Source organism: Xenopus laevis, chromosome 9_10L (assembly GCF_017654675.1).
Source record: "Xenopus laevis strain J_2021 chromosome 9_10L, Xenopus_laevis_v10.1, whole genome shotgun sequence".
Lineage (NCBI taxonomy): Eukaryota > Metazoa > Chordata > Amphibia > Anura > Pipidae > Xenopus > Xenopus laevis.
The window spans coordinates 71,200,816-71,443,708 of NC_054387.1; the positions used below are offsets into that span (position 1 = coordinate 71,200,816).

General features: G+C 39.1%; 4 protein-coding genes and 2 long non-coding RNA genes across 19 annotated transcripts in view; 1 reads left to right on the top strand and 5 right to left on the bottom strand.

Moving 5' to 3' along the window:
* The window catches only part of baz2b.L (bromodomain adjacent to zinc finger domain 2B L homeolog), a 159,747-nt gene extending 138,704 nt beyond the window's left edge, over positions 1–21,043 (bottom strand). For 3 of the 6 annotated variants that reach the window (XM_041576127.1, XM_018235808.2, XM_018235809.2), the window contains exons 1-2: positions 20,390–21,043; positions 12,190–12,324 (exon numbers count right to left, since the gene is read on the bottom strand). The gene's annotated coding sequence lies outside the window, so the exon portion shown is untranslated. The remainder of the gene's footprint in view (positions 1–12,189; positions 12,325–20,389) is intronic. The other 3 variants (XM_018235811.2, XM_041576126.1, XM_018235810.2) reach the window with 2 other exon arrangements.
* A 30,293-nt stretch (positions 21,044–51,336) lies between these two features.
* On the bottom strand, positions 51,337–54,868 carry LOC121397918. The gene is made up of 3 exons (XR_005964038.1): positions 54,751–54,868; positions 53,741–53,844; positions 51,337–51,864 (listed from the first exon to the last, which is right to left on the bottom strand). It is a non-coding gene; the product is annotated as an uncharacterized LOC121397918 (long non-coding RNA).
* A 2,802-nt stretch (positions 54,869–57,670) lies between these two features.
* On the top strand, positions 57,671–87,710 carry marchf7.L. 7 transcript variants are annotated; one of them, XR_001933156.2, is made up of 11 exons: positions 57,671–57,817; positions 69,828–69,992; positions 76,223–76,381; positions 79,627–79,816; positions 80,236–80,391; positions 81,794–82,859; positions 83,512–83,681; positions 85,184–85,293; positions 85,419–85,526; positions 85,624–85,672; positions 86,698–87,710. It is a non-coding gene; the product is annotated as a membrane associated ring-CH-type finger 7 L homeolog (long non-coding RNA). The 7 variants fall into 7 exon arrangements; XR_001933154.2 differs by having other exon boundaries at positions 57,672–57,817; positions 85,419–85,532; XR_001933155.2 differs by lacking the exon at positions 57,671–57,817 and adding an exon at positions 61,886–62,039 and having other exon boundaries at positions 85,419–85,532.
* Positions 87,711–98,362: 10,652 nt separating this feature from the next.
* Positions 98,363–136,154, bottom strand: LOC108701341 (lymphocyte antigen 75-like). The gene is made up of 32 exons (XM_041576134.1): positions 136,047–136,154; positions 133,281–133,652; positions 129,891–130,061; positions 128,272–128,436; positions 128,079–128,189; positions 127,245–127,382; positions 126,921–127,106; positions 126,453–126,607; positions 123,255–123,362; positions 122,815–122,903; positions 122,565–122,731; positions 121,188–121,381; positions 120,889–121,031; positions 119,896–119,977; positions 118,865–118,936; positions 116,346–116,439; positions 115,263–115,298; positions 114,028–114,221; positions 112,747–112,805; positions 112,423–112,493; positions 111,746–111,888; positions 110,851–110,956; positions 106,442–106,596; positions 105,234–105,366; positions 104,621–104,844; positions 103,860–104,025; positions 103,182–103,346; positions 102,649–102,771; positions 101,758–101,955; positions 101,440–101,663; positions 99,134–99,314; positions 98,363–98,977 (listed from the first exon to the last, which is right to left on the bottom strand). Exons 1-32 carry the CDS (start codon positions 136,123–136,125, stop codon positions 98,820–98,822), a joined length of 4,662 nt encoding a protein of 1,553 aa, XP_041432068.1. The 5' UTR covers positions 136,126–136,154; the 3' UTR covers positions 98,363–98,819.
* Positions 136,155–146,243: 10,089 nt separating this feature from the next.
* On the bottom strand, positions 146,244–184,526 carry LOC108701843 (lymphocyte antigen 75). The gene is made up of 33 exons (XM_041576282.1): positions 184,446–184,526; positions 180,996–181,388; positions 180,019–180,086; positions 179,415–179,614; positions 177,581–177,741; positions 177,388–177,498; positions 177,156–177,293; positions 176,848–177,033; positions 176,232–176,386; positions 174,864–174,971; positions 174,061–174,149; positions 173,810–173,976; positions 172,715–172,908; positions 172,391–172,533; positions 171,928–172,009; positions 169,417–169,488; positions 167,130–167,226; positions 165,473–165,508; positions 164,639–164,832; positions 163,524–163,582; positions 163,222–163,295; positions 161,619–161,761; positions 161,395–161,500; positions 160,275–160,435; positions 157,802–157,937; positions 155,837–156,063; positions 154,949–155,114; positions 154,086–154,250; positions 151,210–151,332; positions 149,206–149,400; positions 148,888–149,111; positions 148,496–148,670; positions 146,244–146,590 (listed from the first exon to the last, which is right to left on the bottom strand). Exons 1-33 carry the CDS (start codon positions 184,522–184,524, stop codon positions 146,427–146,429), a joined length of 4,791 nt encoding a protein of 1,596 aa, XP_041432216.1. The 5' UTR covers positions 184,525–184,526; the 3' UTR covers positions 146,244–146,426.
* A 9,449-nt stretch (positions 184,527–193,975) lies between these two features.
* ly75.L (lymphocyte antigen 75 L homeolog) lies at positions 193,976–239,649 on the bottom strand. Of its 3 annotated transcripts, none has more exons than XM_041577526.1 (35): positions 239,627–239,649; positions 232,609–232,980; positions 229,588–229,758; positions 228,848–229,006; positions 226,881–226,991; positions 226,494–226,634; positions 225,080–225,265; positions 224,131–224,282; positions 222,178–222,288; positions 221,401–221,489; positions 220,747–220,913; positions 220,028–220,224; positions 219,799–219,941; positions 219,117–219,198; positions 218,891–218,962; positions 217,965–218,124; positions 217,211–217,243; positions 215,617–215,795; positions 214,559–214,617; positions 214,251–214,324; positions 213,991–214,133; positions 211,304–211,412; positions 210,339–210,496; positions 209,245–209,371; positions 208,471–208,697; positions 208,216–208,381; positions 207,259–207,423; positions 205,500–205,622; positions 201,219–201,407; positions 200,044–200,264; positions 199,133–199,301; positions 198,800–198,958; positions 197,740–197,862; positions 196,870–197,037; positions 193,976–196,413 (listed from the first exon to the last, which is right to left on the bottom strand). In XM_041577526.1, the coding sequence occupies exons 2-35, from the start codon at positions 232,946–232,948 to the stop codon at positions 196,241–196,243; spliced, it is 5,046 nt and encodes a 1,681-aa protein (XP_041433460.1). In that variant the 5' UTR covers positions 232,949–232,980; positions 239,627–239,649; the 3' UTR covers positions 193,976–196,240. The 3 variants fall into 3 exon arrangements, with proteins under 3 accessions (XP_041433460.1, XP_041433459.1, XP_018091325.1); XM_041577525.1 differs by lacking the exon at positions 239,627–239,649 and adding an exon at positions 238,829–239,471 and having other exon boundaries at positions 207,259–207,420; XM_018235836.2 differs by lacking the exon at positions 239,627–239,649 and adding an exon at positions 238,829–239,471.
* Between the last annotated feature and the right edge of the window lie 3,244 nt (positions 239,650–242,893).

Here is a 242,893-nt window from a genome sequence, read left to right on the forward strand (position 1 = left end):
GCATTTGTTTTTTAGGTGGGGTACGTGACCCTCATTTGAAAGCTGTAAAAAGTCAGACTAATAAAAAACAAAAACAATGAAGACTAATTCAAAAGCTGCTTAGAATTGGCAACTCTAGAACATACTAAACGTTAACTTGGTGAACCAACCCTTTTACATTTGGCTTTGGTTTGGGATTTTTCCGAATCCTTTAGATTCAAAAGTGGCCGTGCATCCCTACTATTAACCAATCATGGGAACACTGGAGCTACTTCCACCTCTGACCAAGATGGCAGGGTTCCCAGAGTGGCTTGTGTCAAACACCATAGTTGCATCAAAAGAAAACGTCACACTGAATTCAAGAAACAATGGCAACTGAGCTTAGAGAATCTTCAGTGTAAAGGTGTCTGATTTATGATAAAGTGTGAACACAATTCTGCTACTTTTGCTCATTGCACTTGTGGTTACAAATTACGACAGTGGGGCCCTTAGAAAAAGCACAGTCTGCCGCGACGCTTGTAAAAGACTCTGGTGGTGAAAACAGACATTTTGCATATACAGGTATGGGGCCTGTTATCCAGAATGCTCAGGACCTGGGGTTTTCAAAATAAAAGATCTTTCCATAGTTTGGATCTTCATACCTTAAGTCAGGGATCCCCAACCTTTTTCACCCATGAGCAACATTCAGATTTAAAAAGAGTTGGGGAGCAACACAAGCAGGGAAACCGTTCCTGGGCGGTGCCAAATAAGGGCTGTGATTGGCTATTGGTAGCCCCTATGTGGACTCTTCATCTACAGGAGGCTCTATTTGACAGTACACCTGGTTTTTATGCAACCAAAACTTGCCACCAAGTCTGGAATAAAAAAATTATCACCTGCTTTGAGGCCACTGAGAGCAACATCCAAGGGGTTGGAGAGCAACATGTTGCTCACGAGCTACTGGTTGGGGATCACTGCCTTAAGTCTACAAGAAAATCAGTTAAACATTAAATAAATCCTATAGGCTTGTTTTGCCTCAAACAAGGATTTGTTATATCTTAGTTTGGATCAAGTACAAATTATTATTACAGAGAAAAAGGAAATACATTTTACAAATTTGGATTATTTGGATAAATTAAAAAATTTAGTCTATGGGAGATGGATTTTCCTTAATTCGGAGCTTTCTGGACAATGGATTTCCAGATAGTGGATCCCATACCTGTACTCACTATTTGTAAACAGTAGGATGCACCTACTCAACCTTCCTATTACAATGAATACATAGCCAATGTACAATGGGACATTTTCCAAACCCAGGCTGAAATATATTGTGGATAAGCAATAGGCAACCCTGGATAGGCAATGTAGGTACATTATTTGCCAGGAGATTAATAAATCAGGAAACAAAATGCAACACCATTTCAAAAGCCGTAGCAAATCCGACCCTGCCCAAGCCTCTGCTTTCAGTGACTTCAAAAACATTAAAATTTCAGGCATCAGCCTTTATTTTCTGAGGAATAAATACGCCAATGTCATCAGTACAATGCAGGCCCTGGAGATATTGTATCCTCTGTGAACAAAGAGAAGCTTTAGCATGGAAATTATCAAGAAAGGAAATTTTCTCTTTCTTACATTGTTTCTTAAATCTGGCATAACAGTTATGATATTGTTTTAGGGGAAATACGTATTTCAGCGGTTAAGTAATCTGCTTTTATTTCTGGCAAATTATTTCAGGAAATTGTGCAACTTGCCTGCTTACCTGATCACAAAAAGCAAAAGTTATCATCTTTCATGCCATATAAAAAAAGATGACATCCTTGTGACTATCCAGTCATAAGCTGCTGCCCAATGGGATCATACAATGAAAGCTTGCCCTGCACTTTTGGATTTCCCAGCACTCAAGCAAAAATGCAGCAGATGCTTGGGTAAGAAGTTTAATTCATTAGGAGGCATATTTATCAAGGGTTGAATTTCGAATTAAAAAAAACAAAACATCGAAAGTCGAATTTAAAAAGACCAACCGAAATTAAGTCTAATTTTTTTTGGTCAAATAGGTCAGTTTTCAATCTAATAGGTCCGTATTCGGCCGAATTAGAATCATACGAATCGAAGGAATAGCGCATTCGATCAAAGTTTTTCCCAAAAAAACCTTAGATTTTTCAAAGTTCACCAATTGGCTCCAAATGGGTTCTAGAAGGTCCCCTATAGGCTTTCGGCAGGTTTTAGATGGCGAATGGTTGAATTTTTAAATAGACGTACAGTACATGATATACATGACATTTTCAAATTTGAATCGAATTTGGACTATCCCCTAGTCGAAGTTCACAAAAAATAGCTTGCAATTCTAATTTTTTTCATTAGAAAATTCACCTCGACCTTTGATAAATCTGCCCCTAGGTGTTTATTGTAACTATATGTTAATATCAGGGTTATCCAAACTTGCCCTGAAGCAGGTTGGGTACCTGTAAAAATAATGGGAATTGGGTGAGAAGAAAATGTAGATGCAGGTATCTGGGGGGGGGGGTCTGCTGGACACATGACTTGGAGGCTGATGTCAGTTCTCCAATAGTAAGATAGACAGACAGACAGATAGATAATTGATAGATTGTGCAGATATTTAATACAATGATAGCAGATATATTAATGATATTTAATAGCCAGGTGATGATAAATAGTAATTGATGATAATTCTGTAGATTGACAACCTTCCTGTATGTGTGTGTGTGTGTCCACATTTGGACCTTTTTCAAGGTTTTCATCCTTGAAAAAGGTCCAAATGTGGACCGAAACGTCGGGCATTTGATGCTACGACAATAAAATTATTACGTTTTAAAAGGGAGTGCTGGTCTTCTGATAATTGATATACATACAATTACCGTGCACCCCGCCATTAGCAACAGCCTTGGAGTGCGGATACTCATTGGAAAGTGTATATATATATATAATGCACAAAAGCCATGAATATCCTGTAAATTATATCCTTATAAACGGTGAGTTCTGATGTCATCAGTTATAAACGGTGAGTTCTGATGTCATTTCTGTCACATGACTCACCGAAACTTGTGTATTATAATAAATAAAGTACCCCCAGTTGTAAAATATGAGGATATTAGAAGTTACCTCGGAGTTTCCTGACCTGTATAAAAACACTCGGCCTTCGGCCTCGTGTTTTTATATGGTCATGAAACTCCTCGGTAACTTATAATATCCTTATAATACACAAAAGCCATGAATATCCTGTAAATTATATCCTTATAAACGGTGAGTAGTGATGTCATCAGTTATAAACGGTGAGTAGTGATGTCATTTCTGTCACATGACTCACTAAAATTTGTGTATTATAATAAATAAAGTACCCCCAGTTGTAAAATATGAGGATATTAGAAGTTACCTCGGAGTTCCATGACCTGTATAAAAACACTCGGCCTTCGGCCTCGTGTTTTTATATGGTCATGAAACTCCTCGGTAACTAATAATATCCTTATATTTTACAAGAGGGGGTACTTTATTCACTATATATTTTACAAAAGGGGGTACTTTATTCACTATATATATATATATATATATATATATATATATATATATATATATATATATATATATATATATATATATATATATATATATATATATATATATATATATAGTGAATAAAGTACCCCCTTTTGTAAAATATATAGTGAATAAAGTACCCCCTCTTGTAAAATATAAGGATATTATTAGTTACCGAGGAGTTTCATGACCATATAAAAACACGAGGCCGAAGGCCGAGTGTTTTTATACAGGTCATGGAACTCCGAGGTAACTTCTAATATCCTCATATTTTACAACTGGGGGTACTTTATTTATTATAATACACAAATTTTAGTGAGTCATGTGAAATATTTTTCCCCTCCCATCCCTAATTTGCATATGCAAATTAGTATTCGGGTTTCATATTTGGCCAAATCTTTTGTGAAGGATTCGAGGGTTCGGACTCTCCATACATTCAGAATGACACCCGGCTAGGCACAGTGAAGCATTAGAATTAGCGATGGCTGGTAGAGATCTTATGCTCTCACATTTGTTCCCCTGCTATTCCTCCTATTTAATGTGTTGCTTTCCATGCCTTTTGGATAAATCTCAGCTGATTATATTGCGTGCCCTGTTTTCAGACAAAGCTCTCTGCCCATGAATATACATGCAGCCATAAACAGTTCCGTATGCATCTCCTGTAATAAAGATATTTGCAGATTTCTGAGCCATTTAACAAACAAAACAGCATTTGCTCCGGCTTGGTGCCAAATTACTTGGAAACAGCAGCACTTACTGAAAATGTGCTTTAAAGCATGGTTGCCCCCTAACCTGCAGTAGCTGACTTCAGCACAAAGACAGGGGAAGTGAGCTGGAGTGCAGGGCAATAGAAAACTTCAGGTCTATCCTGCTGACAAAAATACCCAACAGCTTGTGTTGAATGATAAAAAAAAGCAGCTTCAACATCTTCTCGGTGCTGTATAGTAATATTCACATCAGACAAGCTTACAATTTTGGTATCTTTCCTACATGGACCCCATTTTTGTTGCTAATACCACTGTACTGCTCTTGCTCATTGATTTTTGCAGGGGTGAAACATCATCACCCACAGTGCTCCTTCAGTAACCCCTTGCTTTTGGGGCATTCCTGAATTCTGAATCTCATGCATCTCTCAAGCAGCAACAATAAGTTTCCTTAGAGCCCTGTGCTCTTAGGCACCCCCAAATGTCTTCATGATGCACAAGTTAGAGGACCGGTAAGTAGCAGAAGATGGAACTTTGTTTGCCTCCCCCAACTGCCCCTCATACATATAGAGCTGCAGAAAGCAGGCAGCTCTGTATATGGGGGAAAGACTGATCTCTGTGCTGTATTTGTAATGCAAAGATCGATTGCCAAGGTACAAAGTGCAGGACAGGGAAAAAAAGTGTAAAAAACATGGTGGATTGCACCCTCCCCTGCACTTCGTATTTGTCTGCCTCGTTATATTCAAGTACTATCACATATTTTTTAGGGATGGGTGTAGGGGCCGGACAATGAGTTCTTTGCCATGGGTCCACTAGTGACTTAAAGCTGCCCTGCATTTTAATATCAAGTTCAATTAACTATTCAATGTTGCTAGTAAATTCAATATTTTACATTACTATTTGAATATTTCCAAACTATTTCACAGACTGGAGTGAGTTAACTCTACCAAGCACCCTCTTATGTTCAGTAAATATGAAACTCGAGCAGTCCAAACCCCTCCTAAAAAGATGACTGCTTGCAGAGTGATCTGGCAATACAGAGAAGTAGCACCGGAGACATTTGCAATGGCAGATCAAGCTGGGAGTGACTGTTCTGTTTCAATTCAATGACACCACTAATGGCTTCTTAGCAACACCATGAAATCCAGCAGCTGTCAAGTCAATGCATCACAAGGAACAGTTCTGCTCTCCCACAAGAAAAGGCAGCACATCAGGCTGTTTGGCTTAACATCTGCTCCTCGGAGCATCACAGCCACCAACGTACACAAAACAAAGGGATAAATGCAGACACATATTCTAGGGACTTTTATTTTTATTAGAAGATCTGCTGATGTGACTTTTAAGTGTTACTTACACAAGAAGTGGGTGTGGCTGTGTTTAATAACAGATCTTTCATTAGAGACTGCCATCTTGCTTTAGTATTAATGTTCACTTATCAACACCACTGTAAAGCGTACAGCTGCTATTACACTCTGCTGTTTTATCTGCATACACAACATATTTAGCAAATCATGCAGTTTTAGTTCAAAGACACTTTACAACAACATACAGGCAGGTTAATTGGCTCCTAATGAAACTGACCCTTGTGGATTGTGTGAATGTGACAGGGACCTGACTGTAATCTCCACTGTGGCAGGGACTGTGGAAATCAAATATTACAACCCCTCCATTTTTTCATGATGCTTTCTGTCATGCTTTATGGCTGAGACGATACAGCTTTCAGAACACTGTGTCCAATATCCATGTTTTCCTCACTGGAGGATTGGGATACTGTAACAAGATTCAATAGCAGAGCAAGTGAGATAAGAGTACTTAGCCAGGCAAAGGAAATAGCACATCAACAGTTAACCTGGACAATGATTTTCTCTTTTCAGGACCGGATTTACATAGCGGGTGCCCCTAGACCCACTGTCGTTCGTCACCCCTGTACACTCCCCTTTATTCGTGCAAATTTTCATCATCGGGACTGGAGCATTGGCGCACTGAAAATATAAAAAAAAATTGTATCTCCTGCACATACCCAGTGTATGAACCAATGTGGGTGTGGTTGGGCAGCACGCCGCCCCTAAAATCCTGCCGCCGTAGGCCCGGGCCTTGGTGGCCTTTCTACAAATCCGGGCCTGTCTCTTTTACAATACAGAACATTACATAAAGGGAAAACATTCACTCCTTCTTGACATAAGCTCATGTGCTTGTGCACATTTACTGGGTTCCGTTTACTCGCAGTGCAAGACTTCCCTCACCTTGTTCTATTATGAAGTGATGGATTCTTGAAAACCCTCTGCTTTCCATAGTGGTCGGGGCACAAATTCTCTGGAGAGCAGAAGCAGTTAAAATCCATCACATCAAAATGGAACAAGGTGAGGAAGGGGCTGCATTACACTGTGAGCCTAAGGGGTGGGAAAATGCTTCCAGTGAGCACACAAAGAGGCAGATTTATCAAGGGTCGAATTTCAAAGTAATGGGAATTTTTTGAACTCCCATAACTTTGAAATTCGAATAAAAAAAGACCAACTCGCAGTGCAAGACCTCCCTCACCTTGTTCCATTTTTATGTGATGAATTTGAACTGTTTCTGCTCTCTGTGGCTGAAGCCCTGTGCCTTTTATTCCCAGGAAGTTGGCATCTCTAAATCTGCCCCTTCATTCTTATGTTTATAGAATTCCATCCAAAAACAGTCTTTATCACTAAGCAACAATATACATTAACTTAACAGTTTCCGTGGTTTTAAATGTATTTGTATTTGTAAGTATATAAACAAAAAACTTTAAAACCAGTGACATTAATAATTGTAAGCTATAACGTTGCTTAGCATTGCATTTTTTTCCTTAAAAAACAGTTTTGGTTGCACATCCCCTGTAAAGTACAGCCCATTTTCCAGGTTAGATCCTTAAAATCCAGGTTTTTAAATATAAAATAACATGTAATCAGAGCAAATAAGCAAGCTCTATGCAAATGGTTTAGATTATAAATTCAGTGTCATTCTCTCCCGTCTTCTAGGCAAGAAATTTTACTGAAGAAAACCTTTAAGTGATCACGTAATTTAAAATATTCATGAATATAATGAAAAGCGATCGTTTAAAATGCCGAGCATATCTGAGACACTTAGATTTCCTGTTTACTAAAATACAAGGAGTCGAGGGAACGCTGTTTTATGAAATAAAGGCAATACAGATGAAATGCTTGTGCAACAGAGAATCACAACAAATGCACAGTAATAGGCGCAAAACAATAAGAATAATACATTAAATCGCATCTCGGTTCACCAACATTTTATTGAGCATTTACATTATATTCTCTATGGGGCTAGAATGTTAATGTTAATTTGTATTTATTTTTTAAATATTTTATTTCTCACTGGTTAAACTATACTATGTAATTTTGTATGTGCTGTGTGATTTTGTGTAATATACTACAAATTGAAATATTAGCTCTTATTGACATAAAAGGTTCACTTGTCTTTTAACAAAGGTAAACCTATGGCTGAGAAATGTTCAGCTAAAGGGAAAACAAACCCCACTTTTTGACAGGAGCTCATTCAGTTGGGCGTATGCAGACAGGGTGCATTAATATTGGAACATCCACTAATAAGTATACTAATAAATATGTCATTTTTACACAGACATACAGCATTCCACAGACTGAATGGAAACCAGGATAGTCTGCCTGTGCTTGTAGGGACCATTATTTAGGTTCACAGCATGACCCAACCCCTTCCTTACATTGCTCTATTGTAAAATAATAGATTCTAGAACTTAAAGTCCCTCTGTTTTCCATGGTGAGTGATGCACAAATTCTTTGGAAAGCAGAGGGACTTAGAATGGAGTTTTATCACTAAGGGAACCTTAGGATTGGGGAAATGGTTCTTGTCAGCACAAGCAGACTATCCTGGTTTCCTTTCAGTCTGTGGAATCCTGAATGTCTGTGTAAAAATTATACATTTATTAGTGTACCTGGTTTCCTTTTAATCTCTAAAATCAGTTATGTCTGTGTGAAAAATGTTATGTTTATATTTAATTCTGGTAGCTCAGTAAGTGTTTATGCACTTTTTTAGTCCCAACTAAATGAGCCCATGTCAAAAAGGTGGGGGTATAATTTCCCTTGACCAACATATATACCTGATGGTTGCTAATTCCCATCAGACCTTCCTTATATCTACCTCAGGCCTATATGACACCAAAATGTATCACTATCTACATCTATTTGTTGAGAGAGTGGGTCTTAGATGTTCTCTGGTGGGTTGTAGAAGGCCCAGTCTGACACAATATGTTGTGACATATGATTATTTTGGGTTTGTAGGTATCAAATAAATATAATATGTGTGCAACTGGCCAATTTTTGTACATTGCAAACCTTGCTAGCACAATAGCTATATCAACTTATCAGGACTTCAACTCCACCTCTTGGACTTAGGATGTAAGGCGGGATTCCGTACCCATATGGTCCTCCTTATTTTACATTGCTTAGTAAGTCAACTTTTGGCCAGATAGATAGATAGATAGATAGATAGATAGATAGATAGATAGATGATAATTCATGATAATGTACAGTACCTGGACCTCCAGACAACAGGCAAACATGGAAACCCATAAGTTTTATGGTAGCTAATTACATTGGAACTCCACACATTAAATTAAAAAGTGCCTTTTATATTGTTCAACTTAAAAAGTCAATTACTCAGTCATTCCTGTTGGCTCCCATCCAGCAATGAAATTGGTTACACAATGGCCTGTTAGGGGTTTGCAAGTGGATAGAAACCTACTGTTTTAATTTCCTCTTATCCCGTTTTTTTGTGAGTTACATCTAATGTATCATATTCACAGAGGATTAACTAATTAATCGATATATGCGCTGACAGCAATTACAAGAATCAGCAGTTTTCATCCAAACCATGCTAGTTCAATATATTAACATATTTAGCGTACAGGTGCCCGTTTTTGGTACATGTTGATGCCCCTTTAAGCAATGTCAAGGGAAGGCAACTCTCCTACCCATGATAATAGATCTTTCTAAATGTCCTTTGCCAATACTGCAATGGTCACCAGGCTCACATGAACAGGTAAAAGTGAAAACTAGTGTCAAAAGATGCATTTGCAACTAACTGATGCATGATGCTAGGTTGGAAGCTGCCACAGGATAGATCACTGATATTTTAAACCTCTAATGTTCAGTAGCTACAACTGGACAACTACAGTTATACTATTGAAAGCAGAAGTTTGATAGGCTGCAAGGGGTTATTTATTTAGAATACAATTTAAATCTGTTTATGAATTTATTGTCTGTAGCCACCAGCAGCCATTACAAGATAAAGGTGTACATACCTAGCACTGTTGCTTTGCTCAAATATTGCCAGACTGCAGCTTCTCAACCTCTCATATTATCAAGTGTAAAAGCATGATGGAGGCTATAATCCAGTACCTATAGTTATGGCCCTATGAGTATGTAGTTTTCTGTAAGCAGACTAAGCTTTCTTGCAACATATTGACTATAACAAACCAACATAGACTGTTAAAGGTATATACTTTTTCATCCTCTTCTACTTCCCAGTGGTCTAACACCCTGATGCTGTTAGACTACTGTTGTAATCCATTGAGAAAACTAATATGTTGGTGCATTCTGGGAGTTGTAGTCCAGCACAGTTTGGGTGAAGTTTAGCTTAGCAAAAAAAAAAATGTTGTAAAATGAGGTGCACTATTCAGTGTATTACTATATTTAAAAAGCAAGTGAACCCCTCCACAAAACTGTCCCACTGTGCCCTAAAATAATTACAGATTCATAATTCCTCTCTTAAATTCATTGGACCTTTGGCCTTTAAGAGTTGGGAACTGTTTCTTTGAGCAGGGTTGATTAAAGAATCATTCCCTGATGTGTTGGACTACAGGTCCCAATATGAATGAACCTTTTATAACAAGCTGGACCTGAAGTCCAGATAAACTGTTTGAGCCATGATCCATGTCTACATTAGTTCAGTTCAGTATAAATAATAAAAACTGGGTAAATAGATATTGAAAATAAAAATATGTTTTCAATATATTTAGTTAGCCAAAAATGTTCTGCATAAAGGCTGGAGTGGCTGGATGTCCAACATAATAGCCAGAACACTACTTCCTGCTTTGCAGCTATCATGGTTTCCACTTATTGGTTACCAGTCAGTAACCAATCAATGACTTGGGGGGGCACATGGGCCATAACTGTTGCTTCTAAATCTGACCTGCATGCTAAGGATCACTTGCAAACTCACTGAACCGTTATGTCCCATGTGGCCCCCTTCAAGTCTCTGACTAACTCAGAGTTAGAGAGCTGAAAACAGGAAGCTGTGTTGTCTTCTGTTAGACATCTGCTCACTTTATAGATTACATTTTGGCTAACTAACTATATTAGAAACATATTTTATTTTGCTCTGCCTATCTATTTACCCAATTTTTATTTTTAATACCTAACTGTTCATTTAAAGTATTGGACCAGACATGCTTAAGGCCTTTGCATGGCTACCTCCCCTTGCTAAGATTAGTGGGACCTAAAATGATTTTGCTATGGGGCGCAGTATGTCCCAACAAAGTTTCGGACAAGGATGCCAGGGGCCCGCCAGAAAACGTCAGTCCAGGGGCCCATTCTCCAACTATTTCTCCTCTTCCTCACCTCACTCAAACTCTATTTTTCATGTCTCTTCTCTTTCGTTTCTATTATTTATTATTCTTTAGTCTCTCTGTTCCCATTAGTGATGCACTGAATCCACTTTTTTGGATTTGGCCGAACCCCCGAACCCTTTGCAAAAGATTCGGCCGAATACTGAACCGAATCCTGAATTCGGTGCATCCCTAGTTCCCATATAGAAGTAGCTATTGACCATGAAACAAGCCAAATGGTTAGAAGAAAGAGGGCCCACTGACACTTGGGCCCACCGGGAGTTTTCCTGGTATCTCGGTAGGCCAGTCCGACACACATAAGGCCTTGTAAAATAACATAATAGCAGTTATTACTATTCATCTGCAAACATCCCAGTCCATGTTAGAGATATGGAACAATGGGAATGTACAGGAAGCCATGTTATTAGTTAAGAGAAAAGAAAGGTTCTCTTGGGTGTTTTTTCTGCAACAGAATAAAAGACAAGAGTTCATTACTGCAGACAGCTACATACAGTAGATGGACTGTATTATTTATAATATCTTGTAGATATATTGAATCATAAAATGTAATACTAATATAGACACTGTGACAGTAGAATTTTAATTCCTAGTAATGTATGATGTGAAAATGCATTTGATTTCTCATATCTATTTTAACCAAACCGTCATGGCTGTTCAGCTAGTCTCACTGGCTTAACGAGGCCAACAAGGGGCAATTGGAAAGCCTGTGGCTCGTCTGAGCAGTTTTATCACACGCAATCAAATTATATATGGTCTGGCCAAAAGCACAGGGTTATATAAAAATTTTAGGCAATCCTAACGAGCCAGACAACATTAAAGCTAAAGCCCCAAACTAACTGAAGCAGAATTCTAGGAAGGAGTTAGCATGTTTATTACAGAATAGCTTATATGGCTGTTAATTATAAAGAAGGTAGCACAAGAATATTCAACTTCAGAAAATGCAGGTTCCATCAAAAAAAATATAGCAAAAATATTAATGTGACAATTAGTTCACACTGTCATCATGCTTCCTTCTGGAAGGATGAAATAAGGCAAGGCACTGTAGAACAAATTAAGTCTAAATATTTGCACAAACATGTCTGTTCCTTGTTACAAAACCTGTTTGCAATAATTGTATTAATTTGGTTAATGCAGTGATATATATATATATTATAGTGTTGCAAAACTGAGATTAATTTCCCATAACTGTAACAAAACACAGTGGGGGCAATATTTAAATTGGTTGCACTATAGACAAACCCACCGCCCCTCTTTTTCTTCCTCCTATGTGGCATTTAGTGTACATAATGGAATTATGTATTTATCCTTCTTTTCTTTTTCTTGGCTCACCTGCCTGTTATAGGATTTGGTAAAACCCACCCGCACCTGCGAGGAAGTGAAGCAAGTTTTTCTCAATCCTTCTGCAGGCTTGCTGTTCTCGATCTTTCCAGTCAAAACATCTTAACTGCGCACAAGTCAGCTGATCTTGAATGGGGGACAATGAAAATGCAGAAAACTTATGAACAAAGGGTGTACACAAGGGGGAATTCAATTGTGGCTGGCATTTACTTGCCATTACCATTTGCAAACATTATTGATGCATTAGCCAACACAACAGCTGTCTTCTCATAATGGTAAGTTCAAATAGATAAACAGATAAAAGCATAGTCTAGGAGTGACATGGCTTCCTCAGAAGTTGTGCTTTATAAGAAGTTCTTCAAACTAATCCTGTTCAATATCATGCTGCCCTCTTTACTATATCTATCTATATACTACTTACTAGTGAACTCCACCTCAAAACCATAGGAGAAAACAGCGGCCAGTAAACAAAGTCAGATGACGGTGCCCATTCATCTCCAGAGGACTTGCATGAGCCTACTCCGCAGGGGACAGCTTATTTTCCACCACAACAGATCACCATAAACCATCCTTTCTGCTATGTTTACATATAAAACTGGTAAAGGTCAGGAGGAACTGTCAGCGATTAGGCAAGATATTCTAAATATATGGGAGAACAAATCTGTGAGAAGATAGAACAGCAGTCTCAACTCCACTAAACATATAGGAAACACAGCCAACATAGCAGCAATATCAAGGTGGATGTGATGAATGGAGTGGAGAACAAGGACCCCTAAGAATTTTTACTGGCTGAAATTGAATTTAGGTTAATTTACTGCTGACAGTGGAGCACGGTCCCAGCTGGGTACACACCACCAGCAGCCCCATCATGCCCATTTCTGGTTAAATTAGTTAATTACCAAGGCTTTCACTCTGCCAATAGTAGATGGCATAGTTCTGATTATACCTAGATTTTCTAGCCAGTATAGAACAGAAAAGAGTTTCTTGTACCTCAGTGAAGACAATAACCTGCTAAGCTGCACATCCAGTCACATTGACATTCTTCTTTTCTACCCCCATGAGGCTACTGAATGAATAGATAGTAATAGATGTATTCAAGACATTATTTGGACATGTTCTCATCTCGCATTTTCGCATCTGAAATTTTGAGTGCTGATAATATTGGAAATAAGGTCTTTTATAGGCACAAATGAACAGTTTATTTGGGGAATTAAAAAAAGATTTATATTTTTTTACTTTTCTATTTTGTTTTCCACCAACTGTTAAAAGCAGAATGTCATTAATATTAATTTGACGACACAGGAGAACAAGGTCAGCAACAAAATATTTCCTGAATAAAAGCACTTTATTAGGCTAAAAGTCGTTCAGGCGTACTACATATTGCATTTAATTCTACTTTATTTATTTTTTTCCATTAGATCGCTCTCAGGCTCAGCTGATATCATTAACCTAATCATATCAACTATGAAAGTGATAATATCATCCCTACATTACTATATGTTCACAATTTTTATTTAATTGCATATTGTAAAACTGCTATGGAGTTGTTTAGTTTGTTTAATTTTGTGTCAAATTCATAGATTCATAAATTCAGAGAGTGTTGCATGCCACATCTCTATTGAGTTCATTGACATCAAATGAGTAAATTTTTGCCTGAATTGGCTACCTACAGACTGGCTCAAATTGATTGATCCGATTGGTTGGCCTTGGGTTGCTTCTGTTTTTTGTAGATGTCACAATTGTCTGGTAGCCAAATAACTCAAATCCTGACTTGTAGTTTTTTTTGATTAGTTGCATAGAACTAAAGAAATCTAGAAGTACGCAAGGACTTTCTGTTTAAAAAGGTCAGCACTCTTGCAAATCCATTTTGAAAAGGACTCTTAGTAACATTCCTCTGCTGAATGAATCATGGAATCTTTAGTTTCTAGGGTTTTTTTCTTACGTATAAATCCCATTGTTTCATCAAACAATACAAGAATGTTGGGCATAAGAGTGAATTGATTGACTATGGGTCTTTGTACAGGTAAGGTTATAGCAAATGTTTTCCACAGTGAGTGAGTTACTTGATTGCACAGGCATAAACTCCACTCAAAGCCTGCAGCCTGATGGCACACATTCTCAGCATTAAAGAGGGCATATGTATGTACGCTCTCTCACTAACCTTCTTCCATGTTAAAATGATGGAGTCTAAGACTCAATATCTCTCTGCTTTCCAGAGAAATTTTGCATCACCCACAATGGAAAGCAGAGGCATTTAAAGGACTTATGTACATCTGCAAGTGCAGATGCAGTCCCAGCACTTTTCCCACAGTCATGCCTGTAACACCAATTTCATTCCAAAATTAACTCCTGTATATTTGAGCTCAGCATTGCTCAGTTCTTTGGCTTATTCGCTTAACTGTACCAGAAGCATAGAGTTAAATTGGAACAAATTGGATGCAACTGCAGTAGGGGCATTGCAACTGAATCAAAAGCAATGCAAAATCGCACCTTTGTGACCGCAATTCTGAGAAAAAATAGTGCTCTTTGGGGAAAAAAAGATTCCACTCAAAATTGCATTTTGCCCACTGTATACTCTTGGCAAAATCTGGGGATCTGTGGGGAATAGTCTAGGCTATGGCTATCCATAGGTCAGTAACAGATTTTAGTCCAGTTGATGGCAAATGCAATAGTTGGGTGCACCCATATGGCCCCAAGCTAAAGGGAAGCTATTCACTTTGGACCGGGTAATATTTGCCAAATTCATAAAAGGTCATTGGCATACTTGTATCAAAACTGTAATTCCTGGTATAGATCTTTATTAGGACAACAATTACTTCCAAATCAACAAGTATCCGAATCCTAATATGCATATGAAAATTAGGGGTGGGGAGGGAAATCATGTGACTTTTTATCACAAAACAAGGAAAGAAAAAATGTTTCCCCTTCCCACCACTAATTTGAATCTTTCGCAAAGGATTCGGGGGTTCGGCCGAATCCAAAATAGTGGATTCGGTGCATCCCTAATATAAAGTACCTCACACCCATAAATATGGCAGAGATCTAGTAGCCATATATTAAAACTACATGTTGAATGGTGCTTCATGGCATTGTAGTCAAGGGTGGGGGTTTCCCACCAAAACTTCTAGACCCAAATCACTAACAAGCACTGGAAGTTGGGTTTTGCTTCCCCCATAGAATTGTACAGCAACCTAAATTCTAAGCATGTCTTCATAAGCCAGGTCAAGAAGTTCAGGCAGTTGTACAGCACCCTAGAAAATCAGGCATTGGGGTTAATAACCCAAGGGCTTTTAAAAAGGTGTAAGTCTTGCTATAAATTATATCAGCAACCCCACTGTGGGCGAAACCAACTATGCTCCTCTAATGAAGTCTACTGAGTAATGATATGGCAGCTTCAAGTCATGTGTGAATGCAAATTTATAGAAAATGGGATGTTTTGTTAATATACCATGTACTCACACCTAATTGACTGTTTTTAAAAAAACAAACCAAATACCCTTTTAATAAGTAATAGCTAGTGTGAGTATTCTCTGTACTCTGTATACCTGTGATGTATAACCTGTCGTTCTGTTGTTAAACTACAACTCCCAGAACCCACTGATAACAAAGACTTAACTGCAAGAGGGCTGCTGATTGGACATGCCTGATGTACTGTACATGCTGTTGTATCTAATAATTGTTACCCAATATATATCCTTTTGTCTTGTTTTTCCCCTCAATGCACCCACCCAGGATCCAACACTACACAAATGCTTCAATTGAGTAAAAGCAAGAAAATATAGCTGTACAAAATACCATTTTCTAGATCTAATAATCTCTGGCTTCCTTCTCGGCTACTGGTGGCATGGCCAGTGAATTTCCCTGCATGTATAATTTAGAACCATCTGTTCCGCGTGATGCTTCACAATTTAAACATTTTCACATCTCTAAATTTTCACATAATTGGCTGCGATTGTGCACTCCCAAATATTTGAGCAACAAAATAATCTCTGTGTATACCTATACAAAGGGGAGCCTGGGGGGCATATCTTATATTTATCTGAGAAAAAGCGCAATATCTATAAGCAAGGGCTCAGGTGTAGTGTCTAAATATCTAAAGAATCTGAAAAAAAAAAATGGTGATTGGTGGCAATTCTCATTCACTTTGAATGGGGTGTGAATTTAAGCACTCCTCCCATGCTAAGGTAACAAAACTCTGGAAAGCACCCAATGTGCTATTGCCTTAAAACTAGCAGTTTCCTATCATACATCATGACAACGCCTTTCATGGTTCCTACAAAAGATTTTTAAGGGCTGTATAAGGTTTCATGGATTATCACATGACAGGTGGAACTTTCTATGAGACAAGAAGACTCTATTGTTCAGAAAACAATTTAAAGAACAGGGCCCTTTATTGTTCTCATCCTTGCAAGGGCTGATGAGTCTGGTGTAGCCGCAGGTTACAATATGTTTTTATAAGGAACCTTTCCTATAGGGAATTGCTAACACACTAGTGTTGCTGCTAAACATGGATTTAACACTGTAAAGAACTGGTGTGACCTCTTGTACATCAGATGAGGCTCCCCATTTCCCTTTAGGGGAGCCACTAATCAGGTGTAAGCCAAAACTCTGTTTCCAGGGCTGTCAACTGGTGACCCTCTAAAGGATTTTTGTGTCCCCTACCTGAACCCAAATATGCTATATGAGAAATAATCGGCCCACTTATTTGTCATAAGTTAGACAGCACAGCCATAGACCATTACACAAGTGAATGGTTTTCTGGGTATAATGACTTTCCCATAATTCTACAGTAGCATGCTGGGACAGTTGTGTTTTATATAAAAGGAACACAGAAAAGTCAAATTTACCTAAATATCACACAACATTCATGATCTCTACTAGACTATTCTTTAAATAAGAGTGCAAATCAAGAAGAAGAAGCCTATGGACGACCAACTGCAATAGGGGAATATAATCACTTGTTGCAAATTGGTCTGTCTTTACTGGAGGGATAAAGCAAAGACACTTCATAGATCCCATTTTGATTTTACAAAATGTAGCAGGTTATGAAAGTTTGAATTTCTGTGTTTTTTTATGTGCTATTAAAGTTTTGCTAATGAAGGTGAATTGCCCTTTAAACTGCAAGTCACGGTTTCCCCAAGAGACCGGGTTATCTTAAATAGTTACAATTGTTTCTTTGCTTATCTTAAATATTACAAATCTATCGAAGTGCACCTGCCATGTATTCTGGACTCTCTACCAACAGCCAATTAAGTTTTAGAAACTTTGTATCTTTTTTTGGCTGTTCCGTGCAGGAGATCAAAGAGAAAGTTGGACATTTCAGTAACAATCCGGGAATGTTGGCTGAGCTCTCAAAATTGGGACTGTCCCGTGAAAAACAGTAAAGTTTGGAGGTATGGGTCCATCATCTTTCCCTACTGCTGCCATCTTGCCCTACTATATCTGCAATTCCAAACTCTCCCTGCAGGAACCCACATATACTAGACCTGTGATTATATTGGATTTTAAAGAAGGCTTTAGGAGTTAAGCCTTTCTATACCAACACCAACACCAAAGGTATGCCTACATAGCTCCTACACCTCATAAGTACAGTGCTGCTGATAGCAAGCACTACTGTATTCAGGTCTGAATCGGAGCACAGAAACCTGCCACAATGTTAAACAAGGAAGAAAGTGTGTAAAGTGCAAAACAAGGTGCTTTGTGTCAGTTTTTTGCACTATGCATACTGCCTTCCTAACTGTTAATGACCCTAATGTCTTAAATTAGACTCACCAAACATAAAATTCACCCTTTGCCTTTGGCCAGGGTTGCAGGACGGTTGCCATGTTTGCACCCTCACACAGCTTAAAATCATGTAAGAAAACAAATAAATATATTGTCCCTAGCAAGATGTATACAAGCTGGAAACAGACAAGTGTAACAATAAAAGAAAAGAAGAAAGGTAAAAATATTGGAGAAACTTGACATGGGCTGAGACAGTGATCTCCCCCCCCAAAACTTCCAATCTGTATATATAAAGGAAGCCAAGAGATTAAAAATTTTATATTTTTCTGCTTGCCAAGGATCTGGGAAGAAAAAGAAGGAAGCCTCAAGATGGCGAGAAGCTTGTTGTTTAGAGGGCAAGGGAAAAGGAGGAGAAAAAATGGAGGATATTGTTATATAAACAAAGGCATACATTTCAGCAACTCAGCCAGTCTGCAGCTGCCACTCTGTGTGAGGGAGCAGCACAAAAGGCTGAGTGGAGAAGAGAAGGGAAAAGCTGGGACACAGCAAAAGATAAGATGTTCTCTGTGCAAGAACCTCTTTCACCCCTGATCCTATCCCTGTCACCTATTTGCATTACACTATAATGTACATCCTTTGTCTGGGAGTGTTGTGTCCGTGCTTTATGGAAAAGGAGAACCTGATACGCAGAGTTACCTTGTTTAACACCTAAAATACTTCTGTGCTCTAGGTTACTGATTAAAAAAAAACACACACACACATACATACAAGGTGGAGTTATCTGTAGTTACACCCTCTTAACCCTGGGCCATACTGCTGCTACCAGGCTGTGAATGGTTCCTTTACATTGATGGGGGGGAGTGGAAGAGGTGACACAGTTTAAGGTTACCAGCAGATGTTGCCAAGCATTAAACAGACTTATGCATGCAAAGCAGCACTCGTGGCTCCACTAATTCTGCTCATAGTAACAGCCACTAAGAACTTGGAACACGCTTTGTGGACATTAGATAGGATTCTGTTGTGCAGTGCTGTGTAATGCATTGGTGCTATAATGCACAGTAACAATAATACTAATATATGGGTACAAGGAGTTAACTACTGGTACCATGAAGCCTTGTGCTGGTACAGAGAGGCACAGGGGTTAAAGAATATGGGATACTGCATATCAAGAAAAGGGGAGGGGTGGTTGTTAATCCAGGTTAGGGAAATGGTGGGAATGAAAACTGAAACCAAACATACTAGAGAGCGGGGACACCACACCTGGGTAATAGAGGGTTAAAGGGAGGCTGCCTATGTTTTTGGCAGCAGCCTGGGGCATGTTTGGGAACTGAAGTGCCTTTCACCTGTCTACACAGTCACCTTTGGGAGGGGCAGTCAAGACTTAATTAGGGGGGGGGTTATTATGGGGACACATGCATGTTGGTTAATGCCATGGACACCATAAAACATCAGGAAGGGAAGGTGCTGCAGTGCAAACTGGTAAGGGGAAATGGATAAGGTAAACATTCACACACAGAGAGATATAAAGAATGGGCAGAGACAGGAGAGCACCAGGTCAGCTGGAGGAACATTCAATTGCAAGTAGGAAGGGGTGAATGGCAGGAGGGAAGCAGAGCGCTATAAAAGGAAATAAGGGCAGGATGGGTAGGAGGGACAGGAAGAAGGCAAGGGGACAGAAAAGAGGAAGAAATACAGGGATACAGCAGGAAGGCACAGGCTCAGGGAGGATGAAAAGGGGCAAATGAGGGAAGATAGGCAGCCAGGGCCAGGGAGGAGATATGGGGACAGGTGGAGAATGAAAATCAGGGATTCATGAAAGAAGCAATGAGGGAAGACAGTAGAACAGGAGGAGGGAGAAAGCCACGATGAAGGGGCAAGATGGAGAGGAAGAGGAGTAGAGGTATAGGAAGCAGATATAAGGACAAGATGAAAAAGTAGTAGACCTATAGGAGGCAGAAAGAAGGACAAGCGGAGGAAGAAGAATAGGGGTCTAAAATGAAACAGGGGATCAGAATAATGAAGAAAGCAGAGGTGTAGAAGACAGACAGAGAGGCAAGACGAGGAAGAAGTGAACGAGGAAAAGGCTGCGGATAATACAAACACTACAACACTGGAGAAATGAGAGTCTGTTCCCGCGGCGGGAAACTTTGCCCAACAGCCTGCAGACCGGCAGGCATCCATCTAAACAGCCGGCGATTAGAACCTCAGAGAGGGGCAGTCCGCCCCCGGGAGCCTGGGAGAGGGTCTTCCCCATTTAAACCGACGGGGAGGGGGGGCCTACTCTACTCACAATCCCCCTAACACACAAGGGGCCCAGATAATTCCGAGGGTCCCACTCTCGTCACACTGCGATACCACCGAACTAATAGCCCCGATAACTTCATCCCCTCTCATGTCACAGCCCTCCGATTCTTCTCCCCCACGGACTCTGTTGATAATAAACAAGCCCCCCCCCCCGAGAACTCACCTTCAATCCCGCAGTGATTAGGGGGTCCCTGGGTCTTTCTTTCCAGTGTCGGGGACGGGGATACTTTTTGGGGAAAGTGATGGAGGGGGAATCTGCTGTGTGTGCCCGTTCCTTCTTCCCCAGGAGCACTGGGAAGGGACATAAAGGCAGAGGGTGGAACCGTGCTGCTTCCTCACTGTGTGTCTGTGTCTGTGCAGCAGATTGAAGGAGATTCTTCCCAAGGTTTATTATTCAGCTTCACTTCAAGGCAAAAGCTCCAGGAACCCGAAGTGACGTCAGCCAACAAGCTCGCAGCAACAATATAATATATTCTGCTGTACAGAAACAAGCTCGCAACAATTTATCTGCTTTACACCAGCCAAACAAGCTCACAGCAATATACTTCCCTACTGTACACCAGCCAAACAAGCTCACAGCAATATAACACTCTACTGTACCCAAGGCAAGCAAGCTTGCAACAATGCGGAGAAACAAGCTCACAACAATATAATACTCTTGTTCACCAACCAAACAAGCTAACAACAATGTACATCCCCAATATTCTTCAAGTTTGAGTTGGGTCCTGGATTATGTCAATCTGGGGATCGGATGGGTAGACTGTTATTCTTGCCCATCTTTTTGTATACAGTTGTGTATTATGCTGGATCATTCACATGTTACATATACAGAGTTTGCATTAAAAAAAGAAACTGATTCATGCCCTGCTTCAGAGGTGACATCCTGCTGTTGTTGAACTACAACTTTCAGAATTCTTTAATAGCCAAAAAAAAGCATGCTATATGGTATTTTAAATGCAGCAAATGGAATGTCTATACAATGCCATCTGCTGGTTAAAGATCCTATGGCAGCAAATTTTGGGGGGGGGGTTGGAATTCCAGGACCTGGGATGCAGAATATAGTGTGTAGATTTGTATATTCCAACATATTACACAATAATAACACATTCTATCTATAATTACACATTCTGTCCTAGGGCTGTGCAACAAGTCAAATCCCTCAAAAGAATTTGTGTGACTCCAATATTTGTTTTATTACAGAATTAGACATTATTACAACAATTAAACATATGTAGTAGTTTAATGGAAACAATTGGACACCTGCTCAATACCCTTTCCACATATTGCCTTGCTACATGCACTAGTAATACAGCCCCTCCCCTGACATGATCTTGCCTTGCCATACTGTAGTCTTCCCAAGAAAATCTTTCAACCACAATTACATTTCTTTGCTTTTCTGATGCCTATAACTTCTGTCTTCCTGACCCCCTAAAACATCAGGGCTTAGGGCAGTCTGTAGTGCTTGCACCCCCAAAGAAAGCTGTGATTATTTAGTAGAACACTTGGGGGAGTTACCCCAGACCTTCACTTGGCTTGCCACTGAAAATTCTAACTTGGTAGCGGATTTTAGGGAAAGCCAAGACACTGCAAGATATTTGGGCTCATTCATAAAACAATTGGGAAATGTGCACTGTGCCAAAATAGATACAAAATGTCATGTTTTTTTGCATTTTGCACCTTCCCCCACACTTGATAGTTGCAGCTGTTGGATTTCCTAGATTAGAGAACAGAGTTGTACCCACTTAGTCTGTATGTTCAGTGAAGCTGAATAAAAACGGGGCACGTGGACATTCCCCCACCTTTGTATCATACAGACCATGCAAACTGTGGAAACTGTGGAACACTGTGGGACCCAAGTTGGCGGGGTTAATACAGGGCTCCTTGTACCTGTCAGTGCTGCACTCTGCACTGGGTTTTTAATTCTTCATGTTTTTAATCCTCTGTAATTTGCACTGGGTTTTTATGCCTACCCTGGGAACAAAGCACAGAAGCCCACCACAAGAGCTAGCAACAGTTTTTCAGTCATCAGGGCCCTGCACTTGTGTCTAGCTCTTCCTAGCACTGCTATGGAATATTATGTTCCCTTTAGGTACCTGTTCCAGGTGGGATGGTACAAAAATATCCCTGATGTTGCTGGACCACAACACCCAGCATTTGTTAACCTTGTATAATAATATGCTTGAATATGGCGGGGGATTTTAGTGCAATTGTATTTAGAGAGACATGCAAAGTGTCAGTGCTGCACTGCCCCCACCCAGATGCAGAGTCTGCTACCTCTGTACTTATGCCCCTGTTATTGCACCAGAGTACCCAGCATGCTTTACTCTTGATAATATATGGACAGTGACATTTAGGCCAAGAGGCAAGGTGAGAACCAGGTGTGGCAAAAACTCCAGTAAATATGTTTATCACTGTAAATGTGCTTGTTTAAAGGCAGAATACTGTTGTGGGAAACCATGTTTTTCTTTCAAAACGCATCATTTAATAATGCTGCTCCAGCAGAAATCCAAGAGCAAACAGATTTTTTTTTTTTGTATTTAATTACTTAATGTGGCATGGGGCTTCACATCACACATGATGTCCATTTCCCAGGTGCAATTGCTCTCTGAATTACAGATGCAGCACCCACTCTGACCAGGGGGGGTCCTCTGAATGTTAAAAGCAGGATGTATGCTGGGGGGGGAAGAGTTGTGGCTTCATACCAGGCCCCCTCTGGCTTGTGACCCCCTGCATGTTAAAGAGACTGGCAGTCATAACTGACAAGAGAATTCACCGTCTCTGCCTATGATGTTTTCTACATTTTATCCAATCTCAAGGCAAACCTGTTGTTTTTTTTTTAGCCCTATAAACCAAAACTGTAGCACAATGTCATTATAAGGGAATACAGTATTGCGCTGGTTGGGGCCCTTGATAAACGGCCTTTATTACCCTGCGTGTAAGTGATATTGTTGGGAGGATGCGGCGGAGAAAATCTAATAAAAGGTCATTGAGGGAAGAAAATATTAGTGTTCAGCAGAAAAGCAGTCGCAGGCGCGTGAGTAATGGCTTGTACGGTGATCGCACCGTGTGCCAGTGTGCGCATGAATGCTGGACCTGCCTGGTAATAAATACCTGACTAATGTTCATTTTCTATCGTAATAGGAAATCATAGCCTCCTCCTTCTCTGCCTCTCTAGTGCTGGGCAATTTACTAAAGAAAAAAAAGGTCACCTCCCATCTATATAAACCCTTTAAACTTCCCACGTGTTCCCGTGTTTTTTTTTGGGGTCAGCAGTAAAATTGGTGCAGGGTTAAAGTACACAGAAAACAAAGGAACTTCCATGCTTCGAAATAAAAAAAAAAAACAGCTGCGGTTGCATTCTACGCATTAAAAATCGAATATTTTTTTCCAAGGGATGTTTCTCTTGTGTTTGTAAATGGAATTTCTTTTATGTTGTGTATTTTGTTTTGTGTTTGTTTCGCCCACGGGCTGCGATTTTAATTGCGCCGGAGGATCTTCATTAGTATTAACACATGGGGAGAAAGCACAAAGCCGCTTCATTAGAAGAAGAGAGGCCTTTTTTGCATGCGATGAGAATGTCAGGCGTCCCTCGGTCATTTGGTAACATAATAAGTGCGAGAGGCATTGCCATCCACAAACACTGGGGGAAGGGCACGCAAAACAAATCCTGCCTTAATAGGAGCTTTAACGTTAAAAAAAAACCTTGGGTACAAAATACAACTATATATAAATATATATAAAACAGAAGGCGGGACTCGCCCAGGACCTGATTAAAACACAGACACATATTTGCAATTAATATTCCTTTTTCCCTTGTATTTATTTCCCTGAAAGCGCTCCCATCCTCACAGCAGCTGTGCTTGCATTTATTGATTTTTTTTTTTTTTGCTGCCACATTCCCGGAATACAGATTTTAATCATTTCACTACAACACACTTAGTAATTTCATTAAAAACTGGAACCAAGCAGCCCCTGCAAAGCATTTCATTTCAATGACACATGAGTTCTCTCTCTCTCTCTGAGCAGCACAAAACTGACTGGTAGTCACAGACACACACTGGCTCAGAGTTCATATCTTGAAGTCTCCCAAGCTGTGCATTTCTGTGAAGGTGCAATGTGACTAAAAGCTACCCATACACTTGGTAACCTCCCCAAACGAGTGGATCTTTCCGGCTGGGTATGCCCACCTTGAAATAGGCCATATTAGGCTGATTCGACCGTTGTGCCCGATTGGACCACAACAATGGGAATAAAGGCAATCAGAGTGAGGTCCTCGCTCCAATGGGAATTTTAAATCTGTCTGATTTTTTGCCAGATATTTGTCTGGAAAGCCTTTTGGAGAGCCCTATACATGGCCCAAATAAACTGCAGACGTCTGTCTACAGCTTTTATTAGCCAGTGTATGGCAAACTTTACTCCCTGATGACTATAATCAGCACAACAATAATATTATTCTTAGCATGTGCTTTCAAACGCCAACATTATCGCCTGACTACTTATCAATTTACCTGCTATTATTTTATCAAAATTCAAAACAACCTTTCTTTATTTGTCAAAAGCATAACCTATCGGTTTGTCTGTCTGTCTGTCTCTTAATCATGTGCCTCTGTGCAGTATTTGGCTATATTCACCTATTGTTATAGATTCACCTCAGAGTCATAGCCCAGGTCTGTTAGCAATTAGCATTGATTGGTCTCTTTTTACTAATAAAAAATGAATTTCTGATTGGTTGCTGTTGGCTACAGTATTGGTGCCAAGTCTGACCCATGTTCCTAAATCCTCCAATGTATAGTTGCAGTTATTATATTGGCAGAAGTTTTGTAGTTGTGGAAATTATACCTGTAACAATGGCCACATGCAACCTGATCTGCACGGTATCTGACTGAATAGCCTGGAGGCCAAACCACAAGGGTCAATAACTTCCAGACCCTTCTGGAATATCCCCAGAGAATATCTGCATCACAGAAACCATTTGATGATAAAATTCCTTTTAAAATGCTTCACTCGCAGCCTATATTTGGGAAGAAATCAATATGGAAATCTCAGCCATTGCTTGTGAACTGCACAAAACACTCAGGGGTCTCTAATAAATATGCATGCCGTTCCTTTAATACACAATACATTTTAAGCAGAGTATTTCCTCTATACAATGTTAAAAGAATTAAGTATATCAAAATGAAAACTTGTTTAATTTTTGTGATAAGAAGGTAATCATTCACATATCTCTCCAATTCGTTAAAGGGGTTGTTCACCTTTAAATTAACTTTTGGTTTTTGTGGTTTTGTCTTATGAGCTTCAACATCTATTCAGTTGCTAAAGTCCAATTTACCCTAGCAATCAGATCAGTGCTTTGAATGAGAGAGTGGAAGATGAATAGGAGAAGGCCTGAATAGAAATATAAGTTATACAAAGTAGCAATAACAACAAAACTTTAGCCTTACAGAGCAATTGTTTGTTGGCCCCCGGGGTGACCCCACCTCTGCCATTTAAAAGGTAGAAGTTCAAAAACCATAATAAAATTGAAGAAAAGTTGCCAAGAATAGGGCAAGCGATAACATAGCAAAATGTACAGGTGAACTACATTGTACCCATTGCACAGTCTAGCAGATTAGTACATGTGAACTACACTGTACTCATTGCACAGTCTAGCAGGTTAATCACTTTCCTAGAGGGTGCAGGACCAAATTTGCCAATGTCCCTCCATGCCTGCAACATCAGTGCGTGAAGTAGTGCCCTCATCTGCCTGGTTGCCATCGCTTATTTATATACTTGCTCCTGCCCTGACTGTTGGTACATAAAGAACAATGGCTCGCCAGGTCAGGCTGGGAGAGGTTTGGTTATGATCGGGTGTGGGTTGAGCAGTCAACTGCCACATCACTAGAAGACAGCCCAAAGATAGACAGATTCCAACCAACTTTATGGCAGTCATTACTGGGCATCACAGTACACTATTGGCTTGCTTATATGTCAAAGTCAATATAGAACTCTTCCAGTAAAGATCAAATGAATAAAGAGAAGGGTCTCCTAGTGTTGCTTTAGGGCCATGACTGACAGGAAGATTTGTCTTCCATGTTAAAATGCACGAATGTGGGTGACAAATTTCCCACAAATGCGTCTCCACTGGCAATAATTGAAATCACTGGTGATAAAACGTAGACGTTGCAAAGTAGCCCAAAGTTTCCTTTAAGGGCAACTTCGGGTGGATTCAAAAGAACAAAGCAACGTGTAAGCTTTACCACCGGCATTTCAATTATTGCCAATACATAAGCATGAAGATTTGTCGACAAATTTCCCCATCAGCCTTCATTCTTAAAGGAGAAACAAACCCCTTATTTAAAAAACACTACCCCACCCCACATGGAACCCCTCCTCCCCCCCAGCCTGGCTGCTACCCTGGGCAAATGCCCCTAACTTTTTACTTACCCCCTCGGTGCAGATTCAGGGATCAGAGTTCATGGCAGCCATTTTCCGAGTCTTCGGTAATCTGAGAATGAGACAGGCGGATCGGCACATGCGCATTTGGAGCAGTTTCCTGGTCTGCGACAACTGCGAATGTGCTGAAATTGACGGAAATTGCAGAAGCTCCGGAAGAACACACGAAGACCCGGAAGATGGCTGCCGTGGACTCCTTGGCCGGGGGGGGGGAGCAGCTATGCTGAGGGTGAGGAGGGAGGGGAGGTCTTTGGGGCAAATTTACTTACCTCCGTAGATCCGCCAGCGTCGTCTTCGCCACACTTCACCGAACTTCGCCAGGCATAGATCCGTCAGGACATCTCAAATTCACGAAGATCCGAAGTTCCGCACAAGTTACCGATCGTTTCCGAAGTTGCGCTAGCGAAATTACGATGACCGGTCCGAAGTTGCGCTAGCGAAGGATAATTTACATACGTCGCCAAATTTGAATTTCAATGGATGCGTATGCAGCAGCGCATACAGAACACTACACAAGTCCAGGGAAACTTAATAAATGTTTATTTAGGTGTTCTAATGCCCTACACATGTGCCCCCAGTATAGTTAAGGTGCCACAAATGTAGGGGGGAAGGTGGGCACCCTAAAAAAAAATTTTGATCTTTTTCAGCCTATCAGCCTATCAGCCTATCAGCCTTAGAAAAAATTTCAACTGGGACTTAGAAAATTTTTCAACTTTTTTTTTAAAAAATTCCTATCTACTCTATTGCACTTGGCCTGCTCTAACCTGGCGAAGTAAACTCTGGCAAAGGAGGTCACGTTCAGAAAAATACCAATGTTAGTAAATTGCGTATTTTCATCCCCTTCGCCAGAGTGCAACTTCACCAGCGTTAGGGTGCAAAGTTGGGCTAGGCTATCAGCATTGCTGCAGAATTTTTGCCAGGGTAAATTTGCGAAATTACTTCACACTGGCGAATTTTCGCCAGCGTTAGTCACTTCGCCCTTGCCCCTATGTGGGGTGTGGGGTAGGGTTTTTTTAATAAGGGGTTTGTTTCTCCTTTAAAACTCTATTCTGATGTTGCTGAACTACAGCTCCTACAGTGCTTTACACATCTTGATGGAGGTATCAATAAGCAATAATTCTGCCATGAGCATCTCCCCCACTGCCTTTTTCAAGCTCAGGGCCAAGGCATCTGCCTTTAAAGAAAAACTCTACCCCCCAATCTAGGTTTCTATAAAAATAAAACAGCTCATATGTAAAACCCTGCTTCAGGTAAATAAACCATTTTCATAAAAGTATACGTTTTTTAGTAGTATGGGCCATTGGGTAATCATAAATACAAAATTGCCATTTTAAAAAATAATTCTCCAATTCAGCGCTTCTAATAAAATTTACGCAGTCAATCAATTACAAAGTACAGGGGGTTTTCAGACGCTAGATGTTATACCTTTTTAACCATAACCTTGCGTGGGCGATTCCTCTTGATGCCGGTGTGCGCTGCCACAAAACTTTGTGTATCTTAAAAAATAAGGCCTGCCCCTTGGGATCCTAGGATTCACGGTGCACACAAACATACCATACGTTAGGTCACACAAGCCAATTAACAGACAAAGGGGCATGTTTACTAACATTGGAGATAAATATCTGGATAGATTTCTAGAGATGTTGCCAATAAGCAATTCGATTTAAACAGTAACCTATAAGTTAGAAAACAAAAGCAAAGATCTGATTGGTTGCTATGGGCAACATCTCCAGAACTCTCTCCAGATATTTATCTTCAATGTTAGTAAACATGCCCCAAAGCTCTGTCTTTTGCTTCCACATTTCTTCCTGTTACAGTTAGAGCTGTAGTATTTCTGCGCAGGTGATCTCTGAGGCAGCACACAGACCATCACGAAATGGTGGTTTAAGGCAAGAGATGTAAAAGGGCAATATTTTTACTTATCTTTATATTCCAGTTTGGTAAGATACTTTAATTTACCACTTAATTTGATTTAACTATCTGTTGCTCAAGTATTCATTTTTGGGTTATTGTTTTCCTTTACGCTTGCCATACATATGGAGATCCGCTCGCCTTCAGGTGGGTGATATCGAGCTAATCCGATTGTAGAACCTAGGGCCCAACAATTGGATCACAATGAAGAGAAAAAGGGGCGGTCAGAACCCCTGTTTTCTGTCTGCAGCTTATATCTGTCCAAGTATGGGGGCCTTAAGTCTCCCCCTCAATGGACATCTCTAGTTTTAGTCTAACAACAGTTGGATAACCTAAGGTTGAACAACAGTGTGTACATCCCCTTCAATAATATCCAAGTTACTGTAAGTTTGTGTGTTACTGATTTGATACAAATGGAGGGTGGTTAGGCAGGGCACCCACACATCCTTGTGGCTCTGTCTGAGTAGCTTGTGCAACACTGCTGCCAACCCTAAGCAAAATGTATCAATTGTTTGTAAAACTAAAGCCTAATCCTAATTGTATTTTCCTCTTCATACAATTTAAAATTATGAGGAATATGAGAAGTGGGCAATAATATGGCAACAGAATAATATCATCTGCCAATGGATTTTGATAGAACTGTCAGCAATAATATTTCCCTGGGTTGATATCCCTGCTGTGCTGTCCTACAGGTCACACAAGCCAAAGGCCGTTATTGATTATCTCCATGTAGCCAGGAATGAGAAGAGGCTGCGATATCATCTGGAACAACTAAAAATAATACCATTTGTGATACAACGGCATGTAAAATGTAGCGGGATCAAAAGAATGGTTTCAGCTTTGAAGTTTCTCTTGCTTAATAATACCATCACTGACTGTTTGTAAACACTTGCAAGTTCACTCAACTCAGTCCTGGCTTATAGAAATGCCATTAACAATAAAAAAATTAAAAAAAACTTCTCCAAAACTGGTTTTGTGCATAATGCATAATGAAAGAAAATGTAATTATAAGCAACTTTTTTACAGTCATTAAGAAGTGTCTGTGCTTTTAAAGGAAAATGAAATCTGAGCTGTAACTAAAGGTCACGGCAAAGTCCCTGCTGAATTCCAGTGCACTATTTACAACTGAATAGGTTTCCTGATTTTTACTACTGGGGGTTGACAGTCAACCCGACCCTTACCTGCCAGCTTCCAGCTCACACCCAATCCTGACCCTGAGTCACTGGTATCAATAGACCTGTTCCCAAACGCATATCTGTTTAAAAGGGGTGGTTCACCTTTAAGTTAACTTTTAGTATGTTATAGAATGGCTAATTCTAGGCAACTTTTGAATTCTTCAGTTTTTAATGTTTACAGTTATTGAATTATTTGCCTCCTTCTTCTGACTCTTTCCACCTTTCAAAAGGGGGCTTACTGATTCCATCTAAAAATCTGCTCTGCTCTGCAAGGATAAATGCTCTACAAGGCTACACATGTATTGTTATTGCTACTTTTTGTTTCTCATCTTTCTGTTCAGTCCCTCTCCTATTCATATTCCAGTCTTATATTCAAATCAATGCATGGTTGCTAGGGTAATTGGGCCTTAGCACCCAGATTGCTGTAATTGCAAACTGGAGAACTGCTGAATAAAAAGATAAATAACTCAAAAAAACAAATAATAGAAAATGAAAACCAAATGCAAATTGTCTCAGAATATCAATCTATACAACATACTAAACGTTAATTTAAAGTGAACAACCCCTTTAAGAATGGGGCAGGGCAGAGCAGGCACATACTGTACCTATTAACACAGGCCAACTGAGACGAGAATGGAGCACAGTAAGATCGGGGGGGGGGTTTACCCATGACTCGCAAACAATGCCCCCCATCCACAACTCACAAACAATGTGTGGATGTCATCCCAAACTGTCTTGACTAAAGGGTATACCTGCAAGTTCTGGGGATTTTGGGCCAGCCCACACATCTCTAATTCAACAAAAGCTCTGGTTAAATTCAGAGCCCACCCCCTTAGGCAGCCCCTATGGCCCCTAACTTTTATATCATTCAGACACGTTAGAGACAACATGAGTTGAGCAAATGACGTTTATTTTAAAACGACTGTTTTTTTTTTTAAATTAATGTAAGTTGCTTTAAAATCATATTTTCTTTCATTCTGCAAAATACGGTTCTTGGATGGACTTCCCACTTATTGATATTGTTATTGTAATTGTTACATATCTGACATAGAACGGAGTGTTTTTATGTGTTTCTGTGTCCTTGGACGCTTGTGGGTTGAAGAAAAGAATAATAGATCAGTTACATTTATCTTCATATGTAAAGGATCCAGCTGGGTAATTTTACCAACAGGGAATATATTATTTTGATCACAAATAAGACAATCTAAGAATGAATGCCTTGTCAAGAAGAGTATTGATTTTCCTCCCCCCCTCACTTCATTAGCAATTAAAAAATAGGCTTTATGGGTTATGGATGGCCAGATATATGAATCTCACTCAGCAAAAATGGAGCAAAAACATTTAAAATAATCCAGAAAATCAATGAGAAAAAAAAAAAGACCCAAATGAAGAGTTTTTTTTAACAGAGGATTCGAAGCGAGAGGCTTTTCCCGTGGTTGTTTCGTATAAAGAAAGCAAATCTTTGAAGCAGAAGGAGGCGCATTTTACCTGTCCTGCAACATAAAGAAGCAAGGCAATTAGTCTGCTGCCTTTGGCTTTATATGTCACATTAATTATGATCATCATTACCATAAGCAGCCTTGATGCTATTTGTGCATAATTTATGTAGAATGGATGTGGAACAGCAAGGCTGACACTTACTTCAGGCTGAATAAATAAAGGCACGATGCAAGCGGATGCAAAATGAAATTTATACTACCGGTGACCTCTCAGCACACTTTACACCTCTGTAAAATTTTATGGGGCTGTGTATTTGGCTGCTGACATGAGGCTTTACAGTAGATTTTAAAATATGATTTAACAGATCACACTGCAAGGACAGAAGAAACCTTTTTTTAGGCACAAGAGGTACATTCATGTGTGCATGTTTGTCCATTATATTGGCTGGCTTATTACAGGAATGTGCTACAGTGCTTCAGATACTATGCACTGTTTTCGGCACTTTGAGGGTTAACTGGTTTAAAGGTAATGCAAACCTTCTACACTGTATTTTATTGCACTTTAAAGAAGTAATTTACTTTGTGCATGGGTGCCAAGTACAAAAATGGGCACAATGCACCATGTTTGTTTGCACTTTTTTCATTGTGCCCTGAATGTTGAAAAATTGCTGTAAGTCATTGCACTCCATTCGCCCAGATGTGCTGTTGGCCCTGGGAGATAAATATGTGTCCTGACCCCAACTCTTTCCCTAATTTGTGCTGGCTTCATGCCCACTGGTGGTGTTCTTTGCACCTAGTGCTGGATTTTGTGCCCCTTAGGATGAAGACACAGAAGCTTCTAGTAGCAGCTACTTGTCACGACTACAATACACAATGGTGATAATTGACTTTGCTAAGATTGTCTATGTCAGGGTATTTTTATGTTTTGTGGCTAAAAAAATACATTGCCATAGACCCTACTGAGAATTGCCTCTGCTAAAACACACTTAGGGGCAGATTCACTAAGGGTCGAATTTCGAAGTTAAAAATACTTCGAAATTCGACCCTCGAATTGAAATCCTTCGACTTCGAATATCGAAGTCGAAGGATTTAGCGCTAATCCTGCGATCGATCGAGCGAAGGATTTTTCGTTCGATCGAACGATTAAATCGTTCGAATCGAACGATTCGAACGATTTTAATTCAACGATCGAAGGAAAATCCTTCGATCAAAAAAAGATTAGCAAACCTATGGGGACCTTCCCCATAGGCTAACATTGACTTCGGTAGGTTTTACCTGCCGAAGTAGGGGGTCGAAGTTTTTTTTAAAGGGCAAGTACTTCGACTATCGAATGGTCGAATAGTCGAACGATTTTTCGTTCGATTCGTTCGATTTCGTTCGAATTCGAACGAATTTAACCAATTCGATGGTCGAAGTACCAAAAAAATACTTCGAAATTCGAAGTATTTTTCATTCGAATCCTTCACTCGAGCTTAGTGAATCGGCCCCATAGTGTCTTAGCAAAGCCAATTATCAATATTGTCTCTTTTGTAGCAGTGACAAGAAGCTTCTACTAGAAGCTCCATGTGTCTTCAACCCTAAGTGCTCATGCACTTGCATCTGGGGTCAAAACAAATGACCCTTCCCATCTCTCAAAAATGGGGCAGCACATGTTTAACTACAAATGCAAGAAAATTCCCTAGTAGGAAACCTGTCTACCAACACTATATCAGAAGGTTGGATACAGTGCAGCTTAGGTATCTAAGCAACATTGCAGCAGCGGTATAGATTCTACATTTCCGGGTTCCCTTTTCATGTATGCCACATCATGTGTCAACTGGCATCATATGGGCCAGCAGGATCAAAAGAGCCATGCATTTAAAGAGTTAAAGGGAACCTTCCTGAAACAGACTCTTTTGGTGCTCCCTACTATTAAAGTTTCAGGCCAAAATGCGATAATGGTCGCAAATGATTCCTAAACAGCATATCAGTACAATTAAAGCAAGCAGGTTTTTCATTTGAGGGACCTCTTGCAACAGTTGGTTTGTGGGCCCTATTATTATACACAAAAAATAATTGTACCTTAAAAAATGTATTCCGCTGGAGGTGCAGACTAAAAAAAATGCCCCCCCCCCGAGCACTTAGCGACTTGCACCAGGAGAGAGCTCAGCATTAGGCAGATGCTCACATAATGATAAGTATCCCATTTATAGGAATTTGCGCCCAGATGAGAGCAGAGTTCCTGGAAATACATATATAGTTACACAATATACATCTCAGATGGAATTTATCTCTTGGATGCATCTCCCAGAGAGAGAAGGTACAGGCAAAAGAGCAAGACTTGTCACCATGAATCACTGCAAAACAAAGTAAAGTGCACCAGTAGATTGTGAGCAGGGGTAGAAATGTGCAGGTCAGGCACATGGAACTGATAGCTTTCAGATGCTCTTGAGCACTAATCAGACAAAACCTTCCGTGGTATCACATGCAGATAGGGATGCTAACTGGCTGGTATTTTACCGGCCTGGCCGGTAAGATAAATATATAGGAAGGCCGGCATTTTTTCCAGAAAAGGTGGCAACCCTACATGCAGAGCGTCTCTCGCTCCTTCCTGATGTAATCAGAAATCGTAATGGAAAAGCATCCATGTAACCACCTATACAGTATAGACTGGACACAAGACTATGAACCATGGGGGCAAGTAAACAGACAGCAGACCCTGAAACTTAAGGGTTGCTTGAGTGTAGAGAACCCAAGAGGAACTGTTATCTGGGAATGATCAGTCTTATTTACCATTGTTTTGTAGGTCAGAAAGCAGGGGCAAGTTATTTGACTACAGCTGTCTATGCTATAAACTCATCGAGGAGGAGGAGGGGCATAAATCCTCACTCCTAATTAAGAATGGCATGCAATCAAATCAGCATTATGCAAACGAGAGACAAATAAGTATGCATATACATGTAATAATAAGATCAGATCGGAATAAATATGGGGATACAGATCTCTAAATGCAGTGTAAGTGGAGTTGATAGAGCATAGTCTCCCTCTTGTGGCTTTATGCTGTCCACCAGTTCAAAGCAAAGTAAAACCCATATGGTAACTGACAATGCTGGGGTTAGTCTGTGTATCAATAAAAGAGTGACCTCTAGTTATGGCCACCAGATGGAACCATTGCCTGGAAGTTTATGGAAAATACATCTACCAAACCAAAGACTACAGCAGAAATCCCAGTTGTGGACATAGATGCAACTATATGAAGTCTGTATATTTATGTTAGGTATGTTCTTTTACTTTCATATCTTTTTTGAAGGTGAAATTAACATGCTCTGCATAAATGGCACAGCCGTTGTTCTGCACCTGCCAAGTCTGTATCCCTGGTGTATTAAAGCTGATGGGAAGGGAGACTCGCTGGAACCCAAGGTAACCTCCATAAATAGAGAGAAGCAAATCCCATGCAGGGCTACTTGCATCTCAGCACAGCCACATGCATTATTTGCTTGCATTAGCAAAGCATATTCCATGTGAAGCAGCAGGGGTTCCAAAGGGGTTAAGATCGGTCGCTTCCAATGCAACTTTTGATGTTTGTGAGAGCGGTGCAGTTCTGGGCCATCCATCCATACGTGCAATGGAAGGAGCTACTGTTTTAATGTCAATTTATTCCTTGGTCTCTCTATTAAGACTGGTAACTATGGAGACAATCTTTTTTTGTGCTAATTCGTCAGAAAACTATTCATCCTGAAAGGTGCAAGATGAAAAACATTAAATATAAGGGGCCAAATGTTTTTTTTATTGATTTCATATCATTGTGCTTTCTTCTCGCTCATCTCGGGGAGGAAGGGAAATTCTTTTGGGGGGGAACTTTTGTGTCTTGACCCACAAAAGGCTTTATTTTCTGTACGGCAGGAAGCACTGCCTTATTATGTAACACGGTTATGCCATAAGGAGAATACAGTAAGTTATCATTTCCAAGGTTGTAAATCATTGTTTTATTGGTTTATTAAGTGGTCATATTTTTAGAGTTTGTGTAAGCACTAAAATATTACATATAGAAATAAAAATAAATTGCATAATTTTTGAAAAAACTAAAAATGGAGAAGCCCTCCCCGAAAAAACCGATTCAGTTGCATTCTCCATTCCCCCAAATAGGCATAGCATACTAAGTTAAAGATGCAAGGATTCACTCCTAATTTAACTTTAACATATTATAAATGTTAAGACATGCTGGGAGCTGTAGTACAACAAGTTGTAGCTGTATTTTTAAAGCAATATTGCTTTTCCTAGCCCTAAAGGGCCCCACAGCTGTAAAATATTCCTCAAATGAGAATGCCAGCAGATCTATGTAAACATGGCTCCATGTTTTTTTGTTCCTGCAACTGGAGTTGGAAGCTTTAGGTACAATTTCCCAGCACTGAACAGCCTGTTCTTTATTCCTATGTCTGATTCCAAAGTAATATAATAAAACAAAATTACATAATAATCACAATTTTTGAGAAAAGAGCAAGATGGATGACATAGTGCTGGGAATCAGCATTTTTATTGGAAGATTCTCATGCATCTGTAATTAAGCTTTTAATCAACAGTATTCTCATTGGTGAATTGTTTTCCATTTTTACTTAATTAGAGAACAAGGGTATGCAGTGGGACAGTTGGGTTTAGAGTCCCATTTAAAATCCATTTCTCTGTTTGCAGGATTAAGGCGCTTAAAATGTTTTGCCCATGATAAACTGGAGAAATTGTAATCCAGCAACATTTGGGTGGAGCAACACTGGTTCTGAAAGTTAAAGGGGACCCGTCACCCAAAGAAATTATTCAAAATCCTATTTTATCACATTAGTCAAGCAAAATTAACTTTAATTACACTATATAAATTATTTGAATCTTGTTTCCTTCAGTCTGGGATTTCAAAATTATAGCAAGCAGGCAGCAGCCATTTTGTGCACACTGTTATTAAGGCAAGCCTTGTGTCATCTCAGAATCTTGTTTGTGCACCAGAATGGGGGACCCAAGGTCCATTTCCATGCCCTGGATACACAATTAAATGGTTAAGAGAACGGGGGAATATGTGAAGAGCTGTGACATCTAGGTAGTGCTGAATGGAAAGTGAAAGTAATTGTCTGCCCCGCCTCTATGCAATTGTCATAGAGGAGGGGCAGACAATATTTGATTGACAGCAGAGATTTTTAAATGAGCTATGAATGCTTTAATAAAAAATAGAAATTGGATTTCATGTTTAATTTGAAAAGGACTTTTATTATACAGATTTTTGTGTCTGGGTGACAGGTCCACTTTAAGTCCCTTTTAGAAGCCAGCCCTGATGTTGCTGCAGTATACACACACACTCAGGATAGGTAAATAAAAAAATAGGTGTGGGAAATTAATTAAATCATCGACAGATAAATGGCTTCTAGCCTCTCTTAAGGTGGCCATACACATAGAGATCTGCTTGTTTGGCAATTTCTGCAAACGAGTGGATCTCTCCCCGATATGCCCACCTTGAGGTGGGCGATATTGGGCTTCTCCGATTGTGGGCCTTAGGGCCCAAATGAGATGCTGCAATTGTTAAAAAGACGATATAACACACACTCATACTCTCGTAATGAAATTGTCTCTTGCTGCAATGGGTTAGGAGTTTTTAAAATCAAAATAATTATGTTGTGTTGCAAAGCGAGGTTTAGAATGTGGGGACCTTTGGATAATTTTAAAGAAGTGGCCTGTCCATAATACTCTCCGATTACTTTCCCTAACAGTCCAAAGCAGGGGCCTAAACTGAATTATAGATGTAAGGGAATTGTCCAATGAGAATAATCCACCTCTGTGTCCTGTTTTTACTATTTGGGCCCCTGTACAGAACCCTCTAGACAGCCCTTCTCTACCATACTGGATTACTAAAAGCAGAGCCACAATGTTTGTCTCTAGCTCTCATTTCCAAGAATGCACTTTGGGAGTCAAGCTTGTCCTGTGCTTGGAGCCACAAACAGGAACTTATACAGCCAAACTTGGTGGCCGCCAACCCCACTGTGCAACTCTGCTTTTGATGTTCCAGTAAGAGGGGATAGGGCTGTCTGGCGGGGGTGACACCAGTGTGCTTCAGGAAGTGGTTAAGGGGGTCTAAATATGATTTAAAATGGCAGTTCACCAGGAAGGGGGCTTAGTTCTCTTTTAATGATGATGACATGAACAAAGAACATGGAGCTGTGTTGCTTTAGGAATATAGGCATGATGCTCCCAAACTCCAGCTAAGAAATTTTCAGTCAACCGCACACCAACACCACCCTTCGTGAAATGATCACCTGGTGCACAACGATAGAGGCATCGGCCACCTCACAATGTCATAGAAAAGAATTTCGCCAGCACACAGGATTTTACGCTGCAGGGCAAGCCATTGCAATTTTTTAATGCAGTGCAGGTGCTATGTTTCCCTTATGTAAATGAAAATAGGGCTTTCGCTACTTAATTACAGTTTTGATACTTTTTAACTGGATACCGTTTAACTTTTTAATCTTTTTAGGTATTTTGTGTCATTTTTGCTTCTATTCACTTTTGCACAGCAATGGATTTAACAGAATGGACTTTTTTACACTTATGAAGGTGTGTTTAGACCGCAAGTGGCTACATGAATTTTTATAAATTGTGTCTTAAATTTTCACTTATTGTTTAATTGCGGTTTATATGTAAATTATTGCACCATGCACTTTATGCTAATTGTATTAATTGATTGCCTTTATAAACTTGTCTGTAGCACGTCTGTACTATGCTTAACAAAGGGGTCTGACCCCGAAACGTTGCACCTGCACTGCATTAAAAAATTGCAAGGGCTTGCCCTGCAGCCTAAAATCCTGTGTGCCGGCGAAATTCTTTTCCCAAACTCCAGCTCCCAGCACATATATAACCCATAGTTGAGTCATGCTGTTATGGAAGATTCATGTCCCCTTTAACTTCAGACTTAGATGCTACTAGTTATTTTTAAAGATGAAGGTCATATAAAAATGAAACTTGATAAAGCCTACAAATTCATGGGTTATTCGTACACTCAAAGTATTATAAATGGTCAGTCTCTGGTTTATGCTCTAGAGCAGTGCTGTCCAACTGGCGGCCTGCAGGCCGGAGGCAGCCCCCGACCCCCTGTCATGGTCGGCACCCTAAACCAGAACTAGTGCCAAGCTCCCTGGTCTCGGCTCGGCTTCACCAGTAGTGTGACCGCCTTTGGCTTCGGGAGGAGCCCTCAGCGTACACGGATGCCACCTGGACTTTTCGAGAGGAGCAAGGCGAGGAGTTCTGGCAAGCAAAGGGGCACAACAGTTGTTAAAGTCAATTAGGCCGAAGGTCACGGTACAACAGGAAAAGACAGATTAGTGGTCAGACTGGCCGGGTCGAGGCAGGCAGATAGCTAGAATCGTCAGGCAGGCAAGGGTCAAAACCGGGTAATCAATCAGATGGGATGAGGCAGAATCGGAGTCAAATAACAGGCGGAGGTCAAACCAGGACGTCAATCAGGAGAGTTAAGCAGAATCGAGGTCAGTTTCAGGCAAGGGTCAGGTTCCAGAGGTCAGAGTAGTCAAACAGCCAGGCAGGGTTAAACACAGAAATCAAACAGACTAGACGCTTTTAGCACAAGGTACAAGGCACCAGGAACAAAACCTATCACTGGCAATGACATAAGAAAAAATGTCCATTTAAATACTATTTGAATTTAGCGCCATTGCGCGCTGACGTAATCGCGCATGCGCCTATAAAATACAGAAGTGCACGTGCGGCGCGCACTAGGAAGCCGGCATAGAAGGAGCAGGACGGCACGGTGGTCGTCCCCGCCTCACCACAAGGTACAAGGTACCAGGAACAAAACCTATCACGGGCAATGACATAAGAAAAAGTGTCCCTTTAAATACTTTTAATTGAGTACGTGGCGTGCACTAGGAAGCCGGCATAGAAGGAGCAGGACGGCGCGGCGGGCATGCCCGCCGATGGCGCGGCAGGTATCCCGGCTGCACCACCACTAGACCACCAGGGTGTGGTTTTGTTACATTACCCCCCTCTCCAGGGGGGGCCACTGGACCCCCAGTCTTCTCAGGAAACTTAGCATGGAAATGCTTCTTGAGGCGGTCAGCCTTGATGTCATCAACTGAGACCCAAGAGTTCTCCTCAGGACCGAAGCCCTTCCACCTAGTAAGATATTGTAGCTTACCTCGCACAAGGCGGGAATCGATTAACTCTTGGATCTCATATTCAGGCTGACCTTCAACCAACACTGGGGGAGGAACAGACAAATGACGAACATTAGTGGCAGGAATGGAAGAAACATGGAAGGAATTAGAAATTTTAAATTTACAGAGGATGGATTGATTATTGCAATGATGGGGTATGGACCAATGAACCTGGGAGGGAACCTTCAGCTTGATGTTCTTTGTAGACAACCATACTAAGTCCCCCACCTTGTACTGGGGTGCTTCCCTATGGGATTTGTCAGCAGCTCTTTTCTGAGCTAGGGAAGCTGCGGACAAAGAATTGTGCACCTGAGACCAAATTTCAGAAAATTTAAGAACAGAGGAATTGGCAGAGGGTACAGGGGAATTAGAGCCAGAAAAAGAATTGGGATGCAACCCATTGACAATAAAGAAAGGAGACTCTCCTGAGGAGGAATGGGTAGCATTATTGTATGCAAATTCTGCCCAGGGTAACAGTTTGGACCATGTAGACTGATTATCGGACACATAGCACCTAAGATATTGTTCAAGGGACTGGTTTACCCTTTTCGGTTTGACCATTCGTTTGGGGGTGATAGGCAGAGGAAAAAGACAATTCAGTTCCAACCAGAGAACAGAAAGCACGCCAAATTTTAGAAACAAACTGAACCCCCCTGTCAGAAACAATATTTTCAGGAAAAACCATGAAATTTTAAAACATGAGTAATGAATAAGTCAGCCAGGGTTTTAGCAGAAGGGAGATGTGGAAGAGGAATAAAGTGAGCCATTTTACTGAATCGACCACCACCCAAATCACAGTCTTACCCTGAGAAGCGGGCAACTCAACAATAAAATCCATGGAAATGTGGGACCAAGGTTTCTCTGGGATGGGTAAGGGATTTAGACCCTGGGACAGATGATGAGATGACTTAGACCTTTGACAAATTGGACAGGAGTTGACAAAAGATTTGGTATCTTGTTTGAGAGAAGGCCACCAAACATGACGGGACAATAGAGAAACAGTCTTAGCAACCCTCCATTTTAGAATCATGAACCTCCTTCAAAACTTGCTCCCTAAGCTCCTCAGGAACAAACCATCTCCCAGGGGGAGTATCAGTAGGTGCAGATGTTTGTAAGGGAAGTAACAGGGAGGAAAGGTCAGATTCTAAAGTGGCCAAAATTAATTCTTTGGGGATGATGGGAGTACACTCACTAGAGTCGGAGGGAAAAGATTCAAAACTCCTAGAGAGTGCATCCGCCTTGATATTTTTGGAAGCGGGCCTGAAAGTTAAAGAAAAATTAAACCTTGAGAAGAATAAGGCCCATTTGGCTTGCCTAGAATTCAGGCGTTTAGCAGACTCAATATAAAGTAAGTTTTTATTGTCTGTATAGACCGTCACCACATGTTTTGCACCCTCTAAGAGATGCCACCATTCCTCAAAGGCCAATTTGACAGCCAACAATTCCCTGTTCCCTATGTCGTAATTTACCTCTGCAGGTAAAAACTTCTTAGAGAAAAAGGCACAGGGATGCATTTTGTTGGTTATTGGGTACCTTTGAGACAGGAATGCCCCCGCTCCCACCTCAGAAGCATCAACCTCCACAGTGAAGGGAAGAGCAGAATCAGGGTGTAGAAGAATAGGGGCAGAACTGAACTCCCTTTTGAGGGTTTCAAAAGCTTGCAAGGCTTCAGGAGGCCATATACTGGGATCAGCGCCCTTCTTAGTTAAATTTGTGATGGAGGCCACAATAAGAGAAAAATTCTTAATAAATTGACGATAATAGTTGGCAAAACCAAGAAATCTTTGAACTGCACGTAACGAAAGGGGTTGGGCCCAATCCAGGACAGCTCTCACCTTGCCTGGGTCCATTTCTAGACCCTTGCTGGAAATAATAAACCCCAAAAACTGAAACAGAAGAGACCACAAAGTTACATTTCTCTAGTTTCGCATAAAGATTATTTTCCCTTAGAGCCTTTGTAAGACTTCACAAATATGATTACGATGCTCACTTAGATTGGAAGAGAAAATAAGAATATCGTCAAGATAGACCACTACGAATACCTCCAGCAGATCTCAAAAGATGTCATTGACAAATTCTTGAAAAACTGCGGGGGCATTACTAAATATTCGTAGTGGCCGTCCCTGGTGTTAAATGCCGTTTTCCACTCATCCCCCTATCTAATACGAATGAGATTGTAAGCACCTCTAAGATCAAGCTTGGTATAGACTTGGGCACCTTTAACCTGGTCAAATAGCTCAGAAATTAGAGGAAGGGGGTAGGTAATGGTGATTTTATTTAAACCCCTGTAGTCTATACAAGGACGAAGACTACCGTCTTTCTTACCCACAAAGAAAAACCCATCACCGGCAGGAGAATTGGAGGGCCGGATGAAACCTCTCTCAAGGTTTTCTTTGATATAGTCCCTCATTGCTTGGGATTCAGGTAAAGAAAGAGGATAAGTACGACCACGAGGAGGAGAGGAACCTGGAACTAGGTCAATGGGACAGTCATACTGTCTATGTGGGGGTAAGGTTTCTGCAGCTTTCTTGGAAAAGACGTCGGCATATGCCGAATAGGCTGCACGTAAACCCTCTAGTGAGGTAGTTGCTATTATTGGAGGAATACAGACGCCCCCACAATTTGAACCCCACTGAGAAATCTCCCCCGTAATTATGAACCTGGAGCCAGGGTAACCTCAAAATAAGAGGAGAAGAGGCACCTTCAATAAGAAAAAGGGCTATCTCCTAACAGTGAGAATCGTTGATACACAATGATAGGAAGACAGTTTTTTTGTTAACTATACCTGACCCTAGGGGTCTTTTGTCCACCGCTAAAATTCTCATGGGGGTACACAGAGGGACCAAAGAAATGCCATGGTTGGCTGCAAAAGCAGCATCCAAAAAATTACCCTCCGCCCCAGAGTCCACAAAAGCGGACAAATTCACAGAGCCCGTAGGCCAGGACAATTTAACTGGTAACAAAACCTTGGAGGCAAATTGGGGAGAGGAAACGCCTGCACCCAAATGGAGCTCCCCTTCTCCATTTAGGCTTGGGCGTTTCCCGGCCTCTTAATACATTGTTTAAGAAAATGACCCTTATCCCCAATATATACACAGCCCAAGGGTACGCCTGCTTGTCTTTTCCTCAGGAGAAATATGTGATAGACCTATTTGCATAGGCTCCTCCTGAGGTGAAGACACAGAGAAATCAGAAGACTAACCATTGGTCACCAAGTTAGGTTTTACATTAGTAACCCCAGAAAAATTAGAATTACCCCTTTCACCCCTTCTTTCCCTTTGCCTCCTATCGATCTGAATGGCTGGGGACATGAGATCATCCAGATTGGATGGTAATTCACAATGCTATCTTTAATAGAGCTGCGAAGAGCCGTGTCGTTCCAGCCAGTTTCAACTGCCTACTGGAGGAACTCGGTGCAATACACCTCCACATCCCGTTTTCCCTGGCGTAATTTACAAATTCGGCAGAGGAAGCACGATCCGGGTCATCGTAGAGTATCGTCATGGTGCAAAAGAACGTATCTAAGGAAAAACGGGCAGGATCAGAGGAGGGCAATCTAAGGGCCCAAATTTGGGAATCACCCTGTAACAGGGTCATAAAAAACCTTACTTTTTCCTCACCAGTTGAGAATGTGTGTGGGAAAAAGCTAAGATACAATTTGCATGCCTCTTTAAAGACAAAAAATTGGGTTCTGTCACCACAGAATTTAGCAGGAAACCCAATCTTGGGTTCATGGGGCTTAGCAGTGTTACCCCACATGGCAGGAGAACCCACAGGAGGAGAGAAACCAGGAACAGGCAGCTGCTGTGGAGCTTGCGGAGTCTCCAGCTGGCGGGTTAAGTTGTGAAAACCCTGCAGGAGATAGTTCTGCTTTCACTCCTGATCCTCCAAGCGCTGTTGCAGAGTGGTAAGAATCGCTTCGGTAGTGGTTGGAGTGGACGGAGCAGCAGCAGCAGCATCAGCATGACCTTCGTCTTCCATGGCCCGTGATAATGTCACGGTCGGCACCCTAAACCAGAACTAGTGCCAAGCTCCCTGGTCTCGGCTCGGCTTCACCAGTAGTTTGTCCTTTGGCTTCGGGAGGAGTCCTCAGCATACTCAGATGACACCTGGACTTTTCGAGAGGAGCAAGGCGAGGAGTTCTGGCAAGCAAAGGGGCACGACAGTTGTTAAAGTCAGTTAGGCCGAAGGTCGCGGTACAACAGGATATGACAGATTTGTGGTCAGACTGGCTGGGTCGAGGCAGGCAGATAGCTAGAATCGTCAGGCAGGCAAGGGTCAAAACCAGGTAATCAATCAGATGGGATGAGGCAGAATTGGAGTCAAATAACAGACGGAGGTCAAACCAGAACGTCAATCAGGAGAGTTAAGCAGAATCAAGGTCGGTTTCAGGCAAGGGTCAGGTTCCAGAGGTCAGAGTAGTCAAACAGCCAGGCAGGGTCAAACACAGAAATCAAACAGACTAGACGCTTTTAGCACAAGGTACAAGGCACCAGGAACAAAACCTATCACCGGCAATGACATAAGAAAAAATGTCCATTTAAATACTATTTGAATTTAGCGCCATTGCGCGCTGACGTAATCGCGCATGCGCCTATAAAATCAAAAAGTGCGCGTGCGGCGCGCACTAGGAAGCCGGCATAGAAGGAGCAGGACGGCGCGGCGGTCATCCCCGCCTCACCACCACTAGACCACCAGGGTGAGGTTTTGTTACACCCCCCTTGTGTAGCCCCCAACATGAAAGTCTGCCTGCTGTGACTGTTTACCTTAGAATAAACTTTAAAAGGTATCAATACTGAGATTAACTGGCCCCTGCTTTGTTTACACCTGTAATCCCCCTTGCATTGTTCACTCCTGTAACACTAACACCTCAATTGTTCACACCCCTAAAGCCCTGTACTAGTCACATCCCAGATTGAAAGTGCCCATATTGTTCACATGTTCACACTCTGCCATACTCTATCTGCCCTATGCTCATTGTGTGTGCCATACTTTGCCTGTCCTGCTCTGCCTGGGTGCCATACTCTGTCAGTGGGAGGTGAACCTGGTGGGGGTTTTGTTAGCATTTGGAAATACTTGTTAGTAGTCCCCAAGGTGTTTAATCATGTGCTGGGGGTTGCTGTGTTGTCCACAGGGGTGGATAAGGCAAATGGTTTTAGAGCATGTCTTAATATGACGTAATAACTTGTTTCATATTTGAGTGATGACGGATATCCTGCAATAAGCACCAATCATTTGGTTTTTTTGGTGTGCTATCACCATTAATGTGGACATGGCCTTAAAAGTTCTTGTGTGGTTAAAAGGTGTGGTTTAAAAAGAGGGAATGGTCAACACTGGCTTTGATTATTTGCCCTCCACCATGTAGACCAGACGCAGACCAAAATTCCAGCCCCACAAAAGTTGGACAGCACTGCTCTACAGTAAAGCACTGGCAGCTCCTGTACAACCCCTTGCTCTAAATTAATCAATGGATCACTGGGGCAGCAACATGTAATTGTCAGTCTCATCTACTACACTATTAAATTGAATGAGGAGTGGATGCCAGCAGAGGTGGGTGTTTTGAATCCCACAATACTCTCTCCTCAGAAATCTCAAACATGCAAAGAGATGTCAACCAGCCCATGTCATGAGGATGATAATTATCCACTCCTGCCCTTTTTAGACCTTATTTTGTGTTATCATTTAACATGAAAAGGAATTCAGGACTAAAAAACAGAACTGGATCATTATCTCCCAAATTACATGGGGTTGGTTGATGTCTCTGTGTACTCCATGGGTCTTAAAGGGGTTCCATAGACTGTTTTATTACATAATGAAAGAAAATTTAATTCTATATAACTTTCCAATTCACATATATTTAAGACTTTTAAGAGTTTTAAAATAATTTGCAAATGTAATTCCTATTGAAAGCAGAGTTTCTGCATCCCTTTCTGTTGCTTGGGTATGAAAAGACAAGGAAAATAATATTCAGCAGGCTGGCACCCGCTTTTTGCTATAAAAAAAAAAAAAAATACCAGACCACATTATCTTCTATGGAGGCCACCATTTTCACCAATTCCCTAACAGCACGTCTCAAGCAGCGCTAAATATCAATAGAATGAATTTCTACATATTACTATTCTGGCCATGCAGTGGTTTCATACCACCAAAACAGAAGTGTGGAACCAAACATAATGTTCATGCACAGATATAAATGCCATAGCCACAGGAGTTGTAGTTTTGTATAGGTATAGTATCTATTATCCAGAATGATTGGGACCTGAGGTTTTCCATATAAGGGATCTTTCCATAGGTATCTGCATGCCACTGTCTCTACAGCTATGTATACATTGCATCTGACTATATCCTTTTTATGTCTTTTGTCTAAACATCTCTCCTGAGGGCAAATATGTTTATGTGCAGAGAAATCTGTTTTTGCGGATGTGATATGGTTGAGGCTGTCTCATTTTATCAGATATAAACCATCAAAATATCATTTAAAAGACACTAGGATAGAACAGAGTTCGGCAATAGTTTCTAGGTCTCTGAAAAATGAGTTCATTAGAATCACAACATGGGGGTAAATCTAGGGATAAATGGCCGGTACGCACTAATCATTTTAAATGAGCAACCACCATGCCATCTTGCTACAAAGCATGTTGCTAGGCTTATTTTTAGTAAGGTTCTTTATGCAGTTTGTACTGTCTGTGAGAGAAAGAACCAACATCCAACAATAGAATAAAATATAGAATACTGGTCTGTCATACAGAAAGCTATAGGCAGGCATGTGGTTTCTCAAAGGCTGCCTGCTTCTTTGCTTCAATGCTTTAACTTCTTGGTAACCACAATCAGGGCTGCCATCAGGGGGGCACAGGGGGTACTGCTGTACCAGGCCTAAAGGGGGGCCCAACTGAGTTAAAGGGGGGCCCAACCAAAATTGGAGTCCTGAAGCCATGAGTTCAGTTCTACTGAATGTGTGTTTTTTTTTTTATTTTATTAGCCCCTAGCCACCAATGTATTATTTTAATACTTTATAGGACCTTGCCACAAATGTTTTTTTTTTTAAATACTGTATTCTCTGGGACCGAATGTTTCTTTTTAACTTGTAAGGGGGGGGTCCTGGCGCCAATGTTTTTTTTTTTAAAAGGGGGCCCGGCATCAACTTTTTTATTATGGGGGGCCGTGATCACCAATGATTTTTAAAAAACCTTTATGAGGGGGCCTGGCGCCAATGTTTTTTCACCAATTATTTTTTTTTTAATCTTATAGGGGGGCCCTGGTCACCAATTATTTTTTTTAACTTGTAGGAGGCCCTGACCATCAATGACTTTTTATAACTTGTGTGTGGGGGAGTTTACAGTTTTTAGCACTGATGTCTGTGTGGTCTTTTAACTGTGGTGTGGGCCCAGGGGCCCCCAAAAATATTGTTGTACGGTGCCCAGTGATTTCCAAATGCAGCCCTGAACAGAATAAACACTAAAATGTTAACCCATAAGTAAGCTTCCAGGGCACATAACATAAGGATCACCAAGCTCTTTGTATTTGGGCTGCAACAGCAGAAACTGTCACTGTAGTAACTAGATGTTATTGGGCCCATCAGCAAATACAGGGTCCCAAAATATTACGCTCACATTTTCTACTGCAATGTATTGAAATTGGCCATTAATTAGGGCCTCACTGGGCCCTCTATGCTCCTGGATCCCTGCCTGCTTCCTATATAGTTACACCCGTGGCCACTGCCCATTCCTGAATGCTTATTGGACAGTGAGTTGTGACATAGCAATCTCTTACACTTTCTCAAACCAAAATTCAGATGTCTGGATCTAGCCCTGTTTTAGTTCTATATCCTTCCTCGTTCATGCTGAGCTAAATTCAGGGGTTATCCTGGTTCTGTTGCCATCTGAGCCAGTTATCACTCAAGGATCACCCCAAAGACAGATGATATGTAGATGGGAATAAATGGTGTGATAATCCATGGGAAGAACATACACAAAGCAGGCTTGCCCCAAAACATTGAAAAAAGTAACAAAAAAAAAGTGACTGTAACAGCTTTTCATTCTCACATAGATACACATTTGTCTTGTGCCATTAAGTGCCAAGTTGATAGTGTCCAGTGCAATGCAGAACAGGACAGGCCCAATGTATCTAAAGTCCTCTTTTAGCTAAAGAAACATGTATCAGTGACAATTGATACAGGATTTATTCAGTATAGAGAGTGCTGAACAAGTCCCACAAAATGTTGTTTCTAGCACCACCTAGTGTTATCTCTACTTTCACCACTACTGTAGTTTTAGTTTTCCAATTTGGAATTTTAGAGACTGTTAGGGGTTATTTATCAAAGGCTGAGTCGATTTTTACCTGAAAAATTTGAATTTTCTAAGGTATTTTTCTGTCAAAACTCGAATATCGGGTTAAAAAAAAATAAACTTGAATTGTGTTTTAAAAAAACAAAACAGATTTTTAGAGGTTTATTATACCCTGAAGCTGGAAATAGCTCAAATCCGAAAATACTCCAAAAATACTGTCATGTAGAGATCATGTAATGTAGAGGTCATGTAGAAGTCAATTGCAGAGGTCCCTTGAACCGTTTGAAGATGTTTGTAGAGTTCATTAAGTGTGGGTTTTTGTCAGTGGGTTTCGCTTGAAAACTCGATTAATTAGAGCAATTCCAGTTTTTTTTTTTGGAGAAAACCCAATAAATTCGCGTGTTCAGGCTTTTCACCCCAAATTCACTGATTCGAGTTTTTCCCATTTGAATTTGAGTTTTTTTTTATATTGACCATATAAAACAAAGTCAGAGTTTTGGTTCATGTTACAACCCATCTGTGTCATGATGGGGAAAGGCACAACAGATTAGGCTAGGGTGACAGTAATAGTAAACCTGGTCCTATGCCTAGAACCAACCCAATTACAGTAGCTCTTCTCTTTTTTCTTTTTAAAGATAAATTATATTCATTTAAAGAAAATACTTGTGTCACTGATCTACAATGTTGTTATATCATCTATCATCAAGCACTGTTTTATACAGTACATCAAGACTTCTTACAAAAAAAGCCTCCTAAGCCCTACTCCCGCCATGAACTCCATATTTTGTCAAATGTGTTTTTGGCAAACCCTAACTTTGTTGGTAAGCTTATTTCATACCTCCTAACATTTTGGAAACAAAAAGAGGGACAAAAAAAATTGCCGTCCATAGTATGGCAAATTTTTTCTTTGACCATGCTCATTTTTGTGGCCACGCCCCCTAATTACCATGTTTATTTTACACAATTTAGCAGGTTATTGTGTTTTTTTCCCAGTTATTACTGTTTTGCTAATGAAGGTGAATCGCCCTTTAAGCTGTGTGTGTCTAACTTCTCCCAAAAGACATTTTTATCTAAATTGTTACAATTACTTATTTGCTAATCTTAAAATTGTTACAAAAGTATCTTATCTGAACCTTGTGGCTGTTCTGGGCTCTCTGCCAAAAGCTTATTAAGTTAGAAACATTGTTTCTTTTTTTAGCTGTTCAGTGCAGAGAAAATTGGTACTTTCCAATACAAACTTGGGTCTGTGGGTTGAGTTGTCAAAAGAGGGACCGTCCCTGAAATGGGACAGTTGGGAGGTATGTTAATTAGTGGGATAGCCTCACTTACTAATTGAATTGAGGTGTTCCTGGTTCAGTATTTATCTTGCATATTTAGTGGCAATATCATAATCCAGGATGGAAATAGGGATGAAAAAGTAAATTCCTTTCATAACTTGTTATCAGTAGGTCGCTATATTAGGGCAGACCCATATAATATCATATGAAATGAAGTTGGCTGCTCTGGTTCTGCTGTGGTTGATCTCTGAGACCTTTTCCCATGCTCTTGAGCTTTACAGGGGTCATGTTAATAAGCAGGAGATATTGTGCTGGTCAAACAATAAGTGAAGTTCACAAAGTATAATATTGGGATTAGGTGCACAGACCCTCAGCAAGAAACAAGTTAGTATAGGTGGCCTTCATGAAATCCAACGTCGTCAGGTGTTATATATGCTTTATTTACATGTTAATAAATTACACAGGCTGAAGTGAATCAGAAAAATAATGTTATGTATTAACATAAGGCTGCATGCACATATACAAGTACACAGAGCTAATTTACGAAGCCAGTGCAAAGGCCTGGGCGAAAACCACAATTTAATGTTTGAAGCAGTGCTGAAGTTTCTGCAGAAATGCAACGTGGGAGGCTGAGAGTTAAGATGGCCATAGACAAAAAGATCTGATTGTACGAATCGAGGATTCGTACTATTTACGGACCGTGTGTGGAGAGTCCCGTCATTTTTCGTCCCGCGGAGATTGGTCATTTAGTCGATCAGACAGGTTAAAAGATTTCTCTCGGCTGCCTAAAATTTCTCTGCATGTATTGCCGATCGTACGATTTTCAGTGGGAGACTGTCACCAACTTTGTCGGATATAACTTTCATATGATTGCTGTCAGCGGCAGAACATCGGCTGATCTGTTCTTTTACTAATTTATTTGATCTGAATGGTTAGTGGCAGGTCGGGAGATGGGCAGGGCCAGATTTACATCTGTGGCGCCCGAGTCCTTGCGGTCCTATCGCCCGCCGTCAGAGGCCTCGTGGGCTTAGTGACGTGGTCCGCGCGCACCCCTGCCGTGTGAGCACAGCGCAGGAACACGGAGTTCCCAATGCAGCTGGGCAGCATGCCGCCCTAGGCCCGGGCTTTTGTGGCGGAAGTCCGATCGTTCGAGGATTCGAACGATCGGATCTTTGCATCTATGGCTAGCTTTATGGTCTAGTAAGAGCAGAAGGCTTGCTGGTTTGGATATTCTCAGTTATTTTGCCCTTGTGTACTGTACTGAGGGCAATAGCGCTGCTTTACATGTAAGAGACAATAATATGAGACCCACTGCTGACGGCTTTCTTTCTTGGAAAATAAAGAAGCTTTGAACAGCTCCTTCTTTCGTCCTTCTCTTCTCCTCCCTCCTCCGCTGGGGAATAAGCTTGTAGATATGGTGCAGTGAGCAGGAAATCGTGGCCCATCCATTTCCCACTCACTGCCCTCCTGTCTGTTTGTACCTAGGCTCTGCCCTATTTATCTTGCATGAAACAGGCTGTGCACCCTCTTTACATCCTAAAGCAGCTTCTTCCTGCTGCTCCTATGAATGTGATGGCCAGTCATCAAAACTGGTTCAGAAAGCTCTGCTTTTGTATGAGCCCCTGTCTCTGCATCAACCAAATAGTGGTATTAGGTGAGGGGCTGCTTATCCAGGGCCCATACTAAAAGAGGGACTATGGGGGGGGGGTTGTAATGTTAAAGGCAAAACATATCCTATTTATGCTTAATAATAGTTTAGTGCATTTAAAGGAGAAGGAAAGGTTAACATTAAAGTCTATATAAATACACCAGTAAACCTTCATTAATGCTGCCGAGTCCTCTGTCAAAGGAAACAAAGCATTTTTTTCCCTTCTGTTGTGTACACATGGGATTCTGTATCAGACTTCCTTCTAGGGTTGCCACTTGTCCGGATTTCACCCAGACAGCCCTGTTTTTGGAAGGGCTGCCTGGGTGAAAACTGCCTGTTTGCATGTACAAATTAGGAAATCAGGACAGGACATTTAGGTGTATGACATGGCGATCAGCCAATCGCTGATTGCCATGTCATCAGTCCTGATTCCCTATGTCACCCGCCCCCCCCAGGTCACTGCCCCGTCCCTGATGTCACCCGCCCACCCCCCAACATCACCAGCACGCCCCCCTGACATCACCCGGCACACCCCCTGCCTGTTTTCCCAACACAATAAAGGCAACCCTGCTTCCTTCTTTCAACTGAAACCTCCAGGTCATGGCTTGAGTATGCTCAGTTTGCTCCTCTCTCCCCTTCCCTCCTTCTTCCCTGCTGTAATCTGAGCTCAGAGCTTTCTAACATTCTTAGGGGTGAATGTAATAAAATTTGCAAAGTTATTACAAGTTTACAAAAATAAGAACAAAAGCAGTTTGTAGTGTAATCTTTTCATTAGACTTTTATTGAAATGTGAATTTCAATTGTGCATTGGGCACTTTTCAGATGTGCTTGTTGGTGGTGTAATCTTTTGCTGCAAACGTAACAACTTTACATACACTGTGCATTATTGCAAACGTTAAAATTTGCACTCGGAGTGGAGTCGGAGTGGTCGCTAAACAGTTTCCAGGTGCACAAAAATTCGTACTGAGGAATGAATTTAGGCCATGTCTCCAGATTTCAGGCTGCACAATTCTGGACTATGCAGTGGAAAGAGGCACCATTGGGAGCTATCACTATCTTGTGGCATCTATGAATTTGTCCAAAGAGTTCCCACAAGATATGTAAGCCAATGCAGTCCCTACTCCAGATATTAGATCATTAGCAGTTACAGGCTGATAGGGACAGATTTCTGCCTTTCCAGGATCTCTTTCAGCGGCTGTGAGGCAGACTCACTTATTGTATTGGCTCTTCTGTTTGAACTGACGCCTTTCTTTCCATTCACAGTAGTACCTGCTGCTGCTTCATCACGTCTCTATAAAGGAGATGTAAACCCAATCATAACGTCATCCCGCAGCGCGCCTACTTTCTACAGAAGTTGCCATAAAAACGTAAATTTAGATTCACCAATAAGAATTCTGCTGATCAAAAACTTCATTAAAAATCTTGCTCACTATGAAAGACACTGGCCACCACAGAGCTAGTTTATATATACTCACAGTGAGAAAAATAAGAGGAAATATTTCAGGCACTGAATTTTGGGTAACCTCATCAGGGGTCTAAAAACAAACAAACTGGTACAGTGGAAATGATCTGGGTGAAGTCAATGTCCATACGTGACATCAGCTTTATTAAAAGGCCAAGCACGTTTGCATGGTGTACATGTTACACAGGAGGAACTAGCAGTGTGTTATCTTGGTGTTTGCGTTGGCTTGTTGTTACAGGTTTTGGAGAATGACTAAGACAGTTAACATCAAATCATCTGAAACAGGTTATACAAGAATTTTCCGGAAATAACAAAACAAGAAACATATCAGTGACTTGGTTTATATGATAGGAGAAATTTGGCGCATGGTGCTCTGCCCTAAAATACATACAAGGGATTAAACACATTTACAATGTGCTTGTTAATTCTTTGTGATCTATAGCACATCAAGTAATATGAATACACTGAATACAAGGAATCACTCCCACCAGCCTAAGAATTCCATAACACACATTTAACAAACAACAAAAAAAAGAGGTGCAAAATTTGCCACACGTCTTGTAATCCATAGCGACAAATCAGCAGGTTGTAATTTACCGCTCTTGCGCTTGAAAGCAGGTATCAAAATTTGTTGATGTGAATTACCAGACCTGTTGCACATGCTGCATGTTATTACATTTGCATGCTGATAGTTTCATTTTGAGCAGAAAAAAATAAACTAATTGGGCAAGACATCGACTTATCCAATACCAAGGGTAGTATTAATAAGTTGCTGCTACATGAGCAACGCTGGTCTTCCAGTTTAGCAGTTTTACACAAAACTGGCTGCAAATCGGCCATGTATAAAATCCATAGCCATGATAATCTGTTCTGCCTCTTTAGAGATGTGCTTGTTTTGCTTGCAGAAGGACAAAGAAGTGATCTGTGCCAAATCTTTTATTCATGTGTCTTTAAAATGCAACAAAGCAATCAAATGTTTCTCTTTTTCTAGAGGACAAATAAAGCTCTCAAAAAATAATCAGCTTTATTTGATGTTTTGTGTCATTTTTTTTTTTACAAGGTTTACATTATAGGCTCAATTCACTATAATTATTGTTTATTGTTGCTTATATTTATTTTATGGCAAATTCTTTTTTTTTTTTTTTTACAAGGTTTTTATATTATAAGCAAAATGCACTACTATTTTCGTTTCTGATTTCCTACACTTATTTTCTATAATTTGTATTTTATTTTTTATGATTGCTTATTTTTTTTTCTTTTACTTATTTTATTGCAAAGGGTTTTTAGGAAGACAATTTAAATTTCTTTAACATTTTTATCTACAAACTACACAGTCTAGGAATGATCAGGGCACATTTCACTACATTTGTACTCGTATAACTGCATATGTGACAAATAAAAGGAATGTTGAATCAGCCCTACAGCAGAAACGTGGCAGCCACAGGAGCAGCACTGCTACCTGCAGAACTAACTGGAGTACTAGATTAAATACTCAAATGTGTTATTGTCCCCAGGGGTAGACTTCACAAATGTGATGCTATCTTAAAATTAATCTTACTTTACACCACCTAAAAAGCCATTGTTTGCTGCTGACCCTCTGAATGAAAATGATTTCCCAGGAGGTAGTGTTTTTTTCACCCACAGGAGAATATGTACAATATACAGATTTTCAGTCTGTACAGATGCACCCTCTAATATTACACACCTTTCAGTAACTCCATCTATCTTCCCCTGCAATTATTTTCCTGGTTAAGTTACAGCTGTTAAAATGACACTAAAGCCAACCATAAAGATGTCCCACCACGCCTCCTAGTTTCATATAGAAAATGAGAAAAAACATAATTACACATGAAAACCAATTCACCTATGAGAATTCTACTGACCAAAACCATAATTACAGATGCAAGAGAATTCACCAGTGAGAATGCTGATTCCCAGGGCTATGTCAGCCATCTTGCTCTTATCCTACATACAGAGATTATTGTTTAATTTTTCTAAATTTTATTATAGTATATTAAACTGCAATCAAATATGGGGATAAAGGACAGACTTGTTTAGTGCTGGGAAACTGGTCTTAATGCTTCTTCCAATTCCATGGGGCAGATTTATCAAAGGACGAGGTGAATTTTCAATTGAAAAAAAATAAATCGAATTTCGAGCTATTTTTTTTCTACTTTGACTAGGGAATAGTAGAAAATTTGAATATCGAAATTTATCATGAACGGTCTCTTTAAAAATTCGACTTCGACCATTCGCCATCTAAAACCTGCTGAATTGCTGTTTTGGCCTATGGGGTACCTCCTTGGAGTCAATTGGTGGACTTTGAAAAATCTACTTTTTTTGGGGGAAAAACTTTGAATCTAATTTGATCAAATGTGATATTCCTTTGATTCGTACAATTCGAATTCGGCCTAATATGGACCTATTCGATCGAAATGGACCTATTCAACCAAAAAAAAACCTTCAACCTGATTTTGGTTGGTCTTTTTGAATTCGAATTTCAACGTTTTTTCAATTGGAAATTCGACTCTTGATAAATATGGCCCCAAATGTAGGAACAATAAACATAGAACCAGATTTATACAGGTCATTAAAGGAGAAGGAAACCCTTCTCCTGGGCGCAAAATGCCTCCCCCCCTCCCCTGTGTTGCCCCCCCCTCCCTCCTCCCCCCTGGCCTACCTGTCCCCCTGGGCTGCCCCTGACTTGTTACTCACCCCTCTGCGCAGATCCGTACCGGTAACTGTTCCTACTGCGCATGCGCCAGAAGACGCCGGTCAAAGCAGGAAGAAGACGCGCGTGGGAGAAGATGGCGACTGTGAACTCCGTGGACAGGACCTGTGCAGAGGGGTGAGTAACAAGTTAGGGGCATTTGCCCAGGGGGACAGGTAGGCCAGGGGGGAGGAGGGAGGGGGGGCAACACAGGGGAGGGGGGAGGGGTTTTGCGCCCAGGGGGTTTCCTTCTCCTTTAAGCATTAAGAGCAGTTTCCCCAGCACTAATCAAGTCCGTTTAAGCACTTGCCTGCTCTCATTCAGTTAACTTCATCATCATCATCAACATCATCATTTAATGATATAGCAACATCAAATCGTTTATAAAATAATTTAAAACCTACTTACAATACATAGTTTTATTAAAACACATCTAGATGGGCATATATCTTTTAGGGTCAGGGCACACTCTCAGCTTCGGGGAGATTAGTCGCCCGGTGACAAATCTCCTCTTCTTTGGGGCGACTAATCTCCGCGAACTGCCTCCACTCGGACGCTTCCTTTTCCGAAGTCGCACGAAGTTTCCTTGTAAGGCAACTTCGGAAAACGAAGCGCTCTGAGTGCCATCCCGCCGGGATTTACATTTTAGCAGGCGGGAGGCTGTTCGGGAGATTAGTCGCCTTGAAGAAGAGGAAATTTGTCGCCGGGCGACTAATCTCCTCAAATCTGAGCGTGTGCCCTGACCCTTAAACTGAATAAATGCTAAAACCTCATCCTCATATGAATGGATAATTAGATAAATGCTGCAGAGTGCACTGGTTCTGTGTCTTTAAAAGGGGAGATTGAACAACCCCACACATTGCACATAACTGCATTTCTGAAAATTTCCAGACAAAATATATCATAGGACTTTTGCATCATAAGAAAACTGCTATAAAACAGGGACATATGCATACCTCCTAACTGTCCCGTTTTGTGCGGGACATTTCCAATTTTGACAGCTCAACCCGCAGTCCCAGATTGTTACTGAAATGTCCCGACTTTCTCTTTGACCTCCTGCACTGAACAGCCAGAAAAAGATACAAAGTTTCTAACTTAATTGGCTTTTGGCAGTGAGCCGAGAATATGTGCCAGGTGCACTTAAATAGTTTTGTAACAATTTAAGATAAGCAGGTCTCTTGGGAAAACTGTGACGTGCAGTTTAAAGGGCAATTCACCTTCTCACCTTCATTAGCAAAACTGTAATAACACATAAAATCCACAGAAATGTGTTCAAACTTTCATAACCTGCCAAAGAAAATGTGCATGGTAATTAGGGGGTCACAAAATCAGGCGTGGTAGAATTTTTTTCCCCACGCTACACTCAACAAATCTTTGTATCTTTCTATTTCCTAAATATTGGGATGTGTGCATATGTACCACACTTACATACTTTGTATGCCTCTAACAACACAATGAGGTTTAAAGGGGTAATTCACCTTTGCATTAACTTTTAGTGTATTTTCAATATACTTTTCAGTTGACCTTCTTTTTTTTATAGTTTCTCAATTACTTGCCTTCTTCTGGCTGTTTCCGGCTTTCAAATGCGGTCCACTGATCCCATCTAAAAAAAACAAATCCTCTATAAGGATAAACATTTATTGATAATCACTACTATTTATTACTGATCTTTCTCTTCAGGCCCTCACCTATTCAAATTACAATAAATTGCAAATTGTCTCAGAATATCACTCCCTACATCATACTCAGGGCAGCCATCAGGGGGGGGGGACAGGGGGGAGAGTTGTAGTTGGCCCGAGGGTAAGGGGGGCCCGGCCACACCACACTTACTTAATTATCTTTCTGAGAGCTGCTGACTTCGGGAAGGCATGGACGTTTAAGGGGCCCTGGCCACCAATTTTCTTATAATGTGTGTGTGTGGGGGGAGGGCCCTGGCCACCAATTTTCTTATAATGTGTGTGTGGGGGGGGAGGGCCCTGGCCACCAATTTTATTTTTCTCATGTGGGGTCCTAGCCACCAATATTTTTTAATGGGGGGGCCCTGGCCACAAATGTTTTTTTTATGGGGGGCGCTGACCACCAATATCTTTTTATTTTTTATTAACATGAGGGAACCCTAGCCACCAATATTTTTTTGTTTTTTTATTGTGTGGTGGGGGCGGACCTGTGGGGTGGGGAGGGCGGACCTGTAGGTGCGGCTTGCGGTGGGCGCAGCCCAGGGGGCCCAAGAAATTGTGCTGTATGGGGCCCTGCGATTTCTGATGGCAGTCCTGATCATACAAGTTAATTTAAAAGAGAACACTCCCTTTACGCACTCCTTTTAAATAGTGATAGGATACAAAATGGCAAAAGCACAAAAAAAGTCTCACCATAAGTTCACTGGAATTCTTTGTGCATCTGGTCAGTTTTAATTTGTGGTCATGTGTAGGCTCAAGGATTTTCAGAAGTCAAAACCAGGAACTTCATAGTTGCTATCATTAATTTTTTTGTGACAACCTATGACTTGGGTCTACTGTGGTACAAACTTACCATACCACACTTCAAAATTTAGAATTAACCCCCTAATTGCGCACCCAACATAATTGACTATTGGTGTCTGTGAGGTGATTTTGGGAGGGTTTAGGCCTTTCAATTGTTGTTAGGCCGTTACTGTAAGTACTGGGTGCGCGGTGGGCAAAAATAAGGTGACTGAAAAAAGTTGGTATTGGAAATGAAAGACAGTTTGCAGATATGGCATAAATGCACCTCGTAAAAAGACCAGAGGTCAGAAGCTGGGCAAAATCAACTATTTATTTGTTCCGCCCACAACAAAAATGTCTTCTGTTGCTGTCGCTGACTTTTAACATCATAATTTGTTTCCATTACCATAAGAGTCATGGCGGCGTGAAGTTCTTCCGCCCACATAAACCACGGTTACGAACAGCTGGGGAAGAGCTTGCGCGTGCAGCGATCACGTGGCTTACGCGTGAGGGCCGTAGACAATAAGAGAGGACGCCATCTTTTTCTGAAGATATTATTTTTATTTCTATTTCATCTGTGGGGAGAAGGCCGGGCGGAGACGGCTCATTGAAGGTGAGACATGCTATATACTGTGTCTCTGTATACTCGCATACTTACCTGTTCGCTTCTCGCTAGCTATAAGTTTAGCAGTGGTTTAGCCTATTATTAATCATCTGCACTGCATTCTGCAGCCTGTTGCCTTACAGACCGTGTGTGTTACAGGTTAGGCCACTTCCATTCCAGGGTGCGAGCACGAAATTATTCGAGGCTGATTTTACGACAGGGCAGAAAGGGCATTAGCAAAGGGTCCAAAATATAAAGGGGTCCTTGAGGGGTATGTAGGTCAGATCATGTTAGATTGGATAACAGTTGTTACATATTCTCATTATATAAATCAGGGATGTCCAACTCCCTGCAGCTGCTAAACTATAGGAGCTGTAGCACTTTTAGTGCCATTTTATGTGCTGTAATGTAAAACTCCTGGAGAAGAACAGGGACAGTCAAAGCTTTTAAAGGAGTGCAGAAGCTTTCACTGGAAGGCAAAGGCTTGGGCACACCAACCAAACTGACCAAGTTATGACCACCGAATATAACTCAGGATTGTGCACACATATAGGGTTGCCACCTTTTCTGGAAAAAATTTAGGGATGCACCGAATCCTGCATTCGTTTCGGGATTCGGCCAGGATTCTGCCTTTTTCAGCAGGATTCGGCCGAATCCTTGTGCCTGGCTGAACAGAATCCGAACCCTAATTTGTATATGTCAATTAGGGGCGGCTAGGGAAATCACGTGACGTTTAGTCACAAAAGATTTTTTTTTTCTAATTTCTTTTCCTGGCCCTAATTTGCATATGCAGATTCGGTTCAGTTTCGGACGAATCCCAAATAGTGGATTCAGTGCATCCCTAAAAAAAAAAAAAATAGCTTTCTTCCTATATATATCTTTTTTTCCTTATTAATAACGTTGGGAACAATCCTCATTTTTACCGGCCAGGCCGGTAAAATACCGGCCAGGTGGCAACCCTACCCACACAAAATATACATACTGTGTTCTGTACGACTTTATTGCTATATGCACCCCTCCTAGATGGGGTAACAGCTTCTTGCTTTATTAGTTACCTCCCCCCCCATTTAATTTGGATTTTTAAACTGAAACTAAATGGGCTATGTTTTTACCTAGCCTGCCTGAGAAAAGTTTGTGAATAGATGACCTTGATTATACATTTTTGGGTTCTGTGAAAGTCTTGGGAATTCTGTGTGGCTAGGCATGGGTTGATCTGGTGGTGTTGCGCTACCATGCAAAGAGTTATATTGCCATGACCAATCTGGCACCCAGTATATTTGCCCTGCTGTCCCATATATTGTATGTTAACTATTTAGTATAATATGGAATCTATTATCCAAAAATCTCGGAATTATGACAGAACCATTTAATATTTCTTCTATTCTGACTGTCTTCCCCTTTTCTTTTTAATGAGGGCCTTGTACTTCATGATAACAAAGCTGTATAAACCCATGGTGATGTACTTTGTGATTAATATTTTAAAGCACTGAAACACCCTTTTCTCCATGTGGCGCTTTCTTTCTGAATAACTCAAATATGCTGTTTGTGCAATTATGTATTCTTTGTCTTGTGGAAGCTCTTAAGCTGGCTTTAAACTTCTGCTGCATTGGCAGAGTTGCCAGATGGGCATATTTTTACCTATTTTGAGCACCCACATGACAATGTGGCCCTTTGCCTTGATGGTGATTTCAAACCTGCCTCACAGTTAAAGGGTCAGTAACACTGCTTTTAGGGCATTTTAATTTACTGGTAACACATCCTGTTCAGAAAGGGCAATGATACAAACTGTGATCCTGGGCATTGTAGCTCCAAAATCACTAACAAACTCACCTTATCCACAAGCTGGGTTAAATTGGGCTGCTCCAATTAGTGCTAATAATCTACTCATCTATTGGCTATGGAGACCTGTTTGCAGAAGTATGCACTCCTTTTCTGACATGTTCAGTCCTGCCCAATTTCTTTCTGGCCCAATTGTGTGCAAGTGTGAATTGGGCAGGCCCACTTGTGAGCCCCCGACGCTGCAAAATAAACTGCGAGCTGGCAGCTTAAGTATGGCAGCTTTAGTCTGCATATCCTTCCTCTTTAGTTCCTCAAATGCTGATGGACCATGCACTGACCAGCATGATTGCATTGGTATATAAAATTTTCGAAACCTGCCTGATTGACAAACTGACCATTCTTAAAGGTATATAAATATTGTTCAAATAATACGAAACATAGTATGTGTAATGCCACAATACAATGGGCCAGGTGGGTTTCTGTTTAAACAGATAAAAGATGGCTGAACAAAGCCAAGCTGATAAACATGCTGCAATTAAACCAGGACTTCTACATCAAAGAAGAATTTTACATGTGCAAGATAGAAATAAATGTTAATTTTCATTTTTGGTGTTACTGGTCCTTTAAGGGATCAGTGTTCAGGTTGAGAATCTGAAGGAGAGCTGAGAAAATGAAGATTACAGAGCATGCCAAAGAAGTCAGAGATAAAATAATAGACATGCATACATTTGGAAAAGGGTACAAAATAATATCCAAGACTTTGGATGTCCCACTGGGTACTGTTGGTTCGATTATCAGAAAGTGGAAGAAATATCAGACCACCCAGACTCTGCCCAGAAAAGGTCGACCCTCAAAACTCTCTGCACAAACAAGGAGGAGAATTATGCGAGAAGCCACAGAGAGGCCAACAATTACATTAAAGGAGCTACAGAGTTCAGTAGCTGAGACTGGCGTACAGGTGCACCAGTCAACCATATCAAGAGCTCTACATAACACTGGCCTGTATGCAAGGGTGGCACAAGGGGAGCCATTACTCAAACAGAGCCAAGGTGAAGCGTGTCTAGATTTTGCCATGAAGCAAGAGTGTGACCCAGTTGCGATAGGAGAAAAGGATTTGTCCGATGAGGCTGAGATCTCTTCCCAAAGTTAAAATTAAAGTGTGGCACAGATCATATTACGTATAATGGTGACTCTTGTGTTGTGGACTACTTGTCATCCACATTTAAATAAGAATGAATCATGGATGGATCAAAATACAGGGAATTGCTGCAAAAAATTGTTTGCTGAAAAAACTTGTGTTGAATAACTTTCAGCTGGGCAATAACCCTAAACTCAAGGCCAAAATAACAGGATGACTCAAGGACCAAAAAAGTGGAAGTCTAAGTGCCCAACCAAACCATGTGGCATTATCTAAAAACTGAGGTGTATAAATGTCATCTATCTAATCAAACTCAATGCGGCATTCAAAAACAACAATTCAATGTAACAGAACTGGGCATTGTAATTTATATTTTTCTGAGGGGATTTCTCCCAATGTCACATTAAAGTGATTGTGTCAGTGCTTTGAAATAAAAATGTAACCAGTCCATGTATAATTTGTTTTTCCATAAAATGAGAGAGAGAGAGGGTTAAGTGTGTGAATTTGTTCGTTCCCACTGCAGAAATCCAAACAAGGGTAGGCAGAAGAGGTTTTCTAGTGCCCCATCCCCCAATCATTGCTCCATAGGCACCCTAGTTTTGGCCCTGCAACTTGGCACAAAGTCAACACCACTTAGAAATATTGCAGTAAACTAGGGATGCATGAATTAACCTGAAACCCACAGGACAGGTCCAGATTTTGGCAACCACTGTGGATATGGGTCAGACTGAATAAATGTGTGCATGCCTCTGTAAGTGGAGAAGTAGTGTACAGAGATGGAAGATGCAGGTCCTTCAACAGGGTGCGGTGCAGGCTTTTCCCCACACATAACTCTAGCACAGTCGTTTGTGTGACCCTCGCGCTCTTTGCTTACAATTAATGCTGATGGGTGAAGGCTTGTATAGGCGATTTCTCATCTCTGTTTTATTGTTTACCCTAAAACCCTTTTATAGTTTTAGATTGTAAGATGTAACAAGCAGGGCCCTCTTTACCAGCCTGTATTTGTATGCAATAACCTGGCTGCCACAGTCGAAGACATAAGAAAAAACATTGGGGTGAATAGTTTAGGACTTCAATTTTGTCATTGGCGGTGTCTGTGCTGTCAGGTTTGTTTGCTGGCTGTGAGCTGTTCTGGCATGAAAGGGATCGGATGTCAAGCGAATGAGAACTCCCTGCCCTGATCTCAAGTGAGCTGTGCGCTTGCTCATGCTGGAAGCTGTTTATATTTAACTCGCCGCCCCATTCCTTAGAATCCAGTCAACCCTTTTGCTCTCATGGACTTGGAACACTATCTGGAGCAGGACTTTATACAGGGTAATGTGTTACAAGAATGTGCTTTTCTTATGACCTCTTTGCTTAATAGGTTTTCTGTACCTATCCATTTTTTAAATGCTTTCTGTAGGTCTGCTCTTGTACATTCCTCCTTTGCCTGTTTTCTCTCGAGCTGTTAAGAACTATTACCTCCTTTCAAATAAAACACAGGGTGCTGGGGATATTGTTTCCAGTTATATTGTAAGAAGCTTTTTTTTGGTTTTCTTCTCTCCTTCAGTAATCATGCTAGCTTTCTTACTATAATTGATGGGTTTGTTTTAGGGCAGAGATGCGATTCGGGGAGATGTCGCCTGGTGACAAATCTCCTTCGGGGCGACTAATCTCCCGAAGCTGCATCCCCTGCCTTCCCGCCGGCTAGAATGTAAATCGCCGGCGTGATGCCACTCTTGAGTGCTCCGTTTTCTGAAGTCGCCCGAAATTTCCGCATGAGGCGACTTAGGAAAACTAATCGCTCAGTGCCATCCGACCAGCGATTTACATTGTAGCCGGTGGGGAGGCAGTTCCGGGAGATTAGTCGTCCCGAAGATGAGATTTGTTGCCATCTCCCCGAATCGCAGTGCGTTTCTCTGCCCTTAACCCCTTAAGTGCCATAAATTCTGGCATTTAACATTTTAAGATTTAAATGTTTGATATAGAACCTTGATAGTAGAGACTTGATATAAAACTTTTCATTACCAACTACTTTGCAGCTTAAAGCCTATTGTGCAGCTTGGCATGAATGGGTAATTTTAGAGGGATCATTTTATGTCCTGTTAGAACTTTAATCTTAACTTAGTAGAGCTAGACCCAAAAACCAGTTCCCTTGATGTCGTGGGTGGGCCTGTTTCATTATAGTAAGATGTGTCTTCCTACAGTATAAAACAGTAATTTAAAATGAGCTTGTACAAATAGGGCTGGAATCTCGTACACTCTCCGTATTTTGGTATTAACAGCCAATCACAACTTGTGGGTGTAGCCTTGAATAAACAGGAAGGGCATGGCAGTTTCTAGTGTGATGTTTTATATGTGGTTTGGACTTCATATGTTTAAAGTTCATTGGTTTTGCTGGTTCTGCATTAGTGCTGAAAATGTAACAGATTGTAGTATAATCCGAGAAATTGTCTGTGCCGTGTGTCTTGACAGTTGCTCTGATCCTGAGTGTAGATGTAATATACCTGTCAAGACAAGGTCTATTTTTATTTCTTTGGCCAGAATGAAAGCAGAGACAATCGGAAGGGGCAGAGATGATAAATCATAAACTAGCGATGCACAGATTCCAGGGTCCGGTAATCAGCCATGATTTGGTCTTTTTAACCAGGATTCGGCCAAATCCTTTGCCTAGCCAATTTGAATTCTTAAAATCATGCAATTTTTCTTCACAAAACAAGGAAGTAAAAAAATATTGGCCACACTCTGCTTTTTTTCGCTCCACCTCCTTGATTTGGCTGCTACTTTGTCCTTGTCGCACTAGTACAAATCTTATTCGTCTGTCAACTTCTTTCATAGGCAACAACTGGAGCACCCATAGTAAACCCATCACAGACACACACAAAATATGATCTCCATGCTGTCCATTTGCATGGTGACTATTGTATGCTTGTGGGCCGATAATGCGCAATGATGAATAGTGCACTTTTGTCTACCTTTAAAAACACATTAGTCTGGGAAGGTAAATAGCTCAATGTATGAAAGACTTGGAGTTTCCATTGTTTGCTTTTAAGCCATCCAAACCATTGTAGTATAACAGAACAAAGAATGGAACAGCTGAGGCAAAGAACAGCATATACTTTGTATGTTTAGGTGGCATTTGTTTGTGCTGACATTGTCTACATTGAGTGTATGTAATAATTAATCTAACAAAACAGATTAGAACATTTCATTACGTTAAATGGTGTCAACATTTTTACATAGATTATGCTTTGCATCGGCCCCAGTGGAGATTTAAAATCTAAGGTCTGTTTCCTACACCAATCCAATTTCAGTTTGATCAGGAGTCAATTGACATATCTACGTTTATGTTAAGGAAACTCCTCAAATTACCATAGCACTGAAAAGGTGCCCACCTATTTTTAATCCCCATGAACAACTACTCTGTGCTTTGCATCCTTTAGGGCTAGTCCACACGGGGAGATAGCGACGCGTTTGCGGTCGCGGCGACAAAGCGCCGCGACCGGCGCAGGCGACAGTTTTGTATGGGCGCCTATGTAAAAACGCCTGTGCTAACCACACGAGGCGATGCGCTTTTCAACAGTCGCCTGAAAAAGCCTGGCGAGGCATTTTCAGGCGACTGTTGAAAAGCGCATCGCCTCGTGTGGTTAGCACAGGCGTTTTTACATAGGCGCCCATACAAAACTGTCGCCTGCGCCGGTCGCGGCGCTTTGTCGCCGCAACCGCAAACGCGTCGCTATCTCCCCGTGTGGAATAGCCCTTAACCCTGAGACTATTTTGGGATTAGGCTCTACGGTCAACGTTTTTTCTAGACCTTTGATCATATTAAGACCAAATATAAAGTCATACTTGCATAGTTTCCAAGAGTGTCCAACAACACAACTTCTATTTTAGGCCAAATTTATTACAGAGAACCCTGATTTATGCTTCCCAGGAGGCAGTGTGAAAAGTGGTAAATTCCCAGAAAACGAAAAATCAGGGGAGTAATATTCAGCTTGCCTGTATGGGACAGCAAAAAACATTTCAGGAAACCGGAGTTTTACTGTAACTATTTGTTTCTCTAAACCCAGTCTCTATTTGGGCTATTGTGTTGTAGACGTAGTAACTCGGGATGCTTATTTTGCAGTCCAGTAACAATCAAATAGTGGTGGTGGATTTCGGGTTGGCAACAACTGTTACTCCTGCAGCACCTTTTCTACTTTCCTCTTGTCATGGGAAATATCCAACACTTCACAATGAATCTGCTTGTCGCTCCTGCTGCAGCAGTAATGTGTCAGGTAAAGTTTGCCTTCAGCCTGAGTAAAAATCAAAGGCAATATCTAATTATTACGGACTTGTCTGTCACTACAGTATATGGAAACACAAGTACTCAATCTTCAGGTGGTCAAGTTGGATTCCGGTGTGATTTTTAGCTCTCTGGATCAGCTTTCACCTTTAGCTATTTCAGGCCTTGTGTGGAATGGTGGACTTATTTAGAATGTACCCAAGTATGCTCACTTACTGAATGGAGCGTATGTGTCTTTCCATATTAAACTCTCTATCCCTTTTTCTCCCCATAAAAGATTAATTTGCATAAAAATGTACTTTTATGTTTTTTTTGGTCTACCTTTCATCTTGAGCTTGTGATTGATTCATGCATAATGCAACAAGAACTGGACAAATCTCCAAAAGTGTCTTTTCAGGGTGTGTGTGTGTGTGGGGGGGGGGGGGTTTAGGACCCTGACTGCCTCATAATGTGGGTAAACTTTTTAAGAGGCAGCAAAGACTTTGAGCATGCCTTGAACTAGGCAAAGCTAAATTGTGTCTCCATGCCTGACTTGTATGAAAACACGCATAATAGCCGACATAAAGCTGCATAGTAATTTTTTTTTTCTGCACCCCCAAAGGTCAAGCTATGAGTAGATTAGACTCTTCATATGTTACTGCTGAGAGCAAAGAATAGATGCACCAGCCTGCTAAACAACTGCACTTCTAATAAGAAAAGTGTAGATTCTAAATGTAAATTTTTTTTTTTTTTCTTCCAAATCCGCTTTTACATCATAGTGAATTACTCTTGAATAGCCTAAAATGCATTATGAATAGGGTAGTAAAGAGACTGTATGTCAACAGTAATGACTGAATAATAAAGGGAAAAGAACGCTGCAGCCTTTTACTTGATTGTACACTGCTGTAAAGGGATCTTGCAATGACTCGGCCCCTTTGGAAAGCGATTTGCTTTCACGTATGAACCAGATACTCCTGTTTGTAGGCAAGTATTTAATTACAAGAAAATTCAGTTTGTTGAGCTATTGCTGGCCTTGATTTTAGGCCACATCCTTATGTTTTTGTTCATTAATAGCTAGCTTTAAATGTACAGTAAGGTCTAATCATATAATAATCATATGTAATAAAAGCAGTTGCATGCTCATCGTGTGGTATTCTCCTTTTAACTAAGCCGAGAGGGTTGCATCTATCTGCTCTTATTGTTTTTCAATACCTATACAATATCTCACCCGTCCTGATGAAGACACTGGGAAAAACGAGTCATTAAAGATTTGGTGCAATATTGATAAAGAGCACGATTTGAGACGGCCCTTAAATCACAACCCTAGGCAACTAAGCAGAACGTTTTAGCCACTCTTTATTAAATAAATTTTAAATATCCATTTCTAGTCCACATACCGTATGCAGGTTACAAACGCAAATAACCCCCTGAAAAAATATTCTTGCACAACTGAACAGTAACTTTCTTAAAGACACTTTAAGTTACAAAGTTTGTACAAAGCATGCATAAGCTGACGTGCCCTGTCAAGACGGTGTCCATGCGTTGGTCCTATCCTAAGTGAAAAAAAGTGTTACCTTTGGGGGGGGGAGACAGACCATACTTGCTTTTCTCTTTATTTAGCATGATCTCTTCCAAAGATACCATTAGGTGGGGGTTGGGAGAGCATTTAAGGAGAGAGCCACCTCCCCAAAAAATATAACATTTTTAAACGCACGTACGTGTTGTTGCATTTCCTGAACCTTTGGATTTCCTTTGGGTCTATTGCATTTCCAGGACACTCTGGAGCTGCGATCCTGCCAGTAAATAGTTGTTGCTGTCATTTTAAACTTAAATTATGACATCCATATCGCTGACTGTTTTAGAAGTGCTGAGCTTTATATAACTTCTATAATTGCCTGCATGTGTTTGCTTACCTCTACTCGATCCACGCTTGCCCCTCACTTCTTGGGGACCCATAAAATCATTTTTATTTATATTTTTTTATTGCAATTGAGCATGCATTTCACATGTTGAAGATTAAACTTTGGACAGAAAGGCCCACAGACAAACGGCAACTGAAAGCCACTGCAGTAATAGCCTGGCAGAGCATTAAAAAGGAGGAAACCCAGAATCTGCTGATGTCCAAGTCTGTTATTGCCAGCAAAGGGTTTTCAACCAAGTATTCGAAATTAACATTTTAATTTCAGTTTTTTAATTTTCTCGAATTACTTTTTTTGTTCCACCCACTGAATTAAAGCTGAAAGTCTGCAGTTTTCAACTGCATCTGAGTTGTTTCATTTAAAATTCATTGTCGTAATGTACAGAATCAAAGTTAAAAAAAAAGTTTCTGTCCAAATATTTATGGTCCTAACTGTATATAATGGGAAGAACAACTGAAAGCACTATACACCTATTTATCCAAATTCTGAGCTTTGTTTTTTTTTCCATCTGTTGTTCATCTGTTTCTTTTACAGCCATGACTTGCAGAGCATGGATATGTGTGTCAGCAAGTTCTTAAATGCTACAGGAGCTACATTTTCAAATATTTGCAGTTTTACGAAATTCAAGCTGCTACATGCATCAGCTTATGATTGTACCTTCAAATACAGGAAACATGGCTTAACTGAAAGTTCCACGATTGGACTATATTATAACCCGTGTGGGTTTCTTTAAGCATCTTGAACTGTTTTATTAAGAGATGGGTTTGCTCCCCCCCCCCCCGCTGTAATCTAAGCCCAGAGCTAAGAGTGAGCAGGGAAAGACTCGGACAGGAAGTGGTCATACTAAGCTAATATGGCAGCTGCTATCCTAAACACAGAGTGCTTTTAGAGCTATTTACTCCGGTATGGTAAAGCATTCTGTAGAATAAATAGTGTTATAACTTGCACTATTCTGGCTTATCTATTGGCAAACTGCTTCTGTGGCTTTCCTTCTCCTTTAAGAGGTCTGTTTTTCTCTACTGCAGCCCCATTCGCTTTGGTGACGTCCATGCTGTATCTCCTCCCTCTCCGGTTTGGGATAGATCTATAATATATCGGAAATGGTCCGGTTAGGGATCAGTAGGGTGCATTAAGCTTTATTTAAAGTGGTTACAGGGAGGCATTTTAACCACTTCTGTTCTTAAATGTTGGGTGGGGTCTGTCAAAACACCTTTAAGCCTAAAGCCATTTAGGACTAAAAGTTATGTCTAAAATATAAGCATTAAATATAATTCACTGAAACTTTTAGAGCCAGGGGGCAGCTATGTATGTTGAAATAAGGCTGTAGGGTGTATGTTCACAAAGCATATAACCGATGAAGTGGTGTGTATATTACAATGCTTTTAGAGCACAAAAAGGAGATAAACAGGTTTCAAATGCTCTACTGAACTCTAGAATGAAATAAAAGATGACAAAGATTACATATAGGTGCTGGGTGAACACATGCAATCTGTGTTAAAAAAAAATCTCGGGGTCAGTCCACAAGAGCAGATTCAGGAAGATTAGTTGCTCCAGCGACTTATTGTCTCTACTTCGAGGCGACAATCTCCCTAAACTGCTTTCTCCCTGCCCTCCTTTGGCTAAAATGGAAATCTCCTGCAGTAATGCGCACGCGGCGCTTTGTTGTCAGAAGTTGCAGCGAAGTTTCCTCGAGGCAAATTCGGAAAACGAAGCACCACATGTGCATTGCCGCAGACTATTTTCATTTTAGCGTTCGGGGGAAGGCAGTTCGGGGAGACTGTCGCCCCGAAGAAGGCTGTAGGGTGTATGTTCACAAAGCATATAACCGATGAAGTGGTGTGTATATTACAATGCTTTTAGAGCACAAAAAGGAGATAAACAGGTTTCAAATGCTCTACTGAACTCTAGAATGAAATAAAAGATGACAAAGATTACATATAGGTGCTGGGTGAACACATGCAATCTGTGTTAAAAAAAAAATCTCGGGGGTCAGTCCACAAGAGCAGATTCAGGAAGATTAGTTGCTCCAGCGACTTATTGTCTCTACTTCGAGGCGACAATCTCCCTAAACTGCTTTCTCCCTGCCCTCCGTTGGCTAAAATGAAAATCTCCTGCAGTAATGCGCACGCGGCGCTTTGTTGTCCGAAGTTGCAGCGAAGTTTCCTCAAGAGGCAACTTCGGAAAACGAAGCACCACATGTGCATTGCCGCAGACTATTTTCATTTTAGCGTTCGGGGGAAGGCAGTTCGGGGAGACTGTCGCCCCGAAGAAGAGGCGATTTGTTGCTGGGTCGACTAATCTCCCCGAATCTACTCGTGTGGACTGACCCTTAGTGTTGCTGCTTCTTTGAAGGGCAATAAAACAATTACTCAAGTTAAGTGGAGGCGTATTCCCTATCGCAAGGTAATGTATGGCATTTTGTAGCCACACAAAAAGTGGTGTCATTGTGCTAAATGCAAGTGACTTTTCCATGCCCATTGCCCAAACAGAATTTCTCTGATCAATGTCTGATGGTTATGTCAGCACTCCCTTGTATGAAGATATGAATAGAAAATGCTTTGAATATCATAAATTGCCCCTTTTTTATTTTAACCGAGGGGAAAGCCTACTTAAGAATTGTCAGACTCGTTTGTGCTACTGGTAAGCTGTGTGTGTCCATACAGAGCGGCATTTGAATAGAAATTGTTCGTCTTCAAATATTCATCAAAATGAACAGGAAAAATTGCGGTTTTTAAAGATCTTCGGAACACAAAGGAGTCTCTTAACCTTATAGCTATTTTACTGTATAGTGTGGCTGAAATCCTAGCACAGTGTCTAGTCAGGTCAATGATAGCTGGGTGTGTTATTAGGAGGCATGTATGTTCTAATAGTAATGTCTTACAAGCAGTATAAATGTGGTGGTCTAGGGAAATGAAAATATTTCACATTTGTACTTTGCAGGTTAAAAAAATGGAACCAAAGCCATCAAGACTGCCTCGTAGGATAACTGTACAACCCTCCTCCTTGTCCCCCATAACTACTCGGACCCAGAGAGTGGACCGATTAGGTGGAATCAGTGACACTTACCACAGAGAAAGCTTGAGAAGACGTGATCTTGACTATCAGGTAAACTAACCTTACTAACCTCCTCTGATGAAGCACCCAATGGTGCTAAACGCGTCAGGAGGGTGTGGCTTGCATGAGGTATGGAGACGGAGATGAGACACTGCCATGTGGTATGTTACAAATAAATTTATTTAACACAATTCTGTAATGGTTTTGGTTAATTTGCACAAATAAATGCCTGAAGTTAGTCGAAGTGCATTTTTTGTTCTTGAATAATTGCTTATGGACCTAAGCATGGTTCTCACTCAGACAGCATATAAACATACCATTCACATTGTACAGATAAACGAACTTACTATACGTGTTCATCATAAATTTAAGTCTTAAAGGAACAGTAACACAAAAAAATTTAATTGTTTCAAAGTAATGGAAATATAATGTGTAGTTTATATAAACAACCTGCTGTGTAACCACATGGTCAGCCATTCAAAGCCAATAAAGGAGAAAAGGCACACTATATACAGAAGATAACCAAGAAGCTCTGCAGTATACAATGGATTCTTTATAACATATCTGCTGTCTATCCTATGAATGGCTGCCCCAATGGCTACACAGCAGCTTTTTTATATTATTGTAGAGTTTCTGAAGCAAGCACACCAGTTGTACCAGTGCAGCGCAACAGTTCATTATACTTCTGTTACTTTTATAAAATTCGTTTTTTGGTGTTACTACTCCTTTAAAGGGATAGTCCACCATGAAACTAAAGCTGTCCATGCTCCATAAGATCCACGAGTTTGTGCGAGTTCGCCAAATGAGGGAATCTTTGCCTGATTTGGCCACAAATTCTGGGCCAAATTGTACTGATTTGATCATTTTGGCCGCAGGGCCTTTGATTAGATCATAATGGACATCTATGCAGCTTATTCGGAGTGCACCATATCAATGCAGTCCATGTGTAATGTTGGATAGGCCATTGGGCAGGCCCATGCACTGGTAGATGCTGACTGTAGAATGTGGTATTCTATGACTGTTCGCAACTGATCGTTAATTTTGTGTTTTGCCATGTAGCGGTTTGACCTGGATCCCATCTGTTTTTTGGGGTGCTGTACTATGATAATCCATGCATTCAGTCTTTACAGTCAAAATTATTTAAAACATACGCACTTCGTGCCATTTGGTCTAAAACTGCAGCTAATAGTCAAGGAGACTAAAAAGTCCTTAAAATACTGACACTAAAAAAACTACTTTTTAAAATATGAATGTACATTAAAAGTTACCTACCGTATATACTCGCGTATAAGCCGAGGTACCTAATGTTACCTACGAAAACTTATTGACTCGAGTATAAGCCTAGACACAACTACAGCCCTGTCTCCCAGCAGCGCACATTCCGCCAAAGCGACCCCCCCCAGCGTTCAACCGAACTGCTTTGGTGACAGAGAATTGCCAAACGGATTACTGTGTGCATTGTCCCACTGTCCCACTACCATGTGCAGAGGGTGCTGTGTGATATTGCCATCACTGTTAATCTTTCGTATAACCAACAGAGGGCACTGTGTGATATTGCCATCACTGTTAATCTTTCGTATAACCAACAGAGGGCGCTGTGTGATATTGCAGTCAGTTATTCTTTCATGTAACCAACAGAGGGCGCACGGTTATTCTTTCATATAACCAACAGATGGCGCTGTGATATTGCAGTCACTGTTATTCTTTCATATAACCAACAGAGGGTGCTGTGTGATATTGCAGTCACTGTTATTCTTTCATATAACCAACAGAGGGTGCTGTGTGATATTGCAGTCACTGTTATTCTTTGATATAACCAACAGATGGCGCTGTGTGATATTGCAGTCTGTTATTCTTTCATATAACCAACAGAGGGTGCACTGTTCTTTCATATAACCAACAGAGGGCGCTGTGTGATATTGGTCTATCCCCAAGCGAACTGTTGGTATAAGAATAATTAAAAGTGACTGCAATCTCCGCTACTGCCCGCTGACCCGATTATAAGCCGAGGTAGACTTTTTCAGCACATTTTGGATGCTGAAAAACTCGGCTTATACTCTAGTATATACGGTATATGTCATGTTGATCACAGTTTTGCCAACCAGACTGTCTCATCTCAGCCTGTCGGTTAGTTTCTAATGCTAAAGGACTCCTGCTGCACAAATATGGCAGCCCCTTCATACAGGAACATGGGGCATCAGAGTAAAAAGCATCCTATAAATACTTTATGGTAAAGTTATTAGTAGCTTTTTAAGGTAATATTATGATGGATGTAAAAAAAGAATTTAATTTCTGGTGTCTATCTTTTTTTGTTCTGGTATACACAGCAGTTCACCTGTTAACAATAAAACCCCCTGGGGCCTTGTGTGTAATGTGAATACCGGTGTCTCTTTTCAACTTACAAGGTCGTTCATGAAGCCTTAGGTTCTACTGCTAGAATATCTGCTCACCTCATCCTTCCCTTAAAGGAGAATTCAACCTGTGGGGGGGAAAAAACCCGTATTCCCCCCCCCGGGAAATGCATCATAGTCCATACTTACCCCTCGCCGCAGATTCTTCCAGTGAAGTTGCACGCATCCATATTCTGCATCCTCTGTAAGCTGACTGTGAGATTGGCATTTCTGCACATGCTCAGTTGGCGCAGTTTGCCGATATGCGACAACTGTGCATGCGCAGAATTACACTGAAGTTGCCGATCTCTCAGTCAGCTTAGAGGACGCAGAAGATGGATGCGTGCAACGCTGCTGCTGTGGGTTGAGAATGGGGCATTTCCCCTGGGGGGGTAGTTAGCCTGTGGGGAGGAGGGTGGGGGTCTACCTGGGTTGGGGGTAGGGTTTTTTTCCCCCACAGGTTGAATTCTCCTTTAGGGCTCTTACTCATGAGCGTTTTTACCTGCGCTCCCTTGCGTTCCGTTTTTCGGCGTTCAGCCGCAGGGGAGTGCAGGAATAGACTAATTTCATTTTTTCAAATGGGGCTGTACTCACACAGGCGCATGTAGGCGCCGAACGCAGGTTGAGACGCAACATGCTGCATTTTTCCTGTGTGAGTACAGCCCCATTTGAAAAAATGAAATGCGTCTATTCCTGTGCTCCCCTGCGGCTGAACGCCGAAAAACGGAACGCAGGGGAGCGCAGGTAAAAACGCTCATGAGTAAGAGCCCTTAAACATGTTACTACTTTTCTAGCAATTGTCTGTCCTGACAATCACTGTAGGACATTACATCTCAGGCAGGGCCGGACTGGGAGAAAAAAGCAGCCCTGGAAAAAAAAAAAAAATCCAAGCAGCCCACTTCAGATATCGGATCTGGAAACCCATTATCCAGAAGGCTCCAAATTACGGAAAAGCCATCTCCCGTAGACTCCATTATAATCAAACAATTCAAATGTTTAAAATGTATTTAATTTTCTCTAATAACACAACCTTGTACTTAAGCCAATCTAAGATATAATTAGTCTTTATTGGGAGCAAAATCAGATTATTGGGGTTATGTTTATATGATTTTCTAGTAGACTTTAAGTATGAAGATCCAAATTTTGGAAAGATCCGTTATCCAGCAAACCCCAGGTCTCAAGAATTCTGAATAACAGGTCCCATACCTGAATGCATGTGACATCGGTGACCAAGCTCCTCCACCCGCACAAGCTAAAAAAAAAAAACATTGGCTGTCAGGCTGACAGGTTCCAGAAGTGCTAGTGGTTACTTTGAAGAACTGCAGAGGAGCTGGTCACTTGAGAAATAAGAGACATCTAGTGGTGGTCAGCAACAGCAGCCTCATCACATTTACAGTATCTGGACAGCCGGGTGTGCAGAGAGGCCAGTGCTGCGCATTTACACTATACAGACTGGCCCAACGGCATTTTCCCAAATTAACAGATGGCCTGTCCAGGCCTGATCTCAGGAGACTGACCTGTACTTGATCCAACTGATATCGGCAACATTGTACATGGAGATTGCCTGCTACCTTTAGTAGGCTAGAAATCTTTCTTTCTAGCCTACTTGGCCCATAGGAAACAATGAAAACTGCTGTTAGTCTAATCCCTGTGTCATAGAAGTAATGTTGACATTAATGGGTTAACATTGGCCTTGTGACTTTTGTATAGTCCACTAAAACAGTTAGTGGGGGAATGCAAATAGAATCCCACCTTTCCATTTGGGCTTTTATAGATAGTCATGTGCTGCCCTACTGTGATCTGGTTGAATGGCCTGTATTTAGGACTGTGCCTTAGGCTTCCAGCTCATTTGGTGTTTTTTTTTCCAATATGTTACACTTATTTTAGGTACATTACCCTATCTGTTAACTATAACATGTTTGCTTCACTAGCAGCAGACCAAGATGATCAGCAACCTGATCATCTTGCAGTATGGCCACTTTTACTTTTAAGCACGGTGGAAAGGCTTCATATCTTCTCATAAACCTAGAATTGCCTATTCTAGGTTTATGGGAAGATGTGTAGCCTTTCTACCCTGCTTAAAAGTAAAAGTGGCCGTACTGTGGACCTTGGCCAACCTGGCATTTTGGGAACTGTAGTTCAGCAGCTTGAAGACCAACTTGCCCTTCTGTGTGTTTTCTATGACATTGCTTGACAAACATGGTGACATCATTTGTTATTGCATTATTTATATACTGTCTTAGCCAAAGTGGCACTGTAGTGTTGTGAGTTTTTGCCACAAATTGATGGTGAACCCTATGTATACATTGGGTTTAATTGCCCATTCCCTAGTTTGTACTTAATAGGGGTAAAATATAACCCTACTTTTGGAATGTTCCTTCCACTACAAACTGTTCCTATTTGAAATTAACTGTTAACTGCATCAAGTTGCCTATTATGGGTTATCATTGAGCCACATCTAGGGTGTTTGTAAGACTAGTGTATCATGTCCTGCTGCATTGTGCTGTAAACTCCACTAACCCCGAAAACTACAGAAGTTCTGAAAAGGTACTGTAGACAATGCCAGCAGGGCAGAATTACCAAACAGTCTCTTTATTTACTACCTGCTCTTGGGCCTGCATGAATCTTTTCATTTGCTATCTACATAACAGAGCTCTGGGGAATAGATAAATCTATATTTGGCTGCTCCTATGCCGAAAAGTAATGTTTGTAAATTTTAACTTCAGTGGCATAACTATAGTGGGAGCAGACTTTCCAACTGCATTCTAGAAATTCAAACACTTGAGAAATGGCCATGCCCGAAACATGTCGTGTGATTTGTAGTCAATAATAAAATGTTTTAGCAGTATCTGCTTCTATGAGTGCTCTCCTCTAACTACCATTTTATGGACTAATATGGGATTGTGGTGAGGATTGAGGCACCAGCAAACTTATTGTAGCATCGGCAGAGCGAAGGCACAATCTCCCTGTTGTTCAGAAATTCAAACATTCCATTTATTTATTTATTATTTTCTTGCAGTGCATATGCTTGCCTGTGGTGGCCAGAAAGATTGTAGTGCTCAGCGTATATTACACAGGGCTGGTGTGCTTTTTAAAGAGGAGCAGCTGCCAGAGTTGGGTACTAAAGGGCGTAGATCACCTTCAAGTTAATTTTTAGTGTGGCTAATTCTAAACAACTTTTCAATTGGCCTTCGCTTTTTTTTTTTTTTTTTTTTTTCCTTATGGTTTTTTTAATTATTTGTCTTCTGAATCTTTCAAGGTTTCAAATGGGAGTCACTGACCCCATCTAAAAATAAAACAAGTGCTCTGTAAGGTTACACATTCATTGTTGTTGCTACTTTTTAATTACTCCTCTTTCTATTCTCCTATTCATATTCCAGTCTCTTATTTAAATCCATGCATGGTTGCTAGGGTAATTTGTAAAATCTGGTTTCTACGATCCAAATTGGAGAGCTGCTAAATATTGACTAATATACTGACCTTTCCTACCCTTGCTAAAGTTAAGGAAGGTCCTATTGGTGCAGTATTATGGTGCTAAGTGTATGGCCCTTCACAGGCTCCAAGGGATGAATTAGTTTCTCCATCAGTGTGGATCATTAAAACAGTCACCAGCTGTACTGAAAGATACAAATTCATGCAGTGTAGGCAATTATCAGGATCTACCTGCTGACGTGTCTTCTGCTATCTAAGGTAAGTTGTTTTTTGCATTTTTACACTAAAAGAAGCAAACAATTTTTTTTGGGGGGGGTGGGACAATGGCAGGCAGTGTTGTGATTATTCTAGTTCAGGAGGCTGCTATGGGTGCACCTTAACTTCCATTTTTTTTTTTTAGTTAATTTTCTAAACTCGAGTAAGAGTCTTAATTTAATCATGGGTCTATTCTTTATTTAGGATTCTAGTACCTATCGTACTTCCAGCAGAGACTGGTCCTTTAGGGAGAGGGACAGCTTTGAGCCTTCCTGGAAGACCACATCTTCATCTTATCAGCGCTGCTCAGGAACATATGAGCGGCCCCTGACTGGGGTCCTAGCATCAAGCAGGAGCCGTCTTGTAAGTTCTCTCTAACCTAGCCCTATGCAGTATATGTATTGCCTAATGGCGGCCAATAGGCTGAATGATCTGATAAGTGTTGTTTGAAACTGTGAGCAGATGGGCTAAAACAGTGCGGCCCAGCTTCTGTGGTACCAAGGTCTGGCATTTTTCTAGTCTCTGTGGTGGAAGGCCAATAATTGAAGCCAGTGTTGATCACTCTCCTTTTTAAACCACACCCACTTTAAACACCCATATTACCACAAGAACTTTTAAGTTCCCATTAATGGTGGTAGCACACCAAAAAAACAGTTGGTGCGCATTGAATGGACTTTCTCGGTCTGAGGTGTGAACAGTAATGTTCTTTAGGGTTGTTGACAATAGAGGTCTTACAGGTGGGAACAATGCAGGGGGTGTTACAGTCTAAAATGAAATGAAGTATAAAAATAAAAACTGGGTAAATAGGCTGTGCAAAATAGAAAATGTTTATTTAGCTAAAAATGTAATCTGTAAAGGACTGGAGTGACCGTCTAACATAATAGCCAGAATGCAACTTCCTCCTTTGTTGCTCTCATGGGTTCGTTACCATATAGTAAACAATCAGTGACTTGAGGGGAGGACCTTATGGGTCATAAGTTTGCTTTTGAATCTGAGCTGCATGCTGAGGACAATTGCAAACTCACTGAACCGTTATGACCCATGCGCCCACCTTAAAGGAAATGTTCAGTATAAAAATTAAAAACTGGCTAAATAATTTAGGCTGTGCAAAATAAAAAATGTTTCTAATATAGTTAGCCAAAAATGTAATGTATAAAGGCCGGCGTGACTGGATGTCTAACATAATAGCTGGAACACTACTTCCTGCTTTGCAGCTCTCTTGGTTACAAGTCTGTAACCAATCAGAGACTTGAGGGGGGCCACATTGGTCATAACTGTTGCTTTTGAATCTAAGCTGAATGCTGAGGATCAATTGCAAACTCACTGTACATTTTTCATTTGGCTCCCCTTTAAAGGGGAACTATCGCAAAATCAATAATCGCATAAATGAATCAGCACACCAGGTTATGAAAATCTGTAAATATAATGCATTAGAACTTTTGTATAGTTAAAATATTGAAGTTTTCATAGCCCCACAGGCAGCTGCTGCTCTAGAACTCTCCTAGCTGCCTCTAGCCACTTCTGAGGTCGGGTTAATTTGCATACTTCTCTCTGATTGGTAGTCAGTGCTGTCGGTCATGGAAAGCCAGTATCCGTTGTTTACACAGTCTGGGTGTAGGAGGGAGCGTTGCAGAAGGAGATAGGAGTTTGTGCTGCCTGTAGACACACCTTTAGAAGGCAGGGGCTGGGTGAGGAGAGAGCAGGAGTCAAATCAGAGACAGAGCTACCGATGCTTACACAGGTCTTGGGGGAGGGGTTAGGAGAGCAGATGTTTTCTGTGTCTGAGAATGGAGGCGAATGCTGGTAACTTTCTACAAGGAGAGACAGGCCTGTGTGTCTATGTGTGTATGTATGTCTATATATCTGTGTGTCTGTATATGCAGGTCCTGACCTAGGGGTCGGCAGAAGAGGCAACTTCCTAGGGTGCAATGATAAGGGAGAGCTGGGCAGCTCCTCTAAAATTGTTTTCTCCCTCTCCAGAAATACGTAGGCCCAGAATCAGCCTTGTTATTTTCCTGCACACAGAACCATTGTGTCAAGTGACACAGTGGTTCCAGGTTCACCAAAATAAAAAGGCTGATTCTGGGCCTATACATGCGGCAAGGTCCTTGGCACAGTTTTTTAAAAAAGCCAACCGCTGCGTAAATACGCTAGTGGTTTCCAGTTTGGTCTATAGCACTTTGGCTAGCGTATTTACTCAGCGGTCCGCTTTTTTAAAAACTGCCGAAGCTGCAGTTCGCCGCATGTCCATAGCCTTATATACAAGACCCTTTCTCTAAGGGATGGATCTTTTCCCTGTACTGATTTTATGAGCAAAAAACAAGGTCTCCATGTTATGTACTGAATTATTTTCAATGGGGCTCTACTCCCACAGACGTGTGTAAGCGCCGAACTCGGGTTGGGACGGAGCATGTTGCAATGTTCCTGCGTTCGCCGCTTATACTAGTCTGTGTGAGTACAGCCACAGCGAAAATAATTCAGTGCCTCTACTTCTGCACTCCCCTGCGGCTGAACAGAGGAAAACTGAGCGAAGGTAAAAATGTCCGTATGTAAGGGCCCTAAACCCAAGCAATTCTTTTATGCAGGGGATTGTACACCTTACTCGATGTTGAAACCCCATGAAGAATAGAAGGGCTGCTTCTGGGAAGATTTCTTTTTTTTTTAACCGGTTTATAAATCTATAATTTGAGAATTATATAGGAGGAAAATGTTTTGCATATTGTTGTTACTATCCCTTTAAGAGTGCCCATCTGATCACTTACTTGATCTCCTGCAGCTGTGTGTGCGTGTATTTTGCCATATTACGTGGGGGGGGGCAGGACAGGATTTGGGTCCCTGTGCTTGCCATATTACCTGGCACTGCGTGTTCAGTAAAGGAAAAAAGAATGCTTGTCTGCCAGGGAAAGAATGACGGGACAGATATAAAAGGGAAAAAAAACGAAGGCTAGTGGCACTTAGGGCTATTGATCAGCTTTTCTACACCTATGCTTCTTTGCAGATGGCGAACAGCTGATAACAGTCTGTAGAACCGCAGTACAAGCCATAGTTCTGAAGCCATGCACTTTGCTTTCTACAAATATTTCCTTATTCCCTTTGCCTGCATTTTATCTTGAAACAGAGTGCACAGAGCTGACTGCTAAGAGCAGGTTTGCAAATACATGGAGAACAACCTTAGAAGGAGGATTCAGGGATTTCAGTTTTTGAAAGGATGCTTTGCATTCAGCATATGGGAGGGCGGGACATGCTACTGGTTTTATGACATCACAGCCAGGTGTTGCCACTCCCACTCAGCAATTGCTTGCACTGTCTCTCAGAGAAAGGCTCCCAGTAATATGATTTTTTATTTTATAAACTAAACATTTTTGTTAAATATATTTGGAAATCTTATTTTCATCATATCTGTCTATCTGTGCTATTTGGTTTTCACAGTAGATCCCCATAAGTTGCTGATTTAGAGCTGAAAAGCAGGAAGTTAGTTCTGTTCGACATCCAGTCACTCCGGTCTTTATAAGTTACATTTTGCACAGCCTACTGTATCTATTTACCCAGTTTCTATTTTTGCACTTTACTGTTCTTTCTTGTTGACATACAAATTCTCTCCTCTCTAGTCGGCAACATCTTCACCGTCTCAGTCAACGTACAACCCATTGGAGAGGGCTCAGGGCACTTATACTGGATTGCACAGCCAGCAGCAGGATCTGGACTCAAAGAGACCAAAACTATCATATTCTGCTTATTCCTCTTATTCTACTCTTTCTGGTATTCGAAGCACAAGTAGTAGTTTAAGTTCCACTTCAGGTATTGCTATTTATTTTTATCTCTGGCTATATTTGTCTACTTGTTTAAGGCCTATAGCACACTAATCCTTTAACCACTGTTCCGTAAACTGTGGTAGTCTAAATGCCCACAATTTCCCCTTACTACTTTTCATATAAAAGTACGGGAAACTGCCTATAGCAGAAAAGATGCTTACATGTAGACCGTTCTCTTTCTCGCAAAGTGAAATACAGTTGTTAAATGCCTCATATAGGTCCACAACCACAAGGTTGCACTGTAGAACAGCTTTCACAGATATCTATTATGCAGGCTGCCTTAAGCATTGATGGCTTACTGGTAATTGCTCTGCTTTTCTCTTGAAGATTGCATGATGGATTTAAATTATATGCTGTCTCTTTTGAACTTGTTAGCTATGTTATGACACTGTCTTGCTTCTCCAGATTCAACCAGCAGGTATGGAAGGTTTCCAAGGACTTCCCCTATGATGCTAGGTTCCAGCAGATCTGAATTTGTCAGAGAACGAGAAAGGAGGACTGATTCAACCATCCACAGTCTTATGGATTATAGTCATAGAAATGGGGACACAACACCCTCATGTAAGTACAGGTATGGGACCTGTTATCCAGAGTGCTCGGGACCTGGGGTTTTCTGGATAAAAGATCTTTCCGTAATTTGGGTCTTCATGCCTTGTCTACTAGAAATTCATTTAAACATTTAAATAAACCCAATAGGCTGATTTTGCTTCTATTAAGGATTAATTATATCTTAGTTTGGATCAAGTACAAGCTACTGTTTGATTACAGAGAAAAGGAAATAATTTTTAAAAATTTTGATTATTTGGATAAAATGGAGTCTATGGGAGACAGCCATTCCGTAATTCGGAGCTTTCTGGATATAGGGTTTCCGGATAAGGGATCCTATACTTGTATATGTAACTGCTTCAGTGCAATCTTTGATGAGCTGTTTGGGCCTGCAAGACTACTGTATATGTTATGTATATTTTATAAGTGTGTGGTTTTCCATAAACCTCATTAAATGTTTACTTATAATTCTGTACCCTAAATGTTTGCTCAGATATCCTTCTGTGAGCATAGGGCTTGAGTACAGAGTATGCAGGATCAGAGTGATAGGAGGCAGTATAGTACAGGGGTGTAAGGTACTTCTTTCTCTTCTGTTAAACTACATGTGGCCTGCAGGTAAAATATCTACCCCTGGCAACCATAACTGAATTTCATTCTTCTATTAAAAGTTTTGTATAATTGTTTGTGGTGAAATTGATGAATGGTTTTGTTAACCTTTCTGTGTAGTTAGCTGTCTATTTCTTTTTTCTTTAAAGCCTTGCAGCAGGTGCCTTTGGAGATCAACAATTTCTAACAGGCCTTTAGCCAGTTGGAAAATTGGAGGTTTGGGGTCAGGAGTCAACTGCAGTATTAATGGCCAATTTACCCAAGCAACTAGGCAGTAGTTTGCATGAGGGTCCGGAAGATGCATAGAAAAGGGCCCAAAGAGAAATAAAAGTTAAATACAAAAATAAAATTTTAATCTCGCAGAACAAGCTTTTGTGGCTTCTGGGGGCAGTGATCCCTATCTAAAAAGATGGGGAAAAAAACCCCCAAAAAATCAATAATTAAAAAATGTTAAATTGCTATCGATAACACAAGATAAACTGGACCCACACCATTTATCCCGGTTTAGCCTTCCCTAATTGGTCTTATGGGGTGGGCAGAAAAAGGTGAGCCAGTTCTGCCCTGATCCAAGTTTAACTCTATTCTGTTCTACAATATGTTTACAGGGGCATTAGCCATAATTTAATACCTCTCCCATGGATTTCTCATTCCTGTTATTAGTGTATCTTTAGATATGCACCATAAAACTGAGAAAATTTGAGGTCAAAATTGTGCCACTTTAATGGGGTGGTATATTGAAGCAGATATTATTCTATATGAAATGATATGCTTTAAACTTAGGTGTTTAAATATGTTTGATTTTGCCATGCAGATCTTCAAGACAGAGTTTCTTCATATGCACAAGGAGCAAGGCCAAAAGATACTTCTTTAAGCACATCTCGACCTAACACTTCTATTAGCCACCAGCTGCCTTCTCAACATAGCTCCTCGCTCTACAGCAGGGACTCAACCAGGAATCTGAGACCAGTGACTTCTAGAGACCTGCGTTCATCACACGATACACCAATTGAGACCCAGCATGTCACAAGTAGGAGGGAAACCGCTTCTAGATCTTCAGGAAGACTTTCGCCTGTTCGACAAAGATCTAATGAGCAGCCTACAGATACAGAGAGCAGACGCTCAACAAGGCATTTACTGTCTCGTATTGCTTCTAGCATGTCTTCTACCTTCTTTTCAAGAAGATCCAGCCAAGACTCATTAAATGGACGATCACCAGATACCGAGGAATCGCCATCTAGTTTACATAATCCATCTCATCAATGCAGTGTTTCTACACCACCACCCAGCACAGATACATCTGAGAACAGGTCTTCTGAACAATCTCAGGGATTTGCCTTTCTCAGACGGCGACGCTGGGGTTTGTCCTCTGTCTCTCCCAGTCAGAGTTCAGACTCTGATGCAGAGAGTAACAGATCAGAAGATTCAGAAACAAGGTCTTCTGCATCATGGCTACCTTCTTCCCTCAGAAACAGATGTACACCTCTCTTTTCCAGGAGAAGGCGCGAAGGAAGAGATGAAACTGCCAGAGCATCATCTACCTCTGACACCAACAGGATACATTATCCCTTCAGGAGGAGCTCTCCAGAAACAGGATCTGTGGATGAAGGTCATGGAGCCACAGCGTCCTCTGCAGATTCCAGTACTGACTCTTCTAGTGGTGCATCCCTGGCAGATTCCCTCTTTAGCAGGAGAAATTCTGGCATTTCAGGAATGCTTCCTGGCTCATTTCTACATTTTTCTGTGCCTGGTGCATTGAACAGCTCCCTGTCGGACAATGTCATGATAAGCGTAGATGTTAGGACCAATGATGCACAAGAAAGTGAAAAGTCTCAAACATCCTCAAGAGATCCAGAGAAAATAAAGCAAATTCAAGAAAGGCAAGTTTTTAATTTAAGACCTTTTTTATACTGAGTCAGTGGAATAACTTAATATTACTGGGCCCCGCAGCAAATTATTTTTCAGGCCTGAAAATGTTTAACGGTTGACTTGTTTTACCTGTATTTATTGAAGCTGTATATGAATTGGGGCCTCATTGGGCCCCTATACCTCCTTGGCCCACCTGCAGGCGCAGGGTCTGCTTCCTCTACAGTTACGCCCCTGCTTAGAGTACTTTGAAATGGGACTAAGACAGCCAGTTTGTCCACCCAGGTATCTGGCCAGTCTAAATGTTTGACCAGCAGCCAGGCACAGGCCCATGCAGACCAGTCATACTGTCTGCATCTTCCATTTTAACAACATGCAGATATGTCAGGAGCCTCTTTGTTTGATTTTATCAATTTCCTAGAGGGTACAGCAGGTAAAATCTACCTGTGTATGCCCAGCTCTATACTACTCTATAGGTTGCAAAGCTACATGAGGATGTATTTTTATCATGTTTAAAGCTAGATATCACTGCAGATATAGTCGCACTAGAAATCTCCCAATAGATTTGCTTTGAGCAAAACTGTTCCAATATTACGGATGTTTCATCTTGAACATTTTAAACCATATATATGTGTGTGTGTTTAACTATTGTGTTTACATTTTAAGCCTTCTACAAGAGGATTCTGAGGAAGAGGATGGTGATCTATGCAGAATATGCCAGACTGGAATGACAACACCTTTGAATCCATTCATAGAGCCATGCAAATGTTCTGGAAGTCTTCAGTATGTTCATCAGGACTGTATGAAGAAATGGCTGAATGCAAAAATTAATTCTGGTGAGGATGATTTGTTGCCTTCTGTAGGGGGATTAGTTCTGCCTTTGCTGTTATAGTAATGGGACACTCGGGTTGAATTGTGTGGATTCATAGCTGATGGGAATATTTTAGGTAGGCTTAGCTGTTTTACTATTCTGTAAGCTCACATGTCAACCTGTGACTTCAGTAATAACCAGCTGAAGCATTCCTTTTAGACCAATGTCGCATGCATTCCACTCCTCTTGCCTGATGGCCTTAATCTTGTTGCACCACTTTCATTTCCCTGACTGTTGGCAATGTAGAATTTACAATCCATAGCAGGCAAACCAATGAGCTATGCAGTAGCAGATGTTCAATCAAGTGGTACTACCAAAGGGTTTATACCTGTTCTTTGTCATTTTGTTGTTTTTAATACATCTTACAGGTATGGGACCGGTTATCCAGAATGCTAGAGACCTGGGGTTTTCCAGTTAACTGATCTTATTGTAATTTGGATCTTCATATCTTGTCTACTAGAAAAATCATGTAAACATGAAAAAAACCCAATAGGCTGGTTTTGCTTCCAAAAACGATTTATACATCTTATTTGTGATCAAGTAAAAGCTGTTTATTAGGGAAAAGGGAAATCTGTTTTAAAAATGAATTATTTGGATAAATTGTAGTATTCAGAGACGGCAATCTATAATTCAGAGCTTTCTGGGTAATGCGTTTCAGGATAACTGATCTCGCACCTGTACCTAAACAGACTGGATCAACCCTTATGCTTCTACCGAATTCCTTTAAAAATGAATCTTTAGATAGGGTGTAGTCTCTCATCTATACTGTTTGTATACATGCTGTGTCCATGAGCTAATTACACTTCTGCCCTTCAAGTTTGCTTTAAAAATCAATCCATTCAACTTTTAAAATCATTTTACTATGATGCGAACTGTGATATTCTGAGACCATTTGCAATTTAGCTTTTTGTACAGCAGCTATCCATTTAAGAGCAGCTACCTGATTGCTGCGATCAAGACTATCCTAGAAACCAGGCAGTGGTTTGAAAGAGAATAGAATAGCTTCCCAATCGAAAGACCAGCATAAAGTAACAATAATATTTTAGCAACAAAGAGCCAAGACCTGGAGTGAGGGCAGAAAAAGGCAAATTATTAATCAAGGGGGGAAAAAATGAAGACGACTAGTTCATAGGTATTTACACCATGAGGCTGGCATGCACATACCAAATTTAGTACAATTTACATGTAAAATTATGCTTGGCTTTGCTGGTGGGTCTTACATGATCTGAGAAATCTTGTAATTTCTGTACAACAAACTGATATTAAAAGTGAAGTTCAAATATATAAATAACGTGATATGTGAATCATGTAAAATGCATTTATTCATAAAATATTCACTATAGTATATACACTTTGTGCACATATACAGCATGGGAAAAAAGCGATACAAGCTAATCACATTTTACATTTGTGACCTGCCATTACTTTGTGCTTGTGCAAGCAATGTGATCTGTGTATCCTTTGCAGGCTCTACTCTAGAAGGTATAACTACATGTGAATTGTGTAAAGAGAAACTGGATCTGAACTTGGAAGATTTTGACATCCTGGAACTTTATCGTGCTCATGCCAGCGAGAGGGTAAGTGTTGTGAATGAATTAAGTGCAGGCAAATAGGCTTTGCTAATGGAAATGTTAGGTTTTATTTATTATATGAACTGAGCCAATTGACTAAGCCATTAACATACATTTTCTTCCCTCTGTAGGCTGAATATGAATTTATCAGCTCTGGTCTGTACCTGGTTGTCTTACTCCATTTGTGTGAGCAGAGGTTTTCTGACATGTTGGGAGCAGCTAATGAAGCAAGCACTAGGGTTAGAGTGAGTGGCTGTGTTCTGTATCTGTAAAATTCCAATTATAAGCAGTTAAGCACAGTGTGCTTAACTATGTTTTGTTTTCTTGTTTTTCCAGTTTATAAATCTTGCCCAAACTCTCCAAGCGCATATGGATGACCTTGAAAGTAAGTTCCAATTTAGAAATAGGTGTTGCCATTATCTCTTGTTAATGATTCTGTAGCAGGTTCTGCTGTGCAGTTAAGCAGCCTTAATGAGTAACAACCCAATCCTTTCTCATCCACACCCTGATGACATGTACAGGCTGTGGATTCCTTTGTATTAACCAGAATGATTGAAGCCATCAATTGGTGGCTCCAAGACTGATAAAACTTGCTAGTTTTTTCCCCATATTAGCAGGTGTGAATATTCAGCCCTCATTGTTGTCCACTAAACTTTAAAAGGGTTGGTTCACTTTTAATTTAACTTTTAGTATGTTCTCGATGGCTAGTTATAACAACTTTTCGATTGGTTATCTATTTTTTTAATGGTTTCAATTATTTGCCACGTTCTGGCTCCAGCTTTCAAATGGGGGCCACTTAAAAACAAATACTCTTTAAGGCTACAGCTGTATTGTATTGCTACTTTTAATTACTACTTTCTATTCAGGCTCTCTCCTGTTTATATTCCCTTCTTTTTCATATCAGTGCATGTTTACTTTGGTAATTTGGACCCTAGCAACCAGATTGCTGAAATACAGTAGAACTGCTGAATAAATTTTTTTCCGAACTGCTGAATACATTTTTTTCCGAATATCCGTCTACAACATACTAAAAGTTAACGCAAATGTGATCATATCCTAGTCATAGACGGGCCATTTAGACCTAGATGGCAGCTTGTTGGCCAGTGCACAAGGGCCTCCCGACATCCTTCCATGTTATTGGGCGAGGATTGCATCAGTCTTATGTGGTTCTCTTCTGACTGGTCTCCCTAGGCCCCATTATTGTCTCATTGTTGCCCAGGTAGCCAAAATATGTGCTGTTTTGGCCACCTCACCAAATGAGTAAATGTAGCAGTGTATGGCCAGCTTTCTTGTCTGATCTGCTCCTTGGAAGGCTGGATATTTTGTCCCTTTTTGGAAAGTGTTAATGAGGGAAAAGTCTGTAAAAATGGACCCCTCCAATCCTGTATTCAAATGAAAACTCTCTTTCAGCTTCAGAGGAGGAAGATTCAGAAGATGAAAGGGTATGACTGACTTCTAACCTGTCAACTTGGCTTGCGGCTTGAATCCACCAAAGCAACGGCAATTAAAGATGATAGAAATGCAGACATATTGTGCATTTTTGCTTTGTATTAATATTCAGCTGCTTCATGATAGTTATCACTTGTATTTGGCCCGTTAATCACTTGTCACCTTGGCAATGTTTAAAAAAAAAAAAAAAAAAAAGTGCAAACTCCCACTCTTGTATGCGTTGGCTGCAGGGATTGAGAACCTTAAGCTCTCCAGGTATTGCAGAACTTGCAACTTGCATCTTTCTCTACAGCTGGGGCTCCAAAGGTTGCCTTTCCTTGTTTGCACGAACCATTTTTGGTCTCTTGTGTTTATATTTCTGTGTTTTTTTGGAACATTCATGCCTCTACCCCCGTTTGTTTAACCAGGCCCTGGAGCTTTGTTTTTCAATATTCTTTTCTATGTGTGTCTTTCTACATGTAGCCAGCCTTGCCTATCCTCTTGCTATTATCAATTCTGGAAAGCATTGTTACCATAACTAAACAGGCCTAGACTATTTTTTGTGGATTTGGGGATATATATGCAGAAAATATGGTGGTTATTATTGTTTTCCTTATCTTTAAAGAAAAAATAACCAAGCCTTAAGTTGCAGGCTCCTATTTTATAATATATAAGAATAACATGCCTCCAGTGTTAATTGTTTACTATGAAGGGGTTTTTGTACAGTTAATTCCGTATCCAAGACTTTTTATTGATTCGACCTGTAATTCATAAAAAGCCACATAAATAGGAGGGCATTTCTTGATACTAGATTTATTTTGTGTTGGGCTAATATTTGTGTACCACACTTTTACAGTAGGAAGAGTAAAAACTGTAGCTTGGATGTCACTTCTAACCATCTGTCATTGCAGACATTTTAGAACCTGTACAGTCACTTTCAACACTGACCTATTGATGTTTTAGTTGTAAAATGGAAATAAAGTAAATGTAAGCAATTCTGCGTCTCGTATGACTTCTTACATTGCTTATAGAATGGTGCATTAGGGAAAGGTTCTATATTTCTGTCCCTGTATGCCTTGATCGAACGGTTATTGTCACAAATGTTTTTCCTCCTTGTGCATCGTTCAGCCATTCTAAAGCCCATTTTGTTGTAAGGCAAGCTTGCCACTTAATACATGACTAGGCAGTAGGCAAATTGCCTGTATAATTCTCAGTAATATTTACAATACAGAATGTTTTTTCTTGTAATAAACAACATAATGTGATGTCACTGAACACAGGTTAGAAAAACTGTTGTATAGGCTTTTCTGTAGAATAATGCCTTTAAAAACATGGCTTTTTATAAACAGTTGACAGTTGCTTAAAGTAGTTATCACAGTTGTAGGAGTCTATTTTGGTTATCATATATTTAACTTCTAAATGTGACTCCCATTTATTTCTATTCTAAAGCAGAACAGAGCCTTGCTTTGGATTCACACTAAGATTGCTTGTGCTTTTCAGTTAGATCAGTCTTTAAGGAATCAGAGTTTACTCTTAAAAGCTGTCCATTTTTCTTAATTTCAAAAGCTTGTTTGGGTAAAATAATGAAGATAGCAGAGCCCCTTTTTTTTTTCCCAGCATGAAACTGTGTGATTCGTAATCTCGTGTGGGGGTTTCTTCAAAGATGACTTGTGCTGAAAGGCCCCTTCGTATCTTCCCTGTTAGCAGAGTTTGTTTTATTAAAAGTAATCATCTCTGTATAAACAGCTCCCTTCCTGTCTTTGGATTGACAGATAATCCGATTTACCAATGTACAAAACAAGTCCATTATGCAGGGGGGTTTAAGTAGCTTGCAAGAATCACTAAGATAAAGTTCCCTGTTTCGCTAAAGAAATACCTTGGGGAAAAATAGGCCAGAATCAAAAAAGATCTATGGTTTAAATATGTTAAGCACAAGCCACATTCATTTCACATTGTTGAATAAAGGCAAAAACTGTCCTCATGGTGTTGGGGAAGAGCTGGGTGTCCGAATCTGTAAACTCTTGTTTAACTTGTTCAAGCTCATTGTATCACTAATGTACTGATCTAAACCTTATGCAAGAGATTTTCAAGCATTTTGACCTCTATGTACATTGCTTCATACTGTCGTTGTGGCTCAAATAAATATTAGACCTGAAAACATGGACACTGCTGTACGGTATTTCCAGGTTTATCCAAGACAGCAATTTTTTTTAACCTCAATTCCCCCAGACTACCCCCACCTTTCAATATTTTGTGTCCTATTAGAGGGGCACGTCACATTGGTTGGGCATCACGGTCCTACGCAGTGGGAGTCCTCGGTTTCTGCTGTGTCCATCAATACAGCCTGATCTGTACAAGGAACAACCTCGCTGGCCAAGGTATAGCTTCTTGATAGGAATCCAGGAGAGCTTCTCCTATACAATACTATAGCTGATACACTTATAACAACAAGAAAAATGAAGATGATCAGGGTGATTGTTAAAGCCTTTAGATCTGCAAAAGAACATCTGGCATAGTTGGTGGGAAGACCAAACCCAACACCCACATCTAATTTAGTGTTTTAATGGCAACTGGAAGGGGCAGGTCACCTTTAAATTTTAACAGCATGAAACATCTAGAATTTTTTTTTAATTAATCATGTGGATGATGAACATTTTGTTTGGTGATGCTTTATGGATGGGAGCTGTAGTCTAACAACTATAGAGATAGATTCTTATAGTCCTTCAGGGCCAGTGGCCCACATCTCCCAAGGCGAACCAACCCTGCTCTGTTGCATGTGACTCAGTTCTTCAAAAGGTTTGTAACCCAATAGCAACACTGTCCAACAATACCCACTTTTTTTTCTACAACAGTTAATGGAAAAAGTAATTTATAGATGCTAGAAAATTCACCAATTCGGATTTGACTGCTCAAAAACTTTGCTATGAATGTGAATTTACCAATATGAATTCGGGCTTCTTGCTGTTATCTTTAATTATCATTCTGTCTTAATTATATTAGACATGAGGATAAAGGACAGAGTGGTTTAGTGCTGGGAAACTATGTAAATCTTCCAACTCCAGTTACAGAAACAAAGATTATGGAACCAGATTTGAGCTGGCCATATATAGGGAGATCCGATATTTTAGTGACTATTACAAACAAGCGGATCTCTCCCTGATATATCCACCTTGAGGCGGGCGTTTTCGGCTGATCTGATTATGGGCCTTGGGGCCCAATGATCTGATCACAACGAGAAGAATACGGCTGGTCAGTCGATCCGACAAACCCACCAGATACTGATTGGGAAGGCCACCTGAGGGCTCGCATACACTGCCCAATAAGCTGCTGGCAGCTTATATCTGTCTGTGTATGGGGGTCTTTACACAGATCAGCTGGGATTTTCATTGGAGATTTTTTTTTTTGCATTTGAATCCGTTGGCTATAGAGATTTGAAGATAAGTTTTATTGTGCAATATTACTTAAGAACACAACTTAGAGATTTGAAGATAAGTTTTATTGTGCAATATTACTTAAGAACACAACTTAAAGGACATGTAACCTACACACACACACGTGCACGCACACACACGTAAGCAGTGAACAGCCTCTTTAGATACCTGCCACTCTGGTTGTTAAAGGTTAACATTAAGGCTGCAGCATCCCATTACTCACTTAGAAATCCTTCTCCTCCTTTAACCCACTCTGCCCCCTCCCTCAGGAATTTACTTTGGCTGTTGGCTCATAAGCATGCTCAGATTACTAAACACACCCTCCAGTCTAGCAGCCAATGAAGAGATGGCACTGCTGGTTCCCATAGAAACTCTAGTTTTCAGATCCTATTTTTTTTCCTAACCACCTCTCCTGATCTCAGCTTAACCATTACAGTGCTCAACCCCAGCATAACTTTTAATCAAAGTATGTTTTACCTGTGTAACCTGCATTCAGCATTGCATGAACTTTACAGCATACAGGCCCTCTTTGCAGATGTCAAGTTTACTGATGATGTGTGACTGTGATGTGGCCACCTGGTGAAAGCAGCTATTTGTTTAATGAAAATGTGATGGTGCTGGCAAATGGAGGGGTATATACAGTACAAATGATGTGGCTTGGATGAGGAATATATGCCCAACTTATATACATGATAGGAAAATGTAGGCTTTACATGTCCTTTAAGAATACAACTCTGATATTGCTGGACTAGAGCTCCCAGCATGGATCAACCTTTATGATATATTACATTATTCTGGGATTTGTAGTCCAGCATCAACGGAGTAAAGTTTGGTTGAGCAGTGCAATGGAGCAGGGTTTTCCAACCCCCTTTAATTCCTAATGCATTTTTCCCCTAGCTTTGAAGATGTCATTCCAGCTGCTGCTTGGTTGCTAAGGCCAGTATCACTAGCAACGCTGTGCCATTTAGATAAAAAGTTTAGAATCTTTTCAGGCAGAATAAAGAAAGGCATACACTCAGAGAAGTTGCTTCTACTGTACAACAAACTCGCTTGATAAAATATTCTCATTTTGGGCATCTGAAATAAAAAATCGTACAGAATTTTAAAAAAAGTCCTGCTATTCTACCTGCCCAACCAGATTTCAACATTCTGTAAGGTAAAACAAAATGCAGCAAAATGTGCTTCACTCTACTATCCAATTAAATCCAAATACCTTGCCTGCCCATCTGATTGTGCCATTGTATAGTTTAGTAAACCAAAATATGTACCTAGGGGATTGGTATACCCCAAATTCAAACATAGTTATGTATGAATATATATAATTTACTGCAGCTAAATATGCATGATAATGTGAATATGTACTTGGTTTTTTACACAAAGTCCCCATTTCAGCCACGTTTTCACAGCCAACGAGATACCACAGCCCCATGCTTGTGCTCATTATGGCGCATGTGTTAGCATTCTTCTCTTCTTTCCAGTTTATGAAGCTCACTTCAGACTGGTCCAACCATTTCATAGAGTTGTCTGTGTTAGCCACATTGAACAGGTGTTACTAGTAAAGTATTCTATTAAAGTACAGCGAGTCAACAAAGCTGTGTTGGTCATTGCTGGTGCTTTATAAATACATGTTAAAAATAAATGACTGGCATGTTCTTTAAAACACTAACAGTGGGTAATGGTTTTTTTTAACTATACAGTTTTCCCTATGGCTACTCCCAGTTGTTTAGGGAGAAAGATAGGTTAAAATGAAGGGTGTCAATATGTTGGGCCACCACCATTGAGGTAAATCTCACTGACCTAGGGTACTTTCAAATATCACCATGTTAGATCCAACTATACAAGTATCCCCTGTGCCCACTGGATATTGGGCACACAAGGTTAGCAATTTGATATGTTAGTAGGCAGAGCCCCCAATAAGTCTTGTTGGAGGTTCCTCTTGCATCACTGCCCATGGCCCTGTAGGACAGGATAAAAGACTTGTTGCTTTAAGGTTCTATCAGTGCTTGTCTCTTCATTATATTTGGGGGTATGTCATAGAACATGCCCAGGAGGATTTTATCTGGACCCTTCCATTCAGCTTGAAACATCTAGCACACTTCAACAATAGCAACATTTCAAGCCCACACTGACCTGAAGCTTGATAACATATGGGCCTGAAACATTGCTATTCATTGGCTACACACTGCCCTTCATTCAGCCCTCCTAGACAGTACTCCACTCCACAACTTGCCCACCAGGTTACTGCAAAAAATCCTGTTGCACCCCAATATCCAGGACCCAGACTCATCCATCCACATAGTTTAACTTCTGCTTCTGCATGTTGCACTGACATGTACTGCCAGTCTTTTCACCCAACTCCTGGCCTTGGCCAAGACACCAATTGACCTCTTGTTACATGCAGCTCACAAATGACCTGATCTGCTTATATTTATATATGGGGTGACCATTGAGGACAGATTTTTCTGGTTGGCCCTAGGCTTTCTTTTTTCCTAACCAATCATATGGAATTAACAGTCACAGTTCTTGCCAGGTTAATGTAGTCACTAGGATCATGGCAGGCCAGGGTCATGATTGGAATTAGGTGGACCTTTCATCCATTGGGCACCCTTCAAAAATGTGTTACACAGCATAGTAATTACAGGAATAGTCACCTTGCAGATGGTACTTTTATCAGTTGTGCTGCCCCTGTGTACTGACTCTCAGAAGTCCCGAAGTCTTATTGGGGATCACCCATGGTGTACAAACCCCACTTTACATCTCCACAGCAAGTGCTTCTAGCTACCATGTGCCAATCTCTCCTGGGTTTACGTAGATCCCCTTTAAATCTTAGAAGTGAGAACATTTGCTTCCTGAAGTTGATGTCTATAAGAAAAGTTACTTTAGCTTGATCTTTACCTCAAAGTTCTTGAGCAGGTTCAATACTTTGGTGTAATATGAAGTAAAGCGTAACAGCTGCTGTTAAACCCATCCCAGGCAGGAGATGGACATCCTGTTCCTAGGGGTAGATAGAAGGCCAAATCAATAAACACAGTAAAGTTGTGAAAGCCTCCATCTGGATCACTGTTTATGGTATCGCTGTCTTATGAAATAAGAGAGTGGCTTTTTATGATGCTATTATGAAGAGCAAAACAAAATGCATTAATGTAGTTATAAACTAATGAAACTAGGTAAATGCCATATGTAGGATATTCTACTTGCATGGGTGGCTAGATGGACATACCATAGAACCATAGCATGTAAGTAAAGTAATATTAACAGGGGACATAGAACTTCCTCTAAACTTCTCCCATGTGCAGCCTTCAGGGGAACTGGTGTGTCCACCCATAGTCTTCAACCCTGTGTCGCATATATAAAATAAAAAAGCACAATGATTGCTTACCCCACTTCACCATACATTTTCAGCCTTTATCAATTACAGATTTAATGAGAGAACAAGTAAACTGATAAAGAATTATTTGTTTATTTAAGCGCAAAATCAGTGTGCCACCCCATTAAAAATCTGCCAACCTAGGCTGTGGCCTTCCCACATATCCAGAAATTAGACAGATCGGATGAACAATACGTATATAGTTTGAACAATTGTATATAGATAAGGTCCTAGGAGGCCCTAGTCTGGAAAAAATACAATTTTCTTTTCCTTATTTTCACCATAAGACTATATAACCCCTATATAATTTGGCACTGTCTCCGTCTTATTGAACTCTTGATTTCAGATTTCTTTGGTGGGCCCTAGCTGGACCAGTTCAACACCAAATAAAACCTACATTAAATTAACATAGGACAGTCATGTGATGTTTCTTTGGTGAGTTCTAAACAGAGTAACGTTAAAATACTGCCCTCTTCTTGCTAACTCTTCACTTTCTTCCAAATTCAGCCAGTTGGCCAAAATAAACAATAGCTAGCGCTGTCAGAAGGGCACTCTGACTGTTGAAGGCTTACATTTCCTTTAACACTTGGTGAGTTCCTCAACTTAATATTAGTGTTTCTGGCTGCAAACAATACAGTCATTTTGTCACTGACAATTTCAACTGATCTGATAGGGGGATTTGAGCATTACTCAATAATTTTGAGCATTACTCCAATGTTTGGTTGAGAAAGAACAAAATATTTACATCTCAAAACCATAAAACCAACTCACTGGAATGCGCTGTGGGCTTAATCTAGAAGAAACTGCCTGTCTATTCATGTCTTAGTCTCTGCTTTGCTTGTCTTTTATTTTTCAGCATTTCTGGTAGTAGCCTCTAGACAAGGGATCTCCAACCATTTCAACCCGTGAGCCACATTCAAATATAAAAAAAAGCTGGAGAACAACACAAGGATGCAAAAAGTTCCTGGGGGTGACAAACATAGGCTGTGATTGCCTATTGGTAGCCCCTATGTGGACTAGCAGCCTATAGGAGGCTCTGTTTGGCAGTGCACATGGGTTTGTATGCAAAAAAATCAGAGGCCACTGGGAGCAACATCCAAAGAGTTGGGGAGCAGCATAGTGTTCACAAGCCACTGGTTGGGGATCACTGCTCTAGAGAGAACTAGTGTAACAACTCAGAACAAACCTACCATGTATTGACTGCAATGCAGATGGATTTTGAATGGGATAGACAAGAATTAAACAGAAAAAGTCCAAGAAGATGGCCGTCAAAATGTGCACATTGGGCTGATGTTCCCTGATGCTGAGCCAGCAGAATGCACCTTATAGTCAGTGTGCAGACAAGCAATTTGGCAGCCCCAGTTACAAGCTCATGTTGCAAATATTTATATTGCACAATGGCTGAAACATGAGCACGGTCATATGATACGGCTGAACCCCTTGCTAAACCATGCAAAACCTCAAAATGTTGCTTTTTAAACATATTGATTCAAAGTGGATATTGACCTTCTCTCAGCATTGTGCAGTCTGGTACCAACTGGAATGGGTTGGCATTTCAGTAAAGATACAGTATTATGGTATACATCGTGTTCATGTTTCTGGCCGGATTTAGAAATAAAACAGATATGTTGGATTACAGTAGGATCTAAACTGCTGAATGGGTGCAATAACGTCTATTTTTTGCCTCTCACAGATATTTTAGGCATCAGTGCTGTCCCAGTTGGAGGATTCATTTTCGTCGCAGAGTTATTTCTGTCTTTGTAGCAACTGTTAGATAAAGTGCAGGTTCTGTAGCTGACACAGGACAGGAAGGAAGAGGACTATACATAAGTGCCATAGTAATTTACCTAATAATTATGCTGAATTGAATTGTATTTCTTGCATAAAACCCTACTTATTCATGTTGCTGCGGTGCCTGCACATAGCTTGTATATATCTTACATGCATAGCCAGTAAATGAAGGGCCAGTTTGCAGTGTGGGGATGCACTTTGTGTGGATTGTCCCTGCCCTACGGATACTGTAGCTGCTTGTGGTGCTGCCATATGGCATCACATGATCTCTAATAACTTTAAAAACCTCTTACATAAGTACTACTACCTATTTAACTCTGTCTTGGCATGTATCAGCTTTTAATTCAGGCAGGTTAATAAAAAATAGAAGTGAATTTTTCTGTGCTCGTGAAAATTACTACACAGCTTTCAATTTTAGAATGTGTCCAGCGAACAGAACCAGGGATCCTGTCTACTCTTTAACTTGTGGTGTGATTGCACTTAATACCCAATAGATGGCAGCATAGCTTTCTTACTTTGCTTCAAGGGGACACAACTCCTAACAACTGCCTTCTATTATATTATTATGAATAGCTGAAGCATAAATGGAGCTTCTTACAAAGGTCCAAAACTGTTCCCCTACTAAAGTAGAAGATTCAGCAGTGAGAATACTTCTTAGCAGATAGCTGTGGTCACCCACAGTAATAGCCCAGTAACCTACTTCTTGTGATTTGAGCCCCAGTGTATTTGAACCCCCACAACTAAAAAGCTTTGGAAATCCTCAGAAACAGGTAGTGTGGATTGCGACACATGTGGGCAAGATGGGCTGTCTATTGATGTGTCCAAGACGGAGAGATCCGCGAGTTTGGCGATGTCGCCTAGCGAGTGGATCTCTCCCCGATATGCCCACCATGAGGTGGGCAATATTGGGCTGATCCGATCGTGGTCCCTAGGGCCCAACGATTGGATACTAACGATGGGTAACGGGCGGTCGGATTGCGGGACCGCATCAACAAACAGACACGGCCGCGATCCGTCGGGATTTTTAGTCCCGTCCGATCGACATCTGCCCGACTTTCGGCCAGATATCGATCGGGGAAGCCCGTCAGAGGGCCTCATACACGGGCCAATAAGCTGCTGACTTGGTCTGTCGGCAGCTTTTATCAGCCCGTGCATGGCCACCTTTACTCGAAATATAAAGCCTATTCATGTTCTTTACAATGTATATATATCACACGATTTCTAATTAATACATTGCATGCTTTCACTCCAGACTAGGTGCCTGCAATAATAATTTTTTTAGTCTGTGTGTCTATAATATGGGGGCTAAACTGAGATAATATGATTGTTTGTACCCCAGGCCAAGGATCCAATCATAATATGGCTTAAGGAGATCGGTTGGGATAGGGACACGACAATATGTGTATGTGTTCTAACCATTCTGCCCAGGTTCTACCTACAATGGCCAGCTAATCTATCAGACCAGCCGTATTTCAGCATTCCATAAGGTGTGACCAAATGCAATACTGTAGGCCTTATTTACAATGCTGCATGCAGTGTGCAAAAAGGGCCACAATTTGGCATTTTTTTGCACTTTGCATACTGTGCAGGCCTCTGATCTAGGCATACTGTCATGGAAAAATGTTTTTTTTTTTCAAAATGCATCAGTTAATAGTGCTCTGATAAACTTCAGTCACTCTTCCTGCTGTACTGCAAATTTGAGTGATATCCCCCCCCCAGCAGTCTAACAGAACAATGGGAAGGTAACCAGATAGCAGCTCCCTGACACAAGATAACAGCTGCCTGGTCGATCTAAGAACAGCACTCAATAGTAAAAATCAAGGTCCCACTGCGACACCTTCAGTTACTTTGAGAAACAAGATAAACAACAGCCTGACAGAAAGCAGTTACCGTATATACTCGCGTATAAGCCGAGTTTTTCAGCACCCAAAATGTGCTGAAAAAATTGACCTCGGCTTATACGCGGGTAAGAACCTCTTGTAGATGAAATACGGTAGGAAGGCTGCCTCACCGGTAAATTTCAGGAGGCGCCACCCCCGAGTCCTCAGCCCGAGTCCCTGGAAGTCCACGTGTCGCGCCCGGAAGCCCCACAGCTCGAGCAGCAGCCGGACGCCCCCTCGCGTTTCCCCGCAATTTACACCCGATCCCCGGCCGCCTCTGCCTTGTGCTCCCGGCTGCCTCCCCTCTCTCTGCTCCGAGCCGTATCTGCGCAGCTCTCTCCGCTTCCCCCGGGAGCGTCTGTGTCTCTCCGCGGCTCTTCCCTCATCTCCAGCTGCTGCTGCCGGGTCTCACCTTCCGGCCAATGGGGGAGGAAGAGCCGGAGAGTCGGGGAGAGCGACCTCAGCAGCCCCAGCGCGGAACTGGCAGTCTGTGTCCGACACAAACAACTACCGGTATTAGAAACTTTCTCAGCTCTGCATTAACATACCGGTATGTTATCAGCCTTGTCATTATTGTGTGGGGAGTGTGTGTACGATATATAGTGTATGATGGTGTGGGTAGAGAGTTTGTGTGTGTATATAGTATATGTGTGGGGAGTTTGTGTGTATAGTATGTGTGTGTGATTATTTTGTGGGAAGAGTGTGTGTGTAAAGTATATGTGTGTCTATGTGTGTATAATTGCTAGTGGAAAGTATATTTTGTCTCAGCTGAAAAATATCTGTAATATAAATCCACTGAGGGGGGGACAAATTTTCAGTGATTTCGTTTGCGCTGTAGTGATTGTAGCATGAAGGGTCTTAGTTGTGTCTAGGCTTATACGCGAGTCAATACGTTTTCCCAGTTTTTGTAGGTAAAATGAGGTACCTCGGCTTATACACGGGTCGGCTTATACACGAGTATATACGGTATATAGTGCAGCACTGGCTCTTTCTAAAAGCACATGACCAGCCATATGACCAGGCAAAATGACTTAAGATGGCGCCTACACACCAATATTACAACTAAAAAAATACACTTATTGGTTCAGATATTAAATTTTATATGGTGGTAAAGTGAATTAATTGCAGTGTAAACTGTAATTTAGAAATAAACACAACACCATCACGTCCATGAATCAAGCTGCATTCATGCATTAGTCAGTGCCTGATCTTTTCAAAGGCTAAGTGTCACCTCTATTGACTATTGGGTTATCACACACACCATACGCATTCAAGTTACTCACATGCGACTGGTCTGCGTCTACCCTCGTGGTGGCCCTCTGTCAGCCGGACTCCGCTCCTGGCACACTGACAACGTCCAAAATAATGGTAGATAGACAGGAGCCGTAATAACCACGGGTAGTGTTAAGATAAAAAAACATCTTTATTTCCAAGCATCTTTAAAAACACAAACAGGCATCCTCCTGGAGCTCTTTAAATAAACCATGACGTGTCTAGTCACCTCACCTCACCATCACACACACCATAGCATTTGTTCTAGGTAATTATACTTTATTTGAGCAGATCAATGTTACACATATACAAAGACAAAATTAAAATAAAACAAATAGACAAAATCCAATGTAAAACCAGAATCTACAGGCATGGTTCCCTGTCATCCTCCATGTGCTGCTGATAGTGAACTGTAGGGGAGAAGCGAAATATTTGTTCTTTGTGGTGAAACAGAAACAGTCCCAAGAGGAGGAAGAAGATCATAATAAAAGCTGTTACTCCAATGGCCACTTTTACTGATGCTGCAAAGTGAGAAATAATGACATAAACATATTTATTATTTTATTTTTAACTATTAATAGCAAAGCAGAAATGACAGCTTGTGTGTAACAGTGTTGGTTGCATACAAACATACGTAGATTTTAGACAGTACTAGTAGTAGTAGATTCAACACTTACCAGCACTTTGTAGCACTTTGTAGCAAATGGCACCTTCCTGTTGATCTGTGCATGTCTTGGAGTGCCAAAATCCCTTGGTGTCCAACAAAACACAATTTTTGGCGTGATTTATCTGAGCAAATTGCACGTGCTCATAATCATATGTAGAATTATCAGCCCATTTGAAGTCTGTATGATTTGCCTAGTAAATATAATGTAGCAGTTATAACATGTGAAGGTTTTAGAATTAACAAAGATGAAGCATATATTTTGTTATTGGAGGTTATGGAAAGGTGCAGCTAAATGCATGTTATGTTTATAAAGATGGGTGTGTGTGCAGCATTAGGAGAAAATATAAAACAATATTACAAACCCAAAGCATTTCTAGAGCAAGCTAATGCTCATGCATTGTAATAATTCACAGTTGTATGCAGAACAAATTAATGGAACATTTGATTATTGGATCATTTAAGGTACAATCTTTGGTGGTGGAATGGTCTGGGTGTAAACTAGGGCAAGACTTTCTGATGCCCTGCACTGGTAAAACTGCTGTGTTTGCTTCAGAAACACTACTATTGTTTATATAAATAAGCTGCTGTGTAGCAATGGGGGCAGACATTCAAAGGAGAAAAGGCTCAAGTAAAGGTGGCCATACACGGGCAGATAAAGCTGCCGATATTGGTCGTTTGGACCGATTTGACAGCTTATCTGCCCGTGTATGGGGGCTTCCGACGGGTCTTCTGGCCACGATATCAATCGGAAAGGTTGGATTTTTACCCGACCGACCCGTCGGAGCCGCTTGGCGTATCGTAATTCGATCGTTCGGCCATACGGCCGAACGCTCGAATTACCCCCGATATAGCCACGCAGTTTAGTGGCATATCGGGGAAAGATCCGCTCGTTTGCCGATATATTTTCTCTTAGGACAGTATTTTGTGGCTGGCAAACTCCTGAGCTGCAGAGTATTGTTTAAGCAAGTGATAGTAGTTGGCATAATGAGAGAGATCCCACTGAAATGTATTTACCCACATGCCTGAGTTCCCTTCTACTCAAATGCTGAACTGGCTGCCATCCTTACTGGAACAATCACATAAAGCCATATCAAATCTAAAAGCTGTGTAAGTTAATCAGCGCTGAACTGTTGTAGAGTATTTGTTTTCAGCCTATCCCTTAGTCCCACCTACAATGCATGCTTTCTGTATATCCAGCCCACAGAACAGGCCGTACAGATGACTTTATCCGCATGACCCTACCACCAAATATCATTTCTTGATGTTCTAAAGATAATATGCACTGTGTCAGGGTTTCTGCAAATAATTAACCTCATAAGCAATGAAGAAATGAAAAATCATAAGAACACAGAAAAGCTACAAATTGCTTGAGGTTTCCCCAGTGAAGACCTTATCTACTGTTACCAGCACATTTGGTCATCATCTGACAGCAACAATGATAACAACCTCAGTATGTAGTCTATCTAACACTTAGGAGCAGATTTCTCAAGGGTCAACGTGAATTTGAGGGAATTAAAAGTAATTTTTTGGATACTTCGACCATCGAATAGGATACTACGACTTCAAATTTACTTCGAGTTCGATTCAAAGTAAAATCGTTCGAATATTTGACCATTCGATAATCAAAGTACTGTCTCTTTAAAAAAAACTTCAACTTCAATAGTTCGCCAAATTAAACCTGCCGAAGTGCTATGTTAGCCTATGGAGACCTTCTAATGCATTTTTCTACGTTTTTTGTAGTCGAAGTAAAATCGTTCGATCGTTCGATTTTACTTCGACCGCAAAACGTCAAATTTGGTAAAAAAAAAACTTCGACTTCGATGTATAGCCATTCGATGGTCGAATTTCAAAGTATATTTCACTTCAAACTTCGACCTTTGATATATCTTACTGTTAATCATATTAAAATCATTTCTGTCAACGCTGGTTTGTCCCATTAGTTTATGTATGTGCTACTTTCAATCCTACAGGCACTGCTGGAGATCAGATGGATCAGGAGATCAGAAAATGCCATGTACTAACATTGCACTGGAAGTCTATCCATCTCACAAGAGTCATTGGTCCTTTGAGTTAGATAATTAGACTCCCAATGCAAAGATAATCAGCCTGTTAATTGGATTCCTCATATCTGTAACCGGACTTCATATATCTTCATAATCTAATTATCTGCCCCACAAGGACCAAATAGAGAGAGCTTCAATCTCGTTTGTCCTGTTTAGCTCAAGAAATAAAACCTTAGATTTTTCATGATTAAAACATTAGGCAGAAAATATGTTCAGCACAAGTACTATTGTACACTCAAACATTAGGACTTACTCCATAGCTTGATAATCCAATCCAGAGGGAGAAGCCATCCTGTTTGACGATTTTTTCTAAAAATGTTTGCTGGTCCTGACTATGTACACTGGCCAACTGACTTCCATCTCTTTTGCATTCCTCTGCCGCTTGATCCCAGGTGAGTTTCTTTTGAATAATATGATATGTGAGGTCTTCATGCAGTATGTCTGTTGGCAATGTCTGGCTGTATTGCTCTTTAGAGCCTGAATGGATCAAATTTATTTTGATTAATATGAAATTGGACTAAGAATAAGGTGCATTGTTTCAGAAGGGTTACTCAGGCAATGCAAAACCTACCCAATTCAATTTTACAAGCCACAATAGTGCTATGTTTAAATTCCATGACTTCATCATTACTGGACAAAGTGACAGCAGACCACAAGCCCTGCTCCAAGCTCATTGCTGCATAGAATGTCTTATTGGAAACATCTGGCCTTCCATCTATCCAGTTAGAATATTTCACAAAGGTCTGATCAAACCAGAGAAGGCGCTTTTCTAGGAAACAAAAAGAAAATGTAGGTTATAGGTAATCATCATGTCAATGGCTACCCAGGATCAAAGCTTCAGCTATGGCTACTGTGGACCTTTTATTTGCCACTATAACAAATGACTTTTGTGCACAGTGTTCTCCATAAGCCTATATAAATTTCATCTGCGGAAAGACCACTGCCAGCTGATCTGAGCATGCCCTTAGTCTGTATCCAAACTCAAATATGACAAAAGTGTAACTGGGTATACATAAAAAGGAGAAGAACAAAGTCCAACAGTTCCACTGAATGTCAAATGTTTGAGTACATTAACATTTTAATGAATTTTAACTAAACCTAAACCCTCCATAAAATAGTTCTCTAAAGTTAAACAAAACCCAATTACAGATGCAAAAAAATTCTTCAATAATAATTTCGATTCCCAGCACTGTCAAGCATCTTGCTGTTATCTTACAAAGTGAGATTATTGGGTAATTTTGGTTTCATGATATTACAGTGGACACAAGCATCAGTCATACTGTTGTCTAGTTGTTCTGTGACAGAAAAACTGTTTCAGCTCCGAGGAACAAAGAACATGGAGGCAAATTGATACGGATCAGGTGGGATTTGCACTAGAGAATATACATCTACAGTATACACCCTAGCATAAATCTATTCTATATATAAGTATATTAACTATAAATTGTTATCTGGGACTTACCATTTACATCATAATACATTCCCAACCACACCCAAGAAACCAGATCTTTGTAAGGCTGAAGCTGATTTATTACAAAATTATTTTCATCTTCATCTCTAATATTTAGGACACAGGCATCTGGATCTGTGAAACAAGACATCCAGACAATGTGTAAAGACAAACAGTCATATGTCCACATTATTTAGCACACCACCAGTATTCAATCTAAGTCTAAACCAGGCCTTCCCCAAATCAGAAATGAACTGTGCACAGAATATCTACTAAGCAAATTATTAGAGAAATATTTTCAAAAGGAATCTAGATTATCTGTATCAAGAATTTCATATAAATGGTAGTCAGATCACTTGGAAGACACATTCAGAACAAATGTATACTGATTGTGTATCTATTGTGTATCTATATAGGCACCCAAGGCCATGTGCTTAGGGCAGCTGCTTTAGAGGTGCAGCACTTAGGTGCCTAAATTTTAAATTTGTTTTAAAAGAACCCTGCCCAGCAATTCACATATATCTTTTAAAAGCAAGGTTACATACGGAGATTCCTGCAGACAAGAGGAGATTGTGTTTCATTCGAGGGCCACCTCTTATTGGTTGAAATAAAAGAATAGCAGCTGTTTCGGAAAGGTATCCATGGTGTGTCCTTAATTCTGTGAGGACAAGACACTGTGTGGTTCTCTGCTGGCTTTTCTGCCGAAACCTCTGAAAGATAAAATAAATTGTTTTTATATTACTTAATGTAAGCATCATATATTCTCTTGTGCTAAATTAACCACATGAAGTACCTTACCACTATCTTATTTCTTCTCCCAAGCATCCTCTTCAGCAATTCTGTAGAGCTCATGTACAGTACTAAATCTTCAGGAAACATTCTGTACTGACAATGAAGGATACCCGGAGAAGAGGAAGAAGGATGTGGTGCGGTGCTCCCCAAAAAATGCCCTGGGTTGGCAAAGCTCGAGGTAGCAAGTTAACATCTGGAATCACTGAGGGCTGCCTCCCCCTCCAGTGATTTTACCTTTATTTGTCCTTTAAGTCCAGTTGTCTTAGTCTTACCACTGCTAGATACTGCATATCATAACCTGGATCAATAAGCAGCCGTCTATGGCTATTTATTAACACGGATATTTTATAATGCATGTTAGATTTGTGGTGTTTTCTCTTAAATGTAACTTAGTAATTAGCTAAGTTCCTTTGTAATAAAAAGCTGTATACCTGGTACAATGTAACAAAAGGCTCCCGGTATCTGACTATCACAGTTCCTTGTCTTCCAGAAACCATCAGTATCGATATAAACACACTTTTCATTCTCTTCTTCATCCTTAGACCATCGACTCACAGTCATGGGCTTCCCATCCTGCCACTTGTAGTGAGTTCCATCCTAAGAAATAATGAATGGGGGGGGTGGTAACATAATAAATAAGACTGTCCTTGTCAGCAATGTCTCGGCAACAAATTGGGTGAAAATTTATGTTTAAGGAGGCTACCAACAATGGATTTCTATGGAACAGCTTATAACTTATATATGGCGTTGAGGAGACTGCCTACATCTAGTAGCCAATAACAATGAATCAGATGTTAACGAGAATATTTTTTTTTTGTGGATTATTAATCATAAGGTCAGAGATAGTGCGAGACATTTCTAGTGATGATCATATGCACAAAGAACAAGGAGTAGGGTATACATACAGTAGACAGAATTTCCATTGTTGGACCCTCTTATGTGGGTTGCCATCTAAGAGAATTGGGGAAAACCTTTATTGAGAAGTCAGGTTTTGAAATTCCCGGCCTACAGTCAGTAGACAAGTCCTAGCATGTTTTGACCCCTGGTGATATGTTAAAGAATGTTGGTTGTACTTGCAATATGTGACTGGATTACAGTGAGAGACTTTTACAACCACCTGAAGGGACAGAGGGGTTAAAAAAAGTAAATACGAGGTCAAAGGAAAGAGCTGGATCAAGGGGAAGATACTTACCTGGTTGCTGGATAGTCCAATCCACATTCCATGGCCTAAGACACCAACTTTGAGAGCAAGGAAGGCAACGTGGTACTGATCTGTTATGCTGACTAGCTTCATGTCATACCGGCTACATTGTGTCAAGGCCTCATACCAAGTCATATTCTTTTGGATAATTTTGTATTTCTGGCCTTGATATTCAACATCTTCAGGCACAATCTGAGTTTGTTTTCCAGGACTGTCTGTATAGTGAATTAAACATTGACCAGAAATGTTCAACAACAAAATACACACCTTTCAATGTACTATTTTACACAAATACAGCTGTGTATGAATATTAATTGGCACGGCCATACTTTATGTACTAAAAAAAGGAAACCTGGAATCTCCATGGAGACTAATGAGACAAATCATTATCATTTCAATATAAATTGATTACAGACACAAGTTGTGCAGAAGCCATCAAATTTGTGGCCAGCTAGAGCTAGACACAACTGTTATACACCATGTCTAATATTAGCAAAAATAAAGATCCAAGATGCCATAAATTTACCCCAGGTGTACTAAACAGAGTAAGAGGTATAATGATCCTTTTGAGTAGAAAAAAATACATAGTAAAAACAAGACAAACCTTTATATGTTTGACAGAGTGACAAATATTGATTATTCCAACAAGACGTGTAATCCCATGTTCCAGTAAATGCCGATTTGGGATCATTGAGCATAAAGGCACACTGCTCATAACTGTATAACTTTTCATAAAGCTGGATAAAATGTAAAAAGGGAAAAATGGGAGATAGAAGGAAAATATTATTGTTATTATTATCCTTAAAATTCAGAGGAGGAAAGGGAAATCTTTACTGTTAAGGCCCCATCTAGAATATGCAGTGCAGTTTCAGCCTCTAGTGCTTAAAAGGCATATTTATGAAAAAGAGGATGACGACTAAGCTGGTAAAGTTATGGAAGGTCTCAGTTATGAGGAAAGGTTGGTCAAGTTGGGATTGTTTCTAGAATAATTGCTTAAGTATAAATACAATTACTATGTATAGATATACAAAGAGATTGTATAATAAACTCTTTATTAACCAAAAGACAGCTGAGGGCATTCATTCAGATTAGAAAAAAGAGGTTTAATCACAAGGTTCAAAAAGGGATTATAACAGTGAGATATGGGAAATGCTGGAATTCTCTCCCTGAAGAGTTTTACTGGTAGATACATTAGATAGCTTCATGAGTTGCATGACTTTTAGCAAGAGAGAAAATATAAGGGTTCTTGGTAACCTTCAATTATTTCTAAGGCATATAGGAAATGGCTTCAGATGGGATCTTGTAGACATCCACTGAATCAGCTAGCAGTTAGACTGGTTAAAGGCTGAACATGATGGATCTTTTTTAAACTACTAATCATTCTCAAGGTCACTCCAAATCTGTCATTGCACCTTGTAAGGCAGAGAAGGACTACCGTACTAGCCCTTCAGATGCTGCTTTTATGCTATACATGCCACCTTAAATATGTTGGTGGAATGCTGGCAGTGCCAGAACTAGCAGTAGGCCGAAGAGGTACGTGCCTGGGGTGCAACAGTAGGGAAAAGGATATTAGAAATCTACTTCTTCTGTTTGCCTACCCCTAGATCAGGGTGCTTGAGAATTGTTGAATGTCAGCATTTCATAAGGGGGGGAGTTGTATTTGACTATAGTCCTTGGCATTCATTGCTCACAACTGCAGACAACTCGCCTTGGGTGTCTGTCTACTTAGACTTGGCACCCCCTCCCCAGGATATAAACACTATTGTCTGGTTCAAGAATAGTAAAAAGTGTACAGTAAAGAACAATACATACTTGGAGTGAAGGATCCAAGCTGTGGAGAAATGGATTAAAGTTTGTGTAGTTGAGCTTTTGGTCATCAGTCCACGTGTTTTCTCTGTTATTTACAATAAACTTCAAGCCAATCCAAAAAGCTGTAGATATGTTTGGACATAGTGTTGTAATGAAATCTAGGATATTAGAAAACCCAACACTTTTAGGGCGCATACATATATATATCTATGTATCTATGTATCTGTATCTATCTATGTATCTATCTATGTATCTATCTATATATCTATCTATCTAATTGGGGAATTATTAATCATAGTTACATAGTTAAATCAGGTTGAAAAAAGACCAAAGTCGATCAAGTTCAACCGCACCAAAAAGTTGCAAATTATCAATAGAAGCTGATGCTACACAGCTGATTATTAAATTCTGATGCCAGTTGCACTTGTTTTTGTGCTGCCATGTATTAATTATCTGTATTAATTACTAATCAACCTTATATTGTGACATTTATATTCTATGTGTACTGTATATTGTGAGTTGGTCCCTAACCTCAGTAAAAGACAGCAGCACAGAGCATGTGCAGTGAATCAGCACAAAAAAGATGGGGAACTACTGGGGTATTTTTGGAGATCTTTAGTGCTAAAGGGCAATGATTCCCTTGGGTTGGTACAGAAGACCAAAACACAATGTACAACTTTCTTTGCCTACTTCTTTAATTCAGTTTTAATTCACCTTTAACTGAATCAGCCATCACAACATCACCAGTGCATTCCACAATGTTGGTTCAAATGAAATTTCTTTTCTTCTAGTCTGAAGGGGTGGCCTCTGGTACGGTGATCCTCTTTATGGGTAAAATGGTCCCCTGTTATTTGTCTATAATGTCCTCTAATGTACTTGTAAAGTGTAATCATGTCCCCTCACACACACATTTTTTTCTACCTCATCATTTAAATTTTCCATTCCTCTAACCATTTTAGTTGTACGTCTCTGCGCTCTCTCCAGCTCATTTATATCCCTCTTAAAGGGATACTGTCATCCAAAAACATGTTTTTTTCAAAACGCATCTGTTAATAGTGCTACTCCAGCAGAATTCTGCACTGAAATCCATTTCTCAAAAGAGCAAACAGATTTTTTTATATTCAATTTTGATATCACTCCAACTTGCAGTATAGCAGTAAAGAGTGATTGAAGTTTAACAGAGCACAAGTCACATGACTTGGGGCAGCTGGGAAATTGACAATATGTCTAACCCCAAGTCAGATTTCAAAATTTAATATAAAAAAATCTGTTTGCTCTTTTGAGAAATGGATTTCAGTGCAGAATTCTGCTGAAGCAGCATTATTAACTGATTCATTTTGAAAAAAATGTTTTTCCCCATGACACACCTTCTGTGTGGTACGATATTACATGCTTTAGCAAAGTTTAAGTAGATTGCATCCACTGCCATCCCAGAGTCAAGGTGGGACATTCACTAAGATGTGTAGTTGCGCCAGCGTCCGCTTCGCTGCACTTCGCCAGGCGTATTTTCGCCAGCTCTACGCAAATTCACTAAAATCCGAAGTTGCGCTATGGGGAACCGTAAGGTTGCGAAGTTGCGCTGGCGTTAATTCGCCAAGCAAAGCGAAGTTACGCTAGCGATGCTTAACTTGCATACAGCGTCAAATTGAAGTTACAATGGAGGTATATGTAGCATCACTACACAAGGAAGGAGGGGAGCCCCAAAAATTTTTTCGATCTTTTTCAGCCTATCACCCATAAAAAAAGAAAAAACACCAGCGTTTTTTGGGACTTAGAAATTTTTTTAACTTTTTTGGAAGCAATCCCTATCTACTCTATTGCACTTCGCCTGGTCTGAGGTGGCGAAGGAAGTCTGGCGTAAAAGGTAGCGTTCAGAAAAATGCGCACTTTAGTGAATTTGCGTAGTTACGTCCGTTGCGCAAATTCGCCAGGCGTAAGGGTGCGAAGTAACACTAGCGAATTTACGCCAGCGCCCGTTAGTGAATCGGCGAATTAACGAAAATGCACTACACTATCGAATTAACGCTAGCGTTAGGCGCTTCGTCCTTTAGTGAATTTGCCCCATGGTTTCTAGTGATGAGCCAGCCATGAATCTGCAGCAAAATTCCACATTTTGCCATGTGCGAATTTTTTTGTGAAACTGCGGCAAAAATTTGCAGTGAAAAACTTTGCTGAGAAAAAAATGGCCATAAGAAAAAGTGCCCATTGACTTTAATGCATTTGGACAAATTCCCCATTAGAAAAACACCCATTGACTTTGCATTATGACGAAAAAGTCGCCATAAGAAAAACGCCCATTGACTTTGCATTAGGACAAAAAAGTTGACATAACACAAAGCCCATTTAGGACAAAAAAGTCACCATAAGAAAAAATGCATTCAGAGCGGGAACATTTTTTGCGTGCGTATACAATTGTCTCCCATAAAAATATAATTTTTGACGCCCATTGACTTCAATAAATTTCGCAAATTCTTTGCCATTTCACGATTTTTTTCAGTTTCTCAGTGAAGCAAAATGGGCCAGATTCGCCCATCACTAAAGATGATATTAAGGGCTCCACCCCTTCCTGCTTAATTTTTTTACTATTTACATATTTAAAAAATTATTTTGGATTCTTTTTACTCCTTGCTGCAATACCCCTTTCCATCTACTGTAAATTCTAGCTTGTTACCAACATCCCATTTTTGTTCTGTGTTTACCCCTGTGAAAAGGCTTCCCCAATTAATCTGTTGCAAAGATATCCTTATTAGTGATGGGCGAATTTGCGGCGTTTCGCTTTGCCGAAAAAATTAGCGAAATTCGCGAAATAAATTCGCCCATCACTAATCCTTATATTATATTATTATATTTTCAAGGTTTGCACTTCTAAAATGTAGTGTTTTAGTTACTCCCATATAGAGTTGCCTCTGCATGTCATGTGACTTGTGCTCTGATAAACTTCAATCACTCTTGTTGGAGTGATATCACCCCCTCCCTCTTCCCCCCCAGCAGCCAAACAAAAGAACAAAGGGAAGGTAACCAGATAACAGCTCCCTAACACAAGATAACAGCTGCCTGGTAGATCTAAGAACAACACTCAATAGTAAAAACCCATGTCTCACTGAGACACATTCAGTTACATTGAGAAGGAAAAACAGCAGTCTGCCAGAAAGCATTTCTCTCCTAAAGTGCAGGCACAAGTCACATGACCAGGGGCAGCTGGGAAATTGACAAAATGTCTAGCCCCATGTCAGATTTCAAAATTGAATATAAAAAAATCTGTTTGCTCTTTTGAGAAATGGATTTCAGTGCAGAATTCTGCTGGAGTAGCACTATTAACTGATGCGCTTTGAAAAAAACATGTTTTCCGATGACAGGATCCCTTTAACCTAGTTGTTAAGCCACTTCTATTTGTAAAAGAAGCTGGGCTTTATCCTCGTCACTTATATGAGGTGGTTTGTAGCATACACCAATGATAATTTTCTTTGTCAATCTTTTGACCAGTTGAAATCTCTACCCAGAGGGATTCCACGCCCTCCGTAGTGCCATCCCTGGTCAGGAGCAATCCTGGCCCCTCCACCGCCTGAGGCAGTAGCAGTTGCTGCCGCCCCCCTCCCCCGTGTGCTTACCTTTTTGCGCCTGAGGGGGTCCAGGGGGTTCACAAGTGCGGCAGAGAAGGCCAGTATTTTCGTTTTTTCCGCATTTCTGCTGCCCCTGATACCTAGTTAGGCGAAGCCTCAACTTGCCTCATTGGCGAAGTGACCCTGTCCCTGGTTATTTCTTCAGAGCATTGCTTTAATTCAGACTTTACTTTTTACATCTTTACTTTTTATATATATTATATATATATTATTATATTTACAATTATATCGTAATTTTTAGTGCATGCAATTAACTCTGGCTCTCCCATTTTACCTGACAAGTTTCATGCATTTTCCAGCATACAACATAGGTTACTACTTTTTACTCTGATATTTACACTATTTAATGGATAATTAGATTTAAAGTTACTATCTTCTTAGCTGGTAAACTGTATGCCCCCCTCATTCCTCTCCATGACCCCTTCTGTCATGACTATATAGGTTATACCGCAACTTAAAATAGTGGTCAACACTATTTTGGAACATATTAAGCCTAGTTTAAATCATTTGCCTATACAGCCTTATCTCTTTGCCACTTAAATACATGAATTGGACTCAAGACACTGGAAATTCTGCTCATTTGATGATGCTATTCAAGAAGCATATCTTTGTCCAATTTGACCACAGAGGCGGTGGGGCAAATCTAGGCTTGGGTGCCAAGAACTTACTGCGCCAAATACACATTGCAATTCAAAATATGGGGGTGGCTATGTATCTCACATTAGCAGAAGTATGCATGCAACCTATTCACCGTGGTGGATTTCCAAAATGCGTTTTTTTAAATGAAGTTACCTTGTTCAAGCTGGCTAGTGATAGTGGGAAGGGTTGCACCATACATTTCACACTCATCCTTTGCATTAACATAATTCATTAACTTTGGTTTTAGTTTTTTAAAGCACTGCAAGAAACAAAGAGAAATGGAATCAATATTTGCCAAAAAAGTAAAATATTCATTGTGTAATTGTACAAACTTGAATATCGAGCAGTTCTTTTCCACACAGAATTAGAGGGTGGTGGGCAATGTTCCCGTCTAAGGTGTGAGCTTGTGTGTGCACACACATTTTGAGGCTAGGGCACACAATAAAGAATGCACACAAAGAATTTTGTGATAAACACATACATTTTGTATCAATTCTGAACTGAGCATACCGTTTTTAAAAATTGTGCACACAAGTTTAAAATGTGCGTACAAAAGAATATTTTTGAGCACATAGCCAAGAAGGAATTAGAGGGAACATTGGCGGTGGGTAGTTTGTGTTTCATAACTGCCTCACTGTGAATAACAGCATATGTATTTAAAGGGGTACTTCATCTTCATTTTAACTTTGTTTGGCATGGAAAATTATTTTTTGAGACAATTTGTAATCTTAATTAAAAATTTTTTTGATGTTTTTGAATTATATAGCTTTTTATTCAGCAGCTCTACATTTTAGCAGCTATATCTTTGCAATCTCGGTCCTGTTTACCCTATTGGAAACAAACAACATCTCATATCTTATATTGTAAAGCAGGCACAGCCAGCATATCGGCACATGACACAGGTATAGACAAGCTCAAGTACTTTATTAAAGAGCATTTGTCTTGTGCAATCCTGAGCCATATCTGCATGTATTGTCACAGTAATGAGCCATTGTACATCTATTTATATGCCTCTTTAGCTATGAGAGTATGTACAGTATGTGTTTACCTTGTCTCCAAAGGTCAGCCAGTTTTCAGGGCAATCTCCTTTGAGTATGTTGTTTCTTGTAGAATTTCTTTCCACTAGGGTTATGTTTCGATTTTCACATATAAATGGCAGTTTTTGATTGCAGTCTGTGTCTTCAAAGAAGCCTGTAGAACTCCAGGTTTAGTTACCAACATACCATATTCTCTTGTTTATTTTCAACAAAAATGTTTTACTATGACTAAGTACAGATAGTAAGTGCTAGCTAATCAATCTTCTTCCAATTGTCAGCATGCAATTAAACCCATATATACCTAAGCTCATAGCCCTCAAACCAGACTTAACCTTACAAACAACAAATACTGGCGCTTGGGTCAGCTTGGGTTGCATTTTGATTCATGCCACGCTGCCTTTACTGGCAATACACAGAGCAACAAGATCAAGAGGTTTTGGCAGCAATGGTGTTTAACATATATTGGTACAATGAGAGAAAACTGTTACATGTTTTCCCTTGGTGCTTACTCTTCCCGTGTAAAATTGCCCTAAGTGGAAATAATTATGTGTAAAAAGTACATAGTACATAGCAGTGTTCACTAGTTTGACAAACACCTGATTGGTCACTATGGGTTCCTAGACTTTATTACATTACCAATATAGAAAGCTTTCTCTAACCAATTTATTTCAAAACAGGTATAATTTACCTTTCATCCAACTGTGTGCTGAAATAAACCAGCAATCCTTTCCTCGTCGGTTGGAAAGGTATAGCAAATCCCTGATTGAATAGAACAAATCTCATGGGAAACAAGGACATACACTGACTCCAATGCATTCAGTACAAAATCAGAAACTGCCGTGGTCGCAATAATATTATATTAAATTATTTTATTGTTTTATTCTATTTATTGTTATTATTTTATTATTTTATTGTTCTACCAGGGGCATATACCTGGGCCAGGGTCATACTTTCAGGGCAGAGAAACTACTTTTTTCATAATCAAATTATTTTTTATTGGATTGATACATACCAGACAATATCTTCCACAGTAATAGATGACAACCACCAGTTTTGTGTAAAAGAGAATATCTAGAAAAAAAAAATAATTTTTGGTTTGTCGATGTTACACTGTACACTAATACTATAAGGTCAAAAATAAGGGAAATAAAAATTAAATTTACAAAAGTTAAAACAAGGTATGGGATCCATTATCCGGAAACCAATTATCCAGAAAGCTCCAAATTTATGGAAACACTGTCTTCATAGACTTCATTATATTTAAATAATGCAAATTTTTAAAACTAAGTTCCCTTTTCTCTGTAATACAAGTACAGGTATAGGATCCCTTATCCGGAAACCCGATATCCAGAAAGCTCCGAATTACGGAATGTCTGTCTCCCATAGACTCCATTTTATCCAAATAATCCAAATTTTTAAAAATGATTTCTGTTTTCTCTGTAATAATAAAACAATAGCTTGTACTTGATCCCAACTAAGATATAATTAATCCTTATTGGTAGCAAAACCAGCCTATTGGGTTTATCTAATGTTTAAGTGAGTTTCTAGTAGACTTAAGGCATGAAGACCCAAATTACAGAAAGATCCGTTATCCGGAAAACCCCAGGTCCTGAGCATTCTGGATAACAGGTCCCATACCTGTACCTTGAACTTGATCCAAACTAAGATATAATTAATCTTTATTGGAAGCAAAACCAGCCTACTGGGTTTATTTAACGTTTACATGATTTTCTAGTAGACTTAAGGTATGAAGACCTAAATCACAGAATGATCCATTATCCAGAAAACTGCAGGTCCTGGGCATTCTGGATAACAGGTCCCATACCTATATTACATTGCAGGTACAGGGAGAGAGTCAATGCTGACTGACTATCTAATATTGCACCACATGTATAACAGCATTAGCCCCCCCCCTCTGTTTCCACTAACTCTGGATTCAACACACGCACTGATATTTTCCAGTAAAGCAATATGTGTAAAATGTATTTCATAAACAGTAACAACAGTACCTGTCCTAGCTACATTATTAAACTGCCCCCCCTTTTTTTTCTAAACCAGTAGCAAATCAACCATATATTTTTTTTTTATTATTGCTGGTTTTCTTGAAGTGATGATCTGGTCACCATAAGATAAGATGTATATTTCTATTCTTTTACCTATATGAATCTGTTCCCTGCCATGAGCCTTTCATAATTGGGGTGCACTTGAGTTCAGTAACACAACTGATTTCACTCTGCCCGCTGCTCTGTACCCATAGTAAAGAAAACTCATGAAAATATCTCTCATGTTTTACCTTTTTCCCTTCTGACAAATGTTTTAGTTGTAGTTGGATGTTTTCAAGCTCATTTTCAAACTGCAAAGAGGCCAATGTACTGCCATTGTTGGAACAATATAACTGGGCTTCCTTGTAATTGAGGAGAGGGTCATATATAAACCAGAACTGAGCTTCTGCAGTTACAACAATAGGATGATGGCTACTCTTCCACCCTAAATGGAACATAAATAATTAAGAGAAATGTGTTGATGCCTTTCAATGATGAAATAGAATATAAAAATGGTTCCAAGGTGGGTTACCATGTTATAAAGCAAAGTCAAGTATATAAGTTGGTGTTGGTTGAATACACCCTCCTGGGCATCCCATAGGCACTTTTCTGAATTGTTCAATATAGAGACACCTGCACATTTAGATTAAAGTTGGTATACATGCTATACCCAACATATCCATTAAGCATTTTCAGGCACTTAGGAAGACGTGCTCTTTACCAAGGTTGCAACTGGTTATTGTTTTTGGGGTTCAGGAGGGCAGTAACCGAAGACTTTAACATTAATATCTTTCATTCAGTCCTCACTTCTCACTCCTCACTTCTGGATGTGAGGACAGTATAAGAGAATTTGCCCAATACTATTAAAACAACCAGTCAAAGTTCCCTGCATGCAACTTTGGCAGAAGATGTTTGTTAAAGGGCATGTAAAGTCTAAAATAGAATAAGGCTAGAAATGCTGCATTTTGTATACTAAATATAAACATGAACTTACTGTACCACAAGCCTAATCAAACAAATAATTTATGCTTTCAAAGTTGGTTACAGGGGGTCACCATCTTGTAACTTTGTTAAACATCTTTGCAAGACTAAGACTGTGCACATGCTCAGTGTGGTCTGGGCTGCTTAGGGATCGTCATAAACAAAGCTGCTTGAGTTCTGCATGGCTAGGAAGTAAAGTGGGGGCGCCCCCTGCTGTTCATAAGTATGATTGTTTCCCTGCTCAGCAGTTAGGGACCATCTAACAATTCCTATCCACAGCAGTAAATGAAGGGAGAATTTCACTGCATACAGTCAGGTTTCTTATAAAAACTGTACACATTTTTTAATTAAAGTATATTGGAGATAGGTTTCTTTTTCATAAAAGAAAGCAAAAATTGGATTTTATTTGTTTTGCCTTTACATGCAAAAAACTAGAAAAGTCACAACATACAGTCAGTAACACTGTCTAATCACAAATTCAAAATAAAAAATATTTTGTGGTTACCTGGTATATACCATTCAGGTATCTTCAATGGTGTTCCTAGAATATTTAAAGAGTTTATATTTAAATTGATTGAGAAAGGAAGAATACACAATGATCAGTTAAAAATATCACATAAAATTAATGAGCATATACAAAGATACCTGTCTATTAAATATATAGCAGTTATAAAATTATGCTAAGAATCCTGCTTTAATAAGAATAATTTGCTAAATAAGTGGCACTTTGCCTGGTTTGGTTATGTAAGTAGTGAGCTGAATTGGGCTAAGCTGGCCATTCAGCCCTTAGGCCACATGGTGGACTTACACAGAACCAACAGCCAATGTGACTTCTTGACCAATTAGTATCTCACTGGTACAAATAAGGAAGGGTATGCTTTGAGGCTTATACATGGGACAATAGACAGACAAGATTGGTTAATTTGGCAGCCAATAGCTGCCTGCATATGGACACACATACTAAAAAGTTTCCAGAAACACACCTGCCAAAACCAGAGTGCTCTACTAAATAGCGGAGGCCCACCTGGGCGGTATTTTCAGCACTGACTTTGCTCTGTAGATGAGGCTAATTGAGACAAGCATACCCCCTTTAACTATATCATTATTATCAGTGCTGCTCTAGTAACCTTCATATTGGATAAGCAATTGAACAAGCAGACGCATGAAAAGACATCAAATAATTCTTACTTTTATGTAAAATAAAGAACAATTATGCGTCTGACAAAGATGTCTAACCTTGGCCCTAAAGCTACAGTACCTATCTCTGACATATATTCTAGAAATGTAGAAATGTACTTTGCATTGCACACAATAAATTGGACAAACAAACATTGTGCACCACTCTGTATTCAGCCCTGGAAAGCTTTTGGTTCGCATGTTACTCAAAGCATGTTACTCAAAGCTGAGGAGCGTAGGATGGAGAATACATGGTACTAGGGAGTCCATATAGCAGTGCTCTGCTTTGAACCTTGGGCAAGATTTCAAATTTGTTGGAAAGTGCAGATTGCCCCTTCCAATGTTACAGCATCAAGTGTCCTCCCCCTACACTGTACTGCAGTTATTCATACAGTAAGCAAATCAACCTTACCTTTAGGAACCTGGCACACCCACTCAAATGTGACATCGCACAGGAACGATCTGATTTCATAGACTTGTCTGTTCTCCCAACTGCCATAGTATGGCTGATACACATTAATAGAAAAGAAAAATATATAAAAAATAATTTAATAGGGCTGGATGATTTTAGGCAGTAAAAACTAGATGAGGAAAATTGGAATAAAAATGTTTTTTGGCTACTGGGGTCAGCGACTTCCATTTGAAAGCTGCAAAGAGGCATAAAAGGAAGGCAAATAATTAAAAACACTAAAAAAAATTGTGAACACCAATTGTATTGTTTCTCTGGTTAACAACCCCTTTAAGGCTAATCAACACCAAGTGAAGGGCATATTGCTCTAATATGGTGATCACTGCATTTTTGAGTGATATGCATAGACATTTACTTTGAGTAGGGGATACATTTTATGTCTTCTGTCACTGTCTGCCATTACTCTTAGAATTGCATGGAGGAAAACTGCTCCACCTACTCCTAATTCAGTGCTATTTTTTCCATGCTATGGACAGAATATTTGAAAAATCACATATAACGAGCTCTCAAGCGACTGGGCCACATCAAATGGGCCTCCAGTTGCATAGCCCTGATCTACAGAGTAGAATGCTGAGAGGGCTGGTTGTATTATTATCTAATGACATTGTAACAATGTCATATTCCATGGTGCTAAATATCTAAGGTAGCTATAGCATCTTTTATCTATATGTGTGTGTATGTATATCTCGGTATGCAAAACACATACACATGCTCATATAGATACAATAGATAGATATATGATAGATAGATGACAGATAGATAGATATATAGATAGATAGATAGATAGATAGATAGATAGATAGATAGATAGATAGATGATTGATAGATAGATAGATAGATAGATAGATAGATGAAATAGATAGATTGATAGATGATAGATAGATAGATAGATAGATAGATAGATAGATAGATAGATAGATAGATGAAATAGATAGATTGATAGATGATAGATAATAGATAGATAGATGATAGATAATAGATAGATGATAAAATGATGATATACTGTATAGATAGATAAATTAAATAGACAGACAGATAGATAGACAGACAGACAGACAGACAGACAGACCGACAGACAGACAGACAGATAGATAGATAGATATCATGGACTGATAAGGCCCTGTGGGAGGGAGATATTCCCCACTGGCCCAAGGACAGTTTGCCACATCCTATTACCTAGTGCAGAGCTGTCCAACTTCTGTGGTAACAAGGGCTGGAGTTTTTCTAGTCTATATGGTGGAAACCAGTAATATCCACTCCCTGTTTTTAGACCACACCCACTTTAAACCACAGCCATGTTACCCGATGTCCACATTAATAGCACACCAAAAAGCCAAATGGTTGGTGCTCACTGCAGGGATATCACTCATATGTGAAAAAAGTTGTAATTTATGACATACCTTTTAATACTGTACATATACCTCCTCCTCCCCCTGTGGATAACACCCCCAGCACATGATTAAATCCATTAGGGTCCATAACAATAATTTTCAAATGCTAACAAATCCCCAGAACAAATATCAGGCTTATGTTCCACAGGCAGAGCAAGGCACACACAGGGAGCACAGGAAAGGAAGGGTATGGCAAACACAGGCAGAGTATGGCACACACAAGGACAATAGGACAAGCAAAGTATGGCACACACACGGAGCATAAAGCAGGCAGAGTATGACATATGCAGGGAGCATAGGGCAAGCAGAGTATGACACATACAGGGAGCATTAAGAAGACAGAACAGAGCAGGAGACAGGGAACCCCATCAGGACCACTCTAAGATGTGCTACATACAGTGACGCAATGCTTGTGCCCCTCCAGCAGTTTTTATGAGTGTGAACAGGTGAATGTGGGCAGTTTCAGTCTGGGTCTCAGGTGTGAACAGTACAGGGCTTTAGGGGTGTTAACAATAGAGGTGTCACAAGTGTGAACAATGCAGGGGGGGATTACATGTGTTAACAATACAAGGGGATTACAGTCTGAATTTGAGGTTTAAACAATGCAGGGCCCAGTTAATCTCTGCAGTGATACCTTTTAAATTTACACATGATAAACAGACACAGCAGGCAGACTTCCATGTGGAGGGCCACACAAGGGGCCGCATGCAGCCAGCGGGCCACCAGTTGGACAGCCCTGACCTAGTGTATTATCAAGGAGGGAACATGTACGCAGTCTCTTTCTACACTCTAAATCTGGTCATACATATTAAGATCCACTTGTTTGGTGAGGTCTCCAAAGGCTAAGGTTTGCCCACCTATGTGTAGAAATGTGCCAAATGGATGATAATAAGGGCCTGTATAGGCCTGTCTAGACATATCAACATACCAGTGCTATTCTCATCCAATGGGATTTTCCAACCTTCTTGACAGATAAGTGGCTGATTTTTGGTAAAATATCTGCCGGTGAAGGCTGTGGGGAAGGGCACATGTATGGGCAGAGGTCAAAAAGAGTTAACATGAAAAACAAACCTTAAAGGCAACACAGTCTTGAAGATCGTGATCATCTTCATTAAAACCCAATGGCAAGACAGCATCAGACACCTTGGAAAAAAAAACATACTGTCAGTTTATGGCTCATGGAAATGTAAAGATAGTTATACACCTTGTACAATGTAGACTGATCCATGATTTTAACTCATATTTTCATCTTCTGGGCTATCTTGTACAGCTGGAACTTGCTGCACCCTGAGAGGAGAACATAACAAGCTAGAAATATTTGTTCCTGAGCATGTACAGGGCCGGATTTATATACCAGGTTCCCAGTGCTGTTTTTCGCCCCGTCCCCTCCCCTTCCTTTGTGCACATGTGCAAATTTTCAGCATCGGGTTCAGAGTATGGGGGATTGGTGCACAGGAAAGAATTGTATCTTCTGCAAATCCCCAGTGCTTCCGAACCAATGCGGGTGTGGTTGGGTGGCATGCTGCCCCCATGATATTCTGCCACCCCAGGCCTTGGCCTTTGTGACCTTTCCACAAATACGGGCCTGAGCATATAGGCTGATCCCAGTTCTTAAAGGAGAAACAAATCCTTAGTTTGATTAACTTGTGAACCCTATGGGCTGATGGGTTGCTAATGGCAACTTTTTCTATGCAAATTTGTTAAATTCAAAAATACAAATACAAAAGTACATATACATAAAGCAGTTTATGTATTGAGGGTTGGAACTTTTCTCTCACTGAAGGATTTGAACAAAAAATTAAAGATGTTTGTGTTGTTACACTGTGGAATTCACTGCCATCTTAGCTGGACAGAGGGAGGTAGAGTGTAACCCCCTCTTGTAAAATATAAGGATATTATAAGTTACCGAGGAGTGACATGACCATATAAAAACACGAGGCTGAGGGGGGTACTTTATTTATTATAATACACAAATATCAGTGAGTCATGTGACAGAAATGACATCAGAACTCACTGTTTATAACTGATGACATCAGAACTCACCGTTTATAAGGATATAATTTACAGGATATTCATGGCTTTTGTGTATTATATTAACTTACTGGCCGTTCGTCACTCCATTGCCAGCTTTCGTGCAGTGTTGGGTTCCTTTTATTTAGTCCAATCCAAACCCAAGAAGGTGTGCTGGGATGAAAAAGAATGCATCATATTAAAACTAATGTAATCTTTATATGGTTGTAGAACCACCTGATAACAATATAGAAATGATTATAATGTTATATCTCATGTACTGTAAACTGTGTATGATTTAAAACAGTAGATCGGTTAATCGTAATTCCTGGTTGGTTTACTAGTAAAGGAGCATCAATAACTCAACAGTTACATACAGTAAATCATTCCATTCTGTTCAGTTGTAAAATTATTCCTCTGAATCTCCATATTATTGTACCTCTGTCCAGTCAGATTTCTGTCAAAGTATACCATGCTATTTTGAATGGAAACAAGGATATCACTTTCAATGTCCAGTATAGAAACAAAGCAAAACCCTCTTACAGATCTTGTTATAGTGGAATCTAAAGCTTTTAAAGGAGAACTCTTAAAACAAAGAAGAAGGCCAGAAATGCTACACATTATGTTTTGGCTTCTGTACCAAACCCATGGTAACCACAACCCTTTAGCGGAGCTCCATGTCTCTGAAGATGCCCCCAGTAGCCCCTATCTCCTTTCTGCTAACTCCCAGCATATATTTTAGGCTGCTGTCAGTTACCTGAGCTCTAGGACTGACCTATTCAATATAATTATATGAATCACATTTACAGTACATGGCAGTTCAGAAACCATGACATATGCAGTGTCACTGGCACTCAAAAAATTGCCAAACACGGAAGAAGCTGTTTTGGACAATTTTGAAGTTCTGGAGTATTATTATCATAGGGCTGCTGACTGTTTCTTAATCCCTACGTTATTATGATGGGCAATCCATCTGCACTGATTTTTTAAGTTAGTTTTTTTGAAAGCCAGTTTTTATTAATCACCTTTGTAATGCAGTATGAAATTGCTGACCTATTATAAGCAAATAATAGGTCAAAGATTACCTTGTAGCTGACATTAAGAAAGCAGCAAATGTTTCCATGCTCTTCTCATTTGTAAAGCTGGGAAGGTGTCCTCCAAATTCTTCACAAAATCCTTCAGCCTCCTCCCAGGTCCTTTTCCTTAATATTTTTTCTCCTTTAAACAGCTGCATAAAAAGCATAATTAAAACACGGGGCTGTGTTCTGTGCTGCTATGTATAGCTTTTCTTGTATTAGGGTGTCCACCTTTTCTTGATGATGAGATAATTAATAAAGACTGTCTTAGAAAACAGGTAGAAAGAAAGCAAATGAATGGTGCTTACTTTGTAGCAGAACAAATCAGATGCAGAATACCAGCCCTCCGGACATGTTTCCATGGGTTTTGGCCTAATGTCTGGCTTGGCAGATCCAATTCGTCTTTTGCAGATGGATTGAGCTTTAAAGGTTTTACAATCTTTGACTTCCCATTTACCAAGAGATGGCCAAGTTCCCATTGCAACACATCCACCACGTGAAGCTTAAACATAGAGCAACCCAAGGAATAGAAAATACATTACTTGAAAGGGTCTAAATCAACACACAAGCTTTACTTTATATTTATATTACATTAGTGGATCTTGAGTTGTCAAACCGTAAAACAGGGCAGTACAGTAGTATCCCAAAAGAATACCATTAGACCATCCATTATTTTGTTCATGTAAATACATCATTTATGACCACAAGTGCAATGTTCCACATTAAATTTCGAATGCAAATCACCACTTTTTTTACCCATAATGCTGTCAATCAGAGTAATAATGCCATTTGCATGTTATACTTTTCTGCATGCTTGCTGCCTGCCTTACTGATCCAACCTGCTGTAGGAATTCTGGAATTACCACCACATTCAGGTGGTAGCTCCAGGGTTCCACAACTTTAATAGGAGCACTTGTTCATGATTTAAGCAGGCCACAGACGCAAAGATCCGATCGTATGAATCAATGTACGATCAGACTTTCCCATCTCCCGACCTGCCACTAACCATTCCGACCAAATAAAGTAGTTAAAGAAAAGATCAGCCGATGTTCTGCCCCTGACAGCAATCGTACAATAGACAAAGCTAGTGACAGTCTCGCACTGAAAATCGTACGATCGGCAATACACGCAGAGATATTATCGGCAGCCGACAAAAATTTTTTAACCTGTCCGATCGACCAAACGACCAATCTCCGCCAGATGAAAAATGTCGGGACTCTCCACACATGGTCCGAAAATCGTACGAATCCTCGATTCGTACGATTAGATCTTTAGATTAGATCTTTGCGTCTATGGCCAGCTTTAGTAGGAGGCAGGAGGGACAAAATTGCTCTTGTGCAAGGAGCATACTTGGAAGCAAGTACCTTAGATGAATTGCATCAATAATTGCAACATTTGAAATTTAAAGCTACCACACAAGTGTCTGCTTTCATAATTAGCCCTTATTTGTATTTCTCAGCATAATGCAATAAAGTTAAATTTTTCATGCCAGTGTAACATTTGTTGTGATAGACCATGATGCTATGCCTTCAATGAAAATAGATTCCTAAACCAGTAATGTTTTGGAATCCCTGCTTTATAACGTTATATGCCTTTCTTTATAATCCCAAAGTCACTGGAGACAATTACATTCTTAGACAGGTCTAGGGAGCTTAACATATTGCATTTATGGTACATCTTCTTACCTGGCTCAAGAACGTTCCAGTTAGAGTAGGTCATGTCCTGTTTCCCTTCTGGTGTTTCCCACCAATAGTCTCCTGTTTGGTTTCTGTCTCTTAAGCTTGTCCAGAAATATTTCCCATTCAATTTCTTTTGGTTTTTCATTAGGTAATTAAGGAATTCTTGTTCAAATCTAACAAAAAATATGTATATATTAAATAAAATATTGAGCAATTTATAGAGGGAATGATAGCAGTGATCATTGATGAACTTTACTTGTTGGTCACTGTGAGATTGCATTTTGCTCCAAATGGCACTTCTTCTGTGTCAACCAAATAGCAGGAATCACCGTGTCTTACCCAGTTCTAATGAAATGAATGACATTGATATCAGGAAGGTGATATTCAGGAATAGATTAGAAACAATACATTAATTACTGACAACTTGTCAATGTTTGTTGTAGTGTGCACAGGGTTGGGACTGTAAGGTCTTTTAGAGAATGATTTCACTTGGGTAGAAACTGGCTAGCTTATGAATGGAACATATCACAAGTATGAAGTTCCACTTCAACTTGAATACCACAAGTTTTACTTTTGTGCTAATTTTTTTTAGGACATTTGTCAGTGACTCAGTTGTGAAAGCAGGAAAGATATTAAATCTATCTTGCAAACCTTTAAGGCACACAAAAGTGAAAGGATAATAACTTAAAAACTTACTGAATCATTTTGGCATCCCTTGTGAGTTTTGGTGTCATTAATCTCACCCTTTTTCTTACAGATATATTTGAATTCTTCTTTACAGGATTTAACGTGCCAGCGTCCGGACTGTGGGAGGAAAAAAATCGAAATCACTGTGAATTTCCTACTTAAAAAAGAACTAAAGCTTAACTAAAGAAATAGCTAGAAATGTTGTACATTATGTTTTGGGGTTCTGTACCAGCCCAAGACAATCATAGCTCTTTAGCAGTAAAGATCTGTTTTTCTGAAGATGTTCCGAGTAACTACCCATCTTATTTTCTCCTTATTCACTGCACATGCTCTGTGCTCAGGGCCGCCATCAGGGGGGGACAGGGGGGACAAGCGTACCGGGCCCGGGCATGAAGGGGGGCCCGGCAGCGCTGCATTTTTTGAAGATCCGGGCCCCCCTTACGAGCGCCCGAGCCGTACGTCTTGCCTGTTGCGTGCCGAATGCGGAAGTGCCGAAAAGCCGAAGCCGATGCGCCGAAAAGACCCGAAGTCACGGAAAAAGCCGAAGTCCCGAAGTCACGAAGCGCCGAAAAGACCCGAAGTCACGAAAATAGCCGAAGCCGAAGTCACGAAAACAGCCGAAATTGAAGTCCTGAAGCGGTGAAAAGACCCGAAGTCACGAAAGGAGGCGAAGTTGAAGTACTGAAGCCATGAGTTCAATTCTACTGAACACCAGTTTGTGTTTTTTTTTTTTTTAATCCCCTGGCCACCAATGTATTATTTTAATATTCTATAGGCCCCTGCCACCAATCTTTTTTTTAAAACTTTTTTTTTGGGGCCCCAATTTTTTTTTTAACTCGTAAGGGGCCCCTTGCCACCATTGTTTTTTTTTTTTTTAAAAAAAAATTAATTTTCTTTTTGGTGGCCCCAAATTTTTTTAACTTGTAAGGGGGCCCCTGCCACCAGTTTTTTTTTCAAAAAAAAATTATTTTTTTTTCAAATTTTTTTTGGGGTCCCAATTTGTTTTTAACTTATAAGGGGGCCCCTGCCGCCAATGTTTTTTTTTTTTCAAAAATTTTTTTTTTTTTTTCAAATTTTTTTTTGGGGCCCCAATTTGTTTTTAACTTATAAGGGGGCCCCTGCCGCCAATGTTTTTTTTTTTTTCAAAAAAAATTATTTTTTTTTTGCATTTTTTTTGGGGCCCCAATTTGTTTTTAACTTATAAGGGGCCCCTGCCACCAATGTTTGTTTATTTTTTAGTTTTTTTTACATTTTTTTTTTTTTGGGGCCCCAATTTTTTATAAGGGGGCCCTGACCATCAATAGCTTTTTACAACTTGTGTGTGGGGGGGTTACTTTTTTAGCGCTGATGTCTGTGTGGTCTTTTAACTGCGATGTGGAGTGGGCGGGATATGGGGTGGAGCTTGGTCGTCAGTGTGGGCGGGGCCCAGGGGGCCCCAAAAATTTTGTTGTACGGGGCCCCGTGATTTCTAATGGCGGCCCTGTCTGTGCTGCTGTCACTTACTGAGCTTAGGGACTTTCTCAAAATATACAGTACTCACAGAATATATATTTCACAATACAAAGCTGATATTACAGCCCAACCTCATTTTCTTCTTGATAATTTGTGACAACCCCTAAGTTTAGCTTCTCAACAGCTGCTCAGAGCCCACTGAGCATGTGAGTGTCAAAGACACTTTCCAAAATGGTGACCCCCCTGTGACAAGTTTGAAGTCCTGGATCATTTTTGCTGCTGAGAAGCTGAAACTTTTGGCTGGTGCAATAAGTTTATAAGTGCATTTTTAGCAATATTAATATTTAGTGTTTAGTTCAACATTAACATTTCCTTTTTGTTCCAGCATGGAAAAGTATTGTTTGAATCCCGCTTTCCAGCATGTGATTGGCATTGGGTAGTGAAGGGTTTGAATGAGTGATGGTGCTCAGTGTTGCTGTGTTGTGAGCACTATCATCCTGTAAGAAATAGCCATTTTTGGTATGCCATTTACCTATATTATATGTATGTCATATTTATATTTATGGGTTATCCACTGTATATAAGAGTTGACTTCACAGTCAGGCTTCCAGGTACCTTACATTTCAAGTCACATCCTTACCCAAATTATAGATATCAAAGGGTTTTTTGGGGATGGAAGGGAGGCTGTATGTTGCTACTGGAGCCATATAACTCATTTCTGTATGTGAGAATACAACTGGAATGGGCAAGTTGGGGGTTTATCTTGGCATCTTATCAGTTGGGAGGTTTGCTGTGAGGGCAGGTATCACAAACCAGGATTAAAGAACACTGGACAGGAGCAGCTGGGGAAGCAGCCTGGAGAGCAGTCTGAGAGAAGACAGAGGAACCATGTGAGGGGGATCTTTTACATGTGAAGAGAGCAGGAGCTGGCCAGACTGGAATGAGAGGAGCAGCAGCCAACAGATGATCAGAAAGAAGCTATGTGGGCCTAGTGGTAACAATGTAGACTTATATAAAACATTTTTAGCTGTAAATACTGTTTTGTCTGCCTGCTCAAAATAATCTAGTAAAGTGTGAGGTATAATATATTATTAATATATCATAATCTTAAAATCCCATTGAACAGAATAGCGTTCTGCCACAGCATTGTTTGAAGTCCCATGCATGAAGTTTTAAATAAAGTGCAGGTATAGAAACTGTTATCCAGAAACCCATTATATAAAAAGCTTGAATAGTGGCAAGGCCACCTCCCATGATGTCCATTTTAATCAAATAATTCACATTTTTAAAAAGTATTTCCTTTTGCTCTATAACTATAAAACAGTACCTTGTACTTGATCCTTAGATGTAATTAATCTTTATTAGAGGCAAAATAATCCTATTGTTATTTAATATTGTTTAATATTTAAAGGCTTTTTAGTAGACAAAATATTGTGATTCAAATTACAAAAAGACCCCTAATCCAGCAAAACCCCAGTCCTGAGCATTTTGGATAACAGATATTCTGGATAGCAGGTACTATTTCTTAGCAAAACCCCATCAACTGTATTGATAGAAGAGACCATTTACAATATTAAGCATAATCAACCTATGAGAATCTTAGAAGTGACCATGTAGTCCCGTTACCATTTCATATAGGTCTCTGAACTCCAATGTATCTTGTAATATCCTTATATTGGATATACCAGGCATTAATCACAATGCCTTGTGGTGCAAGGTGGAAAATAGGAACAGTTTTTGCACTATGCTGATTACCTTTCCTGAGAAAGAGACACAATGAGTAATGGAGTTGAAGATATTAGTTGGTTCATTGTGATCCCAGTAAGTAAAGTCTGTTTTTGTCCCATCAGACCATTGAAAGAATGCTGGGAAAGCTTCATTTTTAAGCCCTGACCAAATATCTTCACTTTCTGAAAAATAAGAAAAGTGAATCACTGTGTGGCAAAACAGCAGGATACTTGCAGGTACAGGTTAATTTTGGTTACCCAGGCCAATCTAGACCATAGATGTGGATAGTGGTCTATGATGAGATGTCTGTGGAGATTATATATATATATATATATATATATATATATATATATATATATATATATAAAGCAGCCAATGGCAACAGGTTAAGCAACCCTTGCTTTTTTTTCATTATGATAGTAGGGATTTGTTTTGTAATATAATTTATGAAGTGTAAAAGTGATCATTCATGTGGCAGTGCAATGCTGAACATACCGTCCTGAAATGTTGTCACCACCATTTCTATATCTGCCAAGGAATGCATGCTGATAAGATCCGCTCCTTGCTTCTTGCAAGACGGCTCAGCATTGTTCCACTTGCTCGGTGAATGCAACATATAACAAAACCCATTATATGGAATCCACCCTGACTCACACTGGGTATGAGAATAGTACCAGTCATCTAAAATACAAGCAACAGATTATAACCAGAAAGTTACATTGGAGGCTTAATTTACGTACCATAGCAGTTCTATGTGCTATTGTTCTGTGCTAACCCTGCAGCTGTCTGGTGTAGGTGTCTGTAATGTAAATACTTTACCTTTAGATTCTGAGCTGTTCAGGTCTTTCTTGCATATATATGGCAAAGCTTTTTCACAGAGAACATTTTCCATTAGGCCAGTGTTTGTATTCAGTATAGCGCAGTTTCTGTCATCCAGAAGTGAAAAGCGGGCTCTGTCTGTGTATAACAAAATACAATTACAGGGGACAACAGCAACTGGAATGTATGGTGCCCACTGGGGCCTCACCATGATCTGCATTCAAGGCTCACAAATTACAGGCATGTCCAATGGCACTCCAAGAGCTTCTTATGACCCTTGCATGCCTTAGATCAGGGGTCCCAACCTTTTTTACCAGTGAGCCACATTCAAGTGTAAAATAATATTGGAGAGCAACATGAGCATGCAAAAAATTCCTTGTGTGCCAAATAAGGGCTGTGATTGGGTATTAGCAGCTCCTATGTGAACATATAGCCAACAGGAGGCTCTGTTTGGCAGTAGACATGGTTTTTATGCAACTAAACCTTGCCTTTAAGGCAAGAATTAAAAAATAAGCACCTGCTTGGAGGACACTGGGAGCAGCATCCAAGGGGTTGGAGAGCAACATGTTGCTCACGAACCACTGGTTGGGGATCACTGCCTTAGATCATAGAGTCATAGACATTATCATATGATATGATGGTTTTATTATAATAATAAATGTCTGAAATTTTGCACAATTGTCCCACTGCACAGGCTATCCTAGACAAAACTCCTCTTCCATACATTAGTTCCCCAGATCCAACCTCTGTCTGGCAAAGCCCACTCATTTTTTAGCCTGGCCTACAAACAACAGATATTTCATAGGTATGTGAATATGCATATTTTTCTAATACCTTTATCCCAATTAATGAACCTCAGAGGTGTATTGTCAGACCACTGCCAACCCCCAGATGTATCTAGATGGTTCAGTCCAGTCCACATCAAATCAGGAAAATCCTTGTTATCTGCCAAACCAAACATTCTAAAATTAGAGCATTTTATAAGGTAACTAATACCATTGTTAAAAGAAAATATTCTGTAACTTACCAGTTAAAGCCTGCAGTTCTTCAGGGCTAGAGATGCTTAGTAAATCAGCACCTTGGCTCTTGCAGGAAGTGTAGGCTTCCTTCCATGTCAGGATGGAATCCATATTGTACTGGTAGCAGCTCTGAAGCTTTACATTCTGTACCCAGCTTTCCCGACAGCCACTTACTGTAAATCAATGTAGAAATATTATGAAGGAAAATTGTATTCAATTAATTTAAACAAAAATATATTACAGGTATGGGATCTGTTTTGATTGCCTCTTCAAGGAATCAGGAATATTCATTTACAATAAAATCAAATAATGGTGGATGAAATTCCCCCCAGATTATTATTGTACAGGTATGGGATCTGTTATCCAGAAACCTATTATTACAAATTATGGATCCAAACTAAGATATAATGAATCCTTATTGCAAGTGAAACCAGCCTGTTTACATGATTTTCTAGTAGACTTAAGGTCTAAAGATCCAAATTGCGGAAAGATTCAATATCTGGAAAACGTACACCAGAAAACAACTTGCTGCAAATAAACCATAAATAGCAAATATTGCAAGGTCTACAGATGTTATTTAGCTGTTGTCCCATTAACATTCTCTTGCTTCAGATTTCTATTTATTCAAATAAATCGGAGCTCCTATATTATTTCCATCCCCTTTAGCATTGCCCATAAAGGGTCATTAGTGGGAAAATATTGGGTATTGTGCATGTTTTTTTACCCACAATAGAGCATTTTTCTGTAATTCCAGTGGAATTTTGCTGATTGCAGCTGATGCATCTAAATTAATAATGTTGTTTTTCTCAATGTGAATCAGGCTCAATTGGCTTCATAATTTTCTAAGTCTGGTTGTTGTAATTTCTGGTGTTCGGTATGAAGAGTGTTCGGTATGAAGAGTGTTTGGTATGAAGAGTGTTTGTTTGGTATGAAGAGTGTTTGGTATGAAGAGTGTTCGGTATGAAGAGTGTTTGGTACATAGAGTTTTCGGTATGAAGAGTGATGCATGCACCCTATTATAACAGAGCAACTGTGCTGTGGTTTGCTTATCCCTTACATTTGGACTGTGTGTGAATTAGCACTGGCAACAAAGCAGCACCCCATCTTCTAATCTTATGAGACCATTTTCTGAATGTCAGTGGCACTGAATATGTTCAGGCAGGTTTTGTAAATTTAGGGATTATCAAACATTAGCATAAAAGGAGGTTATACACTATCTGTTATAGCAGCTGATAAAACAGGACTGAGTACTGAGTAAGGAGAATGCATGAATCAATTTTCTATTGTTAAATTTATTATATTTATATATTGTATACTGTTAGTCAGTCCCTAAGCTCATGTAACTAACAGCAACCCAGAGCACATGAATCAGAGGCAAAGATGATTGGGAGCTACTAGGGGCATATTTACAGGCACAGAACGTCACTGCTAAAGGGCTGTGTTGGATTCAAGCAAATAAAGGAGCCCACATTAAATGTAGAATTTCTAGTACAATTATTTGTTGAGTCCTAGTTAAAGACTATCTTCTGACAGGTTGCTAAGCAAACTCTGCATCTATTACATTAAGCCTAAAGAGTTTTATGTACTGATACTCTGGAAGAACAGAGTTGCCTGGAAGAACACTTGCCTGGTTTCAAGCAATATCCCCATTTTCCATCTGTATCGTAATTGCTGGTGGTGGCACACCATTCTTGGGTGCCATTCACCTCCTTGATACAGTCATGGTGCCAGGTTCCATTTCTGAGAAAGGGAAATTCACAGGGTTTTCCAGCAGAGTTTCCTTTGTTAGTATATGTTGCTGCAAAAAGAAAGCAAAAATGCTGCAAGTTACACTAAGCGCTTATATAAAACTATTAAAGGTTTGGCTTCAGATGAATCAGATGTAAAATTGCAATTACTTTATGATGGGGTAAAACTTTTTTTTAAAAAGTGATAATGTGATATATTTTTATAGGACATTATATATAATTACAGTAGGTATACTGAACCTGGGAAAATCTGGATGCTGCAGAACAATCAACCATGACTTCTACCTTTTATGGAAAGAAATACCGGACTTCTCTTATGTTGTTTTTTTCCTATTAACAATACTGACACCAAGCATAATCATCTGCCAGAAAGGTTAAATGTTAGACAGGCACAACCCTACACCCTATTTTTTTCATTACTGCCTTCCTTAACAGAGGGTTTCAGAAAATAGTGTTTGTGAGGTGACACTTTGTATTTGCTTTTCATTTGCTGCTCACAGTGCTGCCATTTCAATTGTCTCTATAAGCAGGCCCATCCAGTGTCAGACTGGGGGCCCACCGGGGCTGCTGTGCAGGGCCGCCCTCCGGACCCCTATGGTGCGCTGACGATCGTGTGCAAGCCACTGCGTGTGTGCACACCAATCCCCCCCCAGCAGCCGAGTGTGGGCACGTAAGCGTCGGCGTGCATGCACACTTCGTTTTACAGGTGGCACAGCAGAAAGCAGCATGCTAATCTTGGATCTGGGTTGGTGGGGCCCACAAGGGCCAGGGTTTTTTCCCCTGTTTTTTTCCCCTGTCCTGCCGGCCCAGTCCGACCCTGGGCCCTTCAGAAACCTTGAGGCCCCATACAAGTTAATTGCCTGCCCCCCTTTCATATGAACACAAGTGGGTAGTACCAATATTTTTAGCCCCTTGAATGTGCTCCATGCAATGTAGAAATTCAGATGCCACACACTCTGGCAATCTTGCTAAATATTTCAAATTTATTGAGCTCTCCACACAACGTTACAAAATATATTTACTAAACTATCACCACTAGGGGTCAATGCAAGTCGCTATATATCCAAATTACATAAAGAACAAGACATCACTATCTCAGAAAAAGCATGAATAGTTCAAATGTTCATTGATTCCCTTCGGGCCATGGTGTTTAACCTATCAATCCACATTGTTTCTTTCGGAAGTAATATACGATTGTAGTCATCTCCTCTAGGGGGTATATTCACCTCCTGTAGGACAAACCCTGTATGGCCCTGTAGCCAAAAGTGCCTACTTACTGGGGTAACGTACATCTGTTTTTCTATATCACAATTGGTAATTGTCCTTTTGTGTTCCCCAATACTGGTTCTAGCCTCTCGCTTTGTTTTACCAACAATGTGGATTGAACACCATGGCCCTGATGGGACTCAATGAACGTTTTGAACTATTCGTGCTTTTTCTGAGATGATCTTATTCTTTATGTAATTTGGATATATAGTGACTTGCATTGATCCCTAGTGGTGATATTTCAGTAAACATATTTTGTTTTTATTTTATTTTAATTTAACAGTTATAAGAAAAGTCTTGCTAATGCATTGATATATATGGACATTTCACCTTTATTATTGCTGTTTGGAATAAGCACTTCTCGTCACTATACAGGTATTATAATATTATATTATTACACAATGTACCACGGTTTTTTATTGCTCGTTTGTATATGCACATTGTGATGTCACTTAATTGGAGGGGAGGAGTATTCCTCCTCTGCACCTTTATTACACTTTTGTACGTTGTGTGGAGAGCTCAATACATTTCAGATATTTAGCAAGATTACAAGAGTGTGTGCCATCTGATTTTTTATATTACATTTATCACTGGAACTGAGGTTTGCAGCAAGGTTTCCAACCTGCCCCTGTCACACTGCTCTGCCTTGTCATGGCTTGATGCAAAAGTAAAGGTTTTCTTAAGTTACGTAAATTGTCTATTGGGCCCATAGATCTTACCCATTACCTAGTCAATAGTAGTTTGTATAAATAGCAAACAATCATGAATTCATTGTTGGATTAATAACCCAGTCTTTTCTTTGGGGGTCAGTTTAATTTACTTTGTTTTTTTTTTTAATTCATTGGTAGTTTTGCAACATGCAAACATGCTGGGTACAGCTTATCAATTTTTGCACATTAACGTTGCCTCAATGTTGTCACCTTAATGCACAGCTTTTTGTGTTTCTTAAATGCAGGGTAAATAGTTGTGCCTTTCTGTGAATGTTGCACTGCCTTTTTTTTTAAAAAGCACATTTTGATTTGCTCAGAATGTTGTTCCCAATTTTGTATTTTGTTCTTCAGAAATGAGTCATCATATTTAATAAAGCAATAAGAGCCATTTCAGCAAAGCCTACTCCTTATAGTAATGGCACATGTCCAGAGTTACAACACAGAATTTCATAACCCATTTCCAACGAAGACCAGCTGTGCTGGGGGGGAGCACCATGTGCAGACTCAGTGTCTCTATCTGAAACCCATAGTCTACAACACTATGGGGCAACTTTACTAAGTGGTGAAAATTCACTAGCGACGGCTTTTCCAGGTGACAATTAGTTCAGACAACGCTAATTCACTAACATGCGAAGTTGCGTCCAGGGCGCCGAACACTGGCGAAGTTGCACTAGCGTTAATTCGGCAAGTAGAGTGAAGTTGCGCTAGCGTTGGCTAATTTGCATATGGCGGGAAGTTATGGTGAATGGACATATATGTTGCAGCCAATACATTACACTACACAAGCCTGGGAAGCTTAATAAAATAAAATAAAGTTGTTATATTGCCCTACACATGAGCCCATTGTTTAGTTTATGTGCCATATGTTAGGAAATGTAGGAGGGAAGCCGGTTAACCCCAAAAAAATTTACGCTCTTTTTCAGCCTATCACCCTGAAAAAAGGAAAAGACGACAGTGTTTTTTAGGACTTTTTAAGGCAAGTCTGGCACAAGAGGTAAAGTTCAGTAAAATCCACATTTTAGTGAATTACGCCTGTGCCCGTTAGTAAATCGGGAAGTACCAAAATGACGTCACGCTGACGAATTTTCGCCAGCGCTAGTCACTTCGCCCCTATGACCTTTAAATCACATTACTTTTGAATTTTAAGCAAAGGAACCAATAATTAATATGAGAGTTTTGGATATAATAAAGAAGAGAACAGTGCTATGAATCAATTCTGTATACAAACAGTAAAGGGAATTAACAAATAAATTGAAGGCCCAGAGGATATACAACAAAATGTAAAATACGTACCGTAATATAACTGATGACACACATTTTCTAAAGTGTTATCTCTTCTCCACAAATCACTGGACAAGAAGCTTGCAGTCACCGTTCCACCCTTTTCTGTCAGTCTGTATTCTGACGCCCCATATATAGACCCATCATGGCATCTCCACCACAGCATTAAGTGTGAGTTGCATGGAACCATTTTTAAAGGATCCTGTGGACTTGTGAGGTCAATTCCAAGGCACATCTGGGAGCGCAAGTGGAAGAGTCGATGGTTGGAGACCCACTTCCATAACGAGGCCTTATTTTCTGCAGAACAGCTGGCCATTGTGATTCGATTATTGTCATACTGGAGGCATTTGTTTTGTTGTTCATGGCGTATGGTGAACAAACTTGCTATAAAGAAGAGAAAATGATTTGCCAAATACAATACATTTTACCACGGTTTACTAAATTAATTCACCAGAAAATGTTCACCTGGAAAAATGTCAAATAAAAATCTGACTGCTCTTCCACCTGCCCATGCACCACAGGGTATTATGGGAAGATTACTAGGAAGGAGTAGAAAGCGAGCTGGATTTTAAAGTGGATAACAAAGGAGCCACGATTAATTGATTTTGAAGCATCTAAGGTGTTTGTATAGCCAAATATGACACTTTGCTCCATTGATATTGATTTAGAGAGCAGTAAAGTTGGAAAATTATATTGGTTACATTTGACTATAAATAAGTTAGTGGCAATGGGTCTGAGTTCTTTGCTTCTAGGCGGCTAAAGATAATCTTATTGCACTTCAAAAGTGTCTTTAAATTAAGCAATGGTTTAGCAGTAACACAAAAATCACACTCCTGAGCATACCTCTACATGTATGGATCATAACTCTTAGTTGCTGCCAAGTTGATTAAGGGGCAGGGACATGGCCGCGGGACCATGGTATTGGTTGGGGTTGGTTAACTTTACTGGTTACTAGGAACAGGGCCAGATTTCTGTCCGCGGTTCCGATAACGTCTCGTCGCCTCATGGGCACAAGAACCCCCCGTGCACGCCCGCGCCACAGGACTGGGGAACTCTGCTTTCCCAATGTGGCTGGGCGGCATGCCGCCCCTAAAATATGCTTGGCCTAGGCCTGGGCCTTTGTGGCCTTGCCACAAATCCTGGCCTGACTAGGTCTTGCTCCCTGCTTTGCAGCTTGTTAGGATTTTGGGTAATGTAGTTAGTACATTACCCTGAGATAATAGGAGAAGGTAAGCAAAAGCTTTTTCAAGAGTGGAAAGCAATATAGAGGAGGAAAAGATATTTAGAGAGTATATGGCATAATGTGGCAGAAAGTTAGAGAGTGGATGGCAGAGTAAAGCAGAGGAAGAGATCTAGAGTAAAGAGCAGGATAGTGAGATATGTGAGAAAAAATACAGCGGAAGCACCTTGTTGCAGCAAAAAGTGTCAGTTTTTGCTGCAAAAAGGTGCTGCAGGGGTATTTTTTCTTGCATGTCTATGTAACCTCTAGCAAGGGTTTCTGGACTGCTTTGCACACAAGGTTATACAAGGTCGCTGAAGCACACACAATTTCTACTACTTTGGGTAGTGAGATATGTGTCAGGATTTACTGGGTTTTAAACTCTGTACAGAATTACTCTGCTTCTGTACAATTCATTAGAGTGAAAAATAGGGAAAGGCATCGTAGGTAATATATATACGTTTATATTAGGGATGCACCGAATCCAGGATTCGGTTCGGGATTCGGCCAGGATTCGGGCTTTTTCAGCAGGATTCGGATTCGGCCGAATCCTTCTGCCCAGCCGAACCGAATCCGAATCCTAATTTGCATATGCAAATTAGGGGCGGGAGGGAAAACAAGCGACTTTTTGTCAGAAAACAAGGAAGTAAAAAATGTTTTCCCCTTCCCACCCCTAATTAACATATGCAAATTAGGGTTCGGATTCGGTTCGGTATTCGGCCGAATCTTTCAAGAAGGATTCGGGGTTTGGCCGAATCCAAAATAGTGGATTCGGTGCATCCCTAGTTTTTATAGTTATAGAGTGGAAGGTTGGTTATCGTAAATATAGTAAATTTACGTATAAGTAAAGAAGAGTATGGTAGAATAGCAAAATCTGATTGAAAGTAAAAAATTATAGTAAGTTTGGTTATTTAATTATAAGACCCATTACTGTGTAAGACATATAAAGCTGGTTAGAGAGAGGTCTGTGTGGTTTCCTTACAAAAACACAATATCCCACCATATCTGTATAGTAGCGCATGGTAGGTGAGATTGGCAGGAAAGTAAAGTTGAGTAAGTAAAGGTGTTTAGGAACTTTACAACAGGGTATGTTCAGGTAATGTATGTAAGACTGTTAAATTAAAAGTATATTAGGTAAATAAAGCTGCAAGTATGGAAACAAAAGGGAGTAAGGTTGACAACATTAACTGAATGGAAGAAAATAAAATGGGCCTATATATATATATATATATATATATATATATATATATATATATATATATATATATATATAGGTAAAGAAAGGTTATTAAAAATAATTGAATGGAATACAATGCAGAACATCAAATGGAATAAAATATAAAGGAAATGAAAGGTCAGTACACAATACTAAAGCTCATTATAGACAGCTGGTAGCCAACTAGGGTAGGTTATGTTGAAGATGGAGGGGACAAATAAGATTTCAGCTTTACTAAAAATTGAGCTTACGTTCAAGTTATATTATCATTCATTAATGCTATTATATTATTAAGATATTTAGAGATGTTTAATAACCATAAATTACCATTCAAGTTCCTTACCATCCTTGTGCTCCTGTCTATAGGGATCTGCTGCAGAACAGGCAGCTCTTAAGAGCAGAAATAGTAGCAGGACCTTCATTACGGTCTTCTTGGTATAATTTAATGAAAAATATGTGAATGTGATGAGCTTTTACATTTTGGGATGGGAGTGTTCAGTGACATCTTCCCACAATAATATCCAGTCACTATTTCAAAGTGCTACAATTGCACAAGATTTTCAGCATCCCATTGCACAATCATTCATGCTATCATCTGCAAACCTTCCTGGTAATTCGTTATATTTCTTCCAAAATGGAAAGGGTTATAGCTATGTGACCTGTCTCTTAAAGAGTACTACAATATAGATGGAATTACTCCATCACTGTTGTCAAGTTCCCAAACCTTTTCAGAATATCATCATTTTGTTGCAATCTTCTCATGCTTAGACGTTTGCAGGATTTTAAGTTGTATTTTAAGTTGCCCTAATGCAAATGACAGACAACTTAGGGGCAAGTAGAGGGCTAGTGAGGGGCACCCATGTGCCACCCCATCCGCCTCTCTTTGATCCAGTGATAACTAACATTGTTCGTGCTGGATTTAAAGGCTGTGCTGTAGACCTGCTGATATTTGTACAGAGTCAAAGCTTTCCCAAGTGAGGCATGTGTCTGCATTTAATCTTTAATATCTCTTATATGCAGATAACATTCATATATATTTAGACATACCTTTACTAACCACTGACACTCTGACCCAGATCACTAATTACCTCTTAGCTATCTTCTCCTGAATAAACCAATACTGCCTTAAACTCATCGCAGCTAAAATAGAGCTCACGGTCTTCCTGTCCAAACCTGGCCCTTTTAATTTGCCATGCTAGGCAGCGGTGGCACATGTTTTTACCAATTTGTCATGGATACAGTACTTCCAGCCGCACATGACTTTAGGTGTGAGCTATCAGGGGTCACTAACTCAGCCTCTCATCACCTTGCACATAGGTTAGACTAGCATAACAGCACCCAAAACACCAACCAACACCCACAAAACTCAGTCGCTGCCACCATCTATCATTCACAGGCGACAGAAACCTAATGTGACTATTTCCCTGTTCTTCCAGGTATTAACTCACACTACACCAATGCATTAAACACTCTCTCTCACTATAGTCAGGGTAAGTTCCTACTGATTCAACCAGTACTCCAGCAAACCAAGGGTTAATCAGCCTACACACAGACTAGCGTTTCTATTCATCATGCAGAGGGTTAAGGCTCACAGGTATACACTTTCAGTCTAGGTTCGTTTAGAGCACCAAAGACAAACTTATAAAATAATCTCTTTAATATTAAAAAAGCTATAACAGTTCAATTAACAAAAAGATGTTACAAAAAGAGACATATATTCAATAATACAAATACAAACAGTTTATAAAATAAAAGGGAAAACTTGGAAAACCTATACTTACATTCGGAGGTATAGAATTCCTTGGCATTATCTTTGTTCAATCCCTTTTATTCCCTAATTATATTAATGTTTCTGTCAAAAGCTGCTGCTTTTTTCCTATGAAATATTGTAATGATACTGTACATCCATTTTTTTACAAGTAAAATACTAATCCATGCCGGTATCCGATCCCATTTAGTCTGGGTTCCACATCTTAGTTGGCTAACAGTGCCTGCCTTTCTCTCTGTCCAAGTGACTGCTTCCAAACTGGGTTGGGGGTGGGCTGGGCTAGTTAGGTATTATGGTATTTCTCTGTAAACGCTATAAGCAATCTTAGGGGCTGTTCCTGCTTAATTGCTATTATTATAAACTATTAACCAACTGAGCTCCCAAAAATGACTTTATGTCAGATGCAGAAGTTGCAAATGCACCCAGACTGGGCTTAAGTTATCTTGTGTGCAGGGGCTTTTCAGGCTTTAATGTTGCCTGAGGCATCGCCAGGCGAATATTCGCTCAGACAACGATAATTTACTAAAATGCGAAGTTGCGTCCAGGGAGCCGAACGCTGGCGAATTTTCACTAGCGTTACATCAGCAATCAAAGAGAAAATGCACTAGCGTTCAATTATGCCTAGTGCAACTTTTTTCGAGGTCTTCTGCTAATTTGCATACAGCAGGAAATTATAACGTTTAATGGACGTATATGTTTCAGCAAATACATTACATTACACAAGTCCAGGGAACCTTAATAAAGAAAATATAGTTGTTATAATGCCCTACACATGAGCCCACGGTATAGTTTGTGTTCCATATGTTAGAAAATGTATGGGGGAACCCGGTTACCCAAAAAACATTTTTAAGGACTTTTGTAGGCTATCACTGTGAAAAAAGGAAATGACACCAGCGTATTTTGGGACTTAGAAAATTTTTCCACTAAAAATTGAGGAAGTCCTATGCACTCCATTGCACTTTGCCTGGTCTGAGCTGGCGGAGGCAAGTCTGGTGAAAGAGGTAACATTCCGTAAAATCTGCATCTTAGTGATTTTGTGGAGTTACATCCATTCGCCAGAGTGAAAATTCAAGTGCAAAGCAACGCTAGCGTCTATCTGTTCGCTAGCGAAGTGATGCCTGTGCCCGTTAGTGAAGTAACGAAATTACGTCACGCTGGCGAATCATCGCCAGCGTTACTCACTTTGCCCTTTAATAAATGTGCCCCTATGGGTTTCAGATAGGGGCAGCTGAGTAGGCACAGAATGTGCACCCTCAGCACAACTACTCTTCTTTAGAAATTTGTAATGAAATGCTGTGTTGTGACTCTACTATAATGGGTAGACTTTCCTGGAATTTCTTTTACTACTTTATTACATATAATAACACATTTCTGAAACACAAGTGCAAAATGCAAAAATGGGAACAGAATTGTGTACACATTTAAATGTGCTTGTTCAAAAAAGGAAGTAGAACATTTACAAGACACAATTGTCTGTCCTGCATTCTAGGAGCATAACGAGCTGTGCCTTGGGGTGAAACCAGTGAGGCAATGTGTAAATTGCATAAATGTGCACTTTGCATGTTGCCTTATATTTAATAAATTAGATCACATTAATGTTGGATTTTAAGCAAAGTAACTCCCATAAAGTAAGGGGAAATAAAGGGTGGTTTACATTTAATTTAGCTTTTAGTATAGCTTTTAAAGAATGGTCAATGCTAAGAAGCTTTTCATTTGGTCTTCATTATTTTTTTTTTATTTGCAGGTCGACTTGCTTTTAAACATGAATGAAATAAAATTTAGATTTTTTACTTCTGAAAAGGTTCTCAGTGTGCACCTCATCTTTTGGAATTTTATATATATCTATCTATATATATTTATATATATATATATATACTGTATATATATACTGTATATATATATATATATATATATATATATATATATATATATATATATATATAGCCGTTGTATAATATAATTTATATGTTATAAAATGTTGGTATTACTTCATTGCTTTCTTACATATTATTTACAACAGCAAGTTCCCAGATCCTTTCAGAATGTTCTCCTTACTTTGGAATATTTTCATGCTTAGAGGCAACACTGGTTGGATTTATTTGGCCCATCAATTGTCTTATAATTTGCCCTAATGCAGTGGTTTCCAGTATGTGGGACAGGCACCTTTGGCCTTGGAGCAGTAGCAGCAGAACTCAACCAAAAGGCCAATTTAAGTGATAATTGGGGAGAATGGCAATTTGATGTCCTACGTATACCTGAAAGCTTAAATGAAAGCTGCCAAGGCAATGTTTTGCCAATAGATAGCCACAATAGAATACTTTACCATACCTGAGTAAACTGCTCTAGACACTGTCTCTGTTTGTTTAGGATAGCAGCTGCAGTATTAGCTTGATGTGACATCACTTCCTGTCTGAGTCCCTCCCTACTCGCTCATAGCTCTGAGCTCAGATTACAGCAGGAAGTGGAGGAGGGAGGGGGAAAGAGGAGCAAACTGAGCATGCTCAAGCCCTAGAGGTTTAAGCTGAAAACAGGAAGTCTGATACAGAAGCCCATGTGTACACCATAGAAGGAAAGAAATGTGGCGTTTCTTTTGACAGAGGACCTGACAGTATATGGATAATCTTGCTTTATTTATATTTCACAATATGGGGTACATAATTATGATTATGTAAAAATAAATGGTCAAATAAGCAGAACTTCAGATGCTTTGCAACTAAGCTCAGTTTAGAAAGCTAGTATATATATATGCATGTGTTGTGACTCACCTAGAAGTTTCAAATGTTCTGATATATTTAAGTGTCTGGAATTATGAAGAAAGGGGAAGAGGAGCCCACAATAAAGGCTAAAAGTTCATGTTCTAGTTTCAGAGGGTTGAAGACTGCAAGTGCTTTACCAAAGGTCACATTAATTAGAGAAGTAGCAAGTGACTAATTTCTGAGATTTCCCAGTTGATAATACTAGACATGCTTTGCAATAAAATAATATTACATAGAGATACGAGGGTTTCAACTGGGGGTCATCATGAACTATGTAATGCCTATAGCACCATTACATGTAAAGTCCTGATGCTACTCTTTCTTGTTTATCTGCTGGCTACTGTGGTGGATTGTATAAATATCTAATAGCAACAATGTCATTAGGACACGAAATTAAAGGACACAAATGCATTAAGCAGAAAACACAAAATACACAACACTGTTCCATTGCATACAGAATGTTAATATTGAGGCCAAAGTTTTTTTTAGATCATAAGTGGTAGTATCATTTTCAACAAGATTTACCTCTGAACTCGGAGCAGCTACCCAATAGTTTTATGACAACTACCAAAATGAAAATGGGACCATCTTAGCAAACTAGTGGATACTTGACAACTTAGTTTACTACTTTTATGTCTTGGGCCATGGGTGAACTGGTTGTATAAAATCTAGAGGTGTTACAACACCACCATCATTTTGGTCTTCATTAGTCCATAAAACCTTCCCAGTTAATTGGCTAAAAATACAAATACACGTGGTTTACCAGGCGAGACATCTAAACCCATTCCTAAATAGAGCTGCCCTGTAAGATGTCTAAAACATTATCTTACTTCAAAATAATAAAAAATTCTGCACTTCTTCACCATCATTTCTCTCAGAAGGGCAAATGGCAAATATGAGTCCAGTGGATAAGAAAATAATACAGAACAATTTACTGTTCTTATTATTAAAAAAATGTTCTATGCCACTACCTGTTGTCACTGAAACACAGACTGAACAACAAAGCTTGTGGAAAATAAGATGGACCAGAGGTAACATTAAACATTTAGTGTGTTAAGTCCACTACACCAAATGCAACCCAGTTGACATCACATGTAATTTTTCCACACAAGTCTAACTGTACGATCACAGTCTGCTAGCCTTGCCATAGCCCCTACCCTCTAGCTAGTCCTCTGTCCAGAGCATTCCCCAAGGATGAGCCAGAGCTCTTTGCCCTGCTCTCTGATTGCTCTTCTCTCAGTTCACCCCTTGGTGGTCCCTTGGTGGTCCATACTACAGGTTTCCATAGGATGACAGCCTACTAGCCTGGGCATAGCCCCCACCCTCTGGCGCTTTGTCTGTCCTGCCACATTCCTCTATTAAAAAAGAGGTAACTTCTAAACCATACTATTGTGCAGCTTCACACTCTTTTTTTTAGCCCACTACCAAACCATTGCTTGACCTCAAAGTGCTAGCTGTGCCTCTTGACCCAAAAACTTCTTAATGCCATTCTGTAAATTGTCATTGAAAATATCCACTTTATCCTACACATACAATCCTTCGGCAATCACCCAATAATCTATATCACTTAACTTCCCTGCATACAGTTAATAACAAACAACTTATTTCATCCAGCTGAAACAACTCAAATACTTCCCCCTTTAAATCTTAATTTTTGTGGCCTGATATACTGATTGAAACAAGTGGAATTTCTTCCCAAGTTTCTTTATTTGCTCCTCTCGTTTGGCTACAGGATTGAGTACTCAGTTCATTACTATCCCAACCAACCAATGTAAACTGGTATCTGGATAAGGCCGTACTATCCTTATGCCTTAAAAATGGGCCACGTCTGTTCCTTTTACTGCTACATATATATATATGCAATGTATAACCTTACATTGGCAATTTTCAGCTTGTTGTTTTTGTATAATTATACAGTTAACTTTGTCTAACTCATTTTTGACATTCTAATTAAGCATAAGACTCTGTTTTCTAAATTCTAATGTCCGTCCTTTGTGATTTCCTTATTCCAAAGGTCCCTTTAAATGCTAATGTTAAAGCTGACCAGAATAATTTTCTTTGTACTCCAAATCTACCTGTAATTTGGCATCAAATGAACTGCCCAAAGTATTTCTAGTGAGACCTTCCTCCTTAGCTATTATGAACTGTACAATTGCTACTTCCTCGTCTGTTTTTTCCTTTCCTTAAACAACAACCATTGCTTCCAAGCTCTTTGATATACCATACTTGCCATATTTTATTGGAAATTGAGCTCCTTAACAGTTGCATGACCTTTGAATTCCCAAATGCACAACTGTATTGAATTTTAAATCATTTAATAAATCAGCAAGGGTTTACCCTGCTAGCAGTATCTGTGTGCCAGTGAATTTCTTCTGATCCGTCTTTTCATATGGTGCCAGAATGAAAAAAAACTGTAACATCAAACCTGGACAATGAGTCTAAAAATGGTGTTGTTTTCTAAATAGATCCAAGGCACAAAATGTCTCAATGTCCTTAATATATGTAAAATGTATAAATAAAATGTATAATGAAGCAATTGAATGTTGATTGTGGAACTGTCCATACCAGGGATGACTTTGACGTAGTTGGCCATCTTAAATATATTGCAATATATGGACAAACAATCCCTGTTTTGTTTAAATGGTAAGGTATTTTTAGTAGCTCAAGGCACAAAATGTCTCAATGCCCTTAATATATTTATAATGGGTCGAGTGCAGAGGACCTCTTGTATTTGTCTGTATGAATTGTGTGGTCACAGCCTCATTTCACATTTTTAACACTTTTAAATTAATTTGATGGCTAGCATCTTCTCTGTTTTCTTATGTTTTGCCTGGAAGACCTGAAATGAGAGATACAGAGGTCTTATGACTGTTTGAAAATGCTAATAAATGGTCTGATCTTCTATAGAGAAAGTAACACACTTGTCAGAAACATCCACTGGCAAGCCATCTATGGAACTGAAAGTCATCAATAGAGATCTGCAGACAACTGAAAGAAAATTAACAAGGATGTGAAGTTTATTCCTATACAATTCCTACTGAAGGTACTTATATTAAATGCCACAATTAATTGCTTCAGAACATTTTACATAACTTTCCTTAAAATACCAAAGCACAAGCCAATGTGAACCTTCTGATAAGGAAGTACCACTGTGTTTAAAAAGTGGTATACGGGCAGCATGCTGGGACTGAGAAGACTCTGATATGCTTATTATATTGCTCCATGCATAATCATGCCAAAATACATCAGTCACAGTTTGTATATGTTAAAATATTGAATATAATAACAATTTAACTTTTGCTGAGCATAGTCGCTCCTGATATGCACATGGACCTTCAAACCCTGCTCTCTCTGCCAACACCAGCAAGAACGAAGGAATTTAGAGGAGCCCGAGGAGGCTACAAAGAAAAAATAGTTCTGTTGTAAAGTTCTTTAAATATTGTTCTTATCTTTCAGTTACATAATTATCCCATATTATTTAACCAGTTGTCTAACTACAGAAGGGGCAGCAGATGCAACTGAACCTAGCACTGCCCCACCATGGGGCCCACCAGATATACTTGATGAATAATAAAATATTCTGTCCATACTTATACTGAATTCCTGTAGAACAAGCTCAGACTGTAGTACTGAGGCATTTCCACTTTCTTTACTCATATTCAATTTTTCTGACAGAGACTCAGATATTAAATCTGTATATTCATTGCCTGACTCTTCTGGTGAGTATTCGGTCTTTAATACATTTATACTGCTATGAGTATGGCTAGGGACCTAAAACGGGACCAAAACGTTTTTTTCTGTTAAAATAAAAACCTTTTTTTCTCCATAAGTCCTGTGTGTGCTAGCTTTTTTTGAGCCATTGTAAATACTAATACATATCTCTGCACCCAGGCACCTTATACCAGTATACGTGCTGTGCCGGCATTTCTAATTATATATATATATATACTGTATATATATATATATTAGGGATGCACCGAATCCACTATTTTGGATTTGGCCGAACCCCCGAATCCTTTGCGAAAGGTTCGGCCGAATACCGAATCGAACCAGAATTCTAATTTGCATATGCAAATTAGGGGTGGGAAGTGGAAAACTATTTACTTCCTTGTTTTGTGACAAAAAGTCATGCGATTTCAAATTCGGATTCGGATTGGCAGGGCAGAAGGATTCGGCTGAATCCGAATCCTACTGAAAAAGGCCGAATCCTGGCCGAATCCCGAACCGAATCCTGGATTCGGTGCATCCCTAATATATATATAGTCACGTAGTTTGGATGCACACATAGCAGCAAAATGCAAACCAGTGATTTATTATATACTGTACGTGTAATTCATCTTAATCTGGTCATCTAAAACATTCTGTAAAGATAAATATTTATTAAAGATCAGTTGTAAGGTCTGATTGGCAAGAGGATATACTGTAATTCTCAACTACACAGCTATTCTAGTTTCCTTGGATCGATCAAATGACACTTTTCTGAGTGGATTTTCTTGCTTCAGCACCAATTGCTCAACAAGCAATTGATCTTTTCTAGGTTTTTATGATTTGATTTTTCTTTTATAGATATACTTACTTTCCCCTCTCCAGTAGTTCAGTACTTCTTACTCTATACGCGCATCTGGATATTCCACTACAAACACTGTACCACACTACTTTTAATTTCCTCCTGTCAAATATTTTACGTCTGGAAAAACCAAAGCTGGGCCAAGGAGCGTGGTCACCCAAAGCAAAGTGGAAATCTAACCTTGCCTGGCTGCAATGTTGTCTCCAATTTCTTCTCAGCTATGGGCGCAAAAAAATTATTTTGTGCACATTTTTAAAAACTGTGTGCACAGCTCAGAATTAATGCAAAATTTTGTGTTTTCATACAAAATTCTTTGTGTGCACCACAATTGGAGCTGGCCTCATAATTTGTTAGCGTGTGCACAAGTGCACAGTTTAGAGGGAACATCGTCTGGCTAGATTATAAAAAGGGGGTCCAGATGATGATGAATTCACAGGGTTCAAAAGCATATAGGGCATATATATTATCTGTGTACTTTCTATTACAATATGCCTTTGACTTCCTGCGGGGGTTGCAGGGAGGACTTGTTTAGCACCAGCTCAAGGGTGGAAAATTGAAGGATCTGTATGGCTGTGATTGTGGACATGCTACAGTATGTTCTGAATTTATAATTGGCAATGTAGGTACAGGTAGTGTATCCAACCGACCACCAGCTCCGTAGGGAAAAATGGCACAATTAGTGCACATACATGCTTACACACACACAATGACATCACTACTGGTCAACTGTGGGCACACACAAGGAATGCTCACTGTTTGCTGGGGGGCATGATTTTAAATGCACCGCAGACTTTGAATGCTAAGAGACAGTGTAGGACTAACATACAGTATAATGAAGGGCCTTGATGTGAGCTTACATATTTTGGGCAAAGTGTGGTACTTTTGTAAAAAATATTTTTAAACTAAAACTGTGCATTGACACTCTTTCTCCTTTTTGTTTGCAATGGATGGGAATGCCAGGCTACTTCCACACCCCACTTGTAAAGGCCTTTCAGCAAGCTCTGCAATGCACCAAATGATTAGAGAAGTGCACTTTATATTCTTACTTATAATCACCACCAGGAAAGCTCTAGTGATCCTCAAAACCTGTGAGAAATGTATTTAAATTAGTGGTTTGTAGGTAGGCATTTCCATCATTTACTCATGGAGAGTCACTTTCTGCATGATTGGCAAAACCATGAGGTGCAGATTCACAGTGTAGTTTTTGGATTTTGGGATGCAATGGCACCTAACTGCTATACCACTCTATATTATGTTGTATTTCTGAGATTAAAGGGCAAGTTCTCCTTTTCAAGTTTGCACATTTACATTTGTTGTTGGGTTTTTGTATTGCCTGGGCTACATTATAATTATTTTTTGCCTTTTCGCCTAGGGCCTTGTTCAATTGATGGTGTGATTTTTGTTCCAGCTGAGGAACTGTGAAATACATTGACAAGAATTCAAGGGCTTACTATCTCCTTTATTGATGTTTTTGGGTTATCAAACACAGTAGAGTTTGTTTTTACAGGTAATTATAATTTATTTGAGCAATATCAACACCATGCACATATACAAAGACCAAATTTAAGCACTATATAGGATATATATATATATATACACACACACATATGCAGTACAATGTAAAACCAGAATCTACAAGCATGGTTCCATGTCATCCTCCATGTGCCGCTGATAGTAGACTGTAGGGGAGAAGCGAGATATTTTCTCTTTGTAGTGAAATAAAATCAGTCCCAAGAGGAAGAAGAGGATCATAATAAAAACTGTTAATCCAATGGCCACTCTTACTTTTAATGATGCTGCAAGATGGAGAAAATAATGACATTAAACATTTATTTCATGTACCTATTAAATGGAGTGCTTTTTATACAGATCACATGATATTTTATTACATATTATATTTTATTATAAAGCACTGTTAATTGCTTTCCTTTTATATGTACTTCATCGCCTGTAATGGGGCAGTAATCAGTTCTGTATAAACTGTCCCCTGCCTTCTCCAAGTTCTGTCAGGCTTTCAGGTAAGGCCAAGGGCACATAAAGCATATCTAACGTTTCTCTCTGCAAATTTTAAACAGGTGGATAGTAGAGTATCAACTCTAATGAGCGGCTTCGTGAATCTGCACTGAAAATGACAGCTTCTACCTGTTTTAGCAGGTTCATTTTACAGAGGCTTGTCAGTGAACTTGTAATTACATTAACTACTATACAGTTTCCTCCTCCCACACATGGTAGGTATAGTAAATATAGCTGTATCTCTCATTTACAGTAACATTATTTTCTGTAGAATGATAATCACAGTAAAGGAATTCACTAAAGGGCCACACAGAACCCAAACATTAAAATATTTTATCAAATAGACCTTTAGATGAAGTTAGAAATATATGGTCCTGCCTGGACGACCAACTTAATAGCTTAATGTACTGGAGGTTAGTGAGAGTGGACAGGCAAAGAAGGGATATGACTTGACCACTAAAGAGAGATGTTGAGGCATTATAGGGATGTGGCCTAAACTGGAGGGGTAGAGGGTAGATGACCTGAAAGGGAAGGCAAAAAAGGGATATTATCTTACAGCCATGATTGGACACCAATGTTTTCAAAAAGATGTGTGCTCCTAATTCTTTAGATGCACACTCCCTACTTCCATTGACAAATGCTCCTGTGGGAAAACTGCTACCTTTAAAGGTTGTTGCAACTCGCTTGTGCAAAATTTGCAACACAAGGTAGGACAAAGGCAGAGGCACCGAGTGCAACTTTTGATTAAGTGGCTTTGGAGACAAATACCTTTAATGAATGGTGTTTTTTAACTGCAGAGAACTTTGTGCAACTGCAACTGCACTTGTGGTGAGTAAATTACCCCTGTGGTGTCTGATTTACAGAGAGAGGATGGGGCCTGGTGGGGATACAGAAGGAGTTGGTAGTGGACCAGGATTCATGTTACATGTAGCAGAGGTGTAAAGACTCTTGGGGATTCAATCCCTGGTCTGTGTTATAATCGGACAGTGCACTCTCCACTGGCGGCATTCAGAGTTCACACTTCGAGGCTGTCCATGCTCATTAAGGCCAGATGTCTATAATTTGGTAATTATGGTCCTATATATACAAGTTCCTTTCCGCCTCCCTTTGTGATCCTACCCCCATGCTTGTTTTGTTCCTGCTCCAGCCTAGGCTCCCTCTCTGCCCAAATCCTTGTTCTTGTTGAATTCCCGGCTGTGACTTCTGCCTGTTTCACGGACTTACGATTGATTGCTGCCTGTCTCGACCACCGCCTACTTCGTGGGTCTGCTCTTGGTTGCCCCTTACCTGATCCTCGTCTGCTGAAAGACTTTGTGTTATTTTGCCTTTTGTTCCTAATCACTGGTCAGTATTGGCTTGGCCTTATTTTTATCTTCTGTTATTACATTAAATCTATTTGCACACTATCATAGGCCTCTTCCTTTTCATCAAGCCTTGGTTACACAGCACATAGGCTCCAACCCACCAACCACACACCGGTGGTAGTTCCTGACAAGAGGTGTAATTAGATATTTAGGGTCCCTTCATCAGAAGACATAACTATAGACGCAAAATAGCAGGTAAAAGTCAGTAATATTACCCAAGTAAGGTGCAAATCTCAGTTTGCAAGTAAGTTAATGTTTTTATTGGCCGAGTAGTATTATTGTGCAGCAGTGTGCATATGTAGCTTTGGTGAGTTACAGACTTACCAACTGAAATTTTGTAGCAAATGGCACCTTCCTGTTGATCTGTGCAGTTCTTGGAATGCCAGAATCCTTTGGTGTCCAACAAAATGCAATTTTTGGCATAATTTATTTGAGCAAATTGCACATGCTCATAATCATATGTAGAATTATCAGCCCATTTGAAGTCCGTATGATTTGCCTGGTAAATATAATATAGCAATTATAACTAATTTGAAGGCAAAAAACTATGGTTTTAGTTATTTTTTTTAGCTAAACAGGACAAACAGGGAAACCAAAGCCTCTTCTTGTTGAGTCCTTGAAAAGCATATATCATATATAGTTTTTCATGATTAAAATAATAGGCAGAAAGTACTGTATGTTAAGCACAAACTCTATTGTCTACTCAAAACACTTACTCCATAGCTTGATAATCCAATCCAGAGGGAGAAGCCATCGTGCTTGATGATTCTTTCCAAAAATGTTTGCTGGTCCTCACTATGTACACTGGCCAACTGACTTCCATCTTTATTGCATTCCACAGACGCCTCATCCCACGTGAGTTTCTTTTGTATAATATGGTATGTGAGGCCTTCATACAGTATGTCTTTTGTCAGTGACTGACTGTATTGCTCTTTGGAGCCTGAAGGAACCAAATGTGTTTTGATGAATACAAAAATTAAATAAGAATAAGGTGCATTGTTTCAGAAGGGTTACTCAGGCAATGCAAAACCTACCCATTTCAATTTTACAAGCCACAATAGTGCTATGTTTAAATTCCATGACTTCATCATTACTGGACAAAGTGACAGCATGCCACAAGCCCTGCTCCAAGCTCATTGCATAGAATGTCTTATTGGAAACATCTGGCCTCCCAAATCTCCAGTTAGAATATTTGACAAAGGTCTGATCAAACCAGTGAAGGCGTTTATCTAGGAAACCAAAAATAAATGTTAAAGGCAACCAAAACAAAGACTACCCATGTTCAGCTATGGCTACTTAATGGCATTAAAAGGAGTATAAGCAGTTTCCCTGAAGGACATCTGTTTGAATATATGAACAACTAAGAATTTTAATGGAAATCTAAACCTTTCATTAAAAAGGTCCGACAATGACCCTGAGCTCACTAAAATAGTTGAACAATAAAAGAATAATTAACACAAGGCACGTCACTTTGGATATATGGAGTATAGATCACAATTGAAAGAAGTGAGGGTGGTACTGAGAAATGGATTTGTAGTTCCCTGGAAGGAAACTTCTAGTGGAAAATAGAGGTCATACATTTGGGGGTTATTTATCAATAATATATCTTAGGTTGAATTTCGAATTTATGTGATTTTTTTTTTCTCAAATTTGAATGTACTCACAACTCGAATGGGAGGTTATTTATGAAAAGATTCAAACATCTAATTTTCCATTCGATTTGAATATTCCAATGGTTCCGGCCCATATATTCGAATCGAATTGGAATCGAGTGTTTAGCCGAAAATAACCTCAAATGTCAGGAAGGCAATATTCAAATGATTTAACGGACTTCCGCCATTGACTTGTGAATTAACTCGGCAGGTTTTAGGTGGCGAATATTTAATTTTGAACCGTTTCCATGGTCGAGGTGTGATAAATCTCACCTTCAAATTTATATTCGAGTTGGTGCTAATAAATTCGAATTTGTGAGTTTTGACACACAAAAAAATTAGAAAATAATATAAATCTGCCCCTTGGAGTATGAAAAACATTGTAATTCCCTTTTTATATTTAAATATTAGTGGCAGGCTTTATATTTATGTATTTATCGAGTTGTTTATTCTTTCTTCTTATTAATTATACATTGTTTTTATCTTTTACACCATTTCAATACGCTGTAACAAGTATACTAACAAGTAAAGTTTCTTGAATCTTGAAAACCTTATGAAAGATGCAAGAGATTTCACCAATAAGAATGCTGATTACATACACTGTGCCAGTTATCTTGCTTTATCTTACATACAGTAATAATTGTGTGATGATATGATGCTGTACAACAGAAGGGACAACAAAATAGTGTTTAGTTATTCTGTCACAGAAAAACTGTACTTAAAGCTTCTAACTTCAGTTGCAGGAACAAAGAACATGGAGCCAGATTTACACAGATAGCAGATAAGCTCTGTAGCACATAATGGTGTTATCTGTTATCCACTATTTAGCCTGTGTCACATAGCCTTTTTTCAATTTCTGCCATTGCTACACAGCAGTTTCTTAAGCAAACAGATCAGTTTTACCAGTGCAGGTCAACAGCACATGATATTTTCATTACTTTAAACTACTTTTTTTGGTTTCTGTTCCTTTAAGGAATGTGAACAATAGAGGTGTTACAGGTGTAAACAATGCAGGAGTTTAAAGCCTGAATTTGATTTGTGAACAATGCAAGGACCAGTTAATCTCAGTACTGATACCTTTTAAATTTACACAAGGTAAACAGTCACAGCAGGCAGACTTTTATGTGGGGGGCACACAGGGGCCCAGTTGGACAGAATTTAAGTAAATTATGTATTAGCAATATTGTTTAGATCCCCTTTAACTTTTGGGGTCAAGTTGACGTTTAAATAGGCACACCATTTGGTACACATATATGAATTATAATAAAAGCTTCAAAAAGTAAATAAACACAATAAACAGTAAAACTGAATTTGTATATAGATATACACACACCATATCATAAATCTATTCAATATATAAATATTTACTGGAAGATGTTCCCTCACCATTTATGTCATAATACATTCCCAACCACACCCATGAAACCAGATCTTTGTAGGTCTGCAGCTGATTCATTACAAACTCATTTTCATCTTCATCTCTGATACTCAGGACAAAGGCATCCGGATCTGTGAAACAAGACATCCGGGAAACGGGTTGAAGACAGTTTAATAGTCATATGTTCATATGTTTGGGCAATTTAGAACGCCTTAATATAATTACCTAGACTAAACCATGCATTCCTCAAACCAGAAACTGTACAAAGAATACATACTGAACTAATTATTAGAGAAATATTTGGAAAAAGGATAAACTACTGATTTGGTTGGAAAAGCAGGGCTGGAAAGTGAAACACATTGGGATCTAAAGTGTCTGCATCAGGATGTCTGGTGTATAACATACAGTTAGTAGTCATATCACTTTGAAGCCACATTCAGAACAAACTAGTTTTTGTATACAGGAGGGGTAAAGCATTACACTCAAAACTAGTACAGAAGACACCACTTAGAAATATTCAAAATCCCAGCCAGGGCTGTATTTACTTTACAGGCACCCAAGGGAATATGTCTGAGGCAACAGCTTTAAGGGTGGCCCTCAGGTGCCCAAATTCTCAATTAAAAAAAATCCCCCCTGCCCAACGTTAACAGCTGCTAAATCCAAGGTAGTGATGAATGGGAGTTACCCCTATCCTAAGCTATTGGCACATGTACAAATTGCGTGAGGTTGGTCTGGGTTCTGTGCATAGGACAGTACTAGGGAATATGAGCCATCTGGGGCAGAACACACCAAAACTGTTGTGAGTACATGTAGCACAATAGGTGCTTTCTCCAAGAAGTTCTGGGTATACCCACTTTTGACACTCTCACCCAAAGAACTGAATGTGGATTTATCATACTCTTGATATATACTCCAATCGCATAGCATGTACCTTGTTTTAACTGGCTGACCCCAATGGTGTAAGCCAAAGATGAAGAATAGGATTTAAGGGTGTTTTCACAGCTGTGTGTTTATGTTTTTTTAATGGTTACAAGAACAGAAACACAACGGATTCATTTTTTGTCCGTTCATGACTCTCTATCTACCTGTCACAGGTTTTCTGAGTGTTACAGTATATGTAAATGGTAAAGACAATCTAATAATAGTAAAATAACACAATAATCTGCAATTTCCAGTGTATGAGCCTTTCACCAATATTGTAAATGCTTAATATCATTTTGCTTATCTCAGGGTACTTAGTGAGCTTAGCTCTGTGATTTCCAAACCTCTTTTCTTAATTTTTCAGGATTCATTGAGGTCTGGAATAGTGCAGAGAGACTGACGAATTGCTAATGTGGTGCCGTTATTCAAAAAGGGATCCTATTCTCGGCCTCAAAAACATGTATATAAATAAATGTTAATAATAATAATAATAATAGGCCAGTTAGTCAGACATCAGTTGTAGGAAAGCTTTTTCGATGGGTTAGTAAAGGATAAGATACTCATAATACTATGAGTTTGTGCCATCATGGTTTTAAACATAATAGATCTTGCCAGACTAACTTAATTTCTTTTTATGAGAAGGTAAGCAGGGACCTCGATTCTGGGATGGCAGTGGATGTGATTTACTTAGACTTTGCTAAAGCTTTTGATACAGTGCCACACAAAAGGTTACTGGTTAAATTAAGGAATGTTGGCCTGGAACATAGTATTTGTACCTGGATAGAGAACTGGCTAAAAGATAGACTACAAAGAGTGGTGGTAAATGGAACATTTTCCAATTGGACCAGTGTTGTTAGTGGAGTACCGCAGGGCTCTGTACTAGGTCCCTTGCTTTTCAACTTGTTTATTAATGACCTGGAGGTGGGCATTGAAAGTTCTGTTCCTATTTTTGCAGATACTAAATTGTGCAGAACTATAGGTTCCATGCAGGATGCTGCTACTTTGCAGAGTGATTTGTCTAAGTTGGGAAACTGGGCAGCAAACTGGAAAATGAGGTTCAATGTTGATAAATGCAAGGTTATGCACTTTGGGAAATTAATATAAATGCAAGTTATATACTAAATGGCAGTGTGTTGGGAGTTTCCTTAAATGAGAAGGATCTAGGGGTTTTTGTCGATAACAAGTTGTCTAATTCTGAGCAGTGTCATTCTGTGGCTACTAAAGCAAATAAAGTTCCGTCTTGCATAAAAAAGGGCATTAACTCAAGGGATGAAAACATAATTATGCCTCTTTATAGGTCCCTGGTAAGGCCTCATCTGGAGTATGCGGTGCAGTTTTGGGCTCCAGTCCTTAAGAGGGATATAAATGAGCTTGAGAAAGTGCAACTAAACTGGTTAGGGATGGAAGACTTAAATTATGAGGGTTGGGGTTGTTTTCTCTGGAAAAAAGGTGCTTGCGAGGGGATATGATTACACTTTACAAGTACATTAGAGGACATTATAGACAAATAGCAGGGGACCTTTTTACCCAAAAAGAGGATCACCGTACCAGAGGCCACCCCTTTAGACTAGAAGAGTAACTTTCATTCCAAGCAACGAAGGTGGTCAGGACAGTGAGGTTGTGGAATGCACTGCCGGGCGATGCTGTAATGGCTGATTCAGTTAATGGCTATAAGAGTGGGTTGGATGATTTTTTGGACAGACATAATATCAAGGGCTATTGTGATACTAAATTCTATAGTTAGTATAGATATTGGTATATATAATTTATGTGAAAATAGGAGGGGTGTATGTATGGATGCTGGGTTTTCATTTGAAGGTGTTGAATGATGGACTTTGTCTTTTTTCAACACAATTTAACTATGTAACTATCTGACTCATACATTATTGGCTTGCTACTTCCATTGTGAGTAAAGTGATTTAACAATTCACATGATATGTCTTTTAAAAGCAAGGTAACATACGGAGATCCCTGCAGACAAGAGGAGATTGTGTTTCATTCGAGGGCCACCTCTTATGGGTTGAAATAAAAGAATAGCAGCTGTTTTGGAAAGGTATCCATGGTGTGTCCTTAATTCTGTGAGGACAAGACACTGTGTGGTTCTGCCCTGGCTTTTTTGCTGAATCCTCTGAAAGATAAAATAAAGTGTTTTTTAATATTTCTTAATGTTAGCATCATGTATTCTCTAGTACTAAATTAACATCATTCTTACTAATTAATACACTGCAAAGTGGATTCATTCTGGTAACCTTTATATATTACAATAATGTTTACCCAGTTGTAGCCTAGTCAAACTGTATGTGCTTCTGTTAAAGGAGAGGGAAAGGTTATATAACTGGGAGTGTCAAACTGTTACCTGTTACCCTGGGCTGGTGATCCTCTTCTTCAACTGAAGGCCCTTACCACTATCTTATTACTTCTCCCAATCATCCTCTTCAGAGATTCTGTAGAGCTTATACACAGTACTAAAATGAGCAGTAAACATTCTGTACTGCACATGCCCTGACAATGAAGTTACACCTGAAGAAGAAGAATTTGGCATGGTGCTCCTCAAACAGTACCCAGGCTGGCAAATTTTTGAAAGCAGAGAAGCACCAGCCCAAGATATCAAGTTACAATATGAAATCACTGAGGGGTGCCTTCCCACCACAAGTGATTTTATCTTTTCTTGTCCTTTAATGCAGTTAGACTGCAAATGATAACCTGGATGAACAAAAAAATGACACGATTCTGGATGGCACAATGCAGCAGACTATAAAACATATGACTATTTTTTGACCCAGATATGTGAAGGTTTTACCCTCTTTGTAATAAAAAGCTTTATACCTGATACAACATAACAAAAGGCTCCCGGTATCTGACTATCACAGTTTTTTGTCTTCCAGAATCCATCAGTATCGATATAAACACACTTTTCATTCTCTTCTTCATCCTTAGACCATCGACTCACAGTCATGGGCTTCCCATCCTGCCACTGATAGTGTATTCCATCCTAACAATAATGGAATATAGTATTAATTATGCAGTTGTTTATTATTATTGCTTTACAAACTATTGCAAATTGTTAATCGATCTGAGGAGCTATCATACTGAAATTCTCAAAGCAGGAACAGGACAGCAAAACATATGGCTGCTCAAAAAGAGGACGAGTCTTGCACAAAGGGAATGTGAACACTGCTAGTTTTCTCAAATGTTGCTGGACTTCAATATTTAGCATATTCCAACATACAGTATTATGATAAAGCCATGTTGGGAGTTGTAGACTGGCAACATCAGAAATTGCTTCTTATGCCCTGGGCACAGGGAGAGTTGGCTCTGCTGCTTCTCGCATATGTTTTTTCTGCAGGCTGAGAGAAGTGGATCCTCTCCCTTCTGGTTAGCAATTTGGGTAACACTGAAAAATGTAAAGCTAATTACCTTCTCCACAGCAATATAAGGTAAATAGGAGCATGGGCCACATAATGTTTCCTGAAATATATGACCAGCTCTTTGGTTTAAGTGACGTTGAGAGTAAGGTTATTCTCCTGACACCATGCTTCCAGGAGTAAGGTAAACACTCATTATTCTCTGCATGTAACTATTTAGGCCTTTTAGTTAACATGGTGAGCATACTAGTGCATCTTTTTCTTGCTCATTCTGCATCATAAGCCACAATCATAAGCTCAGTGGATATGAGGTCAAAGGAAAGAGCTGGATCAAGAGGAAGACTCTTACCTGGTTGCTGGATAGTCCAATCCACATTCCATGGCCTAAGACACCAACTTTGAGAGCAAGGAAGGCAACGTGGTACTGATCTGTTATGCTGACTAGCTTCATGTCATACCGGCTACATTGTGTCAAGGCCTCATACCAAGTCATATTCTTTTGGATAATTTTGTATTTCTGGCCTTGATATTCAAAATCTTCAGGCACAACCATCTGAGTTTGTTTTTCAGGACTGGCTGTGAATTAATATCAGTTCATATTTCCATTACTAGACTAAACAGTAGACAATGACAAGAAATGCTCAAAGACAAAATACACCTATTTCAATGTATTGCTATGTATCTATTTATGTTTTTTCATATGAATTGATACTGCCATACTAAATGTACTAAAAAGAAAGGAAACCTTAAAGCTCCATGGAAACTAATGAGACATAGGTGCCCGTTTACTAAAGCATGTTAAAAATATTTGCACAATATATAGACATAATTTTCGCCAAATATGTTATCGCCAGTTTACTAACCTGTGATAAATATAAATTTGCAAATTTTCTTGTGAAGAATAATTGTTAGCCAGTTATCTCATTCGCTGAAAATAACGCAACGTATACATTAACGGCCGGTTTACTAAACAGTGAAATGTGCTACAGACAAAATTATGCCAGAATATTCGCGAAATTTTACCGCCACCTATGTAGTGCCGTTAAAGTATTTTTTCGCCAGAAAATTCTCAAAGCAGGAAATATCCCATAATATTTTTTTTTACCCATTATTCTTTGCTGACGAGAGAGATCTGTAGCTATTGCTGACAGGATGTTTTGGCTTCCGCTTCTATCTGTTACAACAGCAGTAGTTTCAGCTCAGAGGCGTATTATTGGCAGCGGGCATCACAGTCCAAGGATTCGTCAGCCTATATGCTTTTTTGGTTTCATTGTGATTGGCTACATTAAACTGTGCATTTCTATGAAGCAAAGAGATTGACTGGCATGATTTCTTGTTCATATGATTCTATTGGCAGAAGGGTTTATATGATGCAGACATGTTTGATTGGTGTCATGCTGGTAATGTTGCTGGATGGTATAATCATCAGTCAATAAAGTTTTGAAGATGCATTTCTGGCCATACATGTCACAGTAAAAATTGCCATAATAACCGCCATAAAACAAGACTATTTTATAGCATAAATATTAGCCAGAAAATTCGCAACTCGCTAAAATTACTGCTAACGTAAGCTTACGTAGTTACCGCAAGTGATCGCAATGACTTCTGAGTGCATCGCTGTTTAGTAAACTTAGTCACTGCGAATATTCTGGCGGAAAAATATTCGCAGTGATAACATGCGGAAACAAATTTACCCATTTTAGTAAACGGACCCTTCGATTATCATTTGAATATGAGATTTCCTTCTATAAACTTTCCTTCTATAAATAGATGCATGTTGCAGAGAAGCCATCAGATGTGAGGCCAATTTAACCCAGACAGAACTGGTATACTCCATTTGCAACATTAGAAGAATAACTGGTCAGGTTTTCTTGAAGACTGTGAAGAGTGATGCCTAGTGATGGGCGAATAAATTTACCAGACACAAATTTGTGACGAATTTAGCCGCAAGCAAATCAATTTGCAAAACTGCTGCGACAATTCGGCTGCAAAAATTCCACTGCATCAAAAATAAAATTGGAACACGTCAGAATTGTCACTCATGTCAAAACTGTCACGTGTCAAAATTATTCAGACGACCATTGACTTTAATGCATTTGGACCAAATAGTCGCGCGTATAAAAATTGTCGCTTGTGTCAAAATTATTATGATGCCTGTTAACTTCAATGCGTTTTGTAAATTTTTTGGCGAAGTGAAACGGCACAGATTCGCCCATCACTAGTGATGCCATAAATCTATTCCAAGTGTATTAAGCACAATAATTGGGTTACAATAATCCTTAGAAAAAAAATACATATTCGAAATAAAACAAACCTTTATATTTTTGACAGAGTGACAAATATTGATAATCCGAACAAGACATGTAATCCCATGTTCCAATAAATGCTGATTTAGGGTCATTGAGAATAAAGGCACACTGATAATACCTGTATGACTGCTTGTCATAAAGCTGAAAAAATGTAAAAAGGAAGAAATGGGAGATAAAGGGAAAGTATTATTATTATTATCCTTAAGAATCATAAAAAGAGAGGGAAATTTTCCCCTTTACTATAAACGGCCCATCTAGAATATGTTTTCTCTCAAGTGTTTAAAAGGGATATTAATGAAAAAGAGATAAGCGATTAAGCAGGTAAAGTTATAGAAGGTCTCGGTTATGAGGATAGGTTGGCCAAGTTAGTATGTTTTACACTATTGCTTGAGGGGACATTCAATTACTCTCATTCTTTATTAACCAATAGATCGTTCGGGGCATCAATTCAGAATAGAAATACAGAGGTTTAATCTCAAGGTTTGAAAAAGGGTTTTTACAGCAAAAAACTGAGAAGTTGCAGAATTCTCTCCTTTAAGTGTTTGTACTGGCAGATATGGTAGATAGCTTCAAGAGTTTGATGCCTTTTTAGTTAGTGAAATAATCTAAGGGTTTTTAGTAACTTCAGTTTTTTCGCCCCATTTAAGGCATATTGAAAATGGCTTTACATGAGGTCTTTTCTCTTTCCTGAATCTTGAATTGATAGTTGGACAGGTTGAAATGGGTAGTAAACCTGCTTCACTCCACTGCTCAACCAACCTTTACTTAGTTGTAGGAATGTCGCGGACTGTTCGCCCGCAAACTAATTCGCGCGAACATCGACCGTTCGCGTCCGCCGAATGTTCGCGAACGTTGCGCAACGTTCGCCAATTTGGGTTCGCCTTAGCTGGCGCTTTTTTTTGCCATTTCTCCCCCAGACCAGCAGATACATGGCAGCCAATCAGGAAGCTCTCCCTCCTGGACCACCCCCACACCCCCTGGACCACTCCCCTTCCATATATAAACTGAAGCCCTGCAGCGTTTTTTCATTCTGCCTGTGTGTGCTTGGAAGAGCTAGTGTAGGGAGAGAGCTGTTAGTGATTTGAGGGACAGTTGCTTTGCTGGCTAGTAATCTACTTGATACTGCTCTGTATTGTAGGGACAGAAGTCTGCAGGGATTTGAGGGACATTTTAGGTTAGGTAGCTTTGCTGGCTAGTAATGCCACCTAGCTGTGTGAGCTTGTTCACATTCTGTCTAAATAATAACAATAATAATTCCGTGTCCGTAAACACCACCTGAGTGACGTTTTTCAAGCAGCAATAATAATTTCCGTATCCACTACTGTATATGTTGACCTTGCAGGCATTGTTTGCCCAGTCTTTAACCAAGTGCCACCTAGCTGTGTGAGCTTTTTCACATTCCGTGTCCAGAAACACCACCTGAGTGACGTAGTGTGATTTCTGCCCTTTACAGCACAAAACGCAGCGCTGTGTCAACAATGGATTTTTCAGATACATTTTTGCCCTTGATCCCCCTCTGGCATGCCACTGTCCAGGTCGTTGCACCCTTTAAACAACTTTAAAATCATTTTTCTGGCCAGAAATGTCTTTTCTAGCTTTTAAAATTCGCCTTCCCATTGAAGTCTATGGGGTTCGCGACGTTCGCGAACCGTTCGCATTTTTGTCCGGACGTTCGCGAACATGTCCGCGAACATTTTTTCCGACGTTCGCTACATCCCTACTTAGTTGTTGCTGGACTACAAATCCCAGAATACCTTAACATATTATAAAGGTTAAGACATGCTGTGAGATGTCGTCCAATAACGTCAGCATTGTATTCTTAAAGTTATATTGCACAAAAAAACTTTTCCAAAACTTTTCCCCAAATATCCACAGGCAGTGACTGCTTCAGCTGATCTGTGTAAATCTGGCTCCCTGTTCTTTGTTCCTGCAACTGAAGTTGGAAGCTTTAAGTACAGTTTCCCAGCACTAAACCAGTCTGTCCTTTATTCCCATGTCTGGCCTCAGTGTAATAAAATGAAGCCAAAAATGTCATAATTATCTCTACATGTAAGATAACAGCAAGGTGCCTGCCATAGTGCTGGGAATCGACATTCTTATTATATATTCTTAAAGTTTTTGATCAGTCGAATCCTTATTGGTGAATTTTATTGCATCTATAATTACATTTTCTGGCAACTTCTGTAGAAAACAAGGTGCACTGTGGGACAGCATTACATTTGGGGTTACAAGCTGAACATGATGAATTTATGTCTTTTTTAAACCACCAACCATCTTCAAGGTCACTACAAAACTGTTATTGCATCTTGTAAACTAGATATGAACTACCCTACAAGAGCTTCAGATGCTGCTATACATCCCAGCTAAAGATGTTGGAAAGATCCTGGTACATTTAGTTCACCACGAGGGCCAAACAATATAAACAATTTTGTTTGGTCCAAAGAAAGTACAATGTGTACCGTAAAGGACAATACATACTTGGTGTGATGAAGAGGGATCCAAGCTGTGGAGAAGCGGATTAAAGTTTGTGTAGTTGACCTCCTGGTCATCAGTCCATTTAGGTTCGTTTTCATAGAAAGTAAACTTCAGGCCAATCCAAAATGCTGTAGTCATGTTTGGAAGCAGGGTCGTAATGAAATCTGAGACATTAAAAACAATATTTCATTAGGATGCACATAACATATGAGGATATAAAGAATGACAAATAGATTTTAAAACTGTTACCCATTGTTTGGAGAAATTATTCACCATTATTTTGCAATTAAGTTCAATCTGTTTGCCTATACTGAGGTGCTTTATAAAGAATTATCATTGATTATGTTGCCCATCAAGCATATCTTTGCCCAATTTGACCACAGAGGTGGTGGGCCAAATAGGGCTGATCTAATCATTTGGCTCCTGGGCTAACAAATGGATCACAATAGGGGCCTCTGCAGTCCATCAATTGTAACATGCAGTTCATGTGCTCCTAGGCCAACAGAATTTTCAACATTCCTGATAGAATACCTGGCCATCTCCAGGCCTTTATTTGAGCCTCATCTGAACCTTGACTCAGGTGGCAATGGGAGGCTAGTCACCAGGGGAGGCAAAAAGCTGCTTCTGGTAAGAGGCAAATTTCCAGAGCCCTCTGCATTGGTGATGTGGTCCCCCCTTTGACCCGCTCCGTCACTAAAGTTTTAAGCACAGTCCAGAAGTGTGGGGGGGTTGACATTGTCCATACATGGGCCAATGGGCCAATGAATTACCAACTCAGTTTAGGTTTATTTCAACCTATGTTTGACCAGCTTGCATCTCTTCTATATTAGTTGTCCTGTTGACACCCAATAAATGAATTTCAAGCCAAAAATCCATTCAAAAGCACTATGCCTTTCATCTAATGGACATGCAATCAGTTCACACATATTAATCACTATTCAAAGTGGTTTTACTTAGTACAGGCTTTGGTGTCACCAACCCACTGTTTAACCTAACTAGTTTAAGGTACTGCCTGTTTGTGGTCATGTTGGCTCACATTAGCAGAAATATGCATGCAAACCAGCCACAGTGGGGGATTCCCAAAATCTGAATCATAAAGATGTGTTTTTTGAAATGTAGTTACCTTGTTCAAGCTGGCTAGTGATAGTAGGAAGGGTTGCACCATATGAGCTGCACTCCACCATTGCATCAATATAAGTCATTAACTTTGGTTTCTTCTGTATAAAGCACTGCAAGAAGCAGAAGGAAGAATGAATCAACATTTGCCAGAAAAGAGAAATATTCTTCAGGTAATTGTGCAGACATCTATTTACATACATCTTTAGCTGTAATAATATGTGTGTTTACCTTGTCTCCTACGGTAAGCCAGTTTTTAGGGCAATCTCCTTTGAATGTGTTGTTTCTTGTAGAATTTCTTTCCAATAAGGTTAGGTTTCTGCTTTCACATATAAATGGCAGCTTTTGATTGCAGTCTATATCCTCGATGTAGCCTGTAAAACAGGTTTAATCACAGTACCAGCAGCATTTATTCCCTTTTATATTTTCAACAAAAATGTTTTGCCATGATTGAGTGACAATAGTAAACACTATCTTATGATCTCCCAATATGTCAATGCTGTTCCCTAAATTGCCCAGTGCTGCTAAACCATTTGTCAGTATGGCAATTAAACCCATATAAACCATATAAGTTCATAGCCCACAAATCAGACTGAAATTATTGAACCTTACAAATACAAACACATATTAGTGCTTGGACCAGCATAAAAATAGGATGTATGTACTTACTGTTAAATCCATGGTTAAATCCATATCTCTGCAGTCTACAAGGGTACACAGGAGACTAATGGGTTAAAGCTCCATCCTCCTAGAGGCAGGACACTTGGCAGACAGATAAAAGAGGGCATGTCAGGACTACTTTGGATTTACCCCTAGCACTTCCTCTTTAAGATCAGTTGTTACCAAAAAAATGGCCACAAGTAGAATGAACCAGAACAGGAGAACTATTTCAAGTGTGTAGAATATAATCGGGTGGGATATCCTGTGTCTCTTTGTTTACTGCAGAGAAATGGATTTAATCGTAAGTACATAAATCATGTGCAAAACATGTGCACGATTTCTGTGCCATCACTTCTGTGTTTTGTGGGCGACCACCAAAGACACATAAGACTTCAGTGGAGAACCCTCAGCTATTGACCTACTCTCCCATCCCGGTCCTGTACAGGAATTTGTTGTGCATAGACATGTTGTGTTATAGAGGGCTTCCCTCCATCAGGATAGTCAATTGGCCCTCGAGCTGTTTGCTGCTGCATTGGGGGGCTACCTGTCTGGATACAGGGATACCTGTCCCAAGTATGACTCTGACTGTCATCGCTAATTGCTGACAGAGAGGGATTCTTTCTTCCAGACTCATTGGATACTTCTCTGTCTAACCTTCTGTTGACAGGACACTTGAAAAAAATGATCTTAAAGAGGAAGTGCTATGTGTAAAGCTGGAGTTGTCCTGTCATGCCCTCTTTCATCTGTCTGTCAAGTGTTCTGCCTCCTGGAGGATGAAGCTTTATCCCATTGGCTTCCTGTGTCCCCTGAAGATGTCAGAGAAAGTATTAGTGTGCTGGTGTTCCAATGGCCTTTTGATTCATGCCACCCTTAATTTACTGATAATATCAATAGGTGTTGGCAGCAACAACAGTTAATGTATCTTAGTCCATAGAGAGAAAACTGTTACATGGGTGATTTCCGTTGGTGCTTAATATTCCCCTGTGAAATTGCCCTTTAGTGGAAATAAATATAAGGTATATATATAAATATAATATAAGGTATAAGAGTGGATAGCAGCTAGTGACCACCTGTTTGACAAACACCTGATTAGTCACTATGGGTTTCAAGACTTTATTACATTACTACTATAGAAATCTTTCTGTAGCCATTTTATTTCAATTTTATACTGTACCTTTCATCCAACTATGTGCAGAAAGAAACCAGCAATCCTTTACTCGTCGGGTACCAAATAAATATCTCAGAAGCCTGATTGAATAGAACAGATCTCATGAGAGACAAGGACAGACACAGATTTTCACCAACACATTCAGTGCAAACTGCCTGAATATTATATTAAACCCTTAACAGTTGCTAACTTCGTTGTCCTACCAGGGGCATATACCTGAGCCAGGACAGAGAATCTAAATCTAATCTTCAGAATCTAAATCTAATCTTCAGTATAAACAAAGTGTTTTTAATTGAATTAATACATACCAGGAAGCGTCATTCACCTCAAGAAGTGACACCCACCAGTTTTGTGTAAAAGGGAATATCTAGAAAAAAAAATAATTTTGATTGTCAGTTTAGCACTATAATTAAACATCAGAAGGGCAAACATAAGGGAAATAAAAGTTAAATTACAATATTACATTTACAAAAGTGACATTAGTTAAATTAGTTACATAAGTTAAATTACATTGCAGGCACTGAGTCAGCCAATGTTGACCATTTTCTGACTAGCCGATATTACTCCACATGTATAATATAGACATGGCCAGCATTAGCCCCCCATAGCCATGATTTCAACACACATAGTGATATTTTCGAGTAGAGCAATATGGGCAAAATGTATTGCATAAGCAGTGACAACACTACGGGGCAAATTCATCAAGAGTCGAATATCGAGGGTTAATTAACCCTCGATATTCGACTGGGGAATGAAAATCCTTCGACTTCGAATATCGAAGTCGAAGGATTTTGCGCAAATAGTTCGATCGAACGACTGAAGGAATAATCGTTCGAAGGATTTTAATCCAACGATCGAAGGATTATCCTTTGACCAAAAAAAGTTAGCCAAGCCTATGGGGACCTTCCCCATAGGCTAACATTGAGCTCGGTAGCTTTTAGGTGGCGAACTAGGGGGTCGAAGTTTTTTCTTAAAGAGACAGTACTTCGACTATCGAATGGACGAATAGTCGAACGATTTTTAGTTCGAATCATTCGATTTGAAGTCGAAGTCGTAGTCGAAGGTCGAAGTAGCCCATTCGATGGTCGAAGTAGTCAAAAAAACACTTCGAAATTCGAAGTTTTTTTTCTTCTATTCCTTCACTCGAAATTAATGAATGGGCCCCTACCTGTCCTAGCTACATTAGTAAACTGCCCCACTTGTTCTAAACCAGTAGCAAATAAGGCATATCTTTTTTATTATTGCTTGTATTTCTAAAGTGATGATCTGGTCACCATGAGATATATAAGTTTACTCTTTTACATCTATGACTTTGTACCCATGAGCCCACTACTTGGGGTGCACTTTAGTTCCGCCACACAGCAACACAACTGATTTCACTCAGCTCCACTGGAATGAATGCCAAATATCTCACATGTTTTACCTTTTTCACTTCTGACAAATGTTTCAGTTGTAGTTGGATGCTTTCAAGCTCATTTTCAAACTGCACAGAGGCCAATGTACTGCCATTGTTGGAACAATATAACTGGGCTTCCTTGTAATTGAGGAGAGGGTCATATATAAACCAGAACTGAGCTTCTGCAGTTACTACAGTAGGATGATGGCTACTCTTCCACCCTAAATGGAACAGAGATGATTAACAGAAATGTATTAATGCCTTTTATTTATCACTCAAATGATACAGCTAAATAACTTGAGAGACATAACTTTAATGTCTCTGACTGAAAACTCTTTAACATTCAATTGCAAAAAAATATACTTATACAAACAGGAAAAAAAGAGAAACATGGCATTAAGGCTCTCAAACTTATACTGGTGACTGTCACATATGGCTGTTCGTCTGTCTCTGAAAACTGCAAAGTGTGTGAATGATTAAGCTCTATACACTCCATATTATACACTGATCTGTGTTCATAAAATTTAATCTGGCACCCAAGCCAGCCATTATTGCTGCATCTAAGAGGTGCCACTAACCAACATGTATGTAAAAGGGAGCTGTTCATTTTAAATTATTACATCAGTGCTAGGTCCTTTTAATAGTGATTCTACACATCCCTGTAAAAATGTTGATGTAAAGCTTGAATGAGTGAATCTACCGAATACTGTTCAGCCAGCCAGTCAAAGTTCCCTGCATGCAGCTGGACTTTGTTAAGGGACCAGACAAGGCACAATGTACAGTCATTAACACTGTCTATATACAAATGGAAAATAAAAAAGAAGGTTTAGTTTAATACCATCTGAGAAATGGAATGGTTACCTGGTATATACCATTCAGGTATCGTCAATGGGATTCCTAGAATATTAAAAGAGTGTATTTAACTTGTTTGAGAAAGGTATAGAAAGCAAAAGAAAGGAAAAATGCACACTGATCAGCTAGAAATATCACATAAATGATTGAGCATAAACAATGATACATTTCTATTACATATACAGCACAATTTACATGGTAACATAGTAAGTTAGGTTGAAAAAAGACACAGGTCCATCGAGTTCAACCTTTTAACTTTTTTTAACCTGCCTAACTGCCAGTTGATCCAGAGGAAGGCAAAAAAACCCACCTGAAGCCTCTCAAATTTGCCTCAGAGGGGGAAAAAATTCCTTCCTGACTCCAAAATGACAATCGGACTAGTCCCTGGATCAACTTGTACTATGAGCTATCTCCCAATAACCCTGTATTCCCTCACTTGCTAAAAAGCCATCCAACCCCTTCTTAAAGCTATCTACTGTATCAGCATGTACAACTGATTCAGGGAGAGAATTCCACATCTTCACAGCTCTCACTGTAAAAAAACCCTTCCGAATATTTAGGCAGAACCTCATTTCTTCTAATCAGAATGGGTGACCTTGTGTCAGCTTGGAAATACCTTCTGGTAAATAAAGCATTAAAGAGATTATTATATGTTCCCCTTATATATTTATACATAGTTATTATATCACCCCTTAAGCGCCTCTTCTCCAGCGTGAACATCCCCAATTTGGCCAGTCTTTCCTCATAGCTAAGATTTTCCATAGCTTTTACCAGCTTAGTTGCCCTTCTCTGTACCCTCTCTAATACAATAATGTCCTGTTTGAGTGATGGAGACCAAAACTGTACGGTATATTCTAGGTGGGCCCTTACCAGTGCTCTATAAAGTGGAAGAATGACCGATTCCTGTTGTGAATATATGCCCCTTTTAATACAGCTCAAGACCTTATTTACCCTTGATGCTGCTGACTGGCATTGCTTGCTAAAGCCAAGTTTATCATCTACAAGGACTCCAAGGTCCTTTTCCATAATGGATGTGCCTAGTGCTGTCCCATAAACTGTAGGCAGCTAAAACTCAGTATGCAAAAAAGCCAATCTGCATATTCCATGATTAAGCCAAATATTGTTAAGGTGTAGCAGCTGTAAAGGTTGTACTCAGGACCAAGAAGGAAGCTGCTATGCCGATCAGCATGCAAAAGTTCAATTTGTGGTACACAAGGGGTTAACACAGTTCAAGGTCAAGAACCAGGCAAAGAGTCAAGGCCAGGTAGCAATCAGCGTAGACAGGAACAAGGCAAAAAGGTCAGAATCCAAGAATCAGTCAGTAGAGAATTATAGCGCACCCTGGAACATTCATGCGTATAACCTATATTCCAGCATTGAACCCGCGACTCTGGCATTCTTTTATTTAAAATTTGGCGTCAAACTATGCTCTATGACACACCAGCGCACTGATATCCTCTCTTCTTCTGCAAAAGAAGAGAGGAGCACCATCGGGCACTCCTAACAGTTACTTTGTCCAGTTGCCAAATAAGTGGCCCTTTGCCTGGCTTGGATGTGCGTGGAGAGTGGAGAGTTCAGATTAACCCTGCCAATGGTACAGCTGCAAGTGCACTCCCCCTATACTTATGCCTATACTGCAGTTATTTATACAGTAAATCAACCTTACCTTTAGGAACCTGGCACACCCACTCAAAAGTGACATCGCAGTGGAATGATCTAATTTTATTCTCTTGTCTGTTCATCCACCTTTCAAAGTATGGAGTCTAATACACAATAGAAAAAAAATCTGTTTAATATAAATAATTTTTTTAATAAAATCTGTTATATTGTAGCTGATTAGGGGCACACTTTTTTATTTTATTTTGTATTTATAGTATATATTTATATATATATATATATATATATATATATATATATATATATATATATATATATATATATATATATATATATATATATATAGTGAATAAAGTACCCCCTTTTGTAAAATATAGGGATATTATAAGTTACCGAGGAGTTTCATGACCATATAAAAACACGAGGCCGAAGGCCGAGTGTTTTTATACAGGTCATGGAACTCCGAGGTAACTTCTAATATCCTCATATTTTACAACTGGGGGTTCTTTATTTATTATAATACACAAATTTCAATGAGTCATGTGACAGAAATTACATCAGAACTCACCGTTTATAACTGATGACATCAGAACTCACCGTTTATAAGGATATAATTTACAGGATATTCATGGCTTTTGTGTATTATCATTTAAAATTCCGAGGTGCCATATATCTATTTATAATATACAAGAGCTATGAATTTCCTGTAAATGATATATGATGTCACCAGTTATAATCAGTGCTTACTGATTTCATTTCTGTCATGAGACTCAATAAAATGAATATATTATATAATAAATAAAGTACCAGCTGTAAGGCTCAACATATATACTCATGCTTGTTTAGTACATATATACTCTTATTTGCTTACACGTATATATACTCATGCTCATGTTAAAGGGATACTGTCATGGGAAAAAAAATTTTTTTCAAAATGAATTAGTTAATAGTGCTGCTCCAGCAGAATTTTGCACTGAAATCCATTTCTCAAAAGAGCAAACAGATTTTTTTATATTCAATTTTGAAATCTGACATGGGGCTAGACATTTTGTCAATTTCCCAGCTACCCCTGGTCATGTGACTTGTGCCTGCACTTTAGGAGGGAAATGCTTTCTGGCAGGCTGCTGTTTTTCCTTCTCAATGTAACTGAATGTGTCTCAGTGGGACATGGGTTTTTACTATTGAGTGCTGTTCTTAGATCTACCAGGCAGCTGTTATCTTGTGTTAGGGAGCTGTTATCTGGTTACCTTCCCATTGTTCTTTTGTTTGGCTGCTGGGGAGGAAAAGGGAGGGGGTGATATCACTCCAACTTGCAGTACAGCAGTAAAGAGTGATTGAAGTTTATCAGAGCACAAGTCGCATGACTTGGGGCAGCTGGGAAATTGACAATATGTCTAGCCCCGTGTCAGATTTCAGAATTGAATATAAAAAAATCTGTTTGCTCTTTTGAGAAATGGATTTCAGTGCAGAATTCTGCTGGAGCAGCACTATTAACTGATTCATTTTGAAAAATTTTTTTTTTCCCATGACAGTATCCCTTTAAATTGCTCATGGCACAGAAAGTGTCTGTATTTTAATCTTGTTTGATCTAGCTTGAAACAGTTTCGTTTCTCTCTAGCCTGAACTAGTTTCCTTTCCTCTATCTTTAATTGGCCCCCACACATCCTGTGTGTGTAACGGTGCAATGATAAGGGTATATAAAGTTTTGCTTTCCTATGAGTAAATGAGACAAGATTGAACTTTGAACCCAGTTGAGTGTTCCTTGTTCCCCAGATCTCACACCCTGGCTGGAGTCCTCCCAGTCAGCCACACATAACACATAGTGGTGCAGAACTCTTACACCAGCTGTTGTAAAATATCAGGATATTAGAAGTCACCTCTGAGTTCCATACCTTCACCCTTGTACTTGTATATGGTCATTGAACTCCTCAGCTCAGTGACTTATAATATCCTTATATTTTATAATAGGGGGTACTTTATTTACTATATAAAATACCAACATCTTATCATACTCATACCGATAGTATATATTTATATGTGTATGTATGTATGTGCGTGCATGCTCACATACTCCCAACCAATAAAGTTAACTCGTGAACTCTCTGGTGTACCCCTGTGCTGTGTACCCCTGTGCTAACTGGCTAACAACAGAGGCCGATGCAGGCCTGCCTGGAGAGGACCATATGAACGTGCTGACGCTGTCCAAATCCGTTTTTCAAACCTGCATGAAATATATCTGGCTGATTTTTGGTAAAATATCTGTTGGTGAAGGCTGTGGGGAAGGGCGCATGCATGGGCATATGAGTAGTCAAACAGAGTTAATATCAACAACGAACCTCAATGGCAACGCAGTCTTTGAGATCATGATCATCTTCATTAAAACCCAATGGCAAGACAGCATCAGAGACCTTGGAATAAAACATGCTGTCAATTTATGGCTCCTGAAACTTAAAGGGTTTGTTCACCTTTAAGTTAACTTTTAGTATGATGTAGAGAGTGATATTCTGGGAAAATATGCAATTGGTCTTCATTTTTTATTATTTGTAGTTTTTGAGTTATTTCGCTTTTTATTCAGCAGCTCTCCAGTTTACAGTGTCAGCAATCTGGTTGCTAGGGTCAAATTTACCCTAGCAACCATACATCGATTTGAATGAGAATATGAAATATTAATAGGGGAGGGTCGAAACAGAAAGATGAGTAATAAAAAGTAGCAATAGCAATACATGTGTAGTTTTAGAGGGGATTTGTTTTTAGAGGGGTCAGTGACCCCCTTTTGAAAGCTAGAAAGAGTCAGGATAAGAAGGCAAATTATTCATAAACTATGAACAAAAAATGACGAAGACCAATTTAAAAGTTGCTTAGAATTGGCCATTCTATAACATACTAAGAGTTAAACTGAAGGCGAACCACCCCTTTAAAAACAATAATGTGCTTGGATTATGACACTGGTATCTTCTGTGCATGTGCCCTGTATATTTAAGCATGGAACAGCAAAGATTCATTGGTAAGTGTTCTTTCTTTACTGAAGTTTGGAAGCTTCTGCAAGTTTTTATTTTTGCTGCCTCCTTGTCTGATCCTGGTTATTGGTTTTTCACCGCCTGTCCTGACATCTGCCTGGCCCTAACCACTAATACTTTGCTGCCTTTCCTGACCTCGACATGTCCTTGACTACCGATACTTTGCTGCCTGTCCTGACCTCAGCCTGTTCCTGACCATTGATACTGCCCTGCCTGTCTCAATCTCTGGTCTGCCTTGACCTCAAACAGTGCAATTATTTCACACTCCTGCCTATTCATACTTCACCTCCCCTGTTCCCAACTCCAGGGGTGTTGTGTGGTAGAATCTGAGGGCATTGCTTAGTTGTCTGATTCTGGAAGAAATAGTTTTTGCATTAATCCCGACCCAAGAGGTTTACTGTTGCTTTTAGACTATTACAACACCAGGGAAAATATTCTCATACACTCGATAAGGTTGAGGTCCCTTTACGAGTTTCAGAGTTAGGCCCTTCTGCTGTCAGTTGGGGTAAATAATTATATCACAAGCTCTGACAGACAGGGGAACTGCAGTCTAACACACAGGGCTAAATCAATTTATTGATCGTGTAATATTGGCAGTATTTACCAACGAAAGATGAAAGAAACAAGCACAGATCAGTACCATAATAACATAAACTTGAGCTGAGTTTGTAAAGGCTGATCTGACTGGCTTTACAAATTACATACATAAGGTTGGTCTCTGGGCAAAGAAATAAACATTAGTAACATCTAGCTGTCAGTTTGCTCAAAAGCTGGAGGACAGGACAGGTTGGCTATCTATAATTTGAATTCCAAGAGTATGAAAAAACTCTATGGCAAATGTCAGTGGGTTGGGCTGCAGAAAATAGGAATATAGGGCTGGTAGTGGATATCTATTGAGTATGCCAGTTGGGGAGGGGTTTTGTAGACCATGGGTTGCGTCTTGTAAAACATTTTGCAATACTTTTCTTAAATCCACGTGTGTTGGAGGTGTACAGGTCAGGTTTGGGTGTGGGTCTACCCACAGATGAGGAAAACTGGTCAGCTTTCAGGTTTAAAATATTAGAAGCACTTGTTCACCTTTAAATTAGCTTTTATTATTATGTAGAGCATGACGTTCTAGGACAAGTTGAAATTGGGTTTTTATTTTTTATTATTTTTGTATTAAAAAAAAAAAAAAACTAGAAATAGCAATACATTTCTAGTCTTAAATAGAATTTGCTTTTATATGGGGTATTTGACAATGGGCAATTGAATAGTTGAAGTTGAATAGAATTAGCCATTGTATAACATAATACATTTAACTTAAGGGTGAGGCAGATATAAGGTCTGTAGGAAAGGCATCACCAACAATGGGGGCTGATTTATGAATCACAGCTGCGGCGACTCACAGCAACCATAGCTTATGATAGCTATGGGCTTATTGCAGTGATCGCATTGATATGTGTGTGGCTAATATTCTCATTTCTGCAATGGGTTGTCTGAGGTTAATACCTGTATGCTTATTATACATTTTCTAAAGTGATTTTACTGTTATATCTGGGAAATTATGGCTTAACTGAGTGTCTAAATTTGGGGGCTAAAAGCTTCACTTTCACCTTAGATGCCATATTTTGTTGACCTGCTCATCTGTGTACATGGTGGGGATGGCATTGTGGTGGTAGCTGGTGGTGGTAGCTGGAACGCAGGTAATTGTGGGACACAATAGCAAGTGTGCTTATGTGTTTGTATAGCCTGACACTGCAGTTATTAGTTGTCATTCTTAAAAGTGCATGGTTATATAATTGGGGAAAATATAAAGCTTTTACCTGCACATGAAATACATTAACTTACTGGTCGTTCATCACTCCACTGCCAGCTTCCTTGAAGTTTTGGGTTTCTTTTATTTAACCCAATCCAGATCCAAGGATATTTACTGGAATGAAAATGAATATATCATATTAAGACTAATCTTATCGTTATATGGTCACAGAACTACTTAATTCCCCTATCTTCTAGGCTCATGTTAGTTACCTGAACTCTGGGACTGACTATTATATACAATATAAAATGAATGATACAAGGCTAATGGCAGAAATCCTGGCAGGTACATTATTGCTGACACTCAAAAGATTGCCAAACAAGATCAGAAGATGGGGACTACTTTAGACTTTATGCTTTTTTTGTACTAGTGTATCTGTCCATCTGTATTGTTTTGCTAAATTGGTTTTGTTAAAAGCACAGTTTTCCTAACCATGTTTGTAATACAGTATGCATTTTATGGCCCATGAAGAGCAAATAATATGACCAAGATTACCTTGTTGCTGACGATAAGAAAGCAGCAAATGTTTCTGTTTCCTTCTCATGAGTAAAGCTGGGAAGGTGTCCTCCAAATTCTTCACAAAATCCTTCAGCTTCCTCCCAGGTCCTTTTCCTTAATATTCTTTCATTTGTGAACAGCTGTATGAAAAATACAACTGAAAAATAGTTCTGTATATGTTAAATCCTTTGTTCTGGTTAGCTATGTGTACAGGTCCTCTTGTATTAGGGTGTCTGCCTATATTCTTAGTTTGTTGATCAAAAAAGAATTCAAGAATATGTTAGGAAACAGGTAGAAAGAAAGCAAATGAATGGTGCTTACTTTGTAGCAGAACAAATCAGATGCAGAATACCAGCCCTCCGGACATGTTTCCATGGGTTTTGGCCTAATGTCTGGCTTGGCAGATCCAATTCGTCTTTTGCAGATGGATTGAGCTTTAAAGTTTTTACAATCTTTGACTTCCCATTTACCAAGAGATGACCCAGTTCCCATTGCAATGCATCCACCACGTGAGGCTTAAACATAAAACAACCCAAAGAGAATTATTTCAGAATATAAAATAAACTAAATCAACAATAACTAAATCAACACACAAAATGCTACTTTTTATTGGAGAGCCTAAAAGGTGGTGGTCTGCCAGTGGATCGTGAGTTGTCAAACAGTAAATCAGGGCAGTTCAGTTTGGATGTGATTTGCAGCTAACATTTTCAGTTGCATTAGCAGAGTGATAATGACATTTGCATGTGATTCTTTTCTGCATGTCCACTGCCTGCCTTATTGACCTAACATACTGTGGAAAACTTGGAATTAGCACCACATTCAGATGTTGGCTCCAGGGTTCCCCAGAATCAAAAGGTGCACATGTGCCTGATTCAGGACTGATGGACATAATTGTTGTTTATCGTATGGTGCAAAGAGCATGCTTGGATGCACGTACCTTAGATTAACTGCATCAATATATGCACTTGCATCCAATTCAACACCACACTTATATCTGCTTTAGTAAATGACCCCTTATCTATTTTTTCTCAGCAGATTTCAATAAAGCTACATTTTTTATGCCAGTGTCACTTTTGGGGTGGTAGATAACTTTGTTAGCAGTAGACCCCAAGCCAATAATGTCTTGGAATCTTAGCTTCAAATTGCTATAACAATTTCTTAATAATGCCAAAGTTACTAGTAACACCTTTTTAACAGGTCTAGGAAGCTTACCACATAGCATATAAAGTACATAGTGATGGGCGAATCTGACCCAAAAACTTGCAATACATCAAAAAATGTACCAAATGCATTGAAGTCAATGGGCGACAATTTTTTTTTTGACGCACAACTATTTTTTTCACCCATTGAAGTCTATGCGTGTCTTTTTCACGGCTAAACCTAGTGAAAAACTTTGCTTATCACTACATCTTTTACCTGGCTCAAGAACATTCCAGTTAGAGTAGGTCATGTCCTGTTTCCCATCTGCTGTTTCCCACCAATAGTCTCCTGTTTGGTTTCTATCTCTTAAGCTTGTCCAGAAATATTTCCCATTCAGTTTCTTTTGGTTTTTCATTAGGTAATTAAGGAATTCCTGTTCAAATCTAACAATAAATTATATATATATTAAATAAAATATTGAGCAATTTATAGAGGTAATGATAGCAGTGATCATTGATGAACTTTACTTGTTGGTCACTGTGAGATTGCATTTTGCTCCAAATGGCACTTCTTCTGTGTCAACCAAATAGCAGGAATCACCGTGTCTTACCCAGTTCTAATGAAATGAATGACATTGATATCAGGGAGGCGATATTTAGGAATAGATTAGAAGCAATACATTAATTACTGACAACATATCAAGATTTCTATCCTTGTCCTGAGTGCACACAGTTAGGGTTGTAAGGTTTTTTAGTAAAGAATTACATGGCTAGCAGTCTTATGAATAAAACATACTTATTACAAGTGAGAGGAAGTTTTAAGTAAAGTACCACAAGGCTTACTTTGGGCTCATTCTTCTTATTTTATTAAAGGAACGCTAACCTTAAAACATACTTGATGAATTGTGTACAATATAAGGACAGAAGAAAGGTTATTGTGATATTGGCACACACTGCCACTTCCCTTTTCTACAATGTGAGACACTTTAAATGAAAATTAAAATATATGCTGCCTCAACTGTACTTATTTTTCTATGGTCAAAATGACCAACCCACTTATTTCAGTTAGACCCCTGTGCCATACAAACCAAAGAATATTGAAATAAGTGGACCCCATACAAATGTTACTTGAATGTTATGCAATACTCTTTACTGACTTCTTATAAGGAGCAATGGTGTAGTAGGAAGTTAGGGATGATCTGGGCAATGCAGAATGGGCGAGCGTTATATCAGTGACACAATTGTGAAAGCAGGAAAGATATCATCTTGCAAATCCTTAAAAACAAACAACCAAAGTATTCAAGTGAAAGAATAATAACCTAGAAACTTACTGTATCATTTTGGCATCCCTTGTCAGTTTTGGTGTCATTAATCTCACCCTTTTTCTTACAGATATATTTGAATTCTTCTTTACAGGATTTAACGTGCCAGCGTCCAGACTATTGGAGGCAAACAAATGTAATGTAACCACTGTGCATTTCCTACTTAACACTTTCATTGCCGTATTGGTACGGAAAAATAATGTTCGAATCCCTTCTCCCAGTATTCGGGTAGAATATGCATCGGCTCAAAGCATCCTAGGAGTTGTAGTTCAGCAGAAATTGTAGAGCCATAGCAAGGGTTGAAGTACCCTACTAATCCCTACCAATTACAATATAAAGGATAATGACGCCTCAATGTTAATTATGAGGATATCATAAGTAACCAAGGACTTCCATAACCATTTTACATAGGTCTCTGAACTCTAAGGTGACTTGTAGGGGCACATTTACTAAGAGTCGAATTTCGAGGGTTAATAAACCCTCAAATTCGACCCTCAAAGTAAAATCCTATGAATTCAAATGATTTACCGCAAATCCTACGATCAAATTTCTTCGATCAAAAAAACCTTAGAAAACTGATGGGGAAGGTCCCCATAGGCTAACATTGTACCTCGGTAGGTTTAAACTGGCAAAGTATGTAGTCAAAGTATTTTTTAAAGAGACAGTACTTCGACTATCGAATGGTCGAATAGTCGAACGATTTTTAGTTAGAATCGTTCGAATCAAAGTCATAGTCGAAAGTTGTAGTAGCCTATTCGATGGTTGAAGTACCCAAAAAAATACTTCAAAATTCGAAGGTTTTTTACTTCGAATCCTTCACTCGAGCTTAGTAAATGTGCCCCGTAATATGCTTATATTTGGAGGCAGATTTACATAGGATCGAATATCGAGGGTTAATTAACCCTCGATATTTGACTGCCGAATGTATATCCTCCGACTTCGAATATTGAAGTCGAAGGATTTACCGCAAATAGTTTGATCGAACTTCCCCATAGGCTAACCTTCCCCATAGGCTAACATGGCACCTTGGTAAGTTTTAAGTGGCGAAGTAGGGGTCGCAGTTTTTTTTAAAGAGACAGTACTTCGACTATCGAATTGTCGAATAGTCAAACGATTTTTAGTTCGAATCATTCAATTCGAAGTCGTAGTCGAAGGTCGAAGTAGCCAATTCGATGGTCGAAGTAGCCAAAAAAATCATTCGAAATTCGAAGTTTTTTTTTATTCCATTCCTTCACTCGAGCTAAGTAAATGGGCCCCCTAGGAGTATGGTATACACTGAGCTTTTATGCAAACAGATGCATTTTGGTGCAAAGTAGCAAACAGATGCATTTTGGTGCAAAGTAGCAAACAGATGCATTTTTGAGACATGCTGATTACCTTTCCTGAGAAAGAGACACAATGAGTAATGGAGTTGAAGATAGTAGTTGGTTCATTACGATCCCAGTAAGTAAAGTCTGTTTTTGTCCCATCAGACCATTCAAAGAACACTGGGGAAGCTTCATTTTTAAGCCCTGACCAAATATCTTCACTTTCTGAAAAATAAGAAATACTTTTATGTATCGGTTCTTGTAGACACAGGCCCACCCAGACCATCATTGGCAAATATGAAATTGCTATTTAAGGATCCCCTGGCAGCAGGTCGGGCTGTTGTATAAGTTACAAGAAATATCACATAGCATCCCTGTGGGTTTTGGTCAGGTTCCACTAATAATGAGACAGTCAAATAACACCAAGATGGGAGGTAACAGGTTGTACCAGTTGGCACCCCCTATCTAGCTGGATATGTAAAAGAGAAGTTCACTGGGCCAAGGCGGGTCATACAGTATATGCTGGGAAACATGGTCTGCAACTTCTTGTAATCACAGCACAGAACAACATGTGAATATGAATAACCAACGTAGCATGGGGCTGTTTTATCGTTGAGTTAGTTGGTATTTCTTCTGTAATATACTCAAAAGTGATCATTCATGTGGCAGTGCAATGCTGAACATACCGTCCTGAAATGTTGTCACCACCATTTCTATATCTGCCAAGGAATGCATGCTGATAAGATCCGCTCCTTGCTTCTTGCAAGACGGCTCAGCATTGTTCCACTTGCTCGGTGAATGCAACATATAACAAAACCCATTATATGGAATCCACCCTGACTCACACTGGGTATCAGAATAGTACCAGTCACCTAAAATACAAGCAACAGATTATCACTGGTAACTTGCAATGGAGTAGCAGTTCTGCATGCAGCTGTTCTGTGGTAACATTGTGGCTGTAGAGTATTGATTTCTTGTAATGTAAATATTGTACCTTTACTTTCTGTGTTCCTCAGGTCTTTCTTGCATATATACGGCAAAGATTTTTCACAGTGAATATTTTCCATTCGCCCAGTGTCTGTATTCAGTATAGCGCAGACTTTATCATCCAGCAGTGAAAAGCTGGCTCTGTCTGCATATGATAAAGGAAATTACAGGGTAAAAGTCTGTATTAATATATATATATATATATATATATATATATATATTTAGCCTGTCCATATTACCTTGATCCCAATTAATGAACCTCAGAGGTGTATTGTCAGACCACTGCCAGCCCCCAGATGTATCTAGATGGTTCAGTCCAATCCATACAAAATCTGGAACATCTTTCTTATCTGACAAAGAAAAAAAAATAAAATTTGAAAATGTTATCAGGAAATGTATATAATTGTTAAAAGAAAATATTCTGTAACTTACCAGTGAAAACCTGTAGTTCTTCAGGGCTAGATATGCTCAGTAAATCAGCACCTTGGTTCTTACAGGAGATGTAGGCTTCCTTCCATGTCAGGCTGGAATCCATATTAAACTGGTAGCACCTCTTAGTCGTTACATTCTGTACCCAGCTGTCCTGACAGACACTTACTGTAAACCAATACATGAAAAAAAGGGTATTACATTAAAGGAGTTCATCTTTTATTTAACCTTTAGTATGAAGTGATATTTTGAGTCAATTTGTAATTGATTTTCTTTTTATATTATTTGTGTTTCTTGTGTCCAAATCATCCTAGCAACCATGCATTGATTTGAATAAAAATAGGAGAAGGCCTGAATAGAAAGATGAGTAATAACAGGAAGTTATAACATAAATATGTAGCTTTATAGACGTTTGTTTTTAGATGAGGTCAGTGACCTCCATTTGAAAGTGGGAAAGAGTCGGAAGAAAAATGCAAATAATTTAAAAAAAAACACTAAAAAATAAATAATGAAGATAAATTGAAAAATGTCTTAGAATTGGCCATTCTATTACATATTAAAAATTAGCTTAAAGGTAAACCACCTCTTTAATTCAAACACAATTATATTACCAGATTATGACATAAAAAGCTACAACTAATGTTATATAACTCATAAATACCAAATATTGGAAGGTATACAAAATGTAAAAGGCTTTTGTCCTGTAGACAGTATAATAACAGTTTGTACAAGCTAAAGCTCTCATGTTGCTTTCATCACCTTAAGCACCACTATGGTTGGTACATTTTCTCCCATTGGAGACCAGTCAGGGGGTGGGGCCATGGCATGGAGGGGTGGGGCCATGCTGCAGAGGGGATGGGGCTGTGCCACAGTGGGTGGGGGGGTTATAACATGGCGATTGGCCAATCACCATGTCAATCATGGGGAATCCTGATTTGGAAAACTGGACAGGAAGTTTTGTTTAAAATACCGAGCTGTCTGGGTCAAAACCAGACAGGTGGCAACCCTATGCACCACCCATGCTTTTTTAATTATAAATTATAATTATAAACTGAGTGCAGGTAGGCAATTTACTTTTTGTACAACAGAAAAAATATATATATGTAAGAGGTACAAAGTTAAGCACTACCCTAATAAAAAAAAAACAGTTCAGCACTTCCTTGCTTTTTGTTTTCTGTAAGACTGTATTTTCCAGGAACACTTCCTGCTACTGCATAGGGAACTAATGTGCACAGCCAAGGTAGGAACTTTTACATGATGCACCAGTTCCCATGTACAGGACTAAGAGAACGTTCCTGTTGTCTTTCAGTTAGTAATCCATAGCCTAATGTTTTACAAACTTATTGAAAACTGTATGCCACTGCAAACTAGTTCTATACTGTCTCCAGCACATACAGCCTATAGTGAGCTACAGCAGACAGACAAGTACACCTGCAGAATCTTGTATAGAAGTATATATATTTAATTAGTTTAGGAACTTTTACATGATGCACCAGTTCCCATGTGCAGGTTTAAGAAAATGTTCCTGTTGTCTTTCAGCTCCCTGCAATAAATAGAATTACTTCTCTGTTACCCTACTCTCGCACTCTGAATTAATTTTCATATGTGCAGCATATATATTGTATTTATATATGGTCTAGTAACTCACAGAATATGGCTAGACATGTAGAATCAAATCAAGTGTAGAATTTCTATCTCAATTATTTGTTGAGTCATCTTCGTTCTAGTTTAAAGCTTCTGGCTGACTAGTTACTAAGCAAACCTTGCATCTGCCCTTAAATTAACATTAAAGAGTTTTATATACTGATACCCTGGAAAAACAGAGTTGGAGTCACACTTGCCTGGTTTCAAGCAATATCCCCATTTTCCATCTGTATCGTAATTACTGGTGGTAGCACACCATTCTTGGGTGCCATTCACTTCCTTGACACAGTCATGGTGCCAGGTTTCATTTTGGAGAAAGGGGAATTCACAGGGCTTTCCAGCAGAGTTTCCTTTGTTAGTATATATTTCTGAAAAAGAAAGCAAAAATGCTACAAGTTACATTCACCTAAACAAACAAGATAACACATTTTGAAAGGCAATTAGGGATGCACCAAATTCAGGATTTGGTTCGAGATTCAGCCAGGATTCGGCCTTTTTCAGAAGGATTTGGATTAGGCTGAATCCTTCTGCCAGGCCGAACCGAATCCGAATTTGCATATGCAAATTAGGGATGGGAGGGAAATCACATGACTTTTTGTTACAAAACAAGGAAGTAAAAATTTTTCCCCTTCCCACCCCTAACTTGCATATGCAAATTAGGATTCGGATTCGGTTCGGTATTCGGACAAATTTTTTGTGAAGGATTCGGGGGTTCGAATCCAAAATAGTAGATTCGGTGCATCCCTAAAGGCAATACCGTAATTTAATTTTATAGTCATAATGTATGATTACCATACCATACCATACATGATACCTTTCATCTCCTCCTCCATCATATTTCCTGAAATGCAGCAGTCGTGGGGTGCTTTATGGCCAAAATTGTCATACAGCACATTACTCTGTCACAGATTATATTTACCAGAGGGTAGTTAAAGCTCTTCCCCAACAGAGTGCTCATGAGCTGTTATTTTAGAAAGTATTTGCTTTTTGTATACTGCTCACAGTGCTGCCATTTTAATTCAGAAACTTTAAAAAGTTATAAACAGTGAGTGGCAGGTGTTTAAACATACCTTACATGTACAAGTTTTCTTGAATCTGTTTCCATGATCTGCCCCTTCACATCACTTTGTTTTATTGCCATGCCCCTTTGCATCATCAGCCCACCACTACATTATCCTTCCGTGCCTTTATATTGTCAGCCTGTCCCCATTTAACTTTTAGGTTTATACCTTTAAATAGGTTTATAACTTTAGAGAAAACCTTATTGTTCATACTTCCTCACTGGGTTCACCCTCAGGCACAGCTCTCTATGCTCTTAGAATACAGGACACATAGTTGTATCTTGCTGTGAATGTTGTACTGCTTTTTTGGACAAATACATTTAAATGCGCACACAATTCTGTTCATGATTCTGTTTTTTGTACTTGTGTTTCATAAGTGAGCCATCATTTGCAATAAGCAGCAAGAGCCTTTCCAGTAAAGACTACCTCTTGTGGCAAAGGCACATGACAAGTCTGGATTTGATAACACATTTATAAAGAGTAGCTGTGCCGTGGGCGTGCTTTCTGTGCCTACTCAGCCTCCCCTATTTAAAAACCCATAGCTTACAACATTATAGTCTTGATTTGATTATTTGTGATGATTTCTAAACAAAGGAACCAAAAAGGAAACAAAAAAAAGTTGTTCATAAATATATTTTATGAATTTCACAAACAAGAGAAAAGTGATATACACATACAATAGTGGAAATTAACAAATAATAATTTATAAATACAACATAAAATTAGATACATACCTTGGTACAAATGATGACAGACGTTTTCTAAAGTGTTATCCCTTCTCCATGAATCAGTGGCTGAAAAGCTTGCAGTCACAGTTCCACCCTTTTCTGTCAGTCTGTATTCTGACGCCCCATATATAGACCCATCATGGCATCTCCACCACAGCATTAAGTGTGAGTTGCATGGAACCATTTTTAAAGGATCCTGTGGACTTGTGAGGTCAATTCCAAGGCACATCTGGGAGCGCAAGTGGAAGAGTCGATGGTTGGAGACCCACTTCCATAACGAGGCCTTATTTTCTGCAGAACAGCTGGCCATTGTGATTCGATTATTGTCGTACTGGAGGCATTTGTTTTGTTGTTCATGGCGTATGGTGAACAAACTTGCTATAAAAAAAACAAGACATTGTCTACAGAAGGTTTGCCTGTTGGCTCCAATAATATAGGAAGCTGTTTAGGCCCTTCTAGAATTTTTTATTTTTTACATTTTCTGTGCTACCAGAAAAGTAGCAGCAACATAATGGAGATTCATTACTGGTGAGCCAATACTGATACACCCTTTTACACCTTGTGTTGGATTATTTATCTGGCACGAGATGCAGAACAATGCCTGGGATGCAAGTGTCCTAGTACAGTAAGTATTACTCTCAGTAAAAGAAAATAAGTCACATATAAAAAAAAAACCATGAAACCTATATTTTTCTAAAAAATACTTGATAACATTAAGTAATAAGTAACATTTTTTGCCAGGCATGGAATTACTGCAAACTCTGCATTTAGCTGCTAGTAAAGAAGGCTGCAAAGGCTGCCCATGAGACCTATTGTTCTTGGAGCTAGGAGTTGCTGACTGCCAGAGGGAGGTGGTGTGGTCTCTCTAGTTGGTTGTTTTCAAGCCCCTCCCCTTGGCTCAAGGCAGGTATGAGAGGGGAGGAGATTAAAGCTTATAAAGTGAGGTAGAGGGGGAAGGGGCCTGATTACTTTTTGTTTTTTGTGTTTTTCCCACCCTCCAAACCCCTTAGGTTTTACAGGTTCAGATCTTCAAGAGGACAGAGTTCACAAGCAGGAGGGGCTGAAGGTACATCAGAACTCAAAGCAGCAGAATGTGGCAAGATATAAAAAGCACCATAGTGTGGAGGCTATGCCTAGGATAGTAGGCTTTGATCATATGATCAGGCTTGCATGGAAACCTGTGGTATGGACCGTGTGGAGAAAAGACCAGAGAGACCAGGGCAAAGGGCTCTGGGCTCATCCTTGTGGAATGCGGCAGGACAGAGAAAGCGCCAGAGGGTAGGGGCTATGCCCAGGCTAGCAGGCTGTAATCATACGGTTAGGCTTTTGCGGAAGCCTGGAGTATGGACCACCATGGGGCGCGCTGAGAAGAGAGAAACCAGGGAGAGCACGGCAAAGGGCTCTGGACTCCTCCTTGGTGGATGCTCTTAAAAAATTACATGTGATGTCAACTGGGCCACATTTGGTGGAGGGGACTTAATATGCTAAATGTTTAATAAAACTGTGACCTCTGGTCCATCTTATTTTCCACAAGTTTTGTTGCTCAGTCTGGTTATTTAATTAGTATTCATTGATTAAATGGAAATATTTGTGTTGCAGTGACAACAGATAGCGGCATAGAACATTTAGGGCTCGACTGTTTTGTGAAACTGCAGTGGAAAAACACTGCTGAACAAAAAAGCCAAGAAAGAATACCCATTGACATGAATGCATTTTGCTGAAAAAAAAACATGAAGAAAAAAACACCCACTGACCAATGCATTCTACTTTAAAAAAAAAAAAAATTCTGTCAGAACACATTTTGCTTAAAAAAAGTCAAAAAATGTCCAGTGACTTAGTAAAAATGACCACTAACTTCAATGCATTTTGTTTAAAAAAAAAAGCAAAAATTGCAAACTGTAGAGCTGCCCAATAAAAATAACTAAAAAAACACAAATAAAAAATGAAAACCCAGAATTTTACTCTTACACCCAGATGGTTGAACAGTTTTTTATTCAAGCTGGGTGGGGTAATTTATCATAGCAGGTAAGTTTGGGTCCCATCTACAGCTACAGTGATTAAAAATAGAAAGGTGCAGAAAAAAAATCACTAGAGGATTCCAGAATCCCCTTGAAACCATGTGCATAACCATTCGCATAAGAAAAAAAAAGAAAAAAATATCCCAAAGCTGCAGCTAGAGGTGCAACATTTATATAGTTACCCAGTATATTTTAAGGGAAAGTTCACTCGGAGCTACCCCCCAAAGTAAAGTTAAAATACATTTAAGAAGAGAAGAATCTGTATAGTTGAGAATTACTTAAACAGCGGGTCTCACTACTGGGAATATATTAGCTAAAACACACTTTATTTATTACAAATTTAAAATACACAAACATATAAAACAACTGGACACTAAGCAATATGTCAAATGGATTGATGCTACACCTAACATATTGCTGCTATGTCCACTTCTTTAATATGTATGTGTATTTTACATTTGGAATAAATAAAGTGTGTTTTACCTAATATATTCCCAGATCATTGAGGAAGAGCACAGCGGTGCACAAAATCACTAGTTCACAAATGTGGTACATTTTTAGTTTAAATTGATTGTCTGGTGATTGCACACTTTTTAAATAATTGTTTTTAAATATAAAGTAAAAGGCGACATGTTGAGACATAGAAGATATGTATAGTTGAACATATTCCCCTTGAAATATCCCTTTAAGGATTTTTCTGTCAAGGTGTGGGGTGTCTATAAAGTTGCATGTTGTAATTGAAAAGATATACTATGAGGAAGTGCCTGCTAGTAAAGGCACGAAACGCGTCAGTGGTGTGTTATATGCACTGTGCCAATGCTGATAATCTTTTAAATGTGAAGAAATAAAGAATGTGAAGAATTTTAAACGCATCCAAAAAGTGTCCGTGAATCAAGTCTGCTTTAAGCGAGTGGTGATTGCACACTGCCCATTGTAGAGGCTGTTTATATAATTACTCCAAAGAGTCATTAATGTGACACAATGAAATGTAATTGGTAATAAATTAGTCCTGTATATGTTGTAGTCTACAAAAGTTTGCTTTTGTAGGCAAAATTCAATAGAGAGTGAAGAATAGGGAAGGGTATTGTAGGATAGATATACTGTATATGGTTATATAGTTATAGAGTGGGAGTTTGAGTATTGCACATTAGATAAAGTTGCTTATATGTAAAGAAGAGTTTAGTAAATAAAATCTGGTTGAAAAGAGTGTAAATAAGAGTAAGGTTTGGTATATACAACCCATTGCAGATTGTGTAAGACATAACACAGAAGGATAGGTTAAGATGGTTAGAAAAAAGTCTGAAAGCCATTTGGAGAACTGGGTTGGGAAACAGTAACTATAGATAGTTAATGATTGAAAGGTAAAAGGGTAAGTAAAGCTGCTTAGGATAGGGTAATTTCCATGTGCATTCCTTACCATCCTTGTGGTCCTGTCTATAGGGATCTGCATCAGAACAGGCAGCTCTCAAGAGCAGAAATAGTAGCAGAACCTCCATTAAGGCTTCCTTAGATGGTCTGTTGCTCAATTGTGTAGTGCAGTGAAAGATATATGCTCTCTGATATGAACCTTTTACTGCTGGGGTGGGAGGGCTTAGTGACCCCGCAATATTAACCAGTCACAACAATTGTTACGATTGCTTAATCAAGATTTTCAGCATTCCATTTCATTTATCCTTTCATCTGCAAACCTTCCCAGTAACTCTTTATATCTTTTCCAAGATGGAAAAGGATATATATATATATATAGTGAATAAAGTACCAGCTATTGTAAAATATAAGGATATTATAAGTCACCGAGGAGTTTCATGACCATATAAAAGCACGAGGCCCAAGGCCAATTGTTTTTATACAGGTCATGGAACTCTCTGAGGTTACTACCAATATCCTCATATTTTCCAAAAAGGGGTAATTTATTTATTATAATACACAAGTTTTAGTGAGTCATGTGACAAAAATGACACCACTACTAACTAATTATAACTGATGGCATCACTAGTCACCATTTATAAGGACATCATTTACAAGATATCCATGGCTTTTGTGTATTATATATATGTATATTGTTAGAATGACCAAAGAAATGTGTAAAAAGGTGGGTTTTGCCTTTAATTTCTCCCCAATAGGAGATGAACTCTTCAAGACAGATATTGCTAAACAGGGAATGGTTTCTCTGTTTAAAGGTTTAAAGGATTTTGCTGTCTGGTCCTGGAAGCTATAAAATTCTGGAAGGAACAGGTAATCCATTCCAGTGGTCCAGTTTATATATTGATCTATTTTTTATATGCCATCAACTGTATTCCAAGTTGCCCTAGTGCAGTGGTTCCCAAACCATGGACAGTGTTGTACTGGAGGGTCCGAGGCCCACTGGGGCTTCCAACACAGGGTCCAACCCTCCCTCCGGGCCCCCCTGCGCTGCCGCAAAACCCCTCCTGATACCCCCTTACTGCTGTACACACCTGTTCTCTAAGTTGGGTTCGGGAGGGGGAGATCAGGAGATGGGTGTGGGTCTAAGTCGCCGGAGCCCACAGGTCAGCTGTGATAATATTTGGGGTGATTTTGCTGTCCTAGATATTAAAACTATGACAATGCCTGATACACCAAATATTTGTAATATTTCAATCAGTACTCATTTCATGCGCTTTACCACAGGCTGGATCTTAAAGGGGCCCTGGTTAAGGGTAGCTTGAACTAAAAATTAAACATATTTCACAATATGGGGTACATAATTGATTATTTAGAAATAAATGGCTGAATGAACAGGACTTTAGATGTTTTTGCACCTAAGCTCAGTTTAGCAACCTAATATATACATTTGTGCCTGTGTTATTATCAGTATCATCTTAAAGTGGTAAATGATATATTCCAGTAGCTGGAATACTGACAGGGGAAGAGGAGCCCACACAAAAAGGCAAAAAGTTTAAGTCTAACTCATTTTCAGAGGATTGAAGAGGCAGAGCACTTTACCCAATGTCACATTAATCAGAGTCAACTGACTTAACTAAAAAAATATTCATTTCCCAGAAGGTTGATAATACTAGACATGCTTTGCAGTAAAAAATAGAAATTTGATAGCTGGGGTCATCAAGGAGATACATAAAATGACTTTTTTGTAAAGCCCTCATGCTACTTTTCCTGTGCAACCTCTGTTCAGGGGACTGTTTTAACAGAAATATCTAGTCGTAACAGTAAAATCTGGGAACAAAAATAAAGGAAGAAATTCACACAAACTATACAGCACTGTGCCACAGCATACAGAGTGTTAATATTGACGCCACAAGTCTTAAGAACATTTACCCCAGAACCCACAGCAGATACTCTATGTTTATATATCTACATCACTACCAAAATAAAAAGGGGAGCTCCTTAGAAATCTATTGGACACTTGAAAGCTTAGTTTACTGCTTTTACATCTTGGGTTTTTTCTCAGCATGAACACAATAAATAAAAATGCATTTTGCCTATTATTTAAATTATTTAAAAAAACACATCACTTGGAGTGCTTCTCTGCCATGAGGTCCCTACTAGAGTACCCCCTGAACCCCCTCCCCCCCGAAGATGGCCTTACTGAGAAACATATGAAAGGGCTAAACTTGACAGTCGCCTTTTCAGTCCATATGGACTATATTTCTTCAATTTGTGTAACACTGTCTGACTCTATTGCTGCCCCTGCCCTGACTGACTAAAGTAAGTCAAGATGCTTAAAAAATAGAATATTAAAAAATAAAAATTACACAAGTGTATAAAATGTAGTATGAAAATATCTTAAATATATATTTATGAATCTCTGACAAAGAGGGTAATATTCGAACGTACAGGAACTCAAATTACACACACACAATACTGAAATGAAAAGGATTGATAAAGGAACCATGTTATATATATATGTATCAGGAGAAGATTGATGGCACACCACAGACAACTTTACATCAAAGTGTGCTTGGAGAAAAGTGGAGGTTTATTTGAGCAACGTTTCAGTTCCTCACAGGGACTTTCGTCAGGGACTCCCGATATCTATTTTTCTTGACCGGAACCCAGGCTTTGATTTCCGGGCAAATGGTGTGCGCACCATATATCTCCTATATATATATATGTATAGGACCTATTATCCAGAATGTCCAGACCTGGGGCTTTCTGGATAATGGATCTTTCTTTCTGAGAATCATGTACACAATAAATAATTCATTTTTTTTTTGGTTTTGCTACCAGTAAGGATTAATTATATCTTAGTTGGGATTAAGTACAAGGTACTGTTTTATTATTACACAGAAAAAGGTGAAAAAAAATGTGGATTATTTGGATAAAATTGAGTCTATGGGAGACGGCCTTTCAGTAATTCCTAATTTCTAAATAATAGGTTTCCGGATAACGGATACCATACCCATATATATAAATACAAATATGAATATATATATATATATATATATAATATATGCATATATTATAAAGTATAGATTAACTATTATATATGTTAATAGATAGTAGCAGAATTTTGCTACTATATAGTGCTCCTAATTTATACTGCACTGCCGCCCAACCTCCCTGTTATAGTGCCACTGTCAAATGTTCATTAGACTGGATCAATTTGGTTGGCACCACCAGCCTTGTTATAATATCAGCTTTCAATGCCTTTTTATTTTGAGGGAACACATTTTAGTTTTCAGGTTCATAGAAGAGCTTGAAATTTGCTTCTCAAGGGTTGAGGTGACACTAATGATAGAGATGAGTGTGTTACTCCTCTTCTGTATATATATATATATATATTTATAGGAAACTGCTGAGAGCCAGCACAACACTTATATTAATTTAGTATGCCTGGGTGCAATGTGTAAACAATGAGATAACTGTCCAAAAATAGCCATGCACACACAGGTCTTATGAAAGAAAAAAATGGTGTTTATTAAGCAAACAAGCGACTGACGTTTCGGCTACTCCACTAGCCTTTTTTAGAGTGCATTGGACAAACAAAAACCAACTATTTGAACGCAAAATTGTGGGGTATGACATCATCATGCGTCAGTGTAGGTAAGGCTGTTAATAAAGTTGCATACAAAGGAAAAACAAACAATCAAAAAATACAAAATAAAATAAAGGATAATAAAAAAAACACACAGATGTGTTTTTATTATCCTTTATTTTATTTTGTATCATACGTTTTTAGAAGTTTTAATTTTTTTTTTTAGAAACTGGAATGGAAACGCTTGAGAATGTAATATTTCTTATTAATTATTTGGAAGAGACACATCCAAATTGCCTTTCTTGGCTGTCACATTCTGTTATACTTTTTCTTGTTCTGTGTACACTAGTCAAAACCATATAATATAACTTAAATTGTTTAATAAAAGACTCATATTGATTAAAATCAATTCATCTAAATTACAGTTGTATTACATCTAAACTACAGTTGTAATTTGCTGTATTCTAAGGTATATACATCTTCTGAATCTTAAACATGGCGGCTCACATCCCACTTCATATTTAGCCCATTTGGTTCCTGAGTTGCTAAATTGAAGATCCACTTAACCTGCAGTTGTAATTATTTCTTAGATGTATTCCCTCCTCTGCTTTGTGGTTTTACTTTATCTATCCATTAAATTTTGCAAAATGCCTGGAGACTGTAGCGCTCTCACTCTTGGCTACTATTTAACTATGTTCGTGTATACGATTTATAAGTGTGCAGGTTGTGCATCCCACATATTGTTTGCCACAAGACATACATGTTAGTAGGTACACTGTAAATGTTGTATTACAGTTAATGAAACCGTTCATTTTGTATTCTTTCTCAATTTTTGTACTAGTAAATATTTTTGATTTATAAATGTGTGAACATGTTACATATCATGAAGCCCCATATCTGTAGGTCCCTACAGTCTCCAGCCAACTTGATTCTGCTTTCTGGCTTTTAAATTCACTTGGGGACAAAATTTGTCCCAAGGAGAGGGCCCTTCGACAAACATACAACCGTCCTTCATTATCTCCCTTAAAGTGGACATGTCACCCAGACATAAAAAGCTGTATAATAAAAGTCCTTTTTAACTTAAACATGAAATCCAAATCTTTTGAATTTTTATTTAAGCATTTATTACTGTTGTAAACTCATTTAAAAATTTCAGCTGTCAATCAAATATTGCCTGCTCCTCCCTCTATGACTTAGGCATAGAGGCGGGGCAGACAATTGCTTTCACTTTCCATTCAGCAATTCCTAGATGTCACTGCACTCACATTCCCCTTGTCCTCTACACTATTTAATTGTTTAACCAGGGCATGGGGATGAACATTGGGTCCCCCATTCTGGTGCACAAACAAGATTCTGAGATGACACAAGGCTTGTCTTAATAACAGTGACCACAAAATGGCTGCTGCCTGCTTGTTATAATTAGGAATTCCCAGATGGAAGGAAACAAGATTCAAATAATTTTAACAGTATAATTAAAGTTCATTTTGCTTGACTAACATGATAAAATAGGATTTGGGAATCATTTTTTGGGGTGACAGGACCCCTTTAACTTGCTATCATTATCTAGAGTTGATGTTTTTTTTTTTACCAATTTGCTTTATTTTACCATATTGGCAGCTATAGGAGGTAATGAAGGTCGGCTTATTTACAGATGTTTTCTATTTATCACTTCCCTCTCTCAATAATTTTGCTAATAATCTTTTTTCAGAGTTATTTTAAATGCGCTTTCCAAATCTTATATCCTCTTGCTAGGAATTGGTCTCACAAGCCTTTACAATAAAATCTGCTTCATGGCTACAGTATTCTTTTAACTTACAAAACTGTCCTGTGGGTACTCCCCTACATACAGGCTTAAGGTGACATGAATCTGCATGAAGCAAAGCATTACCTGTACATTATTTTCGATAAACTGTACAATTCACATTTAATAAATCACTTGATAATTCCAAATCCAAAAAGTGTACATTGTAATTTTGTTTAAGACCCTGTGAATTTTAAGTTTAAATCATTCTTATCTAAAGTGTTTAAAAAATGAGGGTCAATAATACTGGGTATAAAGAGACAAAATTAGTTATTGGGCCCTCTGGAACTCCACAGACAGGCCAAAAAAAGAAGTTAAATAAAAATTGGAACAAAATCTTTATTGACTAATCATCTCATAAAGCCTTTACAGACAGGGTTAGGCTGCAAAGAGATGTTCTATTAAAAACAGGAACTCAGAAACCGCAGCATGGTATAATTATTTTGGCAATTCAGCTGAAATCAGAAACTTCCTATCTGTAGCCAAGAACTAAAAAAAACACACTCCAGTCAAAAAAACACAACATTACCACTTTATTTAAATTATTATTATGAACAAATGCAATTTTTGGTAATATAAAAAAATTCAAATAATAAGAACACATTTAGAATATTAGATACAGATAATTACCAGTGTTCAAGCAGCAGTAGTAGCAGTAGCTGTAAGTTTTATGCTCCACAACTTGCCTTTCAAGTAAATTTACATGTACAAACAAATTATACACCTTATAGGTTTATATTTATAAACAGGAGTCTAAAAAGTGCAATTTTGGGTGCAAATCACCATTTCCCCCTCCATAATTCTAATTTACTTGCAGCACATGCTTCTCACGGCATAACTGCATTTGCACCTGTTGCACCAAAATGAATGCAACAGAGGGAAATGCGCTGTGGGAATAGCGCCCGAGTTCCCCAGCATCAACAGGTGCACTTGTATCTATTATTAATTATTTACACAAGTACAATACATTCTATAGTTCATGTTTTATTGTTATAACAACATTGACTTCAGTAGTGATCACATTAGCAGAAAGTACCTTTATTCTGCAGCAGATCGTGACTTTGCAGATTACTAATAAATACAATAATGGATCTTACACACGGGCGTTTTTTCCTGTGCTCCCCTGTGTTGCGATTTCTTCTGTTCAGCCGCAGGGGAGCGCAGGAGTAAAACACACTCAATTATTATGAAGGGGGCTGTACACAGACGCCAAACGCAGGTTGGGACGCAGCATGTTGCATTTTACCTGTGTTTGGCCCATACATGCGTCTTAGTGAGTACAGCCCCCTTCCCAATGTCTACTCCTGCCCTCGCCTGCGGCTGAACGGAAGAAAGAGCGCAACGCAGGAGGGGGCAAGAAAAAATGGCTCTCAAATCGCCGGCGGGATGGCACTTTTTTATTTAAGCATTTATTGCTGTTGTAAACTCATTTAAAAATTTCAGCTGTCAATCAAATATTGCCTGCCCCTCCCTCTATGACTTTGGCATAGAGGTGGGGCAGGCAATTGCTTTCACTTTACATTCAGCACTTCCTAGATATCGCTGCACTCACATTACCCCTTGAGTTTAGATGCATGTATTTTATCTTGAATTTTTCGTCAACTAAAGAAACATTATTCTGCCATTACAGATAAGTTTTGTTGTTCACACAAAATAAAGTTTTTGCTTCCAGTAATGAGGGTCAATAACACTGGGTATAAAGAGACAAAAATCTTTATTGAATAATCATCTCATAAAGCCTTTACAGACAGGGTTAGGCTGCAAAGAGATGTTCTATTAAAAACAGGAACTCAAACCGCAGCATGGTATAATTATTTTGGCAATTCAGCTGAAATCAGAAACTTTGTATGTGTAGCCAGGAACTAAAAAAACACACACCAGTCAAAAAAGCACAACTTACCACTTTATTTAAGTTATTATTATGAACAAATGCAATTTTTGGTAATATCTAAAATTTAAATTAATAAGAACACATTTAGAATATCAGACACAGTTAATTACCAGTGTTCAAGCAGCAGAATTAGCAGTAGCTGTAAGTTTTATGCTCCACAACTTGCCTTTCAAGTAAAATACATGTACAAACAAATTATATACCTTTTAGCAGTGCTGTCCAATTTCTCTGGTACCGAGGGCCAACATTTTACTGGTCTATGTGGTGGAGGGCCGATAATAGTAGTCAGTGTTGGCCACTGCCCCTTTTAAACCACACCCATGTTACCACAAGAACTTTTAAGATCATGTCCACATAAATGGTGGCAGCACACCAAAAAACCAAATGGTTGGTGCTCACTGCAGGGAAATCCCTCATCACTCATATGTGAAAAATTTAAAGCACGTTAAAACATATCCTTATATCAATATTCCTCATCCTCCCCTGTGGATAATACAACAACCCCCCAAAACATGATTAAACACCTTAGGGGCCCTTAACAACAATTTCCAAATGCTAACATCTCACAGGTAGCATAGGGCAAGCAGAGAATGTCACACACAAGCAGCACTGGGCAAGCAGAGTATGACACACACAGGGAGGGAAGGCAGAACAGAGCAGGAGACAGGGAAATCTATCATTCTACATACAGTGACTCAGTGCTGGTGCCCCATTAGCATTTTGAATAAGGTGTGAACAGTTGAACAATGTGGGCAGTTTCAGTCTGGATCTCAGGTGTGAACAGTACAGGCTTTAGGATATAAACAATAGAGGTGTCACACATGTGAATAATACAGGGGGATCACAGGTGTGAACAATACAGGGGATTAGTCTGAATTTGAGGTTTAAACAATGCAGGGGCCAGTTAATCTCTGTAGTGATACCTTTTAAATCTTAAATATGGTAAACAGACACAGCATGTGGGGGGCCATAGAAGGGGTGGCCGCGGGCCGCCAGTTGGACAGCCCTGCTTTATAGGTTTATATTTATAAACAGGAGTCTAAAAAGTGCAATTTTGAGTGCAAATCACCATTTCCCCCCATAATTCTGATTTACTTGCAGCACCTGCACCTCACGGCATAACTGCATTGCACCTGTTGCACCAAAATGAATGCAACATGTAAGCACGAACGCAGGTTGCGACGCAGTATGTTGCATCTCACCTGGGTGCCTACATGCGTCTTAGTGAGTACAGCCCCCTTCCCAATGGTTTTCATGGGACAGTCCTGATTCCTGCAGCTAAATATGAGGTTGATCTATTGGACAGTGCCAGAGGGAGTGAGGTTAGGCAGATCACGGCATTGCACTATTGACTTAGGAAATCAGGGATGTTGCAGGGATGTACGCTTATATCTTGAAAACCAGCAAACAAAATAATTAACATACATTACAAAAGTGCTTAGAGAAAGGTTAATTTTACATTCATACCTTCCAAGGGTAAGAGCACACGCTAAGATTCGGGAAATTTAGTCGTCCGACGACAAAATGGCTCTTTTTTGGGCAACTAATCTCCCGCAAAAGCCTTATGCCGGCTCTCAAATTGCAGGCGGGATGGCACTCGGGGTGCTTCATTTTCCGTAGTGGCCCGAAGTTGCCTCACGAAGAAACTTCGGGTGACTTCGGAAAACAAAGCGCTCAAAGCGAGTGCCATCCCGCTAGCGATTTAGATTCTAGCAGACGGGAAGGCTATTTGGGGAGATTATTCACCCAAAGAAGAGGCGATTAAATCTCCCCTAATCTTCCCTTGTGTCTCTGCCCTAAAGGTTTACATCTGCTTTTATCTTAAACTACACATGTTTGGCTGCCTATTGTATAGAGCTGAAGAGTGAAACAGCAGTGGGAGGTTCTATTGAGGGCTTACATCTCAAAGTGAATCTGGAGGGGGAGAGAAAACAATTGCTCAATCTCCATTTGTCACCACATTTAATTGAAAACATCTGTCTGCAATGTCCATTTTTCCAGGAAAACAGGCCACAAATTTGGTGGGTGGTTGTCAGTAACACAAGGCACTTTAATATAAGCGACTGTCTTTATGAACTGGTTGGCGGGCTCATGATTTTGTTTTGCATGGAGACCCGGAAAAAGCTTGGTACATCACTTACAGTAATTCTAATGAATACACAGATAATAAAGTGATTATAGTCACAGGTGCCTTACAATTATAGCTAATTAATACCATTTGTATTATGCCACATTATCACTAACTGTGCTTTTCATATGTCAGTGGGATTTTGGGAGTTGGAGTTCAGCAACATCTAGTGGACTGCAGGTTATATATTGTTTTTCCGAATATGTGCCTTTTATACCACTTTAGCAATTGGAACTCTGAACTTCTACAGAGTTTCAGGGCTGGGCCATTCTCTCCATGAAATGGAGGCAGTTGGCATCTATTTTAGTTTTAAAATAGGGTTTGAGCCAATAAAACACCTGCAAGAAAAACAGCATAGCCAACAAATCCAATACAGGGCCACAGGGGCTCTTTACTGCTCCAAAGGTACATACTACAGGTCCCAACTATTTGGCGCCTCTCACTGTTTCCATAAAAGTAGAACATAAATGTTCCACTTAAGGCCCCACATGCATTATATAATAATATAGCTAATCATAAAGTGACACAGTGGCAGCAACTTCTTTGTAAATGAGTCTCTATAAAGGAGGGATTCACAAAAGTGGAGGAAGCAAGTTTTTGGAGTAAAAGTGGTGATAAAAGTGGTGTAAATATAATCTCCATATTTACAAGCAGAAATCCCCCTGAAATTACTGACTCCATTTATGGGTGAAAGAAGGAAACTTTACAGACAGATGAAAAATGAACTGAAGATTTAGATTATAAAGAATGTGTTCTCCCACACCAGTCTTTATAAGAGGCAGACACTGTCTTCTCTGAAAGGCACTAGTATAAAGAACAGGTACTCACTTGATGACCGACTGGTGGATTTAGGAGGGACTAAGGGAAACTGCTTAAAAAACCTAAGTAGAGCTAGAGGTTTGTGAATATGGCGGGGAATCTGTAAAACCTATCACCCCTTTTATTTTATCTCAATATCATATATTTTAATTTCCCCAAGAGTCTATTAAGCTTTGAACAATTTATAGGTAGAAAACATAAAGACATTCACAAATGAACAATAACACATTAAATCCCCTTTTTAAAAATAAAAGTTCTGTACAAAATAACATAACAGTTATAACTCATAGAAACCAATCAGCAGGTAGCATTTAATGGTCTGCCATTTGAAAGCTACGAGTTCGAAAACTTAAGGGCCTATTTATCATGTTGTATAACACATTGGAGAAAGAAAATCACTGGTGATGTTGCACATAGCAACCAATCATCAATTAGATTTCAACAGTCACCTATAAGTTAGAAAACAAAAGTAAAAATCTGATTGGTTTACAAAAGTAAAAATCTGATTGATGTTTGTCTCCAATGTTTTACACAGCATGATAAATAGGCTCCTTAAAGCACATGATCACATTACTGCCAAACCTCTAATGTACAAGCTATTTCTTTATTTAAAAAAAAAACCAAGAACTTATTATTAAAATTAAATTATTAAATGAAAATTAATTAACAGCTTTATCCTGTTTGTGTCAGCCAGGGACTTTAATAATTCACTTTTTTCCTTATCTATTTGCATGCATGCGCCAATAGGTATGAGATCTATTATCCACCTTCAATGTTTTTAGTAGACTAAAATAAATTACGGCAAGACCCCTCATTCAAAAAAACCTCAGATCTCATACATGTAACAGATAAGGTTCAATAGATCCCATACCTGTACATAAGTATTCAAGATGTATAGCATTATGCTTGGTTATCTTTAGTTATCAATGTACACCATTTACACACGCCTTCCATTCAGCTTGAAGACACTGTTGAGAATTTGACAAACAAAAAGACAATGTTACTTTGGCTCAATTAAAGGGTTCCTTGCAGTGCAAAAAAATAATGACTTGCTTTTGCAAGAAGCATCATTTTCCCCCTATTCCATCTAGGGATACTGATATAATATAATAGCTCAGGTTTCATATGTGGATAAAAGAGCAGGCTGGGGAAGCTTTTTAACTTGTCCTTAACAAGCTCTGTTGTGCCTGACGACTTCTAAGCACAATCATTTGGCAAGGAAGCGAGGAGTGCAAAAGAAAACTGCTTCCCACAGCATGCTGAAAATACAGCATGCATCTATGCAGTTCTATCAATATACATAAAAAACTGCTTCCCTATGACTGTATATCAAACTAAGGAATGGGCATCTGCAGGGCTCCAGGTTCTGTCAAACTACAACTCTTGACATCCTGACGTTGGCTAAAAACAGTCCGACAACAGCAGTTGCCCAACCCTGATACACATAGGACTGTTCTTTTAAACTGCAATTTAGCAAACAGAAAATTCACATCTCCGCATCTAACACATCAAAATAAATTAAGCCGTCAGATAAAATATTATAATAAAAAAACAGAACAGACGCAAACAGTAAAACACACAACCTGTGCAAATTAAAACCAATGTTTTGTACCAGAGTTCTAATCAAGAGAGTTTACAACCATGGTCTCTGTTTCATCATCAGTGCGTTGGTAGCGAACTGTCGAAGAGAAATAGGGTCTTTGGGTTTTGTAGAAATATACCACAAGGCCAATGAGCAGGAGAACAATAATTAATACAGCAAATCCAATAGCAGCTCCAGTTTTCACGGACTCTGCAATGACAGGACAGAAAGCAGCGAGGATTAAAACAGTTATCAGTTAGGATTCATTCTCATGGGAATCTGAAGGTGCAGTTACTGTATCTATTACATGAGAGCCATTAATATCCTGTAAATTCGATCCTTATCAATTGTGCTTAATGATGTAATCAGATATAATCATTGCTTAGTGATGTCATCATTAATAATTGGCGCTAAGTGATCTAATGTTGAATGTTATTATAATAGTGTTGTATTTATTCACACGTGTTTGAAGTTGCAAACTCACTTTAAGAGAGCATGCATAAAGCACTTTTCTACTGCTGTACCTGATACTTGTGATGTCGTAGACACACATATATAATGTACATATATATAAATAAACAGCAACGTGAACGTATGTTAGACTGATGAAGCTTTAACTAAAATGGATCAGGATTTTGTGAACTATTAGGAGTGAGTAGAACTTACTGAGGGGTGCTTTGCAGACAACTCTAGCATGGCCCGGCACGCAGGACACCTTGTGCCATACCCCGGTTTCTGGATAGAAAATGGCACAATGATACTTGGCTGTCTCATCTTCTATGCCCCAGTTGGTATATTGTATAGAGGTGCCATCCAACCATTTCAGCTCCTTGCCTGCAAAGGTACAAACACATATGTGTCTCAGTCAATTACAGTTCCACACATGGACCTTAAAAATCATCCAGATGTCCAGTTAATTTACAGCATCCCTGAAAATCCTGCATCCAGCAAGCAATGAATAAGGCACAATTGTGGGTAACAGACCACAGCCATATATTAAACAGGATAAAAATAGACAAATAAAAGAACTGAACCCAATAACTCTATACAGGGGCAACTTATAGTACATTCCATCATGTAAATGATACATAATATATTAGTACATTACAGAACATTCGTTCTGTTTTGCATTTATAAAAGGCAGAGGAGATGCCATTTTGCAGACAGGCCAGAAAATGCTCCAAATATAGTAATCAACTCATAAACATGTTCAGTTAATGTTTCTTTCACTAGTTTGTGATAGTTCCAAGTGCACTCTGGGCTAACTCTCAACCTAGCGATAAATGCAGGCTGAGAATAAGCCTGAATCCTCAAATCAGCTTCTTCTGTGTCTGCACCCGAAACCATTGTGTCTGTATGGGCGCAGGCCCATGCGGTGAATTGCCCTTGCCCTTAATACATGGGTCTGTAGTTTTCAGCCTGTGTGCAATTGTGAGCAATGCATCAAAGCAGGCCGATCACTGCACTACATGTAAGTCGTTGCACTTGCTTTCACACAGGAGCCCTATACTGTCTCTAAACAGAATAGCCACTTACTGAAAGACAGTGGATCCAAACCAAGCCAGACTTTATTGGTGATGAAGGCATTCGCTTTTAGATATTGGCTGACAAATTCATTTTCTTCTACGTCGGTAATGGACAGCACCTCAGACGTTGGATCTACATGCACAAATTAATAACACAAAGGTGCTTAATATAAGCATATATTGTTACATTATTTGTACCTTTAGCCAATTATTTAGATAATGGGTGCAAAACTGATATCGCTACCCCATCAAATACAATGTAGCTGAAGTATTGTGTCTGTTGGAGGGCCTTGGTATTAATTTCTTCTGGTCTCCCTCAATGCAGGGACACTTACAAACTTCTATGGGGTTTCCGGTGACATGCAGGATGGGGGTGATCTTATTTCCATGATGAGTAACCTAAGAGAGTGGGGAGCCAACGAGAATTGAAGGGGATGTAACGCATCAGGATCATGGTCTACCACATGTGCATTCATTTTAATTTAAAGGGGACATATACATTCTCTTACACTGTTTTTGTTGCTCCCGAAAAAGTAAAAAGCAAGAGACTTATCCAATGAAAATTATCATTACTCTCTTCTCACTAGAAGATAAATTTGCATTAGCTGGGCTACATGCTCTGGATTACTTGAAAAATAGTTTTATTGTGCAATGTTTCTAGAATGTAACCCTATGGTTGCAGGACTACACTCTGAACATGGTTTTACTCTTAGTAATATGCTGGAGTTTGTAGTCAAGTAACATATGGGTGAAGCAGCACTGCTGTGAAGGGTATATGCATTGTTTAATGAATGATTGAGCGTTAGTTCCTTAGAAAAGAAAGCTCGGTACAGGTCTGTGCAGTTTATAATTCACCCAGGTCATGGTATGTCTACAGTAAAAATTCAAATCAACTGGACTGTATTTTTTTTTCTCTTGAAGACGTTTCGCTAGTCATCCACCAGGCTTTCTCAGTTGTGTTACACACAGTTTTTAAATAATCCATTTGTCATTATTTCTCATTATCAACGCACTGATACAGAGCAGGAGCTTAGCTCTAACATCCACTTTAAAGCAGAACACATGCATACCTAGGTTGTGGCAGATACTGCTGGCTCTCTCACTGCTGAACACAGAATAATTATAAAGGCTTTCGTCAAATCCATAGCAAAAATTGTTCTTGCGCACCCACACTCCTTCTCCAGGGGTGTCTGAACATAAAGCATAATCAGCCTTTGATTTCATTGTACCTATTAGGAAAAGAAGGGATGAATCTGGTCAGCGTTCCTGCCACTTCATATCTAGTGTAGAACTGGCCAACATTTGGAAATAGGAGCTGTAGTCATCTGGTTGACAAAATGGCCAGAATAATAACATGCTTTTATCGAAATATGTGCAGAGAATGAATATGTTTCACAACTCACTTGAACTGTAGCAGATTGCACCATTTAAGGGTTCCATACAGTTTTTCAAATTCCAGAATCCCTTTGTGTCCAGAAAACCGCAGTTTCCGATAATTCTTGGCACTTCGTACCCCACAGGAAAGTAATCATAACTATTACCATCAGACCACTCATAGCTGGAAGTATCTACCTGTTACAATAAATACAGCAGCAGAATTGTGTTACAAAGCATAGGGGAATACAGTATAAAAATTATGAAGATTGGAAGTTTTAAGAATATTGGTAGAAAGATGTAATGGCCGTAACATGAGGCATGCAATTTATTGCAAACAGTTGTTTTGAGGGTTTTTTTTAAGCTCAGTGCTCCACATTACAACCCATTATCTACGTAATTCTAAGACCTATTCTTCCGGGATATAAGGTCCCACACCTGTAGAAACCCATTATCCAGAAAGCTCAGAATTATAGAAAGGCCATCTCCCATAGACTTCATTTTATCCAAACAATTCAATGAAAAATGGTTTAATTTCTCTCTGTAATAATAAAACCGTAAAACCGTACCTTATACTTGATCCAAACTAAGATATAATTAATCCTTATAAAACACAAAACCAGCTTATTGGGTTTATTTTATGTTTACATGATTTTCTAGTAGACTTAAGGTATGAAGATCCAAATTACAGAAAGATCCGTTATCCAGAAACCCCCAGGTCCCAGACATCCTGGATAACAGTTCCCATACTGTACCAGAAAAGGTTTAAAGTACGCATCCAAAAAACCAGAAGCATTTAACTATTAGTGAAAGTATTAGTGGTAAGCTTTTGAATTTCAGTAGAATTCTGAAAGTTGTGGTTCAACCACGTCTGCGTCTATTACTGCCTATAGCTGCTTTTATGAAGTTATGAGAAAAAAAAGCAAGGATTTCCACTTACTTCTTGGCTTGATAATCCAATCCAAAGTGGAAAACCATCATGCTTCACAATTTCTTGTAAGAAATCCTCCTGGTCCGCACTGTGCACACTGGCTAGATGGCTGCCCATCTTTCTGCATTCTTTAATAGCTTCATGCCAGTTTACCTTCTTTTCGATAATATGGTACTGAGTGTTTTGATAGGACATAGATGGAGCCTGGTAACTGGTGTTGTCAAGCCTGTCTATAAGGAGACAACGCATCTTTTATTTGGACACACACTTACAACAAATCAGGCAAACCAAGTGTTTTGGGAATTCCAGCTCCCTTCCTCAGTGGAAAGTATGCATCCTTTCTTCTCTACTTCTTTTGAAGAGAGGTGGATAGTGGGAGGGATGTAGGTGTTTTGGCACTTTTGAAACCCTTAGTGCTTTTGCACTTGCACCCAGGGATTTTGTAAAAGACTCCTATGAAATCTGCAAAGCTGTGACAAACTTTCCACACCACCATATTACTTATATTCCTCCCTGTATTCATGCGATTTCCATACATAGGGGTAAGCATGTAGACGTCCCCCCCTCCATCCTCCTAACTTGTTCATCATCAGATATTTTTGTAAATTTCCCATTTCTTAATATTGTCAGTATAAAAATCAAGATTGCTTTATTGTATTGCAGTGGAAAACTATTGTTAGGGTAAAGGAAATTACTAATGGTAAAGGTGCAAGTGCTCAAAGCTCTAAAGCTGGCCATAGACACAACAATACATTTGTACAAAACATTGTTTTGTGTGATTTTTGAACCATGTGTGGTGTGAGAATAATTATCCTGACATTTTTCGTATCATGGATATCTGTCATTAAATTGATCAGACAGGTTAGAAGATTTCTGTTGGCTAATGATATCTTTGCATGTCTGACTATATCCATGGGTGACTGTCACTAGTATTTCTCTGACATAACTTTTGTACAAATGCTGTCTGTCAATTAATGACCAGAACATCATCTGATTTGTTATTTTTCCTACTTATTTTAATCTGATTGGTTAGTTAGTAGTTACATTGACACAAACACTCTTTCGTCACACAAAGAATAAAATCTGCACGTCTATGGCCAGCTTTAGGACAAATCTATAACTTAAAAAAAAGTCCTATATTTATCAGGTATGAATACATACGGTGGAAGGATTACTAGACTTACCCAGTTCCAACTTGCAGACCAAGGCGGTTTTATGTTTGAAGAAAAACAAGTCACCCATATTCAACTTAAGTATATCCCAATATCCATCTGAGGCCATAACTGCCAAGAAACTGTGATTGGTAGCTTCTCTTCCCCACCTCCAGTTTGAATATGTCACAAAGGTCTTGTCATCCCACTGGAACTTTCTCTCTGTGGAGCAAATGATGATGGAACAGCAAATGATAATGCTACAAACACTGTGCCATAATAAATTAGTAAGTCATTAGATAAAAAAAAAGCCTAAAAGTAATTCATTTTAAGCACACCATGTCATTATATTGTGAACTGGATGCTGGTATACTGAAATGCTAAAATGTAATCTTTAATAAACAGATTAAAATAAAAGACTGAATATTCACCTAGATGTATGTGTACAGTAAGAAAGAATTTAGGCTCATGTAGAGGTTCCTGTAAAAGGAAACAATGTATATACAGTAATATAGCCACACAAATTGGTGATCAGATCCCCAATAAAATGTGTAGCAACTATGAATATTAGTCTGTTACTGGGAGTTAAATCCACAGAAACAAAAAATGGCAGTTATTATCAGCTTCGTAATAATTAACCTCAGGAAAACCATGGAGTTGGGGGAAGGGATGATGTCTAAATACAGACTAGACCTATTGCGCCCAGTGTCCTTACAACCCACTCCTCTGGCCTATCTGGCTAAGCATTCATGCAGTAAAGATATGTATATGTTCTGCCATACACACTGCACAGACAAAGAGTCCAAATTACGGGAAGGTTTTGAAGTTGATGTTAACTAATCTGCATGAATGTAGATTGTCAAAACAATACTAGTTTATTTAATGTTTAAATGCTTTTTTTAGCAGACTTAAGGTTTGGTGATCCAAATTACTAAAAGATCATTTATCCAAAAAACTCCAGGTCCCCAGAATTTCACATAACAGATCTTATACCTGTATTTGTGGAACAAAAACTGGGTAAAAAACACCACTCAATGTGTATATTGACACATGGACGTAAATGCATAATGTAACAAAAATAAATAAATGAACAAGTAAATGAGGGTTTCAGAACAGAACTGAAAATGCTGAACTACAAACTAGAATTTTTTATGGCAACCTTCAATCTAAAGGTTCTAAAAGTTCTAAATACAACAGGCTACAGTGAACCTCAGATTGAATCCTGCTGGTTTCTGCGTTCCCAAGCTAAAAATCAAGAAAGCTTCCCTATGGAAAAGCTTATCCGTCAGGTTCCCACCTCCTAGAGGGCTCAACTCTTTAGACTCCTTGGATCATTAATTGTGTAATATCACCTCCGCTACACTCCATAAAGTACCTAGACACCACTGTGGACTTACTACCGGAGGTAATCTGATGGATGTGCTCCCTCATTCTACACTTCAGACTCCTCGAGAGGCAACCCACATATTGTATTCTGCACTTTAAACAAGTTAGCAAATACACTACGAACTTGGTGTTGCAATTCATCAAGCTTTGAACTTGGTGTTGCAATTCATAAGCTTTGTATTTCAAAAGGTCTGCCTGTGCTGCTGCTTACAAAATTCTGGTACGTGGATATGTGAATCCTATCACAGGTTACACATCTGTTGGATCCACATTTAAAGGTTCCTTTACAGTGTAACCATGCTAGAATTCCAAACTAGAAAGCTGTTCTGAACTAAAAGCAAAATAATGCAAAAATGACAATAAAAATATTATGTCTGTCGGTGACCTAGAGCAGAGAACAGAAAGAGGTACATATAAAGCTAATCCTGCCTCCTCCTATTTGTCAGGTAGTGAACTAGGATTCATTTGGAGGGGTTGAACTTGATGGACTTTGACCTTTTTCAACCCAATTTAACTATGTAACTATATGTGAACTATATGTATAACAAGTAATGAAAAGGCAGACATTTAAGGGATTATTTACTAAAATCTGAATTTAGCTCATTATTTTAATAAAAAAGCTTGACCAATCATGATTTTACCCTATTTATTACTAAAACAACTAGAATAAATTGGATCAAGAAAAAATCCGATAAAATCGAGCGAAAACCCAGATTCGTACGATTTTTTCTGACTTTTTTCCCGAAATGCCTAAATTTTTTGGATAATCGGGCTACAATAACTTTAAAATGGGATCGGTACATTTCCCATGGACTTGTACATGACCTCGACAAGTATGAGACGGCGGATTTTTGTAATCTGGCTTTTTGCAGCATTGGGGTATAATAAATCTCGAAAAATTGAGGTTTTTTTTCCACAAAAATTCGAGTTTTTGTCCCAAAAAGCCCAACCATAAAAATTCTAATTTCGTAAATATCCCCCTTAAAGTGGTTTGAATGATATATTATGATTAGCATAAAAACTGATATTGCTGTTTGTTGCCAATGTTATTAAAAGGACAGAAAGAAACATATAGGAAACATACAGTGGTGTGAAAAACTATTTGCCCCCTTCCTGATTTCTTATTCTTTTGCATGCTTGTCACACAAAATGTTTCTGATCATCAAACACATTTAACTATTAGTCAAAGATAACACAAGTAAACACAAAATGCAGTTTTTAAATGAGTGTTTTAAATGGGTTTTTATTATTTAGGGAGAAAAGAAATCCAAACCTGTGTGAAAAAGTAATTGCCCCCTGAACCTAATAACTGGTTGGGCCACCCTTAGCAGCAATAACTGCAATCAAGCGTTTGCGATAACTTGCAACGAGTCTTTTACAGCGCTCTGGAGGAATTTTGGCCCACTCATCTTTGCAGAATTGTTGTAATTCAGCTTTATTTGAGGGTTTTCTAGCATGAACCGCCTTTTTAAGGTCATGCCACAACATCTCAATAGGATTCAGGTCAGGACTTTGACTAGGCCACTCCAAAGTCTTCATTTTGTTTTTCTTCAGCCATTCAGAGGTGGATTTGCTGGTGTGTTTTGGGTCATTGTCCTGCTGCAGCACCCAAGATCGCTTCAGCTTGAGTTGACGAACAGATGGCTGGACATTCTCCTTCAGGATTTTTTGGTAGACAGTAGAATTCATGGTTCCATCTATCACAGCAAGTCTTCCAGGTCCTGAAGCAGCAAAACAACCCCAGACCATCACACTACCACCGCCATATTTTACTGTTGGTATGATGTTCTTTTTCTGAAATGCTGTGTTACTTTTACGCCAGATGTAACGGGACGTGCACCTTCCAAAAAGTTCAACTTTTGTCTCGTCGGTCCACAAGGTATTTTCCCAAAAGTCTTGGCAATCATTGAGATGTTTTTTAGCAAAATTGAGACGAGCCTTAATGTTCTTTTTGCTTAAAAGTGGTTTGCGCCTTGGAAATCTGCCATGCAGGCCGTTTTTGCCCAGTCTCTTTCTTATGGTGGAGTCGTGAACACTGACCTTAATTGAGGCAAGTGAGGCCTGCAGTTCTTTAGATGTTGTCCTGGGGTCTTTTGTGGCCTCTCGGATGAGTTGTCTCTGCGCTCTTGGGGTAATTTTGGTTGGCCGGCCACTCCTGGGAAGGTTCACCACTGTTCCATGTTTTTGCCATTTGTGGATAATGGCTCTCACTGTGGTTCGCTGGAGTCCCAAAGCTTTAGAAATGGCTTTATAACCTTTGAAATTGAACTCGGGTGTGATAAACCACAGTTAAGTTATTTTTTAACAAGGGGGGCAATCACTTTTTCACACAGGCCCATGTAGATTTGGAGTTTTTTTTTCTCCCTTAATAACGTAAACCTTCATTTAAAACTGCATTTTGTGTTCAATTATGTTATCTTTGACTAATAGTTAACGGTTTTTGATGAGCAGAAACATTTAAGTGTGACAAACATGCAAAAGAATAAGAAATCAGGAAGGGGGCAAATATTTTTTCACACCACTGTATAAGAAACATATACAGTGTAGGTAGCCATTTTTTTAAAAAAAAATAGCGACAAGTAATGAAATAAAGTGATTTTCTCACTGCATAAATCAATATTTTGTACAAGACACCATTAAGTATTTAGACTTTCGGCCCTTGAGTTGGTAATCCTATGTATGGCATTTTTAGCCTCCCCAAACAAAAATATAACCCTCCACCATAAGAATTCATAGAGCCTAAATCTAGGCTCATGCTCCAGTTTATCATCAGATGTGAGGGCAAAAACGTGTCAGTAAAATGTGTTTTTTATATACTTCTCGGTCTTATACACTTTGCATGAAATTTCAGGGATTTTTCAGGATCAAGAAGCAAGGTGACATTTCACACAGCATTTATTAAGAGTGGATATATTTCCCATAATTTACCGATTGCATTATAATGCATTCCCAGCAACACCCACTGAACATAGTCGCTGTATGGTATGAGTTCCTTTAATATAAACTCTTTTTCATCCTCATCTTTGATGCTCAGAATATTTGAATCTGGGTCTGTAAAATAAGAAAAGAAAAACAACGCAGTGACTAAATAAAATACATGCACGAAAGTAATAGCTTTAAAAAAATTCTGTTCTACTTTCAGTTGATGGCAGACCGTAGATATGCCCCAAAAGTCCAACCAACCTCCAGCTCAAACTTTAGTGATGCTCTTAATTAAATGCGCCCACTGGTACTAAGGGGCATATTTATTATGCTGTCTAATAAATGACAGGATAATACACCACAAATCACCAGGCTTCACCAAGTTAAAAAATGTTTTTTTTATGCGTTTTTCTTAGAGTGACTTCTGCTTGAAGCAATGTAAAATATCGGTGGCCAAACTGGTGTTAGCATAATGTAAAATAACCCACACAATATGCAATATTTTACACATCTTTTTATCATAACGCTGTCCCACAGCACCACCTAGTTTTCTATAGAAAATCGTAATTATAGATACAAAATTCACAAATAATGATTGACTGATAAAAAGGTCACTATAGATGCAAAAGAATTGACCAATAAGAATGCTCATTCCCAGCACTATGTCAGGCAACTTGCTGTTACTGTAGTTTACATACAGTGATAATTATGTAAATGTATGCCTTCATTATGTTACATTGAAGTCAGCCATGGGGATAAAGGAAAGACTGGTTTAGTGCTGGGAACCTGCATTTAGAGCTTCCAACTCCAGTTGCAGGAACAAAGAACATGGAGCCAGATTTACACTCATCACCTGAGATTCTCATTGGAGGAGTATTTTGCATGGTATTGCTGCTCTGGGCCCTGGAGAGTTGGAGGAAGTTTTATTGAGCAATAATGATGTTGCCTTTGGGTTGTAACCCCAACAGTGTCGCAGTCCCACAGTGCCCCCTGCTTTTCAAGCGAAGTTGCTGAAAAATGTTATTATAGATGCAAGAAAATTCAGTAATAAGGATGCGGCTTATCAAAAACCTTGCTATAAATGCAAATGAATTGTCCAGTAAGAATGCTGATTCGCAACATTATGTCAGGCATCTTGCTGTTATCTTACATATAGAGATAATTATGTCATTTTTGTCTTCATTATATTACACTGGACTGAAATCAGACATGAGGATAAAGGACAGAGCGGTTTATTTCTGGGAAATTGTGCTTAAAGCTTCCAACTCCAGCTGCAGGAGATTTTTTTGCAATTTAAAGCAGTCACTGGCTGTAGAGATTTGGGGAGAAGTTTTATTGTGCAATATTGCTTTAAGAATATAACCACAAGGTTGCTGGACTACAGCTCCCAGCATGCCTCAACCTTCATTATGTTACATTATTCAACAGAGTACTGTGGTTAAGCAGTGCAGTACAGTAGTGTTTAGTGTCCCTCAAGATTATTAGAGCACAACTGAACCAAATTCAAACCTTAAAAGTCAAGTGACTTTAAAGTATTGGGCAAGTAAAAGTGACCTTTTTTTGGTCACTTCGTTTTAGATTTTACTTAAATCTGTGTGTGCAAATGTGGTTCAGTATTTTGCGCAAACATTTGTGGATAATTTGATATTTTGCCAAATCCAACAATGGCAGACTCTGTACACCTCTACCCTAAACGACACGTAATCATCAACAAACCAACTTATTGCTATAACTGGCTGCCAAATGTTTATCCTTTGTTACTTACTGAGCATTTTGCAATGAAAGCGTTCATCTTCATTTTTATTTTGGTTCCATCGATCATGTTTTAAGATAAAGGTATAGCAATTGTTCCGGAAAGGAATCCATGGCTTTTCACCAATTTTATGAGGACAAGCCTGTGTATTATCAAGTTGTTTCTTCTTGGGATCTTCTGTGGTAAAATAACACATTTTATATACTCCTTTAGGATGGATAATAAAATACTGATAGGCATCTAGGATCTTACATGTTACCTAACTGGCACATGCACACAGACTATTGAACATGTGTATTCAATTTGGAATGGGGACAGGTAGGGTGGCTGTGTCTAGGGTAGTGCTGGAAATCCTACCATAACAGAACACTTATATTTATAAATGCTGCTAATGTTACTAATGTTTAATGCATTCCTCAATAGTGATGGTGAATTTCTCCCGTTTTGCTTTAAAAAAAAATTCTTGATTTTCCAGCGAAATTCACGAAACAGCGAAAAATCCACGAAACGTGAATTTTGACGCCGACAATTCCGATGCTGGTGACAATTCTGACGCCCATTAAAGTCATTGGGCGCCTAGAATTGTCGCCGGCGTCAGAATTGTCTCTGGCGTCAAATATATTTTGACACCCGTGACTTTTCGCTGCAATTTTGTGAATGTATTCGCCAGTGGCGAAACGCGGAAATTCACCGCAAATTTGCAGCTGCCGAATAAATTCGCCCATCACTATTCCTCAATGTGATGCAGGTCAGCATGAGCCACGACAGTACAAAGTAACAATTATTTGTGCACTGGGCTCCCTGTCCATCTCTGTGTTAGTGGTGGGACAGTATTGTCCATAGCACACCACCTCTAATGGGGAGATCACACTCAGGTCATCATAAACCTTGGACCTAGCTGGGCGCAGGTTGAAAAGAAGAGGGTTAAAATGCATGCAAGGAGAGACAAAAACAAACAAGCAAATGTACCTTTGACAAAATGACAGAATGCTCCTGGCAGCTCAGCGTCACAACTCATTGTCTTCCAGAAACCATCTGTGTCAATGTATACACATTGCTCCTCTTCTTCTTCATCTTCGGACCATTTACTGAGAACTACTTGCTTTCCATCTTGCCATTGATAGTTGACTCCATCCTGGTAACAAAGCATGATGCAGGAGGTAAACTAATACAATATGGAGATAAAAGCCAGCAGAGAAAATATTAATGCAATATAATACCTACATTGCTGCTAGTCAGCCCAATCCACATTGGATGATCCAAGGAGCTGACTTGGACAGAGAGATAGGCAAGCTGATACTTTTCTGTAATACTGGCCAATTCCATACTGTGGTTGTTGCATTCTAACAGGGCCGAGTACCACGTCACATTTCTTTGGATAATCTTGTATTTGTGATCTTTGAATTCCAAATCTTCAGACGAGATGCTCTGAGTGTTGTTTCCATTCATCGCTACATTGATCACATCAAACAATCTATTCAGTTTCTAACCACACTTTATTTTAATCAGCTAGCAATTTCATGCCTTTAGTCAGTAAAGGGGTTGTTCTCCTTGAAATTAACTTTTAGTATGATGTAGAGAGTGAAATTCCAAGACAATTTGCAATTTGTTTTCAATTTTTATTGTTTGTAGTTTTTGAATTATTTAACTTTTTAGTCAGCAGCTTTTCAGCAATCTGGTTGCTAGGTTACAAATTATCCTAGCAACCATGCATTAATTTGAATAAGAGACTGCAATTTAAATAGGAGAGGGCCTAAATAGAAGGATGAACAAAAAAACAATTAGCAATAACAATACATTTATAGCCGTACAGAGCATTTTTTTTATATGGGTTTAGTAACCCCTATTTGAAAGCTGGAAAGAGTCAAAAGAAGAAGGCAAAATAACTCAAAAATCAAGACCAAATGAAAAGTTGCTTGGAATGAGCCATTCTATAATATACTAAAAGTTAACTTAAAGATGAACCACCCATTTAATCTGTGCTTATTTTTTATTTACCTTTATCCTTCTGGCAAATAGACACAAACTGCTGATCATCACATGATGTTATATCCCATGTTCCAAAAGCTGCCAATCTTGGATCATTTTGAATGAAAAAACAATGGCTATCAGCATCAAAAAACAACTGTGGAAATAAAAGTAGGACTTTCAATTCCAGTTTCAGTATATTTTATAAAATGAATGGATTTAAAAAAATGAATACAGCCAGAACAATGAATTAATTGTAAGGTCATGGGCCAAGGACTTCTCTTTAATCCTTTCCTGATGCACTTCTGATTATATAATACAAAAAAAGCGAAAAACAACTTGCAAAATATATTTTTTTATAAATGGCGCATAGTGATTTAGTTATACTGCTTAATGATGTCACTTGTACCACCAAAACTTGTGAAATATAAAAAATAACATACATTGTGTTTTTTATATATGAGGGCAGCAGATATCACCTTGGAGTTCAATTCCTATATGTCAGCCTGCAGTATTGTTACTTTATATGGTCACGGAACACGTCAGTGACTTCTAATATCCTTATAATTTACAGTAGGTATATTATCCCTTATAATACGATTGAAACTTAGAGTTCCCTGTATAAGTCAGCCTGCAGCCTTGTGCCTTTATATGGTCACAGGATTACTCAGTGACTTCTGATACACTAACTATATTAGAAACATGTTTTATTTTGCACAGCCTATCTATTTACACAGTTTATTTTCACACTGAACTGTTCCTTTAAATCCCACACCCTCCACAGCAGAATTCTAATGGATGAATGTATGTGAAATTACATGAGAAAAATTTTTTTTCACCTGATATAGAGAACTAGGGGGAGCAGTGGGACAACATTATGGTTGTAAGTCCCCTTAAAACTTACATATCCAGTTTGCCTCACTTTAACCATGAGAACTTGATTACCTGGGTTACTAGCTTGTGACTTTCAGATCTCAGCCTAAATCTTTGATCAGTTGCAAGGTAATAAAATGGATAGGTTGCTTGTTTGGACCCTTAAAATATGGCACAAAAACTTCAGGCAAATTTACTTCACAGGTATAGATTTAAAGTGTTTTCAGCACTGAAATTGCTATTTAACTTACATTGACTGGGTTGCTTCTCATTCTTGCCATTAGAAGTGGGTGGAAGTTTTCATACAAATAGCTCCGGCCATCGACCCACTTTGGTATGCTTTGATTTACAGAAGTCAATCCTATCCACAATTTTGACTGCAGTTTCGGAAGCAAGGTTGTGATGTAATCTGAAATGTTAACATGTGAAACACTAATCCTTCCTTTAGAAATCGGTCACTCTGTATGCAGCTTTGTGTTGGCTTCAGTTATTTTGAAACAGTTAGCACTAATACATAAGGGATTTTTATCACAATGTTTTATTCCTAAATGAGGTGCAGATTCAAGTGTTTTCTCAGTGGAATTACTACATGATGGAGGGCACAGGTGCAAAATTTGCATCCAGGCCCCTCTGCCTGGAACATGATATGATATAAATATAACTTCAAATCTTTAACATTGTTTATGCGGTGTCTGGCTTGTCCTGGAGATGGGGGGCAGGACCAGGTGCTGTCACACCCCTCAAAATGCCAATGTACACTTTGAATGAGCATTTAGGTGCACGATATTGCACCTGTTTGCTCAATAGTACTTGTATCCAGCGCATTATTATAAGTATTCCATTGTCTAGGCATAGGAAATATACACAAAGTATTTTAATTAATTACAATTTATTTATACAGTTACTAGTTTCCATGAGATGGAGTTGATAAATATTAATTTTTCGTACAATGCACAGTAAAGAGACAAAGATTTTATCTTACAATGTATATTTCGGGGGCTTTTTCACTATAAAAACATTTGCTATAGCCTCAGCATATATGTTAGAGTGGTTATAAAAAGTTCAAGCACTCATTTCCATATCACAGCAGCAACAGGGACAGCAGATAGAGTGGGATCACATTATTACAGGTAGACACTAGCTGCCAATTGATGCAACCAAATCCCATTGGTGGTGATAGGGATTTGGATACCACTTAAGTAGCTTGTTTCTGTACCTTGTTGCAGTTGGTTGGCAATAACTGGAAGCACTCCTCCATAGGTACTGCACTCTTCCTCTGCCTTTTGAAAGGACAAGTATTTGGGCTTTGGCAATATCAGAAAACACTGTAATACAAAACATGAGTCAGATGAAAAAGTGCAACTTAGTTATAGTGTGGGAATCTGTAGGAAGATCTGAGATACCAGAAACAGAATTTATCATTTCCTTTCAGCATCCCTTATTTCATAAATCTCCATTCAGCAATCCCGGGTTCTTTTACACACAAGACTATTGAACAAGTTCATGATTCATGATAAGCCGGTCATGCCTTTTGCATGACAGGCTCTTTTGAAGTCATGATCTCAAGAATATCAATCATTTGTGCTCTGAGTAATACAGCACTCTGCTTCTCGGAGCAGACCATAGTGTAGGAAGGTGCAGGCCATCCCTTTCCTTACTGCCTAAACGAGGGCCCTATTGTAACCTCCATCTCCTTCCACTCCCTAACCTGCATGTCTGAATAACATATATAAAGTTATATAGCTATATTGGGTTAGAACAAGACCCTCCAATATATACAGTGTATATATAAAACATTCTTATACAGACCTATCTATACACTTAGCAAAAATGACTGTGACAAAGAATATTGCTGCAAAAGTTGTGCTTTTATTGATCCACTATATGTTTCCTGCAGGAGCACTTTTTCTAGTGTTACCAGAATCAAACCACACACAATAATTTAACCCATCATCTCCTACCCCTAATTAGTAAAAAAAGTGGCCACTGCTTAATTGTAATTTTTACAGCCTAACCACAAATAAGTGAATGTTCACATAGTCAATAACACTCCTTATAGTTCCAACATGAAAAGTGCAAATGAAACTTCCAGTATATCACAAAATATTATCATGGGAGGAAGGAATAGGAGGATTAACAACAAGTTTAATAGATGTTACATGCAGTATTCACAAAAAAACTACTAATGCTCCAATGGCCATTCAAGCCCTCAGGGTGCAGACTGTTAAGCTTTTTGATGCATTTAGCTTCCTGTTAAAGGATCAGTAACATCAATTTATTTTTTTTTAAAAATTTTTTTAGTATAGAACGAAAAAAAACCCACAGAGACATATTAAACTTTTAAACCACTAAGTCTTTATTAAGAAATAACTTACTGAAACTCCACTTGCGCTCCTCTTCAGAAAAGGCGACACTACGATGATCCATCTCTCCTCCCTGGCCATCTCCTATAAGGAAAGCAGGGAGGAGAAATCGAGCGCCGCACAATGGATCACTGGATCGCCTTTTCTGAAGAGGAGCTCAAGCTGAGTTTCGTTATTTCTTAATAAAGACTTAGTGATTTAAAAGTTTAATATGTCATTTTTTATTTTAAATTTTTGTTACTGGTCCTTTAAGCAATACCTTTGACACGCTACCACCTCTCCGTGGTCTATTTATTACCTCCAATTACATTTGAACAGTAGTAGTTTTTTTGTGAATTTAGATTTGTTAGAATCTTTTGTGAAGCATATTGAGCCCTAAGCAGGCTTTGTGCAGTGTCAAGTGTTTTTAAATAAAAAAAGTTATTATTTTACAGATTATTTTTTGGATAAGGACAAATTATATTTACTCACATGGATTGACTTTGTCATATTCCGGAAGTTTTATTTACACTATCTAGGGACTATAAAGAGTGGACTTTATTGACTCTGTGAACATTCACTTTTTTGTGGCTAGGCTAAAAAAGTTACCCTCAAGCAGTGGCCACTTAATTTTTTCCACTAATTGAGGGAGGAGTTAAATAATTGTGTGTGGTTTGATTCTGGTAACACATTAAAAAGAGCTTGTGCTCAGAAAATGTAGTGGATCAATAAAAGCACAACTTTTGCAGTAATGTTCTCTGCGTTTGACTAAGTTCTTTGCCACAGTCGTTTTTGCTGAATACAAGGCTTCATGGGTCGGAAGCAGTGGTGATTGGACTAAGAATACAGAATCCTCTTTTCCTTGAAGCCCAAGTGTTTTTATACTTGTTCTGTAACTCTGAGGGACTTCTAATATCCTCATATTTTGCAACAGGGTTATTTTATTATTCATATAATTTACAGGATATTCCTGGCTCTTGGGTATTGTATAACTATATATATAGCAATATTTATATTAACTGAACACCTATGTTCCTCTCTCCTCCTGAATACAGCACTGACTAACACAGTAAGTGACATATTCTTTGGGCAATGAGCAGGTCTCTGTGATCCAAAAACTCTAGTACATAACAGCAAGGGCACTGTCCAGAGCCAGTAGGGAAAGCAGTACCCCAGACCAATCTCAACAACAATGCATTGCTTCTGTAAGGAAGACAAATACACTTCTAAATACGAGAGGCAGTTTATATATTGAAGTACCCTGCAATCTATGTAATCAGATTTTAACTATAAACCCTGATCTGGCAGTTCAAATGTGTAACAAAAAAACTGCATCAAACCTTCTATCCTATCGGCAAACAAACTGAGGACACCTTCAGTTGTTCATGCAACAGAAAACAACACAAATATAGAAGAAATTCCACAAGAACTAGAAGAGTATCTTGTGGAAGTCATAAAATATTTTTCTTCTATAAAAGGATAAATCTCTTTAGAATACTTAAAACTATATGAATCATGACAGATTCCCTTTATCAATGCACAGGAAAGGCAGTTTGGTTACCTTATCTCCAAATGATGTCCAATTTTTTGGGCATTCCCCCTTAAACTGAGTAGGTTTCTGGGAGTCTTTCTCCAGTAAGGTCAAATTTTGCTTTTGGCAAATAAAAGGTTGCCTTTCATTGCAGTTATTTTCTCTACCATAACCTACAATAGACAAAAGTATATCTCAGACTTAGGAATTCAACCATTTTGTATGGCCAATTTTTGAAATTCAGTAATATTCTGAAGAGTATTCAGATACAGTGTTCATATCAGATATACCTGTGAACCAAAAGTATCCTGATATTTCCATGCAGTGCCTAAAACCTCTCAAATAGTAATGGGGTCCGTGGGTCCTGAAAATGTAAAGAGAAAAAAATATTTTTATGTGCATTATATTCACTGTACTTCAAATGATAAGCATGGCCCAGAGTGGACAGCATATTTGAAGTTACATTAAATGCATCATTACAGTACTTTACCCAACCATACAACAGATTATAAATCACTAATCCATACCTACTTCTTTGATATAGATATGCAAAAATGTATAAATTTTTGGCTGATAGCTAGAGAAAAAGGGTACTCACTGAAATGTATCTCCATAATTAATGGATTTAAGCCACCATTTTGTTAGTGCGGTAAAATTCTATGGAAAAAAGAAAAAACTTTCATTAATAACAGTCAGTGCTTATTGTTTTCTATGCTATTCTCTTCTTATTAACAGTGGTTTAATCTTATTGCCACTGCAGCATTACCTGTGTTTTACTGTATTACTAAGGCTCAGTGTTGCTATGGACATACGTGTTTTCTGTGTGCAAAAACACGTTTCTATTTTTAGCAGTTTCTAAGATAATACCAGTTTTAGACTGGTACTACCAGGCTTGTAGCTCAATAGTTCTCTCTGAATGTCAAGAGTGTCAGTAACCCTAGAGTGCAAAAAGTGCAGAGACAGGGTCGCAAACGCTGAATTTCATAGAGTTGTTCAGTTAAAAGCATGGCATTAGAAGTTTAAAGCTGCTAGAATCAATTTAAAAAAAAATGAAAATTAATATAAACAGCAAAAAAATTTACATCAATTCATTTTTTTAACGATATTGCAACTTCAGGACTTCTTAATGTCCATCCACCTATAAAGAATGGGATCACACCTACAGTCTGGTTTATAGGACAATCTGTCCAAAATGCCAGCCCCTCTCTCTGGGTGCCATACATGCCCAGATATTTATGGATGCAAAACTGGCTGAACAAATCTGTGCATGTATGGCCATTTTTACAAAACACTTAATGGGTCTTGCCAAGGTTCAATAAACTCTGCACTTAACAACACAAATAATGTGGCTGCTACCAAGGCCAGGTACCTAATCAAAAGTATTAAATAACAGAGGAGTACAAGAGCACCGCACATGACTTATCAACATGAATATGCCCCAAGTACAGTCCTCCTGCCCATGGAACACCCGCTGCTGTGCAGTGTCATTAAGGCATGTTCTAGTGTGGGTGAACTGGTGTGGCATGCTGGAAACAAAATATTACTTGTGCACACTGCACTACTACGGTCTCAGAAGCAATGCAGTATAGAAAAGCACTGTAATAAATCATCGAGAATAAGAAATATTGAATTCAGTTTCTAGACTGGAGACATCACCTGGGCTTTTTTTAGGTGGTTCTGGATGGTCCTCAAGGCATGTGGTGATTTAACAGAAGCCAAGTCACTGTCCATAGCCGCACAATATAAAGCTGCTTCACTGTAAGTGAGCTGCTTATCAGACACAAACCAAAACTCATCGCTGTCGACAATGAGAGAGTTAGCAGAACTGCTATTGTCTGGAAAGCAAGAGATATACACGTGCTTTTCAATGAGTAAAATGACTGAACATTAACATTAATGAACATAGTTTTGTCCCAGGTCTTACCCTACTTTGATATTCTAAAATAGTGTAAGGACTGGGTTAGTGAGCTTTTGCACTTTAACCCTTAGAAAGATGCAACACTTGCAACAAGTCTGGTGAAAATTCAGCATAAGCCATATACTTATGGGAACATCAGCTTTTGTCTATTCCTATGTTGATGCTTTAACATCTACTATATGTTGTGCCTTCCTGGCGCTGCTTGTTACAATTTATCTACTTTTTCCAAAAAGAAGATTTTCTCAAAGCTTGTGAAACCAAGCTTATGGCAAGGCCCACCAAAGGGCACTATTACCATTGTAATGCACTGAAGTTTGGCTCAAAAGTTTGTGTTTTGAATTTCTTAAATCATTGTATACTATTTTGTTCTGCTGCACCTTTGTCTGTAGAGGCAATTTCTAAAACATTAATAATTACAGATAGCCATAAGACTAATTGTAATTTTGTAAGTGATGCTTTAAATGGAGGCAAGAAAGGTGTTGGTTATTATAAGCATGTAAGGCCTTGGTAAAATAAAATGTATTAATTTAGAGTAGGGGTGTTCACTTTTACAGCAGTACTCTTTCCCATTAGCTTCTACAGCAATATTCTTTCCCACTATCCATATCATTTTATATCAGTCACTGAACACATTTCCAGTACCATTATATATTTGCTAATGGCAGTGCATGGTGCTAACATGTGGGGTATATACAATATTTTATTCAGTTAAAGTGGCGTACAAGCATTGTGTGCCTCTGTAAATTCTTTCCCCAGTATATTATTAAAGAACAGTGCCATTATGCTTGTGCCATTTATTCCCCACTATTAATGAGAATTTGTCTCATAAAGTGCTAATAACACAGCCTGGGTTCTGGTTATGTTAAATAGGTATACAGGCACAAAAGTGCTTGAGTGCCATGTGTTGAAAATTTGATCCCTGTAAAAGCCAATGCATTTATCCATCTGCACCTGTTCTGATACAAATTGCAAATTGCCCTCAGCACCTTGTATTGGTATTGAACATAGTTTGCATACGTGTAAGGGAGCCATATATTTCAGTTTTGGGTGTTCCTACCCTTCTCTGGCATCTTGCCTTGGAAACCACATAGGTAAGGGGTAACGGGTATGCCAGTGAATGACAAGAACTGCATATAGAAATTTATGTTTAAAGTCAGGGAATATCATAAGGACAAGGTGCAACATGCAAACCATAAGCATGCTTTTTGTGCTTTGTTCTACCATAATAGACACCTTTAATATATCCCATCTTTAGTAAAGTTTGTGACTGAGATGAAGTCATAAACCTAATGATACAACTTTAATTATATGATGTTTTGTTGACCATATTACCTGGTTGGTACCAAGCAGGCTTCTTGAACTCCCCTAACAAATGAGACAAAACAGAATTTACAAACTAAATATTAATAAACCTCACACCACAAGAATACATTTTTTAGTTCCAGTATAATAAATTACTTCACATCCTGATTTTTGGGCTGATTTTCAAATATAGGTACTGAGTTGCACATTTGTAGTTGCCAACAGCAAACAATCAACAGTTTGTAAATGGCAACTGACATGATTATGTGTGTCACATATGTGGAGAATGTGCCTTGACATGCTCTTCAACTGCACAGAATTTTATGGGTACAAAATGTGCAAGTGCATTAGAAGTTTCATTGAAGGTCAATGTGCCAAATCTTGGCTCTATATGCTGATGCTGCATAATGAAGCAGTTTCAATCCTGTACCCTAAAAACGGAGTATCTACGCTGGTTGATTGCTTGCTTCCCGTTTATTTGGGAGGAAAACACATTGTGCTGCTGCTACCTGCAGGCAGGAATTCATTTTCCCAGGTAATTCTTATCTACCACCAACAGGGTTAGCAGATGCATGGAAGCAGCTGTTAGCAAGCATGGGGTATTTCAATTCCCCTCCCAGAAGAGGGCAATAGTATTCTAAACACAGAAGAGCCAATAAGGACACCAGTGGGCAGTGCAATGCACCCCCAAGCAACACACATACAGAAGCAAATTAAAAGCACTTCTGCCATGTACTAAATATCATACTAATATATTTCCCAGAGAGGGGAAGAATTGTCTAACCTTTAGCAACCTGGCACATCCACTCAAGAGAGGCTTCACAATGAAATGGTTTGAGGGAAATAAGTACTTCAGGTTTATGCCAAAGCCTCCACGGCCTTCTCAAAGGCATTCCCCAGGGCCCCTCCCAGTGTTCCAATGGAAAAGGATCAAGCTTGTTAAACTGTTGAAACAAAACACAACTAAGTTAAAAAGGCAAATTAATTTCTAAGACAATTTCCCATGCAGTTATGTAAGATTTGCTATAAAGCATAAAATGCATTTGCTAATATGCAGAATTTTTTATTTTTTTAAACCTTTTAGTTCCCACTGTGGTGGCCACATGCAAAACAGTGCACTGCTGGGCAACTATGAAAAGTAGAAGCTGGGAATTCAGCATCTACAGTGTCTACACTTTTATGATCTATGACACTAAAAGAGTTGAATGAAAATAACCATAATCTCTTTCCCAGCTTGCCAAGACCAATGTCATATGTCATGCAAGTGGATCCTCGTGTGTTCATTGTTGTTTGTTTAAATGATCGTGATCATTCAATTAAAGGAGATATATATTTTCCATAGCAGTTTTCAACTGTTATTGGATTACAGCTCTCGCCAACTTCATCCCAAGAGCCTGGCCTAACTGAACATGAACCCTATACAAAGCAAATCATTTTGTGGAAATTCTTTCGTGCACACACTGGCAATTTCAGCTGCCAAGGATTCTGTTTGGTATTCAAAATAGGGGGGTTCGGTGCATCCCTAAAATTTATATTACTTGTCAATTTGTTTGTTACAATTTATGTAAGCTCAGTGACCAAAAAGAAGATTACATCTGAAACAGGAAACAAAATAATTCAAAAACTTGAAAAAATTATGTTAATGTCTGTATTTTATGAAAGCTTATTAAAGTAAAAGTAAATGTGGGAATCACTAAATATAACACAAACCCTAAATGCAACACAGTCCCGAAGGTCGTAATCATCTTCTTGAGAATTGGATGGTACATACACAGAAGAGACCTTAAGAGAAAATAAAGTGATCAATCAGCATTAAAGTCCAACATTACAGAAGAACAATTCACAAACACTACATTTAAATTAATTACTGTACTGTTCACTTCACTTGGCACACAAAGAATTAGCTTGGATAAGGCCAATCTGTATATTTACTTACTGGCCGTTCATCACTCCACTGCCAACTGCCATGCAGACCAGGATCCCTTTTGTTCAACCCAGACCATAACCATCGAACATTACTGTGATGTAAAAGAACAATCAGAATAAGCGCAGACCCAAACAGGTTTAGGCTATGGCTAAAGCCAGACAAGGTGGATTCTCGGCTTGTGGAAAAACGCAGGTCAAGAATAAGCCCATATGCTGGCATCAGCCTTCTTCCTTGCCTGCACCCAGAACCACTGCATCAACCCAGGCACAGGCATTATCCCGCAAGCTGAGCAATGCCATTTCTGGCATTAGCCTATGGGTTAAATAAATCAGTGATGAAATATGTCGGAATTGGCTTCCAGCTGACCACCTCTTTTTGCTGTGATCACATTTTCACAGGTCTCTTTGCACTGGCATTTATCAAGCAAAAAAACCCATATTAATGGAGTTGATAATTCTGTTGCAGTTACACGACCAACTAAAATAGTCGATGTAAAGTAAGTAAATGGGACAGTGTTAGGTTTATGTTCCTAAATGGTTAGAGTTCATAAAAACAGACAGTCTTCCCCTTTTAAGGCACAATGAAAAATGTAAACAAAGGCATATTACTCTATTTTCCAAAATAGTTAAACCCCAGATACAGATAGACACACAAATCTACAATCCATAAGCATGAAAATGTTTGGAGGTACCTGATCACTGATTTTAGGTACATATATAATTCTTCCTGTTCATCATTATGAGTGAAGCTCACAAGGTGCCCACCAAGCTCCTCACAGAAACCTTCAGCCTCCTCCCAAGTCCTTGTCCTTAAAAGGCGCTCATAGTGAAAGAGCTACATGAAAATACATACACAGCCAATTAATTCTAATTCTTCCTTTAACAAATAAACAGCCAATCAATATATACAACAAAACTTACTTTATAGCAGTAACGTTGCGTAGGGTGCCAACCATCTGGGCATTGTCCTTTAGGGGTTGGTAATACCGGTTCTTCTGGTTCTGAAGATCCAATTCTTTTTTTGCGGATAGATTTTGCTTTAAAGGTATTACAGTCCTTCACCTCCCATTTACCAATGGATGGTCCGCTTGCCATGGCCACACACCCACCTGGGAAAGCTGTAAAACATAAAAAGACAGGGTCTAAACTATTGAGCAATGTGATTACAGGTACAGTTCTGCAGAAACATGTTATTGTATAGTAGCAAAACATCCCACAAATTTCTCATACAGGCAGGTTAGTTAATTGGCTCCTGAGTAAAAATACAATAAGGTATGTGATGGACTCTAAGCTCCACTGAGGCAGGGACTGATGTCAGTGATGTATAGTCTCTGGAAATCAGTCAGCACTATATGTATAATAGATAATAAATAATATTTCTTCCATTAAATGCAGTATATTATAATACCCTGATTCTGTCAACTTTGACTGTAACTTGATTTGTCAAAATGCATATGTGCAATTGTGTGCTTTTTAACATGAGACAAAATTGTGGCAAGGGCACCACAAAACTGACAGAAATACATGGAGAATACAGTTAAAAATTATGGTATATAGCCAAAAATATTGTGTCTTCATAGTCTGCAAATTTACAGTGAAACATACTCTTCACAGATCCATAAATAAGAAACCTGAGTTACCTGGCTGCAGTGTATTCCAGTTTGCATAAGTCATATCCATGGTGCCATTTGGGGTTTCCCACCAATAATCTCCTGTATAATTTACATCTCTTAGACTAGTCCAGAAATATTTCCCCTCAGTTTTGCTTTGCTCCAGAATGAGGCTGTTCAGGAATTCCTGTTCAAATCTAAAAAAAAGGTATTTTTAACAACAATAAATACATGGAGGTAACTATGTATGTGTGGCAGTGTATTGAGAATAAATGTAACATATATACTAGTATTAAGGGATATATATGATACACAAACACACACACACATATACATAATGAATAATTATAAATACATCATTCATTTTTTTTGACTGTTGAATTGATAGAATAAAGGTGATACATAGTTTGGGATTGTTCCAAAGTCTCTTACAACCTTACAGTCTGGTTTGCAACAACAGAGATGTACCCAGTAATGAGCCTTTAATTACACAGATTGTTTAAGATATCTGTCCTACTCCCCCAAACACTACTTGACCGGGTTGAGAAACTTTTTTCACTATTTGAGGTGGCCTTGCAGCTTCAGCAAGTGCACCACACCATGTCTTTCTATTCTAAAGTGTGTGCAGGAGTGTGCACTATTACAGTGGGTTCCACAGCCTTACAAAATGAATCTGAAACATACTTGTTTGTCACAGTGAGATTGCTTTCGGGTCCAAACAGCACCTCATTCATGTCGACCATATAGCAGAAATGTCCATGCCTTCTCCAACCCTGCAGAAAAATTATTCTTTAATTGTGGCCAGAAAATATGACTGAAGAACTTTTTACATTGCAAAATACTGCCTTGTTTCTATCCTTAACCAAGGCTCCAACAGCAGAAATAATTATGCATTTCATGTTAAAAAAAATTGTAGTAATACTAACTGCAGACTACCCATAGAAATCACATTGCTCCATTGTGTGGCTCATGGGGAGAATCCGCCTATGGCCCACAGGTGCAGTGACAAACAATCCGGCAATCTGTTATCCAGAACCAATTATATATTTTTATATAAATAATAACAGATCCCATTAACTGCGTACTATACATTCACTCCTTTTGGCATCGAGTAAGGGTTGACAGCTAGCACTTCTTCCACCAAATGAGCCTAGCAAAAGAATTAGCAACAGGGCTTGTGATGTGTCTAAATATTGGTATTGGGGGGAGAATATAATTTAATGTCCATTTTTCTGGTCAGAGGGTCCTAAATTTTGAGCAGCAAGATGAAGAAGCAAGTACAACACTTTCTGCTGCACAATTAGGTTCTGTCTCTCCATCCCATCCCAACTGTGATTTTTACTTCCATTTTACTTTATAAGTTTCAGTAAATAAAATTCAGTGCACAGGGCCTGCCAACTGAAGCTTAATATAATTTTATGGCTTTTAAACAAGTGGGATGCAAAAAAAAAAACGATTTACCTGATCCTGCTGACAGTCCACATCAACCTTTGTCTCGTTATTCACAGTGCCTTTTTTCTTGCATATATATTTTAAATTCTCATTACAGGATCTGACATTCCAACGACCAGACTATTTGGAAGAAAACATATAATGTTAACCTAAATAGCAAATAATAGACAAATAGCCCACAGCTGTCAGTCTGTACATGTTCTATACACACTGGGGCTCATTTATCAGCACTGGGCAAATTTGCCCATGGGCAGTTACCTATAGCAACCAATCAGTGATTATCTTTTTGAAGCCAGCTGCAAGTAGAACAATGAATGGTTGCCATGGGTTACTGTTCATGGGCAAATTTGCCCAGTGTTGATAAATGACACCCACTGTGAGCTGGCAACTGGGAATCTGAATGAAAATTTGTTTTTCCTAGATTCATATCCTATACCCTGCTGTACACAAGTATTCAGGATTAACTCCACAGGAGTGGCTTACCTGGTGTATAATTAGAAGGATTGGTGCATGTTAGAGACAGTACACATAGGGATGTTAATTATTTAATACATTTTATGGTACATTTTATTGTAATTTTAGTTTAATACTTTAACAAAGTTTAATTTAGGCCATTCTATAGAGGGTTGAATAATTAGAATACAGTCCAATATATAAGTGTGTCTGGATAGCATCAGCTAAACACATGAAAGGACATCTGCTCTCTGGCAAACTTTGAATAAAAGGGCCAGTGGAGCTCATTTATATACAGTGGGCAAATTTGCAACTGGGCAGTAACCCCAATCAGTGATTAGCTTTTGTCAGCTTCAGGTTGAACGGTGAAAGAAATCAGCTGATTGGTTGCCATGGGTTACTGCCCAGGTGCAAATTTGCCCAGTGTTTATAAATGAACCCCTGACAAAATATTTTTCAGACCATAAGTAGTATTTTTCACTTAATAATTCACTTAAAAATATATGTGCCCCTTATGGTCTTAGTCTGCTCTCAGCAATGTAAGTGATCTTTTTCTGTCAATGACTTCTGTCCTCAATGCAAGATCAGGATGTGCTGCAGCTGCTCATATAAATATGCCTATAGTTTCTAAGCAGCATACCCTGCCCTATAGGGAAAGCAACTCTAGCCTTACATTGTGGAAAGCAATCAACACTGAGCTTCCATCCGGCAACATGTCCCATAGGACAGGTATGCCATTCATATAATCAGACGAGTTGCTGTGAAGCACGGAGATTGCAGAACATGTGGGTTAAGTAAATGGAGGTTCAAATAATGGGTTATGGGGGAGAAGGTAAGAGCAGTCAAGAATGAAGGAAGAGTAAATAAATAGGGCTAATGGAAGGGATTTCACAAAGTGGGACAAGAATCTCAAGTGTAGAGAGCACAAATGCAAAAATTATGTTTACAAAACCGAAAGCAAGAAAGCAAGCAAAACTCCTTAAAAAAGAAAAAGGAGAGAAAAATTATGGTGAAACAGAACTTAAGATAGAGAAGAGCAGCCATTTTTTTGCAAACATTGTAAGACACATAAGCAAAGTATTTTCTGTACAAGGACCCTTATCTGTCGTTCACCCAACTAAATATTTTGCCCACGCGGCACAGAGTGTAATTAATGCCACTCCTGCTGACCCTTCCTGAATCTCCACGTAGACATCTACATCCCACCCATATGCTGTCCTTTCTGCATGCACTTCCTACAGACAGGGAAAAAGCATTTTAATCAGAGCATAATATAAGCATAAATAATTGTGCCTATGAGCTGCAGCCACAATTTCTCAGGGGACAGGTGGACTGTGGCCAAAACCACAAAAAGCTCTGCTTCTATTTTGTGCACCCTCCTCTACAGTAAACAAGCCCTATAGCTTTTGCAGTGGTTGGCTCCATTATACTACCTTTTCCATATGTTAGATAAGATTTTTCTTAGCTTCATTCAAAAGATAGTGATTCACAAATGTAACACCTACTTACTTTTCCTGAGAAGGAAACACAGTTTGGAGCCATTATGACATTAACATTTGGTTCATTCCGATCCCAGTAGGTAAAGTCTGTTTCTGTCCCATCAGACCATTTAAATAAAGCAGGCATTTCATCATTTTTAAGCCCAGACCAAATGTCATTTTCTGCAAATAAAATGAAAGAAAGAAACACTTCACAATATTAAAAAATATCTATGTTTATAACAGTTGTTAATTTTTTCAAAACAGACAAAGGTATTTTATTCATTCACTTTTCATCCTTAAGTCTTTTTCTGTTTTTTCTAGAGTCAAACAGGGGCGAGGGGGGATAAAGCCACTAGGGCAAGGAATGATAAAAGAAGCCAAAAATCCCTTCCACGTGTAATAAATGCAGTGAAACCGGAGTATAACACACTATATAATCACATGCTATACACATAGTATTCCTATGTGTAGGTATTGGGTATCTTATCTTGGAAAACCAATATCTAGCTTTACAGGAAGGCCATCTAAACTTGAGGAAAATCAATCTTGTTGTTTTAATTATTTTCTTTCTCACTAATAATAAAAAAAAAACTTGTACTCGATGGTATCTAAGCTGCATAAATCCATATGGGTGAGTTTATTCAATGTTTTAATCTATTTTTATTGACTTCAGGTATGGTGATCCAAATTACAGAAATATTCCTTATCTCAAACACCTAAGTATACTGGATAACAGATTCCATCCCTGTAATAACAGGACATCATTACAGAAGGCAATGCCTACAATGCCTAAGCTTAAGACATGAGAGGCTTACAGAGAGCATGCACCTTATCCATGCTCTAGTAAATTTACCTTATATATTTACCTTTAAAACAGTCACATTGTATACTTTATATGAATATAAAAAAATATGCAATTCTGGACTCCAAATACAGAAATAAAATGATATCCATCTGAAAAGACATGCTGAACGTACCAGCCTGAAATGATGTTACCACCATTTCTATGTCTGCCAATGAATGAATGCTCATTAGTTCTGCCCCTCTGTGCCTGCAGAATTCAGTAGCATTGTCCCACAAACTTGGTTGCTCCAGCATATAGCAAAATCCATTATGCGGCATCCAGTGTAGCTCACAGTCTGTCTTAGTAAAAAACCAGGAATCTGGAAAGGCAAAATAACAACAGATGATAACAGGTCATGACTCCTGAAAAACAAATACTTTTCAAGAGGATGTTACTCTGTGTGGCAGACTTATCAAAATGTGAGATTAAAGCTTTAATAAATAAAATCTCACTCACGTTCTTTTAATTTCTATGGGATTTTCAGAACTGTATTTATCAAACTTTCACCCATTGATAAATACATTTCAAAAATCCTATTGGAATGAATAGAATGTGGGTAAGCTCTAAACTCACATTTTGATAAATCTGCATGGGTGCATGGGATCAAAATAAATGATATAACTACAAAAAACGAAATGCACTCGCACAGGTTTACTGTCTGCAGTCCTCTGAGACCAAACTACTGGTTAACCTAGGTTCTTAGAGACAGGTCTTGCCATTTAGGATTATGGGATGCAGGGCATTTCTTATTTGCTATGAGCAAAAGTGGTCAAAATTATGCTACTGGCCACTGAACATCACTCAAAGTCAGTTAGCTACCACCCTAAATGTTGTGGCCATTGAGAGCTGTGTGCCAATACAGATTATTGTACTGACTGTGCTACTTTATATAAACTGAATGGGTCAACGTAACAGAAACCTATATAAACACAACAAACACAATATAAAAACCAATATATGTTTTTGATACATTGGCTCAATGTTCTTCTAACCATTTATTCCAAAGTTTATTTACTTAATTAGCATGAGCAATCTGTAAAGGCAGTATTGTAATTTCAATAATAAGACCATAGCCCAAGACCTATGACAATCATAAATATGAGTAAAATAAAAAATGAAGCTGTACTTAATCTGCCCGCCAGTATACTGTATGTACCTCAACACAATCTAATTCAAGATACATAATGAGAATTGTTAGGGAAACTGTACAGTATATTCCCTTATACTGCTCACTCCAATTTGAATGTCTAGCTGCATGTTAACTGTAATGCCCCCCTGCCTGTATTGCACACCAGCAAACATGGAATACTGCAGGGTCAGACTGGCGGGTCCCTTCGCACCTGGCCCAGTGGAAGCCCAAGATCTGTGGGGCATGATAAGCGGCACAACAGAGGTAAGCTGCAATGCAACAGTGATAAGTCAGGTACGGGAGGGGCACAAAACTGCAGGCCTCAGTGGTGGGGGCAAACAGACCTCAGCGGTGTTGGATTCCCATTGGGCTCGCATGCCCAAGTCTGACACTGGAATACTGTATGAGCAAACCCTACCTGGTGTCTGAGTCTTTGTTTCACGCGTCTTCTCACAAATATAAGGGAAAGACCTTTCGCAGTTATAATTTCGCCAGCTGCCAGTGTTTCCATCGAGTGCCCCGCAGCTCAGTCCATCAAGTACAGAAAATTCACTTATGTCTACAGAAAGAAAGGTAAGTATTCATCAGAACTTCATTCATATATAATGCCTTTGGTACAAGGACCTTGTTATATACTGGAAAGATTAGTAGCTAGGTGGTCGCTGGATCTTTATAGACTTAGATAAACAAATCTAGACTGATTCAGATCAGGAACAAATTATCTGTTTTATTTGTACTCTGCAAACCCATAAAACGGATTAATTGCTCTATAGTTAGATGAAGCGCTGCTGAAGAAATCTCATACCTTTATCCCAGGTGATGAAACTCAGAGGTGTATTGTCAGACCACTGCCAGCCTCCAGACGTGTCTAAACGATTTAGTCCAATCCATACCAAATCAGTTAGGTTTTTAGTTTCTATAAAACAAGGTGTAAGCAACAACTGCCATAAGACATATAGATGCTTACAAAATTAACAGGCACCAATGATTCTGTGGCATCAGCAGGTACTTCATATACTACAACAAATAGATAGACATTACTAAAGGTGATGGAAATCAGTTACTGATTACAAGGGAAAGCCTCTCAGGGAATTAAATAAAGCCTGAGGGCCTTACCAACTGGATATCCCTTCACTTTAGGTGTTCACCAGGAGACCTATGTCCAAACAACTCCTTGGTGGAGATGCTGCTGCTCCTGTTAGCTAACCTATATCACAGGTCCTAGAGTGTGCTACACAGAATACTTTATACACCTCATTCATGGGGTTCCGGTTATCCAGCTTCACTAAGGGGTTTGTTCCCTAAGGATACAATCTTCTTTCTGGGGTATTATGCTCCAGACTCTCCAGCAGATCCAACCCAAGCACAAGACAATTCTAAAGAAGAAGAACCACATGCTCCCTTTTTATTAATCATCAACGTATTTTTAGAGTGCCAACATATTGCACAGCATTGTAAAATAAATGGCAGAATCCAGGATAAAACCAAAGTTTTGGGCCGAGATCGGGTGATAGTGGAATTGTTAACTATGATAGATACTGCACTTCTGTGATGTTACGGTGAGATTTAAAGGTAGTGTTGTGACATCCAAGTAGACAGGCAGAAGGAGACCTGAGCAGGGCCGATCTTGCGTATTTTTGCCGCCTGAGGCAGGCTTCGTTTTGCCGCCCCCCTACCTACGGCACTCACTTTCAAGAACGGTATGGGGTAGGGGGGTCCATGTCGCTAGTGCAGAGCGCGCAGTTGTGCGTTCTGCACTACAAGAGCCGAACTTCCGGGTTGAAAGCTGGAAATTCGGCTCTTAGTTACCAGGAGCGGCACCAGGAGAGGAGAGATAGATCAGAATACAGGCTGGAAATATACAATAACAATAAGAAACACTTCCCTTCCAAAGGGAATGGGTAACACAACTGGAACTTCCTAATCCAGAAGATTTAACTCCTTGGGTCCCATACATGTATTTTCATTTAATTTAACAAATTAAAAAACATTAGGTAGAGGAACCCTTTAAGATCATTAGCCATTTTTTCATAAACAGCTGTACAAAATAAAAAGGTTTAATTGAATAAATACATCTATAATTGTATTATATAAGGCCTCTGCTTTATCATTTGCAGAAGCAAGCAGTTGGAGTAATTTGTTTACAGAAGGGAAATATAATTTAAAAAACATGGAATGGTTGCCACTGTTAACCAAAACCCAGTGTTCTGTCATTACTTGAAAGACTAATCACAGGCCAAGCAGCATCTGTCTAAAAGAACTCAAATTTTTCATCCAAAGGGCTCCCTTTTATAAGAAGCCACACAAATATAGAATTATTCATACTGTCCACATCTATTAAATGGACTAACCTAGAATTTTTCATCAAATATATATCTAACATATGATTACCTAACTCTACTTTCTGTATCACTCTGGCAAGAATATATTTTCAGTTTAACTATAGCAAAGAGGTTTGAACTGGCTTGTCATAATATCGGGATTATCTTAATGGGCCATCCTAATGACTCTGTTCCACAGTTAAGTTCCCTTGCAATCTTTCTGGTAGGAAACAAAAGAATGGGATGAAAGAATAAGAAAAAGCAGGGGAAAAGGACTGTTTTTTGGGGCTGTCTTAGACTTTGTAGAGAACGGTGAAGAAAAAAACACATTTGTATGAAAAGAAAATAAAGAAAGAGGAGACAATGTGGCATTCCATTCTCTTGTGGGCCCATGATGCCCCAGTCCAACACTGGTAAAAATGAGAGTAAACAAAATAACTACAAAACTCACGAGCAATTTCCTTTAGTTCGTCTGGGGAAGAGATGCTCAGTAAATCAGCACCTTGGTTCTGGCAGGAAATGTAAGCTTCCTTCCATGTCAGACTGGAATCCATATTAAACTGGTAGCAGCTCTGAAGGTTCTCTGTCCAACTCTCCCCACATCCATTTACTGTCAAAATGTAAACAAAAAAAATTAAAGCTAAACAATATTGCACAGAATATGATAATCCATTGCAAAAGTGATACAGCATCTATTTAACTAATTATGAAAAAGAGAAGAGAGACCACTTTAAAGGGAGATTTATTTTTTATTTAAATGCTGTTAATATTTATCCTTCATATACCATGAACAAATGGGCTAAATAGGCGTAACTTGTAATGTGTAGCAATGATGTGATGTGCATGTAGAACACTAGTTTTAGCACATTGTCCAATTTTTAATTCACATTTAACAATTCTGATGGGTATTAGCGATTAGAACTACTAAAAACTTTGATAAACTTTTGCTTTGATAAATGTGTCAATATGATAAACTAAATGTAAAGCCTCTTTTACACTTGAGGAGCACTGCACATGCCACTCTCTCTAAATGCTCTACCAAACCCAGGTCGTAAAAACACAGGGTCTGACTTGGTATTTACAGCTGCAAAAACTCAAATTTGGCCTTAGAGACCAAATATGTACATTATATGAACTATTCACATAATAATAGAAACCGGCTACACAAATGTACAGAATTAAGAAACTTGCCTGGTTTTAAGCAAAATCCCCATTTTCTTTCAGTATCATAATTGCTGGTGGTGGCACACCATTCTTTGGTGCCATTCACTTCCTTGATACAGTCATGATGCCAAGTTCCATTTCTGAGAAAGGGAAACTCACAGGCCACACCATTGGAATTACCTTCTCTGGTATATATAACTGGAACAGAACACACATTATACATTAAACCGGAATGAATGCTGCCTCATAAAATGTTTGAGGATTTCAAGAAATGTCATATAAAATATTATAACTTAGTCGGGCCAGAAATACCACTTACTGCAGAATCCAGGGCAAGGGGTAATCACTAAAGAAAAACAATGTATTTCCAGAAAGAGGAAAAACTATTGAGTTCTCAGGGTTATTTTAAAGTTTTCTTTTAAAAGTATATGTTAGCCCTCCATAAATCTCTACACTCTCAAAAGCAGGCAGCCATAATGTAACTACTAGTATAAGACCAGAGAGAATTCTGCCCTACATTACTCAGCTTGCTGTTATATAACATGGGGGCATCACTCTGCAATTTTGGCATGTTTGTATTACACTGTAAGCAAAAAGACACAGTGCTGGTTAGAAAAATACAGGTTTGAAGCCCCAAGCAATACAGAAAGCAAACAATTTGCAAAAACTGTTTATCTTTTTATAACAATTTAGATGGGTGTTAGTGTTAACCACTGCTTCTGTAAGTACTAACACCCCATTAAAAATGAATGTGTTTGACTACTCAAGAAGAGCAAGGCATACTGAACAAGCAAAAGCTATTCAGCCCTCTGGGTTGTTTTACTAAATTAAAATACACCCCTGTAATAGGCAGGGGTTTTGCGCTCCATTTATTTTCTTTAAAGGACATATACGGTAAGTCATGTAAGCCCTCTATTAATCTGTCCCACTACAATCTTGAAAACAAAATAAATGGGTGAATTACTCTGCAATTTGGCTTGTTGGCATTACACTGTAAGCAATAGATAGTCACAGTGTTGAAAACATAAGTATAGGTTTAAAGCCCCAAGAAATTAATATAGGCAGCAAAATATACGATACTTCCTGAAATGTATTTAAAATAAATAAAGCTCTAAATTGTTAACTGGTGAGGAATACCTTGTTCCCTACCAGTGCTAAATTTTGCCCAAAACGTGCCCCAGCCATAGGCCTTCCTATGGCAGCCTCCTCATACAGGAACATGGGGGTAAGAAAGGTAATATAAAAGCATTGTGCTAATACTTTATGGCAAAGTTATAAGTAGCGTTCAAAGGCAATATTATGATAGATGTAAAACAAAAATGGTGTCAGCATCTCTTTAAAGCAATACTACATTATAAAAAATTTTTCCTTAGTGTCCTAGTGGCCCTAATGCCGCCAGAGGATCTTTCAATAAGAATATTGCCTGCTCTGCTTACAATTGACTCTTGGAGAATATTCTGACATATTTTATTATGTTAAGAATGTCTAATGGAGAATCTAATGGGCACAAAAGAGTCAGCTTTAGGAAAGATAAATATCCAACAGCTCTCACTGTTAACCTCACAAGTCCACACTTCTTTAACTTGATTATGATATATAATATAATGTAATAAATAATAACAACATATGAGTTTAGAAACACTGCTATAGAAGGTATACAGTATGTCCCCCATCAGTTCCATCCCCTCAAAATGCCCATATGTGTGATTATCAGTAGGCCCCTTCAAACTGCAACTTAGTTTTATTACTTGGAGAAAAGTATCATTTTTGTTTAAAATGCATGTTATTTATAGTCAATCCCAGACTAACAAACTGTAGAGTTTGGCAAATGCCAAAGGGGCTGCTGTAATGTGCCATAGACAGTCACTATTTATTGGGCTGTTTGTGCCTCTGTGTACCTGAAATACCAGGGCCTATTTTGAATCCCAGTCCAGACCTGTTTGTAGTAATAATTAGAGTTTTTGTACCCAACCACATTGGTTCCAGATACAGGTGGAAGAGCAAGCCATCACCTAACCAAACATAACAGTAGCATTTTTGAAATGCCAAGGTAAAGATAAATACAAGTCTCTTTCAAGATCTCCAAATCTGATCATGAAGCCTATAAAAAGAAGAAATTGAGATGGGTGTGATCGAATTTTGGAAACAGTGACCTTTATGATTAACAGTTCCAAAGTTTAATAGGGAGTTAGATCTTTATGCCTTGCAATTCAAGTCTAACTGGAAAATTGTATGTGAAGAAATATGTGAAAGGCAAATCTAAGGGAAAGTGATCATCCCCAGATCCACAAACTGATATACTGTACTACATTTACTGCACTTAGTTCCAGATGCACAGAGACTTCAGGGGTCAGAATGTGACCCTGGATTGATGACAGCATCTGCCCATATGATACTGAACAATGCAGCCTATGGGATATCCCTAAATGCAGAGCGGTTACACTGTTTTACCAATATTTATTGAAATTCTATATGAATTAGGGCCTCATGGGGCCCCCTATATCTCCTGCCCCCCCCTGCAGCCACAGGGTCTGTTTCCTCTGTAGTTTGACCCCCCTATATTTTCATTATGGTTTGATGCACATTGTGTGATAAAATTGTTAGAGTATATATCACTAAGCCCAAATATGATCTGTCCCAATATCGTCACACATCTTCATTCCATTACATCCAACCATTCAGGGGCATAGTTATCAAAATCTGAATTTGTTTTTTAAATTGAAACAACTGACCAAACTCCAATATGTGCTTATTTATTACAAAACTGATATCTCAAAAATGCAATCATAAAAAAAGCTTGTACATGACAAATTTTTACATTTGAGTTTTTCAAGTTTTTTACGCTTGATAAATCTTGAACGTTTTGGAAACTCTAATTTCAGTTTTAGCTTAATAAAAAAAAAACTGAATCATGGTAAAAACTCAAATCTGAACATTAATCAATCTGCCCCCAAGTCTCTGGTACTTTCTTTGCAACAAAGATTTATACAATATTCTGTATATTTAGGACTTGTTCCAGATATATAAAAAAAATACAAGCAGACATACCATGGTATGGGAGTTCACACACACTTTCAGGAGTGTTATCTCTTATCCATGTATCATTGGAAGAGAAGCTTGCAGTCACAGTTCCACCCTTTTCTGTCAGTCTGTATTTTGACGCCCCATATATAGACCCATCATGGCATCTCCACCACAGCATTAAATGTGAGTTGCATGGAACCATTTTTAAAGGATCCTGTGGACTTGTGAGGTCAATCCCAAGGCACATCTGGGAGCGCAAGTGGAAGAGTCTGTGGCTGGAGACCCATTTCCATAACAAGGCCTCATTTTCTGCAGAACAGTTGACAGTTGAGATCCGACTATTGTCATACTGGAGGCATTTCATGCTCTGTTCATGGAGTATGGTGAAAGCATGATCTAGGTAAGGTGAAAAAAATGTCAAATATACATACCTCAAATTATATCCAATTAAAGTTGGGTATACAGACTCGAAAATCATATTTCATCAATATGTCAATAAATCACTAAAGATACAGGTTCAAAAATTCCTTCTGAATTTAAAGGAACAGTAATATAAATAACTGAACGTATTGTAAAGTAATAAAACTATAATGCAGTATTGCTATGCACTGGTAAAACTGCCATGTTTCCTTCAGAAACACTACTACTGTGTACACCACTACTGCTGTGTAGCAATGGGGGCAGCTGTTCAAAAGGAGAAAAGGCTCAGGTTACACAGCAGATAGCAGATAAGATCTGTAGAACATAATGGTGTTATCTGCTATCCACTATTTAACTTGTACCATATAGACTTTGTTCAATTTCCGCCATTGCTACACAGCAGCTTGTTTATATGAACTATAGTTGTGTTTCTGAAGCAAACAGATCACTTTTACCAGTGCAACCCAACAGTACATGATATTTTCATTACTTTCATTTTTTGGTGTTACTATTCCTTTTAGGGATGCACCGAATCCACTATTTTGGATTCGGCCGAACCCCCGAATCCTTTAAGGAATATTTGGCCGAATACCTTACCAAACCCTAATTTGCATATGCAAATTAGGGGTGGAAAGGGGAAAACATTTTTTACTCGCTTGTTTTGAGACAAAACGTCCTGTGATTTCCCTCCCTGCCCCTAATTTGCATCCTGCTGAAAAAGGTCGAATCCTGGCCGAATCCCAAATGGAATCCTGGATTCGGTGCATCCCTAGTTCCTTTACTTCCTCACTTAAATTAAATACCATACACATTTAAATATATTTGAAACATTGTTACAGTTGATAGTTCATATCATAGTTCAGTCATATATTATACCCCAGTATATTAAAAAATTCTATTCAATATCCACTGGTCTGAGAACTAGCCCACAAAAACGACACTGAAATAAAAGGAACATGTTTCCCAGTAGTTGTGGTAATAAGTACAAAACTCAATAACTCAATATACATAACTTCTAGCGAGCCCACCAACAGGCCCAGATTTGTGGAAAGGCCACCTAGGCCCGTGCCTAGGGCGGCAGGATTTTAGGGGGGCGGCATGCTGCCCAACCACAACCACATTGTTTCAAAAAAATTGGGGATGCACTGATACAATCATTTTTTAAATTTCCTGTGCACCAATCCCCATTGCTCCAGTCCAGATAATGAACTAATAAAGGGGAGGAACAGTGGGCCTAGGGGCACCCACTATTTAAATCCGGCCCTGCTCCTACTGTAGCCTTGTGCCTTCACATTATCCCAAAATTCAGTATGTTCTAGCTTCTTATAATAATATGTGCAGCAAGAACTAGCAGTCATTGGTCGTTGTGTTTAAACAACAATGTCAAGCTAATTCTTTTTTGGTAGGTCAAATAGTTACGCAATCTAGTAAGAATATTTTTTAGACTTTACATTTGTATCTTTTCACTCAGCACCTACAAATAAACTATTTATTGGCAAAAAAACACCCTATTTAATTTGAGAAACACTTCATTATATAGTTATGTAGAGAGTCATGAGAATGACACCTGCCCCTTGTTTATTTTTCTGTGTAAGGGCTCTTACTGATGAGCGTTTTTACCTGCGCTCCCCTGCATTCCGTTTTGCTGCGTTGCGTTCTGAGACGCAACATGCTGCATTTTTCCTGCGTTCGGCGCCTACACGCGCCTGTGTGAGTACAGCCCCATTGGAAAAAATGTAATGCGTCTATTCCTGCGCTCCCCTGAGGCCGAACACAGAAAAACGGAATGCAGGGGAGTGCAGGTAAAAATGCTCGTCAGTAAGAGCCCTAAGAACTAAAATAATTTATTACACACAGCTTATGTAGCCTGCTATGTAAACACAGGGCCTACCACCATAATTCAACTTTAAAGGAGAACTAAAATTTTACTAAAAAAGGCAGAAATGTTGTACATGCTTTAGGTTCATATACAATAGGTGATCGGGAATTGCAGGGTGCCAAATGCAAAAAAAATGGAAGCCTATTAGCTCCACTGGCTGTTGGGAGAAATAGAGTGAGTCAATTAATCAGACACAGTTATACTTCCCCTTGCAAAAGCACAAAATTCAATAAATTTTTTTCATTAACATGTTATTTAGCACCAGATTTACTAAAGAATGAGTTTTTTTTTTTAAGTTAAAATAGTGTTTTCCCATATTTTCTTTTTGTTTACATTTTCCCATGTGAGTTTACATCACTACATGTGACTGACACTATAAACAGTAATTCTCCGTCAGATCTGTTTACTACAAGCAGGTCTATAGAGATTAATAGCTGGATCCACCCACCATAAAAAAACTAACATGATGGCATTACATACAAAAGAACAGAATGAAACTAATGCGTCTGCTCATTCACTGCACGTGCTCTGTGCTGCTTTCACTTACTGAGCTTAGGGACTTACTCAAAATATAAAGTGCACATAGAATATACATGTCACAATATAAGGCTAAATAACTAATACAGATAATTACTACATGGCAGCACAGAAACCAGTGCAATTAGCTGCAGAATTTAATAATCAGCCTTGTAGCATCAGCTTAAATTACAGGACAACCTCATTTTCTGCTTGATAATTTGCAATGACCCCTAAGCTTAGCTTCTCAACAGCTGCTCAGAGCCCACTGTGCATATGAGTGTCACAGACACTTTCCAAGATGGTGACCCCCTGTGACAAGTTTGAAGTGCTGGATCATTGCTGCTATTGACAAGCTGAAACTTTAGGCTGGTGCAATAAGTTCAGTATCTAAAATATGGCATTTTTTAGTTATATTTTCAAGTTTTAGTTCTCATTTAAAGGTTGCTGGAAGCAATTATTAAAAAAACTCTGCTCAATTTTACAAAGTTGTCCTTCTGAGGTTTGATTAGAGAGTTCTGGTTATTCGTCCTATACCAGTCACCTTGCTTCTATAGAACATACAGAAACAAGATTTATTGAACCATTCTACTTTAAGGATACCACCCTGGTGAAGCTGGACTATAATCAACAGCTTTAACCCTTGATAATATATTAAAGTATGCTGGGAGTTGTATTGCACCAACAGTTGGGCAAAAGAGCTTGCATCCCTTTTTAAGTAAAATTATATACAGATTCTCCATGCCATCTTCTTTTCTTCTAAGTTTGTCTACTTTGTTGGTATGCTTTTATTTTTCTTTACCGGTTTTCATCTTCTTTTCACGTGGTATTCTCTTCTTCTCCATACCACACTTTCCTTATTCTTACCTTGCTAATGACTTTTGGGTAAGCACACAAACTAGGGATGCACCGAATCCACTATTTTGGATTCGGCCGAACCCCCGAATCCTTTGTGAAAGATTCGGCCGAATACCAAACCAAACCCTAATTTGCATATGCAAATTAGGGGTGGGAAGGGGAACATTTTTTTACTTGCTTGTTTTGTGACAAAAAGTCATGCGATTTCCCTCCCCATCCCTTATTTGCATATGCAAATTAGGATTCGGATTTGGTTCGGCCGGGCAGAAGGATTCGGCCAAATCCAAATCCTGCTGAAAAAGGCCGAATCCTGTATTCAGTGCATCCCTAACACAAACTGGTGATTAGTAAAGCCAAAAAATGTATATATGGAATTGGATTTAGCCACTACGCTGGTAGATGAAACATAGATCTTATCCTCATAATAGAACCAATAGCCAGAATCACTTAAGCTATATTGGATCTCTTATCTGAAAACCCTATATTCAGAAAGTGCCAATCTAAAGGAAGGCCATCTCTACAGGTTTTTTTTAAATAAAAAACAGTACCTTGTACTTAATCCTAACTAAGATTCATAAATTCATATTGGTGGCAAAACAACCCTACTGGGTCAATTTAATGTTTATGGGTTTTTTTCTGGTAGGAGTATGGAGATCCTCATGACACAAAAATCCCTCATCCAGAAAATCCTAAACACTCCAGATAACAGATCATATACCTGTATTACAAGAATGGGATCCTTTATTGGGAAACCCTGAAAGCTCCAAATTATGGAAAGGCCATCTACCATAGACTTCATTTTATCAAACGAATCCACATTTTTAAAAATGATTTCCTTTTCCTCTATAATAATAAAACAGTACCTTGTAATTGTTCCAAACTAAGATAAAATTAATTCTTATTGGAAGCAAAATCAGCCTATTGGGTTTCTTAAATGTTTGCATGAGTTTGGAAAACTTAAGATAAGAAAGATCCAAATTACGGAATGATATGTTATCCAGAAAACCCCAGGTCCTGAGCATTCTGGATTACAGGTTCCATACCTGTACCATTTTACAGCTATCCATCAGTTCTAACACTTGGAGTAACTGGAGTAGCTATGATAACTCTGCCAACAATGCCTAACTAATGGCTGTCATTAGTAATTACACTGCCTCCAATGTATGATCATTAGCCTGTGAACATCCATAATGTGTATGGTAGAAGTTGTAGTTCAGTAACAACTGTGGAGCCAGAGTTTGAGATTTTCTGCTTTAAAGGGAACCTATTATTAAAAACTAACATGCATTTGTGCTGGAAACATTGCATGACTATAATACACAATTTGCTTGCATAATAATCCAATTACTTTGTTTTATTCCTTTCTTTTACAAAACAGCAGTTCTGTTGTGTTTTATCACCGAGGTTCAAGCTATTTTTATAAGGCTTTATAAGTTATAGTATAAGTTTATAGTATACAGTTAAAACCAGTTCTAACGCTGAAATTCCCCTTTGAATCATTGCTCTCCTTCCACATTGCATTAAAAATATCACACTGACAAACGAGGTTGAAAGTCAGCATGTTGTTAATGTTCCCAGAAGATGGGGAAATTCCATGATGGATTTAAAGTGGTTTAAATTAAAAAGTAACAATAACATTGTTGCCTTACACAGTAATCTTTTTTGGCTGCTGGGGTCAGTGACCCACATTTGAAAATTGGAAAGGGCCAGAAGAGGAAGGCAAATAAATAGAAAAAAATACAAAAACCTTAAAAAGTTGCTCATAACAGGCCATTTTATAACATACTAAAAAGTTCACCTACGGGTGAACCACCCCTTTAAGTGAGATACAGAAAGTGAAACCATAATACACAGCTATTTATTGGATAAAAACAGTTGCACAAGACACCACTTCTCATTAATCAAGGAGGTCCAACCTGAGACCATTGTGACTTTGCCTTTTGGGTGGGTTGCTGGCAGTTATAGATCAACAACCTGCGAGTATGGGTGACAAAATGCCCTCTTTTTTTAACCTTTCTCTTTACCCTCTTTCATAACCTTAAAACATGGCCTGTATATATAACAAAGATTAGGGGCATTAATGCAACTACCCACCTTAATAAATAATGATCAAACTATACAACCCTCTTCTTACCCTCTGCCTGTCATGCAGAAAGAGTGGCTCTGCATATGTAATATATTATATAATTGTATTAAATGTACTACATATTAGGGTCATCAGTGCACAATGTGGCAGCTTAATCAATTGTGTCCTTATTATGCCACCCTTTTGTTCTGTCACACCATTTGCCCTCTTTCTTCCAGGTCCTAAAACTGGTGTTATATAAGTAACAGATATTAGGGGTATCGATGGACCTAAGAGAAGTCCTATATGTAATAGGTATTGGCACACTGTGCCACCTTATTAACTATGTCAATATTATACCACCTCTTTGTCCACACCATGCAACCCCCTTAACCTGTTTCTCGCTCTGTGGGCTGCCAGCCTCCAGCACACACTTTTCATACCGCTTGAAAGTTCTGCCAAACACACTCTCCACACATTGTGTAGACCAGAAATAACAACATTACCTTTAGCTCCAAAAGAAGCTGTGATGTACAGTGCCGTCCAGACAGTCAGCAACCACAACTGCGGCACCCCCTGTGACCCCATACCCAAATATAGCTCCAATAACCATCAAATCCTGCACAAAGTCAGTGCATCGAGGAAATAAGCTTCCACCTTTGCCCCTCCCAAGTTATTCCCATGCACCAAGTCTATTCGCTGAGCTCAGTGAGTATGAGAGAATTATTTGTTTGGCTGCCAAGGGCCCTGCGTCACATGTTGTCAGGCAACTTCGCAAAATCCTTGGTAAACAAAAATAAGCAAAAAGAGAGAGATAAATAGGGCTCCTTCTAAACCAATGGAATGCTCCATACATATATATAAAAGTTTCTTGCTGGATATTAAAAGTTCCTACAGGGCCCATGTTATTATTGTGTGAGTGAAATAAACAGTCTGTTGGTGTTCACTTCCAGATGAGCACAAAGTATAAGTGCAGGGGTGGGTAAATCCTGCTGCTCTGCTTGTACTCCCCCAAAACAAAATCAGACAGCTCACAGTATAGCAGACTTTCTATAACCACCCCTGCATGCTGTTGTTATACAACGTAACATTGTATAATTTAACAGCAGTATCACCCTCCTTCTTGCACAGATCCTTAACTTGCTTCCCTTCCTCCCATGTGACTTTTCCTCCTGGTGCCTGCAGGGTCTTAGTGCTCTCTCTATTCTCTCCACTCACAGCACTCCAGAACAGGCACTCCCGAATCAGAATGCACTGATAAGAATTGTAATCAATTCAACACAAAATTAAATATTCAAACTTACATGTAAGATTCCTGGACACAGCATAACGCGTTTCATGTATACAATATACACTTCCTCAGAGGCTTCCTGTGTACTCTTAGCTCCCTCCCCTAGTATTTATTGGTTAAAGGACATGTCAACCCCCCCAAAAAAATTTTGCCTTATAAAAGAAAACATAATTCTAAGCAGCTTTGCCATATACACTCATAACATATTTTTTATGGGTTTTAAGTTATTTGTATTTGCTTTGCTATTGAAAGAAGTGTTTGTCTTGTCCCTTTCTATTCTCTGTCCTGGCGGGTCTGGCTTTTGAAGCAATGTAACATAAACCAACTGATTAACAGGCCTGTATTTGCTTTTGCAACATTGTTGAAAAAGTAACAATCGGGCGTTAAGCAAATGCTGCTTTTAGTAGCAATTACATATATAAATAACTTTGAAAGCTAACAATTTTTAATAGTCATATTGAAAAGTTGCTTATAATTGTGTTTTCTTTTATTAGCCAAAAATAATTTTTTGGGTGAACATGTCCTTTAAATATACACATACATTATGTTGTACACAGTTATATAAAACCATATCAGTTATTAAAACCACAGTTCCATATTATTAAAAAACGAATAGAAAAGTCATCAGAATCAATGTTTAACTCCTGAGGTACACTCCGTTGTGAGTCTCTTCCTCTCCAGGTTTTGTATGGCTGATTCCCATAAACATAAGGCCACTGGGATCTTTATTGTGTACCTTGGCATAATGTTCAGGTTTTGGGAGGAGACATATATTAACCATTTAGTGGGAAATCCTGAGGGCTTATTGATATGGAAGAGATATATATTGATGACTGCCTCTTCATTTGGAGTGCGTTCTTAGAAGGCCTAAACAATTTCTTAACATACTAAAATACCAATACCTGGAATGTACAGTTTACTAGTCAGTACAGTCAGCAGGAAGTAAATTTCTTAGATTTAACCATCTTCCCAATGGGCAATAGGTTGGGTACAAGGATATACTAAAAACCAACTGATTTGAATGGTTATATTCCATATTCAAGTAGCCACCATAAGAGGTGGCTTAACAACCTTCCCTGGGGACAATAAGGAATGATAAACCTAGGGATGCACCGAATCCACTTGTAGGGGGATCAGACAAGTCCTTCCCCTGTTTTTCTGTCTATGACATCATGCAGCCCGGTTACAGGGTGAAGAGCCATCCGATTGGCTACACAGTAGCTTCTTTATTTGAATTATAGTAGCGTTTCTGCAGCAAACATATCAGTTTTACCATTACTTTAAAACACTTTTTTTGGTGTTTCTGTTCCTTTAACGCTATATTCCATACTGGGCATGTGCAATATTGAACTGAGAACTTTCAAGCCCAATCATTTCTAAGCATTTAAAGTTTTAATGTGGATACAATTATGTATGAATACTCTGCACTGCATAGTATAAGTCGTATTTGCCGGTCTGAAAGATATTTTACAGTATTCTGTGGATGGGGGTCACCTCATCTGTATTTAGGATATAATTGTTTGTTTATGTTCTGTACGGTATCCCAAACTCAGAACTAACACCAAGGTTCAGGTCTCAGCCCATTCTTCTGCCTATAGCAGGTGCCTTTGGCTTCGGGTGGAGCCCTCAGCTACCGCCAGGTCTTATCGTGGGAAAACCAGGGAGAGTTCTGGGCGAGCACAGGAACCAAACATGTACGGAAGGGATGGGGGAACAGTCAGCGAAGTCAAGGAACAGGCGCAAACGGTAACAGGCGCAAGGTCGGGGTCACAGGCCAAGGTCATACACAAGAAAAGAATCATAGCACCAAATCTGAATCAGAAGAAAAGTCAATCCAGGCAGGGGTCAGTTCAGGCAGCAGGATGGCACAGGTCTGGGACAGGCAAGTGTCAAACACAGAATTTCAGCACAAGGAATCAAACTAGAAAGAACCCAGAGAAGAAATACATCCCCGCCAGACCACAAGGTAATTTACTCACAGTTTATGCACTTAATTCATTCATTGTAGATGGAATGGTGGGGATTAGAGCCAAGTGTGTGGTCACATAATAAATGATGGTCACTTTTTGATGTGCCTGATTACCCTTCTTTTCCTCTTTTTTATTTTCACAAAATGGTAATTTACGTTGGCCCTGGTGGTGGTGCAATTGTGTGGCAGCAAAAAGAAAGACTTACACTCGCACACCCTGGCCGTCCAGACTTCAGCGACTCCCAGGTGCTCGATGCCAGAGGGAATGGGCAACCTCAAAAACAACGTAGAAATAGGACACACCGGCACAACATGGGTAATTCCAGCAAGTAAAACCTTGCTTGTTTATTGCGGATGCAACGTTTCGGGGCGTGACCCCATGCTTGAGAAAGGGGTCACGCCCCAAAACGTTGCATCTGCAATAAACTAGCAAGGTTTTACCTGCTGGAATTACCCATGTTGTGCCGGTGTGTCCTATTTCTGCAATTGTGTGGCAGACCATTATTACTAAAATATGTTGTACTTTAGAAAGATGATTGTCTGAACCCAGCTAGAAATCAGGCTCTGTACTTTATGCATATTTACTTTACATCTCTAGCAGCCATCTACTAATCACCAATTACAGGAACAGGGGTAAGTTTAGGCGGGAAATGAAAGTGAAAGGATGAATCCTTTCTTTATACTGTATACTGTGTAACAGTTCAGTCATTTATTTTCAGTATATACCAGGGAATCCTGTCTTGATGGCTATTAATAGGATCCTTGTTTCAGGCCATCTACTTGCCTTGGTTCTAGTGCTAACCCAAAAAGGGAAATTTTTATTTATTTTGACCCCAATTCCCTGTGTACTATGTACTATCATGATCAAGTAAATTCTGCTCTGAGTGGTAAAACTGGCCAGATGCAAATAAGTATTCCAGTGTTTCTTCCAATCATCAGTTCTGGGTCTGCACTCACCTGAAATTATTGGAAATTGATTCTTTTAAAAAGCCCAATTCATTTTAATAACTGTAAATCCATCCCAGGCCCACTCAGTTACCCGACAAACTCAACCAGCTTCCCCCTTGATCCACCAAAATCCCTACTCCAACAACAACCAGCTTACCTTGACATGCTAGGCTCTGGCCTTGACCACCCCTGTGGTGTACTGCATAGTAAAATAGGTTGGAAATGTTGGCAACCATAGGCACAGGATGCCCCCACACTTTCTTTTTTTTACTCTCCTGTGTTTGCTTTCATAATACGACCTCTGCTTTCCTATGTCCAAGCACATGCAGCCAGACAAATCTACTACCCGCTTCTGGGAAGAGA

Coding starts and splice junctions, on each gene's coding strand:
- LOC108701341 (XM_041576134.1), bottom strand. CDS start 136,125: ATGAAGGTCCTGCTACTATTTCTGCTCTTAAGAGCTGCCTGTTCTGCA. Junction 110,957..111,745: donor GGCTGACCTTTGGAGACAAG/GTAAACACATAC, acceptor TGTTTCTTGCAG/TGCTTTAAAAAACTAAAACC. Junction 99,315..101,439: donor TTGGATTATCAAGCTATGGA/GTAAGTCCTAAT, acceptor TATATTTACTAG/GCAAATCATACAGACTTCAA.
- LOC108701843 (XM_041576282.1), bottom strand. CDS start 184,524: ATGGAGGTTCTGCTACTATTTCTGCTCTTGAGAGCTGCCTGTTCTGAT. Junction 174,972..176,231: donor GTGTCTCTTTCTCAGGAAAG/GTAATCAGCATG, acceptor TGCCTCCAATAG/TCTGGACGCTGGCACGTTAA. Junction 149,112..149,205: donor GGCTTGTAAAATTGAAATGG/GTAGGTTTTGCA, acceptor TGGTTCCTTCAG/GCTCCAAAGAGCAATACAGT.
- ly75.L (XM_018235836.2), bottom strand. CDS start 238,910: ATGGGGTCACAGGGGGTGCCGCAGTTGTGGTTGCTGACTGTCTGGACG. Junction 226,992..228,847: donor CGAACTAAAGGAAATTGCTC/GTGAGTTTTGTA, acceptor CTTGTTTTATAG/AAACTAAAAACCTAACTGAT. Junction 207,424..208,215: donor ATTCTGTCATTTTGTCAAAG/GTACATTTGCTT, acceptor ATTTTACCACAG/AAGATCCCAAGAAGAAACAA.